A 287,652-nucleotide genomic window follows, 5' to 3' on the forward strand; every position below is an offset into this window, starting at 1 on the left:
TATTGCCATAGTGGGAGACACAGAGGGCCATTGAGCGTGTGTTCTTTTGTTCCCTGTATTACAGTGTGGGCGAGAAGCCAACCCCCCTCTGCACCTTCCTGTTCTTTCGGCATTGCTCAGCCAAGAACAAGCCGGGTCACCTCTTCCCCTTCCTCGGCTAGTAGTGACGTGGTTCTGCGTAAGTATTGTGTCCTATCAATTTTTGTGCTGGTTGTTTCCTTTTCTTTTTTTGGTTTTTTAAGGCGATTGAAGCCTACATGGCCAATTACACCATAGGTTTTAAACCTCTATCATATCTCCCCTCAGCAACACCATGTGCCACACGACGTCCGGTGCCGGGAACTTCTACATTTTCAACAGGGCCTGCAACACCATGTCCCACGCGACATGATGAAGAGGAATCACGTGTGTACTTTCTTCTGATTGTATGTTGTGGGAAGATGAGTATGTTTGTGTAACTTCGTTGCAGTTCTTCCTTTTCTATTTTCTATGTGTTTGTTTGTTGACACCGACACAGGGGGGAGATGAGGTGGATGACGATGAAACTGTCACACTAGACCTACTTGATGTCACACCCCCCCTGGATGGTCATGCCACGCAGATGCCCACGGGCCGTCCTCGCAGAACCCCAATGGAAGAATGGCAGACTCGTCGTCGTTTGTGGGAGATGCAGGGCAAGTGGAATGACGGGATATATTCTCTGCTAGGAAAAGTGGCAGAGGGTCTCCAGCATTCCTCTAACGCAATATGTGCGCAGGTGCAGAAGGTGATGGAGAGCACCAACGCCCAATCAGAGAAGACTATTGCCCTCTTGGAGAAAATGTATGCCGTTATGGAACAAAACAACGCCCTTATGGAACAAAACAACACCCATCTCCGTGAGCTGTGCTTGAGAGAGTCTGCCCAGCAGTATCGGCAGGAGCTCGGGGGGAAGGAGCTTGACATATCGCGTGATGACTCTGCATGCATTTACCGCGCTGCTGGTGGTATATTTTCCTTGTGTATTCCCCCCCCCCCCAAAAAAAAAAACAATACGTTTGCCTCTGATGTATATTCTACAGCACCCCGGTTACTATGTGTCCATCTAATGTGTCTCTTCTTTTTCCCTTATATCATTTCAGCCTCTACGTCGGGCCTGCCCTGGGCTATAAACCATTCTCATTCAGGTAAGTATTGGTGCTGCTTGTGAAATCCTGTCAAATCCTACACATGCATGCGCACAAATGTTACATATACTTCATGTCCTACAGCAAGGACAACAAGTGTTCCTTCTACGCTCCCTTCCTTGTACAACATGACTCACGCCGCTCATACAGCTCATACCAGTAGTACACCTCTTGAAAGTACGTAGACATTTTAGGTGCTTCTTCTGTTTCTGCCATTGTATTTTTTATTCACTGTCCCACGTATTGTTGTGTTTCCTTCTTGCAGCCGCCGCAGGGCAAACCATTGTCTCAAGGGACCCCTTTCATGAGTAAGTTTCACGCGTTACGATGTGTTTGCCGTTCGCCGGCCCATATAGTATATATACCTCGGTGCAGGGCCACATTTACTTGATTGTTCAATTCTGTTTTCTCAACACAGGCTGGGCCACAGTACATCACGGACAGGACAACGGGACATCAGGACAACCCCCTTTACCACCCCTGTGTGGCAGCCACCCTCTCATTTGTAAGCATGGCATACAGATATACTGGAATAGAATGTTTGCCAACGTATGTTTCACTGCTTTGTTATACAATCCAGCTTATAATTGAAAAAGAAAAACACCTATATTGCGACCCAAATCGGGAGATAGACGTTTATCTCACAAAAACGAATAAAGCGGTATAATCGAAAGCCGAATTTGGACGTTTTCACCTGCACTCCGTCGTGGATGCGGACAAAGTTGATGGGGGCGTGTCAAAGGCGTGGTGAAGGCGGAACTGGGGCGTGGTTATCGGCCGATCAGAGATAGGCGCCTTTCGCTGATAATGGAAAATAAATATGCGTTTTTAGCGAGAATTTAGGGCACTTTTCCTGGACCCTGTTTTTGCACGAATAGGGCCCCAAAAAGTGCCCTAAATGACCAGATGACCACTGGAGGGAGTCGGGGATGACCTCCCCTGACTCCCCCAGTGGTCACAAACCCCCTCCCACCACAAAAATATGCCGTTACACAACTTTTTATGTTCACCCTCAAATGTCATACCCACCTCCTTGGCAGCAGTATGCAGGTCACTGGAGCAGTTATTAGGGGGTGCAGTGGACGTCAGGCAGGTAGACCCAGGCCCATCCCCCCCCCACCTGTTACACTTGTGCTGGTAAATGGGAGCCCTCCACACCGCCCCCCAAACCCACTGTACCCACATGTAGGTGCCCCCCTTCACCCCTTAGGGCTATAGTAATGGTGTAGACTTGTGGGTGGTGGGTTTTGAGGGGGATTTGGGGGGCTCAACACCCAAGGGAAGGGTGCTATGCACCTGGGAGCTCTTTTACCTTTTTATTTGTTTTTGTAAAAGTGCCCCCTAGGGTGCCCGGTTGGTGTCCTGGCATGTGAGGGGGACCAGTGCACTATGAATCCTGGCCCCTCCCACGAACAAATGCCTTGGATTTATTCGTTTTTGAGCTTGGCACTTTCATTTTCCATTATCGCTGAAAAACAAAAACGCCCAGCTCACAAATTGTCGAATAAAACATGGACGTCTATTTTTTCCCAAAATACGGTTCGGTCCGCCCCTTCACGGACCCGTTCTCGGAGATAAACGCCCATGGAGATAGACGTTTTCGTTCGATTATGCCCCTCCTTTTCTACTGTCCAAACTGGAAGGGTTAGGTATCATAATGTGGAACTTTTACGTTTGTGTTTTACATTGCAAGTTTTGTTTTGGATTTCCCTAGCAGCCACAGAACAGCAGGAGAACCTCTTGTACCTCCCCCGTTTGGCGGGCATACTATGCATGGTGAGTTTCATGTTGGCATCTATTATTTTGTTCAATTTCTATCGATACCCTGACACGGCTACCACACCTCTGTCCTTGAGGTGTAGAGATATGTACTCCAAAACAATGTAGAAGAATGCATTGCTCACGTTTTAACTTTGTTCTACTCTGTGTTTGTTGTGCATTACCTGGGCGATACTGATGTCCCCATCCCCCTTCTGAACCTCCCCATTAGAGCACACTGAAATATAAGAATTCTCAACATTACTTTTATTTTCACATAGATGCAAACAGCAGCATCCTGTGTTCCAGCGCAAAGAACACATCTAGAGGACACACACAAGCTCATTTTCAAAGCACTTAACCTCCCAAAGTTCCATAGAAACCTATGGAACTTAGCCTCCCAAAGTGCTTTGAAAATATGCCTCACAGTCTACCTGCTTGTCGGTGCATGTGTTCAACCTCATTTGTAATATGTTGGAATTAGCATTTTCTATGCTTGGCTTCCAGGCCATGTATGTGTACCTAACATCTTATGGACACGATTTTTCTTTTTTTTACGTATGTTGTAATAAAGAATCAAAGCTTATTCATTTGAAGGTATTATTTTCCTCCATGTTTAAAAGCTTATGTACAAATTAAAATGGTCACATGCTGACAGTCCGTGGACCTTGAATAAATGGGCAAGTACAAGTAAAAAGGGTACATTTGTTAACCACATATCAGTTGAGACCATGAACGGAGGGTTTAATGTAGATTGCGAGAAAGACATAATAGCTTTCTTCTTGCTCCTCAACAAAAAATTGGATTTTATTCCAAGTATTGCCTCGAGCACACGGTACTCTCTGAATCGACACATGATATTGAGTGAAACAGATTTTATTGTTATTGTGCAACTGTTCATGTTATCGGTGGCATTACATAACAATAACGTTTGTTGTAATAAAGAATGAAAGCTTATTCATTTGAAGGTATTATTTTCTTCCATTTTTAAAAGTTTATGTACAAATTAAAATGGTCACATGCTGACAGTCCGTGGACCTTGAATAAATGGGCAAGTACAAGTAAAAAGGGTACATTTGTTAACCACATATCATTTAAGACCATGAACGGAGGGTTTAATCTAGATTGCGAGAAAGAAATAACAGCTTTCTTCTTGCCCCTCAACAAAAAATGGGATTTTATTCCAAGTATTGCCTCGAGCACACGGTACTCTCTGAATCGACACATGATACTGAGTGAAACAGATTTTATTGTTATCGTGCAACTGTTCATGTTATCGGTGGCATTACATAACAATAACAACCAGAAAACATTTGCACAGAGCTGCAAGGGCTATGCATATTCAGCGCTGACATGTTACACCTTCACGGCGGGAAGATTACTTTCAGTTTTTAAAAAGTGCAGGGAAGGGCATGTGTGACCTGTCCCCCAACATTTAAAACATTTAAATGATTTCCACCCGGTTCGATGACGCACAAGGATGCGGTTCTACGATACCTTGATGTTATCCGCCTTGGAGGTGTAGCTTGACAGCTCTGCACATATGCAAACTGTTTGTTAAAGCATATAACTGTAACGTGGCTACACTGCCTCACGGGGTTGGGAAAACCATTCCCTGATGACCTGCCTGCGCACAGCATTCCCCCTGCTTACGTCTGATCCTGTGGCCAAGGGGGTTATGTCAATTTCTGGAGGGACTACAATGTCGATGTCAATGTCAAGGTTATGCCTCAGCGCTATGTTATGAAGCATACAGCATACAAGCACTATATCAGCAACCTTCTCTGGGGAATATTGAAGGGATCCACCGGAAATGTGCAAACAGCGAAACCTGCTCTTCAGTACTCCAAAAGTACGCTCGATTGTACATCTTGTTGAGATGTGTGACTCGTTGTAGCGCTTCTCAGCATCAGAACGGGGGATCGGTATAGGTGTCAGTAGCCATGTTTTTGATCCATAACCTGCATCCCCTGCAGGGAGACAACAATAAATTGCAATCATGGTTAATTATTTTTTTTTTTTTGCATATTTGGGGATGTGCCCTGACATGTCCTGGTGAAAGAGGTCACTTGACTTTTGCAAAGTGCACTCTTCAGAATTAGGGCTATAGCGAAAGTAGTCGAGACACAGCCCTGCAACCTTGAAAATGCAACCACCCTGAACCGCCGACGTGTCTATTATCAAAAACGGGCACTTACCGAGAAGCCATCCTTGGGCAATCCGCCCCTCGGCAAACTTCCTTCCCAGCGCACTGTTAGACAAAATGTAGGAGTCATGACAGCTCCCAGGATAATGTGTCACAACATCCAGGATCTTAAGGTTCGCATCGCAGACCGCCTGCATATTCAACGAGTATCCCATCTTGCGGTTGCGGTATTGCATCTCTTGATCGGACGGCGGGGTGAAGGCAACATGTGTGCAGTCAATAGCTCCCAGGACGTTAGGCATACCAGCTATCTTCAAAAATCCGGTCTTGATCTTCCTATGCTCCTCTACCCCCATTGGGAAAGCAATGTGCTTACGGACGCACTTTTTAAGGGCGCGCAGAACCTGAAACATATATGTCAAAGGTGTTTGTTTGGCAATGCAGTAATGGAAAAAAACATAAATGGGAGGTAGGGTTACATAGGAGGCGGGAAAGGGAACACATTGGTGGTGTGCAGTGGCTGGGGGACTGGCAATTGCAAAAAAAGAGTTGTACCTGTGTAACATGTCGTGAAACAGTGGACTGGTCTACGCCACTGTTACCCCCTAATACATGCTGGAATGTCCCTGTTGCAAGGAACTGCAGAACAGTCAGCAGCTTGACTATGCCAGGTACTGCGTGAGATCTTGCAGTGGTAGGATCAATATCCTCTCTAATTTCCTGATATAGCTCATAAATGGCTGTTCTTGATAGGCGGTAGTCATCTATGATTTTCCTGTTCGAAACACACGTGGCCTTGGCAGCCGGCGAGGGAACGGGGGGGAAGCTGTTCAACATCGGGTCCCCTTTGATCCTGTCCCTGCCTGTCAGTGACGTGATCATAAATCATGTCAGGGCAAAAGTCCAACTTTGCCAGGAAAAAACCACCATCCATTTTCTTATTCTAGCGGTACACCAAACAGCCCAAAAGAGGATTCACCGTTCGTTTCCTGCGCACACTGTGTACGTCATACATATGCGCCGCCAAGCAACCCTGTCTCACGTGTAACACAGACCGTGCACATTCGCGCGGCGCTTGGTGGCGACGCTACAGACATAAGTTTAGAAAATAGGAAGCGCAGCACGCTGCCAGTTTCATTGGCCGTCGCCCTAAAAGCCGGATTGCTTGCCACTGCAACGTGTGACACAAATGCGAGCACCCACGTTATATTCAAGCGCACAGTGTTGACGTCACACTCGTACGCAGCCAACCGGAAACAACATGGAACCAGCACATTCGCGCGGCGATTGCTGCCAGCGCGAGACACATAAGTTTCAAAAATAATTATTATCAAGGAAGCGGAGCACACTGCCGTTTCATTCACCGTATGTCTGTCAGAACCCCCAACACAATCATTATGGTATGCATGACACAGAGGACATAGGTTAAAACACATAACTTTATCAAAATGGCAGATAATATAAATTGTTTACAAAATATCAACGGAACACATTACTTTATCAAAGTTGCAGATAATATAAGTTTTATATAAAATATCACTCAAAAACGGGGGTTTATTTACAAGGGGGCGGCAATAGGGCTTGAACAATGAAAAGGGGGTGGAGAACAGACCTTAAGGACGCTGCACATGGGAAGACAGGTACAGGACAACCCGGGAGAGGTCTTCCAATGCCTGCCCTCCCATGTGCAGGGTGTGTGCCATCTGCTCCAGCTCGTGGGGGGGAAGGTTAATCAGGGCGAGCGGGATATGGGGAGATGTGGCACGGTCTTCAACAGTGGGAAGTGTGGTGGAGGTGTTTCGGTCGCGGATGGGAGTGGGGAAGGTACAGGTTCCACGGGTAACAGTTGTAGCAGGAGGGATGGGAGGGGTGGATCTGGAGACGGTCGGAGGAGGGGACATGGGAGAGACACTGCGGTTGATCGTTTGGGGGGGGTGGGGGGGGTGGGGGGGAGGGACGGGAAATCATTGTTGTCCTCCCCTGTGAGGTCCACTATGGCACCTGTTAGAAAAGACAATGGAAGAACTGTCAGAAAACATCACCACGAACTGCTGTAAAACAGAAACACACAGTGCTATGCAATAATTGTCAACATTATTATTATCACCCTTAATAGAGCGCTTACAGGTGCACGCGGCGGCAGAGACATGAGAAAAAAAATGAGACTAGTATAACGAGGCTAGACATGAGTCATGCCGCAGACTTTGATAACTCACCCTTTACGTCCATCTGGAACATTTCCAGGACCTGGGTGACTTCCTCTGCGGAGGTGGATGCGACGGCATGGCTTCGGGAAAGAGGGAGGGAGGTCGGATGGGGAGCGTGAAAGGAGGTACTAGGAGGGCTGGTGGGACTTAGTGCCTGGTGGGGGGGGGTGGCATGTGAAACAGGAGGGCTGTTTGGACTGTGCAGCTGGGGGAGGGAGGCAGGGTGGTGAGGGCTGGTGGGACTATGCGGCGGAGGGGGGGAACCAGGGGAAACAGGAGGGCTGGTGGGACTTTGCGCCTGGGGTGGGGTGACAGGGGGACTGGAATGTAGACGGGGAGGAGGAGAGGAAAGGTGGGAAGGGCCATACCTCGGAGCAGGGAGGTGCAACACAATGGAATGGCGGGATCTCTTATGGGGGTGCTGGAGACCTGAGGAGGGGCCGGGACGGCAACGGGCATAAGGCAGGAGGTGGGGACCAGGGGTAGGAGCGGAAGGGCGGGGAGGTGCAACACCAGCCAGGGATCCGTCATTGTTGTTGTCGCCTGTCCCTTCAACGACATCCTCATCATCATCCTCCTCCTCCTGCTCCTCGGCCTCAGAAGATGACAATTCTGCACGGACAAACATCGTCTATCACATAAAAGCACGAGGGCACTATCAAACCTCATGTGGCAGACTCATGTCAAATGAACCAATACCTGGGCTGTTGTCAAGGTTTGTCTTCACCTCATGAAGCCATTCGGGGTGGTCCTTCCGCAAGGCTTGCGCACGTTTTTTAAGCTCCTCAACCTGTCAACCAAAAATAAGGGCAATCAGATGTACAGTAAAAATGAAAGAAAAAAGAAGCGATGCACTGTCATGCACTGTGATGCAATAATTAGGCATGCACTGTCAATCTCAGTAACTGGACCACCTTTGTTTTGACATGCACATGCAAAATTGGGTTATATGTTATCAGTGGTGTTCCTAGGGGGGGCAGACACCAGGGACGGATCTCCGATGCGCCCCGCCCCCAAGGGTGTGGCCCCCTGTCCCCACGCGAACGGACACCCTCTCTGCCCCGGAATAGGATGACCGCCCCCACTGCCCCCCCCTTGGTACGACACTGTGCATAGAGCCCTATATACTGCCAACTTACCGATCTGGGAAACGAGGAACGCTTATTAAACAGGCGTTGAAGCGTTTCCCAGCCCTTGTCCATCCTCCCGATGTTCCTCCTTCTCCCTGCATGGGGGAAAAGACGCTTCTCGTTTATCGTGAAAAGCTGAGCAAGCCAGAGGACATCAAGGTCTGAAAAGTTGGGTTTCCTCCCTCTGGCAGCCATTACTTCTCCAACGCGTACCAACATTTATATACTGCGTCTGTCTGCAGTGCACGCGCTGCATTAACGTGGTTATGACACGTTATCTATAAGCTTTATTAAAAGCTAAACAGGCTACGATACAGCTTCAACGTGTTTTTGTCCAATCACAGTGCGTCTCGCGTATCTGCTTCGCTGCAATTGGTTCACTTTTGAGTTTGACATTACAGTTTTTAGCCGGAGAGCCCTAACGACAGGTACAGACCTGTCATTAGATTTCTTGGTGTTTTCCTTCGTTAAACCAATCGGAAAAGGTTAGTGCATGTCATTTGAAAAGGGTTTCTACACTGATTGCTCATCTGCATTCCATTTTCGTTAGCTGCTACGGTCCTCGAAAAATGGGCTTTAGTACATGAAACGGTTGGCGATTTCTTCGAAAAAGGGTCGTTAAAGGGTTGTTAAAGTTTTGTGCATCTGGGCCTTGGTTAGATCGCTTGCCAGTAGTAGCACTGTAACAACTAAAACAGCCTGCTTCAGGGCTTCAACCTTCCTTGTGGCACATCGCACCCTTGCAGAAACAGAGAGTTGTGACACAGAAGCAGGACACATCACAAGGAAGGCCAAAGGCTGTTTTAGTTGTTACAGTGTCACTATCAGTGGTGATGTAATCAAGTTAGAGGGACCACAGGAAGGGAGTGAGGGACAGATGCTGCAACCGGGGGGGGGGGGGGGGGGGGGGGGGGGGGGGGGGGGGGGGGGGGGGGGGGGGGAGGAGGAGGAGAAAACTAGAGAAAAGCTGCTCCACTGGACCTGGGGGGGGGGGGGGGTAGACAGGAAGAGGTGCTGGACCCAAACGGGTATGGATAGATACTGGACTGGAGGAGGGGAAGAAAGGGTAGATGCTGGGGGTGGGAGGAAAGGGGAGAGACACTGGATCTGCAGGATGGAAGGAGAGGAGCCAGAGCTTCTCTACTGGCCCTGGGTAGTACAGACAGGAAAAGATACTGGGGGGGGGGGGGACCTGTCATTTCAAGGAAGGGAGGGAGGGGAGCCAGGGCTGCCTAAAGTTATGATTTCAATGCAGGGGGGAGCGGGGAGCGGCGGCGACCTCGGGCGGGGGAGGGGCAAGACCGTCCATAAAGGACGTTTGGGGTTTTTTTCCTGACGTCCTTGGCATGCGCAGAGCAGCCAGCATAACGCTTGGCTGCTCTGCGCATGCTCTACTGGCCGATTATCCAACGGTTTTACGAAGCGTTAGAGAATGCAAGTGAGCTGCAACGAGCAGCTCATTTGCATTCCCTTTCCTTCGTGCATAGACGTTCCCTACCGATTCGCTATGGAATTCGGTAGGGAAAGGCTCTAACGACGACTTTAGTGCATCCCCCCCCTCAGTTCGGATGCACATTTAATTCATGTGTGAGATTAAGCATGCCCCGGGTGCTGATGTTGGCAGCTCGGAGTGTTATTGCTGCAGTTTTTCTGACAGGGGGTTCAACAGACTGCTGATATCTTCAACTGGCAGGGTTGGAAGGTCTCCATTAGTTAAGGTATTCAAGTTTTAAATTTGGCAGAGCAGAGGCAAGGAAAAAGGAATTGATTCCCACACACTACCCTTTGGCCCACCCCCAAATTGCCTTTTGGGCATGCTATTGTCCTATAGATAACACCTGCCCGGAGGAACAGATCTTGTAGGAATAACCACTGAGACTGCATGGTTCAATTGGTCTTTCTGTGCCATCATCCTTTATGTTTTTTTTTTTCCCAACTCACAAGCACCTGCTCTCGGACACATATTTAGATTGTAAGCCTTCTGGAGACAAAAACATACTTACTCGACCTCAATGTAAGTCACCTTTTGCAATACAGAAAAAGGCATGAACTAAATCCAAAAATTCCCGTTCCCTTTCCCTCTCCCCTGGGTTTTTATTACACAAAGACAGAGCAGTACATTTCCCGCGCGCGTCCTCGACGAGCTCTCCATTTAGCCTATCAGCAGCAGCCTCGCGCTCCTCCCTGACCTTACGTCACAATCCCGCCCTTCCCAGTTCGCCTTGCGGTGTTTAATCCGTTTCTTCCGCCGCCATTTTCTATCCCACGCAGAAAGAGTACAGAGAAAGCAGACGCGCTAGTAAGTCTGTGAGGAAATGGCGACCGAGGCGGAAGGCAGCATGGATGATAACGCTAGCAACGGAGGAGCCGCCCCGGGCAGCGAGACCGACAGTAAAGGGTGAGGAGGGGAAGTGTTGGCGCTAGCACTAGGAATCGCGTGCGGTGGAAAGGAGGGATGGAACGGTGTTTTGTGTGCAGCCATTGTGGGAGGGATGGAGGCCAAAACGGGGAGAGCTAGGACTAGGAAGGATCGGTTTGGGCCGGGTTCCGATTCCTTATTCGGGGGTGGGGGGTGTATTGTGCACGAAAACATTTTTAAAAAGGGTTCTGTAAAAGCATACGACTGTACACCAGTATTTAAAAATCTTATGTATTTTTGTTCTGGAGGAGTAGCCTAATGGTTAGTGCAGTGGGCTTTGATCCTAGAGACCTGGTTTCAATTCCCACTGCAGCTCCTTTTGACCTTGGGCAAAGCACTTAATCCTCCATTGCCCTAGGACAAAAACCTAGACTGTGAGGCAGAGAGAGTACTTGCATATGTGTTCAGCGCTGCGTTCGTCTTGTAGCGCTATAAAATTAATTAGTAGTAGTAGTAGTTCTGTGATACAGAATTATTTAGTTGTAAGGCCCGCCTCCTCGCACTTGGCTTTGAGATCTATTTTGCCCCATGTTGGCCTTTTCTCTCTCTCTAATAATCTTTAACATCCAGTACAGTTTAAACGCCCTCTTAATCTTGCTCTAGTGATACCCATGCTACAGGTTCCTACCCACATTTCTTGTCGTCTTAGGCTCCACTGTTCAGAACATGTGGGTTTTATTTGTCTTACCAGCAGATGGAGGTAGAGAGTGCTAGGCTTTTCAGTGAACTCACCCTGTATAACTTGCTGGTGTGCTAGGAAAGTTACAGTATTTTCAATATTTCTAGCAAATGTTAAGATCAGTCAGATGCTCCTGGTCCTAGCTCCCCACTCTGCTGTGGCTTGGATCTGGTTGAGCGCAGAGCCTTGCTCTGCTGCCCCCAAGAGCTCACTGGATCAGGAGTGTGGCTCAGTTCTGTGGGACCCTGACAGAGGGAAACGAGTCCAATTTCCCTACCTCTTGTAGCCTGCCCACCTAGTTTGGGTGTCCCTTCCCCGGGCTTCCCTGCATCTCACAGGCACGTGGGGTAGGGAATAAGTTCCAGTTGGTTCTGTCTGGTTAACATGGAGGAGTAAAGATATTTGTGTGAAAGAGGCTTAAAAAGCATACATGCTGAGATGCTAGAGCTCCAGGCTGAGGTTGGCCCTTAAGGGAGTATCGTCTGCCACGTGAACTTTGTGCAGTGTGCAAGAGCTGACAGCTTAGTATAGCTGCCAGCTCTGTCCCTCCTGCAATGGGCTGTTTCCAACTTTGGAAACAGCTGGGGGAAGGGTTTGGGGAGGGAGATCCCAATGGAGCCGTTAAGTTTTTAATTGTGGCTGGGACCCTTTTCTGGGGGCCAGATGCTGGGGGGGGGGCTTCTGACACCCCAAGTGCCGCCACTTTGATCCCTGAGGATCAGGTGGGGGGGTCTCAGGCACCCAGTCTCCCCTTAGATGCCAATTTTGAGGAGCATCCTTCCCCATAAGAGGTGAAAGAAGAGTGTTCCCGTGTGATTTTGGCTCTTCTGTGGGGAGGAGTTTTTTTTTGTCTGTTTGACAATGTCATGACAGCTGTTGGGATGTTCAAGACTATTGCTATGGATCCCTTTGTGGAGGATCGCCAGAGGTCATTGTGGGGCCCCTGAAGCATTTTTCTTCTCTACAAGGCAGCGTAATGCTTGCGAAATGAGAGTTGCCTTAAGGGGGCGCTCATGGGGACCAGGGCCCTGGAGCATCTATATGCCTTTGCTCCCGAAGATGTGGAGAGCTGGTCACCAAGAAGGTGGCTGTCCCTGTCCAGGGGGGTTCAGCTGTCCGCAATCTTCATGGGAAGCGGGTGGAGCAGCAGTTTTCATCTCGATTTAAATTTTGGAGAGTCGGGCCTCTGTTTTATGTGATCATGTTGCAATGGTTGCAGCAGTTGTGGGTCTCTGGAAGTTCTTGTCTGGTGTGCAGCCTTTTCTGACACACATCCTTTGACTTGGTCTTCCTCTTCTTCTGGTCCATGTAGTGGGACGGTACTGACTAAGGCTCCATCATTGGGTTGTGGATGCAACTCCCCAAGAAGCTCCATAGGTCAGCTGTCCTTTAAGGGATGCTTACTATTTGGGGAGGACATGGAGATTTTGGTGAAAGACGTGGAGTTGCGGCCTATCCCTGAGTTCAGACGGAAGGGCTCCTAGAGATCCTTGTCCGCTAGGGGCTGCTCCAGGGGAGCAGGCAACTTTAAGCCTACTTTGGGGCCTTTCATTTTGGGTAGAGCAAGGTCTGGGCTGTTAATCCATTTATTTTGTGGTCCTAAGAAGGGCGGCTCCTTCCAGTCCATCCTGGACTTAAAGGGACTGAACGCGAGTTTTTGATGTGTTTGGATATAACAGAGGCTTATCTGCACGTTCCAGTTGTGGCGCATCGCAAGCGGTATCTGTTTTTGTTCATAGGTGCCATTTCCAGTTTCGGGTCCTGCCTTTTGGGCTGGCTCCCTGCACCTTTTCCAAGGTGATAGTGGCCTATTTGAGATGATATGGTATGTTCTACCTGGATGATTGGTTGATCTGGGCCCAGGATGTTGAGTGCCTGCTGCCTCTTTACCTGGGCTGTGTCACCTCCATTGGGAGTAGTTACCACTGATGCGATTCTTCTTGCCTGGGGAGCTCATTGCACGGGCTGGGTGACTCCAAGGACTTGGTCTTCCCTGGAATCATTTTGGTCTGTCCACTGACATGAGATGTGTGCAGTACGCCTGGCCTTGAGGATATTCCTTTCCCTGCTTTGGGGAAAGGCGGTATGTGATGATGGATAATGGCACAGTGGTGGCTTATGTAAAAAAGCAAGGTGGCGTTGGAGGTTGCAAACCTCAGCCACTTGGTTCTGTCAGTGGACTTGAGCCTCTCCCAATTGGATTCTGGGGAGTGGAACCTGGGGCTGGAGGGCCTACAAGCTTATTCATGACCTTTGGAGGCCGTCTGTGATCTACTTCATAGCCACATGTTCCAATGCTAAGACAGTGATTCTTCAGCCTCGCAGGGGACAGATGCCCTGGTTTCGCCGTGACATCTGATAGGCCGTCCTTAACTGGTTTGTCTGGTGGATCTTGACTGGCCCCATTGTCTGTGGTATGCGGATCTAATGCACCTGCTGGTGGCCGAGCCTCTTCCTGTACCCAGAGGTTGTGGGTTCCTTCACCAGGGTCCAGTGGAAATAAGATCTCAATCGCTTCTGGCTTACAGTCTGGCCTTTGGCTCCTGGCCTGGTCCCCTGGGTCTAGTCGAGCTTCTGGGGTCAGAAGTGTCCTGAGACTTGAGTGCACACCTGGTGGTGCCAGGTCTGTCCCTCATCGCCCCCTCCTGACTGGGGTTTGTGGTTCTCACTCTCCTGACTTTGTCTGAGGCTTCTTTTTCCCCAGCGTCCTCTCTTGCCTTAAAAAAAAAATAGCGTTTGAGCACTGTTAAAAAAAAAATCCTCTTCAGTCTGATTCGTCCAGTGCTGATGCCGGTTTGCAGTACCGACTGAGGGATGTGAGGAACGACTTGGCATGTGACAGCGATTCCTGAGGGGATGAGTAATTACTACTACTACTTAACATTTTTAAAGCGCTACTAGGGTTACGCAGCGCTGTACAATTTAACATGGAAGGACAGTCCCTGCTCAAGGAGCTTACAATCTAAAAGACAGGTGTACAATCTAAACAATCTAAAGGCAAGTGTAGAGTCCGTCTGATAGGGCATACTATATTTCACGAAAGGTTAGGTGCCGAAAGCAGCATTGAAGAGGTGAGTTTTAAGCAGAGATTTGAAGATGGGTAAGGAGGGGGCTTGGCGTAGGGGTTGAGGAAGATTGTTCGAAGCGTAGGGTGAGGCAAGGCAGAATGAGCGGAGCCTGGAGTTGGCAGTGGTGGAGAAGGGAACTGAAAGGAGGGATTTGTCCTGTGAGCGGAGGTTACGGGCGGGAACATAGGGGGAGATGAGGGTAGAGAGGTAGCGAGGAGTCGCAGACCGGGTGCATTTGTAGGTAAGGAGGAGAATCTTGAATTGTATGCGGTACCCTTCTAGCGCTGGTGGGGAGAGCAGCGGCTCCCGATGTTTCCTGTGCCAGAGCTCCACTGTACAGCCCAACTCCATGGAGCATTGGGCTCCTTCCCTGTTTGTTTTGGAGGGCGCAGGACAGCTGTTTTCTTGGGCTTGTGTGCGCTCCTCAGGGCGCTATCTTAACTGCTGCGCCATATTGCAAGGCTGAAGCACCCTTGTGGCCTGATTAGCCTGCGATTCCGGCAGTTTTATGTGCAGGCCTTTCACAAGATGTGACTTGGGAGCTGGGGCAGATTTAAGAAAGGGCTTCTGAGAAGGAGGCCTGGGGCAGTTTGCAGACTCGAGCGAGGTTGGAGGCCCAGTTGACCCGTGCAGCTGCTCTGTGGCAGCGAGAGCCTTAAGCTGCAGCTTCCATAGCGTCCCACAGATCAATTCAGAGACTGGTGGGTTATGTCCCTCTGCCAGCAGACAGAGAGAGAACTTCTGAGGCTCTATATGGTCATGTGTAGCCAGCCAAACCTCAGTATTCTCTCTCTGCAGCCCTGGATTTTGGCACTCCTCGCCCGTTCCCTCGTGATGACTTGAGGTACCCCACGAGGTTGAGAGCTCGCTAAGGTGCTGAGCAAGGGATACCTGGTCCTCCTGGGTCCCTCCCTTTCTCCCCCCTCCCGCTGTCAGGTTGGCAGGAATCCCCTATTTTTCTTTAAAAAAAAAAAAAAAAAGAAATGGTACATGGTTCTCAGGCTCTCACAGTACCAGGAGTTGTCCAGTTGGGCGGGGGAGCCGTTTGAGCAGGTGGGGAGGAGGGCTCTGTGAGCTTTTTCAGGCAGGGCATATGGCAGCCCCTTCTGAGTCTGTAAAACGCTGCTCCCGGTGCAGTTCCTGCCCTCGAGCTTCGGCGGGGCAGGCAGGCTCTTCTATGGGACGGGAAAAATCGGTCCATGGGGGGAGAGCAGCGGGAGCAGTTCCGTTGCTCGCTCCCTCCGGGTGGCCCTCCCATCTGGCAGCCGAAGATTTTGGCGCCGTCACGCCGTTAAAAGGGCGGGTGGCAGCGGAGCCTGAAGTGCGGAAGCAGCAAACAGCTGATTCGCGATCAGCTAGAGCTACGGACTTAGTGCAGACAGGCTCCGGGGGAGCAGAGATAGCAGTAGAGGCAGTGCGACGGTTTTCCCGAGCTGAGTCCCCTCGTGACGTTTTTTCGGACGCCATTTTGACTTTGGGGGGGGGGGGTAGAGAGCAGGTTGTGGGCCTTCCTGTGCCTCATCTCATAAGCCGATGAATGTTGAAGAAACGGCTGGTGATTCACAGGTTAGTGGGGCTGAGCAGGGAGTGCCCTTTTCCCCCGAATTTGTGCTGTTATTGCACAGAGCCTTTCTAATGAAACGATCCCGGGGGGGGGGGGGGGGGGGTTGGCTTGCTGGAGAGGACGCCTAAGGGTCCCCTCACGAGGAAGTATCACTTTCTTCTCCATCTTTGGCTAAGAGAACTCGCTTGGATAGCCGGGAGGTGGATTTTGGGTCAGAATTGGGGTCTGAGGTAGATGACGGTCAGTTGTCAATAGTTTCCCAACTGACCCGGTCTGATTTTCTGGAGGAGGAAATTCCGTCTGAGGGGTGTGATGACCCTACGGCAGTGTGGTTGTTTCTTCAAGTTGACAAATCTTATTGTCCTTGGGGATACTGAATATCTCGGCTCCGGATACCTCCTCGGCAGCTCCCTCTACTAATGTCGGGGACTAAGCGTCCGTCCCGTACTCTTCACATTCATGATGTGATGAGAGTTCTCATTGCGGGGCAGTGGGACACTCCGGAAGCAGGGTTTTATTTATTTATTTATTGCATTTGTATCCCACATTTTCCCACCTTTTTGCGGGTTCAGTGTAGCTTACAGTATGAGATGAATGATGGAAATACAGTTTGTTACAAATTGGTTATGGATTACATTGTGCAGAATTATGCGAGGCAATCGAAGTGTCGTTAAGGAATGTAACAATGGAACACAAACATTGAAACGTTGGAAGGAGACAATGGGAGCTTAAAGGGCGATAAGGCATAAAGACATATGGTATGCATATTTCTGTGAGTAAAGGTATGAGTGATGTGAGATTACGGGGGATGAGAGTTCAGAAGTGGATGTATGATGCATTAGTGAACTGTGAGTGTGGATTTTGTGTTTTGGCTCTTTCCGTAAATTTTTTCAAAAAGATGGGTCTTCAATAATCTGCGGAAGGAAGCTTGCTCGTGGATTGTTCTTAAGTTGCGCGGCAGTGTATTCCAAAACTGCGTGCTCATGTGAGAAAAGGTTGACACGTCTTGTATTTCAAGCCCTTGCAATTGGGTTGTGTGTGGCGAGAGCCTTGGTGTGTTTATATCCTCTTCCGGAGGGTGAGGGAGAAGATTTTCGGCGGTCACTAAGAGGACTACTTTGCCGGTGGAAGGCGGGACGGCACTTAAAGATCCGCAGGATAGGAAGTTAGAATCTTCTTTAAAAGCGTACTTCGAAATGGCAGCGTTATGCATGCAGGCGTCGGTCTGTGGGTCCTATGCAGCCATTTTGTCTTGGGTTCAGAAGGCGATCACCTCGGAAGAGTTGGTGGCTAAATTTGCCTTTGCTAGAGGCTGGTCTCGCGTATTTGGCGGATTTATTGTATGATGGGCTTCGGCCAAGGAGCTGGCTCTCGCGGTGGTCGCCCGCCGATGGTTGTGGCTTCGTCACTGGTCGGCGGATACGGCTTCTAAGTCGCACATTGCTCGTTTGCCATTTCGGGGCAAACTTATATAGTAACATAGTAGATGATGACAGAAAAAGACCTGCACGGTCCATCCAGTCTGCCCAACAAGATAAACTCACATGTGCTACTTTTTGTGTATACCTTACCTTGATTTGTACCTGTCCTTTTCTGGGCACAGACGGTATAAGTCTGCCCAGCACTATCCCCGCCTCCCACCACCGGTTCTTGCACAAACCGTATAAGTCTGCCTAGCACTATCCCCGCCTCCAAACCACCAGTCCCGCCTCCCACCATCGGCTCTGGCACAGACCGTATAAGTCTGCCCAGCACCATCTCCGTCTCCCGCCACTGGCTTTGCCACCCAATCTCGTCTAAGCTCCTTAGGATCCATTCCTTCTGAGCAGGATTCCTTTATGTTTATCTCACGCATGTTTGAATTCCGTTACCGTTTTCGTTTCCACCACCTCCCGCGGGAGGGCATTCCGAGCATCCACTACTCTCTCCGTGAAAAAATACTTCCTGACATTTTTCTTGAGTCTGCCCCCCTTCAATCTCATTTCATGTCCTCTTGTTCTACTGCCTTCGCATCTCCGGAAAAGGTTCGTTTGCAGGTTAATACCTTTCAAATATTTGAACGTCTGTATCATATCACCCCTGTTTCTCCTTTCCTCCAGAGTATACATGTTCAGGTCCGCAAGTCTCTCCTCATACATCTTGTAATGCAAATCCCATACCATTCTCGTAGCTTTTCTTTGCACTGCTTCAATTCTTTTTACATCCTTAACAAGATGCGGCCTCCAGAACTGAACTTCAGTTTGGCGAGGATCTGGACAGGATAGTGAAGGATTTGGGGGATTCTAAAGGCCGTCGTTTGCCGGAGGATAGGCCTAGGTCCTCTTATAGGGCGTTCCCATCTCGGGCCCGGTTTCGGGAGGCAAGACATTTTCGGCCAGGTAGATCGGCAGCCTTCTCTAAGCCCCGTTTTCCTCAGAAGCAGCAGCTGTTTCGAGGAGAGCGCTGCTCAGGTGGTGCGATTTCCAGACCCACCCCGGGTTCTCGTGCCCAATGATGGGGCCTTGGTCCATCTTCCAGGGTCAATAGGGGGACGGCTGTCCTTTTATCTGGAAGAATGGGCCAGGGTGACGTCAGACGAATGGGTGCTGGAGGTAATCGGGGACGGTTACAAGCTAGAGTTTGCTCGAAATCTGTTATATTTTTTCCTGGAATCCCCTTGCAAGTCTCTAAGTAAGATGGAGGCGGTAAGGGACATGTTGGAAAATTTGATTCGCTCCTGTGGTGCGGTCTCGGCTGCTATTCCATCTATTTCGTGGTTCCAAAGAAAGGAGGTTCATTTCGCCCAGTGCTAGATCTCAAGGGAGTAAACAAAGCTCTGAGTGCGTCACTTCCGCATGGAAATGCTTCGGGCAATTATCGCCGCAGTTCAGCCATGAACCCCTTGCGCGCAGAACAAACAAATGATCAGATTGTCGGAAGTGATCAGTAGACTTAATGTAGTGTTTCAACACCTGTTTGACAACCAAACACTTTAAAAGCTGCTGCTCCTCTGAGCCGGAAAAAGAACCTAACACCGGCAAGACCACCAGCTGAGAAACATGAAACAGTTACTACCTTGGGGAGAAAAGAAGGAACTGGCCGGAACACTACCTGATCTGAACAAAATTCTAAAAACAGCGATCTGCAAGACAACGCCTGCAACTCTGAAACCCTCCTACCCGAAGCAGCTGCCATTAAAAACATAGCCTTCAGAGTCAAGTCCTTCAAAGTACAGGACGACAAAGGCTCAAAAGGGGGCTTAGTAAGAACTGTAAGCACCAAATTGAGATCCCATCGAGGAAAAGAACATTGCGAGGGAGGACGAAGGAGATTAACTCCCCTCAAAAAACGCACCACATCGGGTGACTAGTGCGAGATTTCCCTTGGATGCGACCATGAAAACAAGTCAAGGCCGCAATCTGTACCTTAAGAGAAGCCAAAGCAAGACCGTTGTCAATACTTCGCTGCAAAAAATCTAAAATTTGCGGAACCAAAGCAGTAAAAGGAGATAGACGAAACTCCTTACACAATTCCTCAAATATGCTCCAAGTGCACACATAATTCAAAGAGGTAGAATGACAACGAGAGTGCAGCATAGTAGCAATGACCTGAGCGGAATAACCTTTCTTAATCAGTTTAGCCCTTTCAAGAGTAAGACAGAAACGATCGGGATGAACGACCGGACCCTGCGACGAGATCTTTCGTGACCGGAAGCCTGAAAGGAAGATCCACCAGAAGACGTCAAAGGTCGGCATACTACGGCCTTCGAGGCCAGGCCGGTGCCACCAAAATCAGACGTACCATGTGCGTCTCGGCCTTCTGAAGAAGACGCCCTATCAGAGGCCAAGGAGGAAAGGCATACATTAGATCGGCCAGCCAGGGTTGAAGAAGAGCGTCCACTCCCTGCGCTTTTGGATCCTTTCGACAATTGAAGAAAGGAAGTTTTACATTGCCGGTGGAGGCAAAGAGATCCATCCTGGGGGACCCCCAACGATCAGCCAGGAGCTGAAACGCCACTGTGCTTAATGTCCACTCTCCGGGATCGAGAATTTGATGACTGAGAAAATCTGCTTGAACATTTAGTACTCCTGCTACGTGCGCTGCTGATAGAGCCACCGGATGGATCTCCGCCCATTGAAGTAGCAGCGACGCCGCTCACTCCAATAGCAGGCTCCTCGTCGATTGATATATGCTACCGCTGTTGCATTGTCTGACATTACTCATATTAGTAGCCTGGCTTTTCAGAAGATGAAGAAACTTTTGGAGCGCTAGACGAATCACTCTGGTTTCCAACAGATTGATGGAGCATAATGTCTCCTGATGAGACCAGAGACCCTGAGCAAACTGCCCTTGACAGTGAGCTCCCCAGCCTTGGAGACTGGCATCTGTCATCGGCACAGTCCATAGGGGTTGATCTAGAGGCATGCCTTTGGTCACATTGGCCTCTCGAAGCCATCACCGCAGACTGGTCTTCACCTGGAGCGGAAGTAGCAGTTGTTGATGAAGAGAATCCGTCTGGGACGACCATCTCGACAGCAGAGACTGGAGAGATCTCATGTGAGCTCTAGCCCACACAACCACATCGATTGACGTTGCCATTGAGCCCAGAATTTGAAGATAGTCCCTTGCGGATGGCGACTGCATCTGCAAAAAATGACGAATTTGAGTCTGCAACTTGAAAACACGGGCCGGTGGAAGAAACACCCGACCTTGCTTTCTGTCGAACAGGACCCCCAGATACCCCGACTGAGAAGGTCGAAGATGACTCTTCTGCAAATTGACTACCCAACCTAGGGACTGTAAAAATTCTACTACCTGAGCTATCATTCGAACACTTTCGTTGTACGACTTTGCCCGGATCAACCAATCGTCTACTTACTTAGACGATTGGTTGATCTAGGCAAAATCGTACAACGAAAGTGTACGTTCTGAGAGCCGCAGCCACCAACCACTACCATGACTTTGGTAAACGTGCGAGGAGCAGTTACCAACCCGAAGGGAAGAGTCCGAAACTGAAAATGGGAACACAGGACTGCAAAATGAAGAAACCTCTGATGAGCAGGACGAGTAGGAATGTGGAAATAGTCTTCTGTAAGATCCAGAGAAGTGAGGAACTCCCCGGACCTGACCGCAAGAATGACAGACCTCAAAGTCTTCATACGAAACAAAGGCACTTTGAGTGTTCGCTTGACCGCTTTGAGGTCCAAAATTGGCCGAAAGGAGCCCTCCTTCTTGTGTACTAGAAAGTAAATGGAATAACGGCCTTGGTGCTGCTCCGCCAAGGGAACGCGACAAATGGCCCGAAGATCGAGAAGCCTGCTGAGGGAATCCATGATGGCTTTGGCCTTTCTGCGAAAATGGCACGGAGATTCTAGGAAAGCATCCGACAAAGGGAGCGCAAACTCTAAAGCGTACCCTTCTCGAATAATCTCTAAAACCCACTGGTCTGAAGTAATCTGGGCCCACCTCTCTTGAAATTGTGCCAACTGAGCACCCACTTGAACAAGAGGCTGGACCCGCAAACCTTCATTGTTGAGAGCGGGAAGATGAGGAAAGGGAAGTTGCTGCTTCTCGACTTCCTCTACGACGTCCACGAAAGGACTGAGTCCTTTGAAAAAATCTGGAGTGTTCTTGAAAGACTGTGCCTGACCGAAAATGACAAAAATCACGGCCTCTACCACGACGAGAAAAAGTACCACAACCAGAACCCCGTGAACGATCCTCCGGTAACCTAGGAACTTTAGCCTCACCTAGGCTATGCACTAGCTTATCTAATTCTTCTCCAAATAGAAAAGAACCTTTGAAGGGAAATTTACTAAGCTTGGACTTAGAAGCCGCATCAGCTGACCAACCGCACAGCCAAAGCGTACGTCGGGCTGCCACAGAAAGAGCCATAGACTTAGAAGAAGCCCAAAACAAATCATAAAGAGCATCTGCTCTGCGAATACCCTTGACCAGCAAATTCACCTTTCTGGGCTCGGATACCTGAAGATCTTGATCATCAAAATGTAATGTAGAAGAAACCTGAGAGAGAAGTTCTTGAAGATCATCCTTATGAAAAATTCTTACCACCGAGGAATCCTCACCCATCGGAAGGGAATCCTCTCCATCTGGTGTCTGTTCCTGCTTCTCCTCAATCTGATCCTCAGGAAACCATGCCTTCTTCTCTAAGGAAGGGAATTCCTGACTAGGAAAAAAAGAAAAATCCTGCTCCAGCTCCTCAGGGTAACTAGACCATTTCTTAGCCATAGAAGCCCCTATGAGAGATCTTTTCTGAGGCAAATCAATAGGAGCAGCCTTATGGAGCAAAAAGGCTTGGTACATTTGTACCACAAACTCTGGAGGAAAACCTCCTTCCCCCGAAGAAAAAATGGGCAGCTGAACGGCAGCAGGAGGCCCAGAAGTCAAAAGGGCCTGAGGAACAGACTGTGAGGAGGAATCTGGGAGAGGGAGGGGGACGTGACCGCCAGAGAAACAACCGAAGCGGACCTCTCTACAGCCGGTACTGATGAACCGCCCGATCCTACACCCTGCTCTTCAGCAGTGGTGCAAAACTTGCAAACCCTGTTGGCCCCTAAACCCTGCCGCTGACAGACGGACCAGCGGCGGAGCTTTTCCGACATGAAAGGAAGAAAACAGCTGATCTTCAAAGCGAAAGTAAAAACGGCAAAAAATAAGAGCTGCACTTCTAAATTAAGAACACCGGTCTTTTCAACAACAGAAGACGTTGCGCAGTCCTGGTTTTTTGTTTGTTTGTTTTTTAAAGGCTGCCTCTCCCTACCTTCAAAGTTCTTCCTGAGAAGAGCTTGAGGAAACTTACCAGTTACTTTTAATTTTGTTTCAATTATAGAATAATTATTACAGGCACATTAGGGAGGGAAAGGGGGGGACACCCCTGAGGCAATGAGAGACCTGCACGGACCTCTGCCTCAGAAAAGCAGGGTTTTTTTTTTAAATGTACAAGAAATTAAATAATTAGAGAACTAAGAAATTAAAGAACTAAGTTATCAAAGAATATAGAATTAAGGAATGAGACTGAGGGGCTCACCACCTTCCACCTGCTGGAGGCTGAGCTTACTGGATGTTTCTCTAGCTGGCAAGGGCTCTTTTTGGCTCGCTAGAGTCACAGATTTTTTTCTCAGTCTCCACCTGCTGAAAGGCGTGCACAACCCATCAGTCACATTCTGGGCCGGTCCGGAGGGACGCTAAGGAATAAAGACTTTGCAGTGATATAGAGGCATATTTTCAAAGCACTTAGCCTTCCAAAGTTCCATAGAAACCTATGGAACTTTGGAAGGCTACGTTCTTTGAAAATATGCGGCTCAGTCTCCCTGATTGATTGAATGGGACAGATCATTCTACTCCCCCTTTGCTTGGATGTATATGCTGACATCCAGATTTGCTTACCTTATGAAAGGAGCAAGAACAAAACTGGTGCACGAGGGGGATTGGTTTGTGCTCAAGTTAAAGGATAAGCAGAGTTTTTATTTTTTCTGCCCCTCCACTCCTCCAGTGGGCATCAATTTAGTTTTGGGTGCTACTGTAAGCATGGACTTTCTGCCCTTCTGGACAGGTACATACTAGCCTTGTTTTCTTTGGAGAAATCTCTCTATATAAAACGCACCTCCAACGTTCTAATGAAGCCTCTCTTAGCAAAGTGAAGGGGGTGAGATCGCATTGTGTCTGCCCCGCCCACGCGTCAAACGTGATGACGTCGAGGGCGGAGCAATGACACTCAACCAATCGCATCGCTCGGCAGCGAAGCGTCAGGAAAGGAGGCGGCGCTCCCGACGTCTAGCCTTCCCTTCCATGTGTTCCGCCTTCTTCTGACGTCAAGGATGACGTCAAAAGAAGGCGGAACACAGCGAAGGGAAACCTACACGTCGGGAGCACCGCCTCCTTCCCTGACGCTTCGCTGCCGAAACCGCCACGGAGGTAAATTTAAAAACAAGAAAAAAACAAAAACACGCATGTTGGGGGGGAGAGAAGAGGGTGGCCAGTAAAGTACAACAATGGGAGCGGGAGGGCAGGGGAGAAACGACAGCATGGATGCGAGGGGGGGGGGGAGAAGAGGGCGACCCAGGCTGAGACATGGGAGAGAGAGGAGCATGGATGTGAGGGGGGGTCATGGAAGGGAGAGAGGGGACTTGCTGGAAAAGGATGAATGGAGGCGGCAGGGGACAGAGGAGCATGGATGGCCATGGATTGGGAGGGCAGGGCTCAGGGAGAGAGGGCAATTGCTGGAAAGCGATGAATGGAGGGGGCAGGGGACAGAGGAGCATGGATAGGCATGGATTGGGAGGGCAGGACTCAGGGAGAGAGGGGAATTGCTGGATAGGGATGAATGGAGGGGACAGATGGGCATGGATGGATATGGATTGCAGGACAGGCCTCAGGGAGAGAGGGGAATTGCTGGATAGGGATGAATGGAGGGGCCAGGTGACAAAGGAGCATGAATGGGCATGGATTGGAAGGGCAGGACTCAGGGAGAGGGGAATTGCTGGATAGGGATGAATGGAGGGGCCAGGTGACAAAGGAGCATGAATGGGCATGGATTGGAAGGGCAGGACTCAGGGAGAGGGGAATTGCTGGATAGGGATGAATGGAGGGGACAGATGGCCATGGATGCATATGGATTGCAGGGCAGGCCTCAGGGAGAGAGCGGAATTGCTGGATAGGGATGAATGGAGGGGCCAGGTGACAGAGGAGCATGGATTGGACTCACTTTCACTCTGACTCTCAAACAGTCACTCTCACATACACTCTCCCAAACATACACACTCCGAGGAAAACCTTGCTAGCGCCCGTTTCATTTGTGTCAGAAACGGGCCTTTTTTTACTAGTGAACATATATTTTAAGAATTGCAAACAATGGAAATGATTCTCAATTTGTTTACAGCAATGATGATCGGTCATCCCTAAATGAAAAGAGAAAAGAGAGAGGCTTCAAGAAAGGAGGGAATCGCTTTGAGCCCTATTTCCACCCCATGAGAAGATACCGAGCCTTCCTTTCTAATATTCCCTTTGATGTGAGATGGCAGTCACTTAAAGACCTTGTGAAAGAAAAAGGTAATGGCTGTTTTATTGGAGCAGACTTAAGAAGTCTGCTTTATTCCTGTGGCAAGCCCTTTGTCCTGAACACAGGATCCTGTTTTCTGTGGTTCCTTTCCTTGGATTTTGGTTTCGTACTGTGGACATTTTGGTCCGTTCATGGTAGGCCTGTAGATTTATGCAACTTCTCATTGCCAGGGGTAGTTTCTGCGATCATATTGCTCTCCGAATGGTTAGAGCATTTATCAAAGATTGGAAGATCAATTTTCTTTTGGAGAAGATCTTTTTTCATATGTTCGGGTATAGCACATTCTCATTACAATATTTTTGAAGTTTTTAATTTTGGTTGTGGTAGCTACCGCTGACATTCTAGAATGAACATTTTGTTGTTGGGTCTTTGTACATTACTGTTATCTGAAGAAGGAACATGAAATTCTTAACCATTTCTGTTTTTAAAAGCAAGTGGGGTTGGAACCGTTGAATCGGTGAATTGTGACTTTCTGAACATTAAGTGAATTTTAAGATGACTGGATATTGTAGACTCCTGGTTTGAACCAGCTGAGAATTGGGTATTCATACCATTAGTTTCTAGTAATATTTCTCAAAAGGATTTCATTCTTTTTTTATAAAAAGGTGTGTTCTAGAATTTAAATTTTAAGATTTTGTTTACATTATGACATACTGGGACATTCATAATTAAAACAAAGCTACCATTAACGTGGTGTTTTTGTAATTTAATACAAATATTTCAGATTTCATACTGCAATTTTGCATAATGCCTTTGTTTCCTTTTTAAAGGTGTGTTGGCTTATGTGTGTTTAATTAGCTGTTACTGCCTTCAGTTTTGTAATTTCCCTTGTTCTGTTTTTAAAAATGGGACTTTATGGAAAAATACAGCTTTTAATTGTGATCAGTATCTTTGTAATTATGAATGAACCTGTGTCTTGGTACTCTACAATGTTCAATTTCACAGTGTGATGGAGAACTACGATTTTATCCTTTGAGAACTATATATGTGTAGATACTAGCTAACACTTGATTTGAATGTCGTTCCCAAGTATCTTGTGGTTTCTCTCCAGTGCACGTGGATGAACGGCATATCTGATGGTGAGATTGCTTCCTGCCTTGATGTTCGGCCATCATTCTGCACATGCTCCCATCAGGATCAGTGAAACCTCTTCTGCTTGTTTGCAGGGCTTGTCTCATTACAGATGCAGATAATTTTTTTTTAGTATTTGGACTGCTTTTTAGTATTTCAGATTTTGTTTGGCATCTGGGTGAAAACACCAACTTGGCTGAAAATGAATAATTTGAACTGGATGGATTATTCCAAGAACCAGGGATGTAGTTTTGACATTGTAATTGGCAGTTTGAGTTTGTATGGCTATTGTAAGACTTAAAGGCCAAACAGTTTGTAGAGGTGTGCAAACCAGATCTGGAACTTTCAGCAAAATGCAAATGGCTCTTGACTTATACAGTATTGGGCCAGTTGTTTAAAGATTTAATGCCAGTTTCAGTGCTGGCATAGCAGATTGCTTCAAGTTGAAGCAAATTGCTTTGTCAGTCAGCCGTTTTATGCTAGGAGGAATAACCTCTTGTGCATATAGGAGCATAAAATGGGCAAGAGTTTCCAAATCGGTTCTCACCTGCTTGTCTGGGAATGTTTAAAGTTTCTCTAGACTTCTGTGACTCTTGGTTAAAACAAGACTTGTTGATGTCCAGGTGTTATCTAATTAACTTAATTTAAAGAGATTTTATGCTATTACTCCTCAGAGAAGATGAATCATTGAACTCAATTTGTCTTGGTGATATTAGCTTGCCAATAGCTTTCCTGTGCTGAACAGGAAAACCAGTTTGAGTGATGACATACATCTTCACTGAGTGTGGCAGCATTATAGGATGGTGGTTCTCACAAGGTAAGCAGATAGACCTGGATGTTCTGGTATCATATTAACCAAGTGATGCTTGAGTATAGAGACACTTTAATGGTTGACATGTTGCTTGTAGGAGTTATTCCTTGGTTGTCATTTTGAGTGTGTTGGCAGTGAAATTTGGGATTGCAGGTGTGCAGTATATATCATTGTGTTAACTGACTTTTGTAAATATTATTCCCAACTCCCTGTGTTGTTGTGTTGAACATGTGGTATCTGGATGTGAAAAGGTATACACCCACTAGTAATACTGTCCCTAGTGTTCATTCCTGTAGTTGGTTGTTCAAAAGGACTTGAGTGAGCCATAACATAGCATTTTACCAAATTTCTTTGAGGATAAATCAACTTTCCTTATGATTTTTATATATATTTTTGCATGCATAATTTCTGGTTAAAAAGGGATAGATTTACTAAAAAATGTTACTGTGTGCTAACACGGTGTTAATTACTGCAGGACCCATTTAATGCAGTGGCAGTTGCATACTTTACTAAATCTAGCCCTTAGAGTGGTACTTCAGCAGATGTTGAATACTACCAGTGAGCCAAGACAAAGGTGTATATTGAAGGCCTGTAACACTTGCTCTTATTTTCACTTGCTCAATATGCATAATTCATTTCAGCAAGACTCTATATTCATTTTTTACCGTACTTTTTGTTTTTCTTTTACTGCTTGCATTGCCATCATTTTGTTTCTGGTGTACCTGCTTCAGAGTCCCTGCAGTATTGTCTGGCTGCAGAAAGAATGGGTGAGATTTCTGTCCCCGTGGAACTCTCTAGTGCAGACCTTGAACGTAATTTGTTTTTTTTTTTTTTTGTTACATTTGTACCCCGCGCTTTCCCACTCATGGCAGGCTCAATGTGGCAGGCAATGGAGGGTTAAGTGACTTGCCCAGAATCACAAGGAGCTGCCTGTGCTGGGAATCGAACTCAGTTTCAATATGTTTTTGTAATCTGCCTAAGAATATTTAATGGACTAATGTACAGAAAAGGGCAATCAAAATGATTAAAGGAATGGGACCAGCTGTCCTGAGGAAAGGCTGAAGAAATCAGAGCTGTTCAGCTTGAAGAAGAGAGGGCTGAAGGGAGAGAGTCTATAAAATCCTAAATGGAGTAGAATGGGTAAAAGCGAATCAGCTTTTTCATTCTTTGGAAAAGTACAAAGCCTGTTGGACTCTCTGAGTTACATAGTACTTTTTTGAAATTTCTATTTACTTAAATACTAGGTGGATTACAAATTACATACCGAATCAAAATTGAAGACGTCTTCAAGGTTGTGCAAAATAATAAAATACATATTGTATGATATCTCCTTGTGAACAACTCCATAGAAGAGGATCAGTTGCTTTTCTATATGTCTGGATAAACAAAATTTTCAACTGCTTTTTGAAAGAACTTCTGTCAACCGTTGCAATGACATTGGACTTTTATTCCACACCAGAGGTCCTATACTTAAAAATGCAGAACCTATAGTTTGCCAGATGTATTTCTAGGGACGGCAGCATCAGCTGTACTGACCCCAATCATCTAAGACTTGTGGTGGACAATAGGTTACCTATGAAATGCATGACGGAACATTCCTTAGCGTCCCTCTGGACTGGACCAGGATTGGACTGATGGGTTGTGCTTGCCTACCAGCAGGTGGAGACTGAGAAAATACTGGTCCGGTCCAGAGGGACTAAACGAAAGCAAATTAGCAGGTAAGATCTGATTTTTCCTTATATTGGAGTGCCTGCTGAATAAGTACCAAAAATGTCAGCCAATGTAAGTCTCGCAGCTGTAGTGTGTGATATGGTAATGTCTAGGGAAGATCTATAATATATATAAACATGGGAAGCCATTCCATGAATTCACCACCCTTTTTGTGGAGAAGTATTTCCTCAGGTTACTCCTAAGTGTCACCGAACCTTCATCCTATGCCCCTCATTCCTGAGCTTTCTTTCACTTGAAAGCGACTCCCACTCTCTTTCTTGCAGAAAAGTACTTCAAGGCTTGCTTGGCAGTCCTTTGGGGTAGACTTCTTTTTGGTGCTTATTTGGAGAAGTGTTTTAAGATCTTGGCGAGTCTAAAGGCCCAAGTTTACTGGAGGACAAGTCTCGCAGTTTTATGGAGTCTCGCAGTTACAGGACGGGTTAAGTTGGCTCCTTTCAGAGGCCATGTTTCCAGCAGAAGTAGTAATTCTGTTGGGTGGACAGGCATGCCTTGACTGCCACTTTCTGTTCCACCCCAGCTGCACAGGCAGCCAATTCTCTTGGGTTTTAGGCAATCTTGCTGTTACAGGCCGGGTTAAGCTGGCTTCTTTGAGGCCATGTTTCCAGCAGAAGCAGCAGTCTTTTTGGGGGGCAGGCGTGCATTGACCGCCAATTTCTGGTCCACCTTCTGCACAAGCGGCCCAATGATGGGGTGCTGGTCTATTCTTCGGAAGCCTGCATCTGAGGATGACTCTCCTTACTTGAGCAATTGGCCCAAATCACTTAAGACCTGTGGGTCTTGGAGATGGTCAGGGAGGGTTGCAAGTTGGAGTTCACTAGTCCTTGTAAAGATTTGTTTTTCGGAATCCCTGTGTGCAGCACCAGGGAAGGCTGAGACCTGTCTGCTCCACACTCCAAGAGTTCATCAGATCGAGGGCAGTTCAAGAGGTGTCTGGATGTGGATCTAGGTCAGTATTCAATTTATTTTGTGGTGTGCAAAAGGGTGGAGTGTTTTGTCCTGTGCTTTACCTCAAGCAGATCAACTGGGTACTTGGTCAACCATTTCAGAATGGAGATCTTGAGGTCCGTCATTGCATCAGTTTGACCTGGAGAGTGTTTTACCTCTCTGGATCTGAGGCATATGTCCACATCCCAATTTGGCCTTCTCAGCAGTGTTTCCTCCTGTTCCATTACGTTACTTCCCACTATTCCAGAACAAGTAGATAGTCATGTCCATTGACCAGCAGGGGGAGAAAGAGAACACAGAACTGAGCCCTAGCACATAGCCCACTGCTACCAGCCCAGTTCTTCAGTATCTTTTATCTCTAGCAGGTGGATGGTCAGAATATGCCTTCTGTTGTCCTGAGGTCTGTACTTCTGGTCCAGTTAGCTGGTCTGTGCTTGCACTACAAACTACTACACATCATTTCTACAGCGCTGCCAGTCGTAGGCAGCGCTTGTACCGATAGTGGTGTTGGGTCCCTGTTGTGTCTGCTGCCTTGGGTAATCCGCTGGTTCTTTTACCCATTCTGTCTCTGGAGCCTGTTCAGCAGTCTGTTTAAAAAAAAAAAATCAGAACGAATTGTTTGGTGGGCCAGTTGGAGACTGTGCCTGGCCTTTGCTGAGGGATGACTGGCCTTGGGGAGCAGAACCTGATACGGTGAGTCCCCCCCAACACACACACACACACACAGTCTTGGGCCTTGGGATGTTGCAGGGGTGCTGTGCGTTGGTGACGTCCACTGTGTGGTGCACTAGAAAACTAAAAGTACCTCTGGTCAGGAGGAAGCACTCCAGCGTCCTTGTGATTGAATTTAAAAAAAAAATTTAAATCCATGGCCGCTGCATTTATGTGAACAGGGTCACGCAAGCGCTTTTCCAGCATTCCCGAAAAAGAAGCAGCAACAGAGGTTTAATTTCTCTCTGGGAGATTGCGCTCCCCTGCTACAGCCGCATGAGCATAGAGTGTGTGAAGCACTAATCCTCTTTTGAGGGGTTGGCACGCCTCGGGCCGCTGCATGGTATGCAGACCAGTTGTTCTGAATGGAGGGGAAGTCTTGGGGCTGGCGTCTGCTTCGACACAGCGGAAGTCTTCAGACTCTGGGTTTCCTAGGGCATATGTGGATTGCTCCTCTCTTCAGGAGGCGGGAACGGTCTCACTTTCCCAACAAACAATTCTTTTGGACTGATAAGTGTCACCCTCTGTGCTCCAAACTTCCTCTAATTCACATCCTTCACAATGATGGGGCACTGAGCCACTCCTCAGCTCTGACTGTACCTGTTGAGGAGTTGGGCCTGCATCACCACAAATCAGTGGGTCCTTGACATTATTTGAGATTCCTACAAAGTAGTGTTGGCCTCTTCGATTGCGGATTTTTTCTTGTGTGGCACTGTGGGCAAATGGGCAGTGATTGGTTCAACACTTCAGAACTTGCTGGAATTAGGGGCCGTAGTTCCGGTTCCTTCGGGGGAAAAAGAAAAAGAAAGGGGATTCTTTCCGGCCAGTACTCGACCTTGAACAAGTCAACAGATTTTTGAAGGAGCAACACTTCTGCATGGAAACCCTACGTGCTGTTCTGTCATCAGTTCAGCCTGCAAAGTTCCTCACGGCCTGACCTCAGAGGTGTACTTGCACATTCCCGTCTTTCCTCCGCATTGAAAGTTTCTTCACTTTGTCATTCTCTGGCGGCATTTTCAGTTTTGAGTGCTGCCATTTGGGCTTGCCACGGCACTTCATGCACTATCCAAGATCATGGTGGTTGTAGCTGCCTTCTTACGAAAACAAGGCATCCATGTCCACACCTGTCTGGACGACTGGCTCATCAGAGCTTCCTTGGCCCAGGAAAGCAGTCGGGCCATGTCTCGAGTCATTTCTGTGTTGCAGTTGTTGGGTTGGGTCATCAGTATCCCCAAAAGTCAGCTAGTACCCACGCAGGTTCTTGAGTATTTGGGTGTCCGGTTCAACACTGTTTGTGGCAAGCACCTTGCCAGAGCACTAGTGTGTCAAGTTGCAGACACAGGTATGTGCCATTCTTCGATCTCCATGTCCTTGTGTTTGGGATTATGTTCAAACGGGTCAAATGGAGGCAAGCTTAGATGTTCTGTGGGCATGAGCACGCACGCGTCCCTTGCAACAGTCTCTCTTAAGCTATTGGTCCCCGGTGTCCCAAAACTATGATCTTTAGCTCTGCTGGACAGCCGCAACCGGGCATAGCATGGTGTGGCTGCGGGAGTCGACCCTGCACCGCGGTTATCATGGTGGATGCGAGCCTGTCGGGGTGGGGAGCTCACTGCCTCAGTCACATGGCCCAGGGCCTCTGGTCCTTGGAGGAGGCACAGTGACCGAACAATTGCTTGGATCTTCGGGCAGTACGATATAATTCTGATGGAGTTCCAGTCCCTGGTGGCGGACAAGCTGGTAAGGACAAGCCAGTGAGAGTACTATCCGACAATGTGGCGACAGTGGCCTATGTTAACTGGTGAGGGGGCACACGAAGCTCAGCTGCTTATTCATTGGGCGGGGTCACATCTGCAGCAGCTTTTGCGAGAGTGCAGAATATCCAGGTGGATTATCTGAGCAGACATGCTTTGTATCAGAGAGAATGGGAACTGGTGGAGTCGGTATTTTGACAGATCACCCACATGTGGGGGATGCTAGTCAGGGATCTCAAGGTGACTCGTTACAATGTCAAGGATCCTCTGTTTTTCAGCAGAAAATGGGAGTTTGGATTGAAATGTATAGATGCTCTCCAATAGCTGTGGCCAGCAGATGTCCTCTATGTGTTCCCACCGTGGCCCATGATAGAGACAGGGTTCTTCACAGGATCCTGTGGCATCTGGATCATGCGATTCTCATACATCTGGATTGGCCTCATCGTCTGTGGTATGCAGACCTTGTCTGGTTGCAGGTGGACGAACCTCTTTGCCATCTCCACTCCCTGTTTTTCTGGTACAAGGATCAATTCAAATGAAGGATCCTTCCCGCTTTGGTCTTACAGCCTGGTTCTTGACCAGGCCAAGCTGAGATAGAGAGGGTATTCTTTGGAGGTCGCTACTCTCCAGGCAAAAAAGTGCTCTACCTCTACTGTTTATGCATGGGTTTGACAGATCTTTGAATTGTTTTTTTTTTTTTTTTTATCGGGCAGTTTCTCCATTTCGAGCTTCTCTACAACAGGTTTTGGACTTTCTGCTGAATTTGCCTTAAGCACAGCCTTGGCATTCTATAGAGGCCACCTTCTCAATTCGTCTTTGGCTTCACATCCGGATGTTCTTGTTACTTGAAAGGAGTGAATCGCCTTAAGCCTCCAGTGTGCTCCTTGTCCCCGGAATGGAATCTTTGGTACTTTGGGCCCCTCTACAAGGCATCCTTTGAGCCACTGTGATGGGCTTTTTTGAAAGATCTCACATTTAAAGCTGTTCTCATCATGTCTGTTCAGCCCGCCGGGTGTCGGAACTCCATTCGTTATTGTGTTGTGAGCCCTTCCTCCGTTTTTCGTTGGAAGGGGTGATGGTTTGCACCGTACCATCTTCCTAAGGTGGTTTCCTCTTTTCAACTGAATCTGCCGTTTCTGCCTGTCTTTTGGGAAGAAGCACCTCTGGAATTTTCTTCCGGGTCATTCCATGTCAAGTGGTCTGGTGGTCCCTGCGCGACCATCACGGATTTCGATGAAATTTTCTGTGAACATTCATACATGTCCCCAATGAACATTGGTAAAGTTTTACGTTCGCCAATGCAATACTTGCTGAGATATAGTAATATGTTTGACCCCATACTGCAGCCTTCTATGGTATGACTTTGAGACACACTATCTCCGGCAATATTTTGTTGAGAGAAACAAAACTTGGCCATCTTGTACAACTGTTTGCGCTCTATTAAACAAAATAATAAATTTCCATGAAGAAAACTTTGAGCAAACTTGGTCCGCAAAATTTGTGGCATGAAAAAATTGTAAAGTTTGGCTTTTTATATCTCTGGAATTAAAGGTGTGATAAAGTGAAACTTTGCACACAACAACTTATCAACACAAGGTTTTCGAATATAAAATTTTTCTCCTAATATTTTCCATTAGTTCACAAATTGAGTGTAAAATTGATGATTTTTGCAAAAACTCCAAAAATAGGGTATTTTTAGCCCACTTTTCAAAAAAAATGACCTTCTGGAAACTCTTTTTAATCATTTTCATTAGAGCATGTTTCAAACCTCTTAAAGTAGGGTTAGATTTTCATCACTGGCATATAAGGCCCTAGAAATAGGGACAAAGTTGAGGATGTTGCATTTTTCTATATTGTGTCGTTTTCTTTCCATTTCTGCTGAAGTTTAAAGTGTATAATTCATTTTTTTATGCTATATGAATCTGTAAGTCTACTAGCACTGCTTCTACACTATAACGACATTGATTAAATGTTCTGTAAGTACCTTATTGATGCCGCGCATTAGCATGTTTCGGCTATAGGATTCTGTACTGTGCAGGTTTAGTTGTATGTTTCTGTCATAACATAAGAATCTTTATAACTTCTCTTTTTCAAATTTGCATTAATTTAATACACTTCATATTATAATTATTGCGATTTTGCTTAAGATGCGAAAAATGAATGTCAGAGTCAACTGACAATTCCACTTTGTCCATTTGCGTTATTGGAAAACAATTGTCGTCAACTTGCCACCATGGTTCATTTTATTCTAAAGAAATTGGACTGCATTATGTGCACAGCTTGTCCGCCAATGAAGAAATGCTCATTTATCGGCGATTGGAGGTTGAGTTCACAGACGATCAAATCTGCCTGCATCACAAAGCGATGTATTTGGAAAAATACGAAATGAAGCAAAAGTCGTGCTGCAACCCATTCGACAAAATCACATAGTTAAACATGGACTGTTGAAAGTCGATCTAGCCATGTCCGATGATTTGAAAAAATTGAAAACAAATGTGAAGCCGGGCCAAAAAATGTGTTCCAAGTGTAAAGCCAAATATGTTTCTATGGTCGAAAGCAATGCAGAGTCATCGTCATCAGAAAATTACGATATGGACATTTCAGACACTCTTGATCAAAGTTTGACTGATTTGGGGACTTCATTAAAAATTCGGAGGTTGGCCAGTAGGGATAAAACTGGATATGTGAAACGAAAAATTGAACGCGTACAGAAAGTGGTAGCAGAAAAAATAATGGTAGCCGCTGCAGTATCAGCCGAAGATATTGGACAAACTAGCAAGTCGGCTGCTAAGGAATGCCTGTCATGCCAAGATTACACTGACCTAATCGAAGATGTGAAAACGAAAATTAAAATATCCAATAGATCCATGAAAATTCAATTATTGACTTTGGCCCCAAAGAGTTGGTCAGTACCAGTGACAGCAAAAATGTTTAGCTTTTCAGAACGTATGGTTAAAACAGCGTGAAAATTAAAGCAAGAGAGAGGCATTTGTGCACTACCGGATGCAAAAGTTGGCAAACTGCTACCAAAGGCAATCGCCAACAAAGTTCGAGATTTCTGCGAGGATGATGAATTTAGCAGGATGTGCCCTGGTAAAAAAGATTTTGTTTCTGTTCGGCTTGATGGCATCAAGGTTCAAAAACAAAAGTGGTTGCTACTGTGCAATCTGAAAGAACTATATGTAGCATATCGAAACAAATATGGTGCTGAAATTGGTTTTTCCAACTTCTGTGAGCTCAGACCAAAGTGGTGTGTTACTGTCGGTGCCTCCATCAGAATGTTAAGCTTATTCTGCAAGGTGCCAACATTAAAGAAGACTACAAGATGCGCATGGGAAAACTGTCCTGGTGAAGAGGCACTGAGCATATTTGGAAGACATATTTGAGGACTGGGACTCAGAAGAATCAATAGAATTCAAACAATGGGTTCATACTGACCGTGAAACGCTCGAAACACATGTTCACTGTTGACAACTTTATTGAAAAACTCGCTAGCAAAATTTGGAAACTGACTGGCCACCACTTCATTTCAATATATCAAAGCGAATATTTGAAGTCATTAAAAGCTGGCCTAAAAGAAACCGAACTTATCGTACTGATGGATTTTGCGCAGAATTACTCGTTTGTTGTCCAAGACACTGCTCAAGGCTTTCACTGGGAGAATTCACAATGCACAGTGCATCCATTCGTCGCTTATTATATCAACTAGCCGTTAAGCCCGTAAAAACGGGCGGGTATTGGAATGTTTTTTTCCCCAAGGCCCCCCTCCCGTTGCAGCTGCAAAGCCCCCTGCCATCCTCCTTCCCTGCCAGCTCCAAGGCCCCCTCTGTCCCTCCCTCCCAGCTCCAAGGCTCCAGTCCTCCCCCCTTCCCAGCTGCAAGGCCCCCTTCCCTCCCTCCCAGTTCCAAGGCCCCCTGCTCTTCCTCACAACTGTAAGGGGCCCCATTCCCTCACAACTGTAAGGGGCCCCCTGCCCTCCCTCCCAGCTCCAAGGCTCCAGTCCTCCCCTCTTCCCAGCTGCAAGGCCCCCTGCCTGCCCGCCCTCCCTCCCTCCCAGTTCCAAGGCCCCAGGCCCTCCCCCCAGCTCCCAAGGCCCCCTTCCTTCCCTCCCTCCCTCCCAGTTCCAAGGCCCCCCCTTCTTCCCAGCCAGCTGGAAGGCCCCCTTCAGTCCAGCCCTCCCAGTTCCAAGGCCCCCCTCCTTCTGAGACCTCCCATGTCCCCTCCCCCCCCAAGGTAGCCGCTACCGCCCCCCCCCCACGCCGGAGTCGCCACCACCCCCCCCTTCACCCGGCCCGGGCCCTCTCTTCGTTATTCAACTTACAGCAGCGCCGAAACAGCAGCAAGCAGCAGCTCCCGTTGGCCTTCCTTCACTGCCTGTGCCTCGCCCTCGTGTGACGTCACGTCGGCGAGGGCGGGGCACAGGCAGTGAAGGAAGGCCAATGGGAGCTGCTGCTTGCTGCTGTTTCGGCGCTGCTGTAAGTTGAATAACGAAGAGAGGGCCCGGGCCGGGTGAGGGGGGGGTGGTGGCGACTCCGGCGTGGGGGGGGGGGGGCGGTAGTGGCTACCTTGGGGGGGGGGGAGCGGTAGCGACGTCAGCGGTTCCCTTCAGCGCAGTTTCCCTCTCTGTCCCGCCCCCCTCCTCCCGTCATCAATTCTTGACGCGGGGGCGGGACAGAGAGGGAAGTCTCTACTGCGCATTTGCAGGTGAGTCGGTCACTTGCCATTTATAGGTTTGATAAAGATGGCGTGCTGCAAATTGTCAACTGCTGCATAATTTCTGATCATATGGAACATGATATGGTTTCCGTGCACATGTTCATTCGGAAGTTGATTGAGTTTTTGTCGAATAAAACGAAGATTACAAGAATATACTACTATAGTGACGGTTCAGCAGCACAATACAAAAATTACAAAAATTTTGTTCAATTTTTCGTTTCACATGTCTAGTTTTATCCCTACTGGCCAACCTCTGAATTTTTAATGGAGAAGTCCCCAAATCAGTCAAACTTTGATCAAGAGTGTCTGAAATGTCCATATCGTAATTTTCTGATGACGATGACTCTGCCTTGCTTTCAACCATAGAAGCATACTTGGTTTTACACTCGGAACACATTTTTTGGCCCGGCTTCACATTTGTTTTCAATTTTTTCAAATCATTGGACATGGCTAGATCGATTTTCAACAGTCCATGTTTAACTATGTGATTTTGTTTGTCGAATGGGTTACAGCACGGCTTTTGCTATTTCGTACTTTTCCAAATACATCGCTTTGTGATGCAGGTAGATTTGGTCATAATCTGTGAACTCAACCTCCAATCGCCGAGTAATGAACATTTTTTCATTGGCAGACAAGCTATGCACATAATGCAGCCCAATTTCTTTAGAATAAAATGAACCATGGTGGCAAGTTGACGACAATTTTTTTCCAACAACGCAAATGGGCAAAGTGGGATTGTCAGTTGACTCTTTGACATTCATTTTTCGCATATTAAGCAAAATCGCAATAATTAATAATATGAAGTGTATTAAATTCAAATCTGAAAAAAAGAAGTTATAAAGATTATGTTATGACAGAAACATACAACTACACCTGCGCAGTACAGAATCCTATAGCTGAAACATGCTAGTCTTCTGGGTGTTTGCTGTGTCCTTTATCTGGAAGCGTCCAACGAGTTGTGTTGGATCACTTGTTTGTTCTCGCGGGACTCTGCATGGGGAAGGCAGCATTAAAGACAACTATTGGAATGTTGGGTCAAGGATGCTAATGGGTCTGCTTATTTGCTGGCAGGTATATCCATACCGGTCCTTTTTCGGGCACATTCTTCTTGGGCAGAGGCGCGGCTGCTCTCTTTGGATAACGTTTGCAGGACGGTGATGTGGTTGTCGCTTCATGCTTTTTTCTGGCATTACTGTTTGGATGTTTCTGTGCATTCCGATGCTGCCTTCCGGTGGTTCTCTCTGTGGAGGCTTCCACCCTACTTAAGGAATGCTTTGCTACATCCACTAGTCTCTGGATTGATCTGCTGCTGCTGCTAAGGAATGAAAAATTGCCTTACAAGATAATTTTCTTTCCTTTAGACGCAACAGGTGAGTCCAGAAGCCCTCCATTTTCCCCCCCTGTGGCTTCTGGCTGTTGGTTTTTGGTGGTGGTTGTATATTTGTTTAGGGGAGTTCTACAATCAAGTAGTTCATATATTCCTGTGGGGGAGCAGAAATGTTATACTCATGTTTTCTTTTGCTGTTTCCTTCTTTTTTATTTGCATACTGACTGGGCAAGGAGCATGCCCTCCCATATGGCACTTGAGTTCAGTGCTCTCTATCTCCACCTGCTGGTAGATGGTCTTAACCCACTAGTCTCTGGATTGATCTGCTGTGTCTAAAAGAAAGAAAATTATCAGGTAAGACATTTTTTGATGTTCTTGGGGAATATTTAGCAGCCTTTATGATCGCATTGTTTGTTCGTACATCCGCAGCTCTTGGCTGAGGCTGAAAACTGTTGAGCTGTTTGTTTCATCTGACCATTGCTATGACATCTGAATGAGCAACTTTCAGCTTACCTTAGTGACGCTTGCCTTGCAGGTCCGCAGCAGCAAGCAGGTTTCAGCTTGGCACGTGTTGAGATTGATGGACCATATGGCCTCCACAGTGAATATCACTTCCATGGCACGTCTCCACTTGAGAGCGGCCCAGTGGCCCTTAGCTTCCCAATGGTTTCAGGCGATAGGGAACCTAACTAATGTTATTTGCATTCCCGTGGAGTTGGCTCGCACCCTTCTCTGGTAGACAGTCCAGTGCAATTTGACCCTGAGACTACCTTCCAAATTCTGCCACCTCAGAAGGTGTTGACAACGGATTCATCTAACCTGGGTTGGAAGGCTCATATAGATGACATATGCCCAGAAGGTTCAATTCCACATGAGTCTCCTTGAGCTATGGGCCATTTGGAACGCTCTAAAGGCTTTAGAGCAACCACAGAGCCAAATTGTTCTGATTTAGTCAGACACCCAGGTTGCAATGTTCTGTGTTAACAAGCAGAGGAGTTTGGGTTCATACCACTTACGTCTGGAAACGGTTGGCATGTGGTAATGGGCTCTACTTTACAAGATGGTCCTTTGTGCCATGTACCTTCCAGACAGAAAGAACTGCCTGGTGGACAGACTGAGCAGGGTACTGTAACCATACAAGTGGTCTCTCAACATGGGCATAGCCCACCAGATCTTCTGAGATTAGGGTACTCTTGGATCTTTTTGCCACACCTCTGAACAACGAAGTCCCTAAGTTCTGCTCCAGGCTCGGGTCACAAGGCAGACTAGCATCAGCTGCCTTTCTTCTGCACTGGGGGGAAGGACTTCTGTATTCATATCCTCTGATATCTCTCATAGAGAAGACTTTGCTGAAATTTAGGCAGAATCATAGGACCGTGATCTTGATTGCCCCTTACTGGCCTCGCAGATGTGGCTCCCTGTTCTGGAACTGTCCTTTGAGGATCCATGGAGATTGAACTGTTTCTGACCCTCATCACGCAGAATGAGAGTTCACTTCTGCATTCCAACCTCCAATCTCTGGCCCTCACGGCTTAGGTGTTGAGACCATAGAACTCAAACCCCTGGCCTTTCCTGAGGGGGGTGTCTCCTGAAAGATTCCACTAAGAGGTGTTGCTTTTTTTAACTGGAGGTTTGCCATCTGGTGTGAAGGCCAGGCCCTAGATTATTCTCTTTCCCTACACAAGAACTGCTTGAGTACCTCCTACACCTTTTTGAGTCTGGTTTGAAAACCAACTCTAAAAGGGTTCACCGTGTAGGATGCGAGTCCATCTCTGTACAGCCTCTAGTTCGCTTCATGAGAGGTTTGTTAACAAACCCCCACCAAACCTCTTGCTGTGTCATGGGATCTCAATGTGGTTCTCACCCAGCTGATGGAAGCTTCTTTTGAGCCTCTGGATTACTGTCATTTGAAGTTTTTGACCTCGGTCACTTGAGCTCGCACCCTAAGTTCCTTCCTAAGGTAGTGTTGGAGTTCTATTCTAACCAGTCACCAGCATTTTTCCCAAAACCACATATGCCCAGTCCACCTAGGTTTTTTTTTTTTTTAACCCAAACAGGATGACGGTGACCATTAACAAACGCACGCTTTCAAATTGGATAGCAGATTGCATCTTCTTTACTTACCAGGTTGGGCTGTTGGCTGCATCGGTAGCTCATTTGAGGTTGGTCTCCATAGAGGAGATTTGCAAGGCTGCAACGTGGTCTTCAGTCCACACTTTTACATGTCACTACTGCCTTGATCAAGATACCTGACGCGACAGTGGGCTCTGGGCAGGCAGTCCTTCAGAACTTGTTCAGTGTCTGGTATCCAACTCCACCCTCCTAGGTCCTGTTTTACTCTGTTCCAAGCTGGTATTTATTTATTTATTTTTATTTAGGATTTATCGCCTTTTTGAAGGAATTCACTCAAGGCGGTGTACAATACAACGTTGGGTTCCTTTCTGGTAGGGGTGTCCTCACACGTATTTTTTATGTTCATTAGGCCGCTCATAAAGTGGAGGACAGTTAAATATAACACTAGAGATTTCCCCAAAAACAAATGATGAGCTGAAATGGTTGCAGATGAGGTTTGTAGTCCCATCTGTGGTAAGATTAGAATTTTGATGACGTATGTAACCAGGTCTTCATTCCAGGACTGGTATGATTTTTTGTTGGCTAATAAGTATTGTAGAAGTTTCTAGCAGCATCCAACTTCGCTGCAATTGTCTATTGCTCATGTTTGATTTATTCTTATTAGCCAGGTTCATGTAACAGCCTTTTGATTCTCTGGCAACAGCATCCATGAAGCATTTTATCTGGAGAACAATTTCTCATAGCTATCACTACTGCAAGGTGAGTAAGCAAATTCCAAGCACTAGTTTATTATCCTCCTTACACCCAGTGTTGCATAATGGGATCAGTCTAAAGCAGCATGCTAATGGGCTGACGCTCAAAACCTAATGCTGGTGCTAGAGGCAATTAGCTCTTCACTAGTGCCAGCGTTCATGTGCGCAGAAGGCTCTAGTGCAGGAAATGTATGCCAAAGGTTGCATTTAAATATGGGCAAAAAGATGTAAATGAGGTCATAAGTATTCCTTTCCAATTCTCAGAGAAATGGCGCACAGAAAACATCTGCCCTAACACTGGAAACTACCGTCAGCTGTGAGGTCATGTTGAGGGGTTAGAAAGGATCTCTCATGATTTTCCTTTTGAAATCTTTTTTGATTTTTATTTGAAAGAGGAAGGAAGCCTGTGCGCAAGCGTCTGAGTGATGATGGTGAGGAACAAGTGTGTGCAAGTCTGAGCAAAACTGAAGGTGAAAGCACACATTGGCACCTGTTTTCTGCGTTTAAATATAAGCTTTTCAAGTGGGACTCACTAGTGTGTGACTCATTCCCAAGTGCTCTGTGAAGAAACAAATGTTTCCTTGTAAGAGGGGTTCGTTATTGACAGGGGAATACAATCGCATTTTACTCTCCCCACCCCCAGTCCCCACAAAAGTATGAAGTGACATCCCATGCCAGTTCGCATACAGAGCTGCGTACATCTAGTAGCGCTATAGAAATTAGTAGTAGTAGCAGCATTTAATTAAATTGACCAAATTTTTTTTTTTTTGGGGGGGGGGGGTGATGATTGAGGTAGCCATCAAATTTAAGCTGCTTTTAGCTGAAGTACTCCAGCACACATGGCTTCCTTGGTGTATCACCTAGAACAGTGATGGGCAACCTTTTGAGCTTGGTGTGTCAAAATTTGCGAAAAAACCGAGCATAACTCGGGTGGTGTGTCACTTTGAGAAAAATCTACTAGGACCGCCCCCCGCCCCCCCTACCCGAGATCGCTGCCCACCTGAGGTTGCTGGGCCCCCCCTCCACCTGCTACCGGGCCCAGAACTAACCTTAAAGCCTCCTTTCACGTCGCAGCAAGCAGCAGCAGGGCAGACCTCTCCTCCTTCCTTCTGTGCTCTGCCCTCGCGGATGTTACGTCAGGCGAGGGCGGGACACGGAAGGAAGGAGTGGCCTGCCCTGCTGCTGCTTGCTGCGACGTGAAAGGAGGCTTTAAGGTTAGTTTCCGGGAGCGAGGAGGGAGGGCGGACCACACTGCGGCGGCGCCGCGTGTCATCAAAAATGGCTACGCGTGTCAGTGCTGACACGCGTGTCATAGGTTCGCCATCAGGGACCTAGAATATGGCTGTTTTAACTGTCTTACAGGTAAGCAGCTTTGTTTATTTTGACACACTGTTTCCATGTCTCCTAGCCACTGACTCAATTGTAGAGTACCAGATTTCCCAGCATTGGTAGTTGTCACTCCTGCTCCTGGTTAAGGTATAGATAAACAATTATAAATTCAGAAACATAAGGAGAGTTGAGTTTTCCTTTCAGATTTTTTGGTAAATAGTTTTTAAGAGGTTTAAAATCTGGAATTGAACGTTTGCATTGGATCCAAATGTAAGTTCCAGTGCACATGCATAATGACTTCGAATCACGGTGAAGTTGGTATATCCTAGCAGAAAACCTGGTGACAGGTACTGGAGATTTTTCTTGTAATTTATGTATTGGACTTGACCTGTAAATTCAAGTATAAACAGCCTGCCAGCAGTGATTGACTTTATGGCAATTGGAGTTGTTCTGAAAATGTATGTAGTTCTGTGTTTTCATTTTGAAGTATAATACAACATTGCTAAACCATTAATGGCTGCTGCTGTTGAGTTGCACAGTTTTTTCAGAATCTAATTTTATAGATATAAAAATCCAAACCACATTTGTAACAGCAAAGTTTTAGGTGGCGAATTAGCATTGAGGACAAATAAGCATCTCTTGAATACCCACTAATACCAATGGGAGGAAAAGCGGAGGTCTGTGTCCCTGAATATAGGTTTTGCCAGTGGCTTTTTCCTTGCTTTGACAGACAATTACATTCATATGGGTTGCTGTTCAGCAGAAAGGTTTGCTTAGTTGGCTAATGAGCTGGGTGATTTTGGAAAATAGCATAGGCACATCGAGCTATTCAAATGTCTGGTAATACTCATTTTAGTTAGAAACAGCAAAAAGCCATTTGATTGGCTGATGGCTCAAGCTGTAGGTTCAGAGAGGAAGTTTAGCTGAGACAGAGAGGGTGAGCGAAATTGAGGGTGGGTTTTCGGAACAAGAGAAACAAGTTTATAGTTTATTAGGACTTACTAGATTGCCCTAGCTGCCAAGGCAGAGCGGTGTACAGGCTAAAGCATAAAAACAAGGTAGGAAAATGAAAAAGCCATCGACCAATCGAATAATTGTCATGCACACTGCCCCTTGTGTGTTCATGCTCAGCACAAATACAGCAGCATATGAATCCACAAACTGATGGTTTATAATCATCTACCAGCATGTGGAACTCTTATAGGACGGTGAGGCATTTTGTCAGTCAGTATATCTTATCTGTAGCAGGCAGTGGACGGTTTCCCATTTTCTGGTCTTTTCAAAATTTATGTTCTGGTTCTGGTTTAGTTGATCTTGGGGATATTTTAGGCTGCTGCTGGTGCCTGATGGGTTGTGTCCACCTACCAAAGGTTGGAGATAGAGATCACCAAACTGAACTCAGCCTTATATTATGGCCAGCTCCTCCTTCAATCAGTTTATCTCCAGCATTTGGTGGATGGCTCCTCTTCAGCTCCTGGATTCTTCTGCTTGGGTGTTCTAGGAGGTTCACAGCTCCACATAGATAAAATATTCTAAAATCTACAACATACATTTCAAATAATCAAAAGACAACACATACATTTTTAAACATGTACAGTTACTTGCTCAAGTGCAATAACATTTTAACTGGCTTAAACATCTGTGCAGTTTATACTTCAAAATCCTCCACAAATAGTTATTTTTTAGGTTTTTTTTTTTTAATCACTTAAGCTCTAAATTTCTCTTAATCTCAACAGGGTTGTATTCCAAAGAACAGGACCTGCTGTTTAAAAATTCATATTCCTGTATTTTTCCAGTTTAACCAAATGATAGGAAGGAACATCAAACAAGTGTTTATTTTCAGATCTCAAGGATTGTCTTTGTTGGTAAACATGTAATTTGGATGCTCACAACGGTGAATCCTTCTATTAAAAAAAATTTAAACACCATGCAGAAAGTCTTAAACTTTATCCTGTAAACAATTGGGAGCCAATGTAGAGCCTTAACACAGGAGAGATGTGATCATAACAATTCTTATCAGTTAGAGTACTTCAATGATTTTCTTTGCAACCTGTAATACCCGATCTCAGTGGCCTACTTTGCTGGAAGTCTCAATGTTCAAGCGGACTATCTCTGCAGGAATGCTATGGATCTTTGAGAGTAGGAGTTGTCAGAAAGTGTTTCATATGATCTTGCAGAGGTGGGGAACCCCAACCTTTGATCTCATGGCATCTAAGCATAATGCAAAAGTCCCCAGATTCTTCTGCAGAAGAATTTTGGATCGGAAGGCCTGGATGTGTTTCTTCAAAGATGGCCGATATGGGAATTACAGTTTCTGGATTCATATGCTGTGTCTAAAGAAAATTATCATGTAAGAACATAATTTTTGCTTTGAACCAGCCATATTTACAGATTTTTAACAATCACTACTATTTATTTTTACCACTCCCCAGTTTCATTTGCATATCTCCTCCAAACCTTTTGTCTTTAGTTTGAACAATGTACAAGCTCACCCTGAATTAAGACTTCTTCCCACACTAGGGACATAACTTCAGCACCGCGAGAGTCTGTTTCCATATCATCATGCTGATCAATCCATAGACTGGTGTGTAGACTGGTGGGTTGTGTCCATCTACCAGCAGGTGGAGATAGAGAGCAAAGCTTTTGCCTCCGTATATGTGGTCATGTGCTGCCAGAAACTCCTCAGTATGTTCTCTATCTCAGCAGGTGGTGGTCACACACAGCAGCAGCTCTGGCTAGGTCTCCAAGCCTAATCTTTAGGTTTCGTTGAGTACCTGGGGTTGAGGGCTCTTCTTGAGCAAGTGCAAACCTGGTGGCGCCAGGTCCCTCCTTTTCTCCCCCCTCCCGCTGGCTCCGTTAAAAAAAAAAAAAATTTTGGACGTCCTTAAGGGCGTTTATTTCGACGTTTATTTAAACGTTTATTGCAGCTACTCACTGGGACACCAGGTCGTTACAGCTCGGAGCGAGAAGCAGGTAATTTTTACCTTTTTATAGTGGGCAGGGGGTTCCCCGATCGATCTCCACGTGGCCTATGGCGTCGGAGGGCGCGAAGAATCGCTCCCCGGACCGCGTGTGCGCTTCTAGCGGGGATGCGGGGGTTTTAAAGTCTGATTCGCCCTTGTTGGGTGTCAGTTTGGAGGCCGGTCAGTGTCCCGGGTCTTCCTCCGGTGCGGCGGTTTTTCCCGCCATAAACGCCCATCCCCTGCTGCTCGCCTCCGCCATCTTGGCCGGCCACTCTGCTCGGACGGCTTCTTCTTGGGCCGCCCTTGAGCTGGGAGACGTTCATGCCATGGCCGCCCTTGATTTGGGCGACGGCAAAAAAGCGGCTAAAGTTAAGCGCCGTTCTTCCCGTGCAGCTCCTTCGCGGAGTGTCGCGCTGGACGCCATCTTGGATGCGCAGCATGTTTCTCCCCCACTCTTGCGAGCGCCGGTTGAGGGTGCGTCTAGGGCTGTGGCCCAGGCTGCTGAAATACACAGTCTGGGGGGTTCACCCCCGAGTTTATTTTGCTGCTGCATCAGGCCTTCCTTATGCAAAACGCTGCCCCTTCTCCCTTGTCCGACAAAGGGGTTGAGGCCCCCGGAAGTAAACGCCCTCGGGTGGATTCCCAGGGCTTAGAGGACTCTGTCTCCTCTGATGTAGATGAGGGCAGCGTATCTGAGTTCTCCCAACGGTCCTTTGGGGATTCCTTGGAGGAGATGGATTCCCGCTCGGATGGAGCGGATGACCCCTCTGCAGCGCGGATCTTTCGCTCAGAGGATTTGCCCAACCTGTTAGTGCAGGCCATGAGCATTTTGAAGATTTCCTCTCCAGAGGACGTCTCTCCCTCAGCCCCTGTTGGCTCCGCCATTATGCTGGGGACGAAGCGCCCGCCTAGAACCTTCCACGTGCATGATGCCATGCACACCTTAATTTCGGCTCAATGGGATGTCCCGGAAGCGAGCCTCAAAGTGGCTAGGGCTATGTCCCGCCTCTATCCTTTGCCTGAAAGTGAACGTGAGGCCTTTGTTTGGCCTACCGTGGATTCTTTAATCACTGTGGTGACTAAGAAAACGGCGTTGCCGGTGGAAGGTGGCACGGCCCTAAAAGACGCCCAAGACAGAAGATTGGAGGCGGCTTTAAGGTCGTACTTCGAGGCGGCTACCTTAAGTTTGCAGGCCTCAGTTTGCGGCTCCTATGTGGCCAGGGCGTGCCTGACGATTGTGCAGCGGGCTTCCTCCTCGGATCCTTCCTTGAGGGCTGATTGGCCGGCCCTGGAATCAGGCTTGGCTTATTTGGCAGACTTTTACTGTATGATGTCTTGAGAGCCTCGGCTAAAGGTATGGCTCAGACAATCTCTGCGCGGCGCTGGCTTTGGCTGAAACATTGGTCTGCTGACCACGCCTCTAAGTCCCGCCTGGCTAAGTTGCCTTTTAAAGGCAAGCTGCTCTTTGGGGTCGAGCTGGACAAAATTGTGACCGATCTCGGCACGTCTAAGGGCAAGAGGTTGCCAGAGGTCAGGGCTCGGGCCAGTGCTCGCCCCGGTAACTCCAGAGGACGGTTTCAGGAAGCCCATCGGTACCGCCCGGGCAAGTCGGGCTCCTCTGCCCCCTCTTCCTTCAAGCGGAACTTCTCCCCCAAGCAGCATTCCTTTCGCAGAGACCGCCGTCCCGGAGGTGTGCCCTCCGGTCCTCCCCCAGGGTCTCGTACCCAATGACGGGGTCCTGGTCCATGGCCCAGTGCAGATTGGAGGACGCCTGTCCTCGTTTCTGGGCGAGTGGACCATGGTAACTTCAGACGCTTGGGTGCTGGAAGTCATCAGAGACGGCTACAAGCTAGAGTTCTGCCGACCCTTAAGAGACGGGTTTGTACTCTCTCCCTGCAAGTCTCCGGTCAAAGCTGTGGCAGTGCAGCAGACCTTGGACAATCTGATCCGCCTGGGTGCGGTCGTTCCGGTGCCAGAAAATCAGCTTGGCAAGGGACGTTACTCCATTTACTTTGTGGTACCAAAGAAAGGAGGTTCTGTACAGCCTATCCTCGACCTCAAAGGGGTCAATCGGGCCTTGAAAGTTCGGCACTTTCGCATGGAGACTCTCCGCTCTGTTATAGCGGCAGTGAAGGCAGGGGAGTTCCTGGCATCCTTGGACATCAAGGAAGCGTACTTGCATATTCCCATCTGGCCTCCTCATCAACGATTTCTGCGTTTTGCAGTCCTGGGCCGACACTTCCAGTTCAGAGCCCTCCCGTTCGGGTTGGCTACTGCTCCGCGGACCTTCTCCAAAGTAATGGTGGTCATCGCGGCCTTCCTGCGAAAGGAAGGAGTACAAATCCATCCTTATCTGGACGACTGGTTGATCCGAGCCCCCTCTTATGCAGAGTGCGGCAAAGCTGTGGACCGGGTGATTGCTCTTTTGAGCTCCCTGGGGTGGATCATCAACTGGGAGAAAAGCCAGCTGCGCTCGACTCAGTCCCTGGAGTATCTGGGAGTTCGATTCGACACCCAAGTGGGCAGAGTGTTCCTGCCGGACAATTGGATTGTCAAACTTCAGGCTCAGGTGGACCAGTTCCTAGTAGCCTCTCCGCTTCGGGCTTGGGACTATGTGCAGCTGTTGGGCTCTATGACGGCCACGATGGAAGTAGTGCTCTGGGCCAGGGCTCATATGAGACCACTACAACACTCTCTGCTGCAGCGCTGGACTCCGGTGTCGGAGGATTATGCTGTGCGCCTTCCCTTGGACCCAGCAGTGCGCAAGGCGCTGAGCTGGTGGCTGAAGACAGACAAGTTGTCTGCAGGGATGCCTCTTTTGACCCCGGAGTGGATTGTCGTCACGACGGATGCCTCTTTGACGGGCTGGGGAGCCCACTGCATGGGAAGGACAGCGCAGGGGCTCTGGTCTCCTGCAGAGGCAAAGTGGTCTATCAACCTCCTGGAACTCAGAGCCATTCGGTTGGCGCTTTTGGAGTTCCTCCCGGTACTGGCGTTGAAGCCAGTACGGGTCCTGTCGGACAATGCCACGGCTGTGGCCTATGTCAACCGCATCAACCGCCAGGGAGGTACCAAGAGCGCCCCTCTAGCCAAGGAAGCCATGAATCTATGCCAGTGGGCGGAAGCGAACCTGGAACAGCTGTCAGCGGCCCACATTGCTGGAGTCATGAATGTCAAGGCGGACTTTCTCAGTCGCCATACCTTGGATCCCGGAGAGTGGCAGTTATCGGCTCAGGCGTTCTTGGACATCACGAAGCGCTGGGGCCAGCCGAGCCTGGATCTGATGGCGTCATCGGCCAATTGCCAAGTGCCGCGCTTTTTCAGCAGAGGACGGGACCCTCGATCTCTGGGAGTAGATGCTCTTCTCCAACAGTGGCCGACACAAGAGCTTCTCTATGTGTTCCCGCCCTGGCCCATGTTGGGCAGGGTACTAGACCGGGTGGCAAAGCATCCGGGCCGGATAATCCTGGTGGGTCCGGACTGGCCCAGACGTCCCTGGTATGCGGACTTGATCAGGCTCTCAGTGGACGACCCTCTGTGGCTGCCAGTGGAGCAGGGCCTGTTGCATCAGGGTCCCGTGGTGATGGAGGATCCCTCCCCCTTTGGTCTTACGGCCTGGCTATTGAGCGGCAGCGTCTGAGGAAGAAGGGCTTCTCAGACAAGGTCATCGCCACTATGCTGAGAGCGAGGAAGCGCTCTACTTCTACTGCTTACGCCAGGGTTTGGCGTACCTTTGCAGCGTGGTGTGAAGCAGGCTCACTTTCTCCCTTCACTGCTCCAATTTCTTCAGTGCTGGCGTTCCTGCAAGAAGGTCTGGAGAAAGGCCTGTCGCTCAGTTCCCTTAAAGTCCAGGTAGCGGCTCTGGCTTGCTTCAGGGGCCGCCTGAAGGGTGCTTCCCTGGCTTCGCAGCCAGATGTGGTACGTTTTCTCAAGGGAGTTAATCACCTGCGCCCTCCTCTGCGCTCAGTGGTGCCTGCGTGGAATCTCAACCTGGTGCTAAGAGCCTTGCAGAAGCCGCCTTTTGAACCCTTGTCGAGGGCATCTCTGAAAGACCTGACGTTGAAAGCAGTCTTTTTGGTGGCTATCACTTCAGCCAGAAGAGTTTCCGAGCTCCAGGCACTCTCATGTCGAGAGCCTTTTCTGCAGTTCACTGAGGCAGGAGTGACTATTCGCACAGTGCCTTCCTTCCTGCCCAAGATTGTTTCTCGCTTCCATGTGAATCAGCAGCTCTGTCTCCCTTCCTTTCATAGGGAGGACTACCCAGAGGAATACTCTGCTCTCAAATATCTGGATGTGAGACGAGTCATCATCAGATACTTGGAAGTGACCAATGATTTCCGGAAATCGGATCATCTGTCCTGTTTGCAGGTCCTCGTAAGGGTCTGCAGGTTGCTAAGCCTACAGTGGCAAGATGGGTCAAGGAAGCCATTGCAGCGGCTTATGTGGCCGCGGGGAAGGTGCCGCCTATCCAGCTGAAGACTCACTCCACTAGAGCTCAGGCGGCCTCGCTGGCAGAGGCCGGGTCCGTTTCCTTGGAAGAGATTTGCAAGGCGGCAACTTGGGCATCGGCCCATACCTTCTCCAGGCATTACCGCTTGTCTGTGGCTGCTCGGGCGGAGGCCCGGTTTGGAGCTTCAGTGTTGCGGTCAGGGATTTCTATGTCCCGCCCTGGGTGAGTACTGCTTCGGTACATCCCACCAGTCTATGGATTGATCAGCATGATGATATGGAAGGTAAAATTATGTATCATACCTGATAATTTTCTTTCCATTAATCATAGCTGATCAATCCATAGCCCCTCCCAGATATCTGTACTGTTTATATTCTGGTTGCATTTCAGCTTCAAGTTTAGTCTTCAGTTCCTGTTCAGGAGGACTTCGTGTTCAAGTTTTTTCAATTGGATTCTTCAAGAGTTGACGAGTTTGTGTTACAGTGAGCTGCTGCATTCCTCTCCCCTCCGTTTTACGGGGCTGGATTGAGACATAAATTCTGCCGGCGCTCCCTCCCGCTTCGTGCGGCTGTAAGGCAGCTTTGTACCCCTCCCGCTTCGGCGGTGTTAGGGTCAGTCAGCTCCTCCCGCGGTTGCAGGATAAACCAGATCCCCCCCGCATCGGCGGGGTGGTGTCCCTCCCCCGCTCCGCGGGGATGAGCTGGACGGATTCCCCTCCCCCACTTGTGTGGGGATGAGCTGGGTTAATTCCCCTCCCCCGTTTCGGCGGTGGTGAGCTGGGCAGAGTGTCCCTTTGTGGGTGTAATTCTCTAAGTGCTGAGTCCTGCGGATGGAGCTTTGATATCGACATACTGAGGAGTTTCCGGCAGCACATGACCACATATAGGGAGGCAAAAGCTTTGCTCTCTATCTCCACCTGCTGGTAGATGGACACAACCCACCAGTCTACACACCAGTCTATGGATTGATCAGCTATGATTAATGGAAAGAAAATTATCAGGTATGATACATAATTTTACCTTATGGCACTGATGAGAATGACCCATAGATAAGACGATTTTGGTTTATTGATGGGATTTTGAAGTCAAAATGTCTTGACTTACAGAGGAGTGTATACGATAAATCCAGTTTTGATACACCTTAGATTCTTCATAGAGATCTAAAAATTTAGAGAGTGGGATAGGTTGTGCAAGAGATGACAAAAAAAGGAAGCAGCATGTTGAACCTGTTCAATTATATAATTTAAATTTAAAAAAAAATAAGGATTGTGGGTTCCTTGGTTCCTATCCTGATGTTATAATAGCTCTGTTGCCATATTGACAAGAAATCGAGTGTTGTGCCAAAGAAATTTGGAAGGTTAGTAACGGCTGTTGGAATGAAGTCCCCATTACAGGAATCCATTTTGGGTCTCAGAAGTGCTGGTGAGGTCCCTGTTTTGGTTAGCTTTTTTTTTTTTTTTTTTTTTTTTTTTGAAGGTGGGATTGGAAGATGGGCAATAACACAACTGAAAGCCTATGGTGGTGGGTCATGGTGCAGAATTAAGGAAGCTACCAGAAAGAGGAAAATTCAACTTCTAGGTGCAAAGTGCAACACAAAGATAAAGGGGGAAAAAAAATTCCGTAGCGTGCTCATTTGAAAAATCTCCCCCCCCCCCCCCCCCAAAAAAAAAAAAACCCCAACCACTAACACATCTCAAAGGAGTGACATCAGAATAAATGTTAGCATGGTCTTAGAATAGCTGTGGGCTATAAGAGTTTCCAAGTCCAAGACCTTAATTGCAAGTTCAGATCATTTCATTCCTCCACCCCCTAACGTAATAACAAAATGGCAATTAAGTATCGTATATAAAGCCCAGCCAGGATTCCAAAAATCAAAAAGATCTTTTTGATTTTTGGACTTTGGCTGGGGGCCTTATATATTTTTGTGTTGTCACTTTGTAATAAATAATAGAGAGTGGAGGAATGAGAAACTGTTAATGTCTTGGTCTTGGAGTAGCTGTGGGCTATGAGGTCCCAAGACCATTCTATCATTTATTCTGATCTTACTCCTTGGAGATTTGTGTTAGTGGTTTGTTTGTTTTTTAAGTTTTTCATATGAACACACCACCTGTTATTTTTCGTCCCTTTATCTTTGTTGTGCAGAATTTAGGAAGGTAGGTGCCGGAATGGGGATTTCCTGCAGAGAAGCAAGATCAAGGCATGTTTTGTGAGGAGATGGGTACTCAGTCTGATATACTAAAAGACTTTTTTCTATTTTACATCTGTGGGAAGGACATTGAATACCTACAAAATAAAATAAATTAGTGCATACACCCTTTAAACACACATAACCGCATTCTGTACACACATAGAGGTTTGAGTGCACATGTATGTTCACCTGTGCATGAATGAAGGCATTTGTGATCACAATGTACCTTCACTTTTCATCTGATCTAGACCAGTGGGATTTGTCACCCAACCAACAGATGGAGAGAGAAGCAGAACTTTTGCAGTGACATTACTGGTATAAAGAGTGGTACAGCCTGGTGCCTGTCGGTATTTCTCTGCCCCCATTATTTGGTGTAGAGTGGACTGGTAGTGTAGGATTTCTTCAGTGCAGGTCTGATTCCCCAGGCTGCAGTTATAGACTTCAATCCTACAGATAGTCCCTTAGTCGATGTTGGCTCCCGTGGATCTGTTGAGCCTGGAGAGGTCCTACCCGCCATATCCCTGAGCCTTAGCTCATGGGCTCTCGCTTGGTGTGGATAGCTGGCAGAGATCCCATGGTTTCTTTTCTTTTATTCTCTCATCCTTCCTCACCTCCTGAGTGAGACTCCTGCAGATTGGGCTGAAAAAAAGAGAGGAGGGTCTTTCAATACTAAAGTGTTGCTTGTGGTGAACAAAGCAGGTTTTTAAAAACTGTTTTGTTTCCCATTTCTTTATTTAAAAAAAAATAGTAGTGCCAAGGTTGGAAAGGTTTTTACCTAGTGAAGCAAGTGGGGAACTATGGAAGTCGGAGGCATGCCAGCTAACGCCTTGGTGGTGGTTGAGGGAGGATATCTTAGGAGGTAGGTGATGCGGGGCATACGGGAGCTGTTGGGTATATAGAGCTTCCGGCTCCTGCTTCCCCCATGTGATGGGCAGTGGTGAATTCAGTTTCATTTTCCTCCTGGGAAGCCCTGGCACACATAACCGAATCAGTTTGAGGCCCATCCCCTCCCCACGCCCTCATTTCAGCCACAGCTGAGCTGATTTTGGTGGGAACATCATCTCTCTTGCCCAAGAAGGAAAGTATTATGGATTAAGTGGCATCTGATTGTACCCCCTAACCCAGAAGATAGCTCGGGGGGGTGGGGGGTCATTTGGTTCCTCAGTAGATACAGGGGCCACTTTTTCCAGGCTATTGTGTGTTTTGTGAGAACGGTTTTGGGGCTTTAGGGTCTGGCCCTAGCATAGCCAGTATTGGTTTCTAAAGTAGGAGGAGGAATGTGGCCCAGGGTGTTGAGTGGAGGCTTGGACAGTGGACAAGCTCCAATCCCTGCTGTGCCTTCTATAGAAGAGGCCTGGGGGTGAAAAATGAGGAGGACGAGGCTCTGTGGACAAGTGCTTCCCTGGCCATGTGTGAGCTTACGCAAATGAAGGCAATAACTTGGCTGGTGGTGAGGTGATTTTGGAAGATAGAACTGCCATCCCTTATTGATAAGATCACATTGGCTCTTCACATATTGACTGCGATCCAGAAAAAGCCTTGGATGTGGACCCCCATATTGCTAGGGCTATGGAAGTCCCCCCCCCCCCCCCCCCCAAAGCTCTTGCAGATGGTCCTATCTGAGTGGGAGACGGGATAGGATTCTTTGGTGCATCAAACTGATGGGCAGGTTCTGTTCTTTCTCTTGGGGCGATATGGATAATTTTTTTCATCTTGGTGACAGCTCTGACAAAGACTACCATCTCTTTTGGAAGGGGCTTTGATGGTAACAGCTTTTCATGATAGAAAAGTGTAGGTGCCTTGAGAGAGATGTTTGTAACTATGGCGCTTGGAGATCAGACTTTGGTTTGCAAAGGAACAGAATGCGACAGGGCCTTTGCCACACATCAGCAGTTGCTTGTGTCCTAGGTTGGAGTCTGAAGCAGCCTTTGTGTCAAGATGGGTGGAGCTTTTGGTCTGCATTTGTTTGCAATCAGTAGCCTTGGTGGTAGTCAACCATAGCTAGCTGTGGCTTGACACTAGGCTGACTAGACCTCTAAGTCTTTCTTTCTTGAGCAAGCTTCCATTTCAAGGCTGGTAGTTGTTTGATGAGGATCTAGAGAATCTCATGAAAGACCTAGGGGAGCCTAGGCATCAGCAACTTCTGCAGGAGGCGGCAAGATCAATGGCTTGAGGTTTAGAGAGAAGAACTTGGGCCAAGGACTGGGGCCGGTATCGCGTAGATAAGATGACTGGCAAAGGGCAGAAGCAGCTGTTCTTTCGGGGAATGAGGAGGTCAAAGGACAGTGGTGGCTCTTCTGTCGGTGAGGGCCAATGAGGAGGAAGACTGTTCTACCAGGAGCAGGCTCTTGCTGTCTTTGACCAGTGGGTCTTGGAGGTTGTCTATTGAGGTTTTGCACTAGAATTCCCTTAACATGTTTCAGATGCCTTTATGCTGTCTCCTTGCGTTTCTTCCTTGAGAATACATGTTGTATTGGTTGCTTCAGCTGGGTGCTATGGAGCCTCTGCCACTGCAGTAACATGGTCGGGGGCACTATTCTTCGTGTATTTTGTGGTTCCCAAGAAAGGGGGCACCTTCCTGACCCATTCTGGACTTGTAGGCGTCTGCATCTCCCTTCAGGTCCCACACTCGCATGGAGATGTTGGTTATCTCTTTGGTCATGCTGGGGGAGTTTTCTTTGTTGAACGTTGCAGAGGCTTACTTTAATATCAGGAATAAAAAGAAGTGCGTCCTGTGTTTTGGCATCTTGGGCAGTCGTTTTCAATTCAGGGCTATGCTTTTTGATCTAGTAACAGTGCTTAGGATTTTCTTCAAAGTCATGGTGGTAGTGTCCTTGTATTCCAACAAGCAGGAGTTTGAAGATCTCATATTTAATGAACTGTTTTGGGATTCGTGGATGGCAGCCACTAGAGTGAACTTCCTGTTGGAACATCTAGGTTAGGTAATGAGCTAAGCCAGGAGTCAGCTTGTACTTTTGCAGGAGATGGTGTAAAAGCAGATAATGAAATACTCAAAAAGGGGAGCTATTTTTCTCCCCCCAGGAAGAATAGACAGACATTGATCCAGAGAAGGAAGTTTTGTGCACAAAGAGCTCCTAGTGTTGATGAGTGACACTGGCGGCGTGGGTCCTTGGACAAGGGCTCACAGACTGCTGCAGTTCTTGTCTTGTTCTCCTCAGTTCCAGGAATTTGAGGCCTGGCTCCCATTCTTGTCATTCCTAAGGAGGTGTCTCACTTGGTGGGCGGTTTCTACTAATTTGTGTCTAAGTGGGCTGGGAGGGGCATTCATTACTTCAAGCAGATCATGCAGATGGTCTGGTTGGAGCAAGAAGCATCACAGACTATCAGCAGCTTGGAAGTATGAGCCATTTGCCTAGCTCTGCAGCAATTGCTACTATTTCTATGAGGAAATACAGTATAGGTGACTGCAACTGAAGTGGTCTATCTTAGCAAGCAGGGCAGGATCAGGAGTGCTTTAGTATAGCACAAGCGATTTTATTGATTTCAGCAGCTCACATTGGGGGAGTAAAATTAAGTGATTGTACATCCCTTTTGGTCTGGATTCATCTAGCAGAATAAAAAGGAAGGTGAAATTTTAGTCTTGTGATAATTTCCTATCCTTTAATTTCTGCTTGGCCATGGGGGGGTTGAGAAATTCCTACCCGTAACTTCTGTTCTCAAGACAAATCACTCCTTTCAGTACCCTTCTCCACCACCGCCAACTCCAGGCTCCGCCCTTTCTGCCTCCCCTCACCCCATGCTTGGAATAAACTCCCTGAGCCCATACTCCAGGCTCCCTCCCTGCCTATCTTCAATCCTTGCTCAAAGCCCACCTCGTCAATGTCGCCTTCGGCACCTAACCACTATACCTCTATTCAGGAAATCTAGACTGCCCCAACTTGACATTTCATCCTTTAGATTGTAAGCTCCTTTGAGCAGGGACTGCCCTTCTTTGTTAAACTGTACAGCGCTGCGTAACCCTAGTAGCGCTCTAGAAATGTTAAGTAGTAGTAGGGTCTGTGTGTTTGGTTCATAGGTTCTAAATCTCTATTAGAAATTCTGTGCAAAGGTTTTATGAAAATTCTGTGTACAGTACTTAAAATCATGAAAAATTTGGCATAGTTTTTCTAGTGTCTTTTTTTGCACAGAATTCCTCCGTTATAAGGCCATTTCTTCTTCAGGCTCCAGCCTCCCTATGTCCCTTAGCAAGACCCCTAATTTTGTGTGCTCCCAAAGTCTTCTCCCGTGTGCAGTACCCCCATCTCTTATTCTCCCTCACACCCAACCAGGCACACATCCTCTACCTCTTTTTCCCCTCCCCTCCCTAACTTTCATGTTCTCTTCCCCATAGCACACCTCAAGCTTGGTTCCCCCCCCCCCCCCCCCAATGGTGTGCTTTCAGCTTGCTCTGCTGCCTCTCCCATCCCATGGTATTGTCTCAGCTTTCTCTGTCCCCTTATGCCCATGGCTCACTGATCTTGATCCAGTGACCCTCACCTATCTGTGGTACTCAACCCCCCCCCCCCCCCCCCATTGAGCTTGATCTGCTTGTTCATAGAAGAGTATGTCTGCATGTCACTGCCACTACCTTTGCCACACTAGGCCTGACTGTTCATGTGAACCATGTACAGCTCTGTGGCTCATTTGAACAGTCAGGTATAGGCTGGCAGGGGAGGAGGTGGTCTTCTGCACTCCATTCACTTCCTTCTCCTTTTGCTCTCTGATCTCTGTTGTGTAAGGGGAGAGAGATTGCAAAGAGCAACTGATGCCAGTGCACAGGTAGGAAATTATGTGCCAATTCTGCATTGGCCAGTTGCGCCAAATTCCCCCAGTAGTAGTAGTAATCTGTAGAGGGTTTCCTTAGGAGGTTTCAAAGTAACATACATACGTTTTATATATTTGCTTTGGTAATGGTGTATTGACAAGTTTCTGGCTGCACCACTCCTTATACTGGTAAAATCACAAGAGTTCAGCTTTTCTGTCTCCATTTACCGGTAGGGTAGTACAGTTTTATAAAGTGAATTTGTAAATTGGTTGTACTAAAATAAGTTCTCCCCACCTACTTAATTAGGAGGGGGTAGGATTGACTGGGGTTCATGCCTGTTTCCTTTCTATTGTACAATTGAAGGGTGGATAAGTAGACTCTTTTGGTGGGGGGGGGGGGGGGAAGAAAGATGAGCCACTTTATTTTTGTGTGTGGGAGGTTTACCATTCATTTTAGAAGTGAGATATAACTGTATATCCCTGATGCTAGACACAATGGGGACCTCGGCACCCTCCAGAGAGCTGTATCTTAAAAGTAGTTACTTAACTAAAAGAAATAGTAACTAGTTTAGTTATTGATCTAAGTTTTTTGGAATTACTAATGTCCTGGTGTCTTAAGGGTAAAGCTGTGATAGCAAGTGTTTAAAGTTTGTAAAGGTATCTTCTCTTTCCTTAGCATCCCTCCGGACCAGCCCAGCGATTGACTGATGGGTTGTACACGCCTTCCAGCAGGTGGAGACTGAGAATACTGAGTCATCAGTGAAAGCCAAAAAGAGCCCTTGCCAGAGATAGAAAGATCATCCTCAGTCTCCAGCAGGTGGAAGGTGTTGAGCTTTTGTCTCACTTTTTCCTTTTTTCCTTCTTGTAAATTTGTTAAAAAAAAAACAACGCACACACAAAAAACCACTATTTAGTTAGATTTCCTTCTGTGCACTTGTCTTTATTGGAGCTTAGTTATTTGAGGCAGAGGTCCAAGGGGGTGTTACACCCTTTAGGCTGGGTCCCTCCCCCCACCTTCCTTCCTAGCTCTCCTTGGGACCTTCTTGTAAGCTGGGGCTGTTAGAAACTTACTCTTCAAGGGAAGCGATCTTGGAGTTGCAGCCGCGTTTGTTTAAAAAAAAAAAAAAAAAGAGGCTGGTCTCAGACAAAGCAGCTCTCCGGGCTTAGCTGGCTGTTAGTGGCAGTGCAAATTCCTTTCTGTACCGTTGGTTCGCCGGTGATTTGTATATTTAATTAAGTCCTCTGGAGGATTGCAGGAAGACCGTTCCGCGTTGCAGTCTGGCAGCATGACTGAGAAGCTTTGACGCTGTTCTGTGTGTCAGAGCCGCGGAGTTGGGGGAAATGACAGATGTAAATTCTTCACCGCGATTGATGGTGCTTCTGAATCGGGTCCCTCTCCCACGTCGGTACCAGGTGGGTCTTCAGGGGGCATGGATTCCTCCCATTTGGCAAGGAAGCTCCGGCTCCTCTGGTTTTGGTGAGAACGGCCACCATTTTGTGTCTTCTCTAATTCTGGGGAGAGCCATGTTTCCCGGCCCTTGGCTCAAGCACAGGTTCAGTCCACAGATGTTTCTCTGCTGGCTGCCAGTTCAGAAGGTGGTTGTCCATCAGAATTTGTGATGCAGATGTATAAAGTCATTCTTGTCCAGAAGCATGGTCAGGCTGGGGCTCTTTCTAGGAGTGAGTTGGAAACCAGACAGTTGTTGCCTTCTAAGAGACCTAGGGGGTCTTGGGAATGGGAGAAAGACTTTTGAGTCTGACCCCGATCTGGAAATGCCCACCCTGGAGCATTCAGACTTCGCCTAAGTAGATTTAGCAGATGGGGATCCTTCTGTGGTGGATTTGGAGACAGATCCTTTTTGTCCCGGGAGAGGACACTTCCGTTCTGTGGGGACAAAGAGTTTCAAGTTGGAACAGGAAATGGCACAGCTCATGAGTTGGGCGGAGCTGCATATTCAGGCCCTCTTGGCAGCTCATGTAGCGGGAGCAGAAAATGTTCGGGTACACTTCCTCAGTCGAACCACTCTAGATCCTGGCGAGTGGGATCTCGGCACTGTGTTTCAGTTGGTGGTGAGTCATCGGGGGTATCTAGTCATAGATCTGTTTGCCTCAGAGTCCAACACGAAGGTACCCAGGTTCTTCAGTCACTGGAAAGACTCTTAAGGCTCTAGGGATCGATGCTCTTATTCAACCTTGGCCAGAAGGTCTGTTGTATGTCTTTCGTCCGTGGCCCCTTTTGGGCAGTCTAATTCAAAAGATAGAGGCACACAAGGGTCAGGTGATTGTGATAGCTTCGGACTGGCCTCACAGGCCTTGGTACTCCGACCTTCAAAATCTGCTTCTCGAGTTTCTTCTCAAGTTTCTGGAGGATCTTGGGCTGTTGGTCCAGGGTCCAGTAGTACATCCGGAGCTTGCTCGATTCTGTCTTACGGCCTGGCTCTTGAGGGGGCGAGGTTGTCTGAGAGGGTACTCAGACAATGTAGTGTCTACAATACGATCTAGACGTCGTTCCACATCTCTCAATTATGTTAGGACCTGGAGAGTTTTTGAGGCGTGGTGTGATGATTTAAATATCTTGCCTTTTTGGGCTTCGGTAGGGCAAATTTGGATTTTTTGCAGCAAGGTTTAGAGAAGGGTTTGGCTTTATCCTCTCTTAAGGTGCAGCTAGCGGCCCTGTCCTGTCTTCGAGGTCAGGTGCAGGGCAAGTCTTTGGCTTCTCATCCGGATGTGCTTTGATTCCTGCGGGGTGCGAGGCTACTGAGGCCACCCACTTGTCTAATTTTTGCCTTGTGGTGCTAGCGGCCCTTTCTGGTTCCCTGTTTGAGCTGTTGTCTGCCTGTACATTGAAAGATCTCACTCTCGAGGTGCTTTTTCTGGTCGCTATTGCTTCAGCTAGGTGGGTTTCTGAGTTGCAGACACTTTCGTGTAAGCCACCATTTTTAGAGTTTGCAAACGACCGTGTAGTGTTGCAGCCAGTGCCTTCCTTTCTCCCCAAAGTGGTGGCGCGTTTTTACGTGTTTCAATCTGTCATTTTGCCAGTCCTCAGTTCTTCGTCCGGCTTGGAATTTATACAGGGGTCCTCAGAAAGGGTTAGTGGCGTCTAAACCTACGTTGTCTAGGTGGCTTTAAGAGATGATTGTATCCGCTTACCTCCTAGCAGGCAAACCGATTCCTAAGGGACTGAAAGCTCACTCTACTAGAGGGCAGGTGGCATCATGGGCCGAGCAATGTTTGGTTCAGCCTTTGGAGATCTGCAGGGCGGCAACTCAGTCTTCTTTGCATTCCTTTTCCAAGCACTATAGAGTGGGTATGCAGAGTCGTCAGAAAGTGGTGTTTGGGGCGAATATACTCACAGCGGGTTTGCTGGGGTCCCGCCCTTGAATGTACAGCTTCCCATCAGTCATTCAGTGGGCCGATCTGGCGGGAACGAGAAATTAGGCCTTACCTTCTAATTTGCTTTCCTTTAGTCCCTCCGGATGGACCCAGATCCTGCCCTAATATTTTTCTTTAAGTTGGTTCTGTGGTCATTTTTCAGGAGAGCTGTGTTGTCCGTTTATGGGTCGTCATGTTTTTGTATCATTCAAAAAAAGAAAAGGAACATATCTATATATGCACATATAGCTCGTGTAAGGTTTGATGTTATAATTTATCTTTGTGTGTTTTGTCAGAAGACACATTGCGTAAGCCACAGATTTGGCTTAGTCTGTGGTTGGCTGCTCAGGCTCACAAGTGCGCAGAAGGAAAGTTTTCTTTTACTCCTTTATGAGATACTGGATTTTTTTATTCCTGGCAAGGGCTCTTATTGGCTCTTGCTGATGACTCAGAATTCTCAGTCTCCACCTGCTGGAAGGCGTGCACAACCCATCAGTCATTCGCTGGGCCGGTCCAGAGGGACTGAAGGAAAGCAAATTAGCAGGTAAGGCCTAATTTCTCCTTGGTTTAGCCAGTTCTGTCTTAAAGAAGATATTACACATTTCCTGTCATGGCTGGGAGTTAGTACACTTTCTAAGGAAGTTGTTGGATGGAGACGTTTTTATAGAAGTCTTTCATAATTTTCTCATTTGGTAAAATTAGAGTTTATGGTTCAAATTGTCAGTGTTGTACAAATCTATATTTTTGCACAATGCTTCCAGCTCAGCAGCCATTTTGGTGTTTGTATTTAGTGATTGGTATTTGAAAGATTTGATTGGTAGGGAACTCAGTTTGCCGTGGTGGGAGAAGAATCAATGGCATATCGTTAGCATGTTCGAGATTTACTGCACACCTGTAATGCCCAGTGTGGTGGTTTAGGGAACATGGAGTGCTTCTGGGCTTCTATAGGGCTCAGGCTCCATTCAGGGTTGATGATTGTTCTAAATTCCCATTGTTTTCTTGGCTTTTCTCCCTTGGTGTATATGTCGTCTGGAATCTGATTTGTAGTTGGTGAGGTAACATACGTGGAGCTCTTAATGGACGCTGAAGGAAAGTCAAGGGTAAGTGTTTGAGAGAACTACTACTTCTGTGGATAATACTACATGACAAAATGTAACTATGGTGGTATGAAATGAATTCGGGAAGGTAATTGGGTATTCCATGGCAGATAATGTTTGGCATAGACTACTATCTGGGGGAGGGGTTTTCAGTTAAGAATAGTACTTCTTTTTGTATAGGTGATCTTGAACCAAAATTGGTGCTGTTGCTTGCTTGGGATCTGTATGGAACCTTTTAGAAGCATTTTCATTTGAAGTGTATTTATATAGGAAGCTTACTGGCGGCTGTTCATGGACGTTCAGTGGAAAGAAAATAACAGCAGCTGACAATGTTTCCCCCTTTTGTTTGACAAAATCTATAATCAAATCTACTGTTAAGAGGCCCAAATGGATTACATGGTAGTAGATGTCAGGATTGTGTGTGTGTATGCACAGGAACAAATGCGACAAAATTACCGCAGGTGTTGACTCAGGAGATTTAGAAATGCTGGCACAGGTAGATGAGATGGTCCTGGGGGGATTTTGAAGTGAAACGGTGCACGAATAATACTATGGAATGTGAATAGTCCAACACAATGAAAATAGCCCTAGTTATGAAGTTAAAATATTGTTAATACTATCTTATATGTTGATTTTCAGTTGTTAGGTTAGGTTAGATGTTGTAAAAATTGTCCTGTAACTTTACGACTACTGAAATGATTATTTTTTTTTGTTCTTTTTTCCTTACTCGATGATTTCTGCACACCCAGGGATGCGCGTAAGTATATTGTGTGGTGTTTGTTTTTTAAAATCTTCACGTTTTTGAAGACAGGAAAAAGTACGAATGTTTGTTTTATTTTCCAGGGTTGTTGAGTTTAAACAAGAAGAAAATATGAGAAAGGCCTCGGAGATTCTGAACAAATATATGCTTAATGGAAGACCTCTGAAAGCTAAAGAAGTAAGGGGTAGAGAATTTCATTTGTATGTTTGCAGTCTCTAGGTTTTTAAAAATCTGTTTTTTTGGATTTTAGTCCATCTTTCCAAATGATACTGTAGTAGAATTGTAATGCTTTGAGCATCTGGTCTGGCATCTGGTCTGGCAGACCACGTTCATTTGTATTCTGATATTCAATATAATACTATTATTTTCAGGAAAATGGATCTCATCAAGCCAACCAAATTTTACTTCCTTATTGTCTCCAAAGGATCATAATTATGGGTTGTGTTCATCTTCCAGCAGGTGGAGATAGAACTTTGCCATAAAGGCTGCTGTCCATTAGGTTACAGTTAGTATCTGTATCTCCATAAGGAGTTAGACCCTTGCTATTTAGCTCTGGCACACGTTCCTTTGGTGGGCACTAGTATACGGCCTCGGGATCAGAGATACTGAGTTTGTAGGGCAAAGGCTTCCTCTTCTGGCCTTTTGGGTGTAAATCTGATGGTACGAGGTCTCCCCCCCCCCCCCCCCCCCCCCCAAAAAAAAAAAAAAAACACTTCCCCTCTGTGGCTTCTCCCGATGGGTTATGGCAATCTACCAGCAGGTGGAGATAGCACAAAACTGTTTTACAGAACGGTAAGGCTTCTGATCAGTACTTCTCTCATCAGCTTCTGGCTTCTTCAGTGTTGGCTCCTCTTTTAAGACCCTACTTCAATTGAACCTGGGGATATAAGGCTGTTGACTGGTGCCTTGCTGGGTACATCTGGTGGTGCAAGGCCCCTCCCCCTTCTGCTGCTGCCTTTCTCTACCTGCTTCTTTCTCACAGGTCTCAAAAAAAAAAAAAAAGGGGGGGGTGGAGTAAAGGCAAGAGTTTTTACCTCTCATTTTTGGAGTACTTTGTGTAGCTATTCTGTTTGGGGTTGAGACTGTAATTACTAAAATCCAGCTTTACACTGACAAGAGAAAGGGGACTGCTTCTTTAGCACTGGGGGTGGTGAGACATTTGATGCATACATCCTTGGATGCCCATTTGGATATTGTGCGGTTTCTGAAGCATCAGCCCCGCTCTGCCTAGCCTGGGATCTCAATTTGGTCCTGAGAGCTCTGCAGAAATCACCCTTTAAACTATTGAAGTCTGTTTCTCTGAAGGTTCTCACCCTGAGTACTGTATTTCTGGCGGCTATCACTTTGGCTTGGTGCATTTCGGAGCTTCAAGCCTTATCCTGTAGTGACACTTTCTTCTTCACAGAGGCTGGAGTTTCCATTAGGACAGTTCCATGCTTTCTACCAAAAAAATTTTTTTTTTGGCTTTTCACATTAATCAGCTGCTGTTTCTACCTTCCTTTTGGAAAGACGAGTGGGGTAAGAGTTATTCAGTGTTGTGTCCTCTTGTTCTTCGCTGTTCCTTGCTGCAATTTTTGCAGTTCACTAATGACTGGCATTCAGATCACCTTTTTGTCCTTTTTAGTGGCCCAAATAAGGGTCAGGCAGCTTCTAAAGCTAAGTTCCTTAGCACAGCAGCAGATGAATCCAGAAACTGGTGCATTGTGCTTATCTACCAACAGGTGGAGATTGAGTTCATTACAGTAATCTCTGTATTATAGGATGGGCAGCTCCCCAATCAGTCAGTATATCTCTGTCTCCAGCAGGCAGTGGATAGCTTCACGCCAGCTCCTGGATTCTAGTATGTGTGGGGGGTCTCCTGTTCTAGCTTGCCTTGCTCAGTTGAACGGGAGTGTGTGTGTAGTGCCAACTTTTTTTTTTTTTTTTTTTGGGGGGGGGGGGGTCTTACCTGGTTGGTACATTGTCTTTCCCCATCCTGTGTTCCCCCTTCCCCCAGTGCCCATTGCCTGGTTTGCTTGAGATCATTTCTCACAGATTAAAAGAAAAAAAAAAAAAGACCACAGGGGCACTTGCAGTGCTTTGAGCTTCTGTGGATGGACTGGGCAGAAGGTGCCAGCTTAGGAGCTCCCTTTTGGGGCAGAGGCCTGGGTCAGCAAACACTCTGGACAGTTGAGTGGCCCTTTAAGATTTTCATTGCTGTTAGGTCATTTTGGTGTGCACCCCCGAGGCTGACGGAGGCAGTGGAAGATGTTGAGGCGCTCCTGCTGCGAGAAGCGGCAGTCAGTGTCCGGAATCTGCCTGGCCGGGTGCTCGGAAGCCTTGCCAGGGGACAGTGCTTCTCTTCTCGCAGAGTTGGCGGTTTCCGGCATATGACTGCCTGGTTCACATTTTTGTGCTGATTTTCGTGCTGGCACAGCTCCTCTTTGGGACACTAGTTTTATTGCAGCCAATGCAGCCTGTGTCCAGTTTCACTCACGGGCTCCATTTATCTGCAGTCTTCAGCAGGGAGCCTTGTTCTGTGCAGGCAGGCGTGGCTGGTAAGTTGCCTGGCCCTTCTGGGTTCGTAGAACCATTTTCCTTGGATCTTGTGTTGCTTTTACATCAGGCCTACTTGTTGAAGAGGTCGTTTCAGAAAGCACAAACCTCTCTGTTGGTACAGGCTTTTGGGTGTGCAGGGGATTTGAGGCAGACAGCTCAGCCTCTACTGGTGGACCCTGCACAGAAAAGGTGAAGGATGGGCGCTGTGTCTGAGGAGGGATCATTGGGCCCCCACTTGCTCGGGGGCCACCTTGTCAGTGCATCCTTTGGCTTGAGCTAGAGGGGGGAACTGGTGCAGGAGGAGCCAGATGACACTACCACAGTTTGGATATTTCATAGGAAAGAGTCGCCCTCCCTGATCACTAGTTACTGGAGGCCATCAATATCTCTGATCCTGAGGCCGTATACTAGTGCCACTCTGAGCATGTGCAGAACAGCCAAGCTTGGCAATTGGCTTCCCTCATCGAGCTGGTCATTTCCATGCAACTTGTTTTGGGAATCACTCTGTTTTCAAATCAGTAATTTTTTACCGAGGTGGAAATACCGGACGGTTCTTTCCGGGGACCTTTGTACATCTTGCCCCAAGGCCTTTCTTGTTCATGAAAGCCATTCAGGAGCTCATTGCAGTGCAATGACCTACCCTGGATTCCGGGTTGATGGTGGCTAAGGCAATGTCTTGTCTGTGTCCCATGGCAGTATAATCCCTGGAGACCGTTTTCCTTGCCCCAGGGTTGGCTTCCTTGGTGGCAGCAGTCACCAAGAAGACCACTGTCCTCGTGAAAGAGGGTTTGTCCCTTAAGGACGTGCTGGATAGGAAGTTGGAAGCATGCTGAAGCACTCCTTTGAGGTGTTGGCTCTTGCCCTCCAGGCTGCAATTGGTATGGCTAGGGCGTACCTTAGCTGGGTTGCAGTAGGTGACAGAGCAGGATCCAGAATTGCACTCTGCGCTGTCATCGTCCTCTTCCCAGAAAAAACACAACTGTCTCATCATCTCATCCCAATACAACACATACAAACCACAAACATTAACACCCCAGAATACACCCTCCCTATATCAGACAGCCTGAAAATCCTGGGAGTAACAATCGACCGAAACCTCTCACTAGAGACCCAAGCTAAATCCACCATACAGAAAATGTTTCTCTCAATGTGGAAACTCAAGCACGTGAGACTATTCTTCCCGAGGGAAATATTTTGCAACCTGATACAGTCAATGGTACTAAGTCATGCAGATTACTGCAATAGAATCTATGCGGGATGCAATCAACAAATTATAAAGAAACTTCAGACCGCCCAAAACACAGCAGCTAGGCTTATATTTGGGAAAACGTGTTTTGACAGCCCCAAACCACTCAGAAAAACTGCACTGGCTTCCAATTAAGGAACGTATCACTTTCAAAATCTGCACGACAGTTCACAAAATTATCTATGGCGAAGCATCGGGGTACATGACAGACCTCATCGACCTGCCAACCAGAAACACCATAAAATCAGCACGATCATACCGAAACCTCCACTACCCAAACATCAAAGGACTCAAATACAAATCCACTTATGCATCTAGCTTTTCCTACCGAAGCATACAACTATGGAACGCACTACCAAAAGTAGTAAAAACTACGCTCGACCACACAAATTTCCGGAAAGTACTAAAGACCTGTTCAGAAAAGCATACCCCACTGACCCAACATAAAAACCTGGATACCTGCGACACAATGTAACCAAAGACCGTAATAGACATATCCTAACTCTTCCCCTCCCTAAGTTCCTCCAATTGTATTTACCATACATGTAACCCATTCTACCGCAATTTCACCTTGTATTGTTCATACCTTATTTGTTCAAACCGGAATCGGCTAATGCCATTTTTGGTACTATGTAAGCCATATTGAGCCTGCAAAAAGGTGGGAAACAAATTCTACAAATAAATGATCTGGTATGTCTGCCAAGCAGATGGTGTTGGCAGTCACTTTCTGTCTGTTATTGTGACTTTACCATTGGGCAGTGGATGCAGTATCTAAGCATCGCCTCACCAAGTTGCCCTTTTGAGACTAGCTTTTGGTGAGAATTTGGAGAAGCTGGTGAACGCACCATCTCCTGTAAGATAAGCTGATGCCCTCTTTTAGATCTGGAGGCCTCTCCGTGTGTGAGATGGTATCAGCCCCAGGTGTCAGCAACTCTTCATTTTGGACTAACCAGCAGGCTTCAGGTCTGTCTTCTCGACTGGGGCTAGCAGCTTTCCCTCCCAATGATGGGGCACAGGTCCACTCTTCCTTGGTCAGGAGAGAGGGCTGATTGGCTCTGTTTTACGAAAATTGGACCAAGATCACCTTGGACCAGTGGGAAGATTACAAGTTAGAGCTCCTCTCGCCTGTTGGGAGTTTTTGTCTTGGAGTCCCTGTGCTGTGCTACTTTGAAATGGGGTCATTACTCTATTTTGTGACTCCCAAGAAGGGTGGCTCTTGTTTAAAAAAATTTTTGTATGCCTCTCCCTTTCTTAAACAGTTCTTCCCCTGAAGAGTGAGGCAATTACAGTAATAAGTCATGCACTTTGGGGGGGGGGGGGGGACCTGGCCACCTGAGTGTGACATTCTTGAGGCTGACAGAGACCCTCATGGGCCTCAGCCTCTACAACCAGGCAAAGACACTGGATGAACAGAATAAGAAGAAAATACACCTGAGAGGAATAAAACTCTGTTATCCTTATATCAGCTATTTCAACATAGAAAAAGAAAGCATAAAATAAGGAGTCTGAAGGGCTCACCACCTTCCACCTGCTGGAGACTGAGAATACTGGTTCTGTCTCTAGCTTTTGGGGGCTCTTATTGGCTCTCTCTAGAGGCAGAGTTCTCAGTCTCCACATGCTGGAAGGTGTGCACAACCCATTAGTCACATTCTGGGCTGGTCCGGAGGGACTAAAGGGAAGCAAATTAGGTAAGAACTAATTTCTTCTTCTATCTTAAAGCTCATTCTACCAGAGCGCTTTACTTCATTTGCAGAAGCCCCTGCTGTTTCTTTGGATGAAATATGTAGTGCAGCCACTTGGTCCACATTTCATATATTTTCAAAGCATTGTCTGGATGTGGTGGCTAGAGCAGAGGCTTCCTTTGGAACTTCAGTTCTTCTAGAGGAAATTTCATTCCACCTCAACTTGTGGACTGCTTTTATACATCCCACAAGTATGGACTGATCCTTTGGAGGCGATAAGGAAGGAGGCAGTAGTTCTTGCCTGCTAATTTCCATTCCTTTAGTCCCAAATGATCAGTCCAGACACCATATTTTTTCTGTAATCTGCTTTTTTGTTTTTGGTTCCTAGGCATAAAGTTCATATTTTAAGTTATGTAAAGTTTCAATAAATTTATTGAAGAGGCAGAAGTTCTAGTCTTTCTGGCAAGTTTTTACTGCTCGGCAATCTGAATACTAATTGGAACCTAATGCACAGCAACTTTTATGGCAAAGTTCTATGTCTGCACCTGCTGGTAGATGAGCACAACCCACAAGAATGGACTGATCCTTTGGGACTAAAGGAAAGAAAATTAGCAGGTAAGAACAAATTATTCCATAAGGATTTTTTGGATTATAAACCTGGAGCTGATCATTATCCTGAAATTGAAAACAATGCTGTACTGTACTTCACTTGAATCTTTTTGATGATTTTTTTCCTAGGCATATTGGACTGAATTTAATCTTTTTTATTTTTTAACTCTTAACTTGACAGGTGATAAATCAATTGTACAACATATTTGAAACCACATTGCAGCGCCTTGGGTGGCCAGGAGAGCAGCCATCCACCTCTGCTCCCTGATTACTCTGGCCCAGTAACATGACAAAGTAAACGAAACAAAAAGGTGGAGGGAAGAGTTATAGGTTGCTAAGGCTGCTCAACACAGCGCTTTCAACTTCCAATACGTTTTATCATAAGCATCAATCTTTTCCTGTGTAGTGTGATAGTTTGTCCGCTGAGCTCCTCATCTATCCCTCACAACTCAAATGTCATGAGAAAACCATAATAAGCTAGAGGGGGCCAAACATAAAGGCTCTCCCCAATATCACCTAGGTTCTGTCATAACACCTTTTCTAAAAAGACCCATAACTGGTCAGGACCGTCAGCTTTCCCACACCCTCACCAACACAGGTCAGAAGAAGTACCTGCATACTTAACATAGAGAGGAGCAACCTAACCATGAGCTCCTCCTGGCAACAGAACATGGAAACTGAATGAGCCTGGCCAAATGAACTCCCAATCTGAAATGTCCTGACTCTCCTGCAGATTCACATTCCATTGCTCAATAACACATTGAAGTGGCATGGGAGATGTAATAACTTTTGAGCATAGAGCAATAGATTTGGTATGCCTATTTGTGCTCCATGTATGCCTGATGTACAGAGGAGCTGCTTAATAGGCTTAGGTCTCCTAATCTCTTTTGCCCAAGTCCCACAGAGCTCCTCTGAATTTGGTAATATAAAACTTGAGGATCTAGATGGAACTCTGCTGTGATGACCCAAAATCCTTAAACTGCTCCACGTGCATCAGCTGCCATACATAGTGTAACCCCATTTGCTCCCAATTTGCTATCACTGGAGAAAAAGTAAAATATGAAAGGTCCGAGTTCTTTGCCAAAAGAAATTAGGATCAACTTTCCTGAAGGTCCAAGTTATGGTAAGTCTGATGCCAGATGCACAATTGTATGAGCCACTGTTAAACATTCCTGCAGAATCCGACGCTCCTGCCACACACCAGTAGAAGGGGAAGAGAAAATCCCCCCCCCCCCCCTTTCTTGTCATCAAGGAGATGAATCCATTACGAGTGGGTTGTGTCCATCAACCAGCAGGGGGAGATAGAGAGCACTGAAAAACCATAGTGCCTCATGGCCAGCTAGCTCCATCTGCCTCTTCAGTATTCCCTATCTCCCCAGCAGGGTGGACGCAGCTTATTCAGCTCCTTCAGAAAACCTGCCTGGGGTGGCTCCTGTGCTGTTGCCAGTTGTAGCCAGGGGTGTTGTGGCTAGTGGTGTCCACTTTAAAGGCACATAGGTACGCCCTTTCCCTGCCTTACCCAGGCCCCTGATGTGGATGTAGACACATATGCTAGCCCTGTCTTTGTCTTTGTCCACGCTGTGGATGCAGGCACATAGGTTCGCCCTTTCACTGCCTTTCCCACGCTACTGATCCTCCGGAGTGGAAAAAAATTTGTCTCTTGCGCTGTTGCCTAATTTTCCTCGCAGCGTTTAAAAAAAAAAAAAAAAGTTGTGTCGTGCTGTAGTGCTGCGATCCCAGAAAAGAGGTTTCTTCTGATTGTGCAGCGGATCGGAGCTGTGTGGACTCGATCCGAAGAGGTAAGAGCATTTTGTAGCTCCTCCGGGGAGGGCCTGCGTTCGGGACGATTTTGGCGCGAATCCGCCATTTTGAATTTCCCGCCATTTTCAGCGATGGCTGCGGAGGTTGTTAAGCGCTGTTCCCGTTGTGGCAAACGCAGATCAGCAGCAGGGCTCTTTAAATCGTGCTCTTCTGAAGTCGCAGCCGGCCCGAGCATGGCGAGTAAGGTTTCTTCCCGCTCCGTGAAGCTGGCAGCGGACGCCATTTTGGAACAGCATGGCACAACCCCCGCTGAGGCGGAGGGGTTTGAGCCTGGAGGGGAGCCTCGTATGGAGGCTAATAGGAGAGCCATTTTCCCCGGACTGGAACCGGGAGATCAGGGTGAGCCATTCTCCCCTGAGTTTGTTTTGCTGCTGCACAAAGCATTTATGTTAAAAAGAGCTCTCCCGCAGGTGTCTCAATTGGCCCGGCTGCCTGTGTCCCCTCCAGTGGAGCCCAGCCTGGAATTGCCGTCAGATGTGTTTTCCCCTTACAGATGGCCGCAGGACAAGCGCATAAGGGTGGATTCCCCTTCAGAGAGTGGCACCCCCCCCCCCCCCCCCCCCCCCCATGGTCGGGATGTGAGGGGTCTGGCAGGCCCTCGTGGTCTGGAGAGCCAGAGGAAGGTGCGGGATTGCCACTGGATCCAGATGATCCTTCCACGGTGAGGATTTTCCACCGCGATGAGCTGCCAGCGCTTATTTCTAATGCATTGCAGGCCCTCTATTGAAGATCCTGTGAGTGCTGAAGTCTCCTCTGCTAATCCGAGGATAACAAGTACTAAGAAGCCTGCTAGAGCCTTTTCTTTGCATGACTCCATCCAAGAGTTTATTTCGGCTCAATGGGCTGACCCCGAGGGGCCTTTGAAAGTTGCTAGGGCTATGGGGCAATTATACCCTCTAAGTGAGGAGCATTTGGCACTACTAGCTGTGCCTAAAGTGGATGCCCTAGTCACGGCTGTGACAAACTACCCTCCCAGTTGAAGGAGGAGTTGCCCTGAAGGACATGTAGGACCGACGCCTTGAATCAGCTATAAAGCGGTCCTTTGAGATTTCAGACCTATTCTTACGGGCATCTGCTTGCAGCTGTTATGCTGCCTGAGCCTGTCTCGCTTGGTTGCAACAGGCAGTGGAACAGCCCGGAGATGGAGCGGAGCCCCTTGCGGAGGTGGCACCGCGGATGGAGTCGGCGTTGTCTTTCTTGGCTGATAACCTTTATGATCTGGTCAGAGCTTCGGCTAAACAAATGGCTGTAGCTGACATGGCCTCTAAACAAAGGTTAGTGAAGTTGCCCTTTCAAGACCTTCTCCTATTTGGTGAGGAGCTGGAGAACATTGTTAAAGGCCTGGGGAATGCTAAACCCCAGCGCTTACCCGAGGATAGGCCGCGGCCTTCCTCCAAGGGTCAGGCGGTTCCCTCCTCTTTCAGACCTCGCTTCCGTGAAGCTAGAAGGTACCGGCTGGGGCGTTCTGCTGGGTTTACTTCACGTGCCCGTTTTCAGCAGAGGAACTCCTTTCGCTCGGACAGACGTTCCGCAGTAGCTGGCTCAAGGCCTGGAGTCCAAGAGCGACCCTCTCAATGATTGTGCGCTGGCCCTCTCCTTGCTACCTGTTATAGGAGGATGACTTTCCCTCTTTCACGAGGAGTGGGCCAAGATTTCCTCAGATCAGTGGGGTTTGGACCTGATTAGAGATGGCTACAGAATAGAATTCAATGCCCCGGTGAGAGACGTGTTTGTGGAGTCCCGATGCGGTTCTGCCGCCAAAAGGGCGGCGATAGAGGAGACCTTGCAAGGCTTGATTCACCTAGGGGTGGTGTCCACGATGCCTCACGCCGAACACGGCTCTGGCTGTTACTCCATTTACTTTGTGGTGCCGTGAAAAGGAGGGTCTCTAAGTGCGGCATTTTCACATGGAAACCCTGCGCTCCGTCATTGCGGTGGTACAGCCAGGAGAGTTTCTCACGTCTCTGGACCGGAAAGAAGCTTACTTGCACATTCCTATTTGGCCCCCGCACCAGAGGTTTCTGCGGTTTGCGGTGATGGGAAAATATTTCCAGTTTCGGGCCTTGCGTTTTGGCCTCACCACAGCTCCACGAACCTTTTCAAAGGTAATGGTGGTAGTAGCTGCTTTTCTCAGGCGAGAGGGTATCTGGGTTCACCCATACTTAGACGCTGGCTCATCAGAGCGGACTCGGCAATGGAGAGTCATCAGATAACAGCCAGAGTGGTCTCAGTGCTTCAATCTCTGGGCTGGGTCGTCAGTTTGGCCAAAAGTCACCTGACCCCCTCTCAATCTCTAGAATATTTGGGGGTCTGGTTCGACACAGCCTCGAGGTATGTGTTCCTACCCGAGCAAAGGCGGTGTAAGCTTCAGAACCAGGTCCATCTGCTCCTGAGGATGCCCCGCCCGCAAGCTTGGGACACAGTCCAACTGTTGGGGTCGATGACAGCCACTTTGGAAGTGGTGCCATGAGCGAGAGCGCACCTGAGACCTCTGCAGTGTTCCCTGCTTCAACAATGGTCTCCAATATCTCAGGATTATCAATAGAGACTCACGTGGCTCCCTGCGACCCGGCTCAGTATGGAGTGGTGGCTCTCAGACAGCATGCTGCGGCGAGGAATGCCACTAGCGCTCCCCGATTGGTGCCTGGTGGTAACAGATGCCAGCCTGAAGGGCTGGGGTGCACATTGCCGGGGAAGGCGGAGTGGTCCATCAATCGCTTGGAGTTGAAAGCGATTTTTCTCCGAGGACAAGCAGGCTGCTTGTTCTCACTGATGGGTGACGTCCACGGCAGCCCCTCCAATCGGAAACTTCACTAGCAAAGGCGCATGCGCGGCCGTCTTCCTGCCCGAACCGGCTCGTGTTAGTCAGTCTTCTTTTGTCCGCTCTCGGTACGGTCGTGTTTGCGCCGTTCGCGCCCCTTAAGTTGACCCTCGCGCGTCTTTTGACTTATAAAAAAAAAAAAGGGATTTCGGAGACAGGCCTTTCGGTCTTTTTCCCCTTCCCGTATTTCCAGTTTTTTGCCCCGTTAAGTTTTCTTTCGTTTTCGGGGTAGGCCCTTTTGAGGCCTCGGGTTGAGTTTTTTCTCCCTCTCTTTTTGGTGCCTTACCGCAATTACGAGTTTTGATTTCGCCGGCGTGATTTTTCCGCCCATGTCATCGAAGTCTCCCAGCGGCTTCAAGAAGTGCACCCAGTGCGCCCGGGTAATCTCGCTCACTGACAGGCACGATTCGTGTCTTCAGTGTCTGGGGGCTGGGCACTGCCCGCAGGCCTGTAGTCTTTGCGCCCTTTTACAAAAAAGGACTCAGGTAGCGAGATTGGCCCAGTGGAACGTATTGTTCTCGGGCTCTTCGTCGGCACCGGGAGTATCGAGTGCATCGACGTTGACAGAATCAAGACCTCCGCCCTCGGCCGCGACTGTATCGATTGCATCGAGGCATCGACCCTCTGCATGGTCGGGGCTGAGACATCGGAAGGCTGTGTTGGCGTCGGTGGTACCGGGACCTCCACTAGTGCTGATGTCGTCGGACGGTGGTGCTTCGACTGGAGTGCAGGTGAGGGCTGTCCATTCCCCTGCTGGTGGCGGTGAGCCTTCGGGTGGGTCTCCCCCTACCCTGAGGGCTCCTGCGGTACAGCCCCCCCCCCCCCCCCGAGACCGACCTTCTTCGGCCTCGGCCCCGAGGAAGTGACGGCTGGATTCTACGTCCTCCTCGTCGGTACCGGGAAGCTCCGGTGACGTGCTTCGTTTGAAAAAGTCAAAGAAGCATCGACACCGGTCTCATTCCCGCGTAGGTACCGAGAGCTCTGGGTTGCCGAGGGAGTCGGCACCCAGTAGCCATCGGCACCGGGAGGACCGCTCACCCTCTGTTCAGGAGGTGTCGATGCGCTCCACCTTGGACAGCCCGGAACAGACTGACTTCGACACCTGCATCGGCTTCAATGTCTTTCTCCACAGCCGCCCTGCACGAGAGTCTCCGGGCCGTTCTCCCAGAGATCCTGGGAGAGCTGTTGCGCCCTTCCCCTCCGGTACCGGGGGTGCTTGCGCCACCGGTACCGTTGAGTGAGGCGCCGGCTGGCCCCTTGCCCGGGGTGAGGTCTCCGACATCTGCGGTCGCCTCCCAGGAAGGCTCCCCGTCGGCGGAGGGAACTTCGCCGGTGCGGGCGAGGGAGTCTACCTCTCGACGCTCACACCGTGGCCGTGTTTCCACGGACTCGAGCCGGGCACGGCTTCAGACACAGATTCATGAACTTGTGTCTTATACCGACGGTGAGGCCTCGTGGGAGGAGGAGGAGGACATCAGATATTTCTCTGACGAGGAGTCTGATGGCCTTCCTTCTCATCCCACTCCCTCCCCTGAAAGGCAGCTTTCTCCTCCCGAGAGTCTGTCTTTTGCGGCCTTTGTCCAGGAGATGTCTACAGCCATCCCCTTCCCGGTGGTTGTGGAGGACGAGCCCAGGGCTGAAATGTTTGAGCTCCTGGACTATCCTTCTCCACCTAAGGAAGCGTCCACAGTACCCATGCATCATGTCCTAAAAAAGACATTGCTGGCGAATTGGACCAAGCCTCTAAGTAATCCCCACATTCCCAAGAAGATCGAGTCCCAGTACCGGATCCATGGGGACCCAGAGCTGATGCGCACTCAGTTGCCTCACGACTCTGGAGTTGTGGATTTGGCCCTAAAGAAGGCTAAGAGTTCTAGGGAGCATGCTTCGGCGCCCCCGGGCAAGGACTCTAGAACCTTAGACTCCTTTGGGAGGAAGGCCTACCATTCCTCTATGCTTGTGGCCAAAATTCAGTCTTACCAGCTCTACACGAGCATACACATGCGGAACAATGTGCGGCAGTTGGCGGGCTTGGTGGACAAGCTCCCTCCTGAGTAAGCCAAGCCATTTCAGGAGGTGGTCAGGCAGCTGAAGGCGTGCAGAAAATTCCTGGCCAGAGGGGTATATGATACCTTTGATGTTGCGTCCAGGGCCGCTGCTCAAGGTGTGGTGATTCGCAGACTCTTATGGCTGCGTGCCTCCGACCTGGAGAATAGGATCCAGCAGCGGCTTGCGGACCCGCCTTGCCGTGCGGACAATATTTTTGGAGAGAAGGTCGAACAGGTGGTAGAGCAGCTCCACCAGCGGGATACCGCTTTCGACAAGTTCTTCTGCCGGCAGCCTTCAGCTTCTACCTCCACAGGTAGACTTTTTTATGGGGGAAGGAAGACTGTTCCCTACTCTTCTGGTAAGCGTAGGTACAATCCTCCTTCTCGACAGCCTGCGGCCCAGGCTAAGCCCCAGCGCGCTCGCTCTCATCAGCAGCGTGCGCCTCAGCAAGGCCCCTCAGCTCCCCAGCAAAAGCAAGGGGTGAGCTTTTGACTGGCTCCAGCAGAGCATAGCCGACATCAACGTGTCAGTGCCGGGCGATCTGCCAGTCGGGGGGAGGTTAAAAGTTTTTCACCAAAGGTGGCCTCTCATAACCTCCGATCAGTGGGTTCTTCAAATAGGCAAGGATACACCCTCAATTTGGCCTCCAAGCCTCCAAATTGCCCTCCGGGAGCTCAGTCTTACAGCTTCCAGCACAAGCAGGTACTTGCAGAGGAACTCTCCGCCCTTCTCAGCGCCAATGCGGTCGAGCCCGTGCCATCCGGGCAAGAAGGGCTGGGATTCTATTCCAGGTACTTCCTTGTGGAAAAGAAAACAGGGGGGATGCGTCCCATCCTAGACCTAAGGGCCCTGAACAAATATCTGGTCAAAGAAAAGTTCAGGATGCTTTCCCTGGGCACCCTTCTCCCCATGATTCAGGAAAACGATTGGCTATGCTCTCTGGACTTGAAGGACGCCTACACGCACATCCTGATACTGCCAGCTCACAGGCAGTATCTGCGATTTCAGCTGGGCACACGTCACTTCCAGTACTGTGTGCTACCCTTTGGGCTCGCCTCTGCGCCCAGAGTGTTCACGAAGTGCTTGGCTGTCGTAGCAGCGGTGTTTCGCAGACTGGGAGTGCATGTGTTCCTTTATCTCGACGATTGGCTGGTGAAGAACACATCCGAGGCAGGAGCTCTACAGTCCATGCAGATGACTATTCGCCTCCTGGAGCTACTGGGGTTTGTGATAAATTATCCAAAGTCCCACCTTCTCCCAGTGCAGAGACTCTAATTCATAGGAGCTCTGCTGGATTCGCGGACGGCTCGTGCCTATCTCCTAGAGACGAGAGCCAACAACTTGTTGTCCCTTGTCTCGCGGGTGCGAGCGTTCCAGCAGATCACAGCTCGGCAGATGTTGAGATTGCTGGGCCACATGGCCTCCACAGTTCATGTGACTCCCATGGCCCGCCTTCACATGAGATCTGCTCAATGGACCCTAGCTTCCCAGTGGTTTCAGGCTGCTGGGGATCTAGAAGACGTGATCCACCTGTCCACGAGTTTTCTCAAATCCCTGTATTGGTGGACGATTTGGTCCAATTTGACTCTGGGACGTCCTTTCCAAATTCCTCAGCCACAAAAAGTGCTGACTACAGATGCGTGTCTCCTGGGGTGGGGAGCTCATGTCGATGGGCTTCACACCCAGGGAAGCTGGCCCCTCCAGGAACGCGATCTGCAGATCAATCTCCTGGAGTTACGAGCGGTCTGGAACGCTCTGAAGGCTTTCAGAGATCGGCTGTCCCACCAAATTATCCAAATTCAGACAGACAACCAGGTTGCCATGTATTACATCAACAAGCAGGGGGGCACCGGATCTCGCCCCCTGTGTCAGGAAGCCGTCAGCATGTGGCTCTGGGCTTGCCGTCACGGCATGGTGCTCCAAGCCACTTATCTGGCAGGCGTAAACAACAGTCTGGCTGACAGGTTGAGCAGGATTATGCAACCTCACGAGTGGTCACTCAATTCCCGTGTAGTGCGACAGATCTTCCAGGTGTGGGGCACCCCCCTTGGTAGATCTCTTTGCATCTCGAGCCAACCACAAAGTCCCTCAGTTCTGTTCCAGGCCCACGGCAGACTGGCATCGGATGCCTTCCTCCTGGACTGGGGGGAAGGTCTGCTGTATGCTTATCCTCCCATACATCTGGTCGGGAAGACTTTGTTGAAACTCAAGCAAGACCGAGGCACCATGATTCTGATTGCTCTTTTTTGGCCGCGTCAGATCTGGTTCTCTCTTCTTCTGGAGTTGTCCTTCGAAGAACCGTGGAGATTGGAGTGTTTTCCGACCCTCATCACACAGGACGAAGGGGCGCTTCTGCATCCCAACCTCCAGTCTCTGGCTCTCACGGCCTGGATGTTGAGAGCGTAGACTTTGCCTCTTTGGGTCTGTCAGAGGGTGTCTCCCGCATCTTGCTTGCTTCCAGAAAAGATTCCACTAAGAGGAGTTACTTCGTTCTATGGAGGAGGTTTGCCGTCTGGTGTGACAGCAAGGCCCTAGATCCTCGCTCTTGTCCTACACACAGACCCTGCTTTAATACCTTCTGCACTTGTCTGAGTCTGGTCTCAAGACCAACTCTGTAAGGGTTCACCTTAGCGCAATTAGTGCATACCATTATCGTGTGGAAGGTAAGCCGATCTCAGGACAGCCTTTAGTTGTTCGCTTCATGAGAGGTTTGCTTTTGTCAAAGCCCCCCGTCAAACCTCCTACAGTGTCATGGGATCTCAATGTCGTTCTCACCCAGCTGATGAAACCTCCTTTTGAGCCACTGAACTGCCATCTGAAGTACTTGACCTGGAAGGTCATTTTCTTGGTGGCAGTTACTTCAGCTCGTAGAGTCAGTGAGCTTCAGGCCCTGGTAGCCCAGGCCCCTTACACCAAATTTCATCATAACAGAGTAGTCCTCCGCACTCACCCTAAGTTCTTGCCAAAGGTTGTGTCGGAGTTCCATCTGAACCAGTCAATTGTCTTGCCAACATTCTTTCCCCGTCCTCATTCCTGCCCTGCTGAACGTCAGCTGCACACATTGGACTGCAAAAGAGCATTGGCCTTCTACCTGGAGCGGACACAGCCCACCAGACAGTCCGCCCAATTGTTTGTTTCTTTTGATCCCAACAGGAGGGGAGTGGCTGTGGGGAAACGCACCATATTCATTTGGCTAGCAGATTGCATTTCCTTCACTTACGCCCAGGCTGGCCTGGCTCTTGAGGGTCATGTCATGGCTCATAATGTTAGAGCCATGGCAGCGTCGGTAGCCCACTTGAAATCAGCCACTATTGAAGAGATTTGCAAAGCTGCGACGTGGTCATCTGTCCACACATTCACATCTCATTACTGCCTGCAGCAGGATACCCGACGTGACAGTCGGTTCGGGCAGTCAGTGCTTCAGAATCTGTTCGGGGTTTAGAATCCAACTCCACCCCCCTAGGCCCATGTTTATTCTGTTCCAGGCTACACTCTCAGTTAGTTGGATAAGTTGTTAGGTCAATCTCAGTTATGTCCTCGCCGTTGCGAGGCCCAATTGACCATGTTTGTTGTTTTGAGTGAGCCTGGGGGCTAGGGATACCCCATCAGTGAGAACAAGCAGCCTGCTTGTCCTCGGAGAAAGCGAATGCTACATACCTGTAGAAGGTATTCTCCGAGGACAGCAGGCTGATTGTTCTCACAAACCCGCCCGCCTCCCCTTTGGAGTTGTGTCTTCCCTTGTCTTCGTCTTGCTACATATGGGACTGACGAACACGAGCCGGTTCGGGCGGGAAGACGGCCGCGCATGCGCGGTGCGCATGGGCGCACGAGGACTAGCAAAGGCCTTTGCTAGTGAAGTTTACGATTGGAGGGGCTGCCGTGGACGTCACCCATCAGTGAGAACAATCAGCCTGCTGTCCTCGGAGAATACCTTCTACAGGTATGTAGCATTCGCTTTCCAGGCTCTTCTGGCTTTTCACTCGACCCTGGAAGGATTGGCTGTCAGAGTTCTGTCGGACCACACGACAGCAGTGGCCTACATAAATCGACAAGGTGGAACTCAGTGTCAAGCAGAGGCCGCTCAGATATGCCACTGGGCCGCGCTACATCTGCAGTTTCTGTCAGCAGTTCACATTGCAGGTCAGAGCAACGTGCAAGCCGATTATCTGAGCAGGAATCAAATTGACCCAGCGGAGTGGGAACTTGCAGATGAAGTATTCCTGCAGATCTGTGCCAAATGGGGGACGCCCGTAGCGGATCTTATGGCCTCAAGCGCAAATGCCAAAGTCCCGTGCTTTTAGAGCAGATGGAGAGATCCTCGTTCGGCGGGGTTGGATGCCTTTGCTCAACCCTGGCTTCAGGGCCTCCTGTATGTGTTCCCTCTGTGGCCCTTGATAAGGCGAGTACTCCTGCGGATTTGGCTACACCAAGGAGAGGTGGTTCTCGTCGCCCCGGTTTGGACCAGGAGGCCGTGGTATGCGGACTTCCGGAAGATGCTGGTGGAGACTCCCCTGCCGTTACCTCAGGTACCGAATCTGTTGTGAGGGTCCGGTAACTATGGAGGACGCCTGCTGTTTTGGTCTTACGGCATGGCTATTGAGAGGGCGCAATTGAGAGACAAGGGCTATTCCAGTAAAGTCATTTCCACTCTCCTACAGGCCTGCCTGCGTTCCACTCCCGTGGCTTATGCCAGGATTTGGCGCCAGTTTGAGGCTTGTTGTGCTGCTATAGCGATTACACCTATGCGGGCTTCTGTCTCACCGATACTTGACTTTTTGCAGGATGGTTTACTAAAAGACCTTGCCTATAATTCTCAGCGTGTTCAAATGACAACCTTAGCTTGTTTTCGAGGGAAGGTCACTGGCCTCTCTCTGGCTGCCTATCCGGATGTGGCACGGTTTCTCTGAGGGGTGCTTCGGCTCCGTCCTCCCTTGCGAGCTCCATGCCCGGCCTGGAACCTGGGGTTAGTTTTAAAGGCCCTTCAGTGTTCGCCTGTGAGCCGCTTAGGTGAGCTTCGGAGAAGGATGTGACCCTAAAGACGGTCTTTTTGGTGGCCATTGCATCAGCGAGACGGGTGTCTGAGCTCCAGGCGCTGTCCTGTCGAGACCCATTTCTGCTATTCTCAGATTCTGGAGTTATGGTACATACTGTGCCATCCTTCATGCCTAAGGTGGTTTCAGCGTTTCTCTTAAACTAACCTATTTTCCTGCCCTCCTTTTCTAGAGAGGAGTTTCCAGAATCCTTTGGGCAATTGCACCTCCTAGATGTGCGAAGGTCTCTTTTGCAGTATCTGCGCATGTCAAATGCCTTTCGGACCTCTGATCATTTTTGTCCCGTTGTCAGGTCCGTGCAGAGGGTCTCCAGCGTCTAAAGCCACTATAGGCCGTTGGCTCAAGGAAGCTATTTTTTTTTATTTATGAATTTTAAATTTACATTTATGCAAATATATAAATCATAGAACTTACAAGAACAGAAAATATTAAAGTAATAGTTATAATACCCAAGCAATGTTATATAATTTTCAATTTAGTCCACATTAAAGGAGATCCAAGAAATAGGAACTAATAATATCACAATTAGAGAAATATCTAAGGGTGGAAAGGATTAGAGTTAGCGCAGCCGATTTAGTGTTCGAACCAGGGTTAAATGTCAGGCCACTCTTTACTAACAATAAATTCAAGCAACTTTCCCGGGTCAAGAAATATATAATTATTGGATAGCAAAGAAATATAACATTTACAAGGAAATTTAAGTATGAAGGTCCCTCCCAACTGGAGGACCCTTCCCTTCATCGCTAAAATGTCTTTTCTTCGTTAAGGAAGCTATTTTTTCAGCCTATCTGCTGTCTGGCCGGCCTCCGCCTGAAGCCTTCAAAGCACATTCCACAAGAGTGATTTCCTCTTCCTGGGCTGAAACTGGAGCACTCTCTCTTCAAGAGATATGTAGTGCAGCTACTTGGGCTTCTAAACTCTTTTTTGCCCGACATTACAGGCTGGGTGTGGCTGCCAGGAGAGACGCGCATTTTGGAGCAGAAGTGCTGGCGCGTGGTGTGGCTTGTTCCCACCCTATCTAGGGATTGCTTTGATATATCCCACTTGTAATGGATTCATCTGCTTGATGACAAGGAAGGGAAAATTAGGTTCTTACCTTCGTAATTTTCTTTCCTTTAGTCATAGCAGATGAATCCATGAACCCTCTCTCAGTGGTTCATTATGTGATTGATCTTGGTTTTATGTTCAGTTTTTTTCTGTAATATGTTCCCTCATTGGGAGACGTTGGAAAACAGTCTTAAGGATTTCTGTTCTGTTACAGGAGGTAGAGTTCGTACCTCTGAATTGTTGCTCCTGTTCTGGGGCGTTCATCCGCTGTAAGGAAAGTTCATGTTATTATATGTGGTGGTGTCACACTGCTTTGGAAGGCTCAGATACTGAAGAGGCAGATGGAGCTAGATGTCCATGAGGCACTATGGCTTTTCAGTGCTCTCTATATCCCCCTGCTGGTTGATGGACACAACCGACTCGTAATGGATTCATCTTCTATGATTAAAGGAAAGAAAATTACCAAGGTAAGAACCTAATTTTCCCACCTGAGACTCCTTCATTTCTAGCCAGTTTACGTGAATAGATTACACTGTATCACCAAATTATGCTAACTAACCTGATAAAATTTAAAATTGGGCAGCTCAATTTTTTTTTTGTACAAAGTATTGAGATCAGTTCTAGGGCTTAAAGAGGGAGCAAGCCCTCAAGGGGCTTAAAGAGGGAGCAAGCCCTCAAGCCTGTTCTGCATGACCTCAGCAAGCAATTTCATAATTATTTGGATTTTTTGCGCACACATTTTTCAGTAGTAGCTCAAGGTGAGTTACATTCAGGTACACTGGATATTTCTCTGTCCCAGTGGGGCTCACAATCTAAGTTTGTACCTGGGGCAATGGAGGGTTAAGTGACTTGCCCAAGATCACAAGGAGCAGCAGTGGGATTTGAACCGGCCACCTCTGGATTTCAAGACTGCTAGGCCACTCCTCCTCTCCAGTTGCATTGAGAAGAGAAACAGTTCTCCGAGGACAAGCAGGCTGCTTGTTCTCACGACTGGGTTGACGTCCATGGCAGCCCCCTCCAAACCGGAAGAAAACTTAGCTGGAGGTCCCGCACGCAGGGCCCGCCCACCGCGCATGCGCGGCCGCCTTCCCGCCCGTGCGCGACCGTTCCTGCTCAGTTTTTTTCCTTTCCGCGCTTGAGAGAGACGTGTTCACGTCCCTCTCTTAGTCAGCCCCGGAAACCGGATTGCGGCCTAGCCCGCGGTTTTTCTTTATTAGTGTATGCGTTCGCGTTATTTTTTCTTTAAAAAAAAAAACGAAAAAGAGTTTTCCTCGTCGTTCCTAATCGCGAGGGCGCGTCGTCGCGGCCTTGTGGCCGCGCGGTCGTTTCTTTCTTTTTCGGGTGTGCTTTTCACCGCCACCATCGACGATTTTGACTTCGCCGACCCGATTTTTCCGTCAATGTCCTCGAAGGTCCCGAGCGGATTCAAGAAGTGTGGTCGGTGTGGCTGGCAGATCTCACAGACTGATACGCTTGGTGTCTCCAGTGCCTCGGCCCGGAGCATAATTCCAAGACGTGCACCTTGTGTCTCGGCTTAAGGAAGTGGACACAGGTGGCGAGGCAAGTTCTGCGGGGACCGTCTTTTTGGAACTTGCGCCGGCCCTTCGACGTCGACCTTGACGGCATCGGTGTCGACTGCCGGGTCTTTGGTGCCGGTACCGATGTCGATGGCGCCGACTATGGCATCGACCCCAGAAGCACAGGCACCTTTGGCCCGCCGGCCTGCAGGCGAAGGGCGGTGGATAGCAGCCGCGCGGGCAGTCTGCCCTGGCCACTCCTGCTGCTCAGGGCCATCGGGACCGAACCCTGTCGGATCCGATACCTTGAGGCCGGGGGGGCTCCACCTCCTCCTCGTCCCTTCCGCGGAGCGCCGATGACGGGCATCGAAAGAAAGCCAAGAAGCACCGTCATCGGTCGCCCACGACGCACGGGTCTGGCAGCTCCGGGACATCGAGGGACGACTCAACACCCAGGAAGCGGCAGTGCCGGGAGGAGCGTTACCCCTCGGTCGAAGAGGTGTCGCTGCGCCGGTCCGCGGGTATCTCGGTACCGTCTCCTGGACCCGAGCAGCTTCCAGCACCAGCACCCACACCGGCCCCTGCCTTTCCCGACAGCGGGCCTCGACGAGTGCCTCCGAGCCATCCTTCCCGGGATCCTGGAAGGGCTGCTTGCGCCTCTGGTGCCGTTGATGGAGGCGCCGGTGAGCTCTGGCCCGATGCTGAGGACGCCGCTTGCAGCACCGGTGTCGATCGCCACTCAGGTGGAGTCCCTGTCGACATCGATGGAGGGAGCTTCGTCCCCGCCGGCGCGGGAGTCCACCGCTCGACGCCATCATCGAGGACGTGGTTCCTAGCAGTCGAGACTGGCCCGGTTGCGGTCTGAGCTGAGAAAGCTCATGTCCGACACCGAGGAGGAGGCCTCGTGGGGGGGAGGAGGAGGACCCCAGATATTTCTCCTCAGAGGAGTCTGTGGGCCTTCCCTCCGACCCCACTCCTTCACCGGAGAGGAAGCATCTCCTTTGCCTCCTTTGTCAGGGATATGTCTATCAGCATTCCCTTCCCCGTGGTTACTGTGGATGAGCCGAGGGCGGAGATGCTCGAAGTCCTCGACTATCCATTACCACCTAGAGAGTCTTTCACGGTGCCGTTGCACAATGTCCTTAAGGAGACACTGCTTTGGAACTGGTTGAAGCCACTATCTAATCCCACCATTTCCAAGAAAGCGGAGTTCCAATACAGAATCCACTCTGACCCAGAGTTGATGCGGCCTCAATTGCCTTATGACTCGGCGGTCGTGGACTCTGCTCTCAAAAGAGCACGGAGTTCGAGGGATACCGCCTCGGCACCCCCTGGACAGGAGTCTCGCACTCTGGACTCGTTTGGGAGGAAGGCCTACCAATCTTCCATGCTCGTGACCCGCATCCAATCATACCAGCTCTACATGAGCATCCACATACGGAATAATGTGCGACAACTGGCGGATCTGGTCGACAAGCTCCCTCCGGAGCTGTCCAGGCCATTTCAGGAGGTGATCAGGCAGCTGAAGGCGTGCAGAAAGTTCCTGTCCAGGGATATCTGACACCTGTGATGTGGCATCTCGAGCTGCGGCCCAAGGTATAGTGATGCGCAGACTCTCCTGGCTGCGTGCCTCTGACCTGGACAACCGCACCCAGCAGGGGCTGGAGGATGTCCCTTGCCGGGGGGATAACCTTTTCGGCGAGAAGGTTGAGCAGTTGGTGGACCAACTACACCAGCGGGAAACCGCTCTCGACAAGCTCTCCCACCGGGCGCTTTCAGCATCCACCTCAGCAGGTGGATGTTTTTCCTGGGACCGGCAGGCTGCACCCTACGCCTACAGCAAGCGTAGGTACACCCAGCCGGCCCGAAGGCCTCCTCAGGCACAGGGACAGTCCCAGCGCGCTCGTTCCCGTCAACAGCGTGCGCCTAAGCAGCCCCCTGCGCCTCCACAGCAAAAGCCGGGGACGGGCTTTTGACTGGATCCATGGGAACATAGCCGCCATCAAAGTATCCGTGCCGAACGGCCTGCCGGTCGGGGGGAGGTTGAAAGTTTTGCACCAAAGGTGGCCTCTTATAACCTCTGACCAGTGGGTTCTCCAAATAGTGCGGTGCGGATACACCCTGAATTTGGTCTCCACTCCACCAAATTGCTCACAGGGAGCCCAAACCTTCAGCTCCCATCACAAGCAGGTACTTGCAGAGGAACTCTCCGCCCTTCTCAGCGCCAATGCGGTCGAGCCCGTGCCACCCGGGCAGGAAGGGCAGGGATTCTATTCCAGGTACTTCCTTGTGGAAAAGAAAACAGGAAGCCGTCAGGATGTGGCGTTGGGCCTGCCAGTATGGCATGCTTCTCCATGCCACATACCTGGCAGGCGTAAACAGTCTGGCCGACAGGCTGAGCAGAGTCATGCAACCGCACGAGTGGTCGCTCCATTTCAGAGTGGTACGCACGATCTTTCGAGAGTGGGGCACTCCCTCTGTGGACCTTTTTGCCTCTCAGACCAATCACAAGCTGCCTCTGTTCTGTTCCAGACTACAGGCACATGGCAGACTGGCGTCAGATGCCTTTCTCCTCCATTGGGGGAACGGCCTCCTGTATGCTTATCCTCCCATACCTTTGGTGGGGAAGACCTTACTGAAGCTCAAGCAAGACCACGGCCCCTGTCAAGCCTCCTGCAGCATCATGGGATCTCAACGTCGTCCTCACCCAGCTGATGAAACCTCCTTCTGAGCCACTGAATTCATGTCATCTGAAGTACTTGACCTGGAAGGTCATTTTCTTGGTGGCGGTTACTTCAGCTCGTAGAGTCTGTGAGCTTCAAAGTCTGATAGCTCATGCCCCTTATACTAAATTTCATCATAGCAGAGTAGTACTCCGCACTCAGGATGAGTTCCTGCCAAAGGTGGTGTCGGAGTTCCATCTTAACCAGTCAATTGTCTTGCCAACATTCTTTCTCAGACCACATACCCGCCCTGCTGAATGTCAGTTGCACACCTTAGACTGCAAGCGAGCGTTGGCCTTCTATCTGGAGCGGACACAGCCCCTCAGACAGTCCGCCCAATTGTTTATTTCTTTCGACCCCAATAGGAAGGGGGTCGCTGTCGGGAAACGCACCATCAATTGGCTAGCAGATTGCATTTCCTTCACTTACGTCCATTCTGGGCTGACTCTTGAGGGTCATGTCACGGCTCATAGTGTTAGAGCCATGGCAGCGTCAGTGGCTCACTTGAAGTCAGCCACTATTGAAGAGATTTGCAAGGCTGCGACGTGGTCATCGGTCTACACATTCACATCACATTACTGCCTCCAGCAGGATACCCGATGCGACAGTCGGTTTGGACAATCGGTGCTGCAGAATCTGTTTGGGGTTTGAATCCAACTCCACCCTCCAGGACCCGATTTATTCTGTTCAGGCTGCACTCTCAGTTAGTTGTTCTTCGTAGGTCAATTTCTGTTATGCCCTCGCCATTGCGAGGTTCAATTGACCTGGGTTCTTGTTTTGAGTGAGCCTGAGAGCTAGGGATACCCCAGTCGTGAGAACAAGCAGCCTGCTTGTCCTCGGAGAAAGCGAATGATACATACCTGTAGCAGGTGTTCTCCAAGGACAGCAGGCTGATTGTTCTCACCTACCCTCCCTCCTCCCTTTTGGAGTTGCGTTTTCCTCGTTCCTTTGCTTGTCATTCAACTGAGCGGGAAGGCGGTCGCGCACGGGCGGGAAGGCGGCCGCGCATGCGCGGTGGGCGTGCCCTGTGTGCGGGACCTCCCGCGAAGTTTTCTTCCGGCTTGGAGGGGGCTGCCGTGGACGTCAACCCAGTCGTGAGAACAATCAGCCTGCTGTCCTCGGAGAACACCTGCTACAGGTGTGTGTCATTCGCTGGCAGTAGGCATCCATCCCTGCTTCTTGTGTAATAGCACTGTGACATCCAACAATTCTCCAGCATCCCCCCACAGCTGCCCCATCCCCACCCCTCAGATAGCCAAATGCCTCCTAAATGATGGATGCTAACTACTCCTGGAGCTTCCTTTAAAACTATTAACTGGACCTGCACTTTTGCCTTCCTGAAGGCTGTTAAGAGTGCTCATTTTCTGTCAGTAAGATTGGTCTCCTCAGCATTTCTCTTAAAATGTTCCAACACCACCTGTAGTGCATGCCGTGACATGACTACATCACCCTAAGCCCATCAGTAACTACTTCCTTATTGTATACAGCAGATGAATCAGGAACTGGTGGGTTGTGTCCATCTACTCGCAGGTGCAGATTACAAAGCTGAAGGCAGTGATACCAGATGGTCAGCTCCTCCTTCACTTCAGCATATCTCTGTCTCTAGCAGGTGGTAGACTGTGTCTCTGCAGCTCCTGGATTCGTCTCTTGGGCCTGCTCCTGGGCCTTTTGGCCAGTTGAGCTTAGGGGGTGTTTGGGCTTTGAGCCAACTTTAGGGGCATACCTGTGGCCTGGGTTCCTGCCTCACCCGGTGGTCCCTTTCCTCTGAGTTTGGACTGTTTGGACTGTAGCCTTCCTCACTAAAAATAAAAAAAAATTAAACATCTAGTCCACAACAGACCTCTGTTTGCTGCTATTATTAGCTGTTAAAGAAAATAAAGAGCGGGACACAGACTCTGCAGCTGCAACAGGGCAGCAGGTTGCTGAGAGGAGCCTTGGGGGTCAGCGTCTCTGGAGTCGCTGTGTGTGTGTAGCCTGCTGAGCCAGTTTGGTGGCAGGCTTGTCTGGGAGGTCCTGCTGTCGGCGGGAAGTCTTGCTGCATGTCTCTGGTGAGTGCCTTTTTTTCTGCCATTGGGGGATGCACAGTATTGGCAGCGGAGGCCAGCATAGGAGGCTCGTGTTCTGAGTAAGCGTTGGCGGCAGCGAGGACGTTTGTTGCCGGGTGCACAAAGGTACAGGCAGGCACCAGGGATTTCTTCCTCTCAAATGGGATTCCCGCTCTGAGGTGTCTGGTGCACGCGCCATTTTCTTTTGGCGTCTCCCGATTCGGCTCCCGCTTTCCGGTTGTTGGCGGCTTCGCCTCTGCTTTCGGGACCCCTTCAGGCTTTGTACCGACCTCTCCTGATTCGGGGGAATTGTTTTGTGCCCAGATTTCTTCCTCTTTTTTTTTCTCCACGTCTACTGGTTGAAGTGGCTTTTGCCCCCTCAGCATTTGTCTGTAGCCTGCTCCTTTTGAGAGATTCTTCGGGTACAGTAATGGCTTTGCTACCCTCTGTGGTAGATCCAGTGATCCTGGATAGGTGGCTGGGTGCCGAGTTGGAGGTAGGGTCATTGGGATCCCTCTCCCATCCCCCAACCCCTTGATAGCTTTGGGCTTGGGGGAGTTCTTATGCCCTTATCGGGTGGATGGGTTCTAGATGGCAAGTTTTCCAGAAGGAATCTGATGGTCCTTCTGCGGTGCACCTTGTTATTCGGATGCATGTCAGCCAGCCAATCTGGGGGCTTCTCTGGGTCTGGGGACTTCTGACCTTCCCCCCGAGTTCATTCTGCTGCTTCATATGCCTATGTGTTGTAGAAGTCTTGGTGGTGGAACTGACAGTTTTGTTTTTTTTAGTTCAGCCTTTGGAGATTTCTGGCTTGTTCCCTGTCTGGCTCCACTGATGGACCCTGCCCCAAAGAGAAGGGATGTTTACTCTCCAGCTCAGCAGTAGGTTCCATTTCTCTCCTGTCTTCCTCTGTTTGGAGAGAGTCTTTTCAGGGCAGTCTCTGTGCACAGAGGCAACAAGAAATCACCTGAGCTGGAAAGCCACGTTTGCCTAACTGGGTGCATTGATGGCAGCAGTCTCCAGTAGGTCTCACTGTCTTTGGTGAGTTAAGATTTGCTTATAGTTCCTGCATTGGCTAAAGGCTGTTCTTGGTTTGGGAAACAGTGAACAGCATCAGAGAAGGGCTCCTTGTGTGTTGGCACTCCTTATTTTGTATTTTATTTACAGACTTTTCGGTCCCCTTGGTTTTTTTCTCTGAGGGCAATTGCTTGAACACCCTGAAAGTTTCCCTCGCTTCCTTTGTGGAACTCTTTTTATTGACAGTCTATGGGTACACCACCCTGAGTGTGCCTGATCACCTCTAATATTGGAAGCTCAGCAGGGTTGGGCTTGGTTTCTGCTTGGATGGGAGACTGCCTGGGAATACCAGGTGCTGTAGGTTGTCTTTTTTTCTTTTTTTTACCTGCACCTATAGAAGGGAGTTTTTAGGCTTAGTGTCTTTGGCTCCAGGTTTCTGTGGGAAATGTTATATATTTTCTGGGGCTAGTGCTCTGGTCTCCATGGTAACCATGGAACCTCAGTGCTGCCATGGGGGCATTATCTCCAGATGCAGTAGTTTCAGAAAATAGTATTTTTTTCTGGAAGATGGCTGGCTTTCAACCTGAAGGTCACAGGTTTAAGGCTGGTTTGTGCATCATATTAGAAGCTGTGGCCCTCGCCTCCTTTACTTATGGGGCATATTTTACTTCACTCTCCCATATTGCTTGCCTTGGCAAGCAGTTCTTTGCATAGCTGCGACAGCTTACACTATGCTACAGTGCCAAAGGTTAGCTGTGGTGGTTTCCCACAGCAGCTTTTGCATTTTTTCTTTGTATTGGACAGCTAGCTATATTGCAGAGCTACTTCAATTTAGCATTCTTCCCTGCACTTCTCCTCTAGCAAGCGTTTCTGCTCTTTCCTCCTTGGCCCCCCTCATCTGCAGTTTCTCTGGTTGGCCATTCTGGACCCTCAAGTTCAGTTCCAAGCTTTGCCTTTTGGTATGGCTATGGCTGCATGCACCTTTTCCTAGGTTTGGGAGTGTTAATGGCATTCTCCGCAAGGATTGCATCAGAGTGCACCCTGCTCTAGACAAGTACTGTTAACCTTCCAGGGTCTCGCTGTTGGAATCCTTGGGCTGGGTGGTCACCCTTCAACTGAGCCACCTCGTCCTATCCCAGACAGCTCTGGTACGATTTTTTTTCTTGACCAAGGACTGGAGGATCTAGCTTCAGACTCGGGTGCGCAGTCTGCTCAGGGTGCCGAGTCCTCGGGCCTGGCAGTGCATTCATGTGGCAGCTACTGTGGAGGTAGTGGCGTGGGCTGTGCTTACATGTGACATCTACGGCTCTTGCTTTTCGGCAGGTGATCTCCTGTGTCCCAGGCGTGTTGGCCGTGGTTGTTCTCGGCACAGCTGCGCATGATCTGGTGGCTCCGTAATTCTTCCCTGTGGAGGGGATGCCTTGGCGCCTCCGCAGTGGATGGTGGTGATCACGGATGCAAGTCTTTTGGGCTGGAGAGCTCTTGCCGCCTCCTTCCGCCTCGGGGGTGGTGGATGACAGGAGATGGTGAGGCCGATCTCCCGCCTGGACCTGTTTTTCGTGCTCTTCGTCTTCTAGCCTTTCAAGACTTGTTGCGGGCCTGGCGGTGCTTGTGCCGTCGGAGTACACGATGGCAGTGGCTTCGGCAGGGTGGGACTCAATCGGGCCCTGGCCACCAGGGCGTGTCGCCCCCCCTCCCCCATGGAGTGGGCAGAGGACCTTGTGTTCTGTTTCTCCACAACCCACTTTGCGGGCATTTCCTATGGTGACCTGTCTTTTTCTGCAGTCTTCTGGTCTCAGAATGGTTATTCCGCACAAGTGCTTCTTTAGTTCGGCCTCAGAGAGCTCCAGAGGTAGATCTGATGGGTGTCCCAGCTGGACACCGAGGTGCCTTCTTTCTTTTATCATCGGAGAGAGTGATTCGGCTGTTTAGCTGCTTCTCTAGCCAGAGGACGTTGTTAATGTTTCTTCCGTGGCTTCCCTGCGGCTGAGTTCTTTTCGGATCGCTGTCCACCGAGGTCGAGTCATTCTGGTAGCTCCGGATTGGCCAAGGCGCCCTTGGTATGTGGATCTGGTGCGGCTCCTGGTGGTGCCTCTGTTTCAAATTCTTCTTTCCAGGCTCTTCCTTCAGGGGTCTGTTACAGAGTGGAGGATCCCTCTTGCTTTGGTCTTACGGTCTTGGTTTTTTGAGAGGCTGACTGAGGACAGAGTTCTTCGGACACAGTGATTACTGCTCTGTTGCAAGCTTTTATGCGGTCCACTGTGACAACTTATTCTCGGGTGTAGAGGATTTTTTGAGGCAGTGTTGCGGCCCACACTTGGTCTCCGTTGCGGGCATCTGTTCCTCAGTGATTGATTTTTTCTTTTGCAGGACGGGTTGCAGAAGGGCCTGGCCTCTAATTCGCTTTGTGTGCAGGTGGTAGTACCCTGCTTCTGGTAGAGAGTGGCTCTTCTCTGGCTTCGCACCTGGATGTGGTGCATTTCTTGCAGTGTGCTTTGCTCCTCCGCTGCTGCGACCTTGTTCACTCTGAAACCTCTTTCTTGTTCTCCGAGCCTAGCTTAGGGCTCCTTGTCTACCAAACATGGCTTAGGACTCATTTTGATCCTTTGCAGAAGGCTTCGCTTAGGAGCTTACTCGCAAGCGGTGTTCTTGGTTGCCAATTCTTTGGCACACTGTGTGTCTGAATTTTTAGCGCTGCGGTGCCGAGCTGCTTTTCTGCAATTTGCTGACTCTGGAGTGACCTTGCATATAAGGTTCCTCATCTTTTTACCGGCTATGGTTTGGCCTTTCTTCTTTATCAGCCTCTCTTTCCTCCTTTCGGGAGGGGGATTTTCACGTGGAGTACGTGGAGCTTTGTCTTCTGGAGGTTCGGAGGGTTATCCAACATTCGCAGATGTCGCATGTTTTTCAGCATTCTGATCTTCTTTTTGTCCTCACTGATTCTTGCCGTGGGACGACGGCCTCTGATCTGGCTATTTCTCGTTGGATTGCAGATACTTTGTTTCCATGGATTTTTTGGAAGGTTGCGTCTCGCTGATGGTGTTGCAGGCTCGTTCCATGAGGTTGCTCTCTACCTCTTGGGCGGAACGGGTGTGCTTTTGCTATTCGGATGCTGCCTTTGCAGCGGCTGTTCTGTCTTGGGGAGCAGCGACTTCCCATCCTAATTAGGGATTGGTTTGGTATCCTGGATTCATCTGCTGCATACGCTAAGGATGGTAAAATTATGCCTACCTTTAGTAGCAGCAGATGAATCCAGGATCCCACCCTCTGTCAGCCACGTTTGTTTTGCCTGTCCTTGTCCTGGATTTTAGTTTAAAAAAAAAAAAAAAGAGAGAGAACAGAAACCACTGTAGAGGAGTCCATCGCGGTCGTGGTTTCTCTGAGTTGGACTGACGAGTTTCTGTTGTGTTTGGTTGGTGAGGAAGGCTTCCTGGTTTCTTGTCTGATTCTGCTTGTTGATGAGACATATACTGAAGTAAAGGAGGAGCTGACCATCTGATATCACTGCCTTCAGCTTTGTAATCTCTATCTCCACCTGTTGGTAGATGGACACAACCCACCAGTTCCTGGATTCATCTGTTGCTGCTAAAGGAAAGAAAATTATCAGCAGGTAAGTCATAATTTTTCCTTGCTTCTACCAATGCACCATGCGTGGTAACAAAAATCCCACTTTGTCATGTAGTCTTCAACTGTGCCAACCACCATGAGTATTCAGTCTCTTAGAATCAGACTGCACAGGGCTGTTTTGCTGTATAGTCTTGTCAGGAAGCTAATGCCTCGCAAAACCCTCTGCTTCATGTGAGAATTTAAAAAGCACATTTTTTTCTCTTCCAGAAGATCTTCAACTTAATAGGGTAAACCATAGTCTGTAAAACATTATGCAAATAAAATTTCTTCCTGACTGCCCTGTACTGCTTCTGATAACTAGCTGTATGGGCTGGTCTACAAACAGCATTACCTTGCTGTTGATATTTAAGATCTCTGGTTTTCAAGCTCAGTGTCTGTTCTCTAGGATGAAAATTCAGTTGTACCTATGTGCCGCTCGGGGACCTGATGTGCTCTCAACAAACAGGTCAGCGGGCACTGGAGAATCAGGAAACAGGACCTGCAGTACCTTGGCCACAAAGTTCTCCATGTCCTATTTAAAACATTTAAATTTCAGTTGCTTAATCTGTTAGCTAAATATGTTGTATTACTGCCACCTTGATTGTTGGTTAGTATTGATGTGCATTGCTTCCAGTTTTCTTCCTATTTTAATCTTGCTGTTTTACACAATTCCTGCCCCCCCCCCCCCCCCCCCCCCCCAATTTCTTGGTCTGGTTCTTAAATCTGTCTGGCACTGTGAGCTAGAACTTGCTTTGTATTTTTTTTTTTTTTGGGGGGGGGGTGGGGGTTAGTATTGTCTGTTAACTTGATAGTAAAAACTCTAAATATTTTGTGTCTCATTCCTATCTCAGTGTTCTAGAGCAGTATTTCTCAAGTCCGGTCCTGGAGTACTCCTTGCCAGTCAGGTTTTCAAAATATCCACAATGAATATGCATGAAATAGATTTGCATATTATGGAGGCAGTGTATGCAAATCAAGTTCATGCATATTCATTGTGAAAACCTCACTGGCAAAGGGGTGCTCCAGGACCAGACTGGAAACGCTGTTTAGAGTACCTTCTAATCCAGAACATTCTCATTTTTCTTGATATTTCATTCATCAATTCTCACATAATGATGCATGCAATATGTTGGTAGGTGAAGGGTAGCTTTTGGACCATGATCTCAGTGCTGTGGTATGAGAGAGTTGATATTTGTGTAGAAGTTCATTAATATACATTAGATGCCTCCTCTTAATCAATTGCTTTAATCCTAATTATTAATCATTTTACTCCTCCCCTCAACAGGATCCTGATGGAGAACATGCTAGAAGAGCAGTGCAAAAGATGATAAACAGCATGGGAGGCCCTGGTCCTATGGGTTTCATGGGTCCAGGTCCTATGGGTCCTATGGGACCCATGGGAGGGCCTGGCCCCATGGGAAGACCAATGGGGATGGGGCCAGGTCCAGGACCACTTGGACCGGGAGTCAACATTCCCCCCAGTATCCTTAATAACCCTAACATTCCTAATGAAATCATCCATGCATTGCAGACTGGGAGACTTGGCAGCACAGTGTTTATTGCAAATGTAAGTATATCTGAAATTATTCAAATTCTCTGAAATTTTTATTTTGTGCTTGTCTGTGAAGTACTACTTTTTGAGGCTATGACAGCAGATATTGAACAACCTCCATTGATCAATCATTGCCTGTTTTGAAATTGTTCTCTTTATATCATTGCCTGTGGGAGAGTTTACATATTTGAGTGTTTTAGATATTGAAACGGGAATATTTGATTAGAACTGGTTGGTAATGGTTTGTCTTTGGTTCTCAGAAGAGGAACAGGAGAAGAAAAAAGTGGAGATATCACTGGAGCTGTACTCTGGGTCAACGATAAAATTTATAACCAGAGTTTCCTGGTCGTCAACAGCAGATGAATCCATTAACTGCTGATGCGTTGTATCCGCCTACCAGCAGGTGGAGATAGAGAACACTGAAAGCACATGATGTTCCAGGATGCCCAACCCCGCTGTGCCTTCAGTATAACTCTATCTCCCAGCAGGTGTGGACGTTGCTGCTCAGCTCCTGGATTTCTGCCTGGGGTGGCTCCTGTGCTTTGCCAGTAGAGCAGGGGGTGTTGTGGCTGGTGGTGCCCACTTTAAAGGCATACTTGGTTTTCCCTGTCCCTGCCTTACCCCATTCCCCCTCCTCTCGGAGTTCCTCTGTGGCTGCCTGCCTCTAACTTTCCTTACAGTAAAAAAAAAACCAAAAAACGAGAGGCTTTCTCTTAAGCTCTTGGTTCGGTGCAGCTTGACCGCAGCTCGTTTGACTCGGTCTTGAGGTGAGAGTGGTGCCCAGCTCCTCTGGGGAGGTTCCTGCTGACAGCTGTCTGTGCGGGGTAAGTTTTGGCGCGAAGGCACCATTTTGTTTTCTGTATTTGATGGCTGCTGAAGGGGTTTCCCCACTGTGGGAAACGCAGATCAGCAGCGGGGCTTTGCAGCACATGCTGCCTAGATGCTAATGCTGGCACGAGCATGGCGGTCAGTGATTCTTCCCGCCCGCCGGAGTTGTCAGTGGCCACCATCTTGGAGGCGCCGTGTGACTCGACCCTTGCGGTTGCGGAGGGTGTCTGAGTGCAGGGGGGGGGGGCGCCTCTTTCTAGGGGAGCTTTTGCCTCCGCTTCCCCCAATGTGGGGGCGGATGTACAGGGTGAGTTTTTCTCCCCTGAATTTGTGCTGCTGATGCATAAGGCTTTTATGTTAAAAAGAGCACTGTCTGAGGCTCCTGCCAATTCCTGTCGGTCTGGGTTGCCTCTGGTTCTTTATAGCCCAGCGTCTGCTAGAGACTTTATTTCTTCCCCCGAGGTTTTGGCTGACGCTAAGCATAGATGAGTGAATACCCCGTCTGAGGGGGACTCTTCATTCTGTTCTCCCCCGTGGTCTAGTTTCGGGGCATCTGAGGGGTCTGGCAGGCCATCACGGACTGATGATCCAGATGAGGGTGGCTGCTTGCCACAGGAGTTGGATGACCCTAAAGCGGTTCGAATTTTCCACCGCGACGAGTTGCCAGCTCTCATTTCTGATGCCTTACAGGCCTTTTGTATTGAAGGTCCTGACGAGGGCGCTGCCTCTTCTATTAATCCCAGGATGGCTAGCACTAAGAAGCCTTCTCGGGCTTTTCCCGTGCTTGCTTCCATCCAAGAGCTTATTTCAGCTCAATGGTCTGACCCTGAAGGTCCCTTGAAGGTGGCCAAGGGCTATGTGTCACCCTTACCCCCTGAGGGAAAGTCAGTTGACCCTCTTTGGGATGCCTAAAGATGCTTTAGTCACGGCTGTGACTAAAAAGACTACTCTCACGGTGGAGGGTGGGGTTGCTTTGAAAGATATGCAGGACCGGCTGCTGGAATCCGTGCTGAAGCGGTCCTTTGATATCTCGGGCCTTTCCTTACGGGCGGCTATTTGCAGTTCCTATGCAGCCCGGGCCTGCCTTTCCTGGTTGCAGCAGGCGGTTGAGCAGCCCGCTGATGGAGCGGGTTCCCTCGCTGAGGTCCGTCCCCCTGTCTTTTTTGGCTGATGCCCTTTATGATCTAGTCAGAGGACCTAGGGGTTGCCTGAGGATAGGCCGAGGCCTTCTTCCAAAAGTCCTTCTTTTCTCTCCTCTTCCACGCCACGTTTTCGCGAAGCTCGCAGGTATCGCCCAGGGCGCTCTGTGGGGTTTAGTCAACGTACCCATTTCCAGCAGAGGAACTCCTTTCGATCAGACAAACGCGCGGCGTCAGCGTCCGGGCAACGTCCAGGAGTTCAGGGGCGTCCTCCACAATGATGGGGGTCGTCTCTCCCTCTTCTTTGAGGAGTGGACCAAGATTACTTCGGATCAGTGGGTCCTAGACCTGAACAGAGAAGGTTACCGGCTAGAATTTGCCGTCCCAGTAGGAGATGCGTTTTTGGAGTCCCGATTCGGCACAGCTGTTAAGCGGGCAGCAGTATACGAGACCTTGCAGGTATTGCTGAAGCTTGGAGCGGTGGCTCCGGTTCCTCCCGCCGAACGCGGCTGCGGTCGCTACTCCATCTATTTTGTGGTGCCTCGAAAAGGCGGGTCGCTCAGACTTATCCTCGACTTACACAGAGTCAACGAGGCCTTAGGAGTGCGACACTTCCGCATGGAAACCCTGCGCTCCGTCATTGCGGCGAGAGTTTCTCACGTCTCTGGACCTCAAGGAAGCATACTTGCATATTCCCATCTAGCCGCCGCAACAGCGGTTTCTCTGGTTTGCGGTATTGAGCCAACATTTCCAGTTTTGCGCCTTGCCTTTTGGCCTGGCGACTGCCCCTCGGACTTTTTTCCAAGGTCATGGTGGTAGTGGCTGCCTTTCTCAGGCGAGAGGGTATCAGAGTTCACCCTTATCTCGACGACTGGCTCATCAGAGCGGATTCGGCAAACGAGAGTCGACTTCCCACAGCCAGAGTTGTTACAGTTCTTCAGACTCTGGGCTGGGTAGTTAATGCCCAAAAGTCACCTGACCCCCCTCTGTCTCTTGAGTATTTGGGGGTCCGGTTCGACACGGCTTTGGGGTTCGTTTTTCTTCCCGACAGCAGGCGGCTCAAGCTTCAGAATCAGGTCCGCCTGCTCCTGCGGATGCCTCGCCCTCGAGCTTGGGACTTGTTCAGCTCCTGGGCTCTATGATGGCCACCATAGAGGTGGTTTCCTGGGCGAGAGCTCACATGAGACCGCTGCAGCTTGCTGTGCTTCAGCAGTGGTCTCTGATTTTCCAGGAATACCAGCGCAGACTACAGTGTCTTCCTGCGGCCCAGCGCAGTATGGATTGGTGGCTTTCCGACAGGCTGCGGCAGGGGATGCCACTGCTCTTCCCTTTTGGTGTCTGGTGATAACGGATGCCAGCCTTTTGGACTGGGGAGCTCATTGCCGGGGACGCTATGCTCAGGGTCTGTGGTCCACCGCGGAAGTGGGATGGTCCATCAATCGCTTGGAACTGAGAGCGATATTTCAGGCTCTTCTGGCCTTCCACAGGACGCTGAAGGGTGACTATGGAAGATCATTGCCGCTTTGGTCTTGCGGCCTCTGGCTCTTGAGAAGGGCGCAATTGAGGGACAAGGGCTATTCTAATCAGGTTATTGCCACGCTCTTGCAGGCTGGCACGCAGTCTACCTCTGCGACTTATGCTTGGATCTGGCGCACTTTTGAGGCATGGTGTACGCCAAAGTCTATCTCGCCGACTCTGGTGACACTCGTTCTTGCTGGACTTTTTTCAGGACGGGCTACAAAAGGGCCTGGCCTACAATTCCCTTCGAGTTCAAGTGGCAGCGTTGGCCTGCTTCCGGGGGAAAGTCTCCGGATTGTCCCTTGCTGCTCATCCGGATATTCTCCGTTTTCTCAGAGGGGCGCTTTGTCTCCGTCCTCCTTTGCGGTCGCCTTTCCGGCTTGGAACTTGGGGCTCGTGTTGAAAGGCGCTCCAGCGATCTCCGTTTGAGCCTCTTAAAACGAGCTTCTGAGAAGGATGTGACTCTCAAGATACGTTTTTTTTTTTTAGTGGCAATGACGTCGACTAGAAGAGTGTCTGAGCTTCAGGCTCTTTCTTGTCAGGATCCTTTTCTGCAGTTCTCGGAATCTGGGGTAACTGTTCGAACGGTGCCTTCTTTTTTGCCTAAGGTGGTTTCAGCTTTTCACCTCAACCAGCCCATCTTTCTTCCTTCCTTCTCTAAGGAGGCATTTCCGGACTCCTTTGGGCAATTGCGCCTTTTGGATGTCCGCAGGGCTCTGTGGCAGTATCTGCAGATGTCAAATGAGTTTAGAAATTCTGATAATTTATTTGTTCTGTTGGCAGGTCCCCGACGGGGGTTTCCGGCGTGTAAGGCCACTATAGCCCAATGGCTTAAGAAACTCATTTTTCCATATCATCAAGCTGATCAATCCATAGACTGGTGGGTTGTGTCCATCTACCAGCAGGTGGAGATAGAGAGCAAACTTTTGCCTCCCTATATGTGGTCATGTGCTGCCGGAAACTCCTCAGTATGTTCTCTATCTCAGCAGGTGGTGGTCACACACAGCAGCAGCTCTGGCTAGGCCTCCAAGCCTAATCCTTAGGTTTTGTTGAGGCCTGGGGTTGAGGGCTCTTTTGAGCAAGTGCAAACCTGGTGGTGCCAGGTCCCTCCTTTTCTCCCCCCTCCCGCTGGCTCCGTTTAAAAAAAAAAAAAAAAAAAAATTTTAAACGTCTTTAAAGGCGTTTAATTCGACGTTTCTTTAAACGTTCATTGCAGCTACTCACTGGGACACCAGTTCGTTACAGCTCGGAGCGGCAAGCAGGTAATTTTACCTTTTTATAGCGGGCAGGGGGTTCCCCGATTCTTCTCCTCGTGGCATATGGCGTCGGAGGGCGAGGGCGCAAAGGGTCGCTCCCCGGATCGCTGGAGCGCTTCTAGAGGGGATGCGGGGGTTTTACAACCTGATTCGCCCTTGATGGGTGACAGTTTAGTGACCGATGAATGTCCCGGTCGTTCCTCCGGCGTGGCGGTTTTTTCCCGCCATAAACGCCCATCCCCCGCTCCTCGCCTCCGCCATCTTGGCCGGCCACGCGGCTCGGACGGCTTCTTCGTGGGCCGCCCTTGAGGTTGGAGACATTAATGCCATGAACGCCCTTAATTTGGGCGACGGCACAAGCGGCTAAAGTTAAGCGCCGTTCTTCCCGCGCGGCTCCTTCGCGGAGTTTCGCGCCGGACGCCATTTTGGATGCGCAGCATGTCTCTCCCCCGCTATTGCGAGCGCCGGTTGAGAGTGCGTCTAGGGCTGTTGCCCAGGCTGCGGAAGTGCACAGTCTGGGGGGTTTCTCCCCCGAGTTTGTTTTGCTGCTGCATCAGGCTTTCCTCATGCAAAACGCTGCCCCTGCTCCCTCTTCTGATAAAGAGGTTGAGGTTCCCAGAGGTAAACGCCCTCGGGTTGATTTCCAGGCCTTGGAGGACTTTGTCTCCTCCGATGTAGATGAGGGCAGCGTGTCTGAGGTCTCCCAACGGTCCTTTGCGGATTCCTTGGAGGAGATAGATCCCCGCTCGGATGGAGCGGATGACCCCTCTGCAGCGCGGCTTTTTAGCCCAGAGGATTTGCCCAACCTGTTTTTACAGGCCATGGACACTTTGAAGATTTCCTCTCCGGAGGACGTCTCTCCCTCAGCCCCTGTTGGCTCTGCCATTATGCTGGGGACGAAGCGCCCGCCTAGATCCTTCCACGTGCATGATGCCATGCACACCTTAATTGCGGCTCAATGGGATGTCCTGGAAACGAGCCTTAAAGTGGCTAGGGCTATGTCCCGCCTCTATCCTTTGGCTGTGAGTGAACGTGAGGCCTATCTGTGGCCTACCGTGGATTCTTTAATCACTGCGGTGACTAAGAAAACGGCGTTGCCGGTGGAAGGTGGCACGGCCCTAAAGGACGCCCAAGACAGAAGATTGGAGGCGGCCTTAAGGTCATCCTTTGAGGCAGCTGCTTTAAGTTTGCAGGCCTCAGTTTGCGGCTCCTATGTGGCCAGGGCGTGCCTGACTATGGTGCAGCGGGCTTCCCCCTCGGATCTTTCCTTGAGGGCTGATTGGCCGGCCCTGGAATCGGGCTTAGCCTATTTGGCAGACTTGCTGTATGATGTCTTGAGAGCCTCAGCTAAAGGCATGGCTCAGACAGTCTCTGCGCGGCGGTGGCTTTGGCTGAAACATTGGTCTGCTGACCACGCCTCTAAATCCCGCCTGGCTAGATTGCCTTTTAAAGGCAAGCTGTTCTTTGGGGTCGAGCTGGACAAAATCGTGACCGATCTCGGCACGTCTAAGGGCAAGAAATTACCAGAGGTCAGGGCTCGGGCTAGTACTCGTCCCGGTACCTCCAGAGGACGGTTGCTGGAAGCCCGTCGGTACCGCCCGGGCAAGTCGGGTTCCTCTGCCCCCTCTTCCTTCAAGAGGAATTTCTCCCCCAAGCAGCATTCCTTTCGCAGAGACCGCCGTCCCGGAGGTGCTCCCTCCGGTCCTCCCCCAGGGTCTCGTACCCAATGACGGGGCCTTGGTCCACGCCCCAGTGCAGATTGGAGGACGGCTGTCCTCGTTTCTGGGCGAGTGGACCACTATAACTTCAGACGCGTGGGTGCTGGAAGTCATCAGAGACGGCTACAAGCTAGAGTTCTGCCAACCCTTAAGAGACGGGTTTGTACTCTCTCCCTGCAAGTCTCCGGTCAAGCTGTGGCAGTGCAGCAGACCTTGGACAACCTGATCCGCCTGGGTGCGGTCGTTCCGGTGCCAAAAAATCAGATTGGCAAGGGACGTTACTCCATTTACTTTGTGGTTCCAAAGAAAGGAGGTTCTGTCCGGCCTATCCTCGACCTCAAAGGGGTCAATCGGGCCTGGAAAGTGAGGCACTTTCGCATGGAGACTCTCCGCTCTGTTATAGCGGCAGTGAAGGCAGGAGAGTTCTTGGCTTCCTTGGACATCAAGGAAGCGTACCTGCATATTCCCATCTGGCCTCCTCTCCAACGCTTTCTGCGTTTTACAGTCCTGAGACGACACTTCCAGTTCAGAGCCCTCCCTTTCAGGTTGGCTACTGCTCCGTGGACCCTTTCCAAAGTAATGGGGGTCATAGCGGCCTTCCTGCTAAAGGAAGGAGTACAAGTCCATCCTTATCTGGACGACTGGTTGATCCGAGCCCCCTCTTATGCAGAGTGCGGCAAAGCTATGGACCGGGTAGTTGCTCTTGTGAGCTCCCTGGGATGGATCATCAACTGGAAGAAGAGCCAGCTGCGCCCGACTCAGTCCCTGGAGTATCTGGGAGTTCGATTCGACACCCAAGTGGGCAGAGTGTTCCTGCCAGACAATCGGATTGTCAAGCTTCAGGCTCAGGTGGACTAGTTCCTAGTAGCCTCTCCTATTCGGGCTTGGGACTACGTGCAGCTGTTGGGCTCTATGACGGCCACGATGGAAGTAGTGCCCTGGGCCAGGGCTCATATGAGACCACTACAGCTATCTCTGCTGCTGCGCTGGACTCCGATGTCGGAGGATTATGCTGTGCGCCTTCCCGTGGACCCAGCAGTGCGCAAGGCGCTGAGCTGGTGGACGCAGACAGACAAGTTGTCTGCAGGATTGCCTCTGGTGACCCCGGAGTGGATTGTCGTCGCGACAGACGCCTCTTTGATGGGCTGGGGAGCCCACTGCTTGGGAAGGACAGCGCAGGGGCTCTAGTCTCCTGCAGAGGCAAGTGGTCTATCAACCTCCTGGAACTCAGAGCCATTCGGTTGGTGTTATTGGAGTTCATCCCGGTACTGGTGTTGTAGCCTGTACGGGTCCTGTCGGACAATGCCACGGCTGTGGCCTATATCAACCGCCAGGGAGGTAACAAGAGCGCCCCTCTAGCCAAGGAGGCTATGAGTCTTTGCCAGTGGGCGGAAGCGAACCTGGAGCAGCTTTCAGCGGCCCACATTGCCGGAGTCATGAATGTCAAGGCGGACTTTCTCAGTCGCCATACCTTGGAGCCCGGAGAGTGGCAACTATCTGCTCAGGCGTTCTTGGACATCACGAAGCGCTGGGGCCAGCCGAGCCTAGATCTGATGGCGTCATCGGCCAATTGCCAAGTGCCGCGCTTTTTCAGCAGAGGACGGGACCCTCGATCCCTGGGAGTAGATGCTCTTCTCCAACAGTGGCCGACACAAGAGCTCCTCTATGTGTTCCCGCCCTGGCCCATGTTGGGTAGGGTGCTAGACCGGGTGGCAAAGCATCCCGGCAGGGTAATCCTGGTGGGTCCGGATTGGCCCAGACGTCCCTGGTATGCGGACTTGATCAGGCTCTCAGTCGACGATCCTCTGCGGCTGTCAGTGGAGCAGGGCCTGTTACATCAGGGTCCCGTGGTGATGGAGATCCCTCTCCCTTTGGTCTTACGGCCTGGCTATTGAGCGGCAGCGTCTGAGGAAGAAGGGCTTCTCAGACAAGGTCATCGCCACTATGCTGAGAGCGAGGAAGCGCTCTACTTCTACTGCTTACGCCAGGGTTTGGCGTATCTTTGCAGCATGGTGTGAAGCAGGCTGTCTTTCTCCCTTCACTGCTCCAATTTCTTCAGTGTTGGCGTTCCTGCAAGAAGGTCTGGAGAAAGGCCTGTCGCTCAGTTCCCTTAAAGTCCAGGTAGCGGCTCTGGCTTGCTTCAGGGGCCGCCTGAAGGGTGCTTCCCTGGCTTCGCAGCCAGATGTGGTGCGCTTTCTCAAGGGAGTTAATCACCTGCGCCCTCCTCTGCACTCAGTGGTGCCTGCGTGGAATCTCAACCTGGTGCTAAGAGCATTGCAGAAGCTGCCTTTTGAACCCTTGTCGAGGGCATCTCTGAAAGACCTGACGTTGAAAGCAGTCTTTTGGTGGCTATCACTTCAGCCAGAAGAGTTTCCGAGCTCCAGGCGCTCTCATGTCGAGAGCCTTTTCTGCAGTTCACTGAGGCAGGAGTGACTATTCGCACAGTGCCTTCCTTCCTGCCCAAGATTGTTTCTCGCTTCCATGTGAATCAGCAGCTCTGTCTCCCTTCCTTTCGTAGGGAGGACTACCCAGAGGAGTACTCTGCTCTTAAATATCTGGATGTGAGACGAGTCATCTTCAGATACTTGGAAGTGACCAATGATTTCCGGAAATCGGATCATCTGTTTGTCCTGTTTGCAGGTCCTCGTAAGGGTCTGCAGGCTGCTAAGCCTACAGTGGCAAGATGGGTCAAGGAAGCCATTGCAGCGGCTTATGTGGCCGCGGGGAAGGTGCCGCCTATCCAGCTGAAGGCTCACTCCACGAGAGCTCAGGCGGCCTCGATGGCAGAGGCCGGATCCGTCTCCTTGGAAGAGATATGCAAGGCGGCAACTTGGGCTTCGGCTCATACATTCTCCAAGCATTACCGTTTGACTGTGGTTGCACGGGCGGAGGCCCGGTTTGGAGCTTCAGTGTTGAGGTCAGGGATTTCAATGTCCCGCCCTGGGTGAGTACTGCTTCGGTACATCCCACCAGTCTATGGATTGATCAGCTTGATGATATGGAAGGTAAAATTATGTATAATCATACCTGATAATTTTCTTTCCATTAATCATAGCTGATCAATCCATAGCCCCTCCCAGATATCTGTTCTGTTTTTATTCTGGTTGCATTTCAGGTTCAAGTTTAGTCTTCAGTTATTTCAGAAAGACTTCGTGTTCAAGTTCTTTCACTTGGATTCTTCAAGAGTTGAGACGAGTTTGTGTTACAGTGAGCTGCTGCATTCCTCTCCCCTCCGTCTTACGGGGCTGGATTGAGACATAAATTCTGCCGGCACTCCCTCCCGCTTCGTGCGGCTGTAGGGCAGCTTTGTACCCCTCCCGCTTCGGCGGTGTTAGGGTCAGTCAGCTCCTCCCGCGGTTGCGGTTGCAGGATAAGCCAGATCCCCCCGCATCGGCGGGTGTGGTGTCCCTCCCCCGCTCCGCGGGGATGAGCTGGACGGATTCCCCTCCCCCACTTGTGTGGGGATGAGCTGGGTTAATTCCCCTCCCCCGTTTCGGCGGTGGTGAGCTGGGCAGAGTGTCCCTTCGTGGGTGTAATTCTCTAAGTGCTGAGTCCTGCGGATGGAGCTTTGATATCGACATACTGAGGAGTTTCCGGCAGCACATGACCACATATAGGGAGGCAAAAGTTTGCTCTCTATCTCCACCTGCTGGTAGATGGACACAACCCACCAGTCTATGGATTGATCAGCTATGATTAATGGAAAGAAAATTATCAGGTATGATTATACATAATTTTACCTTTCGGCTTTGCTTTCAGGGCGGTCGCCGCCTGAAGCGTTTAAAGCGCACTCTATGAGGGCAATGTTCTCTTTGTGGGCTGAAAAGGGTGTTTTTTTTCTCTTCAGGAGATCTGTCGTGCAGCTACCTGGGCTTCTCAGTTCTCTTTCGTGCGGCATTACAAGCTGGATGTGGCAGGATGCGCATTTTGGAGTGCGAGTGCTTGCTCGCGGAGTTGCCTGTTCCCACCCTACTTAGGGAGTGCTTTGGTACATCCCATCAGTTAATGGATTCATCTGCTGTTGATGACAAGGAAGGGAAAATTAGGTTCTTACCTTGATAATTTTTTTTCCTTTAGTCACAGCAGATGAATCCATGATCCCGCCCTGACTGACTTTAGTTTTTGTACAGATGTTGCATAGAGACATTGTGCCTCATCAGGAGTACTTGAAGACAAGCTGTCAGAGTTTCTACATGCTGTTTTTATTGCGGGAGGTTGATAACGTCCCTCCTTTGGTTATTGCCCCGGTTCAAGGGCGTTTGTTCTCTATGAGGAAAGTTTGTTATATTGCCTTTTTTATTCACTCTCCTTTGGAAATTTCATATACTGAAGGCAGAGGGGGTTGGGTGTCCTAGAACACCATTGTGCTTTCAGTGTTCTCTATCTCCACCTGCTGGTAGGTGGATACAACCCATCAGTTAATGGATTCATCTGCTGTGACTAAAGGAAAGAAAATTATCAAGGTAAGAACCTAATTTTCCCATGGCTCCAGTGATGACATCCCCCTGGCAGTCTCTGCTTTCTGTTGCTGCTTATCCCTTGGTTTTTATCATTTCCCTTTGTATTTACAAATCTCTTGCACTTTGGCAAGAAATACAAAGAACTATATAATTGTTAAAGGGCTAGTAGAAAATTCAGTTCCTTAAACGGAGCAGTATGGATTAGTTTGTAGCTTGAGACATTCTGTTAAGACATATACTCTTTTTTTTGAATTGGATGTTGGATTGTCTGTCTTCACTATACATTTGATAATGACTTGTCCTGAATAATTTGTTCAGATATCAAGTTAATAGATGTCATAACAGAAGTAATTTCTAAAACATGGTGTGATCATAGTGAGTACAGTATGTAAATTGTGTCTTCTTAAATGTCACTGCCACAAAACCTTAAACAAAAAACACACACACACCAAAAAAAAAAAACCTAAACAAAATAGGAAGCAGGTAATGACTAGCCACATGGTATATGAATTAGTTTAATATTGGGTTGTATTTAAACTGATTTAATAGGGATGATATAGCAGTTTTTGATACCTTTATTACTTTCAGCTTGATTACAAGGTTACTTGGAAGAAGCTGAAGGAAGTATTCAGCATGGCTGGTGCTGTGGTGCGAGCTGACATACTAGAAGACAAAGAAGGGAAAAGCCGTGGTATTGGCACGGTTACCTTTGAACAAGCCATCGAAGCTGTGCAAGCTATATGTATCCTTCCAGCTTTGTGTAGTGTTCTTATATAGTGAAATGACATTGTAATAGAACTTTTGATTTTGTAATTGTTTAAGAAAAAATTCAGTTTACATGCTAAATATTGGATATTGCTGCTATTTATGAGCCTGTTATAAAGAGCTTTCAGCGCGGTTCAGCTCGTTGCATCTACACATATTGAAGTCAATAGTCTTTGTGTTTGTCTGGGATGCCTTAGTGAATCAAGGATTTTTATAAATGTTAATTGTTCCTTTGCATTCCTCCAGACTGGTCCAGATGCTTGGTTTTAATGCACTCCTACCAGCAGATGAAGACTGAACTACTGATTTCAGAGTTAATCTTTTTATCATGTAAACTGCTTACATATTTTCATTTATTCATAGTTTATCAAGCATAAACTGAACCTATAACTGTCCTGTGCAATTTACAGCCGTCCAGTATTTCTTAGACTGCAGGGTAAGCCTGTGCAGTCCAGTTAGGCAGGGTAGGCCAGACAATGCGGGGTCAAGTTGGGTCCTCATAGGTACTTAGGCTTCCAGATTACAGGGCGGGGGGGGGGGGGGGGGGGGGGGGGGGGAGGAGGAAAAGACCAATTTGAACACTATCTTAAGGCAAGGGGCCTTGTGGCCTGTCTTGTATCTTGGGATTTTACACCCAGATGGCCTGGTTCTCCTCCTTCATTCATGATCACCCCTTGTTTGGGGCTTATCTAGATGAGTAGAGCTGTGCCTTCTGTTCTCCACCCCATAACCGGGGGTTGGTAAGTGGTAACTTAGATTGTCAATTTTGTGACAACTGGAGGCAAAAAACAAAGCTAGAGGGAGCAAGGTTTTGAAAAATGGAAATAAAAGTAGAACGAAAAGACAAGGAAAGCATTTTGTTTGTGAACCCATAACCCTGTTTCCTTGTCACTTGCAGCAGATGAATCCAGGAACTAGTGGGTTAAGTCCGCCTACCAGCAGGTGGAGATAAGAGATAAACAAACTAAAGGCAGTGATGCCAGATGGCCAGCTCATTCCTCAGTATGTCTCTATCTCAGCAGGTGGTGGACGGCTTTTTCTCCAGCTCCTGGGCCCAAGGCCTCGGAGGGTGCTCCTGGGCCGGTGGCCAGTTTGAGCCAGGGGGTGGCGGATTGGTGGTGTTCCGTTTGGCAGCATATGCAGTTGCTGGGTCCCTGCTGCACCTCAAACTCCGTCTGAACAGGCTTTTGCTGTTCCTTTCCTTCCCTGTTTTTCTGCCTCCTCACTGGAAAAACAAAAAAAGAGAACCATAGAATTTGTTTAAAAGAGAAACAGAGAAGCACAGGGAAGTGTGTCTTTGCTGAGAGCAGGTTTGTGTTACTGCTGTCTGAGTCCTGTTTTCTGTTGCCTGCTTGTCTGAGCCTGCCTCAAAGTGGAGGCGGAGAGTTTTTTTTCTTTTGGCTCAGCTGTCAGTTCTTGCGCTTTCCCGGTCCGGGGTAAGTCCTGTGGGTTCCTGTGGGGTGGGCGATGGCAGCGGAGACAGTAAAACGCTGTACCCGATGCGGGAAACTGTGGTGGGCCTTTGCAGCACGGGGTACGCTGATTTGGCGAGACTCGATGGACCGATGGCTCTCCCCCCCACCCCCGAGTTCCTGCAGGATTCCTGTGGGGACAGAAGCAGTTCCTGTGGGATTCCCATGGAAGTGGAAGCTGCACCTGCGACAGCCGCTCATCTACCGATTACCAAGTTCTTTGAATACTGTCTCCTCCCCCTCTTCCTCCTTGCTTTAACAGCACAAATGCGGAATTCAAAAAGGCATGGGATGAACACAGAGGATCTCTAATTTGAAAATGGAAGTTATTAAAAAACCTAACCTTAAATGGCTGCATGTGTGTGGATGTGTCAAGTGACACTTAGATGGTGACTCTGGCTGTGATGACCTAGGGCCGATACAGGGCAGACTTGTATGGTCTGTGTCTCATATATGGCATTCTGGTTTAGGATGGGCTGGAAAGGGCTTAGACAGCAACTTCAGTGACTAGAACATGAGGACAGTGCTGGACTGACTTTTACGGTATGTGTCTCACAAATGAGAAGATGAATAGACTGGAGTGGGCTTTGACGGCAACTCCAGCATTTGGAACATAAGGATAGAGACGGATAGACTTCTATGGTCTATGTCCCAGAAACAACAAAGAATGGCCATGATCAAGTATATAATATCACACTCATTGATTTAATCATGAATGAGTGTGACTATTTGGCAGACTGGATGGACCGTTCAGGTCTTTATTTGCTGTCACTTACTATATTACTATTAATCCTCTTTGCTCCCAGGCTGATGCACAGACCTCAGCTCTGACCCAGGCATGAGCATCATATGTCACCTGACCTACTGGTGCGTGCATGTGGCGACCTCTCAGCACACACGTACCATTAAATTCTTGCAGGGATGGGTGGGGATGGGTTAAATTCTTGCAGGGATGGTTTGGGATAAGATAAATTCCAGTGGGGATGGGTAATATTCCAGTGGGGATGGGTAAGATTCCAGCAGGGATGGGTAAGATTTTTGTTCACATGCAACTCTCTAGTCGGGGGGGGGGGGGGGGGGGGGTGCCATCAGGCACTGTGGGCGGTGGTGCAGGTGCCATGGCTGCGACCTCCTCCGTTGCAGGGAAGGGTTTTTTGTCAGAGTTTATTTTGCTACTCCCATCAGGCATTTTTGTTGAAAAGGGCCTTGCCCCCCCACCCCCTGCGCGGCTCTGACAGCTTCGACCTTTGATCCTCGCAGGGGGTCTGGGGGGGTAACCAAGAGATTTTGGGGTTTTCCACAGAGGATTTCTCCTCCCTATATAAAAGCCCATCTCCTCTCAGCCCTCTTTTCCAAGCTGAAGAGCCTTAACCTCTTTAGTCTTTCCTCATATGAGAGGTGTTCATCTCCTTTATCATTTTGGTCGCTTTTCTTGGAATCATTTCCTAATTCCGCTATCTCTCCTTTGAGATGCAGTGACCAGAAATGAACGCAGTGCTCAAGGTGAGGCCGCACGTTGAAGCAATAGAGGCGTTATTACAGTTTAAGCTACAAACCATATTCTGGATTAGTGCGGATTACAATATATGAAAAGAGACTAGGTCAATCCTAGGAAGCAGCAATATTTTGAATAGACATTATAGTACCTTGTATGTTAACTAACCCTAAATGTAGCATCAAAATGAACTGATACCCAGTATACCAAAATGAGAGTCGTCATATTCCTCCACAGGACATTTGTGGAATGGCATTTGGATAGTCTTGAATTCCTTTGCAGAGCAAGATCAGTAGATGTTCAGGTGCATCAAGATTTGGCATATGGTGAGATTGTTTTAAGATCAGGGTTAGCTAGTTCCCACCCATAAAAGTTATTGCTTTGGTACTTACTAAACATCGCTGTAGGCCAGTCCAGATGCTTCAGATAAGTTAAGGCTTTCTCAGTGACCCTCCAGACCGGTCAAGATGCTTGGGTTATGCACTCCTACCAGCAGAGGGAGACTGAGAAACACTGAACACTGCATATGTAACCTGTTCAGAACCCGAACTAGCCATCTCAGTCTCCAGCAGAGGGTAGATGTGCAGCCTGTGCAGTCTGTCTAGTCTGGTAGGCCCCTGGGGGTTTGCCTTTGGTTGTAAGAGAAATGTAAAAAAAACCAACAAACTAGAATCCTGTACTGGTTTTCTGTGTGCTTCGGGGGTGCGGGTCCAGTGGGGCTCGCATTTTTCCCTTTTGGGGTGTCACACCTTGTTGGCCGGGTCCCTCCCCCTGTGCTGCTCTCTTCAATTTAGACAGCCTTGTGCCTCGGCTCCTGAGTCAGGGCGGGAGCCTTGAGTGCCTCTTCATTCAGCAGCAACCAGGCTCCAGTGTGCTTGTTTCTTTTAAAAAAAAAAAAAAAAAGCGAAACAGTTTGTTCCGGCTGCAGTGCTTTCTTTGCTGTGGTGTTTGGAGGAGCAGGTGACTTTTGTTAGGAGAGTGTTCGCTGGGGCTGTTAGTTAGGACTCGGGATTGGTCCTTGTCTTGCTCCCTCCTGCCACACTAATGTCTGCAGCCAAGCGCCTTCACTGTCGTGCGTGTTCGCGTAGAGGTGCTGGGAACTCTCTGTCGGCTCTGCGGGGAGCCTAAACAGGAGCTAATTGCGGAGGTTCCTTCAGCGTCTACTTTGGGTGCTGGAGGACCCGCGGAGGTGAGCTCTCTGCTGGGCTTGTCAAAGGCGGTTCCATCGTTGGTGGGAACTGCCGCCATTTTGAATTCTTGCTGCCCAGCTGAAGCGTTGTCTTTTGGGCAGGTGCCTCTTTTTCCGAGTCAGTCTTCAGGTCAGGAGAATGCAGGGGGAGGAGTGGGTTTTCCCCCTGAATTTGTGTTGACTTTATATCAGGCATGAAAGTCGGGGTCTTCGCAGCTGGACCCTCCGGGGGGGGGGGGTCTGTCCAGTAGTGTCTAAAAGGCTTCGGATGGACTGGGTAGATGAGGGAGTGTTTTTCTTTCCAAGCGCTTCGTACAGTGTCCTCAGTGAGCTTGGGGAGGATGATCCTTTGGACTCTGCTGCAGACCAGGACAGCACAGTTCCAGGTGAGGATCCTTTGGTGGTCCACATCTTTCATAGGGAGGAGCTTTCGGAGCTTATTGATCAGATGGTCTCTACTCTCAAGTTTGAGCCGGCCGAAGCTCCCGCAGGGGAGTTAAAGCAGGTTAACCCTTTAGTTAAGGGCATTAGACGTATGGCACGGTCCTTTCCTATGAATAAGGATATCAGAGAGATGGTTTCCCAGGAGTGGGCTTCCCCTGACTCTCCTTGTAAGGTGGCTTGGGCAATTGCTAGGCTCTGTCCTTTAATCCAGGAGGATAGGGATTCTCTCAAGGCTCCCACAGTGGACGCGGTGGTCACGGCGGTCACTAAGGCTGCTGCTATTTCCGTAGATGGTGGAGCCTCTCTCCGTGATCCCCAGGATAGAAAGTTGGAGGCATTTCTAAAGTGTAGTTTTGATTTATCGGCGCTGGCATTGCAGACACCAGTGTGTGGGGATTGGTGGCTCGAGCGTGTTTTCATTGGGCCGAGAAGCTTCTGGATGACTCGGTAGTGGACAAGGCTTCTTGGATTCAGGATTTAGCTAAGTTGGAGATGGGCTGTTCCTTTTTATTGGATGCTGTCTACGATTTTCTGCGGGCTTCATCTAAGAATATGGCCCTAGTTGTGGCAGCACGGCAGGCACTTTGGTTACGAGGTTGAGTTGCAGATGCGGTCTCCAAGTCTAAGTTGTGTTCGCTTCCCTTTAAAGGTTCTATGCTTTTTGGCGAGGATTTGGATAAATTGGTTCGCGGTCTTGGGGATGCAAAGGCTCTTCTGCTTCCGGAGTTTCGTAGCAAAGCAGGTGTGAGAGGAGCTTAGGCGCGTGGCCATTTTCAGGAACCCCGTTGGTACAGACTGAGTAGATCCAGCGGTGCTCATAGAGGTAGTTTTTTTTCAGCGCACTCAGTCCTTTTGAGGGGGTCGCCGTGGAGGGTGTGATTCCTCCTCGGGGGTACAGGTTTGGTGCGCAACCCTCAATGAAGGTGCGGGGGTCCAGCCTCTGGTACATGTAGGCGCTCGACTGGGACAGTTTTTTACCAGAGGTGGGCCCAGATCACGTCAGACCAGTGGGTTCTCGAAGTGGTGCGCTGGAGTTTGAGTGCCTGCTTCCCGTTTTTTTTTCCTGGAGTCCTCGTGTCGTTCCTGTCTCAAGGTGGTGGCGGTTCGGAACACTTTGAGGCGTCTCGTGGACCTGGGGGTGTTGGTTCCCGTCCCCGGTCGATGGGGAACAGGTTGTTATTCAATCTATTTTGTAGTGCCCAAAAAGGAGGGTTCCTTTCGGCCCATTTTAGACCTCAAGAGGGTCAATGCGACTCTAAAGGTTCCCTCATTTTGAGAGTTCCTCACTTCGTTGGATTTGACAGAAGCTTATCTGCACATTCCTATCCGAGCAGATCATCAACACTTTCTTTGGTTTGTCGTCTTAGGGAAGCATTTTCAGTTCTGTGCGCTGCCTTTCGGCCTTGCGACGGCTCCCCGTACTTTTTCCAAGGTTATGGTGGTAGTAGCTGCAGCGTTGCGGAAGCAGGGTATCTTAGTGCATCCCTACCTCGACGATTGGTTGATTCGGGGACGGAGAGCAAATCTGCAACCGCTCTAGTGGTGAGTTTTTTGGAGTCTCTTGGTTGGGTAGTGAATTCGGTCAAGAGTTTTCTGATTCCGTCGCAGTCTCTGGAATAGCAGGGGCAGATTTGACACCTTTCGCAGAGGGAGCCGTCGGCCCGTGCCTGTCTTCAGGTGCTGGGATTGATGGCAGCGTCTATAGAGGTAGTTCCTTGGGCCAGAGCACACATGCGGCAATTGCAGTTGGCTCTTCTAAGTTGATGGTCTCCGCAAACGCAGGAGTTGGAGGTTCGGTTGCCTCTGACGGAAGCCTCCCGTCACAGCCTGCAGTGATGGCTCCACAATCCAAATCTGGAGAAAGGCATGCCTCTGGATTCCCCAGCATGGATAGTTCTCACCACGGATGCCAGTCTAATAGGATTGGGGGCTCATTGCCTTGGTCAGGTGGCCCAGGGCAGGTGGTCTCTGGAGGAGGCACGGTGGTCCATAAATCATCTGGAAACGCGGGCAATCCATCTGGCGCTTCAGTCCTTTCGGGACATTCTCGTCGGCAGGGCAGTCAGAGTGCTCTCCGACAATGCCACGGCCGTAGCGTATGTCAATCGGCAAGGAGGTTCGAAGAGCCGGGCAGTAGCTGAGGAGGCAGTGGGCTTGCTCCGCTGGGCAGAACTTCATCTTCAAGATCTTACGGCGGGGCATGTGGCCGTAGTGGACAATGTGGACGCGGATTTTCTGAGCATACTCTGGATTCCGGGGAGTGGTCCCTTCATCGGTCGGTCTTCTCTCGCATAGTTCGGGAATGGGGACTTCCAGTGTTGGATCTCATGGCGACGTCAGACAATGCGCAAGTTCCACGGTTCTTCAGTCGCAGGAGAGATCCTCGGGCAGAAGGGATCTATGCGTTGATTTTGTCGTGGCCACAAGAGTTGCTTTATGTGTTTCCCCCGTGGCCGTTGGTTGGGTGGTCCAGCGCATCAAACGTCACGTGGGTCTGGTGATTCTGGTGGTTCCAAATTGGCCACGTCGTCCGTGGTATGGCGATCTGGTGCGGATGGCGGTGGCAGATCCACTACCGTTGCAGGAGACGGTTTTGTTGTGTCAGGGTCCGATTGTAATGCCAGACCCCTCTCTGTTCTCGCTTACGGCTTGGCACTTGAAAGGAATAGATTGAAGAAGAAAGGGTTTTCTTCCAGGGTTATTGCTACGGTCTCATAAGAGGTCCACTTCTCTTCTCTAGCATATGTCCGTGTCTGGAGGATATTTGAGCACTGGTGCCAAGATCTGGCATTGTTGTCTTTTTGCGCTTTGATCGCAGAGGTTTTGCAATTTTTGCAGGATGATCTAGACAGGGGTCTTTCCTTGTCTACCTTCAAGGTGCAGGTGGCTGCGTTGTCTTGCTACCGAGGTTTGATTCGAGGGAAGTCTTTAGCTTCTGCACCTGATGTGAGTCGTTTTCTGCGGGGAGTAAAATTGATTCGTCCACTGCGGTGTCCCTTGGTTGCTCCGTGGGATTTGAATCTTGTTCTGGATACGCTAGTGCGGGCTCCTTTTGAGCCTTTGGAAACATGCACTTGTAAGGATCTTACCTTAAAAACGGTATTTTTGGTGGCCATTAGTTCGGCATGGAGGATTTCAGAGCTTCACGCTTTGTCCTGTAGGGCTCCTTTTCTGTCGTTTTCCAAAGAAAAAGTTTCATTAAAGCCAGTTCCTTCCTTTTTGCCTAAGGTGATTTCCGTTTTTCATGTGAATCAGGCGATTTCCCTGCCAGTGCTGGGGGAGAAGTCAGATGATTCAGAGCAGCGTCGTCTAAGTTAGATGTTCAACGGGTCTTACGTCTCTACTTAAAAAGGACACAGGATTTTCGTACCTTGGATCGGCTGTTCTGTATGGTGGACCTAAGAGGAGTGCGGCTGCTGCCAAAGCGATTATAGCCAGGTGGCTGAAGGAGGCAATTGCTTCAGCCTATTTGGTCAAGGGTCGTGAGGTGCCTTTGGCTCTTAAAGCTCATTCCACAAGAGGGGTGGCTTCTTCCTGGGCGGAGAGTAGTTTTCTTTCTCCGCAGGATATTTGTAAGGCGGCGGTTTGGTCCTCTCTACATTCTTTTGTGAAGCATTATAGGATTGATGTTCAAGCGAGGGAGGAAGCGAGCTTTGGGGCAGCAGTTCTGACCTCTAGCTTTCGAGGTTCCTGTCCTTAGATGTTTTCAGCTTTGGTACTTCCCAAGTGTCTTGAGCAGTCTGGAGGGTCGCTGAGGAAGGTGAAATTAGGCCTTACCTGCTAATTTTCTTTCCTCTAGACCCTCCAGACCGGTCAGGAACCTGCCCTGCATTTATATAGGATTCAGAGATATTCGGGTTGTGTTTTATTCTTTTGAGCCTATTTTTGCTCTGGCTGATAATTGTTGGTCAAGTTTATCCAGGCTGGGGTTGTCAGGTGAAGTTTCTGGCACTAGTCTGGTGCAGGTTTTGGATGCTGATTATGTCCAGCCTGTGGAAGCACTACTTTCTTGTTTTGAGTTTCCATGTACAGGGTTCTGTGGGGTTCTGTGAGGTTGTTTGATTATTTCTTTGCTTTGTTGACGATATACTGGCTAGTTGGGGTTCTGCGCAGGTTACATATGCAGTGTTCAAAGTTCAGTGTTTCTCAGTCTCCCTCTGCTGGTAGGTGCATAACCCAAGCGTCTTGACTGGTCTGGAGGGTCTAGAGGAAAGGTAAGGAAAGCAGGTAAGGCCTAATTTCACCTTATCTTCTAATTTTCTTTCCTTAGTCTTTCCAGACCAGGCCAAAATCCACCCTAATTGGAGTTTCTAGAAATGAAGACTTGTTCAGAAGCTGGGAGATGCAATAGACCATTATTAAATTGACTTGGGAAAATCCACTGCTTATTTCTGGGATAAGCAGCATAAAATGTATTGGAAATAGAATGTTTGGTCTGTCCCAGTGTGGCAATGCTTATGTACTTATGTAGTGCAGTGGCCTGAGAACAAGGGGTGCCGGGTTTGATTCCCACTGCAGCTCCTTGTTGACTCTGGGCAAGTCACTTAACCTTTCATTAACTCAAGTACTACAAAAAAAAAAATGTAAACGGCTTTGATTCTAACCACAGAAAGGTGCTATTGAATCCCATCTCCTTCCCCCTTTCCCATACTTCAGAGATATTGTGCCTTCAAGGAAATTGAAATCTAAGGTTCATGTTTATTAGTTGTCTGTTGCTGCTGTTTCTTAATTCTGGGGCAGTTGTGGAAGGCAGTGCTGTGCCCTAAAGTTGCCTTTAGTTTAGCAATCGTGGCTGGCTGTAGACTGCACACGAGACATTTATAGGTTTATGTTGAAGTCAGTAGTTCAGTCTCCGTCTGATGGTAGGAATGCGTAAACCCAAGTGTCTGAACCAATCTGGAGAGACTAAAGGAAAGAATCAGGTAAGCCCTAATTTCTCATTTATCTTGAATTTTTCATTCTGCAGTGTGTTCGATTCCTTAAAAGATACTGGGCCTGGTATTCAGCAGTGGTGATCGATGCTGACTGCTTCCAGCATTATACTCAAACTCAGTGCTGGGCCATGTTTGGGCTCCAGCATTAAATTTCCAGGTATAAGGAGCCGATGATAATGTAATCAGTTAAGTGCAATAACTGGCTATGAAGTACCCCAATGGTTTGCAATTGGCACTGAGCGACCTGCCTGTAGAGACTGACCCCTCAGCTGTCAGGATTTTTTTTATAAGAAAGAGTTGCTCTTATTGTCCGCTCCCTTCAGGTCCTTAATAGTGCAGTGGACATATCCCTTATGCTGGCCTCTGCGAACCTTAAGTTGGTGAGGACCAGGCGCCCAGCTAGGAGTTTCCTGGTACATGTGGCTATCAAGGAATTCATTGTGGCACAGTGGGTCATGCCAGTTGCGGGGCTCAGGGTGGTGAAGGCCATGGCGCACCCATATTGTTGCCCCAGACCTACTTGGAGAAGTTGCAGCTCCTGCGGGTGGATATCCTGGTGACTGTGGTCACCAAGAAGATGACGCTGGTGGTGGGGGGCCGCATTTATATATTCAGTTTATTTAAACATTTCTATACTGCACAGTCCCAACAGTTCTCAGCAATTGAAGTGTACATACAGATGGAAACTTCAACTCTTTCGCTTCAGGCCGCCATCTGCAGTTCCTGTGCAGCGAGAGCTTGTATCTCCTGGGCGCAGCAAGTGGTGGACTTGGCTTCCAGGGAGGAGCAGTTAGGGACGTATTTCCTGTCCCGGGAATCTGGCTTGGCCTATTTGGCGGATGTGCTATATGACCTCATGCTTTCATCTGCTAAGCAGATTGCGTTGGCAGTAACAACCCAGCGGTTGTTGTGGCTTTGGCATTGGGTGGCTTACCAAGTTCCCCTTCCAAGACCATTTGTTTGGGGAAAACCTGGAGAAGCTGGTTAAGGATTTAGGTAATTCCAAGACACAGTGATTGCCAGAGGAAACTGGCCTTGAGAGCAGGGGTGGCGCAGGCTCGCTTTAAGGAGGTCAGGAAGTATCAGCTGGGCTGGGGGACTCTGGCTTTGGCTCCCTCGGAGGCCTTTCAGTGGCCCTGGTTTCAGTAGCACTCCTCCTTTAATGGTGACAAGCGTGGTTCGTGGATCGGATCCCGGTTTGCCCCTCTGGTGCGGACTGGCCAATGATTGGGTGCTGGGCCTCAGTGTGATTTCTCTTTCAGCCCTTGAGATGGGTGGTCAACATTCTTGAGCCTTCTGGTTCCAGACTGTTTGGGGGTTTGCTTTGATAAAGCCCAAGGGAAAGCTTTTTTTTTTTTTTCTCTCTCTCTCTCTCCTGGACCTCAGGTGGGATAAGCTTCAATCTTGGATTTGCCTCTTGTTGAGGGATCCGAAGCCATGTATGTGGTGGTATGATCAGATTCTTGTATCCATGAAAATGATTAGGTAAGGCATAATTTATCCTTAGGGTACTCTTGCAATCAACCTCTTCGCCTCAGTACATGTCCCACCTTCTGCTCCAGAAGACTGGTGAAGAACAGGCTTTCTCATGATGCCTTCAACATTCCATAGAAAATTGAATTCGTATAAGCATTTCCACAAATACCTCTGTGAAGTCATTCAGAAAAATTGTGCACATGTTGCACTAGTTAGCCCTCTTCTGGCCACATCTGCTCTGGTTCTCTATCAGAAGACCAACCTCTCCATTTAGGGTTAGAATCCCTCTGTTCTGACTCAACAGAGGGGACAACTTCATCCCAGTATGCAATACTGGTTTCCTAACAGCTTGAATCTTGAAAACCGATTAGCTCGTACCTTAGCAATATCAGAATATTTGTTTTAGGGTTTTCAGGCCTCTAGGAAGCTGGCTAAAAGGAAATCATGCAGTTTGGAATGGAAGCTATTTCTCTCTGTTATCGGTCTCAGGACCCTGCTGCCTGCTCCATTCTTTTCTGTTGAATTATTACACCCTTTCAAATTGAATTTGAAGATGGATAATACGTTAATGTTTGTCAGCAATTGCAGTTTACAGTGAATCTTTGGAGGGAAGACTGATTTCCCTGCCTTTTCCTTGGTAAATAAGGGGACTCAAAGCCACCCATAAAATCCCAACCCCACATTGCACCTAAACATAGTTCTCCCACTACTAACGTATACCCCTTTTGAATTGCTTGCTGAAGCCTCACTTCTGCATCTATCCTGGAAAGTTTTACTTTTGATATCACCACTGCCAGACAAGTGAATTGTAGGCCTTTCCAACGTAGTTGTATTCATCCTGCTTTTCTACCAAATGTAATTTGAATTCCACCTTGGGGAATCGCCTTACTAGTATTTTTTTTTTTCCTTCCAAAGCCCCATTCCAACACTTCAGAATCTACACTGCATATGCTGTACTTCAGATGGGCCTTAATTTACTATTTAAAAGCAATTCTGATCATAAAAAAGGACTAACAGTTCTGTGACTCAAATAGATCAGCTTGTACAGTCTGTGAAAAATTTTGGCCAAACATAGGTCATTGACTACTTTCAAAATCTACCATGGTGGCTAGAATCAAAGATACTCCCATAATAGACATTTCCTCAGCGACCCTCCAGACCGGTCAAGACGCGTGGGTTATGCTCGCCTACCAGCAGAGGGAGACTGAGAACACTAACTTCAACTATGTACATATAACCTGTGCCCATCCCACAAAAGCCAGTATTTTCTCAGTCTCAGCAGAGGGTAGACAGGCAGCCTGTGCAGCTTGTCCGGTCTGGTAGGAGTCAGGATCAGTTGAGAGTTTTAGGCTGGTCTATTGGTCGTTCCTGAGAGCATCCCTGTGCCTGGACTACTCTGTGTGCTGGGGGTTGGTGGTGCTGGTGGGGCCTGCCATTGTCCCCCTTGGGGTGTCACACCCGGGTGGCCGGGTCCCTCCCCCGAGCTAGCTCTCCAGTTTGGGCAGCTTTGTGCCTCGGCTGCAGTTTTTATATTGCAGCCTTGAGTGCCAGGGATTTAATAGCAGCAGGGCTCAAATTGTGCTGCAATAAAGTTTGAAAAGAAAAAAAAAAAAAAAGACCCAGACGGTGTGGAGAGCTGTGCAGCTACACTCCGGAGTGCTGGAGCTGGGCAGCCGTTTGAAGTGAGCTGTGAGTGGCTTCTTTGGGGTGAGTTCCCTTTTCTTTTACCTTTGGGGAGGTTTTTGGCGCGCAGATGTCCACGAAGCCGCTTCGCTGTCGTTTTTGCGCGCGTCGGGGGGTCGATGCGATTGGCGGTTCCTGCCGCTTTTGCGGGGAACCGAAGACTCAGTCCTCCGCTCCGCCGGTGTTAGCGGCGGAGCTTCCCGCGCCAGCCTTGCAGGAGGTTGCAGGGGCTTCGGCTAGCGGTTAAGCGGCGGTCCCGGTTTTGGCGGGAACCGCCGCCATCTTGGATTCGGGCCCGAGAATTCCGGATTTAGTTAGCGGACCTCAGGGCAGCCCGGTGGTTGGGGCTTCTGGAGGGGACGTTTCGGGAAGGATGGGTTTCCCTCCGGAATTTGTTTGGTCCTTATTTCAGGCCTGGCAGGCGGGACCGTCGCGCACGGAGCCCCTTAGTCTGGGGGCGGGCTTGAGCGCTAAGAGGCCACGTGTTGAGTGGGCTGAGGGACTGTTTTTCTCCTCCAGAGTCAGAGGGCGACTTTAGTCCCCTGGAGGAGGAGGAGGAGGGGTCCTTGTCCGGGCCAGATAAAGAGACAGTGCCCGGGGAGGATCCGTCAGTGGTCCACATTTTTCACAGGGAGGAATTGGCGGATCTTATTGAGCAGGTGTCTGCTATGCTCAAATTTGACCCGGCAGTAGATCCGGCTCCCTCTGAAAAGCAGGACCCGCTGGTTAAGGGGATCCGAAGGGTCTCTCGGACTTTTCCTATGAATGCGGACCTTAGAGAGATGGTAACACAGGAATGGCTCTCCTGGAGGCGCCGTGTAAGGTGGCACGGGCCATGGGTAAGCTCTATCCCCTTCCGCAGGAAGATAGAGATTCTTTAAAGCCTCCGACTGTGGATGCCGTAGTGACGGCGGTGACTAAGGCTACTGCAATTCCTGTAGATGGAGGGGCTGCCTTGCGGGACCCTCAGGACAGGAAATTGGAGACATTTCTGAAGCGCAGTTTTGATTTATCGGCGCTGGCTTTGCAGGCTTCAGTTTGTGGAGGTCTGGTGGCTCGAGCATGTTTCCGCTGGGCTGAGCGGCTGTTAGATGCTCCGCAGGTTGATAGAGCCGCCTTAGTGCAGGATTTGGCAAAGTTGGAGATGGGCTCGTCCTTCTTGGCAGATGCGCTATATGATTTATTGCGTGCATCGGCGAAGAACATGACCCTCGCAGTGGCGGCTCGAAGGGCCCTGTGGTTGCGGGGCTGGCTGGCAGATGCCACGTCCAAGGCAAAGTTGTGTTCGCTTCCCTTTAAGGGCGCTTTGCTTTTTGGAGACGAATTGGATAAGTTGGTTAGGGGTCTTGGTGATACTAAGATCCCGCGGCTTCCAGAGCTTCGGCCTAAGGCGTCTAGGGGCTCTGCGGTGTGAGGCCGTTTTCAGGAAGCTAGACGGTATCGGCTGGTAGGTCCTCGGGGGGGGGGGGGGGGGGGTTCCGGGGTCGTTATTTTCAGAGAACCCAGCCCTTTCGTGGGGGCCGCCGGGGGGGGGGGGCCCAGCTACCTCTTCGGGAGCGGCCAGCACGTCCCGTGTGTCGCAATGATGGTTTGGGGGTCCAGCCTCTGGTTCGTGTGGGGGCTTGCTTACGCTTGTTTTACCAAAGGTGGGCCCAAATCACGTCAGACCAGTGGGTGCTGCAGATAGTACGAGACGGGTACGCGCTGGAGTTCAACGGTCCTCTGTCCGATTTCTTTCTCGTCTCTCCCTGTCATTCAAGGCGCAAGGCAAGGGCAGTGCGAGACACGCTGTCACGTCTGGTAGATTTAGGCGCTGTGGTGCCTGTTCCGCCAGAAGAACGAGGTACCGGTTGTTACTCCATTTACTTTGTGGTGCCAAAGAAAGAGGATTCTTTTCGGCCCATTTTAGACCTCAAGAGGGTCAATGCGGCTCTAAAGATTCCTTCCTTTCAGATGGAAACGTTGCGCTCGGTCATTGTAGCGGTTCAGGAAGGGGAATTTCTGACTTCATTGGATTTGACAGAAGCTTATTTACACATCCCCATTCTAGAGGCGCACCAGCGTTTTCTTCGTTTTGTGGTGTTAGGGAGTCACTTTCAGTTTTGTGCGCTCCCGTTTGGCCTGGCTACAGCTCCTCGCACTTTCTCCAAGGTGATGGTGGTCGTGGCAGCGGCTCTACGGTTGCAGGGCATTTTGGTGCATCCGTATCTCGACGACTGGTTAATTCGAGCCAAAACTCAGGCGGAGAGCGAGGAGGCTACCTCCCAGGTGGTGACCTTTTTGCAGTCGCTGGGTTGGGTTGTCAATCTGGCCAAGAGTCACCTAGTTCCGTCACAGTCTCTAGAATATCTGGGAGCTCGGTTCGACACGGAGCGAGGTCGGGTGTTTTTGACGGCTCCTCGCATTTCCAAACTGCAGCTTCAGATACGTCCGCTCTGAGCTCAGAGGGCGCCTGCGGCACGGGAGTATCTTCAGGTGTTAGGTCTGATGGCTGCGTCTATAGACGTAGTTCCTCTATAGGGCCCACATGAGACAGTTGCAGAGTTCGTTGTTGACTCGTTGGTCCCCTCAGTCCCAGGAGTTGGAGGAGCGGTTAGCGCTGCCGGAGAGGGTTCGGCGCAGCCTCCGCTGGTGGCTTCACTCTCCGAATCTAGCGGTTATGCCGCTAGAGGTGCCGAATTGGGTGGTACTGACCACGGATGCGAGTCTGTTAGGCTGGGGGGCGCATTGTCTAGGGCAGGTGGCCCAAGGGCGATGGACGTCGGAAGAGGCGTCGTGGTCCATCAACTGCCTGGAGACTCGAGCAATTCGGTTGGCTCTTCGGTCCTTCCAGAGTCTGCTAGAGGGCAAGGCGGTCAGAGTTCTTTCCGACAATGCCACGGCCGTCGCTTATGTGAATCGGCAGGGGGGGACGAAGAGCCCAGGATTAGCTGTAGAGGCAGCGGAGTTGTTGGGGTGGGCAGAGGCTCATCTTCAGGCTCTTTCGGCAGGCCACGTGGCAGGAGTGGACAATGTGGACGCGGATTATCTGAGCAGGCACATGTTGGATCCCGGAGAGTGGGCTCTCCATCACTCAGTGTTCGAGCGGGTAGTGTTGCAGTGGGGTCGGCCGGTGTTGGATCTCATGGCATCGGCCGACAATGCGCAGGTCGCGCGGTACTTCAGTCGTCGAAGAGATGCTCGAGCCGAGGGTCTCGACGCGTTGGTTCTGCCGTGGCCGACTCAGCAGTTGCTCTATGTGTTTCCGCCGTGGCCGCTGGTGGGCCGTGTGGTGCAGCGGATAGGTCATCATCCCGGCTTAGAGATTCTGATAGCGCCCAATTGGCCTCGTCGGCCATGGTACGGAGATCTGGTGCGGTTGTTAGTGCAGGATCCTTTTCCCCTGGGGTCTCGGGTGAGACTGGTGCAGGGGCCGATCGAGATGGCCGACCCCTCTCCATTCTTGCTTATGGCTTGGCTCTTGAAAGGCACAGATTGAGAAAGAAGGGTTTATCGGCCAGGGTCATTGATACAATGTTGCGGTCGCGTAAGAAGTCCACGTCGTTGGCTTATGTGCGGGTGTGGCGCATCTTTGAGAGTTGGTGTCTTGAACGGAAGGTTGCCCCTTTGCGGGCTTCGGTGATGGAGGTTTTGGAGTTTTTGCAGGATGGTTTGGACAGGGGGCTTTCCCTTTCTTCCCTGAAGGTGCAGATTGCTGCTTTGTCTTGTTTCAGAGGTAAGATTCGAGGAGTCTCCTTGGCAGCTTCTCCAGACGTAGGGCGGTTCCTGAGGGCAGTGAAGTTGATTCGGCTGCCCCGTCGTCCGATGGTTCCACCTTGGGATTTGAATTTGGTCTTGGAGACTCTGGTGGGTCCTCCGTTTGAACCATTAGCGTCCATCACATGTAAGGATCTTACCTTGAAGACAGTTTTTCTGGTGGCCATTGCTTCCGCTCGTAGAATTTCAGAGTTGCAAGCCTTGTCTTGTAGGGAGCCTTTTCTGTCCTTTGCGAAAGAGAAAGTGACTTTGAAGGACGGTTCCTTCCTTTGTTCCTAAGGTGGTTTCAGCGTTTCATGTGAATCAAGTGATTTCGTTACCGGTGTTGGGGGATCGTTCGGGGGATGCCTCTCAGCGTCGGTTGGCTAAGTTGGATGTTCGGCGCGCCTTGCGGTCTTATTTGAGCAGAACGAGAGATTTCCGGGCTTCGGATAGGTTGTTTGTTTTGTTTGGAGGTCCCAAGAGAGGGGCTGCGGCCTCCAAGGGGACTCTGGCTAGGTGGTTGAAGGAGGCTATTGCCTCGGCTTATTTGTTGACGCGGCGTTCGGTGCCCCCGGTACTTAAGGCGCATTCGACGGGGGGGGGGTTGCTGCTTCCTGGGCGGAGAGTAGTTTTGTTCCTCCGCAGGATATTTGTAAGGCAGCGGCATGGTCGTCCATTCACTCCTTTGTGAAGCATTACAGGATTGATGTGCAGGCAAAAGAGGATGCATGTTTTGGAGCGGCTGTGCTGTCTTCTGCGTTTCGAGGGTCCTACCCTTAAGTTTTCTACTGCTTTGGTACTTCCCACGCGTCTTGACCGGTCTGGAGGGTCGCTGAGGAAGGTGAAATTGGGCCTTACCTGCTAATTTTCTTTCCTCTAGACCCTCCAGACCGGTCAAGAGCCCGCCCTATGGATTTTCAGAGATATTGATCGTATCAGAAGTATTTGAGCCGTGTTCTGCTATGACTATTCCTTTTCTTTCACTGGGCCGGAGAGTTTTCTTCGCCCATAATACTTGACAGAGCGGGGGCGCTTGTCGTTCCGTCTGAGCACACTGTTGGTGTTGACTATTGGTTTTCCAGGTACAGGGGTTTTCTAGATTCAGAGTTCAGGTTGAAGGGGGTTTTCTCTGCTTTGCTAAGTGTATACTGGCTTTTGTGGGATGGGCACAGGTTATATGTACATAGTTGAAGTTAGTGTTCTCAGTCTCCCTCTGCTGGTAGGCGAACATAACCCACGCGTCTTGACCGGTCTGGAGGGTCTAGAGGAAAGAAAATTAGCAGGTAAGGCCTAATTTCACCTTGCAAAGCAGCTACATGATTTTACATTCATGTACAAAGACCAGTGTGTTTTGGGTCAGTCTGCATTAATCAATTCCCACTTTTCCACCATGGAGAAAGCAAAATTGCTTTCCTATAATGGGAGTGGCAGGGGAATGCAGCCATATAATCCCACCTGTTGTTCCCCCTTACCTCCAATATCTTGGCTGTATTATGAGCTGAGGCTGGAATGTAGCTCTTACCGGTACAGGAATTCCTGTAAATCCTCTTGTGTAATTGGAGAGTGGCAAGTTTGGATCCAGGCAATGCTGATGACGCTGCCCAAATCTGTGACTATTCCCATGCTATCTGTGGTGAAGCCTTATTACAGGTATGTAAATTTTGCTTTATGCATCCAGTCATACTGTTAGCTGCTTCAGTTACTTTGTTAGATTTCTTCAACATTAAGCCGTCTCTCTTTCTAAAATTTTATTCAGCTGCCCTAATTATACGGTTTGTGTATGTCTTGAGTGGTATTTTTCATTTAGTGACTTCTCTAGTTCCAATCTTTTTTGCATGTTATTTTCAAAAGCTTTGGCCAGTATTCAATAATTCAGCCACTAAATTCAGGAATTTTTATTAAAGTTTATAAACAACCTTAACATATAATCAGCAATGTTTCATGGCCAGTCGCTGTTTGATCGTCCAATGCTTGTGAAAATTGTAAGTAAAATCCTTTCAGATTTTTGCTTTATTGTGTATAGCTAATGGGGAGCAATGTAAATCTGTTTAGTTTTATCAGCTAGTCCAGAACCTGTGGTTTGTTCCCACCTACCAGATGGAGCCAGAGAAATAGTCCTGTGTGCTTCACCCCGTAAGGGCATTGTGCAGCAGAAGGGATTATTAGTGGAAAGGGATGTGTGTGTGTTGAGCTTTTCCAAGACCTTTCCCTGGTGATGCTTCAGAGAAGAAGGGAAATGGGACTTGATATACTGCCTTCATGTGGTTTTTGCAACTACATTCAATGCGGTTTACATGGTATATACAGGGGCAGTGGAAGGTTAAGTGGATCAAAGTCCGCTGCACTAACCACTAGCCTAAGGGAACTGCGGGGGGGGGGGGGGGGTTTGGTAACCTGTTACCTGCGTGCTGAAGGACACGCTATATAGGGCTCCATCCTTTTGCTCTGGCCTTCATGGTTGGAGGGGGAGGGTGACTACCAAGCGAGCTAAGGAACCTACAGATGCTTGGGTGGCATTGGTGGCTCTTCAGGCTGAAAATAGAGGATGGAGTTAAGATGTTCGCTTAGCTGCAAACTGACATTGGGATCTCCAGTAGGGAATTTTATAACGGATTAGGCATTTTGTGCATCAAAGGGAGTGGGCTAAGGTGTGGGGTAGGAAATTAAATAAGTGGGAGGAACTAGGCAGCTGCATTATGGGGCCAAGGATCTAATTTCTTTTATTTATGCTATTCTTATATTCCCAGGTTTCATTAAGCTTCTCTTGGAACAGGATTTGGGTATTGAATTCACTGACTCTGTGGTCAGCCCAGGGAGGTTTGAGGAACAGGAGATGGCATGAGCCATTATTGATAGGCAGAGCTTGTCACCCTATCAATTACATTGTTTTGGGTATACCAAGATGGCAGTCTGTCATCTGGCCCCTGGGGGGAGGGGGGGAGGGAGTGAAGAGTTGTCTGGCAGACTGATGGGCTAGAACTGGTTTAGCGCTGGCATTAATCAGAACAGGATGTTCAGAGGAATCTAGTGCAGGAAATGATATTTAAATTAGTCACATGGATGTTAATGAGGTCATTTCCTATTCCCTCCCACCCTTAGAGAACCGCACACAAAACAAAGTCATCTTTACTGGAAACCTAACACCAGCTTGGAACTGGCGTTGGGGTGTTTGAAGAGAGGGTTTCTCATGATTTTCTCCTTAAAATCTGCTGATTTTTGATTGAATTTGGAAGCGGAAGTAAGCCCCTGCAAGCTTCTGAGCGGTGGGAGCAAGAGACGTGTGTGAGAGTCTGAACAAAGCCAAAAATGAAAGCACATGTTCTGCGCTTAAATATAAGCCTTCTAATGGAAAAAAAAACTTGAAACACATATTTAAACATGTAGAGGAATGGCGCTGATGTGCGCTTCACTTAGGGTTTGCCTGGGCACATGTACAAGAGCCGTGCTTCACAAGAAACTTGTGTGCATGTGCCAGGAACGTTCCTCTTCCTTACGTTTGGTCTCGGTGTGCATATTTGCATGTAGTTATTGTTGAGCATTGGGAAGCTATTTTTCTCCGAGGACAAGCAGGCTGCTTGTTCTCACTGATGGGTGACGTCCACGGCAGCCCCTCCAATCGGAAACTTCTCTAGCAAAGTCCTTTGCTAGTCCTCGCGCGCCCGCGCGCACCGCGCATGCGCGGCCGTCTTCCCGCCTGAAACCGGCTCGAGCCGGCCAGTCTTCTTTTGTCCGCACTCGGTACGGTCGTGTTTTCGCCGTGTCGAGCCCCGGAAAGTCGACCTCGAGCGTCCAAATTTATTTTGACGTGTTTTTTCTTCGGAAAAGTCTTTCAAGTGTCGGGAAGTGCTCCGGAACCCCCCCCCCCCCCCCCCCCCCCGGGTTTCGTGTTAATCCTCCCCGTACTTCCAGCTTTTTGCCCCGATAAGTTTTCTATCGTCGTCGGGGTAGGCCTCTTTTCGGCCTCGGTCGAGATTTTCTCCCTTACAAATTTTTTGGTGCTCTTTTTCCGCCATTTCGGACTTTGATTTCGCCGGCGCGATTTTTCCGCCCATGACATCGAAGCCTTCCAGCGGCTTCAAGAAGTGCATCCAGTGCGCCCGGGTTATCTCGCTCACTGATCGACACTCGTCGTGTCTTCAGTGTCTGGGGGCCGAGCACCGCCCTCAGAACTGCAGTCTGTGTTCCCTGCTTCAAAGGCGGACTCAGGTAGCGAGACTAGCCCAGTGGAACGTGTTGTTCTCGGGCTCTTCGTCGGCATCGGCACCGGGATCTTCGAGTGCATCGACGTCGTCAGCGTCCAGACCATCTTCCTCGGCCGCCCCTGCATCGAGTGCATCGAGGCATCGGGCCTCTGCATCGGCGCCGAGACATCGGATAGCTGCATCGACATCGGTGGTACCGGGACCTCGTCTGCTGATGTCGTCGGACGGTGGTGCATCGTCAGAAGTGCAGGTGAGGGCTGTCCATTCCCCTGCTGGTGGCGGTGAGCCTTCGGGTGGGTCTCCTCCTACCCTGAGGGCTCCTGCGGTACAGCCCCCCCGAGACCGACCTCCTTCGGCCTCGGCCCCGAGGAAGCGACGGCTGGATTCTACGTCCTCCTCGTCGGTGCCGGGGAGCTCCGGTGACATGCTTCGGAAGAAATCGAAGAAGCATCGACACCGGTCGCCTCCCCGTGTCGGCACCGAGAGCTCTGGGTCGCCGAGGGAGTCGGCACCCAGCAGGCATCGGCACCGAGAGGACCGCTCACCCTCTGTTCAAGAGGTGTCGATGCGCTCCACTCTGGACAGCCCGGAACAGCCTCCTCGCCCGGAACAGGTTCTGACGTCGACGCCTGCATCGACCTCTTTGCCTTTCTCTGCAGCCGCTCTGAACGAGAGCCTCCGGGCCGTTCTCCCAGAGATTCTGGGAGAGCTGTTGCGCCCTACCCCTCCGGTACCGGCGGTGCTTGCGCCTCCGGTACCGTCGAGCGTGGCGCCGGCTGGCCCATCGCCCAGGGTGAGGTCCCCGACGTCGGTACCGCATGCGGTACCGACTGCGGCCACCTCCCAGGAGGGCTCCCCGACTACGTCGGCGGAGGGAGCTTCGCTGATGCGGGCCAGGGAGTCTACCTCTCGACGCCCCCATCGTGGACGTGGCTCCACTGAGTCGAGCCGGGCGAGGTTGCAGACACAGGTTCGTGAACTTGTGTCTGACACCGAGGGTGAGGCCTCGTGGGAGGAAGAAGAAGACCCCAGATATTTCTCTGACGAGGAGTCTGAGGGTCTTCCTTCTGATCCCACTCCCTCTCCTGAAAGACAGCTTTCTCCTCCTGAGAGTGTGTCTTTCGCTTCCTTTGTCCGGGAGATGTCTACGGCCATCCCCTTCCCGGTGGTTGTGGAGGACGAGCCCAGGGCTGAAATGTTTGAGCTCCTGGACTATCCTTCTCCACCTAAGGAAGCGTCCACTGTTCCCTTGCACCATGTCCTAAAAAAGACATTGCTTGTGAACTGGACAAAACCTCTAACTAATCCCCACATTCCCAAGAAGATAGAGTCCCAGTACCGGATCCATGGGGACCCAGATCTGATGCGCACCCAGTTGCCTCATGATTCTGGAGTTGTGGATCTGGCCCTAAAGAAGGCTAAGAGTTCTAGGGAGCATGCTTCGGCGCCCCCGGGCAAGGACTCTAGAACCTTAGACTCCTTTGGGAGGAAGGCCTACCATTCCTCTATGCTCGTGGCCAAAATCCAGTCTTACCAGCTCTACACGAGCATACACATGCGGAACAATGTGCGGCAGTTGGCGGGCTTGGTTGATGCTCTTCCTCCTGAGCAAGCCAAGCCTTTTCAGGAGGTGGTCAAGCAGCTGAAGGCGTGCAGAAAATTCATGGCCAGAGGGGTGTATGACACCTTTGATGTTGCGTCCAGGGCCGCTGCTCAAGGTGTGGTGATGCGCAGGCTCTCATGGCTGCGTGCCGCCGACCTGGAGAATAGACTCCAGCAGCGGATTGCGGACTCGCCTTGCCGTGCGGACAACATTTTTGGAGAGAAAGTCGAGCAGGTGGTAGAGTCTCTCCACCAGCGGGACACCGCATTCGACAAGTTCTCCCGCCGGCAGCCTTCAGCATCTACCTCTACAGGTAGAAGATTTTTTGGGGGAAGGAAGACTGTTCCCTATGCTTCTGGTAAGCGTAGGTACAATCCTCCTTCTCGACAGCCTGCGGCCCAGGCTAAGCCCCAGCGCGCTCGCTCTCGTCAGCAGCGTGCGCCTCAGCAGGGCCCCGCGGCTCCCCAGCAAAAGCAAGGGGCGAGCTTTTGACTGGCTCCAGCAGAGCATAGCCGACATCCAAGTGTCAGTGCCGGGCGACCTGCCGGTCGGGGGGAGGTTGAAAGCTTTTCACCAAAGGTGGCCTCTCATAACCTCCGATCAGTGGGTTCTGCAAATAGTCCGGCAAGGATACACCCTCAATTTGGCCTCAAAACCTCCAAATTGTCCACCGGGAGCTCAATCCTACAGCTTCCAGCACAAGCAGGTACTTGCAGAGGAACTCTCCGCCCTTCTCAGCGCCAATGCGGTCGAGCCCGTGCCATCCGGGCAAGAAGGGCTGGGATTCTATTCCAGGTACTTCCTTGTGGAAAAGAAAACAGGGGGAATGCGTCCCATCCTAGACCTAAGGGCCCTGAACAAATATCTCGTAAAAGAAAAGTTCAGGATGCTTTCCCTGGGCACCCTTCTCCCCATGATTCAGCAAAACGATTGGCTATGCTCTCTGGACTTGAAGGATGCCTACACACACATCCCGATACTGCCAGCTCACAGACAGTATCTGCGATTTCAGTTGGGCACACGCCACTTCCAGTACTGTGTGCTACCCTTTGGGCTCGCCTCTGCGCCCAGGGTGTTCACAAAGTGCCTAGCTGTGGTAGCAGCGGCACTTCGCAGGCTGGGGGTGCACGTGTTCCCATATCTCGACGATTGGCTGGTGAAGAACACATCCGAGGCAGGAGCCCTGCAGTCCATGCAGATGACTATTCGCCTCCTGGAGCTACTGGGGTTTGTGATAAATTATCCAAAGTCCCATCTTCTCCCAGTGCAGAAACTCGAATTCATAGGAGCTCTGCTGGATTCTCGGACGGCTCGCGCCTATCTCCCAGAGACGAGGGCCAACAACTTGTTGTCCCTCGTCTCGCGGGTGCGAGCGTCCCAGCAGATCACAGCTCGGCAGATGTTGAGATTGCTGGGCCACATGGCCTCCACAGTTCATGTGACTCCCATGGCCCGTCTTCACATGAGATCTGCTCAATGGACCCTAGCCTCCCAGTGGTATCAGGCTGCTGGGGGTCTAGAAGACGTGATCCACCTGTCCACGAGTTTTCTCGAATCCCTGTATTGGTGGACAATCTGGTCCAATTTGACTCTGGGACGTCCTTTCCAAATTCCTCAGCCACAAAAAGTGCTGACAACGGATGCGTCTCTCCTGGGATGGGGAGCTCTTGTCGATGGGCTTCACACCCAAGGAAGCTGGTCCCTCCAGGAACGCGGTCTACAGATCAATCTCCTGGAGTTGCGAGCGATCTGGAACGCTCTGAAGGCTTTCAGAGATCGGCTGTCCCATCAAAGTATCCAAATTCAGACAGACAACCAGGTTGCCATGTACTATGTCAACAAGCAGGGGGGCACCGGATCTTGCCCCCTGTGTCAGGAAGCCGTCAGCATGTGGCTCTGGGCTCGCCGTCTCGGCATGGTGCTCCAAGCCACATATCTGGCAGGCGTAAACAACAGTCTGGCCGACAGACTGAGCCGGATTATGCAACCTCACGAGTGGTCGCTCAACTCCAGAGTGGTGCGCCAGATCTTCCAAGCGTGGGGCACCCCCTTGGTGGATCTCTTCGCATCTCGAGTGAACCACAAAGTCCGTCAGTTCTGTTCCAGGCTTCAGGCCCCCGGCAGACTGGCATCGGATGCCTTCCTCCTGGATTGGGGGGAGGGCCTGCTGTATGCTTATCCTCCCATTCCTCTGGTGGGGAAGACTTTGTTGAAACTCAAGCAAGACCGAGGCACCATGATTCTGATTGCTCCTTTTTGGCCGCGTCAGATCTGGTTCCCTCTTCTTCTGGAGTTATCCTCAGAAGAACCGTGGAGATTGGAGTGTTTTCCGACCCTCATCACGCAGGACGAAGGGGCTCTTCTACATCCCAGCCTCCGGTCCCTGGCTCTCACGGCCTGGATGTTGAGAGCGTAGACTTTGCCTCTTTGGGTCTGTCAGAGGGTGTCTCCCGCGTCTTGCTTGCTTCCAGGAAAGATTCCACTAAGAGGAGTTACTTCTTTATGTGGAGGAGGTTTGCCGTCTGGTGTGACAGCAAGGCCCTAGCTCCTCGCTCTTGTCCTACACAGACCCTGCTTGAATACCTTCTGCACTTGTCTGAGTCTGGTCTCAAGACCAACTCTGTAAGAGTTCACCTTAGCGCAATCAGTGCATACCATTACCATGTGGAAGGTAAGCCGATCTCGGGACAGCCTTTAGTTGTTCGCTTCATGAGAGGTTTGCTTTTGTCAAAGCCCCCTGTCAAGCCTCCTACAGTGTCATGGGATCTCAATGTCGTTCTCACCCAGCTGATGAAACCTCCTTTTGAGCCACTGAATTCCTGCCATCTGAAGTACTTGACCTGGAAGGTCATTTTCTTGGTGGCAGTTACTACAGCTCGTAGAGTCAGTGAGCTTCAGGCCCTGGTAGCCCAGGCCCCTTACACCAAATTTCATCATAACAGAGTAGTCCTCCGCACTCACCCTAAGTTCTTGCCAAAGGTCGTGTCGGAGTTCCATCTGAACCAGTCAATTGTCTTGCCAACATTCTTTCCCCGTCCTCATTCCTGCCCTGCTGAACGTCAGCTGCACACATTGGACTGCAAGAGAGCATTGGCCTTCTACCTGGAGCGGACACAGCCCCACAGACAGTCCGCCCAATTGTTTGTTTCTTTTGATCCCAATAGGAGGGGAGTGGCTGTAGGGAAACGCACCATATCCAATTGGCTAGCAGATTGCATTTCCTTCACTTACGCCCAGGCGGGGCTGGCTCTTGAGGGTCATGTCACGGCTCATAATGTTAGAGCCATGGCTGCGTCGGTAGCCCACTTGAAGTCAGCCTCCATTGAAGAAATTTGCAAAGCTGCGACGTGGTCATCTGTCCACACATTCACATCTCATTACTGCCTGCAGCAGGATACCCGACGCGACAGTCGGTTCGGGCAGTCAGTTCTTCAGAACCTGTTTGGGCTTTAGGATCCAACTCCACCCCCCCGAGGGCCCTGTTTGTTCTGTTCCAGGCTACACTCTCAGTTAGTTGGTAAATTTTTTAGGTCAATCTCAGTTATGTCCTCGCCGTTGCGAGGCCCAATTGACCATGGTGGTTGTTTTGAGTGAGCCTGGGGGCTAGGGATACCCCATCAGTGAGAACAAGCAGCCTGCTTGTCCTCGGAGAAAGCGAATGCTACATACCTGTAGAAGGTATTCTCCGAGGACAGCAGGCTGATTGTTCTCACAAACCCGCCCGCCTCCCCGTTGGAGTTGTGTCTTCCCTTGAAGTGTATTGTCTTGCTACATACTGGACTGGCCGGCTCGAGCTGGTTTCGGGCGGGAAGACGGCCGCGCATGCGCGGTGCGCGCGGGCGCGCGAGGACTAGCAAAGGACTTTGCTAGAGAAGTTTCCGATTGGAGGGGCTGCCGTGGACGTCACCCATCAGTGAGAACAATCAGCCTGCTGTCCTCGGAGAATACCTTCTACAGGTATGTAGCATTCGCTTTCTGCACCGTTCCAGTGCTATTAGCAGGCACTGTTTTCTGTAGCGCTGGAATTTTGAGCATCGGCCCATGAGTTGGACACAAGCATCCTTGAACATTGGCATTCCCCAGAAGATCATTTGAGTGGAGCACCCCCTTGATAGACATTTATGCCACTCATCTGCTCCAGACTAGAATCATGTGACTTTTTCCACAATGCCTTTTTTCCTGAGTGAGGGCTTTCTGTATGCGTGTCCTCCAACCTCCCTCATAGCAAAGACTCGCCTGAAACTCGAGCAGGATCAGGGAACCATATTTCTGATTACACTCTACTGGCCATTGGCAGATCTGTTTCCCTCTGCTTCTGGACCTAGCCTCTGAAGATCTGTGGAGACTGGACTACTTTCTGACCACCTTCACACAAAACTGGGGTCCCTTTTACCATCCTGACTCCACAGCTTGGATGTTGAACTTACCAGAAGATGTCTCTAGGTCCTGGTTGCATCCAGTAGGGATTCCTCTAGAAAGTCTTAAGGTGTCAAGTAGATTCTCAACCCCTGGGTTCTACTCAAAATTTTTTGTATGGTTTCCTTGAGATCTTTTCTTCCTATGATCCAACTGAACAGCTGGATTTGCTCTCTAGACCAAAAGGAGGCATACACCCACATAGCCATTGTCCTCCTTCATTTCTGCTGTGGGACTCTGTATTATCAATACAAAGTCTTGCCATTCGGCTTTGCCTTGGATCCTTATGTTTCCACAAAATGCCTGCTAGGGTAGCTGAAACACATTGCAGGGGGGGTGGGGGTGGGCATACATGTCTTCCACTATCGCGATGAATGACTGGTTGATCAACGCAGCCTCCCAACATTCGGCACAGACTTCATTCTACTGGTTCAAACCTCTCAGATCATTGGGTCTCTTCTGAACACTATTCAGGGTTGAGCCATTCTCCCACAACCGAGAGTAGGCAATATAGTGCGCATCTCCACTCAGATTTCCAGTTCCAACCAAGGTTCTGCTCATCAGATGCTCCATCTACTCGGCCACGTGACTTAAGTCCATGTAGCACCATTGGCTTGGCTCCACTTCTGAGTATACCTCGGTGGACTCTCTCCTCTGTGGTCTCAAGCCACTGGGCCTCTCTGAGCCCGTATTTAAGTTACTTCACAACTGCACCACTCTACAGTGGTGGATGATTCCACAGAATCTCACCTGGGTACTTCCGTTTCAGCCTCTTTCACATTAAAGTTCTCACCACAGAAATGTTACTGTTTCAAGTGAACATTTTCCCTCTGGTGTACAGCTAGAGCACTCAACCCTACTTTGTGCTCCCTCTCTTCCCTTATGGAGTACCTCCCTCCATCTTTCTGATTCTGGCTTCAAAACTAACTCAGAGTACATTTGAGTATGTAAGTACTTTCCACTCTAGGGTTGATAATCATGTTTCTGTTCATCCCTGAATAATTGTGTAGTATGAAATAAACCTTTCATTAATCTATCAAAACACCTCCGGTAGCATGGGATCTTAATGTCATCCTCACAGCTACAAGAGCTTGAAGTTCGCTTACCCTTCTGGCAGAAGTGCTATTAAGAACAGTACTTTCCAAGTGAGGATTTAGAGAGAACAGAAACAAAGTGGTTCAAAATGGAGGTTTCACAAGAGCTGTGAGGATGACATTAAGATCCCATGCTACCGGAGGTGTTTTGATAGATTAATGAAAGGTGTGGTGCTTTTACAGTGATCGACTTGTGCTACACTTGGAGTGACAGCTGATGTCGTAACTCCACAGAGGGAATTGCTACGGAGATTATTCCAAATGTACTTAAATTCCAGTTAAAATTTTGTATCAAAGGCAGTTATTTGGAGCACTCTATTTACCATAACAGCATTACTCACAATCGCAGTACCCCCCCCCCCTTCCCCAAAAAAAAAAAAATTCTGAGAAGCCACCATACCCCTCTCCCCCCAGACTACTTTACAATCCCTAGTGGTCTGGTGATGCAGTCAGGGCAGCCATTTTGAGAGCAGAGCCAGATTAGGCAGAAGTATTGGGATCATTTATAGCCCAACTACACCCCTAGACTACCAGGGATTGTAAGATGGGGGGGTTAGGCGGAGGCACTGAAGGAGGGGGCTGGGGAGGAGAAGCAACTTCAGGGTTTTTTTTTTTTTTGTTTTGGGGTTTTTTGGAGCGGGGGTAGAGAGAGACAAATGGGGCATTGCAAATTTTTGGCTTCCACCGAAAGCATATGGTTATTTTTGTTCAAAACCGAAAACGTGGTCAAAAATTAATGATGTTTTGACAGAAACTGGGCAGATAGTGTTTTGTGCCAAAACTGAAATTTGTTTGGCCTCTACTGCAGTTACATGGGAATAAGGAATATATTTTTTTTTAATTTAATTTTAAATTCTTTATTGGTTTTCAATTTTACAAGTACAGCAACTTGCAAAGGAAACACAGAAGGCAATAATTTCATGGATCATTTATAATACACTTCATTGTCTACATTGTGACAATTTTCATTCTTCCTTAGACCTCAAATGTGGCGAGGGGGGGCGTGTTAAGAAACACGAGGAGAAATTTTAAAACATAACAATTAAATCGGCTAACCTTAATTCCACAAACTATCTTAGTTGATCTGATGTTATTACACTGTGGGGGTTTGGATCCTTTTAGCGTCCACAAAAACGTTTAGCTGTAGTGGATCAGAAAAAACATACTTATTTCCCTGGAAGTTAATTCTACACTTTCAGGGATAAGCTAACAAGAACGATGCTCCCAAAGCTTTTACATTCTGTCTTAAATCCAAGAATTGTCTCCTTCTCTCCTGAGTTGCCTTCGCAACATCAGGGTACATCCAAATTTTCTGTCCATAAAACAGTTTGGAAGAATTCTTAAAATATAATTTAAATACATGATTCAGATCTTTCTCAAATACAAACTGAACTAACAATGTTCCTCGATCTGTAATCTCAAAATTCGAGTCTTCAAGGAATGCAGTTAAATTTTGGGGAATAAGGAATATTTTTTTTCATTAAGAGTTTTCTTGTTTTGATATGTAAAATTTATAATTATAAAATAAAAAAGGCACAAACTTGACTGTATTTGCTGGATTACTTGGTTGTTCAAAATACTAAAGACTTAATGCTGCACAGTCTCCTGGGTCAAAGCACACTGGACTTTATTTTTGTCTCCATCTGCTGATAAATGGGCACAACCCACAGGATTAGTCTGGTGAGAATGAAGGAAAGAAAATTAGCATGTAAGTCGGTTTCTCCTTAGTTTAGCCAATTCAGTATCTTGTGACATAAGTTTCTCTGTTATGCTGTTATCAAGCTTGTGTCAGTGATGTGAGAATTTTAAAAATAAAGCATTTTGAATATTTTCATCATGACCAAATCTGTGGCAAAAAACTCATTTAGGATCCTAGAAATACTTAAAAATTTTGCTGCTTTCTTCCTCCCTAGCTCTCCCATGGCATAATGGTTTGTTTTTCTCATAGAACTTCCCTTCCATTTTGAGATTTGTATCTTTTCTTTTTAGGATGATAAATCGCTGCCCAAGGGAGATGGCTTCCCTCCAGATAGGCCCCCACAGCTTCCCCGTAAGTCTCATTTCAGTCGGTTCTTTTTTGTTTTTTTTCAATGTATCTATTTTTCCAACTCTCTAAATGCAGTTTTATTTTTCTACTAGTTTGTTAGAGCATGAAATATGTGCTTTTTTTCCCCCCTACTCTTAGGAGGACTTAGTGGGATTGGTATGGGATTGGGCCCTGGAGGACAGCCAATCGATGCAACTCAGTTGAGCCGAGGCATAGGCATGGGCCCTCCAGGTGAGGTCCCTGAATACAATTGACACTTAAAATACTCTTTCACCATCCCCAAACCTTTTGCCCTTATAATACATTTAGGAACCTCTTACTAAGGCCTAGTGGTACTAATGAATATGTGTTTGTGCTATCTTGATGCCACACCCATAGAAATAAACCAGGCCATGGTTGCAGTGCACGCTAATGACATTAACAAGTGCTAAGCATTAGTAAAAAGGGCACTCGTGCTTGGAAGGCTGTGGTGGAAGTGTGTTTATTTTATAATTCTGCTATGTGAAGTATATAAACAATTATGGTATGACATGTCAAATCTCTATTTTTTGATATATATTTTTTTTAATTCGTGACCACTCCTATCCTCTAGCTTTCAAAGTGAAGGCTTGCTGGAGAAATTAACTCCACTATCTATAAGGCTTTTCTACCTTTAGTAGCCAGATTGTATAATGAATGGGGGGAAAACATCCATATCCTAAGATCTAGAATAATTTTATATCCAGATCTCAATTTTGTTTATGCACAGTAAATGTTCTGCCTGGAAGGGGAAAAAACCCCCCAGAGGCTTTATAACCTAAATGGGGAAAAGCAGGTTTGGCCTGAGGATTTTCTGTTCCTTCCCTTTTCTGAGGACAAATGGGCCATATCGTCCTACAACTAGGTGCCCAGTGCACTCTCTGTTTAAGAGGCCTTTGGCAGCGTCTCCAGCACTAGTGCTGCTATAAAGAAGATTTTTTAAAAAAACTAAGCACAGCTCTCAGGAAGACTCCACACACTAAACAGAAAGAGAAGGGAGGAAAACTACTACTGTCCCCACTTCCCCTCCACCCCCTCTCAAGCCTCACAGACCCTTCATACGAGCCAGAATGCACAGGTACCTACCATCTGCTGAGAAAATACTGGCCAGTGAGAGACTGCATAGGGTACTTACAGACTCACTTTGAGGCTAGTGTTCTCTCTGTTTCCAGCTGGTAAGAGTGCATAGCCTGCTCATCTGAACTGATCTGGAGGAAGTAAAGAAAAGAAAATTAAGAGAACACCTAATTTCTCCTTCATAAAGACTAACTGCCAAATGGATGTCTGGTCCCCAAGCACACTTAATAGGTTATATGGTCTTTCTCCGAGGACAAGCAGGCTGCTTGTTCTCACTGATGGGTGACGTCCACGGCAGCCCCTCCAATCGGAACACTTTTCTAGCAAAGTCCTTTGCTAGCCCTCGTGCGCCTATGCGCGGCCGTCTTCCCGCCCGAACCGGCTCGTGTTCGTCAGTCTTCTTTTGTCCGCGCTCAGTACGGTCATGTTTACGCCGTTCGCGCCCCTTAAGTTGACCTCGCGTGTCTTTTTTGGCTTTTTGCTACAGAAAAAAAAAAAAAAAAAAAAAAGGATTTCGGAAGAAGCCCTTTTCGGACCTTTTCCCCGTCCTGTATTTCTAGTTTTTGCCCCGTTAAGTTTTCTTTCGTTTTCGGGGTAGGCCCTTTTGAGGCCTCGGGTCGAATTTTTTCTCCCCCTCTTTTTGGTGCCTTACCGCAATTACGAGTTTTGATTTCGCCGGCGTGATTTTTCCGCCCATGTCATCGAAGTCTCCCAGCGGCTTCAAGAAGTGCACCCAGTGCGCCCGGGTAATCTCGCTCACTGACAGGCACGCGCCGTGTCTTCAGTGTCTGGGGGCTGGGCACCGCCCGCAGGCCTGTAGTCTTTGCGCCCTTTTACAGAAAAGGACTCAGGTAGCGAGATTGGCCCAGTGGAACGTTTTGTTCTCGGGCTCTTCGTCAGCATCGGCACCGGGAGTATCGAGTGCGTCGACGTCGACAGCGTCAACACCTCCGTCCTCGGCCGCGACTGCATCGAGGCATCGACCCTCTGCATCGGGGCCGAGACATCGGAAGGCTGCGTCGGCGTCGGTGGTACCGGGACCTCTACTAGTGCTGATGTCGTCGGACAGTGGTGCTTCGACTGGAGTGCAGGTGAGGGCTGTCCATTCCCCTGCTGGTGGTGGTGAGCCTTCGGGTGGGTCTCCCCCTACCCTGAGGGCTCCTGCGGTACAGCCCCCCCCCCCCCCGAGACCGACCTTCTTCGGCCTCGGCCCCAAGAAAGCGACGGCTGGATTCTACGTCCTCGTCGGTACCGGGAAGCTCCGGTGACATGCTTCATTTGAAAAAGACAAAGACGCATCGACACCGGTCTCCTTCCCGTGTCAGTACCGAGAGCTCTGGGTCGCCGAGGGAGTCGGCACCCAGTAGGCATCGGCACCGAGAGGACCGCTCACCCTCTGTGCAGGAGGTGTCGATGCGCTCCACTCTAGACAGCCCGGAACAGCCTCCACGCCCGGAACAGACTCTGACATCGACACCTGCATCAGCTTCCATGTCTTTCTCCACAGCCGCTCTGCACGAGAGTCTCCGGGCCGTTCTCCCAGAGATCCTGGGAGAGCTGTTGCGCCCTTCCCCTCCGGTACCGGGGGTGCTTGCGCCACCGGTACCGTCGAGTGAGGCGCCGGCTGGCCCTTTGCTCGGGGTGAGGTCTCCGACATCGGTGCCGCTTGCGGTACCGACTGCGGTCGCCTCCCGGGAAGGCTCCCCGACGACGTCGGCGGAGGGAGCTTCGCCTGCGCGGGCGAGGGAGTCTACCTCTCAACGCCGTGGTTCCACGGAGTCGAGCCGGGCACGGCTTCAGACACAGGTCCGTGAACTTGTGTCTGATACCGATGGTGAGGACTCGTGGGAGGAGGAGGAGGACATCAGATATTTCTCTGACGAGGAGTCTGATGGCCTTTCTTCGGATCCCACTCCCTCCCCTGAAAGGCAGCTTTCTCCTCCCGAGAGTCTGTCTTTCGCGGCCTTTGTTCGGGAGATGTCTACGGCCATCCCCTTCCCGGTGGTTGTGGAGGACGAGCCCAGGGCTGAAATGTTTGAGCTCCTGGACTATCCTTCTCCACCTAAGGAAGCGTCCACAGTACCCATGCATCATGTCCTAAAAAAGACATTGCTGGCGAATTGGACCAAGCCATTAAGTAATCCCCACATTCCCAAGAAGATCGAGTCCCAGTACCGGATCCATGGGGACCCAGAGCTGATGCGTACTCAGTTGCCTCACGACTCTGGAGTTGTGGATTTGGCCCTAAAGAAGGCTAAGACTTCTAGGGAGCATGCTTCGGCGCCCCCGGGCAAGGATTCTAGAACCTTAGACTCCTTTGGGAGGAAGGCCTACCATTCTTCTATGCTCGTGGCCAAAATCCAGTCTTACCAGCTCTACACGAGCATACACATGCGGAACAATGTGCGGCAGTTGGCGGGCTTGGTGGACAAGCTCCCCCCTGAGCAAGCCAAGCCATTTCAGGAGGTGGTCAGGCAGCTGAAGGCGTGCAGAAAATTCCTGGCCAGAGGGGTGTATGACACCTTTGATGTTGCGTCCAGGGCCGCTGCTCAAGGTGTGGTGATACGCAGACTCTCATGGCTGCGTGCCTCCAACCTGGAGAATAGGATCCAGCAGCGGATTGCGGACTCGCCTTGCCGTGCGGATAATATTTTTGGAGAGAAGGTCGAACAGGTGGTAGAGCAGCTCCACCAGCGGGATACTGCTTTTGACAAGTTCTCCCGCCGGCAGCCTTCAGCTTCTACCTCTACAGGTAGACGTTTTTATGGGGGAAGGAAGACTGTTCCCTACTCTTCTGGTAAGCGTAGGTACAATCCTCCTTCTCGACAGCCTGCGGCCCAGGCTAAGCCCCAGCGCGCTCGCTCTCGTCAGCAGCGTGCACCTTAGCAAGGCCCCTCGGCTCCCCAGCAAAAGCAAGGGACGAGCTTTTGACTGGCTCCAGCAGAGCATAGCTGACATCCAAGTGTCAGTGCCGGGCGACCTGCCGGTTGGGGGGAGGTTGAAAGTTTTTCACCAAAGGTGGCCTCTCATAACCTCCGATCAGTGGGTTGTCCAAATAGTCCGGCAAGGATACACCCTCAATTTGGCCTCCAAACCTCCAAATTGTCCACCGGGAGCTCAGTCTTACAGCTTCCAACACAAGCAGGTACTTGCAGAGGAACTCTCCGCCCTTCTCAGCGCCAATGCGGTCGAGCCCGTGCCATCCGGGCAGGAAGGGCTGGGATTCTATTCCAGGTACTTCCTTGTGGAAAAGAAAACAGGGGGGATGCGTCCCATCCTAGACCTAAGGGCCCTGAACAAATATCTGGTCAAAGAAAAGTTCAGGATGCTTTCCCTGGGCACCCTTCTCCCCATGATTCAGGAAAATGATTGGCTATGCTCTCCGGACTTGAAGGACGCCTACACACACATCCCGATACTGCCAGCTCACAGACAGTATCTGCGATTTCAGCTGGGCACACGTCACTTCCAGTACTGTGTGCTACCCTTTGGGCTCGCCTCTGCACCCAGAGTGTTCACGAAGTGCTTGGCTGTAGTAGCGGTGGCACTTCGCAGGCTGGGGGTGCATGTGTTCCCATATCTCGACGATTGGCTGGTGAAGAACACATCCGAGGCAGGAGCTCTACAGTCCATGCAGATGACTATTCGCCTCCTAAAGCTACTGGGGTTTGTGATAAATTATCCAAAGTCCCATCTTCTCCCAGTGCAGAGACTCTAATTCATAGGAGCTCTACTGGATTCTCGGACGGCTCGTGCCTATCTCCCAGAGGCGAGAGCCAACAACTTGTTGTCTCTCGTCTCGCGGGTGCGAGCGTCCCAGCAGATCACAGCTCGGCAGATGTTGAGATTGCTGGGCCACATGGCCTCCACAGTTCATGTGACTCCCATGGCCCGTCTTCACATGAGATCTGCTCAATGGACCCTAGCTTCCCAGTGGTTTCCGGCTGCTGGGGATCTAGACGACGTGATCCTCCTGTCCACGAGTTTTCTCAAATCCCTGTATTGGTGGACGATTTGGTCCAATTTGACTCTGGGACGTCCTTTCCAAATTCCTCAGCCACAAAAAGTGCTGACTACGGATGCGTCTCTCCTGGGGTGGGGAGCTCATGTCGATGGGCTTCACACCCAGGGAAGCTGGTCCCTCCAGGAACGCGATCTGCAGATCAATCTCCTGGAGTTACGAGCGGTCTGGAACGCTCTGAAGGCTTTCAGAGATCGGCTGTCCCACCAAATTCAGACAGACTACCAGGTTGCCATGTATTACATCAACAAGCAGGGGGGCACCAGATCTCACCCCCTGTGTCAGGAAGCCGTCAGCCTGTGGCTCTGGGCTCGCCGTCACGGCATGGTGCTCCAAGCCACATATCTGGCAGGCGTAAACAGTCTGGCCGACAGGTTGAGCAGGATTATGCAACCTCACGAGTGGTCACTCAATTCCCGTGTAGTGTGACAGATCTTCCAGGTGTGGGGCACCCCCTTGGTAGATCTCTTTGCATCTCGAGCCAACCACAAAGTCCCTCAGTTCTGTTCCAGGCTTCAGGCCCATGGCAGACTGGCATTGGATGCCTTCCTCCTGGACTGGGAGGAGGGTCTGCTGTTTGCTTATCCTCCCATACCTCTGGTAGGGAAGACTTTGTTGAAACTCAAGCAAGACCGAGGCACCATGATTCTGATTGCTCCTTTTTGGCCGCGTCAGATCTGGTTCCCTCTTCTTCTGGAGTTGTCCTCCGAAGAACCGTGGAGATTGGAGTGTTTTCCAACCCTCATCACACAGGACGAAGGGGCGCTTCTGCATCCCAACCTCCAGTCTCTGGCTCTCACGGCCTGGATGTTGAGAGCGTAGACTTTGCCTCTTTGGGTCTGTCAGAGGGTGTCTCCCGCATCTTGCTTGCTTCCAGGAAAGATTCCACTAAAAGGAGTTACTTCTTTCTATGGAGGAGGTTTGCCGTCTGGTGTGACAGCAAGGCCCTAGATCCTCGCTCTTGTCCTACACAGACCCTGCTTGAATACCTTCTGCACTTGTCTGAGTCTGGTCTCAAGACCAACTCTGTAAGGGTTCACCTTAGCGCATTCAGTGCATACCATTACCGTGTGGAAGGTAAGCCGATCTCAGGACAGCCTTTAGTTGTTCGCTTCATGAGAGGTTTGCTTTTGTCAAAGCCCCCTGTCAAGCCTCCTACAGTGTCATGGGATCTCAATGTCGTTCTCACCCAGCTGATGAAACCTCCTTTTGAGCCACTGAATTCCTGCCATCTGAAGTACTTGACCTGGAAGGTCATTTTCTTGGTGGCAGTTACTTCGGCTCGTAGAGTCAGTGAGCTGCAGGCCCTGGTAGCCCAGGCCCCTTACACCAAATTTCATCATAACAGAGTAGTCCTCCGCACTTACTCTAAGTTCTTGCCAAAGGTTGTGTCGGAGTTCCATCTGAACCAGTCAATTGTCTTGCCAACATTCTTTCCCCGTCCTCATTCCTGCTCTGCTGAACGTCAGCTGCACACATTGGACTGCAAGAGAGCATTGGCCTTCTATCTGGAGCGGACACAGCCCAACAGACAGTCCGCCCAATTGTTTTTCTTTTGATCCCAACAGGAGGGGAGTGGCTGTGGGGAAACGCACCATATCCAATTGGCTAGCAGATTGCATTTCCTTCACTTACGCCCAGGCTGGGCTGGCTCTTGAGGGTCATGTCACGGCTCACAATGTCAGAGCCATGGCTGCGTCAGTGGCCCACTTGAAGTCAGCCACTATTGAAGAGATCTGCAAAGCTGCGACGTGGTCATCTGTCCACACATTCACATCTCATTACTGCCTGCAGCAGGATACCCGACGCGACAGTCGGTTCGGGCAGTCAGTGCTTCAGAATCTGTTCGGGGTTTAGAATCCAACTCCACCCCCCTAGGCCCATGTTTATTCTGTTCCAGGCTACACTCTCAGTTAGTTGGATAAATTGTTAGGTCAATCTCAGTTATGTCCTCGCCGTTGCGAGGCCCAATTGACCGTGTTTGTTGTTTTGAGTGAGCCTGGGGGCTAGGGATACCCCATCAGTGAGAACAAGCAGCCTGCTTGTCCTCGGAGAAAGCGAATGCTACATACCTGTAGAAGGTATTCTCCGAGGACAGCAGGCTGATTGTTCTCACAAACCCGCCCGCCTCCCCTTTGGAGTTGTGTCTTCCCTTGCCTTTGTTTTTGCTACATATGGGACTGTCGAACACGAGCTGGTTCGGGCGGCAAGACGGCCGCGCATGCGCGCGCGAGGGCTAGCAAAGGACTTTGCTAGAAAAGTGTTCCGATTGGAGGGGCTGCCGTGGACGTCACCCATCAGTGAGAACAATCAGCCTGCTGTCCTCGGAGAATACCTTCTACAGGTATGTAGCATTCGCTTTATCTGCTGCTGTTTTCTGTGTCTGTTTCATATATGTAGTAGATTTTTGTTTTAGTACAGTACTAGCTGAATGGCTGCAACTTTAATTCGAGTCACTTCCAAAATTGTTTATACCAAATGTTGCCTATATAATTCTTTAAGAATGAAAATATTCTATTAATGGAGGAAAAAAGCTTCAGATGCTCAATTCATTGATTACTAATTACTATGTAAGTAATCTTTATATTGGACGAACTTCTTCACCAGCCTTATAAAAAAACCTCCAATTTATTCTTTTTCTATTTTTTGTGTGCTTTTTCTTTTTCTTATGCTATAGTTTTTTAAGAAACGTTTGCATCATTTTATCTAGTATTCATTTTTTCAAGTAAAGACTTAATTCTTTGTGTTGGCTTGGGTCTGCTCAACAGAGCGCCTCCGTTTTGGTCCTTCAGGAGCCAAACAGTGTCTCTCAAAATTTTCTAAGTCCTTTCTGGTTTACTTATTGTTTTAGGCTCAGACTAGGGCCCTAAAACAATGAGTAAACCAGAAAGGACTTAGAACATTTTGAGAGACTCTGGCTTCTGAAGAAGGACCAAAATGGAGGCGCTCTGTTATTTTATATATAATATCACTGCCTGGTGGTTCAGCACTTCGTTCATCGGGTAACTCTTTTTGTATATATTATGTGCTGAATTCAGGTGATACTATTCCTCAATTCACCTTCTACTTAAAGTGATATAAGTTTAACCAATAGCCAATGCTACTAATAACACAGTCTATAAATTCGCATGCACTTACCTTATAAGTCGTGTATGCTCCATCTTGCTGAGTTGTGACAAAATATCCAATAGCTTCCCCAAAAAAGACGCCCGACGCCGCATGTTTCAGAATCATTTTTTCAGGGACTCGGGTTTAAAGGCATTAACTAGCAGCGTTTTCCTCCTGCTGCTGACTTCCTTCCGTCCTTATCTTGACTTCATTTCAGTGCTGTTAATTGTAAGGTAACTTATGCTGGAGCCCTCTTTTATATGGGTCTCAACCAGAAATCTAATAAAAAACACACATGACCAAAGATCCTCTATATGTACCACTTAAAGGCTCTTTTACGCCTCTTATGCCTGAATATGTTCAAAGAAGAAAAAGCAAAAGAAACTAGTGAAGTGTATTGTAAGCCACACTGAGCCAGCAAATAGGTGGGAAAATGTGGGATACAAATGCAATAAAATAAATTAATTAAATAAATATAGTCTATGCACACAGACTGAAACATATATATTTTTTGTTTATATTCATCCTATCAAATAATGGTATTCCATTATATTTTTCATTAAGTCCCTTCATTGGATCAACAGTCTGCAACCTATATATCCACCACTGTTCCCGACGAGTAAGCACCTCCACTCTATTGATCGCAGAAAAGTTTCTGGCACCTGGTCTATCACAAACCACTGTAATTCACTGAAACTGTGTTGATGTTGCAAACATTGAAGTACCAACGGAGCAGTTATAGTCCTTGTTGTCAAGAAAGGGGATACTCCACAAAATGCATTCATCAGGCATATGAGAGAGCCTGGCATGCACAGCGGTCTCTGTTGTTGGTAGATAAACCTAAGGAACAGATGGATAAACAAGAATGCGTTTTGGGTTTTTCTACTTTGGCTCCTCAGGTAGCTCAAATTTTGCATAGACATTGGTAGGTATTAACCTTCCATCCAGTCTTTGCTCAGTCTCCATGTATAGCATACACCCGAGGACGTAATTTGAGAAACAACCTAGTTCATACCATGGTGCTGCAGATCTTTCAACATTTGGAGACAGGATTACATCATCCGTGTGGAGAATGCCAATTTTATTCCCAGACTGTGACCATTAGTGAGTGGACATATACAGCTACCCAACAAAAATATACATTACATCACGATACGACTTGTCAATCTTTTTTTGTTGTGTACATTATAAAATGTCCTTGCTAGCTATATTATGTGGGACGTACAAAGAGAAAGATAAAAATAAGATTAACAGAAGTCGTTTGACAACAAGGACCATAACTGCTTCGTTGGTACTTAATTGTTTGCAACATCAACACAGTTTCAGTGAATTACAGTGGTTTGTGATAGACAAGGTGCCAGAAACTGTTCTGCGATCAATAGAGTGGAGATGCTTACTCGTCGGGAACAGTGGTGGATATATAGGTTGCAGACTGTTGATCCAATGAAGGGACTTAATGAGAAATAGAGTGGAATACCATTATTTGATAGGATGAATATAAACAAAAATATATATACTTCAGTCTGTGTGCATAGACTATACACTTCACTAGTTTCTTTTGCTTTTTTCTTCTTTGAACATATTCAGGCATAAGAGGTGTAAAAGAGCCTTTAAGTGGTACATATAGAGGATCATTGGTCATGTGTGTTTTTTTGCAGTGATGTCACTACGAAGAATTAGATTTCTGGTGAGACCCATATAAAAGAGGGCACCAGTATAAGTTACCTTACAACTAACAGCACTGAAATGAAGTAGAGATAAGGACTGAAGGAAGTCAGCAGCAGGAGGAAAACGCTGGTAGTTAATGCTTAAACCCGAGTCCCTGAAGAAATGATTTTGAAACCTGCAGTGTCGGGCGTCTTTTTTGGGGAGGCTATTGGATATTTTCTTGTCACGACGCAGCAAGATGGAGCATACACGACTTATAAGGAGAAATTAGATCTTACCTGCTAATTTGCTTTCCTTTAGTCCCTCCGGACCAGACCAGGATTGGACTGATGGGTTGTGCTCGCCTACCAGCAGGTGGAGACTGAGAAAAAACTCTGACTCTAGAGAGCCAATAGGAGCCCTGGCCATGTGACCTTAGCCTCAGTATTTGAATAACAAAGCAGGAAAGAAAGAAAGACCTTTTGTGCCGTATGGAATCCTAGCAGCCACAAAGCACTCGGCAATGCCAAGTATCAGAGCTCACCAGCAACTCTCACCAGAGAAGTGGTATGGCCCAATATGTATTACAGCTCACCAGCAACTCTCACCAGAGAAGTGGTATGGCTCACTTGTACTATAGCTCACCAGCAACTCTCACCAGAGAAGCGATATGGCTCACATGTAATATAGCTCACCAGCAACTCTCACCAGAGAAGTGGTATGGCTCACTTGTCTTATAGCTCACCAGCAACTCTCATCAGAGAAGTGGTATGGCCCACTTAAGATTTTATATATATTCCATCAACTGAGCTTACCAGCAACTCTCACCAGAAAAGTGGTAAATCATATTTAAGGTTTTATAGATATTCCAGCAACTGAGCTCAGCCACAACTCTCACCAGAGAAGTGGTATGGCGTATTTAAGGTTTTATAGATAGATTCCAGCAATTGAGCTCACCAGCAACCACCAGAGAAGTGATATAGACCACGTAAAGTTCTGTATATATATAGTATTGTTCCACGAATTGTAAAGGAATGAATACACTTCCTACTGAATACACTTCCTACTTAATAAAAGAAGCTAAAGAGTAGAGAGAACATGGGAGGGGCCTGGTCCGGTCCGGAGGGACTAAAGGAAAGCAAATTAGCAGGTAAGATCTAATTTCTCCTTCCTTAGCGTCCCTCCGGACCGGACCAGGATTGGACTGATGGGAAGTACCAAAGCAGTAATCTGAAGGGAGGGACCCTATGAAAACTGCAGAGAAATGTTCATGCTGCATAGGCCACCTGGCGACAACTAACATGTAGTGTCTCCCAATGAGCAAAATAAAATGAAAGTAGGACTAAGTTGCCAACTTACCAATGTGCACTGAGAGCACCAAAAATCGCCATAGTAAGAATAGAGCCCGCTTCTGAAGTTGTGGAATATGTTGTAATACGCTGTGGAACTGCCCTCTCAGCGAGAAGAGAAATAGACATTCTCATTTCCTTGATCCTTCGCGATATAGCGGGTTAGAAACAATGAAAAACTTGTACGCCTACTGGCTAGAAGGACAAAACCAATAAGAAAAAAACGATTGGGAAAGGTGAAAACTTTAAACTACAGCAGACCGAAAAGAAGTTACCAACCGTAGAAGTATTCCACACATAGATCTACTTGCTGCAATGGTTACTAGGAAACACTGCTTGAAGAGGAAAACTTTATAGAAAAAGTTATGGCTACTAGAAAACAGAACTTTAAGAGTCTGTTCACCTAGTTCACCTAGCTGGTGGACGAAACGGGGGGTACAGATGCAGGACTCCTTTAAGAAACCGCTTTGACAGTGGATGCTGCATAAGCATGCGGTTGTCAACAGTATCATGCATCACTGATAGAGCTGCCAAATGAACTCTAATGGATGAGTAAGACAGACAAGATTTCGCAAGATGCAGAAGATATTCCAAAACATGCAAAATGGATACTGTTTGTGGAATGAAGTGGCGAGAGGAGCACCACAGAGTGAACTGTCACCACTTTGATTCATAGGACTTTAATGTAGATTTCTGTCTGGAAGCAATTAAAACTTGAAGTACTTCCTGCGAAAATATCAAAGATGTTGCGGACCCAGTAACCACGCCATAAGTTTGAGTGACTGGGGGTCCGGATGTAGAAAGGTGCCTTGGTTCTGCGTAAACACCTAGTGAGATGACGGAAGAAACGCATAAAGAAGGTTGAAAAACCCCTGCTGGAAGTTGGCATCTGTCCCTGTCTCCGTCAAGACTGTTGCTGAACGGAAGAAGCAAGAAATGTTCGTGAGCCTGAAGGCAAAAAGAGATAGCCCTGAAGTGTCGCAGTGAGGAAGTAAGGCTGAAAAAATGAGTCCATTCACCTAAATGCAGGGTGACACAACTAAGAAAAAATGAGTACAAACTCAAGAGTATATACTCTTAACTCCTCCTTGGCGGATGACATAACCCATTGCCATGGCAAGGACCAACATAGCTCTCTCCGCCTTGTTTGTCAGTAGGGAAAACAAAATTCACCCGAAGGTAAAACGAATTGCTGAGGTCCCCCAGAAAAAAAAAATATACAAACAAGCTTCTGCCAAAAAGTGTACTGCACGAAGCATCCCAATGACAGAACTAAGGTTCTTGAGATAACTAGATGACACTTAAATAGTGCGATTGATGACCCTGAGATTCGCAATAGGATGAAGGAAAATTCCTTCTTGGGCATTAGAAAGTAAAATTGCATTCTGCAGAATAGAGCGAGGAAATGGCCGAAGGCCCAAGGTCACCAAGAAAAATATAAACTGGGATGTTTGCAGAGGAGACAAAAGACTGTGCGCCAACCTGACTAAACAAAGAGAAAATCAGAGATATCTGATGAGAGATCAAATGAGAGATCAAATGAGAGGCCTGGCTACAATCACCACCCAACCTAGAGACTGTAAGAAATGCAACACCCGGTGCGTGACCTGAGAACTCTGCTGATAAGACTTTCTCCAATTAGGCAGTCGTCTAGGTAAGAATGAAATGACCCTAAGAGCGCAATGAACATCCTCTTAGATCTATAAAAGAACGGAAGAGAGAGTACTGCTGAAAATGACCGGTTAATGCATAAGCAAAAAACTAGCCATTCTCTGGATCCTGAGGAGAAGAGGAAGGGTGACCAAGGACACCAGTTAAATAGGGCTACAAACTCCAACCCTATCTCTATGGCGTTCCATAGTTGGTTAAGTTCTGAATATAGAAAGTTCTGAATATAGGAGTCCACCAGCTATGGTAGTACGCTCCGGACAGAAAAAAATTGTCCCAGTATGAACGTCTGATTCACCGGCCTGTAATTTCTTGGATCTCCCTAATCCACATACCACTAATCCACGTACCACGGTCATGCGTCCTCCCTCAATGAGATGTAGATTGTAAGCTCCTTTGAGCAGGGAACGTCCTTCTTTGTTAATTTGTACAGCGCTGCGTAACCCTAGTAGCGCTCTAGAAATGTTAAGTAGTAGTAGTACCAGACTCACACCCAATAGATATGAATGTTGAGCTTGTTTCAGGTTAAAACACCGAACCTAGGCCCAGGGTCCCCAGTGTTCCTAGTGGTGAACAGCCATGGCAAATATTGTATGCGTTAGTTTGCAGAATTACTGCAAAGCCTTGCTTTTGGAGCAGAGATTTCTGTTCGATACTCTCGTGAGAGGTTTTTTTTTTTTTTTTTTTTTTCCTTTAATGCTGTTCTGGCTGTAGAAAGGTGGACATTTGAGCTTCCCCAGAATGACAAAACTTATGTACCTATGCCCATTAGATATGAATGCTGGACTTGATGGACTTTAGGCCTTACCCAGCATAACCATACTTATGTACCTATGGCATAAATACACAGGAAGTGAGTGAATCCCCTTCCAATTGAAAGAACACTCTGGACTGAAGGCGCATAGAATGAAAATGAAAAAGGACAAACTTGGCAAATACCTGTAACGAAAAAAGTGAAGTTGTGCCACAGCCACTTGGTGAAGGCAGTGTAGACAAGACTGTATCTGAATTCAAGAAAGCTTGATATAACATCAGGTCTCTAAGGAAGAGGAAGAGATAGCAGATGGTATGTATAGGCATACTGGACCAAACCAGGATGTTTATAATCTGCCAATGCTGAACTGATAGAGTAGAGACAAACACGAGTAGATGGTTTGAGGACCGTCCACTATCTTTAAGTGAAAGGATGACTTTATTCTCTAAGTGACCATATGTCCTGTAAAAACCAGAAGAAAGCTAAAATGAAAAATGAGAGGCTTCAAGGCAGTTGGAAAAGAAGGGAAGACATGAATAAAGCATGCCTGCTAAGGCAGCTGAGTGATTGGGAGCTTGGTAGACAGGACTGTCCCTCAGAGAATATGAAAGAGCTGATATATCCCCATGGCATCTGAACAATATACTGTATGCCTCTAGAGAAGGCTTCTTAAAGTCGGAAAAAGAAAACACTGTATAACACTACAGCCATTGAGAGTGTCTGTTAAGTTCTTAAAACACTATATAACATCATAGGCATGGAGTAAAATGCTTGAAAGGAACTAATATATTATGGTCAGAATTGCAAAGTACCAATCAATTGACTCTTAGACAATGTAGTCCTATTCACCAGGGAATGAGAAAGACAGAAATTTACTCTATGCCTATAGAGAAAGTTTCTAAAGTTCTTAAAACACTGTATAATACTACAGCTATTGAGGAAAATGCTTGAAATGAATTATGATATTATGATAAGATGTAGATTTTCCACCAGGCAATGAAAAATGACTGAGCACCAGAAAAAACTAGTGTTAACAGCCCCGTGACACATAGAAATTTAAAAGAAGAAAAGCTTGTTATATATTCATATATGAAAGGAGCCCCCTTTCAACCAAATATTGCCTGCTGATGTGAAGAGCATTTTAGAATACGCCGTTCAGCACATACAAAAGTGTACACATCTTGGAGCCGAACTGCTCTATGAACTGCAGCCTTACCTTCAGCAGAGAGATCCCCGACTGATAAGATGGAGGGAGAAACAAAATGGCCGCCGTTCGCTCCACTGGCCCTGTGGCGATCGTCGACAGCGCGCCAGACACCTCCGAACAAGCGGAGCCCAGTGGAACGGAGAAGAAACAACAGCCGGCGAAAAAGGCCCCGAAAAAACTGGAGGCAGCACCGGACCCGAAGAAACCTTGAAGGGAGAGCAAAATTTACACGTTCCGGCTGCGTGAACTGCGCGACGCTGACCGACAGCAGCTGTTTGAACTTTTAAGCCATATCGGAAAAAACAGGTGGCCGCGCTTACGCGGTTCGCACATTTCTTTTTTTTTTTTTTTTTTTCATTTGTTTAAACTGCCGCCGCCAAAACGCAAGAAAATGGAGGAAATTAAATCTGACGAGAAAAATCGCTGTTTAAAGTCACAGATACTGAATTATTTTCTTCTGTTTGTTTTTTTTTTTTTTTTTATAACCCCTCAATCATAATAAAACACTGGAGCTGCCTGCTCGTTTGAAGTCTGGGGAAAGAAAGGCTGCTTCTTTGAATTTCCTTTTATTTGATTTAATTCTTTTAAAGCAGCTGCCTGTTAAAAGTGGCTGCCTCTCCCAAAGACGGTACACCTTTCCAGAGAAAGGGACGGCCCTTCCCTGCTAAGCCAGGGAGATGGGGAGGAAGGGGGGTGGACTCGAGACACCCGAGTTTAACACCCCCGAGGCTGTCAAAGAAAGAAGAGAAAGGAAACCCTGTCAAGCCTCTAAATAAGATTCCAGGCACAGAAGAATTATCACAAATATCTGTAATATCTAAAGAGAAAAGGAGAGAGACTAATGGGCTCACTTCCTACCTGCTGGGAGACTGAGAAAATACTGAGGCTAAGGTCACATGGCCAGGGCTCCTATTGGCTCTCTAGAGTCAGAGTTTTTTCTCAGTCTCCACCTGCTGGTAGGCGAGCACAACCCATCAGTCCAATCCTGGTCCGGTCCGGAGGGACGCTAAGGAAGTACGTGCAAATTTATAGACTGTGTTATTAGTAGCATTGGCTATTGGTTAAACTTACTAATTCTCAATTCATCTTCTTCTTATGACCTGAATTCCAGCACATAGTATATACAAAAAGAGTTACCTGATGAACAAAGTGGTGAACCACCAGGCAGTGATGATATCACTTGCAGCAGTGAGTGTAAATCCACACTCACACTCTCTCTCTGAGGCATTTACATGTTTCACTTTTATTAGAACTCACATTTGAAGTATTTTTATGAATTCAGTGCATTTTTTTTTTTTTTAATAAAATGATGTTGTTTTTCTAGGAATGGGAATAGATGGAATGGGTTTTCCCATGAGCAAAATGGGAGGTAAGCTGAAATACATGTTTATAGAATTTTTACTTATAGAACTGCTCCAGTGTCATGACAGGAAATCCTGCATTCCTCAGCAATCCTCCAGACCGTTCAAGACGCTTGGGTTATGCAGCAGAGGGAGACTGAGAACACTAAAACTTCTTATACAAGTAGCCTGTGCAGACCTTCTACTAACCAGTATTTTCTCAGTCTCAACAGAGGGTAGATATGTGTAGCCTGTGCAGTGTACTCAGTCTGGTAGGCCCGTTGGGGGTTTCTAGGTTGGGTTGTAAATGTTAGAGAACCCACACTTGGATCTCTTTTACAGGATGTAAGTCCTAAGGGGGCTTCTTATTCCCTGTGGGGTGTCACACCCAGGTGGCCGGGTCTCTCCCCCTGTGCTCTTCCTCTGGAGGACTGCTTGACCTCGGCTACAGACCTCGTTCTGTACCCTTGAAGTGTTTAGGCATCAGCAACGAGGTAAAAAAAAAAAAATAACGTTTTTAAAAGGCGGCTATTTTGGCCGTTCTTGTGGCAGTCCAGAGATAAAACGTCTTCAAGGGCGTTCTTGCCTTAGGTGGTGTTGCCTATTAGTCTGTCAAAGCACAAAGCAACTGTTTGTTTTTATTGTGTTCGCGGCCATTATGTGTAAGCCGGCGTTGAAGTGAAAGGTGGCCAATGTAAATTTTGTGGGGAGCCTACGTTGTCAGCGCTCTTGCCCCCTGTGCTTTCCCCGGAGTCTGCAGAGGTGTTGGGCGGCGATTTGACCGCACATTCCAGGCCGGCAACGGCGGGGCCAGTTTTTGCTGGAAACGCGGCCATTTTGGCTGTGCGTCCCAGGTCGGCCTTGACGGAGTTGTTTTTGGCGGGAAGCGCTGCCCTTTTGGCCGCACATTCCATACCGGCGCCGGGGGACTTGTGTGTGGCGGGAAGTGTGCCTAGTTTAGCTGCGGATCACGTGATGGACCTGCCGCCTCGGGAGCGAGGGGGGTCCGTCGCGGAGACTGCGGGAAGTGTTGTTGGGGCTTCAGCGGGGGGGGGGGGGGGGGTCTGGCTTCCCCCCTGAGTTTGTTTGGTCTCTGGATAATGCCTGGAGAGCTGGCCCCTCTCAGGCTGTTTGTTCCCCGGAGGCTGCTAGCTCAGACTGCCCCTATTTGACTGACTGTACATTTGTCCTTTAGATTGTAAGCTCCTTTGAGCAGGGACTGTCCTTCTATGTTAAATTGTACAGCGCTGCGTAACCCTAGTAGCGCCTTAGAAATGTCAAGTAGTAGTAGTAGTTAAGCGCCCATGGGTGGATATTTCGAAGCCTATGGAGATACTTTCTCTGCCTGGTTCAGACGTTTGGAGTGACCCAGGAGAGGAGGATCTCTTAGATGTGTCTGAGGATCAGGATGGGCTAAGGCCTGGGGAAGATACTTCAGTGGTTTGCATTTTTCATAAGGAGGAGTTGTTAGAGCTCGGTTTGCATTTTTCATAAGGAGGAGGAGTTAGAGCTCATTGATCAGGTGATCTCTACTTTGAAGTTTGCTCCAGCGGCCACTCCCTCTGCGGATGGACCCCAGGTAGATCCCTTGGTTAAGGGGATTCGGAGATCCTCCCATTCCTTTCCCATGAATTCAGACATTAGGGACATGGTTTTTTAGGAATGGTCTGTGCCAGAGGCTGCTTGTAAGGTGTCTAGGGCTATGGCGCGGCTGTATCCCTTGCCTCCGGAAGATTTGACCCTGCTGAAACCACCTACTGTGGATGCGGTGGTTACGGCGGTTACTAAGGCTACGGCCATTCCGGTGGATGGCGGTACAGCCTTACGGGATCCTCAGGATAGGAAGCGAGAGTCATTTCTGAAGTGCAGCTTTGATTTGTCGGCTTTGCCCTTGCAAGCCTCTGTGTGTGGGTGCTTGGTAGCCAGAGTTTGTTTCAGTTGGGCGGAGAAGCTCTTGGATGAGCCTGCGTTAGATAGGACTGGTTTGGTTCAGGACCTGGCCAAATTGGAGATGGGGTCTTCGTTTTTGGCAGACACCCTTTATGATTTGCTAAGGGCTTTGGCTAAGAATACGGCTCTGGCAGTGATGGCTCGCAGGGCTCTTTGGCTTAGGGGCTGGGTGGCAGATGCGGCCTCTAAAGCAAAGTTGTGTTCTCTACCTTTCAAAGGTTCTATGTTGTTTGGAGAGGACTTGGATAAACTGATGAGTGGTCTTGGGGATACCAAGGTCTCACGGTTGCCGGAGTTACAGCCTAAGGCGGCTAGTCGAGGTGTTTTGGCTAGAGGTCGGTTTAAGGACCCGAGGCGGTACAGGCCGGGCAGATTTGTGTCTCCTTCTAAAAGCCGTTTTTTCCAACGGACGCAGTCCTTTCGAGGGGGTCGTCGAGGAGGTTGGGACTCCTCCGGAGGTGCCGGAAATGGTAATAAGTCCTCCTTATAAAGGTGTGCGGGTCCAGCCTCTGGTGAAGGTTGGGGCGCAACTTCGTCTGTTTTATCAGGGGTGGACCCAAATTACTTCAGATCAGTGGGGTGCTGGAGGTCATTCGCGACGGTTATGCACTCGAGTTCGAGCACCCGCTACCAGATCTGTTTCTTCCCTCTCCTTGTCACTCTCGAGTCAAGTTAAAGGCTATTCAAGAAACTCTGGGTCGCTTAATCCAGTTGGGAGCTGTGGTACCCGTTCCTCGGCACGAGCTGGGAATGGGTGGTTGTTCCATTTACTTTGTGGTGCCGAAGGAGGACCAGTTTCGACCCATTTTAGATCTCAATAGGGTCAATGGGACGCTCAAGGTGCCATCCTTCTGCATGGAGATTCTGCGCTCGGTCATAGTGGCTGTTCGTCAGGGAGAATTTCTCACGTCACTGGATCTCACAGAAGCGTATCTGCATGTGCCGATTTGAGAGGCCCATCAACGTTTCCTTCGTTTTGCTGTTTTAGGGAGGCACTTTCAGTTCTGTGCTCTGCCTTTTGGTCTGGCAACGGCTCCATGCACCTTCTCCAAGATAATGGTGGTGGTAGCAGCGGCTTTGCGGAGGCAGGGAATTCTGGTGCATCCGTATCTGGACGACTGATCTGGGCGAAGTCTCGGGCTTACAGTGTGGCGGCGACGGCTCAGTTGGTCGCGTTTCTGGAATCACTCGGATGGGTAGTGAATGTAGTCAAAAGTCAGTTGATCCTGTCGCAGAGTCCGGAATACTTGGGAGTGTGGTTTGACACGGCAGTGGGTCGTGTTTTTCTGCCAGATTCTCGGATCGTCTCTCTTAAGCAGCAGGTCCGGCTGTTAATATCCGTTCAGAGTCCGACGGTTCGAATGTACTTAGGGTTCTGGGCCTCATGGCAGCGACAATAGAGGTAGTACCAGGGGCCAGGGCGCATATGCGTCAGCTTCAGGCGGCTCTGTTGTCCCGGTGGTCTCTTCAGGTACACAGTTTGGAATTGCGGTTGCCATTGAGGGGTGCTTGTTGGCGTAGTCTCCAGTGGTGGCTGTGCTCAGCCCATCTGAAAAAGGGCATGCTGTAGGAACCTCCTCAGTGGGTGATTCTGGTAACGGAAGCCAGTCTGCGGGGCTGGGGAGCTCAGTGTCTTGGTCAGTCCGTGCAGGGGCGGTGGTCGACGGAGGAAGCTCAGTGATCTATCAGCCGTTGGAGACGAGGGCGATTCGGCTAGCTCTGTTGGCGTTTCGCTCAAGTGTGGTCGGAAAGGGGGTAAGAATCATGTCCAACAACGCGACAGTGGTAGCGTATGTCAACTGGCAGAGCGGTACAAAGAGTCCGCGGTTGACAATCGAGACGGCTCTGCTCATGAGTTGGGCGGAAAGGCATCTAGTGCAGATTTCGGCAGCGCAAGCGGCCGGAGTAGACAACGTGAACACGGATTTTCTAAGCAGACACATGTTGGACCCCGGAGAATGGTCTCTGCACCGGTCGGTGTTCGACCAGATAGTTCTAAAGTGGGGAATGCCAGTAGTGGATCTCATGGTGTCGGCACAGAATGCTCAGGTTCCTTGGTATTTCAGTTGGCGTCGGGATCCGCAAGCGGAAGGGATCGATGCGTTGGTCCTTCCGTGGTCTCAGCGGGTATTGCTGTACGTGTTTCCCCCGTGGCCCTTGATAGGTCGAGTCCTACAGAGGGTAGAATGTCATGCAGGTCCGGTGTTGTTGGTGGCTCTGAATTGGCCGCGTCTGCCGTGGTTTGGGGATCTGATGTGCTTGTTAGAAGACGAGCCTCTGCGGCTGGGGGGCTTGGTGCTGTTGTATCAGGGTCTAGTTGTCATGCCGGATCGGTTCTCTCTTACGTTGTGGCCCTTGAGAGGGAACGTTTGATAAGGAAAGGGTTTTCCCTTCAGGTGATTCAGACGATGCTGCAGTCTCGCAAACGTTCGACATCTTTGGCCTATGTGCGTGTGTGGCGCATATTAGAAGATTGGTGTGGGGATCGGGCATGTGTCCCTTCGACAGCTTCTGTGTCGTGCATTTTAGATTTCTTGCAGGATGGTTTTGAGAAGGGCCTTTCATTGTCATCTTTGAATGTGCAGCTGGCTGCTTTGGCGTGTTTTCAGGGTAAGGTGCAGGGCAGGTCGGTTGCGTCTTCCCCGGATGTGGTCCGTTTTTTGAGGGGGGTGAAGTTGCTTCGTCCTTCTCAGCGGCCGGTAGTTCCTCAGTGGGATCTTAATATCGTTCTTGACTCTTTGGCGAGTTCTCCTTTTGAGTCCTTGGAGTCTTGTTTGATAAAAGACCTTACTATGAAGGTGGTCTTTTTGGTAGCTATATCGTTGGCTCGCCGGATTTCGGAACTTCAGGCTCTTTCATGTAGGCCTCCGTTTTTGTGGTTTTCTAAGGAAAAGGTTTCGCTGCGTCCAGTGCCTTCGTTTTTGCCTAAGGTGGTATCCTCCTTTCATGTCAATCAGGTGATATCATTGCCGGTCTTGGGGGATGCTTCTCAGCGTCGTTTGGCGAAATTGGATGTGCGCAGTGTGTTGAAGGTTTACTTGTGCAGGTCGGAGGAATTCAGGTCTTCGGACAGGTTATTTGTCCTTCATGGGGGCCCAAGAAGGGAGCGGCTGCTTCTAAGGCATCTATAGCTTTGTGGTTGAAGGATGCCATCTCTTCGACTTACATATTGCATTCCACTAGGGGGATGGCTGCTTCTTGGGCAGAGAGTAGTTTTGTTCCACCAGTGGACATTTGTAAAGCGGCGGTGTGGTCCTCCCTGCATTCTTTTGTCAAACATTACAGAGTGGATGTACAGGCAAGGGAGGATGCCAGTTTTGGAGCTGCAGTCCTCTGGGCTTCGCAGGTCCCACCCTTGGATGTGTTTACTGCTTTGGTACGGCCCAAGCGTCTTGAACGGTCTGGAGGATTGCTGAGGAAGGTGAAATTAGGCCTTATCTGCTAATTTTCTTTCCTCTAGATCCTCCAGACCTTTCAAGAGCCCACCCAGTGTATCGGACAATTCAGTATGATAATTTCTTTACAGTTGCTGATATTTCTAGTAGCTCCTGTGATTTGGGTCTTGGAGTTTTACTAAGGGCAGTGTGTGGTACTGTTTGTGCCCATCTGCAGTTGAATTCCCCCGTCTTAAGGGGAGGAGATCTGAGTTTGGATTCAGTGGTTTTGTTTAGGTGGAGGTGTTTTGTTCCTGTGCTTTACTGTTTTACTGGTTAGTAGAAGGTCTGCACAGGCTACTTGTATAAGAAGTTTGTGTTCTCAGTCTCCCTCTGCTGGTAGGAGTGCATAACCCAAGTGTCTTGAATGGCCTGGAGGATCTAGAGGAAAGAAAATTAGCAGGTAAGGCCTAATTTCACCTTCTTTTTCAACCACCAGACCATTCTAGAATGGATGGGTTATTCCACAGCAGAAGAGAGAGAGAATGAATTGGTGATACTTGCCCAATATAGGGGGAGGGAAGGAATTTTGGATTTAGCTCATTTCTTTTTCTGTTGTAGCTCAAGGCTACTTACCTTCAGGTATGGTACCTATTTTTCTTTCTCCAGAGGGCTTATGATCTAAGTTTGTACCTGAGGCAATGGAGGGTTGGTTACCAAAATCAGATAGAACAACAGTGGGATTTCCTGATTCTCAGCCTTCTGCTCTTACAATTAGGCTAGGCACTGTACAACCATCACATGCTCAATATTCTGTTTCCAGCAGATGGAATATCCTGTACAGCATTTTGACCTGACTGGAAAGCTCCTGGGCCAGGCTGTGTAACAGGGTTTCTGTGTCAGTGTGCATGTTCTCCGTATGTGGGGTGGGGGGCATGTCCAGGGTATAGCCCGTGGTGGCCATTTGTTTGGGGGATATCTGGAAGAGTACTTGTCACGGTGGAGCAGTGGATTGGGCAAATCAGTCCCTGGCAGTAGAGTGGGAGAAAAATGGTATTCAAAACGGCATGGGAAGGCACTGGGAAGCGCAGGAACAGTGATCTTATTACTATCTATAAGCTTGGGGACAAGCCTTCTTAGATCCTTCCCCCTTAGTGCCAAGGGACAGAGGACATCTATCTTAGCTGCTCCTGTAGAGGGAAAGTGTTTCATGGACAGGGGAATGGCTTTCCCCTGAGCTTATACTACTGCTACACAGGGTACTTTTCTACCTCTGCTCTGAAGGTAAGAGGCTGACCTAGGGCTACTGAGTCTGGAAAAGCCAAGAGGAGAAGAAATAAACAGTTTCCTTGTCACTTGCAGCAGATGAATCCAGGAACTAGTGGGTTAAGTCCGCCTACCAGCAGGTGGAGCTAAGAGATAAACAAACTAAAGGCAGTGATGCCAGACAGCTAGTTCCTTCCTCAGTTAGTATGTCTCTTATCTCAGCAGGTGGTGGATGGCTTTTTCTCCAGCTCCTGGGCCCAAGGCCTCTGAGGGTGCTCCTGGGCCGGTGGCCAGCTTGAGCCAGGGGTGGCGGACTGGTGGTATCCCCTTTGGCAGCATACACAGTTGCTGGGTCCCTGCTGCACCTCAAGTTCCCTCTGAACAGGCTTTTGCTGTTCCTTTCCTTCCCTGTTTGTTTCTGCCTCCGGAGAAGCACAGGGAAGTGTGTTTTTGCTGAGAGCAGGTTTGTGTTACTGCTGTCCAAGTCCTGTTTTCTGTTGCCTGCTTGTCTGAGCCTGCCTCGAAGTGGAGTTGGAGATTTTTTTTTTCCTTCGGCTCAGCTGTCAGTTCCCGCGCTTTCCCGGTCCGGGGTAAGTCCTGTGGGTTCCTGTTCGGGGGAGGGCGATGGCAGCGGAGGCGGTAAAACACTGTTCCCGATGCGGGAAATGGTGTTTGGCGGCAGGCCTTTGCAGCACGGGGTATGCTGATTTTGCGAGACTCGATGGCCTTTTCAGAATTTCCTTTTGAGCAGATGGTCACCGATGTCGCTGGATTATCAACAACGCCTTCCTTGGTTGAGCTGGGCCAGGGACAGTCGCATGGTGGCTCCGGTCAGCCAGTTTGCAGAAGGGTGTCTCTCTGGCGTCTCCCAATTGGGTGGTAGTCGTGACGGATGCCAGCCTTGCAGGCTGGGGAGCCCATTGTCTTCATTGAGTAGCCCAGAGATCATGGACCCCTCTCGGAGCGACTTGGCCGATAAATCGTCTGGAGTTGCGAACTTCGTGAATGTGCTGCGTAGTTTTCAGGACCTTCTACAGGGGCAGGCAATTCGTGTATTCTCTGACAACACCACGAAGGTGGCCTACATCAATCAGCAGGCACTCACAGTCTTCCCTTGGCAGTGGCAGCGTCTCATCTTCTAGTATGGGCGGAAGCGCGCATGTTCAGAGTCTGTCGGCAGCGCACATTGCGGTTCAAGACAATGTTCAAGCAGATTTTCTCAGCCGGACTCTTTTGGACGCAGTGGAATGGACGCTGTCAGACTTGGCTTTTCGGCTGATCTGTCAACGTTGGGGAAGACCAGTAATGGATCTCATGGCTATGGCTTGCAATGCCAAAGTTCCCCAGTTCTTCAACCGCAAACGGCAGCCAGGATTCGCAGGATTGGACGCTCTTCTGCAGCCATGGCTGGAACAACAGCTACTGTATATTTTTCCTCTGTGGCCTCTGATAGGGAGAGTTCTTTGCCGCATAGGGTGGCATCGGGGGCCGGTCGTTCTAGTGGCCCCAGACTGGCCCCGACGGCTGTGGTATGCGGATCTCGTTAGAGCACTCTGAGCCACCATTGCGACTTCCGGTGACTGCTGATCTGCTGCATCAAGGGACAGTTCAGATGGAAAATCCCTCCCGCTTTGGTCTTACGGGCCTGGCTATGGAGAGGCAGCAGCTGAGGAAGAAGGGATTTTCAGGACCAGTCATTGCCACTCTTTTGGAGGCACGGAAGCAGGCTACTTCAGCGTACGCGCGAGTGTGGAAAGCTTTCTCGGCATGGTGTGCTTTGCATGCTGAATCGCCTTTTCAGGTGGACATTCCAGTCCACGTGGGGCTCTTCGGCTTCGGTCTCTTCTGCAGCAGCCGTGCCCGGCGTGGCATTTGAATGTGGTACTGCGAGCCCTCCAGGCCCCCACCGTTTGAGCCGTTGAATAAGGTTTCTGAGAAGGATCTAACACAAGACAGTGTTTTTGGTGGCCATTGCTTCGGCTAGGAGGATTTCTGAAATTCAGGCTTTGTCTTGCAGAGATCCTTTTTTGCAGTTTTCTGAAGCAGGGGTGTCTATCCGGACGGTGCCGTCATTTCTACCTAAAGTGGTTTCGACTTTCCATGTCGGCGGTTTAGCTTCCGTCTTTTCGAAGAGAGGATTATCCTGGGGAGTTTGCCTTGCTACGTTTCCTGGACGTGCGCAGAGCCTTGTTTCGGTACTTGCAGATCTCTAACGAGTTTCGAAGCTCGTATCATGTTTGTGCTCTTTTTGGGATCGAAAAGAGGTGAGGCGGCTTCTAAGGCTTCCATTCCTCGCTAAATTAGGGAAGACATTGGAGCGGCATATCTGCTATAAGGGCTGGCGTCTTCAGTGGCCCCGAAGGCGCATTCTACTCGGGCACAGGTGGCTTCTTGGGCGGAGGCATTGGTCTTATCTACTTGAGCATTCCGTCATACTTTTGCGAAGCATTACAGGCTAGATGTGTCTGCTCAGAAGGATGCGAGTTTTGGGGCGGGAGTGCTGGCGCGGGGAGCGTTGGCTTCCCACCCTACTTAAAGAATGCTTTGGTACATCCCACTAGTTCTTGGTGTCTTGTCCGCAAGGAAGGTGAGCCCTTAGGTCCCGCAAGGCCCCGAAGGACCTCAAAGGACAGCCATGCAACCCCAAGTCTTCACCCGCGGCGACCGCCGTTCACCAAGGGTTGAGCCCCCAGCTGCAGGCGGTCAACGGGACTTCTGGAACCGCGGGGTTGACGAACTGACCCAGACTGGAACCAGGAGAGAAGAGGGCAGATGGAAAAATGGAGATGTCCAAAAACAGGCAACAGGTCAGGGCAGGCAGCTAACAGCGTAGTCAGAATCAGGCAAAAGGTCAAGGCAGGCGGCTAGCAGAGTAAACCAGGAACAGTCCAAAAGTCAAAACCAGTAGAGCAAGGAAACCAACTGAGCACTGGAACAAACGGAGACTGGCCTCGGGAAACAGAACCTGAAGCAATGTCCTATCTCAGGCCTGCTCCTTAAATACTGTCAGCATTCAACCACCCAGCCCCCGTAAACATAGCCGGCCAATCAGAACCTGGTTACCGACAGAACCCTTCTGATTGGCTCTGTCCGACCTCCCAGGCGGGACTACAGCACTGGTCTCCCAATCTAACTCCTCTGAGGCGGAGCTTTGGGTTCCCGCACCCAATAGTGAAGGAGACGCCGGCCATCGCGCCTCTGCGCCATTCCCCCTACTGGCGCAAGCACAGACCCCATAGCCGGCGATCGAGAGTCCGGCAGCCGCGATCGCCGGCCTCGGACAGGGCGGCCATCACCGCGGCGAGCCCCGGCTCCCCGCCGTGGCCTCAAGAAAGCCGGCCTTCGCCGTGGCGGATGCCAGCTCCTGCTTCCCGCGGAGGAGCAGCCGGAGGGAGTGACGGATGTGACACTTGGATTAATCTGCTGCAAGTGACAAGGAAGGTAAAATTATGTTTTATCTGATAATTTTCTTTCCTTTAATACAGCAGATGAATCCAGGATCCCTCCCTTGTTCAGCTGACGGGTTTTTCATTTTCCGTGCAGTGTGGCTATTTTTTCCTTCCGGGTTCTCTTTTGCAGAGTTCAGACAGATATGGGAACACGGAAAGGATTCCGCTTTCTGGATCAAGTTGCAGTTATTTCGAAGTTCTTATTTGGTTCTCTGTTTTTCATAGTGAGGATGGTTTCTGGTTGTTGTTGGTTTCATATTTTTGGCCTGCAAATGCTTACGAATGACATACTAACTGAGTAAGGCGCTGGCTGTCTGGCATCACTGCCTTCAGTTTATCTCTGTCTCCACATGCTGGTAGGCGGACTTAACCCACTAGTTCCTGAATTCATCTGCTGCGTTAAAGGAAAGAAAATTATCAGGTATAACATAATTTTACCATTTATCTACAGAAGGAGGAATCAGCATTGGAAGTCAGCTAGGAACGCACCAGCCAGCTGGGACAGGCTAAATAGATTGCAAAGAACAACACAGCACAGTGCAGTGTAAATACAAGCAGAGCAAGAGATAAGTAGGGGGCTGGATCCAGGGTGGTCAGTTAAAGTGCTGGGATCCTCAGGAAAGTGTTTATTGTTAGAGTATTTGAAGAACAGTTTAAGATAAGAGTTCATAAACATTAACGTGTTTTGTTCTCACAGTGAGTGGTTATTTGCATAGAGGATTTCCAATGGTTTTTCTCTGTAACAGAGTTTTTTTTTTTTTTTTTTTGCACAGGTATCTTATCTAAGCGTTCTTTTTATAATAAAAAGGGCTTATTCACCTGAAGGTGAATTGCCAAGGGTGGATGCATTGAGGTCCAGTTAATTGAAGTTTAAACATTAAGGCAACTATATGCTGTGAGAACATTTGAGTTGCTCTTGGTATGACGTTATAGAGATAGATTTGGAACCAAGAGACCCCATAAACAAAGTAGTATACTATGCCATACTTTGTATTATTATTTGAATATTTTTACTGCTGTAATTGCCTATTGCTTATGTTTGATTTATTTTTTACTGTACACCACCTTGAGTGAATTCCTTCAAAAAGGCGGTAAATAAATCCTAATAAATAAAATGTATATCCATTGTTTTTTTATTGTGCATTTGATAATTTCATTTTCCGTAGAATTAGAACGAGGAATGGGAGGATTTGAGAGAGACTTCAGCAGGGGTGACATAAGTATGACTCGAGCTTTTGGAGATGCTCTTGATAGAGGAATAGGTAAGCAGAAGCATGGTTTGTCTGATAACATGGATTTTAAGCAACACACTTTGTGCATTTATGAAGAAGCAAGACTTTTTGTGCATTTATGAAGTCTGTTTAATTCATAAATACAAAAACATCTACTTCCAGCAACCGTTATATCATAACATTTGAGTGCCTATTAGACAACTTTACAAAAGCGTTAATTCATATTTTTCTGAGAATTAAGTGTTGCTCAGCACAGGTGTGGATTGTATCCATCCAGTCAAATGAGATTGTTACATTACTTGCTTTTGTGATGTTAATCATTGTAGGGTTTGTTAAAACCAAAGTAGACTGAAATGTAATGTTAGTAGTTATGAAAATTGTGTTTGAACTTATGCAAACATACATTATAAATATAAAAAGAATACATAATAGTTATCTTCTAGGTACATTTTTATTCATTCAGGGGGTAATTTTATATGACTCAAATGTGTAGAATTCGAAATTAGACCTGCTAATTTGCTTTCCTTTAGTCCCTCCAGACCTGCATAGATGGATGAGTTATATTCACTGTTACCAGAGGGCGGCTGGAGACTGAACTGCAGAATTCTGGTTGAGCATACAAGTTGTGCAGTCCCTTCCAGAGTCAGTATGAACATAACAAGTAGAACAATAAATAGAATAAGAACTAACAAAACTCTCCTAACCTTTCTCTCCCATGGCTTCAAAATCCCACATGATGTGCAGGAACAGTGCGCTGCAAAGGAAGCAGCTGCCTTAAACAGCAAGAGCGGTCCCAGAGAATCCGCTGCTGAAAACGAGCTGTACAATTCTCTTTGGTTCCTTGGCTACTCGCCACAAAAATAGCACACTCTATCACTTAGAGGTTTATGTGGGGTTTTTTTTTTTTACAAAAATACACTTAAGGCAGCATTCCCTCATGAAGTATACGGAAACAAATCCCTGTGGAGATAACTGAAAGCGCAGAAGGCCAGGTAATAGTACTAGTGGGTTCTAGGCTGGTCTGGAGGGACTAAAGGAAAGCAAATTAGCAGGTAGTCTAATTTCTCCATTAATGTCCCTCTAGACCGGCATAAATGAATGGGAAGTAACCAAAGCAGTGAGAATCAAGGGTGAGACCCTCAGCCACGACTCAAATATCTGAGCCTCAAAAGCCGTGTTCTGACGATCGAGAACATCTACGCGGTTAGTGCCTAGCAAAGGAATGCAAATAGGACAGCCCACTGCTCTACAAATGTCCTGAGCAGTACCAAAGCACTTGCCCACAAAACTTCCTGCCCTCTGGTAGAATGTGTTTTAATTAGGGCTGCATTTCGATTAAAAATTTTAATTGCACAATTAAAGGCCCCATAGCCAGCAGTTCATTGGAGGGACACATTTACTCCTCCATTAGGTATCATACCTTTTTTGGTAGGGATGCTGCGCCACACCAGTTGAAGAAATCCACTGCCAAAGCAGCCCCTTTCCTCCTTGTTCTGCCTCAGGAGCGAGGAAGTCAGCAGGGTGTCTCTAACCACCACTCCTCGAGCATGCTTAGTTTATGCATGAACTTTGGGGATTGCAAGCGTTGATGGCTGGAGGCATGCCACTGACTTCCTTGTTCCTGAGGCAGTATGGGGTGGAGGGGGGGGGGGGGGGGACTCAGGCAGCAGATTTCTTCGGCTGGTGGGGCTTCAGCTACCACTCCAATGCCATTGTCTCTCTCTCTGTCCCCGCTGCTCTTCCTCTTTTCACTGTCTTCCCTCCATCCTTCCCCTCTGCGCAATCTACCATCTCTTCCTGGAGGAGTAGCCCAATGGTTAGTGCAGCGGACTTTGATCCTGGGGAACTGGGTTTGATTCTCACTACAGCTCTGTGTGACTCTGGGCAAGTCACTTAACCTGCCATTGCCCCAGGTACAAATAAGTACTTGTATATACTATGTAAACTGCTTTGACTGTAGTTGTAAAAACCACAGAAAGGCAGTATGTCAAGTCCCATTCCCTTCCCCTTTTAGCCCTGTCCGCAGTTCTCTCTCCTTTCTGAAGTGAGCTGTATGATGAAACTGCAGTGCCCACCTAATTGTGAGATGTAGAGGCCAGCTGTATTATGAACCTCTACTCAAGGTACCACATCTTCCGCATGGTGAGACGCCACTGAGTCTATGAAGGAAAGATTTTGTTAAAGTTTGAAGGGCAAAAGTTGACTCGAGAATTAATCTAGGTAGGGCAGAATGAAAGAGGAATTCTAGAGCAAAAAGGCAGCTGCCTACCAGAATTGCCAGTAATATAATCTGTAAACACCTACAAAGAAATCCCAGCTGCTCTCCAAAAAAGAAAACATTTGTGGCCCATAACAAGGCTAAAGGTAGCCGAAGAAAAGAATGAAAGTCCAGCTGGTACTAGAAGAAATGTAGTTGAAACAGGCTAAGCCACTTGGCACGGGGAATTGAGGACAAAGGCCCAGAGATTACAAGGACACTAAGCTAAGCTTTTCTTCTCAATCTTAAAGGTTCAGGTGGGACCAGAAGTTTAAGGCCCAGTGGGGATGTGAAATTAAGATCAGGTGAACCCATGTGTATAAAGACAGAATAAACTAGGAGCTTATGTATAGCTAAAGATAACCCAGCTGGGAGATTGAGAAATACTGACTCTGGGAGGGACAGCACAGCTAACTTTTATAGGCACCACCAGAATTCTGTAGGTCAGTCTCCACCCACATGCTGGTAGGCGTGCATAACCCATCCATCTAGGCTGGTCTAGAGGGATGCTAAGGAACAGCATTTTCTCCGAGGACAAGCAGGCTGCTTGTTCTCACTGATGGGTGACGTCCACGGCAGCCCCTCCAATCGGAAACTTCACTAGCAAAGTCCTTTGCTAGTCCTCGCGCGCGCATCGCGCATGCGCGGCCGTCTTCCCGCCCGAAACCGGCTCGAGCCGGCCAGTCTTCTTTTGTCCGCACTCGGTACGGTCGTATTTTCGCCGTGTCGAGCCCCGGAAAGTCGACCTCGCGCGTCCAAATTGTTTTGAGCGTGTTTTTTCTTCGGAAAAGCTTTTGCTTAAGTCGGGAAGTGCTCCGGAAACCCTCCACCGGGTTTCGTGTCAATCCTCCCCGTACTTCCAGCTTTTTGCCCCGGTAAGTTTTCTTTCGTCGTCGGGGTAGGCCTCTTTTCGGCCTCGGTCGAGATTTTCTCCCTCTAAAGTTTTGGTGCTCTTTTTCCGTCATTTCGGATTTTGATTTCGCCGGCGTGATTTTTCCGCCCATGACATCGAAGCCTTCCAACGGCTTCAAGAAGTGCACCCAGTGCGCCCGGGTTATCTCGCTCACTGATCGACACTCGTCGTGTCTTCAGTGTCTGGGGGCCGAGCACCGCCCTCAGAACTGCAGTCTGTGTTCCCTGCTTCAAAGGCGGACTCAGGTAGCGAGACTAGCCCAGTGGAACGTGTTGTTCTCGGGCTCTTCGTCGGCATCGGCACCGGGATCTTCGAGTGCATCGACGTCGTCAGCGTCCAGACCATCTTCCTCGGCCGCCCCTGCATCGAGTGCATCGAGGCATCGGGCCTCTGCATCGGCGCCGAGACATCGGATAGCTGCATCGACGTCGGTGGTACCGGGACCTCGTCTGCTGATGTCGTCGGACGGTGGTGCATCGTCAGAAGTGCAGGTGAGGGCTGTCCATTCCCCTGCTGGTGGCGGTGAGCCTTCGGGTGGGTCTCCTCCTACCCTGAGGGCTCCTGCGGTACAGCCCCCCCGAGACCGACCTCCTTCGGTCTCGGCCCCGAGGAAGCGACGGATGGATTCTACGTCCTCCTCGTCGGTGCCGGGGAGCTCCGGTGACATGCTTCGGAAGAAATCGAAGAAGCATCGACACCGGTCTCCTCCCCGTGTCGGCACCGAGAGCTCTGGGTCGCCGAGGGATTCGGCACCCAGCAGGCATCGGCACCGAGAGGACCGCTCACCCTCTGTTCAAGAGGTGTCGATGCGCTCCACTCTGGACAGCCCGGAACAGCCTCCTCGCCCGGAACAGGTTCTGACGTCGACGCCTGCATCGACCTCTCAGCCTTTTTCTGCAGCCACTCTGAACGAGAGCCTCCGGGCCGTTCTCCCAGAGATTCTGGGAGAGCTGTTGCGCCCTACCCCTCCGGTACCGGCGGTGCTTGCGCCTCCAGTACCGTCGAGCGTGGCGCCGGCTGGCCCATCGCCCAGGTTGAGGTCCCCGACGTCGGTACCGCGTGCGGTGCCGACCGCGGCCACCTCCCAGGAGGGCTCCCCGACTACGTCGGCGGAGGGAGCTTCGCCGATGCGGGCCAGGGAGTCTACCTCTCGACGCCCCCATCGTGGACGTGGCTCCACGGAGTCGAGCAGGGCGAGGTTGCAGACACAGGTCCGTGAACTTGTGTCTGACACCGAGGGTGAGGCCTCGTGGGAGGAAGAGGAAGATCCCAGATATTTCTCTGACGAGGAGTCTGAGGGTCTTCCGTCTGATCCCACTCCCTCTCCTGAGAGACAGCTTTCTCCTCCCGAGAGTCTGTCTTTTGCCTCCTTTGTCCGGGAGATGTCTACGGCCATCCCCTTCCCGGTGGTTGTGGAGGACGAGCCCAGGGCTGAAATGTTTGAGCTCCTGGACTATCCTTCTCCACCTAAGGAAGCGTCCACTGTTCCCTTGCACCATGTCCTGAAAAAGACATTGCTTGCGAACTGGACCAAGCCATTAACTAATCCCCACATTCCCAAGAAGATCGAGTCCCAGTACCGGATCCATGGGGACCCAGAGCTGATGCGCACTCAGTTGCCTCATGACTCTGGAGTTGTGGATTTGGCCCTAAAGAAGGCTAAGAGTTCTAGGGAAAATGCTTCGGCGCCCCCGGGCAAGGACGCTAGAACCTTAGACTCCTTTGGGAGGAAGGCCTACCATTCCTCTATGCTCGTGTCCAAGATCCAGTCTTACCAGCTCTACACGAGCATACACATGCGGAACAATGTGCGGCAGTTGGCGGGCTTGGTTGATGCTCTTCCCCCTGAGCAAGCCAAGCCTTTTCAGGAGGTGGTCAGGCAGCTGAAGGCGTGCAGAAAATTCCTGGCCAGAGGAGTTTATGACACTTTTGATGTTGCGTCCAGGGCCGCTGCTCAAGGTGTGGTGATGCGCAGGCTCTCATGGCTGCGTGCCGCCGACCTGGAGAATAGAATCCAGCAGCGGATTGCGGACTCGCCTTGCCGTGCGGACAATATTTTTGGTGAAAAAGTCGAACAGGTGGTAGAGTCTCTCCACCAGCGGGACACCGCATTCGACAAATTCGCCCGCCGGCAGCCTTCAGCTTCTACCTCTACAGGTAGACGATTTTTCGGGGGAAGGAAGACTGTTCCCTACTCTTCTGGCAAGCGTAGGTACAATCCTCCTTCCCGACAGCCTGCGGCCCAGGCTAAGCCCCAGCGCGCTCGCTCTCGTCAGCAGCGTGCGACTCAGCAAGGCCCCGCGGCTCCCCAGCAAAAGCAAGGGGCGAGCTTTTGACTGGCTCCAGCAGAGCATAGCCGACATCCAAGTGTCCGTGCCGGGCGACCTGCCAGTCGGAGGGAGGTTGAAAGCTTTTCACCAAAGGTGGCCTCTCATAACCTCCGATCAGTGGGTTCTGCAAATAGTCCGGCAGGGGTACACCCTCAATTTGACCTCAAAACCTCCAAATTGTCCACCGGGAGCTCAGTCTTACAGCTTCCAGCACAAGCAGGTACTTGCAGAGGAACTCTCCGCCCTTCTCAGCGCCAATGCGGTCGAGCCCGTGCCATCCGGGCAAGAAGGGCTGGGATTCTATTCCAGGTACTTCCTTGTGGAAAAGAAAACAGGGGGAATGCGTCCCATCCTAGACCTAAGGGCCCTGAACAAATATCTCGAAAAAGAAAAGTTCAGGATGCTTTCCCTGGGCACCCTTCTCCCCATGATTCAGCAAAACGACTGGCTATGCTCTCTGGACTTGAAGGATGCCTACACACACATCCCGATACTGCCAGCTCACAGACAGTATCTGCGATTTCAGTTGGGCACACGCCACTTCCAGTACTGTGTGCTACCCTTTGGGCTCGCCTCTGCGCCCAGGGTGTTCACCAAGTGCCTAGCTGTGGTTGCAGCGGCGCTTCGCAGGCTGGGGGTGCACGTGTTCCCATATCTCGACGATTGGCTGGTGAAGAACACATCCGAGGCAGGAGCCCTGCAGTCCATGCAGATGACTATTCGCCTACTGGAGCTACTGGGGTTTGTGATAAATTATCCAAAGTCCCATCTTCTTCCAGTGCAGAGACTCGAATTCATAGGAGCTCTGCTGGATTCTCGGACGGCTCGCGCCTATCTCCCAGAGACGAGAGCCAACAACTTGTTGTCCCTCGTCTCGCGGGTGCGAGCGTCCCAGCAGATCACAGCTCGGCAGATGTTGAGATTGCTGGGCCACATGGCCTCCACAGTTCATGTGACTCCCATGGCCCGCCTTCACATGAGATCTGCTCAATGGACCCTAGCCTCCCAGTGGTATCAGGCCGCTGGGGGTCTGGAGGACGTGATCCACCTGTCCACGAGTTTTCTCGAATCCCTGTATTGGTGGACCATTTGCTCCAATTTGACTCTGGGACGTCCCTTCCAAATCCCTCAGCCACGGAAAGTGCTGACTACGGATGCGTCCCTCCTGGGATGGGGAGCTCATGTCGATGGGCTTCACACCCAAGGAAGCTGGTCCCTCCAGGAACGCGGTCTACAGATCAATCTCCTGGAGTTACGAGCGATCTGGAACGCTCTGAAGGCTTTCAGAGATCGGCTGTCCCACCAAATTATCCAAATTCAGACAGACAACCAGGTTGCCATGTACTATGTCAACAAGCAGGGGGGCACCGGATCTCGCCCCCTGTGTCAGGAAGCCGTCAGCATGTGGCTCTGGGCTCGCCGTCAAGGCATGGTGCTCCAAGCCACATATCTGGCAGGCGTAAACAACAGTCTGGCCGACAGGTTGAGCAGGATTATGCAACCTCACGAGTGGTCGCTCAACTCCCGAGTGGTGCGCCAGATCTTCCAAGCGTGGGGCACCCCCTTGGTGGATCTCTTCGCATCTCGAGTGAACCACAAAGTCCCTCAGTTCTGTTCCAGGTTTCAGGCCAACGGCAGACTGGCATCGGATGCCTTCCTCCTGGATTGGGGGGAAGGCCTGCTGTATGCTTATCCTCCCATTCCTCTGGTGGGGAAGACTTTGTTGAAACTCAAACAAGACCGAGGCACCATGATTCTGATTGCTCCTTTTTGGCCGCGTCAGATCTGGTTCCCTCTTCTTCTGGAGTTATCCTCCGAAGAACCGTGGAGATTGGAGTGTTTTCCGACCCTCATCACGCAGGACGAAGGGGCTCTTCTGCATCCCAACCTCCAGTCTCTGGCTCTCACGGCCTGGATGTTGAGGGCGTAGACTTTGCCTCTTTGGGTCTGTCAGAGGGTGTCTCCCGCATCTTGCTTGCTTCCAGGAAAGACTCCACTAAGAGAAGTTACTTCTTTCATTGGAGGAGGTTTGCCGTCTGGTGTGACAGTAAGGCCCTAGATCCTCGCTCGTGTCCTACACAGACCCTGCTTGAATACCTTCTGCACTTGTCTGAGTCTGGTCTTAAGACCAACTCCGTAAGGGTTCACCTTAGTGCAATCAGTGCATACCATTACCAAGTGGAAGGTAAGCCGATCTCAGGACAACCTTTAGTTGTTCGCTTCATGAGAGGTTTGCTTTTGTCAAAGCCCCCTGTCAAACCTCCTACAGTGTCATGGGATCTCAATGTCGTTCTCACCCAGCTGATGAAACCTCCTTTTGAGCCACTGAATTCCTGCCATCTGAAGTACTTGACCTGGAAGGTCATTTTCTTGGTGGCAGTTACTTCAGCTCGTAGAGTCAGTGAGCTTCAGGCCCTGGTAGCCCAGGCCCCTTACACTAAATTTCATCATAACAGAGTAGTCCTCCGCACTCACCCTAAGTTCTTGCCAAAGGTTGTGTCGGAGTTCCATCTGAACCAGTCAATTGTCTTGCCAACATTCTTTCCCCGTCCTCATTCCTGCCCTGCTGAACGTCAGCTGCACACATTGGACTGCAAGAGAGCATTGGCCTTCTACCTGGAGCGGACACAGCCCCACAGACAGTCCGCCCAATTGTTTGTTTCTTTTGATCCCAATAGGAGGGGAGTGGCTGTAGGGAAACGCACCATATCCAATTGGCTAGCAGATTGCATTTCCTTCACTTACGCTCAGGCGGGGCTGGCTCTTGAGGGTCATGTCACGGCTCATAATGTTAGAGCCATGGCTGCGTCGGTAGCCCACTTGAAGTCAGCCTCCATTGAAGAAATTTGCAAAGCTGCGACGTGGTCATCTGTCCACACATTCACATCTCATTACTGCCTGCAGCAGGATACCCGACGCGACAGTCGGTTCGGGCAGTCAGTTCTTCAGAACCTGTTTGGGCTTTAGGATCCAACTCCACCCCCCGAGGGCCCTGTTTGTTCTGTTCCAGGCTGCACTCTCAGTTAGTTGGTAAATTTTTTAGGTCAATCTCAGTTATGTCCTCGCCGTTGCGAGGCCCAATTGACCTTGGTTGTTGTTTTGAGTGAGCCTGGGGGCTAGGGATACCCCATCAGTGAGAACAAGCAGCCTGCTTGTCCTCGGAGAAAGCGAATGCTACATACCTGTAGAAGGTATTCTCCGAGGACAGCAGGCTGATTGTTCTCACAAACCCGCCCGCCTCCCCTTTGGAGTTGTGTCTTCCCTTGAAGTGTATTGTCTTGCTACATACTGGACTGGCCGGCTCGAGCCGGTTTCGGGCGGGAAGACGGCCGCGCATGCGCGGTGCGCGCGGGCGCGCGAGGACTAGCAAAGGACTTTGCTAGTGAAGTTTCCGATTGGAGGGGCTGCCGTGGACGTCACCCATCAGTGAGAACAATCAGCCTGCTGTCCTCGGAGAATACCTTCTACAGGTATGTAGCATTCGCTTTACAAGATCATGCAGGCACTTAGACAATTGCATGGATGTAGGTGCATGTGCAATATATGGATAGGCATTCCAGGGGGTGGAAAATGGGCAAAGTAGATTGATTGGTTTTCAAATCCATGCTTATGTTGTGGCACATATATACAAAGTTACCCTGGCCTCTGAGCAGGTGTAAACTTGTGCGAGAGCTTTCAAATAGGTTTTATGAAGACAGGTGCACATGTTGCCTTCATAAAAAAATTCAACATAGGTGCTTTCCTGCCTAGACATGCTGTTACAAATTTACCCTCTGAAAGACCTGTTCACCAGGCACCAATAGTTATATGAAAGATACACAGTACCATTTATAAAGGTGTTTGCATGAATTGCAATGTTGACTGTCCTTGTTAAAAGGATTCTTATAAAATTGTTTAAAGGTCAAAGGCCCCCTTTTACTAAGGCGCGCTCACGTTTTTAGCACACGCTAAATGTTAGAGATGCCATAGTAAAAACGTGAGCGCGCCTTAGTAAAAGGGGTCCAAAGTTTCCTGACACATTAAATGTGATAGATTTAAGGAGAGTGGGTAAAATATGTGAGCTAAAATATTTATTGTGATGTACCTTTGTAGTGTAAACTCATTTTGTGTGACCCTCAAATGAAATTACACATTCTATTACACTCCACAACAGTCAGTGCTGATGTGTGCTGTATCATGGGGAGCGTAATAGATCAGCAACAATTTCTTAACCACATGTATGCCCTTCCTACTTCTTGCTGCATGTGGTCCTTCCACAGTCTTTGATCTCTGGCTTTTGATCTCACAGTTGAGTGTGGGACAACAGGGATTTCAGGTAGCCTTTAAAAACATTGTCAATTTTTCTGTTTTAGACCCTAAAGCTAAAGTGGCCCCGTGGTTCACTGAAGAGCTACGGGAATTGAAGCGAAAAGGCCGTAGGTTGGAGCGAAGATGGAGGAAGTCTTACTTAGAATCGGATAAAGATCTTTGCAGAGCTCACAAAGCTGTGTATAGTGAGGCAATTAATGCTGCTAAGGGAAAATATTTTGCAAAAGAAAAAGAAAAAGAAGCAGCTGAAGCAGCTGCTAGTTCTACTGAAAACATAACTGACTCTAATTCCACTGAAAAAACAACCGAGACTAATGCCACACAAAAAACTACCGAAAGTTAATTTTCTGCCTAAACCATCGTTAGAACCATCCTCTGCCCATAGAGCTTTGTAGTAATGATTCTGCAAATTTCTTCTTATCAAATTTGAGAAATATTAAGAATATCTGTAATCTACTTGTTGTCTTACTAAATAAAAAGTAAAAAAAACAAAAAATTTGTGATGAATTAGACACCATTACTTTAATAGATTCTACAGCATTAGGTAATAGTGTTTATACTGGTGACAGGATTGCGTATTTTATACAGTTTTCTGTACCTCCTTTCCAATTACAGCTCAAGGCACTTAAGTTTCACCATGCAAGCATAAAATTAAAGATAAATACAACATTGTAGTAACTGACATATTGCAGCTAAATCCCCAATTTGGAGACATCAATGACATAAATTCTTTATTAGATAACTTAATAGTATTAACGAAACATTTTGTTTTTTTCCATCTTGATATTTTTAAATATATAATCTTTAAAACGGGAATTAACGTTCAACCTTGAAAAATAGAATTACTAAAAACACTTATGCTAAAGCTACAGTAGCAGTAGCCATAACTTCAATGGAAAACAGTAAAAATAGTTTAGAAGCAAAAGTGCAATTAAGGTCCTATAAACCACCAATAGCTTTGCCTTTATATTTTTTCTGAAGGCAACCAGATTAGCAGGTAAACATAATTCTGTCAAGTACATATTCAGTGCTTTTCATTTTATCACTTTTGGACAAGGAATATATGTGCTTCATTTACTGACCACAGTGACCCAAGAAGGTTTCCCTGCATATTACAGATTGGCGGAAGTGTGATAGATTAAGTAACAGTTGTCAAATCTTGCTTTGAAAGATGATTACTTCCAACTTACATACCTGACTATGTAGTTTAAGGAAGCATAATAATGGATGGGATATAGATACCCCTGTGACTTGAGTTTTAGGTTAAGTGAGCTTCAGTTTATTTTAATCAGATAGCCAAGAAATGGAGCATCTTCTAGCATATCGTGATTAGTTGGATAAAAAGAGCCTATTTAAAAATTCTTCCTAAATTGTGTACTTGGAGTTGATCAGTGTTTCCTCAGTCAAAAGCTTTGTTTTGATTACTTGCCTTTCCAAACCCAGTCTAATATCTAATTCAGCAGTAGAACTCGTTAAAGAACAAAAAAAGTAAAAATTGTGTGCTTTTTATCTAAAGAATATCAAGATAATCAGAGCAGTCAGACCAGGTTTTTTTTTTCCCCATAGTAATACCAGCTCTAAAACCTGACAAGTTCTTCATGCTTCACTTTTTATGAAGGCCCAAATTGAAGCTGTGGTGAAGAGCTTTTTTTTGCTGCTTTGTTAAATTTGCATATCTTGGTGATGGGCTTTTAGCCCAAGTAGTACATGCTGTACTCAACCTCTAGACTGCTGTCTTGCAGGGCTCTTTTTTTTTTTTAATGGCCCTTTAAACTGTCTTAAACTGGTTCCAGATATACTATTGAGCTCAGCTGAGAATGTCAACTTTTCAGTGTTCAGGATGATAGATCTCAGTTTTTAGATCAACTGTCACCTGGAGTCCTCATCTTTAAAGGCAAACGATTTAAATACCTTGCCAGTGTGCAAATTTTGGAAGGTTGGTAGTTTGGGAAATGCAGCTGATAACTAGCTGCCAGAACTAGAAGCATTAAATCACGGCTCTTTATTCAGGCTTTTAACGACACATCCACCTCTGTGTAGCCTCTGGTCTTTAAAAAATTTTTTTTATTTCCATTTTGCTTACACCTCCAAAATGTATCTCTAATCCTATATCAATATGTTCTATTACTTTTTAGCTTGTTTTGATTGGTGGTTCTTTGCCTTGAGCTACCATTGGAAAGGCGTTTAATAAATCCCATCAAATGTATATTTTCTCTGCAGAGCTGGCAGTCTTACTGTAGTTTTTCACTGTTGCTGTAATCTTGTGGTTTTGACTACTGTGTTTAATATTATTTGCCGTTTTACTACTGTATCTTTTATTTTCATTTTTTTTGTACCTCGCCTTGAGCTACCGGAAAGGTGTCAAATTTGATAATGCAAAATCACATTTTTTCCTATTCTGATAGCCTCAGAATTTGAGGAAGTACTTACACTGGGGAAGGGATTGTGTGCATTAGGAAGTAGGATGGTGTTACACCAGAAGCAGTGTTGTATGAGTCTACTTCATTCCTCAAAAGGTAATGCCCATTGGTCCTGACTGTTATAGGAGTTAATAGGAAGGACATTGATAAGTATTTTCTTCTACACAGCTAGGGGGAAGGACAATTTCCTGGTCCATCTTATCACCTTACTGAAAATTTTAAATGTGTAAATATTTTTGTTCTGTGTTCCTTGCTGCGCTTAAAAGGTGCTGCAGCTCAGTTATTTGCCAATTGTGTTCTAATTTGTTTAAAACTATCCTAAGCACCTAAGGACATTAACCATTTTTCTGCAACTCTTTGTATAGGCGCTGCAAGCAGCACCATGGCTGCCATTGACAGGTTGGGGACTGGCATGGGCTCTGGGATAGACCGACTGACTTCCAATCTGAGCCGTGGTATAGATAGAGTAGGCCCCGACATTGATAGAATGAGTCTAGTGATGGATCGTATGGGTTCTGGTGTAGACCGCATGGGTACTGGGATAGAGCGGATGAGTTCCATGGCTATGGATCCTCTGCCTACAAACATAGACAGGGTGGGACAAAATTTGGACAGAATGACTTCAAATATAGATAGAATCCCTTCCGGGATAGGTTTTGGGATGGATAGAATGGGCTCTTCTCTTGATCGTGTTAGCTCTACTATGGATAGGATGGGCACAGGTGTGGACCGTATGGGTGCTGGTATAGATAGAATGGGAGTAGGACTGGATCGTATGGTTTCTTCTGCAATGGATAGATTGGGAACTGGAATGGGTCAAGTTATGGATAGAATGCCAGCAGGGATGGACCGTATGGGTTCTGGGACTATTGACAGAATAGGCTTGGATCATATTAGTGCCAGTACTTTGGACAGAATGGGGACCAGCTTGGGACAGACAATGGGAACCTCACTTGATCGAATGGGCCTTGGTGTGGGAGCCAACTTTGACAGAACAATGGACATGGAGCGAGGAAACTTCGGAGTCGGCTATGGAGCGGCTTATGGAGGAGCAGGGACTCAAGCAGCAGGACACGTGGCTGCTACTGTGAGGAAAGGCTGCCAGATATTTGTCAGAAATGTAAGTGGATTCTGTTTGGCTTGCTCTTTAACTTGTTTAAAATAAAACTAACCTCTTTGAATATTTTAAAATATATCTTGACAGGCAGTAACCACCATGTCTGTCAAGCTTAAATAGTGGCCTGTGGTAACATTAAGCTTTTCTGCTGTATTTCCTCAAATATTGACATCAGCTAGTCAAAACCAGATTGCTTCATTTGTTGTTTTATGACACATCTGGCCTACACAATGTCCCACTGGGGCTCCATTTTATGTGCGGTGTTTTAATACCTCTGAATATAGCTGTTTGTGGGTTTAGCAAATTGAGGCAATAAGTTTTTAAAAAACATTAATATTACATAAGTACCGCCATACTGGGAAAAGACCAAGGGTCCATCAAGCCCAGCATCCTGTCTCCAACAGCGGCCAATCTAGGCTTCAAGAACCCGGCAACCCCCCCTCCCCCCACAAAAAAAAAAAATTAATAATGTTCAATGGACTTTTCCCTCAGGAGTCTGTCCAAACCCCCTTTAAATTCCGTAACAATATTTGATATTGTTTAAAAAAAAAAAAAAAAAAAGTCTTATGAAACATAGAGGGACATGATTGTTCATGACCATATCCTGTTCTGTTATCAATGAAAATAAGTGTGACTCAGGCTTGCATTTACTGGTGCTTATAAGTATCCCATTACTTTCAAGTCATCACTCCTAACTGAATGTGTACTGGAGGCAGGCTGTTCTGGGTTCCATTCCCAGTGAATCCATTGGGTTTTCATCTATACTGTACATCAGCAAAGCAAGACAGTCATAGATTTATGCTGTTTCTGAGCATGCTGTCCTTAAGCCTGTCAGCTTGTCTTCAAAGAGGGCTAATGTCAAATGTACAAATATATGCTAGTTCTTTTTCACCAAAGACTACTTTTACAGAGCACTTTATTTCCAACAATTGGATTCTTACTCCCCTTCTGGATCAGAGTCTGCAGGTTTTCCCTGTGCAACTGCCAGATATTTGTAAACAGTCTTCCCTCGTAGGTTTTCTAGGTGATTTCAACCTGGTGTTAAGTTTGACTAAGTAAAACCAAACCAGGTGCTATTTATTGGATTAGGAGTTTTAGCTCTTCCGTGCTTGTATTAGCAGAGTAGTCCCTGCTTTACAGGACTGCTGACATGCATCTTAGGCTTTGATAGCAGTTTGTCCTTTCATTTCGGAGGCCCTTAGGATTAATAACACCATTAATTCACTCAGCATTACGTATCATCCATTGTCATAAAATGAAAAATGTTTCCATGGAATGTAAGACTTGTAGTGAACAGAGGAGTTTTTTTTTTTTTTTTTTGCTACTTTTATAACTGCTGGCTGTTATTCGGAGACCCTTTAGATAATTTATCATCCTTAAAATTTTCTGTGTTCAGCTGCAACATTTATATTTATAGAATTTGTAAGGAAAATGCAAGGCAGGTGGAAAAAAAAGCAGAAAAATTAACTAAAGCATACAGACCTCTTAACCCTCTGTCAAGTCAAGCGGAGATACAGGGAAATTTTTTTTCTCTGCAGAGAAATTCTAAAAGTAAGAGCAATGAACAAAGGAAACGACAAGATAGCTAATAGATTCTGAAGTTGAGAATTCAGTTCAACATCAACTCTTGGAAGATAAACCCATAATTGAGCAATCTTGGCATCAAGAAAAAACAAGTATTTAGGATCAGAAAGATGTATAGTCAGATTCTTGCATACTCATGTAATATTTTATATATTTACCATGTAACATTTATTTCTTGGCACATCTGCTAAAACTTTGTTCTACATCAATCAGGAAGAAACAACTAGTGACCCCATAAATTGCCACTAGAGTGAAAGTCTCATGATTTGATTTAGAAACAAATCAACAGAAGTAGCACAGTCAGATCTTCAGATGGTTCCTTCTGAAATCTTAACAAGATCTGGACTATCTGCTGCTGATTGTGCTTGACTCAAAAGATAGAGCTTCCATACATCTTGTATGGAAGGTAGAACATTTATTTTTTAGTCGTATATCTTCCCCAAGGATCCATAGAAAGCTAAACTAACCTAACAGATGAAGTTTCTGTGAACTCTGTCAAGTTTTGTTAACTTTTTCGAGGTCCTGGCTGCTTAGGATCTCAAATTTCACCTAAGAGATCCATGTAAAAATAATTATTAGAAGAGGAATTGGGGTGCTTACAAATAATCTTTAAGACTTAGCCTAAAAATGCTGGGTTGATAAGACATATTTTCCATCCCATTACAAAAGAATATTCTTTTGCGCAGGAAAAATGACAGAGTGAATAATACTACATGGGGAGTGAGTGACTGGCTAGTTGTGTAGTAAAAGGCCTGAGAAAGTATGTAGGTAGAAAATGTGGATTTTATTTCCATGTCTTTTTTTTTTTTTTTTTTTTTTGGGGGGGGGGGGGGTGGACTGCTAATATCTTTAAGCATCCAAATGCACCCTAAATAAAAACACACAATGAAAATGCACATCCCTAGCCTGGGAATTTCATTATATACCTGCAAGTGATCAGAAATGTAGTACAGCTACTTGTGGTAGAAACCTGAGACAGAAGGGTTGTGTGTGTTCTCAGCTGACAACTAAGCCACCTTTTATACTGTTTATATCTGAGGATTGCTCCAGGAAGTGTGGCTTCTGGTATCTTTACATCCAACAGTAGCAGGTAATGGAATCAAGTGAGCACAAGTAGTTTTTCATGTCACCATAACTTTTTGGAACCTGTGCCCCACCCTCATACATAATTAGTAATGTTAACGACGAGCTAGTAGAGAAAGCAGAACACATTTAATTGTATTAAATTTTCCAAAGTATGCCATGTCTTATTGACTGCTAGCTTGTGTAGTAAGGCTTGGCAGCTCCTGAGGGCTCACAGAAATAGAACTGGCATATTCTTGCTTTTGGCTTGTATTCCATAGTTGTAGAAACAAATTCCATCTGACAGCTGTTTTGTTTAATGAGTAAAGGATGAGTGCACTCTAACTTGTGTAATGAACTAATTTGTGGTACTATGTTAATAGAAATTTGAATTTGAAGGCAGCTGCAGGTTCAGTGCCTTAAAAATCTTGAAAAATGTAGTAATCTTTGTAAGTACATAGCCCAGGGCTATAATTGCTTTTGGGAAATTGCACCTGTGAAAGATTACAAACAAAAATACAGTAAAATGACCTTGATTTTTTTTTATTTCTCTGCAGCTGCCATTTGATTTCACATGGAAAATGCTAAAGGACAAATTTAATGAATGTGGTAAGTTACTGAAAAGTCTATAGTGCCCACTCGGGTTCTTAAGGACAAGGTCAACCCTGCATGAGTGTGATGGCTGTTAAGGGTAAGGCCAGCCTGAAGACAATGTAATGTTTACAAACTGCTTCTTTGTCCATGAATGCTGCTGAAGCAGTACATTGCTACAGGAGGGGGGAGGAAGTTGCATACTGTATAGTGACATAATGCTTTGACACAAAGTTAATAGAGATGAAGTGATTGAAAACAAGTGAAATGCTGAAGGCGTCATATGACGGCTAATGCTAACGGATGAAAGACCTGCAGTTGATGAACAGAAAAGGCCATCTCCAAAATGATGATAAAAGCTGATTTCTAGCTTTTGCTGTGCTTTTTTTTTTTTTTTTAAACCTTATCTAATGAAACGGGGGAAAATGCTAGATGTGTAGGAAGGCGTCCAGGTTTGAGTGGATGAAATGTAATCTGGGAAGGAGACTTTGAATAAGAGAGATGGTGGTGTCTAGTATAGCAAGTACCAGTTCAGTCAGGCTGTCGTAGGGCTGAGCTATTTGGAGAGCATGGGTTGGAGTGTACTTTCCAGTCAGTGACAGCTGATTTCTGGTGGGAGTGGTGTGGACAGACAAAGGGGGGGGGGGAGTGGAGGTGGTAAGCAATATGTCAGTATTTGTGTTTGGCCAAGACTGGAGACTTAACGCCGAGAAGTGGACTATGTGGTAAACCCAAGAGATGCTTGTATGGGGGAAGGTCCCTGTTACCTTGACTTTCATATGTGCCAGAGGCTATTGTCACCTGTATATTGTTCCTAGTGTTAAACTGTAACAGTTTGGTATCTAGTTTAGAATGACAAGAGGTGTTGTGACTGATGTGTGTAACGTGATGTTTTCTAACCATTATGCACTGTCTTGCATTTGAGGATGCTATGTAGTACATCTCCACTTCCTATGCTTATGACATGTAGGTAAGGATAGTGCTTCCCAGTAAGTGCTGGTGGTGTGTTGGAACATTGGAGAAACTTGCTAGTCCTGTGGGATGGATGATTATGGTGGCTTGATTTCTACGTCAGCAGGTGTGATGAGGAAGGTTATAAGAAATCTGCTGAGAGGCATCTTAAGACATTTAGCATGTGTTCTCCAGCTAGCATGTGCTGGTGTGTAGACATGTACAAATGACAAATGTGTGGTGTGTTGGCTTGGACAAATACAAATACCTAGACCACATATACAACTACCATCCATACAGAGAGATGAGATAATGCTAAGATTTTTAAGCTTTTAATTAAGAATAAGTTTTACTAGTGTTGGCATCTTTAATGGGAAAGGCTGGGAGGGTGCAGGGGTTTGGGATTCTCTTTCCATGTATTGGCCTTTTGTAGTCTAAAGTACTTTTATCATGCCACTAATAGCACTGTTTATTTTGTAGGTCATGTGATGTATGCCGACATCAAGCTCGAGAATGGAAAGTCCAAGGGATGTGGTGTAGTTAGGTTTGATTCCCCACAAGTGGCTGAGAGAGCTTGTCGGATGATGAATGGGATAAAAGTCAACGGGCGGGAAATTGATGTACGAATGGATCGAAATGCCTAACCCTCTGCCTCTAGTTCCTAGGAAGTAGAGTCTTGGGTTTCTGTTTTTCTCTGTTGACCACATTTTAAATCGTTAAATGGATTATAAGGATGCAACAACACAAAAATTTTAGAATGTTTTTTTTTTAGTGGGCACAGATCTGTGCAGAGCATTTCTGTTTGTAGTCGTAAGATTTTGTTGACAGATGTACACAATGTGCGTTTGATAATAAATATCTATTACCAAAAAGCTTCAGTGTTGACTTTTATTAGGCTGAGAATGTGCTTTTTACGGGAGAGAAAGGAAGTGAGTGCAGAGTCCTGGCAGGAAGAAGCCTTAATGTTCTGTCTATTGGAGTGTCACACCAACAGCAGAAAGCCATATGAGTTACTCTTTGTCCTTCCTACCCCTCTTTAATACTATTCTCCATCGGAGAAGATTTGTGTTGCTAGTGCTCTGGTAGAAGGAGCCATCTAAGCAAGGTGTGTAGGGGAGATGCAGTGGCAGCCCTACCATTAGGACAACTGAGGCGGATGCCTCAGGCAGCACTCTCCCTTCCCTCCTCAACCCTCTTCCCCATGTTTATCTAATTTTTTTTTCTTTTCCAAAAGGTGGCAGCAATTCCTATAGGCTGCCCTGCCACTGGCACCGGCCTCTTCTCCCTACTATTGCAGCCTGCCTCTTGATGTAACTTCCTGTTTCCTCAGAGATGGGGCATAGCAGTAGAGCAAAGAGGCCGGTGCCAGCTGCACTGCAGTAGGGCAGCCTATGGGAGTTGCTGCTACCTTTTGAAAAAGAATAAAGGTAAACACAGGGAAGAGGGTTGAGGGGGGCAGGGGGAGATACTAGACCAGACGGGGTGCGGTATCTCATCTCTTCCGCAGCTGATTAACATGGGCTGCCCCTGGGAAGATGGAACCAATTGGCTTGCACCCAGCAGTAATTCTGCACTGCAGTCAGCAATTAAACCTGGCAGGTAAGAACTATTTACAGACCTTTCCTCAATTGGTATGTCTTTCTGGCCTCTTCTTTGTCAGCAGCCTCTTTGGAGACTCCCGTAACTTCCATTTAGAGCAGGAAGCCTTGAAGTCTTGGTCCAAGAGAATTTTTAGTTGTATACTGGTAAGTACAAAGCAGAAGTCCTAACTTCCATAACGATTTTCTTGGAATTTGGAGCAGTGCTGGGTGTAGTCTGGGGGATCATGAGTGTTAAACCTCAGGACTGCTAGGCTGGCCAGATTGTATGTACTTCATATTGAATTGTCAGGGCCATTCTTTATTTATCAAGTTGGCCAAGTGTGGCCTGGGCACAGCAGAACACTTGATGATTTTTTCTTATAGCTGAAGATGGAAATTTTGAGTAGTCCCAAGGTCAAGCATCAAGATTATATGGTGATTCTGCCACGTTGAGGTCATATAAATGGTTTATATGACAGATAAAAAGACCCCCCCCCCCCCCCCAAAGACCAGAAAATATTGGAGAATCTTGAGAGCCTGAGTTTTCTGGCTGCATCTTTCAATCAGTGGTTCATACCATCTACATTCAAGTGAGTTACAGGAGATCAAAGATGGACGTGCCAGATTTCAATATGAAAAGTCTGACTCTAGTAGCTAAATATCATAGACGTAGCCTTCTGTGTGGAGTGAGTGTGCTGGGAGGGGACTGGGGTTCAAATGATGGTCTTGTAGATTGATGCGTCAGGTATTGATTGTTGGGAGTTCTGAAAGATCAACTATGGCTCAGTTAAAAAAAAAAAAAAAAGTCATATTTGGAACACACCTTTCCTATAGCTCAAGGCTTTGTACAAAAAATTGTAAAATATGAGATTGTAATTAAATACAAGGTTCTGTGCAAACATTTGTGACTGACTTTAATGGATTTTGTCATAAATTAACACATACTGATCCGTTTTTGTTTAGCCCTGGAACTTCAGACCCACCCTTGTAAACTATTCTAGTACAGTATTGCTTGGTATGAAATTATTCCACATTTAGGATTAGACTGGCAATAAAGATCCCTCATGGCTTGTTAGATTTTAAGCTTGCAGGTAATGGCTTTACTTGGTGGGGGGTAACTTTTAATTGTTTCTTTTGTTTACATGCTTAGTGAGGCCAAAATTGGACTTGCAGATGTGTCTTCTGGGCTGGGTGTACTGACTTAAGGTTTGCATCTTACAAACAGTAGAGGAGTAGCCTGATAGTTCTGTGGCCTGAGAACCAGGGGAACTGGTTTGATTCCCACAGCAGCAACGATTGTATATAATATGTAAATTGCTTTGATTGTAATCACAGGCAGTATAACTAATCCATCCCTTTTCCCCTTTGTAGCATGCTTCCTATTTTATCCCTTCTAAAATCTTTGTAGATCTCAATTGGTGCATGTCTAGTTTTATTTGGAAAGAAACAAGAGATAAACCGTATAAAAAGCAACAGTCTTATATATTCCAAAGCTCCCAGAGATTCAAACATCTGTGCCCGGCATAGCCATGTTTTGCCTGGAAAAGAGATGTCAGGGGTAGAGTTATTGGAAGATCAAACAAAAGTACATACTTAAAACCAAAAATCATCTTACATACAGAAATAAAAAACAAAAAATTGATCAAAATTTAACATATATGAATAAACCCACAAATAAAGTGACTAAGAACTACATGTAACTAAAAGTGGCATTTGAAACAACTTTAAAAAAAGAGAGAGAGAGAGAGTGACTTACCCAGGTTGTGGAAAAAGACTTCACCACGCCTGGTCCAACAGATAAAAATATTAGAGGCACTGGATTATAAAAAGAATATCCACCACAGTTTGTTAGAACAATAACTTAGAAACATATAAACTTGATAGCCAAACCAAAAAGGACTACTCACATGCTGCTGCTGCTTTTGTGTAATAAAACCAAACTTGCTATGACAGCATAACTTTAACATACTGGACATGTAAAGCATAAATAATATCAGGAGTACAATCAAGATTTAAAATACATATCTAATAAATACAACTAAAAAAGTGATTACAAGTCCAAATGTATAATACACAAGCTAAAAATTTACACAATTTAGTATATTATTAAAAAAAAAAAAAAACGTCCACGGTGACTCAGAAATGGCAGTGCTGACATCTAAAAACGAACAAAAAACCCCCCAGTAAGTGCTCAACCAGTATCTCAAGATGTTTGTCATTTCATAACTACAAAAAAAAAATGTCAAGTCTCAAAAGCTGGTTAAAACTGTGGTGGAACACATTGAAAGCGATTCTGTGTGTTCCATTGACATCGGTGTGTTCCACCCATGGAAGAAGTGTAGAAAAACCCATAAAACTCCTGAGGAACATATCAAACATATAAAAACACTTGGATATCTAAAATAATTTTTGAAATATCAAACATATAAAAACACTTGGATATCTAAAATAATTTTTGAAATCATGAAATACGTTATCTGAGTAGTCAAAGTAAAATGAAAACGTGAAAATCTCGTTTAAAAAAAAGCAGGTAAGCCCTCCTTCCAGCGACAGGGGAATACCCAGTGTACCTGAAGGTAACACCTTGAGCTGCTACTAAAAAAGGTGTGTGGAAATCCAAATAAAATTAAAAACCATCTTTTCTCAGTAAACATCAATGTGAAACATTAAGTCAGTTGAAAACAGGAGTACGGTACATCATAAATATACAAACAGTAACCAAAATAAATGAAGCTGTAAAAACCAGAACATTAGAACCAGCATAAAAGTCATAAAAATACAGAAAAATCAATTTTTTGGTTCAATCTATATTGGTTCAGTCATTGTATTAAACATAGATTTTGTTCTGTCTGTATAAGCAGTTTATCCAGGTCATCTACCCCCTTCCATGAGAGACATGGCATCCTGAGCACAAAAAGAAACTAAAGTCCTCAAGAACATGGCTCTTCTCAATTGAATGTTGTACAAGAGGTTTTTCCACCACAGATCTCTTAAGTGCACTCTTGAGTTACATTATTATTTTTTTAAGTAAAAGGTCATATGGTCCTCCCTATGTACAGCAGCCCACATGGAAATACATATCACACCAGAGCTGTTAACAGTTCGTAAAACTTCTGAGTTAAAACTTTTCTTCTGTAGTCGGATGAATGATTGTTTTAATGTTGGTGTTCACCTTATATACACTGAGCATTCACCACACTGGTGGTGCCCTGCGGGTCTTCAAGTAAATTGTGGATTCATTCCTGGAAGACCAGAATAAACTAAAAAATCTTTCAAATTTCTTCCTTTCTTATGAGCTATCATATCCTTGGTCTGAAATGCTCAATACCTTGGACAATATGCCAGTGTTTCTTTAATATTTTGATAATGTCTCGATAAGTGGGTGGCAATGCACATATGACCTTGTTAGTTGGTTCTCTCACTTTGGGTTGAAGTAAATCATCTATCAAGTTGTCCTGTTATATCCTTTAGCAATAGCTTCAAGCGGTATCCTTTGGATTGAAACTGGCGAAACTGACTATATAGCAAGTTAATTTCAAGTGATCGATTATTTCAGCTTCTGATGTCCAGACAACTTGTTAACATCTGTTGGTTTTCTATACAACTTACTGTGGAGGGTACTTGTATAGGAAACCAACAGACATTAACAAGTATCTGGACATCAGAAGGTGCTGTAATTTTTGAGTAAGGCTATAACATTCTATGGCCTTTTCCTTCAGGAAGCCGTCCAAACCTTTCTTAAACTCTGCTAAGCTACCCGCTTTAACCACATTCTCCGGCAACGAATTCCAGAGTCTAATTACGTGCTGAGTAAAGAAAAATTTCCTCGTCCCATCCCCTTAATCATCTTCGTCGCCCTTCTCTGCACCTTTTCTAATCCCACTATATCTTTTTTGAGGTGAGGTGACCAGAATTGAACACAATAGGTGCGTTAAATGTCATCTGCCATTTAGACACCCAATCTTCCTGCAAGATCTTCCTGCAACTTTTCACATCTTCTGCGATTTGACGACCTTGAACAACTTTGTGTCGTCAGTAAATTTGATAACCTCGCTAGTTACCCCCACCAGGTTATTTATGAAAAATTTTCAAAAGCAGAGGACCCAGCACAGATCCCTGAGGGACCCCACTAACTACCCTTCTCCATTGCGAATAGTGACCATTTAACCCTACTCTGTTTCCTATCTTTCAACCAGTTTTTAATCCATAACAATACACTACCTCCGATCCCATGACTCTTCAATTTCCTCTGGAGCCTTTCATGAGGGGCTTTGTCAAATGCTTTTTGAAAATCCAGATACACAATATCCACCGGCTTGCCTTTGTCGACATGTTTGTTTACCCCTTCAAAGAAATGCAGTAGATTGGTGAGGCAAGACTTCCCTTCACCTGCTGACTTTGTCTCATCAGTTTATGCTTTAGAATGTGCTCTGTTATTTTGTTCTTAATGATAGTCTCTACCATTTTGCCCGGCACTGACGTCAGACTCACCGGTTTATAATTCCCCGGATCTCCCCTGGAGCCTTTCTTAAAAATCGGTGTTACATTAGCGACCCTCCAATCTTCTGGTACCACGCTTGATTTTAAGGATAAATTACATAACAGTAGCTCATTTTTTTAGTTCCATCAGTACCCTGGGGTGAATGCCATCTCTTTAGTTTGCAGAACTGTCCCATTACATCCTCCAGGTTTACAGAGATTTCATTAAGTTTCTCCAATTCGTCAGCCTCGAATACCCTGTCCGGCATCGGTATCCCAACCAAATCTTCCTCAATGAAGACCGAGGCAAAGAATTCATTTAATGCTTCCGCTATTTCTTTATCTTTCCTGAGTGCCCCTTTTACTCTCCGGTCATCCAGTGGCCCAACCGATTCTTTTGCCGGTTTCCTGCTTTTAATATACCTGGAAAAATGTTTTACTATGTGTTTTAGCCTCTACCGCTATCTTTCTTTCAAAGTCCTTCTTGGCCTTTCTTATCAGCGCTTTGCATCTGATTTGACATTCCTTATGCCACTTTTTATTATCTTGAGTTTGTTCTTTTTGCCATTTTCTGAAGGATTCTCTTTTTGTTCCAATAGTCTCCTTCAGCTCTCTTTTTAACCATGCCAGTTGTCGTTTGGTCTTCTGCCCTCCTTTACTGATACCTGGAATATATTTGGCCTGGGCTTCCAGGACGATGTTTTTGAACAGCATCCATGCTGCTTGTAGGTTTTTTACCCTATCCTTCGCTCCTCAAAGTTTTTTTTATTTTTTTTTTAACCATTCTTATTTTATCATAGCTCCCTTTTTTGAAGTTAAACACCAACATATTTGACTTCCGTTGACTACTTTTTTGAAAGCAGGTTTCAAAGCTGATCATATTATGATCACTGTTACCTAGCAGCCCCCGCACCGTTACCTCCCGTACCAGATCATCTGCTCCACAAATGACTAGATCTAGACTTTTTCCTTCTCTCGTCGGCTCCTGTACCAGATGCTCCGTAAAGCAGTCCTTGATTTCATCAAGGAATTTTACCTCCTTGGTGTGCCCCGATGCTACATTAACCCAGTCTATATTGGGGTTATTGAAATCACCCATTATTATCGCGTTGCCCATTTTATTAGCGTCCCTAATTTGCTTTTAACATGACTGCGTCCGTCTACTCATCCTGGTCAGGCGGACGGTGGTACACTCCTACCACCGTCCTTTTCCCCTTGACACATGGAATTTTGCACCATAGTGATTCCAAGAGGTCGTTTGTTTCCTGTAAAATTTTCAATCTGATTCAATGCCCTCGTTAATATACAATGCTACTCCTCCCCCAATCCCCTCCACTCTATCACTGTAATGCAATTTGTATCCTGGTATGACAGTGTCCCACTGATTATCCTCCTTCCACCAGGTCTCGGAGATGCCTGTTATATCTATTTTTTCATTTAGTGCAATATATTCCAATTCTCCCATCTTATGTCTTAGGCTCCTGGCATTTGCATAAAGACACTTCAAGTAAGGTTTGTTATTCCTAGTCACCTTATGTTGATTACTTGACAGTATTTATTTACTATCTTCTGCCTGATTTTTATTATTTCTATTTACAGACAAATCTATTACGGTCGCCTTTGCAACCTCACCATCAGGAACTCCCATCCTCTCTGTTTGGGCAATATCTTTACAAGAGTGATGCACTGCTTTTAATTGTATTTGCCTCAGTCTCTTTGGGGGAAGAGCTGTATAGGCAGAGTGAGGCAGCCACTTCAGTTTAAAAAAAGAAAAAAAAGCTGAACAGCTGTTTGTGGTGCGAGTGAGCAAGGCAGCTCCCTTTACTCACTTGGGAGCGGCTAGCCTCCTCTTCCCTCTTTGCCAGTTTCAGCACCACAGCAGTTTCTTTCAAAAAGTAAATAAAAAAAATAAAAGCTGCGCTGGTGCTGCTCGGCGTCATGGCAGAGAAGCTTTGCCACTGTATTGTGTGTCGGTGGGGTCTGAAATCAAGCGGTTGCTGCAAATATTGCACCACTTTAGAGATTTTGGAGGTCGGTGCCGACATCGGGGGGTTCAGATTGCAGTGTTTGTAGAGACAAGCAGGTGGCCCCCGGTTTTGGCAGAAGCACCGCCATCTTGTCCCCTATGTGTGTGTCGGCAAACCAGACTGCAACTTTGCCAGTTCTTCCAGCGTTGCAGGCTGCAGAGAGTCTTCCTGCTTTGCTGGCATGTTCAGAAGGCGATTTTCCTCCAGAATCTGGCCTACAAATGTTTAAAGCCTTTCTTTTAAAAAAATCTAACCCCCCTGAAGCTCCTTTCAGAAGGCCTGTGCAAGATAGTTGGTCGCTGCTGAATGACCTAGGCAGCCCCGAGGTCTGTAGGAGGATTTGGGCTCTGATCCAGACCAGGAGATACCCTCTCTTGAGGAACAAGAATTTCTCATTGAAAGACAGGTTGCTGAAGATTTTGGTCAGGTAGATTCAGGTGCTGAGGCTCTTCTGGGGGAGGAACCTTCGGTGGTAAGAATTTTTCACATGGAGGATTTACAGGATCTAATTTTTTTGGTTTCAACTGCTTTGCGTTTTGAGAAACAGGAGTCCCCTGCTGTGGACGGACTGAAGGTGGACCTCCTCATGAAGAGCATTTGAAGACCAGGTAAGACCTTTCCTATGCACCAGGATATCAGGGACATTATTCAGGCGCAAAGGGATGTGCCACATTCAACATTTCATCCCGCTGTCTATGATTTGTCTCTTATTCGGTTCTGGACTCGGACAAATCTCTTCTGAAGCTGCCAGTTGTGGATGCTGTAGTCTCCGCAGTAACTAAAAGGGAATATTGTTCCTGTCAATGGCACTGCCCTTAAGGATGTTCAGGATCGCCGTATGGAGTCTTTGTTAAAGAGTTGCTTTGACAGCACAGGCGGCTATTTGTGGTTCCTTGGTAGCTAGAGCTTGCTTTCATTGGTCTGAGAAGGTCCTGGATAGATCTTCGAATGATATGTCTGCTATAGATGCTGAAGTGGCTAAGATTGAGATGGGGTCGACCCTTTTTTTTTTTTTTTTTCAGATGCTTTACATGATTTGCTGAGGGCCTCAGCTAAGTCTATGGCTTTGACTACGAGGTTGGTCAGCAGATGTGGCTTCTAAGTCTAAGCTCAGTAGATTTCCTTTTAGGGGTTCTCTTTTGTTTGGTGATGAGCTGGACAAGTTGGTCTGCAGTTTAGGGTGCTTCAGTTTAGGGGGTCCTGAGACTGCCTGAGGATTGGTCTAGGGCATTTGGACACGGTATATTCTTGAGCCGAGGTCAGAGCCGTGATTTTCGTCGCTATAGGCCAGGTAGAGTGGCTCTGGTTCAGTGGGCCTGGTTTTTTCAGAGAAATCAGTCCTTTTGAGGAAATCGAAGAGGGGGTAGAGAAGCAGGTGCCTTTTTCCTGTCTTCCACTCGTCCTACACAATGAAGGTTTTTGGGCCCAGCCTCTGATTCCTGTGGGAGCTTGCTTAGCACACTTTTATTGGAGGAGTGCCCAGATTACCTCCGATCATTGGGTTCTAGAGGTTATTTGAGAAGGGGTACGCCTTAGAGTTTGCGTGTCCTCTCCCAGATGCCTTCCTAGAGCCGCAAGGTGATTGTGCTGAGGGATACTATGCAAAGGCTTCTCGACCTCCAGGCAAGTTATCCAGTTCCCTCTTCAGAGCTCAGGCAGGGTTGGTATTCCATTTACTTCGTTTCAAAGAAAGAGGGCTCTTTCAGACCAATCCTGGTCAATTGTGCTCTGAGTGTCCACTTTTCGTGTGGAGACTCTTCGATTTGTCATAGTGATGGTTTGGGCTGGAGAGTTTTTGACTGTGCTAGATCTCACAGAGGCCTATCTGCACATTCCTATTTGGACCATGCATCAACGTTTTCTGTGCTTTGCGGTGTTGGGCAAGCATTATCAGTTTCAGGCACTGTCATTCGGCCAGGCGACAGCCCCTCGCACATTTACCAAAGTTATGGTGGTAGTGGCAGCAGTCCTCAGAACAGAAGGAATCCTAGTTTATCCTTACCTGGGCGATTGGCTGATCAGTGCAAAGTAGTATCAGGAGAGTGTACAAGTCACGGACTGAGTAGTAAGCTTCTTGCAATCCGTTGGTTGGGTAGTCAATTCCCAGAAAAGTCATCTGCAGCTGTCCCAATTGCTGGATTTTCTGGGGGTGTGCTTCGACGCTTGGCAGGGACGGGTTCTTCCTGTGGCCCGAATTCTCAAGTTTCAGTCTCGGCTGTTTCACTACCACCACTACTACTACTACTAATTATTTCTATAGCGCTACTAGACATACACAGTGCTGTACACTTGAACATGAAGAGACAGTCCCTGCTCGATAGAGCTTATAATCTAATTAGGATAGACAAATAGGACAATGCGAATACTGAGGTTTCCAAGGGGCTGATCACAGCCCTTATTGGCTGCCTAGAAAACAGTCTTCTCAGTCTCCACCTTATGAGTTTCGTGCGCAACTCATTGGTCATTCTAGGCTGGTCCAGAGGGACTTAAGCGAAAGCAAATTAGCAGGTAAGACCTAATTTCTCCTTATAATCCAGCTGAAAGCAGGTATATATAAAATTACACATGTACAATATAAAATTGGTGTTCTGTGACACAGGAATTTTAAGTTGTCTGCACTTTTTTACTTTTAGATCTTTTGTGCTTATCCTTTGCTGCCTTAGTTTGACCACAGCTCCCAGTATCTAAGGGTCTAGAAGCAGCCATGCCGGTGTGATGCTCGATGTCGATGCCGACGTTGAGGAACTGGACTTGGCTGTAAAAATCCTCTTGGGAAACCTGGGTTTTCTTCTTCATATGAAGACAGCGAACACAGGTAGCAGGGCTATGGTTGGTCCCAAGACACTGCAGACACCTAGAATGGATGTATTTTCCCTGAGATAGTCTGACTGTACCGGGTAAAGCACTTGAAGCCACTGGGAATTTTTGTGGACATGGACAGAAAAACTTTGTCATGTAAATTGGTACCTGAAAAAGGAGCAAGGCACAAAGAGAAATAAAGGGAGAGACCCAACCAAAGTCAGTGTTACGTCTGGAGAAGTGAGCCCTTGTGCCCTGGCTGAGCACGGTGAAGATGGAGCAGCACCGCAGTCGGTCAGGCAGCCAGACAATCCCTAGTCATGTTTTGAAGCTCCTCCGCCGGTTTCACCATTGTTACCCATGGAAACCTGAATTCCCTGTGGAAGTCGTGGGGGTCCTTGAGGGGGAGGTACTGTCACGATCGTGCCCATGTTTCAGGCTCTGTCATCTCGCCACCTGGTGGCTGCATTGGATTGTCTGTGTGCTGTTTCCCGTTCCAGACTTTAGTCCAGTCTGGATCTTCCGGCCTGCCAGACTTGTCTTGGTTGAGCCTGCACAGCACCCGTAGCTGCCTTGTGATTGCTGCAGCTGAATCTCAGCTGCTGCTGGGCTTATTAGCCATTTGGAAACTCTCTGCTTTGTTTTTGCATCGCCTAAGGCCCTGGTTTGTTGGTGCATTGGATTGTCTGTGTGCTGTTTCCCGTTCCAGACTTCAGCCCAGTTCAGTCCGGATCTTCCAGCCTGCCAGACTTGCTTGTCTTGGTTGAGCCTGCACAGCACCCGTAGCTACCTTGTGATTGCTGCAGCTGATGCTTCGGTCACGGCGTTGGTCTATGTCTCTTTAATTATATCAGAATTTGGAGAGTTTTGGAAGCGTGGTGTGCTGATTTGAACAGCTCTCCCTTTCGCACGTCGGCGCAGATTTTGGAATTTTTGCTTTGAAGTTTGGACAGAGTTCTGGTATTGACTTCACTTAGAGTACAAATTGCAGCCTCGTCCTGTTTTCAAAAAGCCCTAGCTAGCCATTCGGGTGTTTCTTGGTTTTTACACAGGGTGAACCTCATACGTCCTCCCTCTTGGTTGAACTTTCCGCTGTGGGATCTTAATTTGGTTCTCTCGGTTCTCACAAAGTCTCCATTTGAGCCTTTGACTTGCTGTACTTTAAAGAATTTGACACGAGGGGATATTTTTGGTGGTTATTGCTTCAGCTAGGCGGGTGTCGGAATTGCAGGCTCTTTCTTGTAGGTCTCCGTTTTTGGAATTCACTAAGGATCGTGTGGTATTGCGCCCCGTTCCTTCCTTCCTCGCTATGGTTTTCTCTGTTCCATTTGTCCTAGCCGGTAGTTTGCCTGTGCTTGGTGGTTCTTCAGGAATGGAGGATCAGTGTCTCGATGTGAGGAGGGTTCTGAAATACTATTTGAAGTGTACGGAGGCATTTTGTTGAATGGATCATCTGTTTCTTCTGATTGGTGGTTCGCATCTTCTAATCCTATTTCTCGATGACTTAAATGATAGCTTCCGCTTATCTTCTCTCTGGAAAAGCTATACCGGAGGGGGTGAAGGTACACTCTACCAGTGGACAGGTGGCATTGTGGGCGGAGCGTTTCCTGGTGCCTCATTTGGTAATCTGTAAGGTGGCAACTTGTTCTTCCTTTCAGTCTTTTTTGAAACATTGCAGATTGGATGTGCAGTGTCGTCAGGGTGTAGTTTTTAGTATGAGTGTTTTCACAGCTGGTTTACTTGGAACCCTCCCATGAGCATAATTGCCTTATTACTTCTCATCAGTCACATTCTGGGCTGGTCTGGAGAGACTAAAGGAAAGCAAATTAGCAGGTAAGAACTAATTTCTCGTTATGAGACTGGGAGACTGGGCATCTAAATCACAGATGACATTTAATGTGACCAAGTGGAAAGTGATGCATGTGGGAAAGAGGAACCCGGATGATAGTTAAGTAATGCAAGGTTCCACATTAGGAGTCACCGACCAGGAAAGGTATCTAGGCATTGTTGATGATACATTGAAACCCTCTGCTTAGTGTGCGGCGACGGCTAAAAAAAGCAAATAGAATATTAGGTATTATTAGGAAAGGAATGGAAAACAAAATTGAGAATGTTATGCCTTTGTATCGCTCCATGGTGCGACCACACCTCAAATATTGTGTTCAATTCTGGTCACTGCATCTCAAAAGATATAGTGGAATAAAAAACGTACAGAGAAGGGCGACGAAAATGATAAAGGGGATGGGACGACTTCCCTATGAGGAAATGCTGAAGCGGCTAGGGCTCTTCGGCTTGGAGAAAAGACGGCTGAGGGGAAATATGATAGAGGTCTATAAAATGATATGGAGTGGAATGGGTAGACATTAATCACTTGTTTACTCTTTCCAGAAATACTAGGACTAGGAGGCATGCAATGAAGCTACAAAGTAGTACATTTAAAATGAATCGAGAAAATATTTCTTCACTCAATGTGTAATTAAACTGTGGAATTCGTTGCCAAAGAATGTAGTAAAAACAGTTAGCTTAGAGGGGTTTAACAAAGGTTTGGATGGTTTCCTAAAGGAAAAGTCCATAGACCATTATTAAAATGGACTTGGGGAAAATCCACTGCTTATTTCTAGAATAAGCAACATAAAATGTACTGTTTTGGGATATTGCTAGGTACTTGTGACCTGGATTGGCCTGTGTTGGAAACAGGATGCTGGGCTTGATGGACTTTTGGTCTGTCCCAGTATGACAATATTTATGTACTTATGTACAAGAGTGCACTAAGAGCTCTGTGGTGGAAAAACATCATGTACAACATTCAATTGAGAAGTCATATTTTTGAAGACTTTAGTTTTTTTGTGCTCAGTGTGTGACATCCCTCATGGAAGGGGGTAGGCGACTTGGATAAACTGGTTTTACAGACAGAACAAAGGTTCATCTGTAAGTTTATTACAATGATGCTGTATGGATTGAACCAAGAAATGTATTTATATAACTTTTATGCTGGTTCTAATGTTCTGGTTTTTATCTGAAGCGCTCTCAATCTTTTTATTTTGGTTATTGTTTATGATGCACTGTACCCATTGTAATTTATTATATTTGATTACCTTTCTTTTCTCAACTGACTTTTGTTTCATGATGACTTTTACTGAGAAATGATGGTTATTTTCTCCCAATGGAGGGCTTACCTGTTTTTTTTAATTAGATTTTCACGTTTTCATTTTACTTTTTTATGACCACAAATGCCACATTTCATGATTTGAACATGTTTTTAGATATTTTAGTGTTTTTAGATGTTTGCGATGTTCCTCAGGAGTTTTATGGGTTTTTCTACACTTTTGAGAGTTCTTCTGTCATTGGAACACACAGAATCATTCATTGCATTCCACCACAGTTTTTTAACCAGTTTTTGAGACTTTTTTTTTTTTTGTAGGTATGGAATGACAAATGTCTTGAGATGCTGGATGAGTACTTTTTGTTTTGATTTTGGACGGTCAGCATTGCCACTTTTGAGCCACCATGGACTTTTTTTTTTTTTACAGTATACTACATTGTTTTAAAACATTTTTTAGTCTGTGTACTATATATTTGGACTTCTAATTTTAGTTGCATTTATTGGAAATACATTTTATATCTGGTTTGTACTTCTGATATTAGTCTTCCATAGTATTACACAAACTCATCCATAAGGAGCATGTGAGTAGTACTTTTTGGCTGGGCTTTCAGATTTTTATGTTTGTTATTCATTGTTCTAACAAACTGGTGGACATGTTTTTTTTAATAATCCAGTGTCTCTTTGTTGGACCAGACATGGTCTGTAGTTTTCCTCCAGCTTTGGCCACTCTCCCTCCTTTCTTTAAACTTTCAACTGCTTACTTTTTAGTTACATGTAGTTCTTAGTCACGTTTTCCTTGTCATCAGCAGCAGATGAATCCATTAACTGATGGGTTGTATCCACCTACCAGCAGGTGGAGATAGAGAACACTGAAAAACCACAGTGACCCTTGGCCGGCTAGCCCCCAATTGCCTTCAGTATTTCTCTATCTCCCAGCAGGTGTGGGCGTAGCTTGATCAGCTCCTGGATTTCAGACTGCCTGGAGTGGCCCCTGTGCTTTGCCAGGTGAGCAGGGGTGTTGTGGCTGGTGGTGCCCACTTTAAAGGCAAATAGGTTTGCCCTTTCCCTGCTTTACCCATTCCCCCCTCCTCCCAGAGTCCCTCTGTTGCTGCCTGTCTCCAACTTCCCTCACAGCGTTAAAAAAAAAAAAAAAAAGCGCGCTTTTACTGTGTGGCTGCTCTGAAGCTTTTTCCAGAGATTCTGGTTCTGTGCAGCTTTACCGGAGCTTGTTGACTCGGTCTTCTGAGATGAGTGGTGCCCAGCTCTTCCGGGGAGGTCCCATGGATGCCGTTCCGAACAGGGTAAGTTTTGGTGCGAAGCCGCCATTTTATTGTTATATTCCCGTCCAGTCGGATGATGGCTGCTGAGGGAGTTAAGCGCTGCTCCCGTTGTGGTAAGCACAGATCAGCAGTGGGGCTGTGTAAAACGTACTCCTTAGACGCTCACACTAGTATGAGCATGGCAAGCGATGTTTCTTCCCACTCGATGGAGCTGGCAGCGGGCGCCATGTTGGAAGTGCCGCATGTCTGGACCCTCGCGGTTGCGGCGGAGTCTGAGTGCAAGGGGACGCCTTGTTTAGAGGCTGCCAGAGGAGCTCCTATATCCATTTCTCCTAATTCAGAGGCGGAGGGTTAGGGTGAGTTTTTCTCCCCTGAGTTTGTGCTTTTAATGCATAAGGTTTTCATGCTGAAAAGAGCTCTGCCGCAGGTGTCTGACACTGCGTTGCATCCTGGGTTCACTCAGGGTGTTGATGTCCTGGGGATGGCTTCAGATGTTATTTCCTCCCCCGAGCGTTGGAAACACGCTAAACATAGATGGGTAAATTCCCCATCTGAAAGTGGCGCATATCCTCCCCCCCCCTCCCCCCCCGTGGTTGGGCTGTGGGGAGTCAGGGATCTGGCAGGCCCTCATGGACGGATGATCCAGAGGAGGGTGTCTGTTTGCCACTGGATTTGGATGATCCCAATGCGGTCTGGAATTTCCACCGCGATGAGCTGCCAGCTCTCATTACTGACGCCTTGCAGGCCCTCTCGATTGATGATCCTGCTGAAGGCGAGGCCTCCTCTGTTAATCTTAGGATGGCGAGTACTAAGAAGCCTACTCGGGAGATCCAAGATGGTGCGCCCTGTTAAGACGCTGTGCCTCGCGTTCCTCTGAAAACAAAATGCCTAAACGTAGAGGAAGAGTAGCGGTTAGAGCCTCCCTGCTTCCTTCCCCATTACCTGGTCCTATTGATCGTTTTTTGCGACCACAGGGAGTTGGTCAAAACGGCGGAATGCCTCCAGTAGGGAACGCCGGCGAAAGGGAGAATTCGGCTTCCCCTGGTTTTGACATCACTTTGAGCCCCGCCGCACGCACTCCTCCTCCCCAACCGATTGGCGCCAGTTCCTTCCTTTCAGAATCGACAGGGTCGCCCCAAGTGGGATTTACGGGCCCAGAAGAGCGTCGGCAGGAGGTTCTTGTTACAGCAGAGGAAGGAATGGAGGGCATTTTGCCCATAGAATCGCCACGGAATGAGGGTCGAGAAACTGAGGGAATGGGCGAGATTCGTGGGCATTCTTCTGAAAGGTATGAACTTCCAACAGCATTAGTGGTCAAACCAAGAGAAGTAACACTGGATGCATTATGGGACTTGGTTTCAACCCTGGGACAAACTTTTATAGCACAGATTAATGAAGTTAAACCGAGAGTAAATTCTTTGGAAAATGATTTACAAAAAAAAGAGGAAGAAATCAAGGCTTTGAATGACAAAATTGAAAATATCGATCAAAGAATTGTGAACTGTGAAACAATGCAACCAACAATGATAAAAGATTTGACAAGCCTCAGGCAGAGAATGGAGATATTTGATAATTACACTAAAAACCACAACCTGAGATTTGTTAACTTTCCAAGAGTGTTAAATGTTGCTCCTCTTGAGATGTTGAAACGTTACCTACGTGATGTTTTGAATATACCTGACCAGAATCTGCCACCATTCTCACAAGCATATTATATACCAGGGAAGGACTTAAATCCAATAACTGAAAATCCAATAGATGTTTCTCTCATGCTTGAGACTTCTGATGCTGAGCTGGCAACTGCAGCCACTTTAGTGGTTACGGTTGCATTATTACCGGACAAAAATTGGATATTCCGTTTGTTTTTCCGGAACAAAGATAAACCATTTTTAGGTTTTAAGATATTGCTTTTTCCCGACGTCTCTAAGGAGACAAGACGACGGAGGAAACAATTTTTGATCCTTAAGCCTGAAGTTTTGCACTTGGGAGGTACCTTTTTTTTAAGATACCCCTGCAAGTGCATAATAAGACTTGGGGAAAAGAAATATATATTTACAGAACCTGCCCATGTGTCGGCGCTTATAGCCTCAGTGAAAAATGGAAAAGCGTTATAGATAAACAAGAAACTAACTTCACTTAACAGAGTTGTTCAATCCTGAATATTTTTCCTTTATATATTATTCTCCATATTTTCTGAATTCTTGGATCTCATTTTATGGACTTGAGTGTTAATTTTTCCTAAATGAATGTATTTCAATTCCTTTTTGTTTTATAAGTAATCTCCTAAGTAACAAACACTTTTCCATGCAAGATGTTTCTTGTATATTTCTAAATGAATAATTAATAAATATAAATAAAAAAAAAGAAGCCTACTCGGGCCTTTCCGGTGCATGACTCCATCCAAGAGCTTATTTCTGCTCAATGGTCTGACCCCGATGGGCCTTTGAAAGTGGCCAGGGCTATAGGTCAGCTTTACCCTCTGCGTGAGGAGCACCTGGCCCCTTTGGGGATGCCTAAAGTGGATGCGTTGGTCACGGCGGTGACAAAAAAGACCACTCTCCCAGTAGAGGGAGGGGTTGCTTTGAAAGACATGCAGTGGCTGGAGTCCGAGCTGAAGAGGTCCTTTGAAATTGCGGGTCTTGCCTTATGGGCATCTATTTGCAGTTCCTATGCAGCCCGGGCATGTCTTTCCTGGCTACAACAGGCAGTGGAACAGCCCGCCAATGGTGCGGGCCCCCTCTCTGAGGTTGCCTCGCGGATGGAGTTGGCCCTGTCATTTTTGGCTGACGCCCTTTATGATCTGGTTAGAGCTTTGGCTAAACAGATGTCTGTGGCGGTTTCTGCTCGCCGCCTTCTTTGGCTGTGGCATTGGGCGGCTGACATGGCTTCTAAGCAAAGGCTGGTGAGCTTACTCTTTCGGGGCCTCCTGTTATTTGGAGAGGAATTGGAGAAGATTGTGAAAGACCTGGGGGACTCTAAACCCCAGCGGTTACCTGAGGATAGGCTGAGGCCTTCTTCCAAGGGTCCTGTGTTTCCCTCCTCTTCCAGACCTTGCTTCCGTGAAGCTCGCAGGTATCGCCCGGGGTGTTCTGCTGGGTTTTCTCAACGTGCCCGTTTTCAGCAGAGGAACTCCTTTCGCTCAGACAAACGTTCCGCAGGGGCCAGTTCAAGGCCAGGAGTTCAGGGGTGTCCTCCAAAATGATGGGATGCCGGTTCACTCCTCCATGCCTGCAGTAGGAGGACATCTTTCCCTCTTTCTAGAGGAGTGGACCAAGATTACCTCTGATCAGTGGGTCCTGGACCTGATCAGAGAAGGTTACCGATTGGAATTCGGTGCCCCGGGTGAGAGATGTGTTTGTGGAGTCCCGATGCGGCACTGCTGTAAAACGGGCGGCGGTAGAGGAGACCTTGCAAGTCTTTGCTGCACCTCGGAGCGGTGATCCCGGTGCCTCCTGCCGAACGCAGCTGCGGTCGCTATTCCATTTATTTTATCTTGCCTCGAAAAGGCAGGTCTTTCAGACTGATCCTCAACTTATGAAGAGTCAACTAGGCCCTCAGAGTACGACACTTCGCATGGAAACCCTGTGCTCCGTCATTGCGGCGGTACAGCCAGGATAGTTTCTCACGTCTCTGGACCTAAAAGAAGTGTATTTGCACATTCCTATATGGCCCCCGCATCAGCGGGTTTTTCTGGTTTGCGGTGTTGGGACAACATTTCTAGTTTCGGGCCTTGCCTTTCGGCCTAGCCACAGCTCCCCGTACCTTTTTTCCAAGGTAATGGTGGTCGTAGCTGCCTGCCTCAGGCTAGAGGGTATCAGAGTTCACCCTTATCTCGACGACTGGCTCATCAGAGCGGATTTGGCAACCGAAAGTCGTTTTGCCACAGCCAGAGTGGTGACAGTCCTGCAGGCGCTAGGCTGGGTGGTCAATGCACCTAAAAGTCACCTGACCCTCTCGCAGTCTCTAGAATATTTGGGGGTCCAGTTCGACACGGCCTCAGGGTTTGTCTTTCTCCCCAACCAAAGTCGGTGCAAGCTTCAGACTCAGGTCTGTCTGCTCCTGCGGATGCCTAGCCCGCGAGCTTGGGACTTTGTCCAGCTGCTGGGGTCGATGACGGCCACCTTGGAGGTGGTTCGTTGGGCGAGAGCGCATATGAGGTCTTTGCAGATTGCCCTGCTTCAACAGTGGTCTCCGATTTCCCAGGAATATCAACGCAGACTTACGTGGCTCCCTGCGGCTCGTCTCAGTATGGAGTGGTGACTCCGACAGGATGCTGCGCCAAGGAATGCCGCTTGCACTTCCTTCTTGGTGCCTGGTGATAACAGATGCCTTTTGGACTGGGGAGCGCATTGCCAGGGAAGCTATGCTCAGGGTCAGTGGACACCCGTGGAAGCGGGGTGATCCATCAATCGCTTGGAACTGAGAGCGATATTCCAGGCTCTTATGGCCTTTCAAAAGACTCTGAAGGGGCTTGCTGTCCGGGTCCTGTCAGATAACATGACAGCGGTGGCCTACATACATCGTCAGGGCGGCACTCAGTGCAGGGCCCTGGCTGCGGAGGCCACGCAGATTTGCCACTGGACCGAGCTTCACCTGCAGCTTCTGTCAGCTCACATAGCAGGTCAGAGCAACGTGCAAGCCGATTTTCTCAGCAAGCATCAAATCGACCAGGTGGAATGGAAACTGGCAGAAGTTTTTCTTCAGATTGGTGCCAAATGGGGGCCACCCGGAATGGATCTAATGGCGTCGTGCCTCGCTTTTTCAGCAAAAGGAGAGATCCTCTCTCGGCAGGGTTGGATGCTCTGGCTGAACCATGGCCCTTGCACTTCCTGTATGTGTTCCCTCCTTGGCCCTTGATAGGGAGAGTCCTTTGGATTCGTCTGCACCGGGGATTGGCGATTCTTATCACCCAGGACTGGCCAAGGCGTCCTTGGTATGCGGATCTCCGTCGGATGATGATGGAGGCTCCATTGCATTTGCCCCTGGTGCCGAACCTGTTGGTTCAGGGTCCGGTGTCTATGGAGGATCCCTGCCGATTTGGTCTTACTGCCTGGCTCTTGAGAGGGCGCAATTGAGAGATAAGGGCTATTCTAACAAGGTCATTTCCACTCTCTTGCAGGCGCGCAAGCAGTCCACCTCCGCAGCTTATGGTCTGATTTGGCGCAAGTTTGAGGCGTGGTGTGTTTCAAAGGCGATCACTCCCACGCGGGCTACTGTTTTGCCGGTGCTGGACTTTTTGCAGGATGGTTTACAAAAAGGCCTGGCTTACATTTCCCTGCAGGTCCATGTGGCAGCATTGGCATGTTTTTGAGGGAAAGTCTCTGGCTTGTCCCTTACTGCTCATCCGGACATTGCCCGATTTCTCAGAAGGGTGCTTCGGCTCCGTCCTCCTATCCGGTCGCCATGTCCGACCTGGAACCTGGGGCTGGTGTTGAAGGCTCTCCAGTGTTCACCGTTCAAGCCACTTCAGCGAGCTTCAGAGAAGGATGTGACTTTCAAGACAGTCTTTTTGGTGGCCATGACATCGGCTAGACGCGAGTCTGAACTGCAGGCGCTGTCCTGTCGTGACCCTTTTGTACAATTCTTGGAGTCCGGAGTAACGGTACGTGCTGTGCCTTCCTTCCTGCCTTAGGTGGTTTCAGCGTTTCACCTGAACCAGCCCATTTTTCTTCCTTCCTTTTCTAGGGAAGATTTCCCGGACTCTTTTGGGCAGTTACATCTTTTGGATGTCTGCAGGGCGCTATTGTAGTATCTTCAGATGTCAAATGACTTCAGGACTTCTGATCACCTTTTTGTATTGTTGACAGGTCCTCGACGTGGGGGTCCGACGTCTAAGGCCAATATAGCCCATTGGCTGAAGGAAGTCATTTTTCCTCCGCCTGAAGCGTTTAAGGCACATTCCATGAGAGCGATTTCCTCCTCGTGGGCTGAAACGGGTGCACTCTGTCTTCAAAGAGATCTGTAGTGCTTCTCAGCTCTCTTTTGCCCGGCATTACAGGCTGGATGTTGCAGCGAAGCAGGACATGATTTTTGGAGCACAAGTGCTTGCTCGTGGTGTGGCCTGTTCCCACCCTACTTAGGGAGTGCTTTTGTACATCCCATCAGTTAATGGATTCATCTGCTGCTGATGACAAGGAAGGGAAAATTAGGTTCTTACCTTGGTAATTTTCTTTCCTTTAGTTACAGCAGATGAATCCATGATCCCTCCCTGTCTGACGTTGTTTTTTGTTCAGATCTTTCATGCAGATATATATCTCATTGGGAGAAGTTGGAAAACAGTTCTCAGAATTTCTACATGATGTTCTACTACAGGAGGTTGAGATCGTCTCTCTTTTGATGCTCCTGTTCTGGGGCGATTGTTCGCTGTGAGGAAAGTTTATGTTGTTATACTTTTATGGTTCACTCTGCTTTGGAAATCTCAAATACTGAAGGCAGTTGCGGGCTAGCCGTCCAAGGGACACTGTGGTTTTCAGTGTTCTCTATCTCCACCTTCTGGTAGGCGGATACAACCCATCAGTTAATGGACTCATCTGCTGTGACTAAAGGAAAGAAAATTATCAAGGTAAGAACCTAATTTTCCCATTTGTGGGTTTTATTGATATGTGAAATTTTGATTTTTTTTCTTATATAACTTAATGATGATTTTTTTTTTTTATTTTAAGTATGTTTATATATGTAGTTTTGTTTGATCTTCTAGTAACTCTGACCCCGAGGTAGCCTTTTTCCATGCAAAACATGGCCATATTTAATCTCTGGGAGCTTTGGAATATAAATAGGCTATTTACTTTTTAAAAGGTTTGCCTCTCATTTCTTTCTATCACTGTTGGATTTGGTGTACTTCTTTCCTTGTAGCTTTCTCACTAGTTTTATTTGGAGACATGGAAGTCCTAAAATTAAACACAGGTTGTGGCTCCTTAAATTGTAGTTGAATGGGTTTACCAAATCAAATTTGTACATGTATGTTGATTTGTGATTGCTTAACAGTAGTCAGCAGTTTTGGAGTGGAGGAGTGGCCTAGTGGTTAGGGTGGTGGACTCTGGTCCTGGGGAACTGAGTTCAATTCCCACTTCAGGCACAGGCAGCTCCTTGTGACTCTGGGCAAGTCACTTAACCCTCCATTGCCCCAGGTACAAATAAGTACCTATATATATGTAAGCCGCATTGAGCCTGCCATGAGTGGGAAAGCGCAGGGTAAAAATGTAACAAAACAAAAAAAACTAGAGTTCCATATCCTGATGATTCAGTTAACAAGTGAAACCAATCAGTTTCTCAAAGCATCTATATTAACTGACACTACCATTGCAACTTTAATGGGTGCTAATGCTGTTTACTAATAAAATAACCCCACATCCCTTGTCATTTGGTAACGGTGCTTAATAAGCTTTTAGTAAAATGAAATAAGTTGCCTTTTTGGAAGGTTGCATGAGGAACTACGACCAACTGGGTACAATAATGTCCTTGTCTGCTGGGTCTGCATTATTTTGTCTTTTCACTCCAATGCCTAACTCTCAGAAATGAGATGAAAATTCCATGGTACAATGATTCTAAGAGAGCCTTGAATCTTTGGGTGCTTCTATTTCCTGTTTATATCAATCAGGTCTTAGGGACACCATAGAAGAAGCATCTATTCTCCAGATCACTGCTTCCCTTTCTCTGTATTCCATCATGGATTGGTTCATTCTGCTAATTTATGCCAAACAGGGCTGGGAGGCAAAGAAGCAGTAACCTGCTCTGAGCAGTTGGCTCTAGTGCCTACTCAGTGTGCATAGGAGTGAAGTTGAAATGTTTGATGTGCAGATGAAAAGGGAAGCATAACAAGGGGAGAAAAGGGTGAAAGCATGGGATGAGTAGATAGCAAGAATTAAAGGAAGGGAAATAATGAGGTGGAAAGAAGACAGTAAAGTTGGAGGACAGAGGAGGGAAAAAGACTAAGCAAAGGCATGATGAGGTCAGCAATGAGGAGAGCGAAAATTAACCTATATTGAGAGATGTGGGGGTGGGTGTTGATGTTCACTTGATCCCCTGCCACTATGACTTTCTTTCCCTGTGCGCCCACCCCCAAAGTAAACAGGTAAACTACAAGAGAATAAATGAAAATAGGAGGAAGGAGATGAGAAATGAGTAAGATATTGGGGGTGGGGGGAGAGCCAGAGAAAGGAAAGATGCAGAAGGGGATAGAGGGGAGGAAAAAAGTAATTAAAATATCCATTACTGAAAGACAAGAAAAATCTTTATGAAAAAAAGGACGACAAAGCAAAAGAATGGAACAGAATGTATTAAGAAGGAAGGAAGGTAGGCCGGACGACAGATTGCATGGTTAAAATGTGAGGAGAAGGAAGATAATGCTAAAAGAAAATCCTTCAGACAATGGAGGAAGGATTTGGCTGGAAATAATAGGAAACAGCATAAGGACTGGCAAGTCACATGCAAAACGCTGATAAGGAAGGCAAAAGGTCTTTGGAAAAAAAGATTGCGTTGGAGGCAAAAACACAGTAAAACCTTTTTTAGGTATATTAGAAGCAAGAAGCCAGTAAAAGAATCAGTTGGACAGCCAGATGAATGAGTGGTAAAAGGCACACTTGGAAGACAAGGCCATAGCGGAGAGATTAATGAGGGTGTTTTCAATATGATCTAAATCTGATTTTAGACTTTTGCTGAAAATGTCCAATAATCAAGTGGCAAACAGTCATTTTTGAACGAGAAAAACATCTTTTTGTTTTGAAAATGGCCAGTTGCTAGAGTTCTTGTGCTCAAGTGTGTCTGTCTTTTTGGACCATTTTCAAAAGTCCAAGAGGGAAAACACACAAAAACAAGACATTGGGATGTATGTGGTCCAGCATTCTTAGTAGACTGGCCATACAGACAGAGCAGTGGAGCACCCTAGGGGGCACTGTAGTGGATTTCACAAAAAAGGTCCCAGGTACACATATCACCATTACCTGCTTATATTGTATAGTGAGCTCTCTAAGACTCGCCAAAAACCTACTGTACACACTACACTAGCCCTTATGCCTGTAGGTGTCATTTCTATGTAGGTACAGTTGGATGGTTCACCCTTTGCACCACAAATGTAGCAGAGTGAGATATGGGCCTGGGTTCCCTTCTCTACAATGCACTGCACTGACCACTAGGCTATTCCATGGATCTGCTTGCTGCTCTAATAGGCTTGGTCATAACATCAGAAGGTGTCAGGAAAGCTGGAATGTACTGTTTCTTTCACATCTTTGGGGAGTGGGAGGGGGTCATGTCTTAATCCCGCCAGTGCTCATTTGGTCATTTAGGGTACCTTTTCGTGACTTAGGCATTATTGAAACAGGTCTAGACCAAGGTGTCTAACAACATTTTGCCTGGATGTTTTTCCTTTGTTTCCATATGGCAGAAGAAAAGTCCAAATTTTGGGAACTCACAAATCCTGCCCCTGACATCCCCCCCCCCCCCCCCCCCTTGTGATTTGGATGCACTGCATAGAAAAATGGCTTAAATCTGGGTTTTGAAAACAGTGATTTGGAATTTAAAAAAAAAAAAAAAAAAAAAAAAAAGTTCGTGTCATGTTGTGCTGCTTTTGGATGTTTTCCTGTTTCAAAAATGAGCCCCTAAATATTTTGCTTCAGTCTTCACCGAGAAAGATAAGGGAAAGATACGAGTGCCAGAAACTTCAGTGCTCTATAAACCTGGGCGATGTAATGAGGCGATTTGACAAATTGGAGAGTAGCAAATCCCCTAGACCAAATGGTATACATCTGATATTACTGATAAAATTTAAAATGAACTTGCGGAGCTATTTGTAATAGCTCATATCATTTTCATTTATTAGCTTTTATATCCTGCATTATTCCAAAACATGTTTGGTTCAATGTGGCTTACATAGAACAAAAGTAGACAGTTTTTTTTACAAAGGGTAATCAGTAAGTGTAAACATAATCATATAAATAACAGCTAACATTTTGCAAATTTAACAACTAGATATTATGAAAGTATAATCTTGTAGCTATGTGCATACTTTTTAAGTGATTTACAACAGTATTCACGGCCTGTATGTTCACAAACATGATTAGCAATTTATTGGGGGGGGGGGGGGGGGGGGGTAAGGGAGACCAAATTCGTATGTGAGAATCCAGCAGGATAGATCAATGCATGATAAGAGAAACCTAACTTAAAGAAGCAATCTGGAAATCGGAGGTAGGAATGGGGAGGAAAAAAGAAGGGAGGCAGTTATGGACTTCAATGCATATTATCCTGAGTCACTTATAAATTAAACAGGTATGTTTTTCGCATTTTCCAAGTTAGTTAATCCGTGATATTTCTGATGTTAGGTGGTAGGGCATTTCATGTCTTGGTCGAAAGATACTGTATTGCTCTGATATTGCAGCCTGCTCACTTTAATCACCACAGACTGTTCAGAAAATAAAATGCTACAGATTCTTTTAGATTTGTATTGGGTAAATGAAACTCTTTATTTGCACTTTAATTGGAGAGTGTATAAGTCATTATTCCAACTACACAGTGATTAAGAAATACACTAATTGAGTACATTACTAAAGGAAGGCTATAGGAAAGTAAAATAAGAAAGGAGTGGCCTAGTGGTTAGGGTGGTGGACTTTGGTCCTGAGGAACTGAGTTCGATTCCCACTTCAGGCACAGGCAGCTCCTTGTGACTCTGGGCAAGTCACTTAACCCTCCATTGCCCCAGGTTCAAATAAGTACCTGTATATAATATGTAAGCCACATTGAGCCTGCCATGAGTGGGAAAGCGCGGGGTACAAATGTAATTTAAAAATATATATATATATTTATATATATTACAATATCACTGATCAGGAATTATATCATTCAGGCCCTTATCTCATCAGCTGGGAGACCCGTTGCAGCGAAAGCCCGAAGTCTCCATATGACCAGGAACAAGTCTTTTTTGCACGGTGCTGCGTCCATCCACAGATGAGCCTCAAAGCTCTGCTGCAACAAGCCCCCCTTTTTATTAAGCTAAAACTTATCCAGGAATGTACATGAGGATTCAGTCACACACACTCAGTTCAGGTAAACAAACCACTGGCCAGGTGGCTTATCTCCCGAACCTCAAGCATACCCCGCCTCCATCCTGCACAAGCTGTCTTCAGAGATATTCCAACCTTTTCTTGAGATGTGCCTTATCTCATACATTGTTCTTGAGATGTGCTTTACATTCCAGCCTGTTCTTTGAGATATACAAGGAAAGTCACTTTTGATCAAAGACAGAAGATTTTTAAAATGTATTATCGGTCAAAGCAAGACAAAAGCAATCCTTAATATTTTCCATCACAAATACGAGAAACAGGAACACACATATATATATAGATCTGTATCGGATTTTTGTTGTGTAGATGATAGAGAATTGGGAAGTTACAATTGCCTACAGTGACGTACCTGTGGGGTAGGTCGATTAATGGTATGAGGTATTCCAGAGATGGGCCTTGGAGGATTGTGGGAACAGTTAAGATCTTGAAAGTGATCCTAGCTTTTATTGGGAGCCAGTGAAGGGCTTGCAGCGGAGGTGAGGCCCTGTGGTACCTTGGGGACATGAAAATCATGCATGCCGCTGTATTTTGTATCGTTTGTAATTTTTTTTAGGATCAGTTCTTTGCAGCCTGCATATAGACTGCGATAGTAGTATAGTTTGGACCAGGAGCCTGAATGTGGAGATTGGGAAATAGTTCCTTATTCTTCTTAGCTTCCAAAGCAACCTGAAGGCTTTTTGTGGTTACTGTGGCTATTTGGTCGTCAAATGTTAGGTGTTGGCTCAGTGTCACACTCAGTATGTTGAGGTTCCGTTCCAGGGGGAAGCTGGTTTGGCCCAACATGAAATGGCTGTAGTTTAATGGGTGAACGGGGCTCATCATGACTAGGAAATTTGGTCTTTGTTCAGTTTTAATTTGAAGGTTGAGGCCCATGTCTCCATGATGCTTAGGCAGTGCTTGATCTTGTTTGTGATTTCTGTTAGGGCTCCTGTGAAATGGATGTAGATTGTGACGTTGTTGGCACAAGATATGTGCTTTCAGGCCATTTCACTCTAGTGTACTGCCAAGCAGGGCCATCATGTTGTTGAATAGTGTGGGAGATAGAGGGGATCCTTGTGGTACACCACAACCTGGGGACCAGACTACGCATATCTAGTTGTCTACTTTGACTTGATATGATCTTGATTTGAGAGCCTGAGAACCATTGCATCACTGGTCTGCCTAGACCTATGTGGTCCAGTAGGTAGATGAGGGTGTTGTGATAAACCACATTGAAGGTGCTAGACATATCAATTTGGAGTACTATAACTTTATTTCCTCTGCTGATTTCCAACTTGATATCATTTGTTAAGGAAATAAGTACTGATTCTGTGCTGGGGTGTGGTCTAAAGTCTGACTGGGAAGAGTGAGCTGTTGGCAGGTGATCAGTCCTATGACTTTGACTAACAGTGGGATGGAGGTGACTGGTCTGAAATTGGTGATGTCATTTAGCTTGGACCTGGTGTTTTTTTGGGATAGGGATCGGTATTACCTTTTGTCATGGGGAAGCTCCCTGTATGTAGGGAGGAGAGGTTTTCAGTTAGTAGGTCTATGAACAATGCTGGGGTAACTTAGGGGCATTTGTCCAGAATGCATTGAGATTTGGCATATTTCTTTAGGGAGTTGTTGACTTCTGTTGTGGGCATTGTAAATGAGGTCTAGGTCTTGGCGTGTGTTGACTCGGTTTGGGTTTCCAAGGCACCTAGGTAATCATCTAGGGGTGTTGAGTGTGTAGGGTGGCCAGCCCTAATGTTGGCCACCTTTTGTTTGAAATGCAAAGCTAGGTCATTTGGGTTTGGCAGGCTTTCGTTTGAGGTTGTTACCTTGCATGTGTTCAGAAGGTTATCGACTAGCCTGTATCATTTTTTAAATATTGGGTTGACCTGAACCTAGGTATGTTTTAATTTTGCCTGTTTGATTATCTTTTTGTAACTTCTTGTGCCTTGTTTTCAGTCATTTGCTCTTTGTTCCATTTTCTCTCAAGTTGCCTGCAGAGATGTTTGGCAGCGAGTGCCTTGTTGAACCATGGGCAGATTTGAGTTGATAGTTTGATTTTCATTTTTTTTTTCAGTGCAGTCTTGTCCAGAGTGGTTCTACTTTGTTGGTTCCATGTGTTAAGAAACTATTGTCAGTTAATAGTGATTGTTGGTATACTATGACTTTGGTCCAGAAATTTGTGGGATGTTATCTTTCCTCTAAAGGGGAGTTTGGTTGTGGTGGTTTTTTTGTGTGTTTGTGTATCTTCAGTTGAGTGTGAAGGTGAGTTTACTGTGGTTAGACCATGGGATAGATGACCATGAGGCATCAGATATCTGGAGGTCGTCTTGGTTTGTGAATTTGTATGTGAACATGTCGAGGAAGTGGCCTTTGCAATGGGTTGTGGTGTTGTAGGATAAGCTGAGGTACCAGAATATCAGGTAGTCTAGGACGTCTTGGGGGTCCTCCAGATGGCGATTGATACCGCCTAGTAGTAGGATGTTTCAGTGGAATGAACATATGTTTGTGATGAAATTGGTGAAGTTGTCTCTTGATTTAACCCAGCTACCTATTGTGTTGACATTGTAAGTAATATACTATGCCATACTTTGTATTATTATTTGACTTTTTTCTGCTGTAATTGTTTGATTTATTATTACTGTACACCACCTTGAGTGAATTCCTTCAAAAAGGTGGTAAATAAATCCAAATAAATAAATATCATTGCCCTCATCTACCTTCCACTCTCTCTATCTGATCAGCCCCAGCTCCATCCCTGTCTCTCCTTCTTTGCCTCCAAGCCATTCTTTCTTCTTTCTTCTCACCATCATTCAACCTCTTCAAGAACTCACCCTCTTCCTCTCTCATACTCCTCCACAGTATCCCCATACCTTTTCACTGTCTCATCCTCAATCTAGTCCTTCTGGTCATTCACACTGTCTTAGCCTCTCCCTTTACTTCATTCCTCTTTTTCACATGCTCATAACCCATTTAACACACCCCCATTCATACCCCCTCAAAATTCCTATGTCACTCCATTCTCTAACGGCCCCCCCCCCCCAACATAATTTTCCTGTTCTGCCTCCCCGCACACTCGCATTCAATACCAAGTCCCAGTTCTTTCAACTCCATTTTTTCTTCTACTTTGTTCCCATTTTCCCTTCTTAGCCCAGCTTCTGCTCTAAACTGTCTGTTCCCTACTCCTTGCGTCACAGCCAGCTTTTCTGTCTTTCCCTCCCAGTCATGTCCAACTTCTGCTGTACTATCCACTCCCCTTCCCCCACCACCAGTTACATGGCTACTACTCTGTTCCTTATCCCTCAAGTTGCTTGCAGTTTCTGCCTTGTTACCCTCCCCTTCCTAGTCCCATCCAGCTTCAACTGTGTTTCCCTTCCTTATCCCCCTACTACTACCAATCACATGTAGCTACTGCTGTGCTCCTAGTTTGCCCTTCCTGTTGTCTAGGCAGCCTGGGCTCAGCTAGGGCGGTTCCTGCAATCATGAAGCTCTTACCCTGCCCCCCCCCCCCCCCCCCGGACTTTCAGATCTCATAGCCACTCTAATGAAGTTTTCTGTGCATGTCCCTGGGCTCATGGGCCACTGTACCTACTATATACACTATACAGCAGTGCTTCCTACTTCAGTTTTATTTTGTCCGCAGTTGCACCTGGAGCTGCATTGACCTTTCTGTCCCTTCAAATTTTTTTCTTGTACTTTTTTCCAGTTTTCGTTCAGAATTGAATTTAGCTAAAATTTGTTTTCCTATGTCAGTATGTTACCAAAAACAATTCAGAAGTTAGAAGGCTAAAGTTGGAAGACTATACTTGGTCTCGGTCTTCTTTAATGAAACTGACAACTTTAGGCTTTGCAAAGAAGAAGCACTTGGTAACTACATTCCTGAAGGAATTTGCTCAACTTCTGACCTTGGAAGGGCGGGACTAGAGGCAGAGCTGAGACAGAAGGGAAGGCACGCTGAAGCGCCCTGCGTGCTTTACTTTCACTGCTGCCGGTGTACACAGAGGTAAGAACTTTTAAATTACATCTGGCAGGCAGGCGAGAAGCAGGCGCAGGCCGGTGAGAAGAGGGCAGCAACACAGGTTGAGCTGCCACTGAGAGGGGGAGGGAGGCACAGGTGTGTGGAACTCGGGGGGGGGGGGAGGGAAGGAGGTGTGGGGGCCTGGAACTCTGAAGACGGGTGCATGGAACTTGCAGGGGAGGGAGGGGGCATGCCCCTCAGATGGAATGGGGGAGGGAACTTAGAGCCCACACATACACTCACACACTATCTCTCTGTCACACACACACACACTGCGGAAAACCTTGCTAGTGCCCGTTTTATTTGTGTCAGAAACTGGCCTTTTTTTTTTTTTTACTAGTAATTAATTTTATTTGGGTAATGATAGACCAATGCTATTAAAAATGATATTACAAATCACGACATTGACTTGGTTAACTTTTGCTGTATACTAACCAGTAGTAAATAGTAATAAACAATATTCAGTGCATTTTTATAATGTACCACTGTGTTCTTTCAAATCCGCCTAGGTTTCAGTCTAATACATGTTAGCTCCATCTCTACCTCTTTTCAAATCTATGCTGTTATCAATAGAAATCAAACAAAATAAAACATGGAAAAGAAAATAAGATGATACCTTTTTTATTGGACATAACTTAATACATTTCTTGATTAGCTTTCGAAGGTTGCCCTTCTTCCTCAGATCGGAAATAAGCAAATGTGCTAGCTGACAGTGTATATAAGTGAAAACATTCAAGCATTACTATGACAGTCTGACAGGGTGGGAGGAGGGGGGTGGGTAGGAAGTATGCATGGGGACATCAAAGCATATCATTGATATTCTAACAGGGTGGGTGTGGATAGGTGAGGGGAGGGTGATCAACAGAGACATACAGCTTTATGGTTTATAATGGGCTAGGAACCCCAGATCCTTGTTAAGTCCTTTCTGTTGGGTGTTAAAATATTCAATCATTCTGACTTCAAAGGTCTTACATTCTTGTATGGTTTTAAAGTTACCTTTGAGGATTCTCACTGTGAAGTCACTGGTACAGTGTCCTGGTCCTGTAAAATGTTGACCAACAGGTGTGGGAACCCTGCTGGCACCAGTATTGTTCATATGATGTCTATGTAAATTGAATCTTGTCTTAAGCATCTGGTCTGTTTCTCCAATATAGCATCCTTCGTTACATTTTTTACACTGAATGATATATACCACATTGGAAGATGAGCAAGTGAAAGATCCCTTTATGTTGAATGTCTTTCCTTTGTGGATGACTTTGGGGTCCTGTTGGTCAACATTTTACAGGACCAGGACACTGTACCAGTGACTTCACAGTGAGAATCCTCAAAGGTAACTTTAAAACCATACAAGAACGTAAGACCTTTGAAGTCAGAATGATTGAATATTTTAACACCCAACAGAAAGGACTTAACAAGGATCTGGGGTTCCTAGCCCATTATAAACCATAAAGTTGTATGTCTCTGTTGATCACCCTCCCCTCACCTATCCACACCCACCCTGTTAGAATATCAATGATATGCTTTGATGTCCCCATGTATACTTCCTACCCACCCCCCTCCTCCCACCCTGTCAGACTGTCATAGTAATGCTTGAATGTTTTCACTTATATACACTGTCAGCTAGCACATTTGCTTATTTCCGATCTGAGGAAGAAGGGCAACCTTTGAAAGCTAATCAAGAAATGTATTAAGTTATGTCCAATAAAAAAAGGTATATTTTCTTTTTCATGTTTTATTTTGTTTGATTTCTATTGATAACCTTAAGCGTGGACTAACACGGCTACCACACTCCTCTACAAATCTATGCTGCAAACCCACCTTTTCACCACTGATTTTGGCTCCTAGCCAGTACTCAATTGCCCTCCCCTTCTTCCTTCTCACATAGTACTTCCCTCGCCCTTAATTGTCTTGTCTCTGTATTTTTTTTTTTAGATTGTAAGCTCTAGTGAGCAGGGACTGTCTCTGTCAGTTGTTCAGTGCTGTGTGTGTCTGGTAGTACTACTACTTAATGTTTCTAGAGCGCTACTAGGGTTATGTAGCGCTGTACAAAATTAACAAGAAGGATGGTCCCTGTTCAAAGGAGCTTACAATCTAAAGAACAAAAGGGCAAGTTGGGGTAGTCTAGCTTTCCTGAGTAGAGGTGTAGTGGTTAGGTGCTGAAGGTGACATTGCAGAGGTGGGCTTTGAGCAATGATTTAAAGATGGGCAGGGAGGGGGCCTGGCGTATGGGTTCAGGGAGTCCGTTCCATGCATGCATATGGGGGGGGGGGGGGGGGGGGGGGGGGCGGCGATGAATGTCATAATCTGACAGAAACTGACTATTAAGCACCTGATTCTCTTAACGTTTGTTTTAGTGGCCCATTACTAGGAGGAAAAAAATCTGCACGAATATAACACTAGGGTGTCCCTATAAGCAGCCCCTCCAACTGATCACTGATTAAGCTTTATAACAATACTACTCTGCCTATGAAAAGTTATCCCGTTTTTATGCTGCCTTTGTGTACATCAGTATGCTGCACAAGTTGGCATGTTTGGAAATGTAAGTGAGGTTAACTAAAAATGCAACCAACAATAAAGAACGACAATGTAGAAACAGCAGTTCAAAGGTTTGCTTGCTTTGTTTTGAGTATATGGGGATGAAGGCTGCGCGGGAAAGGGAAAACTCAGACTGATCTAATTGGTTTCAGTGTTTTGACGTCACTTCATCTATTAAACGTCCTTGGTTTTGGTGGGTGGTGGTGGTGGTGGTCCTTTACTAGGTAAAAACATCTGCACGAATACAGGGAGTCCCTATAGCCAGACCCTCCAAATGACAGTGATTTAAAATTTAGAACAAATTAGTTTGCTAACCGATGAAACAATACGTCCTCTGTGTATATCCGTATGGTGCAAAAGCCAGAATGTTTGATGAGATTAAATAGAAATGCTACGAACAACAAAGAACGACAACGAGGCTACAGCAGCTCATAGGTTTGCTTGCTTTGAGTGTACTAGATGACGGCTGCGCGGGGAAGAGGAAACATAGATTACACATGTGGCTTTCAACTTTCACGTCAACCCGTCTGCTGTTTTCTTTAACCTTGGTCTATAGGTACAGTGGGGCGCCGAAAGCCTAGCACTTTGGCAATGAGACGGACAAAGTGTGACGTAATCAAACAGCGACGGGACGCTTGCTTTTCTCCTGCATCTGTGTTTTGGTGTTCTCCAACTTTTTCTGTGTACTCCGTATTGGGATACAGCTGTCCGTGAAGTTTTATTAATACACGCTTATTCATGAATGAATGCACCCCATCCTACTGCACCCATTATTGCAGTGCCAGCTGTCTTTATTTTGGGCACGCACATACTTTATTGGTAGGACTCAGGTGTATGCGAAGTAAGAAAAAACAAAGAACCCAGCTGAACCTCAAAGGTTGGGCAGACATTTATAGAAGAATATTTGTAAAGCCTTTCCAGTTTGTTTTTTGTTGTTGTTGTTGTTAATAGGACCACATACTTTTATACGCTAATGAAAAACAGCTTCTGGTCGACTCAAGCGCCTGAATTACAGCAGCCAATCAAGAGAAGAGAAACATAGTTGCCTGACCCTCCCATCCATCAAGCCGGAAGCCGGCACAGCGTTGACGTCAGAAAACTGCGCAGGCGGTAGAAAAGTAACTCACTCTTACCCAAGATGGCGGTGAGCTTGTGTCAGTGTTACCGGGTGAGTGAGGCCCCGACCATATTTCTCTTCTCTTATTGAGGGGAAGTTGGGTGGCGGTGGTGCTAAACTTTAATCGATTCTAATTCCGTTAGGTTTCTTAAATGTTCTCATAAATGATCGTTATTTTTTCAAGTGGTGTTTTATGGACACAGAGGCGTGTACCGGTTATTATGGTCATACTGTGGATGTTTCATAGTGCTGATTTCGCCTTTTCATAGGTTTTCTTGAGTTGTCTGTGAAATATTTATGATTTTTTGGCACATCGCATTAACTTTGGTTTACTTAAATTCATAGATTTATTTTCAAGAACTTTATCAAGTTTATCATAGGATTTACTATCCCGCCGATCAAACGTGTGTCTGAGTGGCTTAATAATCTAAAAAAAGACTTTAAGATCCGGATTCCTGGCTTCAGGTTTAGAATTCGCTTATTGGTGACAAACACTATTCTATCTACCACTATCCTTGGGATTGGACTTTCTGCTTATTGGAAGATACTGGCCTACTACTACTCGGGCATAAAACAGGACCTGGTATGGAGTAGTGATTGATCATTGTTTAACTTTTCAGTTTGATTATCTGAAGGTAGGTTTTTGTTCATTTTGCTGCAGAGGAAGGGATGAGAAGATGAAATGTAAATAAATGTTCACTACTATTGGGGTCTGGTTATGATTATCATACACCCGCGGGAGGTGGTGGAGATGAAAATGGTAGCGGAATTCAAGCATGCGTGGGATAAACATAAAGGAATCCTGTGCAGAAGGAATGGATCCTCAGAAGCTTAACCGAGATTGGGAGGCGGGGCTGGTGTTTGGGTGGTGGGGCTAGTTCTGGGCAAGACTTCTACGGTGTGTGTCCTGAAAATGGGGCTAGTTCTGGGCAAGACTTCTACGGTCTGTGTCCTGAAAATGGCAGATACAAATCAAGGTAAGGTGTACACAAGAAGTAGCACATATGAGTTTACCTTGTTGGGCAGACTAGATGGACCGTGCAGGTCTTTTTCTGCCGTCATCTACTATGTTACTATGTAATTGCCCCAGTTTGAGCGTACCCCAACTGATTTCACTGCCCTGGAAACAAGGAACCCCCCCACCCCCCCGGCATAGATTTCCCTCATTTTTATACATTTGGTTTAGCACAAGTTAAACTATAATCTGGAAACTAATTACCATCTTAGCACATCCCACTAACCAATCATCTACTTTCCTGTTCCAATATACTTCTGTCAATTATCAGTTCATATCCTAATCCCGAAAATAGCAGTTGTGCCTTCTGGGTCACAGGGTCATGTTATCTTCACCCACCATCTGGCTTCTGTGACTAACAAACTTAAAAAAAGAAACCTTTCCAGCTTCTATAAAGATCATATTCTTTCTTATAGGGAATCAATATTATAAAGTAATATCATGTAAAATATGAGCCTAAGCAGAATGATATACTTATAAAAAGAGCTTCACCTTTTAAGAATATATACCTTTTGTCTATTTTCTTAAAACATATAATAGAATCAATAACTGTTTGTATAACTTCGTGCCCTTAGGGCTTATGTAAGGGTCGTGACCTATCAGCAATAAAATACATGAATGCACAGTTTCCTTACACGAATCCAGTTTCCTTTCACAGCCTGTTTTTTCTCTCACCGAGATCTTAAACTCCCCCCCCCCCCCCCCCCCCCAGCACCAGCTGCATGCCCACCTCCCAGTTTTCCATCCCATGACTGCCCAAGTTGTCGCACTTTGATGTGTAAACATGTTTGGACCCAGTCTGATAAGTGAAGTGTGTGAGCTATAGATATATTTAGGTTATTTTCACAATTTCACCCTGCAGCCTGTAAGCCAAGGCAGAAATTATCACATAGAATAGTTATTGTTATGTAGGGGAGATAACTGATTCTTTCAGGTAATCCTTGTTTCATTATTCAAAGGGGTACTCTGAACATACAAACATCAGGGCCCAAATCTCCCCACACTACTTTTAGGGAAGACATTCACAAATAGCCCCTTCTCCTTTTCTCGCAGAAGTCCTGTAATTAATTAATTTCCCACAGAGAAAGGCATGTGTGTGTTTAAGATGTAGATGTCACACCTGTGCTTCTATGTGGCCATTATAATGAGGACATAGCATAACAATGATTGCATCAATCAGTGATGATGTAACTTTCATTCTACAGTATCCAAGCCATATATTACATTTATATTAATGGTACAAAGATTAAGAGGGCCCTCTTATACAGGTAAGAGGTTCATTTGAAAGAAGAAAAGTGGAGCTGTTCATGTCAACATCTGATATTTTTTTCCAAAATTTATTTTGAATTTTAATATACAAAGTATACAATAAAACAGGATATCACATGAGTATAGTAGGTTAGCTATTAATACAAATAGGTTGACAACTGTATATAATTGCCAAATGAAAGACAGATATCCCAGAGGTGAAAAAATTACAATTAGAAGGAAAGATACAGGTCAAGCTTTTTCCATTTATGATGTCATCTGCTAGAATAAGGAGATTGGCTTTCCAAGACTTTTTCATATTTTCTTTATAAAATCCAGTTCCACCACATATTTGTATCTACATAAGTAATGCCATACTGGGAAAAGACCAAGGGTCCATCGAGCCCAGCATCCTGTCCACGACAGCGGCCAATCCAGGCCAAGGGCACCTGGCAAGCTTCCCAAACGTACAAACATTCTATACATGTTATTCCTGTAATTGTGGATTTTTCCCAAGTCCATTTAGTAGCGGTTTATGGACTTGTCCTTTAGGAAACTGTCCAACCCCTTTTTAAACTCTGCTAAGCTAACTGCCTTCACCACTTTCTCCGGCAACGAATTCAAGAGTTTAATTATACGTTGGGTGAAGAAAAATTTCTCCGATTTGTTTTAAATTTACTACACTGTAGTTTCATCGCATGCCCCCTAGTCCTAGTATTTTTGGAAAGCGTGAACAGACGCTTCACATCCACCTGTTCCACTCCACTCATTATTTTATATACCTCTATCATGTCTCCCCTCAGCCGTCTCTTCTCCAAGCTGAATAGCCCTAGCCTCCTTAATCTTTCTTCATAGGGAAGTCGTCCCATCCCCGCTATCATTTTAGTCGCCCTTCTCTGCACCTTTCCAATTCTACTATATCTTTCTTGAGATGCGGCGACCAGAATTGAACACAATACTCAAGGTGCGGTCGCACCATGGAGCGATACAACGGCATTATAACATCCTCACACCTGTTTTCCATACCTTTCCTAATAATACCCAACATTCTATTCGCTTTCCTAGCCGCAGCAGCACACTGAGCAGAAGGTTTCAGCGTATTATCGATGAGGACACCCAGATCCCTTTCTTGGTCCGTAACTCCTAACGTGGAACCTTGCATGACGTAGCTATAATTCGGGTTCTTTTTTCCCACATGCATCACCTTGCACTTGCTCACATTAAACATCATCTGCCATTTAGCCTCCCAGTCTCGTAAGGTCCTCTTGTAATTTTTCACAATCCTGTCGCGATTTAACAACTTTGAATAACTTTGTGTCATCAGCAAATTTAATTACCTCGCTAGTTACTCCAATCTCTAAATCATTTATAAATATATTAAAAAGCAGCGGTCCTAGCACAGACCCTGAGGAACCCCCACTAACTACCCTTCTCCATTGTGAATACTGCCCATTTAACCCCACTCTCTGTTTCCTATCCTTCAACCAGTTTTTAATCCACAATAGGACATTTACTACTACTATTTAACATTTCTAGAGCGCTACTAGGGTTACGCAGCGCTGTACAAATTAAACAAAGAAGGACGGTCCCTGCTCAAAGGAGCTTACAATCTAAAGGACGAAATGTCAAGTTGGGGCAGTCTAGATTTCCTGAGTAGAGGTGTAGTGGTTAGGTGCCGAAGGCGACATTGAAGAGGTGGGCTTTAAGCAGTGATTTGAAGATGGGCAGGGAGGGGGCCTGGCGTATGGGCTCGGGGAGTTTGTTCCACGCATTGGGTGAGGCGAGGCAGAAAGGGCGGAGCCTGGAGTTGGCGGTGGTGGAGAAGGGTACTGAAAGGAGGGATTTGTCTTGAGAGTGGAGGTTACGGGTAGAAACATAAGGGGAGATGAGGGTTGAGAGGTAAGGAGGGGCTGCAGATTGAGTACATTTGTAGGTTAGTAGCAGAAGCTTGAACTGAATGCGGTACCTGATCGGAAGCCAATGAAGTGACTTGAGGAGAGGGGTGATATGAATGTATCGGTTCAGGCGGAAGATAAGACGTGCAGCAGAGTTCTGAACGGACTGAAGGGGGGATAGGTGGCTAAGTGGGAGACCAGTGAGGAGTAGGTTGCAGTAGTCAAGGCGAGAGGTAATGAGAGAGTGGATGAGAGTTCTCGGGTGTGCTCAGAGAGGAAAGGGTGGATTTTGCTAATGTTGTAGAGGAAGAAGCGACAGGTCTTGGCTATCTGCTGGATATGCGCAGAGAAGGAGAGGGAGGAATCGAAGATGACACTGAGGTTGCGGGCAGATGAGACGGGGACGATGAGGGTGTTATCAACCGAGATAGAGAGTGGAGGTAGAGGAGAAGTGGGTTTGGGTGGGAAGACAAGAAGTTTGGTTTTGGCCATGTTCAGTTTCAAGTGGCGGTTGGACATCCAGGCCGCAATGTAGGATAAGCAGGCCGATACTTTGGCCTGGGTTTCCGCAGTGATGTCTGGTGTGGAGAGATAAAGCTGGGTGTCGTCAGCATAAAGATGATAGTGGAAGCCATGAGACGAGATCAGGGAGCCCAGGGAAGAGGTGTAGATTGAGAAAAGAAGGGGTCCAAGGACAACCCTGAGGGACTCCAACAGAGAGCGGGATAGGGGTGGAGGAAGAACCATGAGAGTGTACTCTGAAGGTACGATGGGAGAGATAAGAGGGAGAACCAGAAGAGGACAGAGCCCTGGAACCCAAAAGAGGACAGTGTGTCGAGAAGTAAGTTGTGATTGACAGTGTCAAAAGCGGCGGCTAGGTCGAGGAGAATGAGGATGGAGTAATGACCTTTGGATTTGGTGAGGAACAGGTCATTACAGACTTTGGATAATGCCGTTTCTGTCGAGTGTAATGGGCGAAAGCCAGATTGAAGCGGATCGAGGATGGCATGGGAAGCGAGAAAATCAAGGCAACGGCTGTGAACGGCGTTCAAGTATTTTGGAGAGGACGGGAAGGAGGGAAATGGGGCGGTAGTTGGAGGGACAGGTAGGGTCAAGTGAAGGTTTTTTTTAGGAGAGGTGTGACTACAGCATGCTTGCAGGTGTCAGGGACAGTTGCAGTGGAGAGAGGTTGAGGATATGACAGGTGGGGGGGGGGGGGGTGATAGTAGGAGAGATGGTGTTAAGTAAGTTGGTGGGGATGGGGTCTGAGGAACAGGTGGTGCATTTCGAGGAGGAGAGAAGATGGGCGGTTTCCTCTTCGGTGATATCAGGAAAAGAGTAGAAGGAGGCCTGGGTTGGTTGGTTGAGGGAGTGGGTGATAGGATGAAGAGGAGGAGAAGGTTTAGTGGTGAATTCGAGGTTGATCTTCTGGACCTTGTTGCGGAAGTAGTCAGCCAGTGATTGAGGAGAGGGTGGGAGCGGGGAGGGCACTTTGAGGAGGGAGTTGAGGGTGGCGAAGAGACGACGAGGGTTAGAGCTGAGGGAATTAGTCAATTGGGTGTAATAGTCCTGTTTGGCGAGGAATAGGACATTTCCTCCTATCCCATGACCCTCCAATTTCCTCTGTAGCCTTTCATGAGGTACCTTGTCAAATGCCTTTTGGAAATCCAGATACACAATATCAACCGGTTCCCCTTTGTCCACATGTTTGTTTACTCCTTCAAAGAATTGAAGTAAATTGGTCAGGCAAGATTTCCCCACACAAAAGCCGTGCTGACTCGGTCTCAGTAATCCATGTCCTCGGATGTGCTCTGTAATTTTGTTTTTAATAATAGCCTCTACCATTTTCTCCGGCACTGACGTCAGACATCCTTAAGATAGAGTTATCTGTCCAATGGTTAATAACTAATTTTATCGCAACAAAAATGAAGTCAAACAAGCATTTGTCATCAGAGGGTGGGTATAAAAGAGCGCAGGATTTCCATATCACATGTTTAGCGTAGAGCTGTTCTTGAAACTGTAGAATAAGGATATTTTCCCAAACTTCAGACCAAAAGCTTGCCAACACAAATCAGAGTTAGTAGTGCCAGCAAGTTTGGATTTCCTTGGGGTCCATAATGCTCTGTGTTGCATAAAGTATAGCGATTGTATGATTGATGTGGATAGAGAGGATCTTGGACCCTCAGACCAAAAAATGTTCCAAACCTCTAAGAGAGTCCTTTAAATCTCGTTCCCATACTTTCTGTGTACACTCAAGACAGACGTGTCTCTTACTAAGTTAGATAATTTTGTAAAAAAGAAAGGCTCTATGAGGAGCCATAATGATTTTTTTAACAACTTTGTACAGTTAACAAGTATCAGATAAATCAGCCATAAGTGTGATGATTTAAGGGCATACTGTGGTTGAATCCAGGAGTAAAATTGGGAGGTAAGTTGAAATCAATTTTCAGTTGAGAGAAGGATTTGAAGGAACCCTCATGTACCAGCTGATTAGTATACCAAATGCGGCGTGATTGTCAAGTAGGCCAGGAAATAGGTTTATGATCTCTCAAAAGTTACTAATGAGAAGGCACTACAGAAAACATGACCTTATCTTGAGTAGGAGGTACATATGTGTGGCATAATGGAAAAGCAGATTGCTGCTGTTGACATGATCTGTAATGGTGCTAAGTGTAGTCTTTGAATTTATCTGTTAGAGAGCAGAGCAGCAGAAATCCTTCTGATGCTTATGGGTCATATTTTGATATCTACTAGTAAAAAAAACTCCCAAACCTGACAAATCTGTGTTCTTGTGGATTGCATTGAATTCTGCTCTGGAACTGAGCATTGGTAGTTTTTGTAAATAAAACTGACTTTGGATTTATCTGCCTGCCTATTTGAAGGACTTTGTCTTTCTTTTGTAGTTCTTATGTTTTAGCCCCCTGGCAGCAAGAAGCCAGTTAGGTACTGGGGAGACTAAATTGTTACATACTCCTATGATGTGCACCTTTTCCACAGAATATAGCCAGTGACGTTCTCTGACACATTCTCTGACAATTAGAAAGAAACATTGTATTTGCTATCACATCTTGTAAGCTCTCCTTTCTCTGTTTTCCCTTCCTGTTGTAGTGTTCAAACTTCAGCATTATCATGACTTTCTTAAAACTAAAGAACTCCTTATTCATGCTTTTATAAGTTAATGTGTGCTGAAATAACTTTGGTATGGTATAAGTAGTGTTTTTCATCCAGTATATTGTCAAATCTGATCAGGTGGGCTGTGGAAAAGTCACCATTGCCTGATGCAAGGTGCTGGCAGAAGGGCACAGGTCTGGCCTGGACCTGAGCAACACCAGTAGCAGCTGTCAAACTTGAAATCTCCATTCTTAACACATGTGCAGTCATGTAATCCTCTTAGCTACCACATAAGCCTTCAAGTATGGGAATTAACAGGCAGTATATAAAAAAAAATGCTGTGAAGTGGTATGTGCCAACTCGCTTGTTAAGGTCTTTGGAGAAGTGTGATCTTGTAGTGCCTGCTATTCAACAATTATGCCTGGAAGTAACAAGGACTGGTACCTTTTCCCAGTCTTGGTCCACTGGAATGGAATAAGCTGCTGTTGCAGTTAAAAATGAAACTCAACTGCCAATATTAAAAAAAGCAACTGAGAGAATACTTATATCAGGCTTATTATAAGTCTACTTGTATAAGACTGTAAGGTCTTTATGAGCTGTGTTTGCTAGATTTGTATTTTTTGTTTTTCTTTTGTTTGTTTATATATGTTAATTATTTGTAAATTGCTAGTTTATGTATGTTGGGTTGTACTCTGCCCTGGATAAGAGCAGATTAGAAACGATACATTCTAATTCTAATATAGAACATGGTCAAAGAGGTCCGCTTTTGTGTGACTCCTATAAGTGCTGGAATTGGACACGTGAGCACATGGATGTGTACAGAGGAGGAGCTGAAATCTGGTAATTTAAGTATTTAGCTCAAACTGTTTTCCAAGGCAATTTACATTCAGGCACAGTAGGTATTTTTCCCTGTCCCTACTGGAGTCGCACCAAGTTTGTACCCAAGGAGCAGAGTTAGGTGACTTCCCCAAGGTCACAAGGAGCCAATATGAGATTTGAACCAGGCTCCCCTGGTTCTCAGCCTACTGCTTTAACTGTTAGGCTACTCCTAAGGATGTCTGTTTATGGCAGGGTGATTCACTGTCTATTCACTCTGCACCTGAATTAGTTTGCCACACCCCCTGTAACTTAGACCAGTTATTCACAGGTACCGTTATCTTATTCAACTGTACATGTGAATTTGCCTTCAGTTTTAGCCACTCATCTGTTTATCCCAATTAATTTTGTACTACCCGTCTTGTCTAAGATGTTTTATTGTATTGTACAAAACAGTATTAGCGTTATATCTGTCATTTCAGTGTTCTTCCATTTTGCCTATTATTGTCTCGTTTGTATTGTACTGATATTTATCATACTGATATTTGCTATACCATCTTATCTGGCAAGCAGGTCAAGGCGGTTTATTGTATTTCTGTTATGAAATGCTGCTAAATGTGTATATTTGATACGTTAGCTGTATTACTAGGTTTCAGTTTTACATTTCCAAGTTTACCTCATTGATAGCATTTCTGCTTATTTGGTAATTTTGCTATTATGCTGTTAACAAAATAAATTTTTTTAATGTTAAACTGTACCTGCTGTACACCATCTTAGGTGAATCTCTTCATAAAATCGGTTAATAAATCCCAATAAATAAAATAAAATAAATGTAGTTCTTGTGATACATCCAGGCAGGCAGGTTTTGAGGATATCCACTATGAATATGTATGAGGTAAATCTGCATGCATGCATCACCTCCACTATATGCAGATATCTCTCATGCATATTCATTGTTGGTATTTTGAAAAGTTGACTAGCTAGGTGTGTCCCAAGGACTGGGTTGAGAATTACTTGAACGGTGTAGGCTATTTCATAAATTGTATGTAAGCCACCTTCAACTGAAATTTCTTTGGATAATGTGGGATATAAGTACCAATAAAAAAAAATAAATAAACCCCAGAGCTAGAGGGAAGACTGGTCCATGCATGGTGAAGAGATGAAGGTAGTAAGGAGCAGGAATCTGTACACTGCAAGGAGTTAAGGGTGTAGGTGCATATGCTGAGGTGAGGCTCTAGGGTAGTGGACAACACTTGCATTTAAGGCAATTGTGGAAAGAAGAGAAGAGGATGCCTTGAGTGAGACCCCTCTTTGCATGATGATGCAGCCTGAAGTTCCAGGAGGTGTTTGTTAAAACAAAAATCTTGCTTAAGCTGTGGGTAACCCACAAATGAAACTTGTACTTCATCCTTCAATGCAAGAAGAGCCATGGGGGTAAGACTGGAAGAACACAGCCACTGACAGTTATCTGTATGCTGTGTTTATGCATGTCTTTCTACATATCAATAGACTTCTCTGTATATACAGTGGTGGAAATAAGTATTTGATCCCTTGCTGATTTTGAAAGTTTGCCCACTGACAAAGACATGAGCAGCCCATAATTGAAGGGTAGGTTATTGGTAACAGTGAGAGATAGCACATCACAAATTAAATCCGGAAAATCACATTGTGGAAAGTATATGAATTTATTTGCATTCTGCAGAGGGAAATAAGTATTTAATCCCTCTGGCAAACAAGACCTAATACTTGGTGGCAAAACCCTTGTTGGCAAGCACAGCGGTCAGACGTCTTCTGTAGTTGATGATGAGGTTTGCACACATGTCAGGAGGAATTTTGGTCCACTCCTCTTTGCAGATCATCTCTAAATCATTAAGAGTTCTGGGCTGTCGCTTGGCAACTCGCAGCTTCAGCTCCCTCCATAAGTTTTCAATGGGATTAAGGTCTGGTGACTGGCTAGGCCACTCCATGACCCTAATGTGCTTCTTCCTGAGCCACTCCTTTGTTGCCTTGGCTGTATGTTTTGGGTCATTGTCGTGCTGGAAGACCCAGCCACGACCCATTTTTAAGGCCCTGGCGGAGGGAAGGAGGTTGTCACTCAGAATTGTACGGTACATGGCCCCATCCATTCTCCCATTGATGCGGTGAAGTAGTCCTGTGCCCTTAGCAGAGAAACACCCCCAAAACATAACATTTCCACCTCCATGCTTGACAGTGGGGACGGTGTTCTTTGGGTCATAGGCAGCATTTCTCTTCCTCCAAACACGGCGAGTTGAGTTCATGCCAAAGAGCTCAATTTTTGTCTCATCTGACCACAGCACCTTCTCCCAATCACTCTCGGCATCATCCAGGTGTTCACTGGCAAACTTCAGACGGGCCGTCACATGTGCCTTCCGGAGCAGGGGGACCTTGCGGGCACTGCAGGATTGCAATCCGTTATGTCGTAATGTGTTACCAATGGTTTTCGTGGTGACAGTGGTCCCAGCTGCCTTGAGATCATTGACAAGTTCCCCCCTTGTAGTTGTAGGCTGATTTCTAACCTTCCTCATGATCAAGGATACCCCACGAGGTGAGATTTTGCGTGGAGCCCCAGATCTTTGTCGATTGACAGTCATTTTGTACTTCTTCCATTTTCTTACTATGGCACCAACAGTTGTCTCCTTCTCGCCCAGCGTCTTACTGATGGTTTTGTAGCCCATTCCAGCCTTGTGCAGGTGTATGATCTTGTCCCTGACATCCTTAGACAGCTCCTTGCTCTTGGCCATTTGTAGAGGTTAGAGTCTGACTGATTCACTGAGTCTGTGGACAGGTGTCTTTCATACAGGTGACCATTGCCGACAGCTGTCTGTCATGCAGGTAACGAGTTGATTTGGAGCATCTACCTGGTCTGTAGGGGCCAGATCTCTTACTGGTTGGTGGGGGATCAAATACTTATTTCCCTCTGCAGAATGCAAATAAATTCGTATACTTTCCACAATGTGATTTTCCGGATTTAATTTGTGATGTGCTATCTCTCACTGTTACCAATAACCTACCCTTCAATTATGGGCTGCTCATGTCTTTGTCAGTGGGCAAACTTACAAAATCAGCAAGGGATCAAATACTTATTTCCACCACTGTATAACCACACCCTTTTAAAGACTAGTGCAGGATTCTCAACCTGCTTCTTGGGACACACCCAGCTGGTCAAGTTTTTTGGATAGTGAATGTGCCTGCACTACCTTCACTATATGCACATTTATCTCATGCATATTCATTGTGGGTATCTTGAGTGGCTAGCAGCCTTATTTTCAAAAGTGATGGGCGCCCAGATTTCGACCCAAATCGGAAGATAGGCGCTCAAATCGGTATAATCGAAAACCGATTTTGGGTGTCTTCAACTGCAATCTGACGCGGAAACGGGCAAAGTTGACGGGGGCGTGTCGGAGGCGTGGTGAAGCGGGACTGGGGCATGTTTATTGACCGAGGAGAGATGGGCGCCTTCGGCTGATGCGCTAAAAACGCCTTTCTTTTTTCGATTGAGTTTGTGTCATTTTTATTGGACCCTTTTTTTTCACAAACAAGTCCCAAAAAAGTGCCCTAAATGACCACATGACCACCGAAAGGAATCGGGGATGATCACCCCTGACTCCCCCAGTGGTCACTAACCCCCTCCCAGCATTAAAAAAACAACTTTTTTCCCAGCCTGTATGCCAGCCTCAAATGCCATACCCAGTTCCATCACAGCAGTATGCAGGTCCCTGGAGCAGTTGTTACTGGGTGCAGTGCACTTCTGCCAGGTGCACCCAGGCCCATCCCCCCTACCTGTTACACTTGTGGTGGTAAATGAGAGCCCTCCAAACCGCCCCAAAACCCATTGTACCCACATGTAGGTGCCCCCCTTCAGCCATAAGTGCTATGGTAATGGTGTAGAGTTGTGGGCAGTGGGTTTTGGGGTGAATTTGAGGGGCTCAGCACCCAAGGGATGGGAGCTATGGACGGGAGGTATTTCATTTTCTTTTTTCTAATTGTTATAAGTGCCCCCTAGGTTGCCCAGTTGGTGTCCTGGCATGTGAAGGGGACCAGAGCATATACAAAAACATGGACTGATGAGACAAAGTCAGCACGGATTTAGTGAAGGGAAGTCTTGCATCACCAATCTAATGCATTTTTTTGAGGGGGTAAGCAAACATGTGGACAATGGGGAGCCGGTTGATATTGTATATCTGGATTTTCAGAAGGCGTTTGACAAAGTGCCGCACGAAAGACTCCTGAAGAAATTGCAGAGTCATGGAATCGGAGGTAGGGTATTATTATGGATTAAGAACTGGTTGAACGATAGGAAGCAGAGAGTAGGATTGCGTGGCCAGTATTCTCAGTGGAGGAGGGTAGTTAGTGGGGTCCCGCAGGGGTCTGTGCTGGGTCCGTTGCTTTTTAATGTATTTATAAATGACCTAGAGATGGGAATAACTAGTGAGGTAATTAAATTCGCCGATGACACAAAATTATTCAGGGTCGTCAAGTCGCAGGAGGAATGTGAACGATTACAGGAGGACCTTGCGAGACTGGGAGAATGGGCGTGCAAGTGGCAGATGAAGTTCAATGTTGACAAGTGCAAAGTGATGCATGTGGGTAAGAGGAACCCGAATTATAGCTACGTCTTGCAAGGTTCCGCGTTAGGAGTTACGGATCAAGAAAGGGATCTGGGTGTCGTCGTCGATGATACGCTGAAACCTTCTGCTCAGTGTGCTGCTGTGGCTAGGAAAGCGAATAGAATGTTGGGTGTTATTAGGAAGGGTATGGAGTCCAGGTGTGCGGATGTTATAATGCCGTTGTATCGCTCCATGGTGCGACCGCACCTGGAGTATTGTGTTCAGTACTGGTCTCCGTATCTCAAAAAAGATATAGTAGAATTGGAAAAGGTACAGCGAAGGGCGACGAAAATGATAGTGGGGATGGGACGACTTTCCTACGAAGAGAGGCTGAGAAGGCTAGGGCTTTTCAGCTTGGAGAAGAGACGGCTGAGGGGAGATATGATAGAAGTGTATAAAATAATGAGTGGAATGGATCGGGTGGATGTGAAGCGACTGTTCACGCTATCCAAAAATACTAGGACTAGAGGGCATGAGTTGAAGCTACAGTGTGGTAAATTTAAAACGAATCGGAGAAAATTTTTCTTCACCCAACGTGTAATTAGACTCTGGAATTCGTTGCCGGAGAACGTGGTACGGGCGGTTAGCTTGACGGAGTTTAAAAAGGGGTTAGATAGATTCCTAAAGGACAAGTCCATAGACCGCTATTAAATGGACTTGGAAAAATTCCGCATTTTTAGGTATAACTTGTCTGGAATGTTTTTACGTTTGGGGAGCGTGCCAGGTGCCCTTGACCTGGATTGGCCACGGTCGGTGACAGGATGCTGGGCTAGATGGACCTTTGGTCTTTCCCAGTATGGCACTACTTATGTACTTATGTACTAATCCTGGCCCCTCCCACAACCCAATGCCTTGGATTTGTTCGTTTTTGAGCTGGGCGCCTTCGGTTTCCATTATTGCTGAAAAACGAAACTGCCCAGCTCAAATCCGCACAGATCCGATACATTTGCCCGGCACAAACCATATTATAGAAAAAAAAGATGGGCGCCCATTTTTTTCGAAAATACGGTCTGTCCCGCCCCTTCACGTATCCGTTCGCGGACATAGACGCCCATGGAGATGGGCATTCGATTATGCCCCTCTAGGTGTGTTCCGATGACTGGGTTGAGAACCACTGTTATAGTGTGAGCGTGCTGATATGGGTATGACTGTTAATTTCTAAAGCTATGTGAGTTTGTCCTCTTTCTCTCTTTGTTTTGAAATTTGGAAGAGAGAGCTTTCAGTTCTTGTTTTGCGCTTCTTTTTATTATTTGGGTCTTCATGTGTATACTGCCTGCTCCATGGTGTGGTTTAGACTTGAAAAAAGCTGTGAAACTTTGCTCTGAGAGATGATATTTGCTAGTTGGGGCACACTGAAAGTGCCCAGGTTTGTTTCATGGTGCTGTCAGTCTTTCCTTGCTTAGTTCTATCAAGCAAATGTATCCAGTTCCTGCACGATGGTATCTCTTTTATGCCATAAGACATATCACATACAACAGCTAGCTTACTACAGGATGCATGTAAGGGGCTCAGCTCCTATCCTGCAATGAGAAGTAATATGTTGTTCTTAACATCTGAGGTAAGATTCATTTTGTGCTGTAGTGGAGAGATGGTCTTGCTATAATTTGACATCTCTGCCGTCTTTGATAGTCAACCATGATATTTTACTAAGCATGCTATCGGAATTCAGCTTCAGTGGCTTAGTATTTAATTAGTTTGAATCTTTTTGAAAAATTGACAGTATCTAGTTTTAAAGGATGTCAGATTGTCATCTTCATGGGAATCTCCTTCTGTTGTTTCCCCAAGGTTCTCCCATCTCCATACTTCTGTACAGCTTGTACATGAGCTCCCTCAATCATCTTTTGTTGAAACCTGGTGTGCTCATGTTGTCCTATGCAGACAATGTTTTCTTTTTGTTTCCTGTTGGTCAGACTGTAGATTCTATTTCTTATAAAATCAACAGCCGTAGGATTAAAGAGTGGTCTGCTAAGGTTAAACTCAAATTTAATGCTGATAAGACTGATACTATGTTTTTCATTGGATTTAGCCAACATTCCCTAGGTTATCCAGCTCAAAGTAGAGATAAAAGCATAGTTGCTTACCTGTAACAGGTGTTGTCCATGGTCCTGCCCCCCTTCAACCTCAATTCATGTCCTCTAGTTCTACCGCCTTCCTGTCTCCGGAAGAGGCTTGTTTGTGGATTAATACCTTTCAAATATTTGAACGTCTGTATCATATCACCCCTGTTTCTGCTTTCCAACAGGGTATACATGTTCAGGCCAGTAAGTCTCTCCTCGTATGTCTTGTAACGCAAATCCCATACCATTTTTGTAGCTTTTCTTTGATCCACTTCGAGTCTTTTTACATCCTTAGCAAGATATGGCCTCCAAAACTGAACACAATACTCCAGGTGGGGCCTCACCAACGACTTGTACAGGGGCATCAACACTTCCTTTCTTCTGTTGTTTACACCTCTCTCTGTACAGCCTTGCATCCTTCTGGCTACGACCACCACCTTGTCACACTGTTTCGTCATCTTCAGATCCTCAGATAACTATCACCCCAAGATCTCTCTCCCTGTCTGTGCATATCAGACTCTCACTGCCTAACACATGTGTCTCCTGTGGATTTCTGCTTCCTATCACTTTGCACTTCTTTGCATTGAATTTTAATTGCAAAACATTAGATCATTCTTCTAGTTTCTGCAGATCCTTTTTCATGTTTTCCACTCCCTCCGGGGTATCCACTCTGTTACAAATCTTGGTGGTATCTGCAAAAAGATGTCATCCGCAAAAAGACATCATGAGTTCCTCAGTTCCATGAATAGCAAGTGAAAAAACTAAGAGTTGTGAAAGTAGTATAGTTCCCAGAAAGGAAGAAGAATGTCATTTGAAGACTGCTGTGGAGTAGAAAGAGGTTATTCCTTTATGTAATTGAGCTTTGTTGTGGGGATAGTGGGCAGGAAGGTATGTCTGCATTATTCTGAGGACCACAGAGAACACGTTACAGGTAAGCAATTATGCTTTTCTTTGTGGGCAGGATAATGCAGACACACATGGTGACTCCCTAGTTGAGGGTTGCAAGGAAAATAAAACAGTCTAGGTGCAACCCTAGGAGGGAGGAGCATGATTAGTAGGTTCTGTAGAACTGCTTGTCCAAAGGTGGTATCAGTACTGGTTTCTTTGTGTAAGCAATAATGTTGAAAGAAGGTATGCAGTGTAGACCATGTTGCTGCCTTGCAAATGTCCTGTAAGGAAGCACCTCTGAGATGTGCCACAGAAGTAAGCATAGCCCTCACTGAATATATATATATATATATATATATATATATATATATATATATATTTCTCCAAGGACAAGCAGGCTGCTTGTTCTCACTGATGGGTGACGTCCACGGCAGCCCCTCCAATCGGAAGCTTCACTAGCAAAGTCCTTTGCTAGTCCTCGCGCGCCCATGCGCACCGCGCATGCGCGGCCGTCTTCCCGCCCGAACCGGCTCGTGTTTGTCAGTCTTCTTTTGTCCGCGCTCGGTACGGTCATGTTTTGTGCCGTTCGCGCCCCTTAAGTTGACCCTCGCGCGTCTTTTTGACTTTTCGCTAAAAAAAAAAGGGATTCCGGAGAAGGGCCTTTTGGTCTTTTTCCCTTCCCCCTTCCCCCTATTTCTAGTTTTTGGCCCCGTTAAGTTTACTTTCGTTTTCGGGGTAGGCCCCTTGAGGCCTCGGGTCGAGTTTTTTTTCTCCCCATCTTTTTGGTGCCTTAAAGCAATTACGAGTTTTGATTTCGCCGGCGTGATTTTTCCGCCCATGTCATCGAAGTCTCCCAGCGGCTTCAAGAAGTGCACCCAGTGCGCCCGGGTAATCTCGCTCACTGATAGGCACGCGTCGTGTCTTCAGTGTCTGGGGGCTGGGCACCGCCCGCAGGCCTGCAGTCTTTGCGCCCTTTTACAGACAAGGACTCAGGTAGCGAGATTGGCCCAGTGGAACGTTTTGTTCTCGGGCTCTTCGTCGGCATCGGCACCGGGAGTATCGAGTGCGTCGACGTCGACAGCGTCAACACCTCCGCCCTCGGCCGTGACGGTATCGATTTCATCGAGGCATCGACCCTCTGCATCGTCGGGGCCGAGGCATTGGAAGGCTGTGTCGGTGGTACTGGGACCTCCGCTTCTGCTGATGTCGTCGGACGGTGGTGCTTCGTCTGGAGTGCAGGTGAGGGCTGTCCATTCCCCTGCTGGTGGCGGTGAGCCTTCGGGTGGGTCTCCCCCTACCCTGAGGGCTCCTGCGGTACAGCCCCCCCGAGACCGACCTTCTTCGGCCTCGGCCCCGAGGAAGCGACGGTTGGATTCTACGTCCTCCTCGTCGGTACCGGGAAGCTCCGGTGACATGCTTCGTTTGAAAAAGTCAAAGAAGCATTGACACCGGTCTCCTTCCCGCGTCGGTACCGAGAGCTCTGGGTCGCCGAGGGAGTCGGCACCCAGTAGGCATCGGCACCGGGAGGACCGCTCACCCTCTGTTCAGGAGGTGTCGATGCGCTCCACCTTGGACAGCCCGGAACAGCCTCCACGCCCGGAACAGACTCTGACTTCGACTCCTGCATCGGCTTCCATGTCTTTCTCCACAGCCGCCCTGCACGAGAGTCTCCGGGCCGTTCTCCCAGATATCCTGGGAGAGCTGTTGCGCCCTTCCCCTCCGGTACCGGGGGTTCTTGCGCCTCCGGTACCGTCAAGTGAGGCGCCGGCTGGCCCCTTGCCTGGGGTGAGGTCTCCGACATCGGAGCCGCTTGCGGTACCGACTGCGGTCGCCTCCCAGGAAGGCTCCCCGACGACGTCGGCGGAGGGAGCTTCGCCGGTGCGGGCGAGGGAGTCTACCTCTCGACGCTCCCACCGTGGCCGTGGTTCCACGGAGTCGAGCCGGGCACAGCTTCAGACACAGGTTCGTGAACTTGTGTCTGATACCGATGGTGAGGCCTCGTGGGAGGAGGAGGAGGACATCAGATATTTCTCTGACAAGGAGTCTAATGGCCTTCCTTCTGGTCCCACTCCCTCCCCTGAAAGGCAGCTTTCTCCTCCCGAGAGTCTGTCTTTTGCGGCCTTTGTCCGGGAGATGTCTACGGCCATCCCCATCCCGGTGGTTGTGGAGGACGAGCCCAGGCCTGAAATGTTTGAGCTCCTGGACTATCCTTCTCCACCTAAGGAAGCGTCCACAGTACCCATGCATCATGTCCTAAAAAAGACATTGCTGGCGAATTGGACCAAGTTAATCCCCACATTCCCAAAAAGATCGAGTCCCAGTACCGGATCCATGGGGACCCAGAGCTGATGCGCACTCAGTTGCCTCACGACTCTGGAGTTGGATTTGGCCCTAAAGAAGGCTAAGAGTTCTAGGGAGCATGCTTCGGCGCCCCCAGGCAAAGACTCTAGAACCTTAGACTCCTTTGGGAGGAAGGCCTACCATTCCTCTATGCTCATGGCCAAAATTCAGTCTTACCAGCTCTACACGAGCATACACATGTGGAACAATGTGCGGCAGTTGGCAGGCTTCGTGGACAAGCTCCCTCCTGAGCAAGCCAAGCCATTTCAGGAGGTGGTCAGGCAGCTGAAGGCGTGCAGAAAATTCCTGGCCAGAGGGGTGTATGATACCTTTGATGTTGCGTCCAGGGCCGCTGCTCAAGGTGTGGTGATGCGCAGACTCTCATGGCTGCGTGCCTCCGACCTGGAGAATAGGATCCAGCAGCGGATTGCGGACTCGCCTTGCCGTGCGGATAATATTTTTGGAGAAAAGGTCGAACAGGTGGTAGAGCAGCTCCACCAGTGGGATACTGCTTTTGACAAGTTCTCCTGCCGGCAGCCTTCAGCTTCTACCTCCACAGGTAGACGTTTTTATGGGGGAAGGAAGACTGTTCCCTACTCTTCTGGCAAGCATAGGTACAATCCTCCTTCTCGACAGCCTGCGGCCCAGGCTAAGCCCCAGCGCGCTCGCTCCCGTCAGCAGCGTGCGACTCAGCAAGGCCCCTCGGCTCCCCAGCAAAAGCAAGGGATGAGCTTTTGACTGGCTGCAGCAGAGCATAGCCGACATCAAAGTGTCAGTGCCGGGCGATCTGCCGGTTGGGGGGAGGTTGAAAGTTTTTCACCAAAGGTGGGCTCTCATAACCTCCGACCAGTGGGTTCTCCAAATAGTCCGGCAAGGATACACTCTCAATTTGGTGTCCAAACCTCCAAATTGCCCACCAGGAGCTCAATCCTACAGCTTCCAGCACAAGCAGGTACTTGCAGAGGAACTCTCCGCCCTTCTCAGCGCCAATGCAGTCGAGCCCGTGCCATCCGGGCAAGAAGGGCTGGGATTCTATTCCAGGTACTTCCTTGTGGAAAAGAAAACAGGGGGGATGCGTCCCATCCTAGACCTAAGGGCCCTGAACAAATATCTGGTCAAAGAGAAGTTCAGGATGCTTTCCCTGGGCACCCTTCTTCCCATGATTTAGTAAAACAACTGGCTATGCTCTCTGGACTTGAAGGACGCCTACACGCACATCCCGATACTGCCAGCTCACAGACAGTATCTGCGATTTCAGCTGGGCACACGTCACTTCCAGTACTGTGTGCTACCCTTTGGGCTCACCTCTGCGCCCAGAGTGTTCACGAAGTGCTTTGCTGTAGTAGCAGCGGCGCTTCGCAGGCTGGGGGTGCACGTGTTCCCCTATCTCGACGATTGGCTGGTGAAGAACACATCCGAGGCAGGAGCTCTACAGTCCATGCAGATGACTATTCGCCTCCTGGAGCTACTGGGGTTTGTGATAAATTATCCAAAGTCCCATCTTCTTCCAGTACAGAGACTCGAATTCATAGGAGCTCTGCTGGATTCTTGGACGGCTCGTGCCTATCTCCCAGAGGCGAGAGCCAACAACTTGTTGTCCCTCGTCTCGCGGGTGCGAGCGTCCCAGCAGATCACAGCTTGGCAGATGTTGAGATTGTTGGGCCACATGGCCTCCACAGTTCATGTGACTCCCATGGCCCGCCTTCACATGAGATCTGCTCAATGGACCCTAGCTTCCCAGTGGTTTCCGGCTGCTGGGGATCTAGAAGACGTGATCCACCTGTCCACGAGTTTTCTCAAATCCCTGTATTGGTGGACGATTTGGTCCAATTTGACTCTGGGACGTCCTTTCCAAATTCCTCAGCCACAAAAAGTGCTGACTACGGATGCGTTTCTCCTGGGGTGGGGAGCTCACGTCGATGGGCTTCATACCCAGGGAAGCTGGTCCCTCCAGGAACGCGATCTGCAGATCAATCTCCTGGGGTTACGAGCGGTCTGGAACGCTCTGAAGGCTTTCAGAGATCGGCTGTCCCATCAAATTATCCAAATTCAGACAGACAACCAGGTTGCCATGTATTACATCAACAAGCAGGGGGGCACCGGATCTCGCCCCCTATGTCAGGAAGCCGTCAGCATGTGGCTCTGGGCTCGCCGTCACGGCATGGTGCTCCAAGCCACATACCTGGCAGGCGTAAACAACAGTCTGGCCGACAGACTGAGCAGGATTATGTAACCTCACGAGTGGTCGCTCAACTCCAGAGTAGTGCGCCAGATCTTCCAGGTGTGGGGCACCCCCTTGGTAGATCTCTTTGCATCTCGAGCCAACCACAAAGTCCCTCAGTTCTGCTCCAGGCTCACGGCAGACTGGCATCGGATGCCTTCCTCCTGGACTGGGGGGAAGGTCTGCTGTATGCTTATCCTCCCATACCTCTGATGGGGAAGACTTTGTTGAAACTCAAGCAAGACCGAGGCACCATGATTCTGATTGCTCCTTTTTGGCCGCGTCAGATCTGGTTCCCTCTTCTTCTGGAGTTGTCCTCCGAAGAACCGTGGAGATTGGAGTGTTTTCCGACCCTTATCACACAGGACGAAGGGGCGGTTCTGCATCCCAACCTCCAGTCTCTGGCTCTCACGGCTGGATGTTGAGAGCGTAGACTTTGCCTCTTTGGGTCTGTCAGAGGGTTTCTCCCGCATCTTGCTTGCTTCCAGGAAAGATTCCACTAAGAGGAGTTACTTCTTTCTATGGAGGAGGTTTGCCGTCTGGTGTGACAGCAAGGCCCTAGATCATCGCTCCTGTCCTACACAGACCCTGCTTGAATACCTTCTGCACTTGTCTGAGTCTGGTCTCAAGACCAACTCTGTAAGGGTTCACCTTAGTGCAATCAGTGCATACCATTACCGTGTGGAAGGTAAGCCGATCTCAGGACAGCCTTTAGTTGTTCGCTTCATGAGAGGTTTGCTTTTGTCAAAGCCCCCTGTCAAGCCTCCTACAGTGTCATGGGATCTCAATGTCGTTCTCACCCAGCTGATGAAACTTCCTTTTGAGCCACTGAATTCCTGCCATCTGAAGTACTTGACCTGGAAGGTCATTTTCTTGGTGGCAGTTACTTCAGCTCGTAGAGTCAGTGAGCTTCAGGCCCTGGTAGCCCAGGCCCCTTACACCAAATTTCATCATAACAGAGTAGTCCTCCGCACTCACCCTAAGTCCTTGCCAAAGGTTGTGTCGGAGTTCCATCTGAACCAGTCAATTGTCTTGCCAACATTCTTTCCCCGTCCTCATTCCTGCCCTGCTGAACGTCAGCTGCACACATTGGACTGCAAGAGAGCATTGGCCTTCTATCTGGAGCGGACACAGCCCAACAGACAGTCCGCCCAATTGTTTGTTTCTTTTGATCCCAACAGGAGGGGAGTGGCTGTGGGGAAACGCACCATATCCAATCAGCTAGCAGATTGCATTTCCTTCACTTACGCCCAGGCTGGGCTGGCTCTTGAGGGTCATGTCATGGCTCATAATGTCAGAGCCATGGCAGCGTCGGTAGCCCACTTGAAGTCAGCCACTATTGAAGAGATTTGCAAAGCTGCGACGTGGTCATCTGTCCACACATTCACATCTCATTACTGCCTGCAGCAGGATACCCGACGCGACAGTCAGTTCGGGCAGTCTGTGCTTCAGAATCTGTTCGGGGTTTAGGATCCAACTCCACCCTCCTAGGCCCATATTTTATTCTGTTCCAGGCTACACTCTCAGTTAGTTGGAAAAATTGTTAGGTCAATCTCAGTTATGTCCTCGCCGTTGCGAGGCCCAATTGACCATGTTTGTTGTTTTGAGTGAGCCTGGGGGCTAAGGATACCCCATCAGTGAGAACAAGCAGCCTGCTTGTCCTCTGAGAAAGCGAATGCTACATACCTGTAGAAGGTATTCTCCGAGGACAGCAGGCTGATTGTTCTCACAAACCCGCCCGCCTCCCCTTTGGAGTTGTGTCTTCCCTTGTCTTCGTCTTGCTACATATGGGACTGACGAACACGAGCCGGTTCGGGCGAGAAGACGGCCGCGCATGCGCGGTGTGCATGGGCGCGCGAGGACTAGCAAAGGACTTTGCTAGTGAAGTTTCCGATTGGAGGGGCTGCCGTGGACGTCACCCATCTGTGAGAACAATCAGCCTGCTGTCCTCGGAGAATACCTTCTACAGGTATGTAGCATTCGCTATATATGCCTAATGATTGAATCACCAGCTACGACAGCTATCCTAATCCTTCCTTTCTGGGCAGAAGTTCCTGGAGACGCATCCTATGTGCAAGAGAGTATTGCATCCCCTGGAGAGCTGGTCCTGGTTACAGGATTACTTCGTGGTGCTCTTCTTTTAGGAGACCTCCCTCCTCTAAGGCTGCACAGGGGCTGTCAGATTCCAGGTGGGACTTCTCTACAATGTCCCTGCAGGCCTCCTCTATGTACCTCTTTGTCTCCCTTAGCTCCTCCAAGTCTGCTACTCAAGACAATGGACTCATTCTCTGAGATCTAGGAGCTCTTTGCATTGAGCACACAGACATATAACCTCTCGCAAACTGGGAGTTAATCATACATGTAACGCTCGATGCAAAAGACTGGATAGTAGCCCTCTCACTAAAATCTAGGACAGTCTGTAGAAGATCTAATTATTCACTGTTAGCTCTTCCTTCAACAAAAAATGTGCAGTTTGAAGCTGCTTTTAGTTGATAATTTATTTTTTCTTAGCTGTTTGCTTTTGAATTGCACTCGCTGGGGAGTTATCTTCTATTTTGCAAGGCCTTAAAAATATTTGTTGGTTAGGCCTGGGGGGTTTTAATATTTGCTTTTTATTATGTTACTCTCTTGAAATCGTGTAATTCCTGATGTTTATCATTTTTTTTTAAATTGAATGTAACTCACCTTGAGTCTTATATTAGAGATTTGCAAGAGTTAAGTTTCTCATAAATTGGTGCTCCAAGCTTGTGCAGTACTGGATCTTGGTGTTGACCTGGCCTGGAAATATCAGTTGTCATTACTTCACTACTAACTGCTCTACTATTATTAGGTAATGTCATTTGCTCTTGGCAGTCTGAGCCAGTATGGGATTTGTGATCTTTGTTAGAGGAAGGTAATTTTCCAGGGACTGGGGGATGTATGTGTGATTTTAACACTTTTTTTTTTTCTACCCATCCTAGAAATGTCTGGCAAATAATATCCGGTTTATGGCTACAAGATATCCAGTCGTAGTATTTGGCATTGACAGAGTATACAGGATGTGTAGGTTGACTGTGGAATTGCATCAGGTAAGCTACAATGTTTGTGCTAAGATAAATGGTCTGTAATTTTCAGACAGATGGGAGCAGGCAAACTTCCTCACCTTGACTGTGATAATGTTCTTTTCTGTGGTTTGCAGCTGTCCAATTTAAAGTGCTTACAAATTTTACAAAACACTGCTGTTAAACTGCTTTATGCAGCTTCTAAAAAGGACCATGTCACCCCTCTACTCATCACAGAGCATTGGTTTCCTGTATTATTGTGTTTATTTCAAAGTTCTGCTTCTCTCGCACAGGGTTTTCTTTACAAGTGTGCCCATCTGTCTTGCGAAGCATTTACGTATGCTGTCATATTTATTTGCCACTTGTTTGATGTTCTCATTTCAGATGGCATTCTGCGTTTTTCTTTACCTCTGTAACTTGCTTTCAAGTGACTTACAGAGTCCTCTTCTGCTCAATTTAAAAAGGGGCTAAAGACATTTTTGCCAAAGCACTTTTCAAAATGACGTAATCCATTCCTTACCTTTACTTATTTTGTCATTTATTTTATCATTTATTTCAATTTTACTAGACCACTTACTTGCCATACAGATCAAAGCAATGTACAATTTAAAAAACATCAGAAAAGGAAAGGAACTCCAAAATAATAAAGTAAGTAATCAAGCAGACAGACATCACACTCAGCTATCAGAATAAGGATCTCGGTTTTTCCTTCAATAATAAGTCCTCAAGAGACGACGAATTAGCGCTTATTTCAGATGCCCTACAGGTCCTTTCTATTGAAGAGCCTGACAGTGGCACTGCCTCCTCTGTGAATCCTAGGATGGCTAGTACCAAAAAGCCTGCTCGAGCCTTTCCTTTGTATGACTCCATCCAAGAGCTTATTTCCGCTCAGTGGGCTGACCCCGAGGGACCTTTGAAAGTTTCCAGGGCTATGGGACAATTATACCCTCTGCGTGAGGAGCATTTGGCTCGCTTTGCAATGCCTAAAGTAGATGCCCTAGTCACTGCGGTGACAAAGAGAACTACCCTCCCTGTGGAAGGAGGAGTTGCCCTGAAGGATATACAAGACTGTAGACTGGGAGCAGCACTTAAACGGTCCTTTGAAATTGCAGGTCTTACTGTTCGGGCATCTGCATGCAGTTGTTATGCTGCTAGAGCCTGCCTGGCGTGGTTGCAACAGGCAGTGGAACAGCCCGGAGATGGAGCGGAGCCCTTCTTGGATGTGGCTCCGCGGCTGGACTTGGCCTTGTCCTTTTTGGCTGATGCCCTTTATGATATTGTCAGAGCTTCAGCTAAACAAATGGCAGTAGCAGTGGCGGCTCGCCGTCTTATTTGGCTACGACATTGGGCAGCGGACATGGCCTCTAAGCAAAGGTTGGTGAAGTTGCCTTTTCAAGGCCTTCTATTTGGTGAGGAGTTGGAAAAAAAAATTGTTAAAGGCCTGGGAGATCCTAAACCCCAGCGCTTGCCCGAAGATAGGCCGAGGCCTTCCTCCAAGGGCCAGGCGGTCCACTTCTCTTATAGACCTCGCTTCCGTGAAGCTAGAAGGTACCGCCCAGGGCGTTCTGCTGGGTTCACTTCTCGTGCCCGTTTTTCAGCAGAGGAACTCCTTTCGCTCGGACAAGCGTTCCGCAACCACCAACTCTAGGCCTGGAGTTCAGGGGCGACCCTCCCAATGATGGTGCGCCGGCCCCCTCCTCGCTTCCTGTCATTGGAGGACGTCTTTCCCTCTTTGCCGAGGAGTGGGCCAATATTTTTTCAGATCAGTGGGTTCTGGACCTGATCAGAGATGGCTACAGAATAGAATTCAACGCCCCAGTAAGAGACGTGTTTGTGGAGTCCCGATGTGGTTCTGCCGCCAAACGGGCAGCGGTAGAGGAGACTTTGCAAGGTCTGATTCAGTTAGTGGCCGTGTCCCTGGTACCTCCCGCCGAACACGGCTACGGCCGATACTCCATCTACTTTGTGGTGCCGCAAAAAGGTGGGTCTTTTTGCCCTATTCTGGACTTAAAAGATTTAAACAAGTCCCTGAGAGTGCGGCATTTCCACATGGAAACCCTGCGCTCTGTCATTGCTGCGGTACAGCCAGGAGAGTTTCTCACGTCTCTAGACCTGAAAGAAGCTTACTTGCACATACCAATTTGGCCCCCGCACCAGAAGTTTCTGAGGTTTGCGGTGTTGGGAAAACATTTCCAGTTCCGGGCCTTGCCTTTTGGCCTCGCCACAGCTCCCCGAACCTTTTCGAAGGTAATGGTGGTAGTAGCTGCTTTGCTCAGGCGAGAAGGTATCGGGGTTCACCCGTACCTAGACGACTGGCTCATCAGAGCAGACTCTGTAACAGAGAGCTATCAAGCTACAGCCAGAGTGGTCTCAGTACTTCAATCTCTGGGCTGGGTCGTCAATATGGCCAAAATTCACCTGACCCCCTCGCAATCTCTAGAATATTTGGGGGCCAGGTTCGACACAGACTCGGGCTATGTATACCTACCCGAGCTAAGGTGGTGCAAGCTTCAGAATCAGGTCCGTCTGCTCCCGAGGATGCCCCGCCCGCGAGCTTGGGACATTGTCCAGCTGCTGGGATCGATGACAGCCACATTGGAAGTGGTGCCCTGGGCGAGAGTGCACCTGAGACCTCTACAGTATTCCCTGCTTCATAGATGGTCTCCAGTTTCTCAGGATTATCAATGCAGACTTTCTTGGCTCCCTGCGGCCCGACTCAGCATGGAGTGGTGGCTCTCAGACAGCATGCTGCGGCGAGGAATGCCGCTGGCGCTCCCCGATTGGTGTCTAGTAGTGACAGATGCCAGCCTGAAGGGCTGGGGCGCACATTGCAAGGGGAAGCATGCCCAGGGTCTATGGACACCCGAGGAGTCTGAGTGGTCCATCAACCGCCTGGCGTTGAAAGCGGTGTTTCAGGCGCTTCTGGCCTTTCATGTGACCCTGGAAGGATTGGCTGTCCGAGTGATGTCGAACAACACGACAGCAGTGGTCTACATAAATCGACAAGGCGGCACTCAGTGCAGAGCACTGGCCGTGCAGGCCAAACAGATTTGCCACTGGACCGAGCTGCATCTTCAGTTTCTGTCGGCAGCTCACATTGCAGGTCAGAGCAACGTGCAAGCCGATTATCTAAGCAGGCATCAGATCGATCCAGCAGAATGGGAACTAGCAGACGAAGTATTCCTGCAGATATGTGCCAGATGGGGCAAGCCCGTGATGGATCTTATGGCGACAAGTTCAAATGCCAAAGTCCCGTGCTTCTTCAGCAGACGGGAGAGATCCTCGCTCGGCAGGGTTGGATGCCTTGACTCAGCCCTGGCCTCCAGGCCTACTATGTGTGTTCCCTCCGTGGCCCTTGATAGGGCGCGTGCTCCTGCGGATTCGGCTGCACCCAGGAGAAGTGGTCCTCATCGCCCCGGATTGGCCCAGGAGTCCTTGGTATGCGGACCTCCGACAGATGCTAGTGGAGGCTCCCCTTCCTTTACCTCTGGTACCGAACCTGTTGTCACAGGGCCCGGTAGCCATGGAGGACGCCTGCCGCTTTGGTCTTATGGCATGGCGATTGAGAGGGCGCAATTGAGGGACAAAGGCTATTCAAACAGTCATTTCCACTCTCCTGCAGGCCCGCAAGCGTTCCACTTCCGTGGCTTATGCCAGGATTTGGCGCCAGTTTGAGTCTTGGTGTGCTTCAAAAGCGATCACACCCATGCGGGCTCCTGTCTCGCCGATTCTGGACTTTTTGCAGGATGGTGTACAAATAGGCTTGGCCTATATTTCCCTGCGGGTGCAAGTGGCAGTGTTGGCCTCCCTCGTGGTAAGGTGGAAGGCGTGTCTTTAGCTGCTCATCCAGATGTGGCACGGTTTCTTAGTGGGGTGCTTTGGCTCCGGCCTTCCATTCGAGCACCCTGTCCAGCTTGGAACCTGGGGCTAGTTTTGAAGGCCCTGCAGGCTTCTCCTTTTGAGCCGCTTCGGTGAGCATCAGAGAAAGATTTGACACTAAAGGCCGTTTTTCTTGTGGCCATTACTTCGGTGAGACGGGTGTCAGAGCTCCAGGCGCTGTCCTGTCGAGACTCATTTCTGCAATTCTCAGAGTCTGGGGTCATGGTTCGGACCGTGCCTTCCTTCATGCCTAAGGTGGTTTCAGCGTTTCACCAGCCTATTTTCTTGCCCTCCTTTGATAAGGAGGAGTTTCCAGAATCTTTTGGGCAGTTGCACCTGTTGGATGTGTGCAGGACTCTACTGCAGTATCTGCAAGTTACTATCTCTTTCAGGATCTATGATCATCTGTTTGTTTTGCTATCAGGTCCTCGCAGAGGGTCTCCAGCGTCTAAAGCCACTGTTGCCCGCTGGCTCAAAGAAACTATCTTTTCAGCTTATCTGCTTGCCGGCCAATATCCGCCTGTAGCCTTTAAGGCGCATTCTACCAGAGCGATTTCTTCCTCTTGGGCTGAAACTGGAACACTCTCTCGTCAAGAGATATACAATGCAGCAACATGGGCTTCTAAGCTCTCTTTTGCCCGACATTACAGGCTGGATATGGCTGCTAGGAGGGATGCGCGTTTTGGAGCACAAGTGCTAGCACGTGGTGTGACCTGTTCCCACCCTATATAGGGATTGCTTTGTTACATCCCATACGTAATGGCTTCATCTGCTTGATGACAAGGAAGGGAAAATTAGGTTCTTACCTTGGTAATTTTCTTTCCTGTAGTCATAGCAGATGAAGCCATGAGCCCTCCCTGTATGATTGTCTGTATGCTGTGAATCTGTTTCAGGTTCTGTTCTTGTTTCCTGAAGTTCCTTCCTTGGGAGAAAGTTGGAAAACAGTCTTCAGGATTCATGTTCACTTATAGGAGGATGAGTCCATTCCCTCCAGTTTGTTTTGGAGGATGAGTTTATTCCCTCCAGGAGGTTGCGTGTATCCCTTCCAGTTATACAATAAGGAGGATGAGTTTATTCCCTCCAGGAGGTTGCGTGTATCCCTTCCAGTTATACAATAAGGAGGATGAGTTTATTCCCTCCAGGAGGATGTGTTCATTCCCTCCTTTTGAGTTCATGCCCTTGTTAAGGGGCCATCGTTCGCTGTGAGGAACGTTCATGTTATTCCCATTGCGGTTTGCCATACTGCTTTGGAAGCTTCAAATACTGAAGAGGCAGTGGAGCTGGCTGGCCATGAGGCACTGTGAAAAGTTGAGTGCTCTCTATCTCCCCCTGCTGGTTGATGGACACAACCCATACGTAATGGCTTCATCTGCCATGACTAAAGGAAAGAAAATTACCAAGGTAAGAACCTAATTTTCCCATATGTTGTTCCACTATTTTTTCCTAATATACTATCCCAATAGCCGTTTCCCATTTTATAACAAAGGAAGTGATGATGATCTGTGCAATACAGGCTCCAGATCTTTGTAGAAGTTATTCCCCTTCTTCCTCTTCTGGCACACAGGGCATTTTAATTAGACTTTCTTCTAATCTCAGTTCTCTGAGAGCCTTGCACTCCATAAAATCTTCAATCTGTAGGTAGTAAAATACCTCTTGTGCCACTCCAAACTGTTCAGCTAAGTCCACGTAAGGTGTTTTGTCATCTAGCAGTTTCCCCAATATGCAATAACCCTTTTCCTGCCCAATTTTTTATATGCTCTGGCCCTGATAGGAACCCTTGCGAGTACGGTATAGGTGTGGACTGGAAGTAGGATCTAAGGGGACTCCTTGCTGTCCTCCAGATTCTGATTGTGTGTGCTGTATATGGGTTGTTCCTTTTTTGAACCTGCCTAATTTCTTTAACCTAAATCCAGGGTACAGCCCAAGTGGAATCTCGCCCACCTGACTTTGTTCTTAAAAAAAAAACCTGTTTTTGGAAGAATCCATGTTCCAATCTAGTATAGCTCTTAAATTGGGCTGCCTTATAATAAAGTTGAAAGTTATGGATTCCCACTTCTTCCTTCCTTCCTTGGTTTAAACATAATTCTTAACTCTAAGTAATCTACATTTCCAGATATTCCAGTAGATAAATATTTTTTGGTGGAGTAATTTGAGAAGAGGAATCAGGCATTTGAAGTGGGAGTTCTGCAAATAGATATTGGCATTTCGGTAACATCATTTAATTGCATGGGTTCTACCTAACCATGTCACATTAAGACCTTCTCTTCTACCTAGCTGTTAAACCTCTCTCATCAGTGGAGGGTAATTAACCTCATACAATTTTGCTAAATCAAACAGAATATTCACCCCTAAGCATCTAATATGTCCTATGTCTGAGCTCAAAATTTGGTGTATATGCCCTATTAATCTGGAGGTAAGTCATTGATTTTTGGAAAAAGTTTTATCCACTGTAGAAAGCAACCCCCCACATCCATCTTAGGAGACTTTAATTCAAACACATTTCTGCATCAGGACTATGGTCAAGGTCTTTGTTCATTGTACCTGCCAAATCAGGTTTAGAATTTGTCTAATATTATCAAAGGTTTAACAACCTGTAATAAAACCTGATTGGTCATCTTTGACAAGCTGTGCCATAAAAGCCTGCAGTCTCTTTACCATTATTTTGATAACGCTCTTGTAGTCATTGCCTAGCAATGAGAGAGGGCTATAGGAGCCATGATGTACAGTCCTTCCCTGGCCGTTATGCCAGTTAAGCGCCATAAGTGTGGCAGTTTCTCTATCTGTTCTAATGTATTGAACATCGTTGTTAATGGCCCAGCCAAATACTTCCCATAGATCTTATAAAATCTTGTTTTAAACCTATCTAATCCAGGTGTCTTATTCAGGGTCTTTATGGCCCAGAGAGTTTCTGTAATTTTTATGGGGTTCAAAAACTATTTTTAGTTAGCAGAAGTAAGCTGTGGCAAATTAATGTTCTCTAAGCATCTTGGGGGTTGCTTACAGTCCAGTTGGTATAAGTCCATGTTACATTGTACAGACATTTTGTGTATTGTCTCTGTATCCTGGAAGGCTAAAGAGGCTATGGCTGTTCAGCTTGGAGAAAAGATGGCTGGGGAAGATATTATAGAGATGGAGTGGAACAGATAGCTGGGTCATTCCATGCCAAGTGGTCTAAAATTAAAAAAAAGTTCCCACCATCATGTTCTCCAGTTTTGTTCAAATTTTATCTGTTGCGAGAGTCAGGTGTTAAATGAAGTTTCCCAAAATTTGAGGTCTCTAACTGCAATAGTTGCAGATCTAGACCCCCTTTTCTGAAAGGTTGTCAGTCCATGAGCGCGTGACATTTACCAAAATGCCATTGTTTGGGGTGTAATAAAATCCAAACACATTTATAAGAATGGCTAAAAAATTCAAATCCTGTACAGTTTTTGATGCTAATTTCGATGAAATACATTTTAACATTAAGGATGCAAAATCCAGTCAAACAAGTTGACTCAAAGTGTGCATCAAAATTCGTTGCGACTCATCGGAACATATTTGGACCAATATTCAGACCGCAACAACTTCCATGCAAACAAAGATACGGACTTGAAATTTTGAACAAGCATTATGCTTGTGCTGGACATAATACTGCCAGATTTGCAACTAACCAGCATCTATAACCGCCCTGCAGGATCTCTTTAAATTTGGCACTGTCAGTGCAAATGGTAAAATGTACCAAAGTTCAAAGCCAATTATTTAAAAAGAGTCTGCCTGAATCAGCTTGTGAACAGTATCCTCTGAAAGAGAAAATTGTGCTGTACAACACTGACATGTTTTTGTTTTGCAATGCCACCATTAAGTAGCCATTTACTCAGGTCAAAGTATGTTATATTTTGTGTGCGCGATGTATTGCGTTGGTCCATGATAGCTGAGCCATTACTGCTTATCACATTAAAACCAGCATCCCCATCGCCATAGGGACCACGCCTGATAGCCATGCAGTAACAGCCACGGGTGGGTATCTTTACTGCAGGATCCCAAGCCTGATTGTGGGTTTCTTTACTGCAGGTTCCCAAGCCTGCCTTCTTCAGTTACTTCACTGCAGGTTCCCAAGCCTGCCTTCTTCAGTTACTTCATCATTCTGAAAGCATCATTGATCTGCAAGAGAGAGGTTTCAGGGAAACTATATTGCTGACCAGATGATGTCACTGATGGAGCTGGAATAAAAGCAATGATAAGTTGTTCTGGGATCCAGCAAGTATCGTGTCTTACCGGCCAATAAAATGAAGTAGCAGGACCATAAAGCTTATGAAAGCATCTTTCTGTTCAACTGACGTTTCACAAACGTTTCCAATCCACCATAACAGCACACAATAAACGATTGGACAATCAACGAATAAAATACGAATGAATAAATATATCAATACTTTTAAGCGACTATTAACTCAATTTCCTAGAAATGAAGAAAAATTAGCGCATCAAGCGTACTAAATATTGCAGTCAGAGACCTCAAATTTTGGGAAACTTAGTTTAACACCTGACACGTGCAACAGATAAAATTTGAACAAAATTGGAGACATGATAGTGGGAAGGTTTAGACCACTTGGCATGGAATGACCCAGCTGTCTCTGGAAAGAGTGATTTGCAAGAACTGGGAGGCATGTAATGAAGCTACTTAGTAGTAAATGTAAAACAAATTGGAGAACATATGTCTTCACTCAAGCATATAGTTAAAGTCTGAAATTCATTGCCAGAGAATGTGGTAAAAGCAGTTAGTTTAGCAGTGTTTAAAAAACAGTTTGGACAAGTTCCTACAGGAAAAATCCATAAGCCATGGATTTGAGAAAATCCACTGCTTATTCCTGGGATAAGCTGTATAAAACTGTTACTGTGGGATCTTGCCAGGTACTTGTGACCTGGATTGGCCACTGTTGGAAACAGGATGCTGTTCTTGATGAACCTTGGGTCTGTCTCAGTATTGGTAATACTTACGTTCTTAACTTTTGAGTCAGAAGCCTTCCTGCCTTATCTTATTCTTGCTGTAAAGTTTTGAAGATTTGTGTTAGTCTCCTGTAACTCAGTATTTCTAACTGACTTACTAGCCTTTGGCTTCCCTGCACTGCTCTAATTGTTATCTGTTAATGCAATTCCTTGGGGGGGGGGGGGTTCCCCCCCTCCTTTTCTTCCTTTCAATAAGTTTCTAATTATATTTATTTGCTCCCACTTTGTTGCTCCAATAGAGGGTTACAGGATCTATCTCACCAGGCTCCAAAAAAAGAGTACTGGGGCATTATCTGACCGTATCGTGGCTTCAATAGAAAGGCCCTGCACTAACTGCAGTAGTTTCTTCTCTGTGAGCCAAAAGTCTGCTCTGGAATGAGAGGATTTCATGGCCAAGTAAAAGGTATAGGTCTTATGGTGAAGGGGTTGAGTTTCAAATTTAACCATAAATTTCTTTAATTTCACCCTTCTATGCCTTGCATACCCCATTACCTGTACAGTGTGGGGATAGGGTCAGATTAAAGTCCCCACCTGTTATTAATTTGCCTTCCATGTGCTGCCTCGGGAGCTCTTCCACTTTTTCCAAAAACTTCCCCGGTCCACATTAGCTATGTAGACATTAAATAGGGTATATAACTGATGTTTCAACTCAGTTTTCAATAAGAGATAGTGACCTTCCTAGTCATTCCCCCACTTAAAAACATGATAGGACATTTTATAATGCCCACCCCATTTGCTTTCCTACACAGTTTGTTAGATGCTAAGTGTATCAATATGTAGCTTTTATCTTTAAGCAGGTGCTCTTGTTTTAGGAGCAGATGCGTCTCCTGTTCACAATTTATCCCAATTTTTTTTCAATTGCTCAGCTTCCATGAAAAATAGGCACAGTTTATATGCTCAAGGGTCTGGGGTATTTTTTTCCTGTGGTAATTGGTTCATATGTGTGCTGTAGTCTCACTAGGGGTGCGCTGTAGTTCAGAGGTGCTAAATTTTTGCTTCTTGAACGCAGGTTACTAGGAGCTTCATTCCTATTCCTTCTTTTGTTGCGGTGACGTTCTCTCCCCATTTCACTTTCTTATGCTGATCACTGAACTCAGCTTTTCTATAAAAAACATTTTGTAGATGCATATATGAAGGGATTGAGGCCCATTAACTCCAGTTTTTTACAATTGGTTCCGTCATTACATTGAACAGTATTGATGATATTGGAGAACCCAGTGGTACCCCATACTTAGATATCCAAAAGCTTGATATCTGGTTAGACATCTCTACAATGTAGGATATGGTCCTTAGGAAACCATTGAACCATGCTGCCACTGCTCCATTGATTCCTATGTTTTCTAGCAGGGTCACTAGTGTTATGTGGTCTACTAGGTTGAATGCACGTGACATATTGTAATAGTAGTTTGTTTTGCCCTTGGCTTATTAAGCTTCTGAGGTTCGTTACCAGGGTGGTTATGACCGTCTCGGTGCGGTGTTGTGGCCTGAAGCCTGATTGGGAGTTGTGAAGGATTGAAAATTGTGTCAGGTATTCCATTAGTTACTGTGCTACAAGGACCTCCATCGTTTTGGTGAGTAGTGGTATTGAAGCCACTGGTCTGTAGTTTCTGATGTCGCTGATTTTGCTATTTGCGTTTTTGGGGATTGGTGTTAGTATGTCACCTTTGTTGGGATTGTCCTTTTGCAAACATGTATGTGATGTGTTTGGTGACACACTCAATGAACCAGTCCGGAGGGTCTTTCATCATATAGTTCTGGCAATTGTCTAGCAGACAGTATGCATGTGCATATTTTGTCAATAGTTTCTTTGTGTTTAGTTTGGGTGATTTGAAAGTGGACCAGATTCATGCATGTGTCGTTTGTTTCGCATTCTTGTAGGAAGTCGGTGATGGATATTTGTTTTCGCTAGGTTTGATCTTGTGCTTGTTGTTTTGTTTTTGAGATATTGTGCAGCTCATTTGCAGCTGGTGGTGTTTTAGTTGATGTCAATTTATCTTGGGTTTTCAGTAGTTTGTTCATGAGTTTGAATATTTTTTTCATATTGGTCTGTTCAAGGTTTGCATATGTGCTGTAGTAGTCTGCTTTAGCTTTCTTTATGTTGTTTGCATATGTGCTGTAGTAGTCTGCTTTAGCTTTCTTTATGTTGTTTGTATATATTCTTATAGCTTTTCTTATGGTTTTGTTTATATCTATTTTGTTTTTGGCCCATGTTCTTTCAAGCTTATCTACACAGCTTTTTTGTGTGTAATAGTTTGTCATTAAACCAGGGGTGGCGTGTTTTTTTTTTTAAACTTCTTGCATAGCCATATTTCAGTTACGAGCAGTAATCCAAGTTCTGTTTCTATTCAATCTCTTAGTAATACTAAATTATTGACTGCCAATCTTGCCCTATGGGTATCGGGATGTATGTTCCATAATTGATGTTGGTGAGTTTTACAATTTGTAGTTGTCTGTGTGGTCTGTTCATTTTGAGATTGTAGTCTTGTTGATTATTTTTCAGGTTTGATTTTATGTTATTGGTTGTTGGTTTGGTGTCTGTTTTGTTTGTGGGGTTGTGATAAGTGTCTTCCAGTTATTGGTGTGGGCGTTGTCTTCCCGTGATGCATACTGGAATTTCATTCCAGTGTTTAGGTGTTGATTCTGGTATCCCCATATGTATCCTTGTCACCGATGACCATACATCTCTGTGAGAACTGCGATGAAAACACTCCACTTTCAGCTGATAATTGCTCTGTTCCTTTCCTCGCAGAAAACGCTAAAATGTGTTTCCACAACCAAAGAAAGTGATATCATAACATCATCTCAACAATCTTCTTCAATCCTCTTGCCACATATTGTTTCAAAAAGCCTCGAATGACTTTTTGAAACAACATGTGGCAAGAGGATTGCATATATTTTTATAACTGATGACCATACATCTCTGTGAGAACTGTGATGAAAACACTCCACTTTCGGCTGATAATTGAGCTGTTCCCGTCCTCACAGAGGGTGCGGGAATGTGTTTCCATGGCCAGGGAGGGTGATGTCATGGCATCATCTTGGCGGTCTTCTTCAATCCTCTTGCCACATATTGGAGTGGAGGAGTGGCCTAGTGGTTAGACCACTGGTTTTGCAATCCAGAAGTGGCCGGTTCAAATCCCACTGCTGCTCCTTGTGATCTTGGGCAAGTCACTTAACCCTCCATTGCCTCAGGTAAAAACTTGGATTGTGAGCCCTCCTGGTACAGACAAATACCCAGAGTACCTGAATGTAACTCACCTTAAGCTACTACTGAAAAAGGTGTGAGCAAAATCTAAATAAATAAATATTATGTAGTAAAGGACCCGTGTCCTTAGGTTGGCCATTTTGGAGGTTACTTAAGGCTCAGGAGAGAGACTCTGTTTTTGTTCTCCATCTCAATGTGTCTTCCAGTCTGGTTGGATTCTTTTGCTGTGTTGGTGTTGGTTTTTTTTTTTGTTGTTTTTTTTGAGCATGTGTGTGTCTTTGGGTTCTGGGGTGTGTGTGTGGGGCTGGGTGGTTTTTATTTTTCTACCTAGGCTGCAGATGAGACTTTCATCTCTACTCTGTTGCTTCGGTTTCCCGTGCTAGAGAAGTCACTGGGTGGTGTGATTGACCGTCACCTTCGATTCTTTTCCATAGCTTCAAGCCCTCAGTGTCTCCCCTGCCTGTAGCCACTGCCCTGGCTGCGCTAATCCAGACATGCCCATCTTTACTGATGAGGTTGGTGCTTTCCAGCTGCACTACCAATGGGAGCGGGCTGCCTCACCCGCAACCCCATTTCGCACTTGGGAGTCATGTCCCGTGACTTGTACCTCAACTCCTGTCCCTGCCCTCCTTGGCGGCAGAAGTCCGGGAGGTCTGCTGCGGCCAATGCTCATCTGCAGCACAGCTGCCCCGGTGCTTGGCGCGCTCTGTCACCTGGTGTTGGAGACCTCTCTAGTGAACCTGACACGCTGTCGAGGACCCTGTGCTGTAGGTCCACATGGGTTTCCTGCCAGTCCACCGTGGGAATCAGTGTCTGCTGTTCCCCCAGTCCTCTCGGCACTGGGCGCACTCCATCAAGCGGCGTTGGACCATGAGGGGAGTTTTAAGTTTTGCTTTGTGGTTCTGGGCGGTCCAGTCGCTAGAGTTTGGTCCCAGTGGTTGCTCTGTTCTTGGTTTACAGTAGTTCCCAGGAATTGCCCGGAGATGCTCCGATGTAAGGTTATCTCTGGCTCCTGGTGCTTTAGGAGGCCCACAGACAAACAAAGGTCGTCTTCTGCTGTTCTACTTGATCGTGGCTCGCCCGGTTGGACCCGGTGTTGGCTGGCCACCGGTTGGTCTATATCTGTGTCTGTTCTTGGTCATCTCCTGCCCTCCGTGACCGGGCTCCAACCAAGGTCCACAGAGCTGGATGCTCGAGTGTCCTCCTAGTTGATGGCCATCTTCTTTCATGTTAAAAAGTATGTGTTTATAATATATCCCTTGGTCTTTATTACTTTAAAGTAACTAAGTAGCAAATTTAAAACAAATGAGAAAAATTATTTTTCACGCAATACATCATTTGAAGCTATAGAATTCATTACTGGAGGAAGTGGTAAAAGCAGTTAGTGTAGCTGGATTAAAAAAAAAGTTTGGATAAGCTCCTGGAGGAAAGTCCATTCCTGCTATTAGGAAAAATTTTAGGAAAGCCAGGAAATAAGTAGCATGCATCTAGCTGCTTTTTGGGATCCTATCAGGTACTTGTGACCTGACCTGGGTTGGCCACTGTTATAAATAGGCCCCAGATAACCTGAGAACTTATACAAAAAGAACTTACAAAATCAAATTAGTGAAACAAGTCTTAATTTATTGTTAAAAAAAATACACTCTTGCAAGAATGGGTGTCTCTGAAAGCAAGCAGGCACACCCTCCCTTAAATTTTACAGTTTTTATATATTCTTTTTTTGGTTACGTTAGGTGTCTACCCCTAAGTTTCTCATTGGATATTGATCACATTTACCCCCTATTACATCATTGCTGGTTCTGAACATTTTCCATAGACAGAGCCTCTATTCGTTGTTAGTTCTTCTGCTCGGTTTACATTTTCTTATTTTCAAACCTTCATGTAAGAACTCTGCATTAGTAGTTTCATACATGGTATGCTTCACCTTCCCCCCCAACCCCACTTTCTTCTGTTCCCTTTTGTTAGAAATAGCTTCACAGTTTCATGGTCTCATGCCTGGCTACATTTTTATTTGAGCTCTAAGGCCTATCCGTGAAACTTTCATACATCTCTTTCAGCAGTCTGGGCTTCTTTCTCCCCTCTCTCCTCCTGTCTCAGCAGTTCTTATAAATTTGCACACGTCTCTTTAAACTAACACAGTTTCTTTGTTAGTAATTTAGAAATATATAATGTGGTGATCTCTGTTAGAAAGGGCCTACACAAATATAGTTATACCCTTATCCTAAAGAGTTCCTTTCCACCAGGGCATAAGCTATCTATCTTTGCAGTTATGTTAAGTGAAAAAGCAATATATTTACACATTTCTCACAGTCAGTGTTAGGAATGGGACCTTTGGTCTGACCCTGTATGGTAGTTCTTATGTGGTTGTATACAGGGTACCTTTTGCTTTTCATAAACATGTGTGCTACACATTCCCTTAGTGTACCATGCTTTCAGCCTCTATTCAGTTGATCTGTTGGAGAGATTCTTGGAATGACATGAGAAAATTGATAACAACCCCATTACATTCTCTAGGTTTATAGGGATTTCATTCAGTTTCTCCGACTCATCAGCTTTGAATATCATTTCTGGCACCGGTATCTCTCCCAAATCTTCCTTGGTGAAGACTGAAGCAAAGAATTCATTTAATCTCTCTGCTATGGCTTTGTCTTCCCTTTTACCCCCTCAGTCATCTAGCGGTCCAACCGATTCTTTTGCCAGCTTCTTGCTTTTAATATACCTAAAAAAAAAAATTTACTATGTGTTTTTGCCTCCAATTTAATCTTTTTTTCAAAGTCCCTCTTTGCCTTCCTTATCAGTGCTTTGCATTTGACTTGATATCCTTATGCTGTTTCTTATTATTTTTAGTTGGTTCCTTCTTCCATTTTCTGAAGGATTTTCTTTTAGCTCTAATAGCTTCCTTCACCTCATTTTTTTTAACCCTGCCGGCTGTCGTTTGGTCTTCCTCCCTCCTTTTTTAATACACGGAATATATTTGGCCTGGGCTTCCAGGATGGTATTTTTGAACAGCATCCACACCTGGTGTAAATTTTTGACCCTCGCAGCTGCTCCTCTAAGTTCTTTTTATTTTTCACCGTTCTTCTCATTTTATCATTCCTCAGTCAGCTTTCTTTTGTAATTGAGAAATGGACAGGTGTATTTAAAAAAAAAAAAAAATGCTTCTGCAAAGAAGGTTGTGGATGCACAGAATGACCTCCCAGTGGAGGAGGTGGAGATCCGACTTTAAGAAAGCATGGGACAAGCATATAGGATCTCGAAGGGGTAATAGATGGTATGGATGAGCAGACTGGATAGGCCACTGTTTCCTAGGTTTCTATGACAACCGATGATGTCACAGTGCTGTGATGATTATTCTGTTGCTTAGGCTCTTCTGGGGTATGAAACCCTAGATGTTGCTGTAGGTGGGGTTTGTTCAATAGGGCTGCTGATGATTGGGGAAATGGGAGAGGCAGAGATGTTGGATAGGAAGCTGAACTGGTACAGTATCTACTATTTACTTGGAGTCAAATATTCCAAATAGTTACCTGTTTTGTCAACCGTCCGCTTACAATTTCTGTGAATCTTCTTTATAGGTAGAGATGGGGAGGTTCTGATGCCTGATAGTGTGAAGGGACACACTTCCTTGTGAAGAGATTCCTTAGCTGCACAGAGCTGTGTGGGCTGCATTCAGAATGAGTATTGTCTCTCCTGCTGTAGCACTAGCCATGCGTTAAGTGAATTTTAACTTAGGCAGAAAATATTAGTGTGTTGCTTTCAGAAATAGAATATATTCCTCAGCTTTGCTCCCTGTCTCTGACTAATTTCTTCTTTCATTCAGGGGCTGCTTTTCATTGGTTTTTTTTTTTCATGTCTTTTACCTTTTTTAAAATTTTTAAATTGTTTTATTGTGTCTGTGTCTTCGTTATGATGTATCCTGTATTTTGCTGGCTTCTGTGTATCTTGTATCCCTCTTATCCCTTTCCAATCCCCCATCACACGCTTATAACCTAGAATATTTTTCTTCTGGTTACATACATCTCTGTGATTTAGTACAGTACATCCAGTGGTGCAGCAGATTAGATCTTATCTGCAACAGGTAGTTCAGGCTGATTTCATCACAGTTAAAGGGACAACCCTAAAGACAAAGGAGGAGGTGACCTATGCAGAGTTGAATGTACAACCCTGAGCACACTCAGTGGGTACATGCTGGTTCTTAGCTGCCCCAAAACAGTTCAATGCAGTAAGAAACCAACAATAAATTAGACTCAAATATTGGAAAAACAATTTTTTGTATATGAATTGAATAAATTCTTTCTTTGAATAATTTTTTTGTTTAAATTGGAAGAATCCTCAGGTACTTATCACCTAATAGTAAGTACCACAATCCTGGTTTACAAAAGTGAAGTCTGAGTATCTTTTATTGGGTACCTCTTTAACACCACTAAAGTGCTCAGTGCTCATTCACAAAATAATAATGATGTCCAACCAAAAAAAACAAATCTTCAATATTAATCAAAAGTCAGGGTCAGTTGTTTGTACTTACCTTTAGTTCTGTACTAGAACAAAATTAAGCAAAGCGTCAGTAAGTCTGGTGAATTGTTTCATTGTTTCACGTTTCCCCTTAAACTTCCGTCGGTACCCAACTCCATGGAATTTGTTAGAAAACTGCTTGATGGAACTCGGTTGGTGACAGCAGAAAGCTTCCCATATGATTCTAGAGCGTCCACGTCTTTATCTGCCATAATTTATTGTGTTACTATGATTATTCTAGTAATTACGTGGGACCCCTCCCCCCCCCCCCCCCCCCCCCCGTTTAAACTCCTGATTTAGATTACAGGTGTTACAAAACCCTTCTATTAAACTTATTTTTGGAGGGCATTGGTGTGATAAGGATGCTTCACTTTTGGTTAAATTGCATTGGTTGGCCCCCGAAAGCATAGGTCTTTGGGATCAGGGGTGTGCCCATCGATTTACGCTACATTTTATTACTGGGACACATTTTTTTGCATGCCTGGAGAGCAATCTATCTCATTTGTCGCCTGTAGCCTATAATCCTCTTTTTCCCTCTGGGGAATGTACAGGGGGTGTTCCATAGATGGTATAGGGAGGGCCTGAAGACCTGGGGTCAGATGTTCGAGGAGGAGTCTCTTCAAACATTTTCTCTTTTGAAAGAGGAGTATCCACGTATCGCAGATGACACGTTTGATTATCTCAAGATTTCACACTTCCTGAGGGGGAAATCTATTTGTTCGCTGGTAACGAGGGAGGACTCCTTCTTGGAAGACTTATGTGTGGACTCCAAGTCCACGAGAGGGCTGATATTTGCTCAAAATCTCCAGTATACACTTTTATCCTTATGGGAAGCAGCAGACCAACAAAAAGAAGTGGGGACCCATGACTTCAGGACGTCGAGACTATGATGGTGTGTAAAAGGGTATACTTTATTGTAGACTCGACACAGTACTGTGTTTCGGCCACAGGCCTGCCTCAGGAGTCTAAAAAATATTTAAAAACATAAACCATAAATATAAACAGAGACATAAAATATAATTTGAATTTTCAAATATATAATTTCGTCATATCTCTATATAAGATTCATCATGATTTTTTCTCCTTAACCATATTTGGTGTAACCATATAATTGTAAAATTAAACATGAATCCAGGTGTATAAGAATTTATAATATAAGTAGTTTCTTTGATCTATCAGTTTTTCAACTAAGCATATTAAAATTTTAATAATATACATCATTTACACATTATTGATTCAATTTACTTTTTTATATATGTTATCCATATACCTTTTACATGTTGATTTATATGTGCATATTCATATTCTATCGCTTTATGCGTTTGATAATTACAGACGTCTTTTTAAAAATTTGTATCTGAAAATTCTATTTATACTCTATTCTTATGTTTACATTTTAAAAATCATTGATGTTTCATTTTACATGTGCACATATTCTATTTTGTGTTTTATAACTGTAGACATAGTTTAAGAAACTTGTATTTGAAAATTCAAATTATATTTTATGTCTGTTTATATTTATGGTTTTTAAATATTTTTTAGAATCCTGAGGCAGGCCTGTGACCGAGGAGTGGCCTAGTGGTTAGGGTGGTGGACTTTGGTCCTGGGGAACTGAGGAACTGAGTTTGATTCCCACTTCAGGCACAGGCAGCTCCTTGTGACTCTGGGCAAGTCACTTAACCGTCCATTGCCCCATGTAAGCCGTATTGAGCCTGCCATGAATGGGAAAGCGTGGGGTACAAATGTAACAAAAACAAAAAAAAACACAGTTCTGTGTTGTCTACAATAAAGTATAACCTTTTACACACCATCATAATCTCGACGTCCTGAAGTCATTGGTCCACTTCCCACTTCTTTTTGTGCATCTTTAACCTCGTGGGATTTAGTGTTCATCCACTTAGTGGAGTGCAAGCAGCAGACCAAGTCTTCCTCCAAGTTCCTTTCAGTTATAGACATGTTTGAGAAATCTGTTCATTATAGAGCATCATGGCAGCATATCCCAGAGACCCATAGTGTGTGACACTTGGATGATTATATGGTCTTTCATCATGCTTTGAAGACTTGGGGGGGGGGGGGGTCCTTTTACTAAGCTGCGTTAGTGTGCCCATCAGTGTGCACTAATTCTGGAAGGTGTACCCTGCTCTAATCGGGTAGCACAGGCACATTGCTGCACGCTGCCAATTACCACAGGGTTAGTGCAGGAGGCCATAGCACCTACAAAATAGGCATTGGTAAGTTGGCCATTAAAGAGAAAAATGGAAATGCAGCCATTTTACTGCCATGCTAAAAGTGGCCGTAGCGTGCATGAAATCCATGTGTTGACAACGGCACCATCCATTTTTTAGCACAACTTAATTAAAGGGTCCCTTGGTTATTTCAGAAGGGCTTAACTTAAATATAAATATTATTTATCTGATGGTCTGCTTAGGCTGGTGGCTTGGTCAGTTTTGGTAGGGGTCTTCAAAATGGTTTGAGTTTTTAGGTGATGTTTAAAAAATTATTTGCATTTGTATTTTTGTATTGTAATTTTTATTTGTTTTATCCTATTTTGAATTGTTAATGCTGTTTGTTAATGTTGCTGTATAAGTTTAGTAAGCTTCTCTGTAACCTGCCCATCTCTTGTGTTTTAAATTTAAATTAATGCTGTTGAGTTCAGCACAGCCTGTTTCCAGTCAGCTGTCATTATATACATTCTTTACATGCTTTTGGCAGTATGTTACACCTATAACATGCACTGGGCTCTCTACCTGCAGCTTCCCTATAACAGCCACTTTAATTGCTGGATTGTTGTTATAGACCAAAGTTTAAATGTTCATGGTGTTTATAAGGGAGAGGGGATAGGAAGAAAATTGGAAAATGTGGAAACAGTCAAAGAAACTAACCCGTAATAAAAACAGAGGGGTAAAAGCATGTCTGGTGAAATATATACTAAGTGACTGTTGTAATTTTCTACTGTTTTCAATAAAAACGTTGGAAATAACAACCACTTTACCTGGGTCATCTTTTGTGCATAAGCTTTCTGAACGAGTCTTGCAGTACTTTTGCAGAAGCTGGTAGAGGACATGGAGAGAGTTTGGTTATAAGCTTAATTTTTGCATAGGGTGTCTAGGTGGGAAATGGGATGTCCAGATAGGATGGTCATGCTTTCCTATGCCTTTTATAAAAAGCTCTGCTGAACGTGGGAGCCTTTTTAAAAATATGTATAAAGGCATGTATGAATAAATGCGCAGATGCCAGCAATCTCCAGTGGGAACAGCATTTCAATAAAATAAAATAATCTACCTATCTAACGGTGGTGTTGCTCAAGGTTGATGCTGCCATTTACTTGTGTTAAGTTATCGATTTTGTAATCTATACATTAAAATGTTGGCATGTGCAAGTGCCAGATTTTACAAAACTTGACATCCAGAATCAGCCAATTAAGGAGTCAGGCGACACAGTTCTTTTTAGGGAATTTTGAGGGCTATTCAAACAGAGAGAAGCACGGTTCCTCCTCCCTCCCCCAAACCATCACTGCTCATGCCACAGATCCAAATGAGCCATTAGCCGGCACTTACACCTTGAAGCACGTGTAAATGCCAACATCTGTATTTGTTTAAAGTATACATGTACTGTTGCTCTAAAATCAGAAGTATGAATATTGCAGCTATCTAAAACATCAATATTTACATGTGTAAAAGCCACACATGCCTTCTAAAATGACCCCTGAAAGCTGTTCTCCTACACCTGAAGTTGTGGGGGGGGGGGGGGGGGGGGATTTATTAAGGGAAAGGGAAATGGGACTTGATATACTGCCTTTCTGAGGTTTTTGCAACTACATTCAAAGCGGAGGAGTGGCCTAGTGGTTAGGGTGGTGGACTTTTGGTCCTGGGGAACTGAGTTCGATTCCCACTTCAGGCACAGGCAGCTCCTTGTGACTCTGGGCAAGTCACTTAACCCTCCATTGCCCCATGTAAGCCGCATTGAGCCTGCCATGAGTGGGAAAGCGCGGGGTACAAATGTAACAAAAATAAAATAAATATTCAGGTACTTATTTTGTACCAGGGGCAATGGAGGGTTAAGTGACTTGCCCAGAGTCACAAGGAGCTGCAGTGGGAATTGAACTCAGTTCCCCAGGATCAGAGTCCACTGCACTAACCACTAGGCTACTCAGGGCCAGATGCACTAAACTTTAACGAGCCAGTAACGACCCTTTAACGAACAAATTTTGAACCTTGGCATGCATTAATGGCGATTTTCCAACGGCGGTAGCAGCTAACGAAAACGGAATACAAAAGAGTGAGTACCATTGTAATGTGGACGATTTGGGATGCACTAGCCATACTGACAATTGCACCGACTCATTTACCGCGATATATTTAACGTGTGGTCAGAGATGTCGGTAAGGCCGGAGCTGTCATACAGACACGTCATAACACGTCCTTGTGGGCGTCCTTGCCCCTCCGTCCGAGGTCGCTGCTGCTCCCCACTCCCCCCTGCATTAAAAAAATCATGATTTTAGGCAGCCACGGCCCCTTCCCTTCTTTCCTTCCTCTCTCTCTTTCTAAACAGCTCCCGCCATCCTCGGCCCCCCCTTGAGGTCGTCGCCGCCGCCCCCCCTCCGTCTTACCGGGCCCTCGCAGCGCCTCTCACCTCTGTGTGAAGGCTGCGAGGGCAAGAACAGCTGATCCTCTACGCTGAAGAGTCTTCGGACATCCCTTCTTTCGTCCAGGGCCCGCCCTCATCTGATGTAAGTAAGGGCCCGGTAAAACGGAGGGGGGGGGCCCGGTGGAGGGGGAGAGCGGCAGCGGGGGGGGGGGGGCACAGGGCGGAGGATGGCGGGAGCTGTTTAGAAACAGAGAGGGGGGCAGGGGCTGCCTAAAATCACGGCGACCTCGGGGGGGGGGGGGGGGGCGAAGGCCGTCCTTAAAGGCTGTCCATAACGGACGTCCAGGGGACACTTTACCAAAGGTATTCATGCATCCAACTTTTGAATACCGTACCGAACATTTCTGAGGTGTGTTTTTAGTGCATTCTTCGTTTTTTCAAATTCGGTAAGCACTTTTACGTTTTACATTTTTTTACGTTTGGTTGATGCATCTTGCCCTCAGTGAGTTATGTCTCCTGACCAGAGGGAGGCAGAGAAGAAGACACTTTATAGTGACACCACCGATATAAGGAGTGCAGTCTGGAACTTGTTAGTATGCTCTTGCCCAAGCAGAATGAAATCCCAAGGGGCGCATTCAACCACCCAAGGAAATCCAGCAATTAGAAGAATTGAGCAGCAAAGAGAAATGGAACTCCAGTCCTCATCACAGCCACAATCACAATTCCTAAACCCATTTTTTCTAGGTCAGGATTTTGAACTAGTCTAGCACGACTAAAGAAAGTTAATGGGTGTGATTAAATCCACTTTCCTTTTCATCCTGTTAGACCAGTCCATACCAATGGGATGTATAAAAATTTTTTGTTTTTGTTTTTTCCCTGTGGGTGGGAGGAAAACAAGGCACAACTGCTCTGCCAAGGTACTATGACCTCTAGCTCAAACATTAATCTTGTTCTTCACAAAATAATACAGGAAGGACCAAGTCGCAATCCTGCAAATATCCTCTGGAGACATTGCCTGAACTTGTGCACAGGATGTTGTCTGAGCCCTTGTCAAATGCACCCAAAGGCCACTTGGGACCACGTTCTGAGCCAAAATACAGGCCGCCTCTATCGCAGCCTTGATCTAGCAGCTATCGATGTGGACGCCTCTTTATGAGAACCATGAAGCAGCACATCAAGTTTATGGAGTGTATGATCAGAACCTGGCTTTAGAGACTGAGCAAATGTAGGCAGCAAAATCACCTGATTCACGCGGAAGGGGGAAACCACCTTTGGTAACAAAGAAGACACTGTGCAAATAGAAACTGAATCCTCCAAGTATGAGGGCCTGCAGCTCAGAAATCCAGCACACAGCACAAATGGCCACCAAAAAAGGCTGGCTTCAGGGAGAGCGATAAGAATAGCCATACTAGGTCAGACCAATGGTCCATCTAGCCCAGTATCCTGCTTTCAACAGTGACCAATCCAGGTCACAAGTACCTGGTAGAAACCCAATTAGTAGTAACATTTCATGCTACCAATCCTAGGGCAAACAGTGGCTTCCCCCATGTCCATCTCAATAACAAACTATGGACTTTTCCTCCAGAAACCTGTCCAAACTTTATTTAAACCCAGATATGCTAACCGCTGTTTGCTAACCGCTGTTACCACATCCTCTGGCAGCGAGTTCCAGAGCTTAAGTATTCTTTGAGTGAATATTTCCTCCTATTTGTTTTAAAAGTATTTCCATGCAATTTCATTGAGTGTCCCCTGGTATTTATACTTTTTGAAAGAGTGAAAAATCAATTCACTTCTACCTGTTCTACACCACTCAGTATTTTATAGACCATTTCTTTTCCAAACTACCTAAGTTTCATCCCCTTTATCATTTTGGTTGCTCTTCTTTGAACCATTTCTAATTCCGCTACATCTTTTTTGAGATATGGCGACCAGAATTGAACATATTACTCAAGGTGTGCTACAGAGGCATTGTAATCTTGGTCTTATTTTGCATCCTTTCCTAATAATTCCCAGCATCCTGTTTGCTTTTTTGGCAGCAACCAAGCTGCACAATGGGCAGAAGATTTTGGTGTATTGTCTACAATGATACCTAGATCTTTTTCTTGGGTGCTGACTTCTAAGGTGGACCCTATCATCAGGTAACTATGATTCAAATTTTTCTTCCCAATGTGTATCTCTCTGCATTTGTCCACATTAAATTTCATCTGCTATTTAGATGTCCAGTCTTCCAGTTTCATAAGGTCTTTCTGCAATTTTTCACAATCCACATGTGTTTTGACAACTTTGAATAGTTTTGTCATCTGCAAATTTGGTCTCTCCACTTGTCGTTTTGTTTTCTAGATTATTTACACCGGTCCCAGTACAGATCCCTGTGGCACTCCACTATTCACTCTCCGTCATTAAGAAAAATAGCCACTTAAACCTACCCTCGTTTTCTGTCCAGTAATCAATTCCTAATCCACAGAAGGACATTGCCTCCTTCAAGGATGTGTTTTTCAAGGGTTCAAAAGGAAGACTTGATAAGGCCCACAAGACTAAGTTCAAATCCCAAGAAGATGAAGATGCTTAACTCCCCTTAAAACTGGACCATGTATGGCTGGGCTGCCAAAGACTTACCTCCCACTGAACCTCTGAAACAAGACACAGACGCCAACCTGAACCTGCAGGGAGCTGAGTCCCAAACCCTGGTCAAACCTTTCTTGAAGAAAGAACAGTATGGCAGACAGGTTCGCCTTCCATGGAAAGAAGAGCCCCCCCACCCCAAAAAAAATACTCCATGACTGAAAGGTTTTCCATATCCTGACATACTCTACAGATGTAAGACTTGTGTGACATCAACTGCATCTTCATTGCTGCTGGGTAACCTCTGCACTTCATGTGGTACCTTAAGGGCCAGGATCTAAATCAAAAGGAATCTGGATCTTTCATCACAATGAGCCCCTGAGTCAGCAGGCTCTGCCCCCTCCAAAGTAGAAGGGGCCAGTCTACCAGATGACCCATTAGATGTGCTTGCCAAAGGATCCTTGGCCAATTTGGGGCCAGTGGGACTACCAAGAATGGGCAAGTTGTAATCCTCCAACACCTGACTAATCAGGGTCCAAGGAGGAAACGCATAGAGGGGCTGCTGCTTGAGTCACGCTTACACCAGTACATTGATCCCCACTGATGCTGCTGCTACTCTTTTAGTGAAGAAAAGCTAGTACTTCTCCGGAGTTGCTATCAAGTCGAACCTTGGAACATCCTAGCAGGGCACTAATAGCTGAGAGGCAGGGAGGCAGGATCGCTCAGCTCCCATCCTCCCCGGGTCTAGAGCCCTGTGACTGAGAGGGTCTGCTTGCAAGTTGTCTGCTCCTGCAGTATGCATTGATGCAATTGCTAGGAGGTGAGACTCCACCTAGCTGTACAACCGGATTCTTGAGCCACCAACTTTTCTCTTGGTTCTGTCTTGCTTTTTGGCATAAGCTACTGCCATCACATTGTCTTGATTGCACTTCTACTGCCTTCCCCTGGACAATGGTGAGGAATCTTTTGAACTGATGGCCCTTGCCTCCATATGATTGATGACCTTGGAGGCCTCTGTCACTGACCACATCCCCTGGAGGGAATGGCCCTTGCAGTGGGCACCTCGGCCCCTGAGACTTACATTGGTTGCTACCACTGCCCATTCTAATGGGGCCAGGGGAACTTGTATCAAGAAATAAGCTGGGATCTCCTGCCATCTTAATTGACCCTTGAAGAACATGGAGAGGACGGGGGGCTCTACTGTGATGACAGTGCTTTCTGGAATCCTGTGCTCTTGGAGCACATAATTATTTTTTTCTAAGATTGGATCTTTTACCATTCTCTCATGATTAAGGAACACTGATCTTGCCAGGTGTTGAACTGGACCCCAAGATACTCGTGGGAGGGGAATCGGGTGCCTTTAGGTGATTGACTGCCCAGCCTCTAATACCTGAATGACTGGCTGTGTCTGATTCAGATCCTTTCCTCATGGAGGAAGGCAGCAACCACCATCATGACCTTTTAAGAATATCCGGGGGTGGTGGCCAATCCCAAATGAAGGGCCCTGAACTTGGAAGTGCCTGCCTAGAAAACAGAAGCGCAATAACGCTTGTGCACCTCCTGGATGGGGATGTGAAAATACGCCTTAGCCAGGTCCTAGAAGGTCAAACGTGCCTGGATACGCTGAGGCTATAATGGAGTGTAACATCTCCATATGGAAGCACAGAACCCAGAATAAAGCATTAACCCCTTTTAGATCAGGGATTGGATGAAAGAAATTCTGCTTTTGTGGGGACCACAAAATAAATGAATAACACCCTAGGGACTGCTGCTTAGTTGGCATGGGCTCCACAGCACCCGGCTGAAGCAGACAGAGGAGGATATCCTCCACTACCCTTCATTTGATGGGGCTGCTGCAGAGGGGATACCATAAAGGTGTCTGAAATGGGGTCCATAAACTCTCAAGACCCGCTGGTTTGGTTTGATTTATTAATTTTATATGCTGCTTAGCACAACTGAGGCATTAAAGCAATTTATAATATCAATTACAACAAATAATTGATATTTTTTGTTGTAAGCTGCTGAAGACTTACCTCTTTAAACAAGCCTACCCAAACGACCCTACTTAATTCTAGTATGCAGTCCATAACACCAAGACTGCCCACATCCCAATCCTTTCCCCACATCTTTCACTATTGTCCCACTCTATACAGCTGTTATCTCCGTGATACATTATATCATACTTTGTATTATCTCTGTGATACATTGCTACATACTTCGTATTGTCTCTCTGATACCTTGTTCCATACTCTGTAAGCCGCACTGAACCTGCTATTAGCGGGAAAGAGTGGGGTATAAATACTACAAATAAATAAAAATACAGTGATGACCGAGGTAATAAGGGTCCACTTCTGCAGAAAGAGGAAGTGTTTTCCACCTGACCTTTTATTGGGGATCTTTTGCCTTTGGGGGCCAGGCTTCCCCTGGCTGCCTTTCTTAAGGAATGAAAGCAGCCCCAGTTCCAGAGCTGACTTTTACTACCCGAGTGCCTTGTCCTCAGTAGGTGCTTGTAGCCATGTCTCCCCCCCCCCCCCCACCCCCACAAGTTCTTTACTGAATGGAAAGCGTTCAAGGGCAGCTTGCTTAGATGCATCTTAGAGGCTGAATCCACCACCCAATTTCCAGAGCCACTGTCCTTGAACTGATGCAAACTAGAGCACATTAGTCAGGAATTCCATTTCTTTTTCCAGCTGAGCCATCTCTGGGGAGGTGGGAAAGCTACTGCTGTTGCACCCAGTGAAGGACTGCTGTAATATCATAGCCATCACAAATGACTGCCTACACAAGTGCAGTTTCCTTGAAGCCCTGCTTCTGGAGCATCTCCACCTTCCTGTCATGGGGATCACTGCCATGAACAGTGTGTCGAACTTGGGAATGGAGAACAGTTTCTCCAAGTCCCCTCTGGGAAATGGGTAGAGCCAGGATGATGGGGTCCCCATCTGTGGACCTCTCCGGAGTCAGCTGGCGGGCTATCATTACCTACATTTAGGGCAAGCAGCTCCTCCTGTCAGAAAAGCCACACTGTCAGAGATCCACCCTTCTCACTTGGAAAGAGCTCCCTAGATTCTCGAGGTTCTGAGCACCCTGGTGACAAAAGGCTGACAGCCTCATTCTCTAAGCCAGCGTTCTCGAAGGGTGATGGAGCCAGGAGCAGGGCTTGCTGTGACCTCCACTGGGGACTGAGATGCTCATTCTCCTAAGTCTGCTACCCTGCAATCTCAATTCATGTCCTCTAGTTTTACCATTTTCCCTTCTGTCCAACTTGCACTAAAAGGTTTCCAAATAGGATAGGTCCTTGTAAATATATTTCCGACCTTGATAAGAACACACAAAGAAAGTAGCACCAGTAGCAAGAACTGCAAGACCTCAAATTTTAAAAAATGCTTCTGAGCTGACTGATACATCCAACACCACCACAACTGGGGCACAGCGAGCCAGCAGGTCTGGAAAGCTGGCAGTTACTGCAGGCCCCACAGCACTTAGGAATCATGCCATTGACCTCTCTCACAGAAACTCTGACCCCCCTCCCACCACCACCTGACTGGGATCATCTGTCCCGTTCTGCCTCTGTGGAAGCCCACAGCCTCTGAAGTGTGGGGGTTTTTTTGTTGGTTTTTTTTTTTTTGGGGGGTGGTGCGGTCTTTATCCAATGAGATTTAAAGGGAGGCGGACATATAGGCCCAGTGTTCCTGCTGGCAAGGGTCCTGTACAACCTATGCCGCCACTCCTTAAAGCGCAAACCCACAGGTAAAGGGTCAGAGTGACAGGGCAAGAAAAGCTTCTCTAACTTGACCAGGGAGGACAATAGATTCTGGGCCCTGACCATAGGAGGGAGTCCTTAAAAAGAAGAATCTAGCTGCACCAGTCCAACCTGTACCATCTGCTGGAGGAAATATTAAGTTCCACACTGCACCACTACTTGTACTGGTGATTTTACTTTTAAGTGTCATCCTTTCTACTTCCACCTGCTGATTGGGGATATAACCCACTTGTCTGGACTAGTCTAGCCCACGGATTCTGAACCCAGTCCTCAGGATATACCAAGCCAGTCTGGTTTTCAAGATATCCACCATGAATATAATGAGAATTTGCATACAAGGGTGGTAGGGTTTTCGGTTTCTCATGGGTAGCTATTGTGGGTATCTTGAAAATCTGACTGGCTGGTTGTGTCCCAAGGATTGAGGTTGAGAGCCTCAGATCTAGCAGGACAAAAAGAAATTTTGCTTTAAAAGCAGACTGTTCCACACCAGTCTCTGTCTAATGTTTACAGAGTCCATCTAGTGTGAACTACCCACCCTCTGTCAATGAAAGCCTAGCAGGTCTGGAATTATTTTTTACATTGGTCCTGGAATGCCATGACAGCAGTATCAGAAATTGAACCATTACAAAATGGCTATCAATTTAAACCAGTTGTAGAATAGAACAGTGAATTATTGTATCACAAGTATTTATTTATTTATTTAGATTTTGCTCACACCTTTTTCAGTAGTAGCTCAAGGTGAGTTACATTCAGGTACACTGGATATTTCTCTGTCCCAGGAGGGCTCACAATCTACATTTGTACCTGAGGCAATGGAGGGTTAAGTGACTTGCCCAAGATCACAAGGAGCAGCAGTGGGATTTGAACTGGCCACCTCTGGATTGCAAGACCAGATCAGTTTGCGTCTCATGGCTGTTGTGCTGTGGATTATCCTACTCAAGACTTCAATCCTGTCCTGGGGACCTTACAGCTAGTCAGGGTTTAAGTGAACATATAGGAGAGAATTTGCGTCTTGTTGTAAATAACCTGAAAACCCGACTGGCTGTGAAGTCCCTAGGACAGGATTGGGAAGCTCTCTCCTAACTCTTCTTACGTGTTGGAGATCCATGCTACCCTATAGCTTTCTGTAAAGAACTTAACTGTTGCTTCTAAATTCAGGTACAAATAAGTACCTGTACCTGAATATAATATGTAAGCCGCATTGAACCTGCTATGAGTGGGAAAGCGCGGGGTACAAATGTAATAATAAAAAAAAAAGGATCATCGGTGGGGTTTTTTTTTTTTCAGTTCCGATATTATGCATCTGAAGGAAGGAAAGGATTTCTATCGGGATTCCTGGACAACATCAAGCAGGAGCTTTCCAAGAATAAAGAGATGAAAGAAAGCATAAAAAAATTCAGAGAAGAAGCAAAAAAACTAGAGGAATCTGATGCTTTGCAGCAAGCACGGAGGAAATATGTAAGTATACCATTACTGTGTATGCTGTTTATACGGTGCCTCTTGTGGACATCTTTGTGATATTCAGCTCCCTGTGTCTGCTGGAATTTGGTTGTAGAACAGCTGGGCATGAGTATGGTCAAATAGTGACTGTACTGGAGGGCTGAAATGAGAAATTATTGCTAAAGTGGTAACACGTGATTAAAAGCTTACAGTCACATTGCTGTCCCTCGTCCCTAATCTTCTTATTGGTACTGTCATCCTTCTCGTATGCCAGCACCCTGGATTTAATATTGAGCGTTCTGAAGGAGGTTGGACTTGATGGATGTCTCATTGTCTTTCTGCCAGCAAGTTTCTTTTAAGAGTATAGGATTTCAACCTGTTTTTCCTCAAACACTATAAACACTGATTTGCAGCCTGATGCACACTGAATCCAGCCTGAGCAAAGATCAATCCGTAGTGCTACATATAGTCTGGGAAAAGGGCCAGTCGTCCTTTAACATTATATGCTGAATACAGTCTGGGGAAAGCACAAACTTTCTTGGCAGTGCACATAAATGATACCTGGAGATGGGCAGGTCTCCATTTAGCAGTGCATGCATCAGGGAAGAACTCCTTTGACTCTTCACTGATTTGAAAAACTTTTAGCACTAGCCACTAATTTTAGCCTTGCAGGTCTCCTTCTCTGTCTCCCCATTTAATGTTACAGGCATTTTGTTATTCCTCTTTAGTATTACTAGTGGGCTAGTGTGTACAGCATGACATTCCTTGTCATCAACAACAGATGAATCCATTAACTGATGGGTTGTATCCACCTACCAGCAGGTGGAGATAGAGGACACTGAAAGCACATGGTATTCTACAACGCCCAACCCCCCTCTGCCTTCAGTATAACTCTGTCTCCCAGCAGGTGTGGACGTCGCTTCTCAACTCCTGGATTTCTGCCTGGGGTGGCTCCTGTGCTTTGCCAGTAGAGCAGGGGTGTTGTGGCTGGTGGTGCCCACTTTAAAGGTATACTTGGTTTTCCCTGTCCCTGCCTTACCCCACTCCCCCTCCTCCTGGAGTTCCTCTGTGGCTGCCTGCCTCTTACTTTCCTCACAGTAAAAAAAAAACAAAACAGAGAGAGGTTTTCTCCTGAGCTCCTGGTTCGGTGCAGCTTGACCGCAGCTCGTTTGACTCGGTCTCCTGAGGTGAGAGTGGTGCCCAGCTCCTCCGGGGAGGTTCCCGCTAACAGCTCTCTGTGCGGGGTAAGTTTTGGCGCAAAGGCACCATTTTGTTTTCTGTATTTGATGGCTGCTGAAGGGGTTAAGTGCTGTTCCCACTGTGGGAAACGCAGGTCAGCAGCAGGGCTTTGCAGCACATGCTGCCAAGATGCTAATGCTGGCACGAGCATGGCGGGCGGTGATTCTTCCCGCCCGCCGGAGTTGGCAGCGGCCGCCATCTTGGAGGCGCCGCATGACTCGACCCTCGCAGTTGCGTAGGGGTCTGAGTGCAGGGGGACGCCTCGTTTCGAGGTTTCTAGAGGAGCTTTTGCCTCCACTTCCCCCAATGTGGGGACGGATGTACAGAGTGAGTTTTTCTCCCCTGAATTTGTGCTGCTGATGCATAAGGCTTTTATGTTACATAAGTACATTTGCACTGCCACGCTGGGAAAAGACCAAAGGTCCATCACGCCCAGCACTCCGTCTCCGACAGCGGCCAATCCAGGCCCCAAGAACCTGGCAAAACCCCAAAATTTAATAACGATCAATGGACTTTTCCTTCAGGAATCTGTCCAGACCCCCTTTAAACTCAGCAAGGCCAGCTGCCGTCACTACCTTCTCCGGCAATGAGTTCCAGAGTCTAACCACGCGCTGAGTAAAGAAAAACTTTCTCCAATTTGTTTTAAACCTACCACATTCTAATTTCATCTTGTGTCCCCTGGTTCTATTATTGTTAGAAAGCGTAAACAAACGCTTCACATCTGTCTGCTCTACCCCACTCATTATTTTGTACACCTCTATCATATCACCCCTCAGCCGCCTTTTCTCCAGGCTAAAGAGTTAAAAAGAGCACTGCTTGAGGCTCCTGACAATTCCTGTCGGTCTGGGTTGCCTCCGGTTCTTTATAGCCCAGAGTCTGCTGGAGACTTTATTTCTTCCCCCGAGCTTTTGGCTGACGCTAAGCGTAGATGAGTGAATACCACGTCTGAGGGGGACTCTTTACTCTGTTGTCCCCCGTGGTCTAGTTTCGGGGAGTCGGAGGGGTCTGGCAGGCCCTCACGGACTGATGATCCAGATGAGGATGGCTGCTTGCCACAGGAGTTGGATGACCCTAAAACGGTTTGGATTTTCCACCGCGACAAGCTGCCAGCTCTCATTTCTGATGCCTTACAGGTATTGAAGATCCTGACGAGGGCGCTGCCTCTTCTGTTAATCCTAGGATGACTAACATAGTAGATGACGGCAGAAAAAGACCTGCACGGTCCATCCAGTCTGCCCAACAAGATAACTCATATTTGCTACTTTTTGTTTATACCCTACTTTGATTTGTACCTGTGCTCTTCAGGGCACAGACCGTATAAGTCTGCCCAGCACTATCCCCGCCTCCCAACCACCGGCTCTGGCACAGACCGTATAAGTCTGCCCAGCACTATCCTTGCCTCCCAACCACCAGCCCTGCCTCCCAACCACTGGCTCTGGCACAGACCGTACAAGTCTGTCCAGCACTATCCCCGCCTCCCAACCACCAGTCCCGCTTTCCACCACCGGCTCTGGCACAGACCGTATAAGTCTGTCCAGCACTATCCCCGCCTCCCAACCATCAGCCCCGCCTCCCGATCTTGACTAAGCTCCTGAGGATCCATTCCTTCGGCACAGGATTCCTTTATGCTTATCCCACGCATGTTTGAATTCCGTTACCGTTTTCATTTCCACCACCTCCCGCGGGAGGGCATTCCAAGCATCCACTACTCTCTCCGTGAAAAAATACTTCCTGACATTTTTCTTGTCTGCCCCCCTTCAATCTCATTTCATGTCCTCTCGTTCTACCACCTTCCCATCTCTGGAAAAGGTTCGTTTGCAGATTAATACCTTTCAAATATTTGAACGTCTGTATCATATCACCCCTGTTTCTCCTTTCCTCCAGACTATACATGTTTAGTTCAGCAAGTCTCTCCTCATACGTCTTGTAACGCAAATCCCATACCATTCTCGTAGCTTTTCTTTGCACCGCTTCAATTCTTTTTACATCCTTAACAAGATACGGCCTCCAAAACTTAACACAATACTCCAGGGGGCCTCACCAACGACTTATACAGGGGCATCAACACCCCCTTTCTTCTGCTGGTCACACCTCTCTCTATACAGCCTAAAAACCTTCTAGCTACGGCCACCGCCTTGTCACACTGTTTCGTCGCCTTCAAATCCTCAGATACTATCACCCCAAGATCCCTCTCTCCGCCCGTACCTATCAGACTCTCCCCGCCTAACACATACGTCTCCCGTGGATTTCTATTTCCTAAGTGCATCACTTTGCATTTCTTCGCATTGAATTTTAATTGCCAAACCTTAGACCATTCTTCTAGCTTCCTCAGATCCTTTTTCATGTTTTCCACTCCCTCCCGGGTGTCCACTCTGTTACAGATCTTAGTATCATCCGCAAATAGGCAAACTTTACCTTCTAACCCTTCGGCAATGTCACTCACAAATATATTGAACAGAATCGACCCCAGCACCGATCCCTGAGGCACTCCACTACTCACCTTTCCCTCCTCCGAGCGAATTCCATTCACCACCACCCTCTGGCGTCTAAGACTAGCACTAAGAAGCCTTCTCGGGCTTTTCCCGTGCATGCTTCCATCCAAGAGCTTATTTCAGCTCAATGGTCTGACCCTGAGGGTCCCTTGAATGTGGCCAGGGCTATGTGTCACTTTTACCCCCTGAGGGAAAGTCAGTTGACCCTCTTTGGGATGCCTAAAGTGGATGCTTGAGTCACGGCTGTGACTAAAATGACTACTCTTCCGGTGGAGGGAGGGGTCGCTTTGAAAGATATGCAGGACCGGTGGCTGGAATCCAACTGTTCACCTTCTAGTTTCCTTGCCTCTGATCAACCCTCCTCTGATCACCATCTTATAACTTTCACACTTAAATCTCCCCCCTCCCAGTTCCGTCCTATCCTATCTAATTTATCTAGGAATCTTCATGATATTGACCCTTCATCTCTATCCTCCCATGTTTCAAACCTCCTCTCTACTGTGGCACCATCCACGTCTGTCAACAAGGCTGTTTCTTCTTACAACAATACTCTATCCTCTGCCTTAGACACTCTTGCACCTTTGATGACCCGCCCTGTAAGGCGTACAAAACCCCAACCTTGGCTGACTTCTAATATCCGCTACCTACGTTCCTGTACCCGCTCCGCCGAACACCTCTGGCGGAAATCTCGGGCCCTTGCTGATTTCTTACACTTTAAGTTCATGCTGACCTCCTTCCAATCTGCTCTTTTACGTGCCAAACAGGATTATTATATCCAACTGACCAACTCTCTTGGCTCTAATCCTCGACTTCTCTTCACCACATTGAACTCTCTCCTCAAGGTGCCTCCTCCCCCAACTCCCACTTCATTATCTCCTCAGACCCTTGCTGAATTCTTTCACAACAAGGTTCAAAAGATAAACCTTGCTTTCTCTACCTCACCACCTCTCCCTCCACTAGTCCGTCCCCCTCTCTCTCCTTCCCCTCATTCCCTTTCCTCCTTTCCTGAAGTTACTATTGAGGAAACTACACTTCTCCTTTCTTCCTCAAAATGTACCACCTGTTCCTCTGATCCCATTCCCACCCACCTTCTTAATGCCATCTCTCCTACTCTTATTCCTTTTATCTGTCACATTCTCAACCTCTCACTTTCCACTGCAACTGTCCCTGCTGCCTTTAAACATGCTGTGGTCACACCTCTCCTTAAGAAGCCTTCACTTGACCCTACTTGTCCCTCTAATTACCGACCCATCTCCCTCCTTCCTTTTCTCTCCAAATTACTTGAGCGTGCTGTTCACCACCGCTGCCTTGATTTTCTCTCCTCACATGCTATTCTTGACCCACTACAATTGGTTTTCGCCCTCTCCACTCAACCGAAACTGCGCTTACTAAACTCTCCAATGACCTATTACTGGCTAAATCCAGAGGTCACTATTCCATCCTCATTCTTCTTGATCTTTCCGCTGCTTTTGACACTGTCGATCACAGCATACTTCTCGATACCCTGTCCTCACTTGATTCCAGGGCTCTGTCCTTTCCTGGTTCTCTTCCTACCTCTCCCTCCGCACCTTTAGTGTTCACTCTGGTGGATCCTCTTCTACTTCTATCCCTCTGCCTGTCGGCGTACCTCAGGGTTCTGTTCTTGGTCCCCTCCTCTTTTCTATCTACACTTCTTCCTACCATCTCTATGCTGATGACTCCCAAATCTACCTTTCTACCCCTGATATCTCACCTTGCATCCAAACCAAAGTTTCAGCGTGCTTGTCTGACATTGCTGCCTGGATGTCTCAACGCCACCTGAAATTAAATATGACCAAAACCGAGCTTCTCATTTTCCCCCCCAAACCCACCTCCCCGCTCCCCCCGTTTTCTATTTCTGTTGATGGCTCTCTCATTCTCCCTGTCTCCTCAGCTCGAAACCTTGGGGTCATCTTTGACTCTTCTCTCTCCTTCTCTGCTCATATCCAGCAGACCGCCAAGACCTGTCGTTTCTTTCTTTACAACATCCGTAAAATCCGCCCCTTTCTTTCCGAGCACTCTACCAAAACCCTCATCCACACCCTTGTCACCTCTCGTTTAGACTACTGCAATCTGCTTCTTGCTGGCCTCCCACTTAGTCACCTCTCCCCTCTCCAGTCGGTTCAAAACTCTGCTGCCCGTCTCATCTTCCGCCAGGGTCGCTTTACTCATACTACCCCTCTCCTCAAGACCCTTCACTGGCTCCCTATCCGTTTTCGCATCCTGTTCAAACTTCTTCTACTAACCTATAAATGTATTCACTCTGCTGCTCCCCAGTATCTCTCCACACTCGTCCTTCCCTACACCCCTTCCCGTGCACTTCGCTCCATGGATAAATCCTTCTTATCTGTTCCCTTCTCCACTACTGCCAACTCCAGACTTCGCGCCTTCTGTCTCGCTGCACCCTACGCCTGGAATAAACTTCCTGAGCCCCTACGTCTTGCCCCATCCTTGGCCACCTTTAAATCTAGACTGAAAGCCCACCTCTTTAACATTGCTTTTGACTCGTAACCACTTGTAACCACTCGCCTCCATCTACCCTCCTCTCTTCCTTCCCGTTCACATTAATTGATTTGATTTGCTTACTTTATTTATTTTTTGTCTATTAGATTGTAAGCTCTTTGAGCAGGGACTGTCTGTCTTCTATGTTTGTGCAGCGCTGCGTATGCCTTGTAGCGCTATAGAAATGCTAAATAGTAGTAGTAGTGGAATCCGCGCTGAAGCGGTCCTTTGATATCTCGGGCCTTTCCTTACGGGCGGCTATTTGCAGTTCCTATGCAGCCCGGGCCTTCTTTCCTGGTTGCAGCAGGCGGTTGAGCAGCCCACCGATGGAGCAAGTTCCCTCGCTGAGATCGGCCCGCGTCTGGAGTCTGCCCTGTCTTTTGTGGCTGACGCCCTTTATGATCTGGTCAGAGCTTCGGCTAAGCAGATGTCTATGGCGGTTGCTGCCAGCCGCCTTCTTTGGCTCCGGCATTGGGCGGCTGACGTGGCCTCTAAACAAAGGCTGGTGAGGTTACCCTTTCGGGGCCTTAGTTTATTTGGGGAGGATTTGGAGAAGATTGTTAAGGACCTAGGGGACTCTAGTCCCAACGGTTGCCTGAGGATAGGCCGAGGCCTTCTTCCAAAAGTCCTTCTTTTCCCTCCTCTTCCAGGCCACGTTCTCGCAAAGCTCGCCGGTATCGCCCGGGGCGCTCTGCGGGATTTGGTCAACGTACCCGTTTCCAGCAGAGGAACTCCTTTCGTTTGGACAAACGCGCTGCGGCGTCCGGGCAACGTTCAGGAGTTTAGGGGCATACTCCACGATGATGGGGCGCCGGTCCACTAGTCAGTTCTCGCAGTAGGGGGTCGTCTCTCCCTCTTTTTCGAGGAGTGGACCAAGATTACTTCGGATCAGTGGGTCCTGGACCTGATCAGAGAAGGTTACCAGCTAGAATTTGCCGTCCCAGTAGGAAACGCGGTTTTGGAGTCTCGATGCGGCACTGCCGTCAAGCGGGCAGCAGTATACGAGACCTTGCAGGTGTTGCTGAAGCTCGGAGCGGTGGTTCCGGTTCCTTCCGCCAAACATTGCTGCAGACGCTACTTCATCTATTTTGTGGTTCCTCGAAAAGGCGGGTCGTTCAGACCTATCCTCGACTTAATGCAGAGTCAACAAGGCCTTAGGAGTGCGACACTTCCGCATGGAAACCCTGCGCTCTGTCATTGCGGCGGTACAGCCACGAGAGTTTCTCACGTCTCTGGACCTCAAGGAAGCGTACTTGTATACTCCCATCTGGCTGCCGCATCAGCGGTTTCTCCGGTTTGCGGTATTGAGCCAATTCCAGTTTCGCGCCTTGCTTTTCGGCCTGGCGACTGCCCCTCGGACTTTTTCCAAGGTCATGGTGGTAGTGGCTGCCTTTCTCAGGCGAGAGGGTATCAGAGTTCACCCTTATCTCGACGACTGGCTCATCAGAGCGGATTCGGCAGACGAGAGTCGAATTGCCACAGCCAGAGTTGTTACAGTTCTTCAGACTCTGGGCTGGGTAGTCAATATGCCCAAAGTCACCTGACCCCCTCTCAGTCTCTCGAGTATTTGGGGGTCCGGTTCGACACGGCTTTGGGGTTCATTTTTCTTCCCGACAGCAGGCGGCTCAAGATTCAGAATCAGGTCCGCCTGCTCCTGCGGATGTCTCGCCCTCGAGCTTCAGACTTTGTTCAGTTCCTAGGATCGATGATGGCCACCATAGAGGTGGTTCCCTGGGCGAAAGCTCACATGAGACCACTGCAGTTTGCTCTGCTTCAGCAATGGTCTTCGATTTCCCAGGAATACCAACGCAGACTACGGTGGCTTCCTGTGGCCCAGCGCAGTATGGATTGGTGGCTTTCCGACAGCAGGCTGCGGCATTGGATGCCACTGGCTCTTCCTTTTTGGTGTCTGGTGATAACGGATGCCAGCCTTTCGGGCTGGGGAGCCCATTGCCGGGGACGCAAAGCTCAGGGTCTGTGGTCCACTGCGGAAGCGGGATGGTCCATCAATCGCTTGGAACCGAGAGCGATATTTCAGGCTCTTCTGGCCTTCCACAGGACGCTGAAGGGTCTTTTTGTCCGAGTTCTGTCGGACAACACGACAGCAGTGGCCTACATCAATCACCAGGGCGGCACTCAGTTCAGGGCCCTGGCTGCGGAGGCGTCTCAGATCTGCGACTGGGCCGAGCGCCACCTAGAGCTGCTGTCCGCGGCTCACACATCCGGTCAGAGCAATGTGCAAGCCGATTTCCTCAGCAGACATCAAATGGACCCGGCAGAATGGGAACTGGTAGACAAAGTTTATCTTCAGATTTGTGCCAAATGGGGGACTCCAGGCTTGGATCTCACGGCGTCAAGCGTAAACGCCAAAGTCCCTCACTTTTTCAGCAGAAGGAGAGATCCTCGCTCGGCAGGGTTGGATGCTCTGGCTCAACCTTGGCCTTTGGGCCTCCTGTATGTGTTCCCTCCTTGGCCCTTGATAGGGCGAGATCTACTTTGGATTCGTCTGCACCGAGGATTGGTGATTCTCATCGCCCCGGATTGGCCAAGGTGCCCATGGTACGCGTATCTCCGGCAGATGCTGGTGGACACGCCTCTTCCTTTGCCTCGGGTTCCAAACCTGTTAGTTCAGGGTCCAGTGACTATGCAAGATCGTTGCCGCTTTGGTCTTATGGTCTGGCTCTTGAGAGGGCGCAATTGAGGGACAAGGGCTATTCTAATCAGATTATTGCCACGCTCTTGCAGGCTGGCAGGCGGTCTACCTCTGCGACTTATGCTCGGATCTGGCGCACTTTTGAGGCATGGTGTATGCCAAAGTCTAGCTTGCCGACTCTGGCGACAGTCTCGCTCTTGCTGGACTTTTTGCAGGACGGGCTACAAAAGGGCCTGGCCTACAGTTCCCTTCGAGTTCAAGTGGCAGCGTTGGCCTGCTTCCGGGGGAATGTCTCCGGATTGTCCCTTGCTGCTCATCGGATATTCTCAGTTTTCTCAGAGGGGCGCTTCGTCTCCGTCCTCCTCTGCGGTTGCCTTGTCCAGCTTGGAACCTGGGGCTCGTGTTGAAAGGCACTCCAGCGATCTCCGTTTGAGCCTCTTAAAATGGGCTTCTGAGAAGGATGTGACTCTCAAGACGGGGGTTTCCGGCGTGTAAGGTCATTATAGCCCGATGGCTTAAGGAACTCATTTTTTTGGCTTATCTGCTTTCAGGGCGGTCGCTGCCTGAAGCGTTTAAAGCGCACTCTGAGGGCAATGTCCTCTTCGTGGGCTGAAACGGGTGTTTTTTTTCTCTTCAGGAGATCTGTCGTGCGGGTACCTGGGCTTCTCAGCTCTCTTTCGTGCGGCATTACAGGCTGGATGTAGCAGCATGGCAGGATGCACGTTTTGGAGTGCAAGTGCTTGCTCGCATAGTTGCCTGTTCCCACCCTACTTAGGGAGTGCTTTGGTACATCCCATCAGTTAATGGATTCATCTGCTGTTGATGACAAGGAAGGGAAAATTAGGTTCTTACCTTGATAATTTTCTTTCCTTTAGTCACAGCAGATGAATCCATGATTCCTCCCTGTCTGACTTTAGTTTTTGTACAGATGTTGCATACAAACATTGTGCCTCATCAGGAGTACTTGAAGACAAGCTATCAGAGTTTCTACATGCTGTTTTTATTGCGGGAGGTTGATAACGTCCCTCCTTTGTTTGGTTATTGCCCTGGTTCAGGAGCGTTTGTTCTCTGTGAGGGAAATTTGTTATATTGCCTTTTTTATTCACTCTCCTTTGGAAATTTCATATTTTTATTTTTATTTATTTATTTATTTTGTTACATTTGTACCCCGCGCTATCCCACTCATGGCAGGCTCAATGCGGCTTACATGGGGCAATGGAGGGTTAAGTGACTTGCCCAGAGTCACAAGGAGCTGCCTGTGCCGGGAATCGAACTCAGTTCCTCAGTTCCCCAGGACCAAAGTCCACCACCCTAACCACTAGGCCACTCCTCCACTACTGAAGGCAGAGGGGGTTGGGCATCCTAGAACACCATGTGCTTTCAGTGTTCTCTATCTCCACCTGCTGGTAGGTGGATACAACCCATCAATGGATTCATCTGCTGTGACTAAAAGAAAATTATCAAGGTAAGAACCTAATTTTCCCATATATGGGGAGACATTTCTGCAGATAAAATTGTGTTTACTCATGGAAATGGGCTCTTTGAAAATTGCCACTCCCAAATGTTTCATTCCACAGCACATACTTTAACCTGCATTTGTAGTCTCAGCAGTCTTCTTTAACAGTACTTGCTAATTATAGTCTGAGAACAGAGTAGATCTCCTTTGGGAACAGGCACCGATTGCTTGAATGTAGGATTCAGGCCGGACAGTTGCACCTGCTCTGAGTTTCACCACTTGATAATGAGATATAGCAGGGTCTGAAAATCGCTGCCACTGTAACATGACTCATGCAGCAGCTACGCTTTTTCCTTCAATGACAAGCCAATTTTCTCTTTGTTTTGCAGAAGTCCATCGAATCTGAAACTGTGAAGACCTCAGAAGTGCTAAGAAAGAAACTTGAGGAGTTAAGCGGTACAGTCAAAGAGGTGTCCTTCCTCGTATTCATTCTCAAGAATTGTAAAGCATCTTTTCCAGGTTAAAAATGTGTTGGGTCCTCAATTCACTGTAAAAAGAGGGTCGCTTTATTAAAAATAAATTTAAAAAAGACACATTGGTAAAGTTAAACAAAGAATTACATTCCTTGTATTCCAAAAGAGAGAGTACTTGATTTAGTGCAGAATGTTATTGGTCCTGTTAGACTGAGTCAGGAGCCAGAATAGAGAGACCCTGATGCAGTTAGATAACAGCGGTCAAAAACAAGGTAAAGCTTTAGCAGTATTGCCCCGGTCTAGAACAGTATTAACAGCTGAAATGGAACAGGAACTGGAGACTGTAGTGGTTAGGTCCAGTTTTGTACAATTTCATAGAAAAATCTATGCGTGTGTATTAATAACAAACACACAGAACAGGCTGAATTAGTGCAAGTAGGAAAATAGTGATTAAAAGCAGGAATCTGCGAAGCTTCAGCCCTGGCTGCTATTTGTCTCGGCAATTTTTTATATACATGTAAGAACATAAGAGTAGCCATGTATAGTGAAGTAAAACATAACATAGTAAATGATGGCAGATAAAGACTTGGTCCATCCAGTCTGCCCAACAGTACAAACTTTTTGTGAGAGTATCTTTAAGTCAGGAAGAGCTAAAAACTTGAAAGGGGAGGGTTCCTTAGGACATTTAAATATCAAACCTGTTTCCCTTTGATATTGCTATTTCCTAAGGAAGCTGGTAAAATTTGCCTCAGATGTCTTTCTCACCACCCGAACATATAATAGGTGTGCTGTTAGCCTGAGGCATAGGTATGGATTGAATCTTTTCTGATATTTTGTACTGAAATATTGATATGGGTTTGGACCTTTAATGACCAATCTTAGCACAGGATTTCTGCTGGCCTTCATGTAATTACAAACCAAACATCTTGAGAATATCAGTGGAGCAGACACACTGAGAGCACTTGTTTCCTTTTTTGTGGCCTGGGTTTTCTCTTCCTTTTTTTGTGGTTCAGGCTCAATCAGAACAGGCCCCTGTTTAGTTATGGCACTTTTTAAAAAAATCCCCCTTCCAACTTGGTTCAGCCATCAAACTGTAGATGCCTCCAGAGCCTGGCTTTCATGGGGCCTACATCTGACCATTGAGTAGTGTTGTTGAGCAAAAACCTGAGAGACCCTGCTTAGGAGCAATGGGTGCTGTCTCTGCAGAGCCGACCCAGGAATCAAACCCAGGTCGCCAGCATGATGTGCACACCAATGTTGCAGCATCCCTGGCTGGCCTTTAGAAATGGACTTGGAAGTAACAGAATCATGGGGGTTCCTTTTCATTTATCCTTGCCCTTTTCTTACAGAGTTTAGATGAAGTCGGTAAGAGTGATATTGGCAGAAAAATAAAGGAAGGAGTGGAAGAAGCAGCAAAAACAGCAAAGCAGTCGGCAGAGTCCGTTTCCAAAGGTGGAGAGAAACTTGGCAAGTCTGCAGCGTTCAAAGCCATTTCACAGGTAAATAGCACTGAGACCTCTGACTCTTCCAGTGCCATGTACTCTGACCTATAGCATCAGTTTGAACTGCTTTCTAACCATATGTAAAACTCAGCTGTAAAATCCAGAGCTAGATGGACAGGAAAAATAAAACAATGGTGTAATGTCCTATTCTGCTCTAACTTTTTTTGAAAAGTGACCTATTACTGCGAAGTGTGAAAGCCTCAACCATGTGCGCTAATATTTAAGAAAAATGTACTTCTCTGAGCAAAACTGTAAATCACAGCTGAATTGCAGAAATGACGACGGACCCATAATATAGAGGCAATTTTGTAAATAGAGTAAGGTTTATCCTGGTACCTTGCCTGAATTTTATGAAAAGGTCCATGTCCTTATCTTGTTGATGGTTCTGCTGCTGCTTCTCATTTCTGTAGTGTTACTTGTTGTACATAGCGTTGTACAGATACCCATTAGAAAGAGTTCCTTCTCCATAGAGCTTACAGTGGAGACAACACACACAAAAGCTTTCAGGAAATTCATTTATATTTTTAAACATGGTTCATTTTACAAGCCTGTGATCAAAATGTGCCAGACTTTAAGGTTCGCCTCAAAAAAGTAAAATTCTAGGTGAGCCTTAAAATATGGCCAGAGGGGGACACAGTACACAGGATAGAAAGTGCAGAGTAGAGATGCAGTGATGGAGAAGGACATGAACATAGATAAAAACAGCTTGCCTGATGAACGTGGTGGGGTGCATGGAGAAGACAACTGTACAGAATGACCTGAAGTAAAGCAAGCACTCTGGTCTGTACCATGCTACTGTAAGGTTTTGATGAGGAGGTAAGGAAGGAGGTTTCCAGTGACTTAATTTTACAGTACTTTGACAAAAGAAAAACAGATGGCATGCTCAACTGGATTACATAGGGGTCAATTCAAGAAAGGCTTAGTTAGGTACCAAACTTTTGTGTGCAAATTTTATAATGGCAATTAATACATAACTGCCATTCTATTATGTAGCTTCCCATTATTCCAGAACCTGTGGGATAGTTATCTCAGCTCAGTTTTCAGTTCTCTATCTCCATCTGTCTTGGCATCCAGTCCAACCCCTCAGTATTTTCTATCTCCAGCAGGTGTACAGACACAATTTTCATCCTCTGGTTCTGCTCCTGGTCCAGTTGGTCATCTGGTTCCTAGTTGAGCTTTGTGGCTCACTTGAGTCTGCACTGCAGAGTCATATCTGAAGGTCTTCAGATCCCTGTCTCTGCTGCCCTACAATTTTACTTCTTCCCTCCTTTCACCTCTCCCCTGTTTCTTGTGGAGCTGTCCTTTTCCAGCACAACAACCTGGCTGCCGAGACTTCAGCAGTGGCCTCGTGAGACTTTAGAGGACATCTTGCAAGGCCACTGCATGTAGTCTCGGCAGACATTTTAAACAAGCGGTGGTAGCGAGACGGATCAGCAGCAGCGATCAGGAAAGAATGGGGACCTTTCCTGCCACAAAGCAAGCCACTAGACCACCAAGGTGACTTCAGGTATGTGCAGGGAGGGCACCCAGGGCTGGAGGGGTGGAGGATGCAGAGTTTAGGTGCAGGGAAGAGGGGAAAATGGAGTAAGGAGATTAGATTGAGAACAGGAGATGGTACGAGGCTATCTAGTTCAATGTGTTGAAGCCAGTAGGCGGAGATTGCTGCCACACTGGTTCACCCAAAATAATAGCAGATGCTATTGAAAACAATAGCAAAAGATTTTTAGAAATAAGGGACTGCCTATGAATGGTCCATCTGTAAAAAGTCAAAAGCTGTTACAGTTGGTAGGCAGTGCCTTAAAAGGTGGAGGACAAAAGATTTTTTTTTCTTATTTGACAGCTTTTTAATGTATTTGAAAGCTTCCCATATGTAGATCATGAAATAAAAAATGGATATCACTAAAACAGCTTCAAAAATTATTTTAGCTGGTTGAAACAGCACTAATAAAGGCTGTGTTTTGTGCTCATTTTTCTACACTGTTCTATACAATACAGTAATACATAGCCAAATTTAATTGAGGATAACCTGTTTACTTGTGGTTCATCTTAACTGTTATAATCTGCCTTTGGAAGCTTGGTGTGTTAAAGATTGGAAATAAAATTAAACTCTCCTTTCATTGGGGCACACGGAATCACATCTTCACCTCATCTCTTTTGTACAAATGGATTATTCTGTTTTGAGCATGTTTTAGGGACTAGTGGTTTCCATAAATAAATATTTCATGCAGATCTCTTTCTAAGTGAAGGGGGGCAGCAAGGTGTCTGCAGTGCGGTAGGGGCTGGGATGGAGGGAACTTACTTCCAGCAAGGATGGGTTAGATTCCTGTGGAGACAGGTTTGATTTCTGTCCCCGTGCAACACTCTAGTCCAAAATGGTACCTTAATTTAGTCCTTTGGGCTCTTCAGAAGTCTCCTTTTGAGCAACTCCAGAAGGCCTCCTTAAAAGATCTTACACTAAAGACAGCGTTCTTGGTGGCTGTTGCATCGGCATGTAGAGTTTTGGAGCTTCGGGCTCTCTTGTCGAGATCCCTTTCTTCGCTTTTCAGAGGTAGGGGAGTGGCCTTCCTGTGCACAGTTCCTTCCTTTCTTCTGAAAGTGGTATCAGCATTTCATCTCAGCCAATCTGTGGAGCTTCCGTCTTTGAGAGAGGACTTAAGAGGCTCAATATTTTTTTCTTGATGTGCGTAGTGTGTTCATTAGATATCTGTAAGTCACAAATGAGTTTCGCAAATCGGACACTGTGCTTTTTGATAAATAGAGGCTTGGCACCTCATGGCTTCCCAGCCCACAATTGCTAGACGGCTGAAGGAGATTATCACATCATCTTATTTGCTTACAGGGAAGTAGGCTCCTCAAGACTTGCGGGCTCATTTTACAGGGCATACAGCAACATCCTGAATGGAAATTACCTTATTGTCTCTGGTGAATATTTGCAAGGCAGTGACATGGTCACCACTGCATACCTTTGCCAAGCACTACAGGGTGGATGTTGTGGAGCACTCGGATGCCAGTTTTGGGGCTGCCATCCTCAGGGTGGCAGCGCCAGGATCCCACTCAACTCTAGGGATTGCTTTTGAACATCCCACAGGTTATGGAATAGTGGGAAGCTATGTAGTGAAAGAGAAATTAGGTCTTACCTGATGATTTTCTTTCCATTAGTCCTTCCCACTATTCCAGAGGTGCCCCCCCCCCCCCCCCAAGGTGTCAGTTGATGCAAAGTCATGGGTCAGCCTTGCATTGTGCTTCCTGCATATCTCTTGTTCTCTACAAGTTGTCCAGAGATGAGAGAGGTGCACACGTTTGCTCTTCTGGTTAGTTTAAGGTTGTTATGTTTGTTCTGAGTTTCTCCTTACTGCTTTTGTATGTAAATGCTGTGGAGCTGGACTGGATGCCAAGCGAGAGATTTTTCGGTTCAGTTTTCAGTTCTCTATCTCCATCTGCTGGTTGATGGACACAACTATCCCACAGGTTCTGGAAAAGAAAATGTTCAGGTAAGACCTAATTTCTCCTTATAGAATACTAGCGAAAGTTGGCATTGATGTGCCAACATTTCAACATGACCACTTATGCATCTGTGGCAGGTGTAAATGCGTACGCCTAAATTTGATGCCTTGTATGTGTAACGGCAGTATTCTAAAATGTGCACACTAGAATAGGTGGAATGCCCATGACCCATACATGTTCCTTTCACGTGAATGACCCCTTTGCAATTACTCGCTAGACAATTTACACACGCACTCTGTAGAATAGGGTCATAATTAATGTGCATAGCTGCAAGTTGGTATTAGTTAAGGCCAGTTATTGATAATTATCTTTAAGCACCAATAAGGGCCAATTATGTGCATAAGTCGTACTATTCTGTAACTATGCACATGCCCTTTATAGAGTTAGAGAGTTAACCTACAGCAGTCTGGAAGGGATTGGAAAATGGAAGAAAAGATGCTCAGCATGAAATGAAGCTGAAGATGGTTTGACAGATGATCAAGACAGATGGGCCAGGTTTAGCATAAAAATACTGCAGATCACTGAGATGACACAGTTTTGAATCAGCATATTAATTTATTGCAATTGGAGAGAGAAAAATTCCACAATACAGTGCAGTGAAAATGAGGGGCAAAAGCTATACAGTTCATGTTCTACAAGTTTTTTTTTATTTTATTTTCCTTCAGAACTTGTACAATTTACACAAAGATAAAGGAAAATATAAAGAAAATTATGTATCAAAACAAAAAAAAAAAACCCCCAAATAGAAAACATATTAAAGCCAACATCATGGAGAAAATGAGAAACATCACAAAACTGGAGTAAATTCTAAGAGGTCAGTATTAAGCCTGCGGCGTTCAGCGGTTTATAAACCGCTTCCAGCCATGAGCTGACCTATACCTGGACATTCAATGCCGGGGCATGCTTCGCTCCCGACACTGAATATCTGGGTATGTCAGCTGACCTAGATTTTAATCAGACGTCTGTTGATATTTAGACCAGTGCCTGGTTAACTCTACACTTAAAGTTACCTGTTTTGCTGTGCTAACGTTGTGCTTACTTAGCCAGTCGCTCTGCCCTGACTCCGTCCCCACCCTGCCCCTAACCTGGTTAGCAGTGATACTCAGCGGCACTAAAGTGCCGCTGAATATTGACAGCTGGCTAGCTCAGTGGGGTCTAACTAGTAGGAGCTGTTTTGACTATCTACTCCTAAATTGTAAACAGATACCCAAAACTTGCCCTATTGAAGTTCACAAAAGAAACTACAACAAAGAAGAAAAAGCTAGGTCATTCCAAAATTTCTAGTATTCTTTCCTTATGGAGGAGACTTGTCCTTGAGAAAATTCTCCAAATGAGAAGGATCTGCATCTAGTGCCTGGTAGCTAAACAAATGTTTATAGGGGAATAAAAACAAAAAAACTGCCCATAACTAAAACACGAGGTTTCAACTGAAGTAACAGCTTTTGTCATACCTGTTAGCTCTAGATATATTAGGAAATATTGTTGTTTTGGGACTAGAAAACATATGCCTAGTGGTTAGGGTGGTGGACATTGGTCCTGAGGAACTGATTTTGATTCCCACCTCAGGCACAGGCAGCTCCTTGTGACTCTGGGCAAGTCACTTAACCCTCCATTGCCCCATGTAAGCCACATTGAGCCTGCCATGAGTGGGAAAGTGCGGGGTACAAATGTAACAAAAATAAATAAAAATAAATCTTTCTTAGGAAAATAATCTTTCAATATATCTATATATGTTGTCCACCTCGGTGGTTAGTTACCACCAAAAAGGTTCTAGTTGAAATTTCACCTACTGAGGACTCCAGAAAGTTGGTCAAATCCAAACTCCTGGGAGATTCCCGAGTCAGATGATCAACATCGGTATCAGCAACAAAGACCTAGAAGACGCATAAAACATTCTAGAAAAGGCCACGGTATCTGCATTAACAAGCAACAAAGCTTCCTTTAGATATTTCCTAAATAAAATAGTGGATGGAAGACGACATTCGAATTTTAGGAAAATTCAAAAATCTAAGATTCTGTGCCCTACGGGTTTATGGTTTATTAAACTTAATATATTGCTTTTTGAACAGCATAACAGAGCAATTCACAATCCAAAATAGATCGTAACCAGAAACAGAAAAGAACACCGTAATTTAGGAACTGCAGAGATTATGGAATCTGCCCCCAGATCCCGGCATTTTCCATAACCTCATTTTGTTTATATAGCAAAAGACTGTTCTTAACAAAAGATACAGCAGCTACTTGAACCATTGCTGTCTGCAGTTCTCCAGTGAGTAGACCAATGCGCAAAAATGGATCAGGATCAAGGCTGGAGTGGGCTTCCACAGCAGCTCCAGTAGTTGGGAAGTAGGACCAGGGCTGGGCAGACTTCTTCATGATTAAACACTAGTATACTTAATCCCATAGAAGTAGAATCTGTGCAGAGTACCAGATTCGACTCTGGCCACCTTCTTGGGCAGACTGGTTGGACCATGCTGGTCTTTATCAGCTGACATTTGCTATGTTGTGATATCATCTTGCCCCTGAAACAGATAAGGAGAACTGAACAGTCTGCACCAAAGTATTTTGCAAAGAGGAATCTATGTGAAAGACTAATCTCCAAATATCATTCAGTGATACTTCAGTAGAGGAAATTACGTCAAAGGTGTAGAGTCTCCTGCAACAAACTTCAATTTTGAAATTGGAACTGGCTTAGGAGTAGTAAAGGAACAGAACTTTAAAGAGGAGGAAACCAGAGTGGAGGGGGCCAGCACTCACTTATTAGAATGACTTAAAACTGATGGCAAGGGAGAAGCCCTAATAATCGGGCTGAGGAACACCCCGGATAGCAAGGAAACAGATTCCTATCTAAGACATTCACTACAGAAGCTACACTATTAGGCTTGCAGAAACTATGTATAGGATCAGTTAAAGAAACAGTAGTGCCTGAACCAGAAGCAGTTACCTTAGCTTTATTCTTCCTTTCCCCCATCACCAAGAGCAGAATGACTGGCCCTGAAGCACGAGGCATAGGCTCGCAGCCGTGTTGCAACAGGGCTTGATTTTATACAGGAGCTGACGGTGTGTGATATCACTGTTGGGGCAGAGCAACTTCTGCTTGGTTCAGTGACAACTGCTCCTACTACACCAGGAGTTTTCCCAGCAACATCACCAGTGGCTCAGCTCAGGACCTCCAGATCTGAAGCATCTCTCTGCTCCCTGTTCACAAGTATTTTTGGTTGTACAGCTCTCCTTGTCCCCTTTTCTAGAATTCCAGAAGTTGCAGAACATTTATTTTTTTGTGACATAAAAAGGCACACCGTTTCAAAATTGTTCCAGCAAACTCGGAAGGGGGGGGGGGGGGGGGGGGGGGGGGGTTGAGGCGTATTTTCAAAGCACTTAGCCTTAGCCCTACTTGTACTGAAAAATCTGGGCCATGAATGAGTAATTTTGGGGAGTGGATAAAATAGATGTTATCCCAGGGTAGAAACACAAGTCTCTTTCTAGGAATGTGCTTTCTAAGCAGAGTTCATGTGCTTAGTTCATGTGCCTTGATAGGTTCCTGCTGTATGGGTTTGGCATTTTATTCCTCTATGGTATGATCCTGTTTTCCATATCTGTGATCTTGCAGGGGGTTGAAACGGTTAAGAAAGAGATTGATGAGAGCGTGCTTGGCCAGACTGGTCCTTACAGAGCCCCGGAGACCCTGAGAAAGAGAACTGAATTTTCCACAGACAAATCCAAAGAGGAGAAAGTGTTTGAAGCCAACGAGTATGTATGAGAGCGATTTGGGAATGTGCAGTGTGGTGGGAAAAAGTCTCCTGTCTCTAGGGATGTATATATTAACATTACATTTTATTTTTCTTTAAACCTGGCAGTTTTCCTGTTGCTCCTATGGGTTCCAGCTCAATAAGAACCAGAGCTGGTACCTGACACCATGAACTTACATTCACAACTACCCAGATATATTCCCCTTATTTTCTAAACCCCTCCCAACTTACTGAGCCCCCACTGATTGCAGTAACTGATCTTGGCTGGGGACCATGCAAAAAAGCGGCAAGAACTAATTTCTTATCAACTTACAGTCCTTGTGATGTAGGGCAAGTCACTTCCCCCTCATTTTCCTTAGGTACAGAACTGAGGGGTCCTTTTACTAAAGCTTAGCACGTGCTAAGTGCCAAGCTTCATTAAAAGCTTGTGAAAACTCCTGCTGACTTATCTATTATGGGATGTAATAAAAAGAACTAGTTACATAAAGAATTAATCATTAATTTGGGATGGAGTTGAGATGCAAAAGGATCTCCCTTGCCAGGATTTCTTCCATAACATTACAAGCATAGATGACTTGGAGTGGAGGAGTAGCCTAGTGGTTAGTGCAGTGGGCTTTGATCCTGGGGAACTGAGTTCAGTTCCCACTGCAGCTCCTTGTGACTCTGGGCAAATCACTTAACCCTCCATTGCCCCTGGTACAAAATAAGTACCTGAATATATGTAAACCGCTTTGAATGTAGTTGCAAAAACCTCAGAAAGGCGGTATATCAAGTCCCATTTCCCTTCCCCCCCCCCTCCCCCCCCCCCCCCCCCCCCTTACACACACACACATTCACCCCATGGGCTGTGAGAATTGTGTCTAATATCCTAGCTGTCCTGGCTGAGGATGGATGATTTGAGCAAGAATGCTGTGCACTGCCAGTGGCCCAGCCCAGTGTAGTGTATTCACTTATCTATTTCTGTTATCTATATTCTGCTTCACTTTCATCTTATATTCACCTATCAAGCACCACTTCCTTCTTCCCGGGTTGTGTCCTTTGTAAGTCCTCTCTTAGCAGAATGGGTTCAGTGGTGAGACTCAGTGGGGCATGCAGGCCAAAGAGAGGGCAAAATCTGCTAGACTTGGTGAGGCTCTCTGAGCCTTGGAATTGGTGACATGGTAATCATGGAAGGGCATTTTCGAAAGAAATGTCCAAGTTGCGGTTTGGACGTCCTTGCAAAATGGCGAAATCCAGGGGCAGGGAAACCTGTTTTTTTTAAAAAAAAGATGGACGCCCATCTTTCGTTTCGAAAATATCATCAGAGACGTCCAAATCCTTACATTTTGGACGTCCCTAGACATGGACATTTCTGACTTTCGGCGATTTTTGAAACCAAAGACATCCATGTCCTAATGCAAGCCATTTGGAGGTGGTAGGAGCCAGCATTTGTAGTGCACTGGTCCCCCTGACATGCCAGGACACCAACCAGGCACCCTAGGGGGCACTGCAGTGGACTTCATAAAATGCTCCCAGGAGCATAGTTCCCTTACCTTGTGTGCGGAGCCCCCCAAACCCCGCCAAAACCCACTACCCACAGCTATACACCACTACCATAGCCCTTATGGGTGAAGGGGGGGGCACCTATATATGGGTACAGTGGGTTTGTGGTGGGTTTTGGAGAGCTAAATGTAACAGGTAGGGGGGTATGGGCCTGGGTCCGCCTGTTTGAAGTGCACTGCAGTACCCACTAAAACTGCTCCTGGGATCTTCATGCGCTGTCATGGACCTGAGTATGACATCTGAGGCTGGCACGACATATTTTTAAAGATGTATTTTGAGGGTGGGAGGGGGTTAGTGACCACTGGGGGAGTAACGGGAGGTCATCCCCGATTCTCTTCGGTGGTCATTTCGGCCACCTTTTTGTGCCTTATTCGTAAGAAAAACTGGTCAGGGTGAAAATGTCCAAGTGTTAGGCACGCCCAAGTCCTGCCTTCGCTACGCCTCTGACACACCCCCTTGAAATTTGGATGTCCTTGCGACAGACTGCAGTTGGAGACGTCCAAAATCGGGTTTCCATTATACCGATTTGGACATCTCTGGGAGAAGGACGTCCATCTTCCGATTTATGTCGAA

General features: G+C 47.2%; 2 protein-coding genes across 5 annotated transcripts in view; both read left to right on the forward strand.

Moving 5' to 3' along the window:
- Positions 1 to 10,631: 10,631 nt before the first annotated feature.
- On the forward strand, positions 10,632 to 180,672 carry HNRNPM (heterogeneous nuclear ribonucleoprotein M). 4 transcript variants are annotated; one of them, XM_030217973.1, is made up of 15 exons: positions 10,632 to 10,805; positions 25,016 to 25,185; positions 61,199 to 61,251; positions 61,998 to 62,005; positions 62,092 to 62,185; positions 93,066 to 93,347; positions 104,840 to 104,993; positions 123,380 to 123,429; positions 134,752 to 134,812; positions 134,948 to 135,040; positions 150,983 to 151,027; positions 162,204 to 162,299; positions 174,863 to 175,617; positions 178,818 to 178,869; positions 180,283 to 180,671. In XM_030217973.1, exons 1-15 carry the CDS (start codon positions 10,723 to 10,725, stop codon positions 180,444 to 180,446), a joined length of 2,160 nt encoding a protein of 719 aa, XP_030073833.1. In that variant the 5' UTR covers positions 10,632 to 10,722; the 3' UTR covers positions 180,447 to 180,671. The 4 variants fall into 4 exon arrangements, with proteins under 4 accessions (XP_030073833.1, XP_030073835.1, XP_030073834.1 ...); XM_030217975.1 differs by lacking the exon at positions 134,948 to 135,040 and having other exon boundaries at positions 180,283 to 180,672; XM_030217974.1 differs by lacking the exon at positions 150,983 to 151,027.
- Positions 180,673 to 213,726: 33,054 nt separating this feature from the next.
- Positions 213,727 to 287,652, forward strand: part of LOC115480023 (mitochondrial import inner membrane translocase subunit TIM44-like) — a 129,758-nt gene continuing 55,832 nt past the window's right edge. The window contains exons 1-6 of the mRNA XM_030218406.1: positions 213,727 to 213,815; positions 236,944 to 237,051; positions 265,797 to 265,967; positions 276,699 to 276,779; positions 278,132 to 278,281; positions 285,399 to 285,538. Of these exons, the coding sequence (XP_030074266.1) occupies positions 213,786 to 213,815; positions 236,944 to 237,051; positions 265,797 to 265,967; positions 276,699 to 276,779; positions 278,132 to 278,281; positions 285,399 to 285,538 (680 nt within the window). The 5' untranslated portion in view covers positions 213,727 to 213,785. The remainder of the gene's footprint in view (positions 213,816 to 236,943; positions 237,052 to 265,796; positions 265,968 to 276,698; positions 276,780 to 278,131; positions 278,282 to 285,398; positions 285,539 to 287,652) is intronic.

The sequence above is a fragment of the Microcaecilia unicolor genome, chromosome 11, assembly GCF_901765095.1.
Source record: "Microcaecilia unicolor chromosome 11, aMicUni1.1, whole genome shotgun sequence".
Taxonomy (NCBI): Eukaryota; Metazoa; Chordata; class Amphibia; order Gymnophiona; family Siphonopidae; genus Microcaecilia; species Microcaecilia unicolor.

Excerpts from the sequence above, each read along its gene's own strand:
- HNRNPM (XM_030217973.1), top strand. The coding sequence starts at position 10,723 with ATGGCGACCGAGGCGGAAGGCAGCATGGATGATAACGCTAGCAACGGA. Across the intron at positions 151,028-162,203 it reads TCCCATGAGCAAAATGGGAG|AATTAGAACGAGGAATGGGA; the intron begins GTAAGCTGAAAT and ends CATTTTCCGTAG. Across the intron at positions 178,870-180,282 it reads GGACAAATTTAATGAATGTG|GTCATGTGATGTATGCCGAC; the intron begins GTAAGTTACTGA and ends TTTATTTTGTAG.